Genomic DNA, 247301 nt, shown 5'->3' with positions numbered 1-247301 from the left:
TTTTTACTCTTATGTGAGAAATAAAAGAATGACCAGGGTGAGGGTAGGGCCAGTCAAGGACAGTAGTGGAACTTGTGCATGGAGTCAGAAGAAATAGGAGAGGCGTTGAATGAATACTTTTCTTCAGTGTTCACCAAGGAGAGGGGCCATGTTTTTGAGGATGAGAGTGTGATACAGGCGGGTAGGCTAGAGTAGGTAGATGTTCTGAGGAAGGATGTATTAGCAATTTTGAAAAACCTGAGGGTCGACAAGTCCCCTAGGCCAGATGGGATATATCCAAGGATTCTTTGGGAGGCAAGGAATGAGATTACAGAGCTTTGATCTATGGGTCCTCACTGTCCACGGGGATAGTGCCAGAGGACTGGAGAGTGGCAAATGTTGTTCCTCTGTTCAAGGAAGGGAATAGGAATGACCCTGGTAATTATAGGCCAGTTAGCCTTACTTCGGTGGTTGGTAAGTTAATGGAAAAGGTCCTGAAGGATAGGATTTATGACCATTTGAAAAGATGCAGCTTAATCCGGGATAGTCAACACGGATTCGTGAAGGGTAAGTCTTGCCTCACAAATTTAATTGAATTCTTTGAGGTAACTAAGTGTGCAGATGAAGATAGAGCTGTTGATGTCGTATACATGGATTTTAGTAAGGCGTTTGATAAGGTTCCCCATGGTCGGCGCATGAAGAAAGGTGGTGTGGGATAGAGGGAAATTTGGCCAATTGGATAAGTAACTGGCTATCAAATAGAAAACAGAGGGTGGTGGTGGATGGAAAATTTTCAGACTGGAGACCAGTTACCAGCAGTGTACCACAGGGATCAGTGCTGGGTCCTCTGCTATTTGTGATTTTTATCAATGACTTGGGGGAGGGGGCTGAAGGCTGGGTCAGTAAATTTGCTGATGACACCAAGGTTGGTGTACTGGATGAGGTGGAGGGCTGTTGTAGGCTGCAAAGAGACATTGATAGGATGCAGAGCTGGGCCGAAAAATGGCAGACGGAGTTTAACCCTGATAAGTGCGAGGTGATTCATTTTGGTAGAAAAAATTTGAATGCGGATTACAGGGTCAACAGCAGGGTTCTGAGGAACGTGGAGGAACAGAGAGATCTTGGGGTTCATGTCCACAGATCTCTGAAGGTTGCCACTCAAGTGGATAGAGCCGTGAAGAAGGCTTATAGTGTGATAGCGTTTATTAACAGGGGGCTTGAGTTTAAGAGCCGCGGGGTTATGCTGCAACTATACCTGGTGAGACCACATTTGGAGTATTGTGTGCAGTTCTGGTCACCTCATTATAGGAAGGATGTGGAAGCATTGGAAAGGGTGCAAAGGAGATTTACCAGGATGCTGCCTGGTTTGCAGGATAGGTCTTATGAGGAAAGGTTGAGGGAGCTAGGGCTTTTCTCTTTGGCGCGGAGGAGGATGAGAGGCGACTTAATAGAGGTTTATAAGATGATGAGGGGGATAGATAGAGTGGACGCTCAGAGACTATTTCCTCGGGTGGATATAGCTGTTCAAGGGGGCATAACTATAAGATTCAGGGTGGGAGATATAGGAGGGATATCCGAGGTATGTTCTTTACTCAGAGAGTGGTTAGGATGTGGAATGGACTGCCTTCGGTGATAGTGGAGTCGGACACTTTAGGAACTTTCAAGTGGTTATTGGATAAACACATGGAGCACACCAGAATGACAGGGAGTGGGATAGCTTGATCTTGGTTTCGGACAATGCTCGGCACAACATCGAGGGCCGAAGGGCCTGTTCTGTGCTGTACTGTTCTATGTTCTATGTAAGCAATCTGGGGCCTTGCCAAAAGCCTTGGTAAAACCTACATAGATTAAATCAATCATGTTACATACATCACCTCCCCTTGTAACTTCCCAAAACGCCTAATAAATCTTTGGATGTTCGTTCAGCAGGGAAATATGGAGAGGACCGTGTTCCCACAATAATGCTCCTGTCCTTTATAGTGGTGAAGTTATGAGTGTGAGGTGTTGTGTTGTAAACTGTCTCTTTTAATTCAAGATAAAATGGAGCATGTGACCTCCTACTAGTTCTGTCCAATCATAAGCTGATATGACCTGGTTGCCATGGGGACCCGGGGCCCCAGCCGAATCCCAATGAAACCAAGGTGCCATCTTTAATCCCTGGACGCAAAGAAAGGTGCAACTGATTTGGGTACATCACAGACTCTCGTATTTACTGACTCAAAGAGGGGAAATATTGGAAAATAAGCCAGAAATCAACAGCTGTTGTAGGCAGCGGGAGAGATGGCTGTTTGCTATTGATGATCAGGCAGAATGCTGATGGGAGCTCAACCACTGATTGAAGAGATGGAAACCACAGACATTTAAGGATATGAAATGAAATGAAATGAAAATCGCTTATCGTCACGAGTAGGCTTCAATGAAGTTACTGTGAAAAGCCCCTAGTCGCCACATTCCGGCGCCTGTCTGGGGAGGCTGGTACGGGAATCGAACCGTGCTGCTGGCCTGCCTTGGTCTGCTTTAAAAGCCAGCGATTTAGCCCAGTGAGCTAAACCAGGAATTTTCATATTTTTTTTTCAAGAAAGAAAGCATTATTGGAATAATGCAAACAACTTGATCTGGCAAATAATGAACAAAATAACTTATTGACTAAGAAGAACAATGTTCACAGCACTAATGTACAAGCCCACTTCTAATGACGCCTTGGCTCCAACTGCCACCCTCCAGCCCTGGGTTTGAGTGCTCCCACTGTAACAGCTCTGACCTTGCCATGTAACCTGTGAAATGTCAGCCATCGAAGGGGCTATGCCACTGCCATTATGAAGACCTTTTACGTCCTCGGGGCCTGCAGCCCCAGCAGTAGTTGTGGATGCTATTAATACTTCAAAGAGGCCCACAAAGATCGAGGATGTACACCAGGGGTAAACCCAGGCTGTTTTGGCGGGGCGAGAATCAGGCTTCCTCAGGAGGGGAACAAGGAGGGAAGCAGGGGTGAGGGGACAGGTTTTGTAGGCCAGATGGGAAAGCACAATATTCGGGCGGGGACTGTCCCGATATGCACAGGGTACCACCCCAAAGGACATAACCCCATCCTTCCCACCTAAGTTGTTACAAAAATGACCGATTCATGCTCCGGTTTCCTCCCACAGTCCAAAGGTGTGCAGGTTAGGTGGATTGGCCGTGATAAATTGCCCTTTGTGTCCAAAATTGCCCTTAGTGGGTGGGGTTACTGGGTTATGGGGATAGGGTGGAGGTGTTGACCTTGGGTAGGGCGCTCTTTCCAAGAGCCGGTGCAGACGTATTGGGCCGAATGGCCTCCTTCTGCACCGTAAATTCTATGATAATCTAAGGTTTGGCACAACATCGTGGGCCGAAGGGCCTGTTCTGTGCTGTCTTTTTCTATGTTCTATGCTCTTCTGCCTTGCATGGCCCAGAGTATTATGGCGGTGGAGCCAGATTGAGGGCCTCAAGTGTGCCAACAATTGACCTCTTACAGGTCTCAATAGGCCCAAGGGCAGGCAGGATAATGGGCACTTTACCCACCATCTCCTCCTGACCCTTCCAAATTATGGGGATGGATCACCCACAGGACAGCACTCCCTTCCCCATGCCCAAGCGGGAGGCTGTGGAATCTAGTCCCAATTTGGACTAGTGCCCACACATGCTGATCTACAGAGATGGGAGCACTTTCAACTGAGATAAGCTGACATTAAGAATTGCGAAACACATAAAATAAAAAATAGGTCACTTAAAAAAATGTGGACGGAGTTGCAGATTGTGGGGGAGGGGTGATAATGACAGCGCAGATACATGTGCGTGGCAAGCCTGAACTTTCCACGTGTCTCCCTCTAGCTGCAAGGGGGATGGAGCTGGTCGCTTTTTTATGATGCCCGGGTTGTTGAGGAGGAGTTTTGCAAGCGTCCGCTTCCTGTTTGCGAAAAAAAAACTGAGAGAGGTGGTGGGAGTGAAGGTTTTTTTTTGGTGAGATGCAGACACTGTCAGTGCAGAGACTCTGGGCTACAATGTGACAGAAAGTAGCTGGGTTTCACCGCGGGGGAGAAGCTGGCTCGCAGGGGTAGAGATGCTGCAGTGTGTGCGGGCAATGTGCAGGACAGACAAGTGCTTCCAGCTGCAGTCCCGGGTACAGGCTCAACGCTGTCACCCTCCCCCGTGCCCCGGTGCCGGGCTAACCCGCAGCAGGCGCCTGCTGTCGCTGGGCTCCAGCCCAAGGGGTGGAGATGATGGGGAGAGGGAAGAAGGATCCGAGCAAGGAGCTGGCCAGAGCTGCCCAGGGTGGGCACCCACCCCCCCTTGGTCGGGCAGAGCCCCCCGGAGACGCCCCCTGTCTCCGCTGGATCGGGTCAGCCGCCTGATCCCCCAGCAGATGTTGTCCCAGGAGGTGATGGAGCTGCGAGGGGAGCAGCAGCTGGACCAGGGACCAGGTGGCAGCATTGGCCCCAGAGGTTATGATGTGGCATCAGTGCCAACTGCACCCGCAGGGTCACCCACAGCTCCTGGGGGTGGCTGGCACCTGGCCCGGGAGGAGGCCCATCGCCAAGGGGAGACCACCTCCCAACTGCAACCCCCAACCAATGAAGTGCCCTTCAAGGCTGGGGATGTGGCACTGGTGGAGTTCCGCAGGAGACACCGCTTGGAATTACAAAAGATGTTTAGTTTGGTGACTGGAGGGAAGTTGCACAGCAAGTGGGGCTCACTTAGCCACCAGGAGATCTTGGGAAACCTCCCAGGCCAGGTATTCAGGACTTCCACTGGCTTTGAGTTTCTCATGAGGAGACCGTCCTTGGAGGAGTTTGTGCTGCTGATGAAGAGAGGACCAACCATTTCTTATCCAAAAGTATGAAGTGCTTTTTTTTTTCAATTAAAAAAAGAAACTTGGGTCATTCACCTGTAAAGACTTAATTTTCAAAGATAAAAACAAATTGTTTAATGTAAATGCTCATTATCAACTTTCAAAATTTTGAAAATGAACACAGTAAACTCCCCCTGCCCCACCACCCACAAACAAAAGTTATCATTTGTGCCATGCCCTGTCCTTTAAGAAAGTGTCAGGTATACTGAAGAACGAGGATTACAGTGGTTAGCACTGATGCCTCGTAGCGCCATGGACCCAGGTTCGATTCCAGCCTCGGGTGACTGTCTGTGAGGAGTTTGCATGTTCTCCCCATGTCTGCGTGGGTTTCCTCCGGGTGCTCCGGTTTCCTCCCACAGTCCAACAATGTGCAGATTCGGTGGATTGGTCACGTTAAATTGTCCCTTAGTGTCCAGGGATGTATAGGTTAGGTGGGGTTATTGGGTTGGGGGGGGGGGGGGGGGTGAGCCTGGGTAGGGTGCTCTTTCAGAGGGTCGTTGCAGAGTCTATGGGCTGAATGGTCTCCTTCTGCACTGTAGGGATTCAATGATTGTCAAAGTCTTCAGGAAAGGGCAGCACGGTGGCCTAGTGGTTATCACAGCTGCCTCACGGCGCTGAGGTCCCAGGTTCGATCCCGGCTCTGGGTCACTGTCCGTGTGGAGTTTACACATTCTCCCCGTGTCCGCGTGGGTTTCGCCCCCACAACCCAAAAATGTACAGAGTAGGTGGATTGGCCACACTAAATTGCCCCTTAATTGGAAAAATAAATTGGATAATCTAAATTAAAAAAAAAAGTCTTCAGGAAAATAGGGGACGCAAATAAGATAGATAGAGAGGGACTATTCCTGCAGGTCAGTGAGTCCACGATTCAGGGGCAGAATCTAAAAAATTACGTAGACCTTTCAGATATAATTTCTTTACGTGTGCGCCACAGTCACCAAGCCAGGCAGTAGCTTTCCCTGAGCCCTCTGCTGAATGTTGTCAGGGGGCAGTCTTCAATGATGTGTGTCATTGATTGGGGTGAACCACAGCTGCAGCCCGGCTTCCCCGCGAGGCCTCACTGGTGTCAATCTGCTGTATAAAGGCCTCAGCCAGAGCGGGAACGGTTTGAGGAGAGCCCAGAGTTGGTGTGGCAGGTTGAAGCCGGGTGGATGGGCTGTGGGATCCGTGATGAGAAAGAGTGTTTAATGATGGCCTGTTGGTTCTATTCCTGCTGCCATAGGGCCTCTGCTGTTATTCCTTGGCACAATGGTCTTAGCCATACCGACTGGCGTGATGGGGGGGCGAGCAGCAGGTGGATTGGTCAGGTCCTTGGCAGGCGTGGGTTGATGTAAACCGTCACGGCAGCTTTCTTGCTGCAATATCCTTCCTTATGTGAGGGGCTGGGATGTTGCCCAGCATTGGGAGCCAGGGCAGTGGAGTTGATTGAAGTTTTATTTTCCTAATTACGGGGCAATTTAGTGTGGGGTCCATCTTTGGGTTGTGGGGGGTGAGATCCGCGCAGACACGGGGAGATTGTGCAAACTCCACAGGGACAGTGACCCAGGGCCGGGTTCGAACCCGGGTCCTCGGCGGCGTAAGGCAGCAGTGCTAACCACTGTGCTGCGGTGCCGCGCAGTTGATTGAGGGTATCTGAGGTGATAGCATTATTGTGCTGAGCTGGATATCTACAAGGCAGGTGTGTGATGAGTTGTACCACACTGGGGCACCGTACTCTCCAGTCAAGTAGACGATGACAAGGACTGAGGTGTGAAATTGGGAACTGCTTCTTCACAACAAAGGGTGCTAGAAGTTTAGAAAAATTTCTGTGAGCATCAATTAATGCCAGATGAATTGTTAAATTTAAAACTGAGATTGATAGATGAAATGAAAATCGCTTATTGTCACAAGAAGGCTTCAAATGAAGTTACTGTGAAAAGCCTGGGAGGCTGGTACGGGAATTGAACCGTGCTGCTGGCCTGCCTAGGTCTGCTTTAAAAGCCAGCTATTTAGCCCTGTGCTAAACCATTAATGTTCATTTCAAAATATTAAAGGTTAAAGGCAGGTATATGGTGCAAGATCGCAGATCAGGCATGATTTCACTGAATAGTTGAAGAGGGTTGAGGGGCTAATTGGGCCTCCTCCTGGACTTGCCTATGACAGCTAAACCGCTGACTTTGTCCATGATCTGCCTGCAGAATATGTGTGTGATAGGGAGTAACAAATAAGATCGAGCTGTACGAGGTTTCACTTTAGGCACTTTCATATTGCCATGAGGCCCTTGAAGGGGAACAATGCTGAAATTGTGACTCATGACCAAATCTATCAGTATCTTCCTCACATACAGACTTTCACATTTTGTGCTATCTGCAGATTTTGAAATTGTGCCCAAATCTCGGTCATTCCTGTAGGCCAGGGAAAGCAAGGTTCCTGACACCAACCCCTGGGGAACATTGCCTGCCCTCTCAAGTGGATTTAAGATTATAAGACGTAGGAGCTAGAAGTAGACCATTCAGCCCATCGAGTCTATTCCACTATTCCATGAGATCATGACTGATCTGAAATTTCACCTTATCACCATAACCTTTGATCCCTTTACTGATTAAAACTCTGTCTATCTCAGCCTTGAATATACTTAACAACCCAGCTGCTACAGCTCTCTACGGTAAAGAATTCCACAGATTCACTACCCCCGAGAGAAGAAATTTTTCCTCATCCCTGTCTTAAACGGGCGATCCCTTACTCTGAGATTGTGCCATCTGATCCTAGACTCTTCCACAAGGGGAACAACCTCTCAGCATCGACCCTGCCAAGGCCCCCGAGAATCCTATATGTTTCAATAAGGTTGCCCCGCATTCTTCTAAACTTCAATGAGTACAGACCCAACCTACTCAACCTCTCCTTATAAGGAAATCCCTCCATACAGAAAATGGGCAGATACGTGGCAGAAGAAATTTAACCCTGAAAAGTTTGAGGTGATGCACTTTGGGCGGACTCATGTGACAAGGAAGTATTCAATGAATGGCCTGACACTGGGAAGTTCTGAGGAGCAAAGGGACCTTGGAATGTTAGTCCGTAGATCTCTGAAGGCAGAAGGGCAGGTTAATAGGGTGGTGAAAAAGGCTTTTGGGACACTTGTCTATATCAATTGAGACATAGATTACAAAAGCAGGGACGTCATGTTGGAGTTGTATAGAACTTTGGTGAGGCCACAGCTGGAGTACTGTGTCCAATTCTGGTCATCACAATAGAGGAAGGATGCAATTGCACTGGAGGGGGTGCAGAGGCGATTCACCAGGATGTTGCCTGGGGTGGAACAGTTATGAAGAGATGTTGGATAGGCTTGGGTTGTTTTTGCTGGAGCAGAGAAGACTGAGGGATGACCTGGTCGAGGCGTACAACATTATGAGGGGCATGGACAGGTGGATAGTGGCCAGCTGATTCCCTTAGTTGAAGGGTCGGTTATGAGGGGGCACCAGTTCAAGGTGAGGGGCAGGAGGTGTAAGGGAGATTTGAGGAAAAGCTTTTTTACCCAGAGGGTGGTGACGGTCTGGAATGCACTGCCTGGGAGGGTGGTAGAGGCGGGTTGCCTCACAACCTTTAAAAAATGCTTGGATGAGCACTTGGCACATCTTAGCATTCGAGGCTATGGGGCAAGTGCTGACAAATGGGATTAGGTAGTCAGGTCAGGTGTCTTTCATGCATCGGTGCAGACTAGATGGGCCGAAGGGCCTCTTCTGCACTGTGTTATGCTGTGAAAGTGAATTTGTGGCCTGGGGGAGAGGGGGGGACAGACGAGCTTCAGCTCAGCAGCAGAATATTGTGGATGATTCTTTCTGGGATGTGGGCGTTGCTGGCAAGGTCAGCAGTTATTACCATCCCTATATTCCCCTTCAACTGATGGGCTTGCTTGGCCACTTCAGAAGGCAGCCAAGAGTCACCCATGTTGCTGTGGGTCCGGAGTCCCATGTAGGCCAGACCAGGTAAGGACGGCAGATTTCCTTCCCTGGAAGACATTAGTGAACCAGATGGATCTTTACGGGAATCAATGACAGTTTCATGGTCACCATCACTGAGACGAGCTTTATATTCCAGATTTTATGAATTGAATTTGAATTCCACAAGCTGCCCTGGTGGGATTTGTGCCCACATCCCCTGGATCATTAGCCTGGACTGTTACCAGTGGCTTTGCAATACACCACTGTCTTCCCCGAATGATGTGGGGTAATAATCGTCTGAAATATTCCATTATCTCCTGTCTGGGATTTGCGTTCCATCTCCCAATTCAGTTTGAAATCTTCAGTTTCCTAAGTCATTTACAATCTCTCTCTCTCTCTTCTCCTCCTCCTCCTCCTCTCCCCCCCCCCCCCTCCCCCCCCCCCCCCCCCCCCCCCCCCCCCCCCCTCTTCTGCTTCTTCTAGGACATCAGTGCCATGTTGATGATGATGGATGTTAGTAATGGGGACTGCGTTTTGGAGTCTGGTTCAGGATCTGGAGCAATGACACTGTTGCTGTCCCGCGCAGGTAATGTCTGTATTGGCTTCCTGATAGAAACTGAATAACCTGTACAACTCTGCGCTGCCAAAAACTATTTCTTAGAATGCTTGAATTAATTATTCAATGCATTGTTGGCACTGAATTTATTTGCTGTATTTACTACGGTGAAAATCACACTCAAACCAGTCTGCTTAATATTGTTACAAAAGCAAAATACTGCAGATACTGGAAATCAAAAATAATTAGCTGAAAATGTTAACTTTGTTTCTCCCTCCGTTGAATATTCAACTGCTGAATATTTCCAGCATTTTGTTTTTATTGCTCAATATTATGCTTTAAATTCATCAATCAGTTTGCTCTCCACCAGCAATCACAATCAGTGGTTCGCACTGTTGCTTCACAGCGCCAGGGTCCAAGGTTTGATTCCCGACTTGGTTCACTGTCTTCGCGGAGTCTGCATGTTCTCCCCGTGTCTGCGTGGGTTTCCTCCGGGTGCTCTGGTTTCCTCCCACAAGTCCCGAAAGATGTGCTGTTGGGTAATTTGGACATTCTGAATTCTCCCTCTGTGTACCTGAACAGGCGCCGGAGTGTGGCAACTAAGGGATTTTCACAATAACTTCATTGCAGTATTAATGTAAGCCTACTTGTGACAATAAAGATTATTATATTATTGGGCAGCACGGTGGCCTAGTGGTTAGCACAACCGCCTCACGGCGCTGAGGTCCCAGGTTCGATCCCGGCTGGGTCACTGTCTGTGTGGAGTTTGTACATTCTCCCCGTGTCTGCGTGGGTTTCGCCCCCACAACCCAAAAATGTGCAGAGTAGGTGGATTGGCCACGCTAAATTGCCCCTTAATTGGAAAAAACAATTGGGTAATCTAAATTTATTTTAAAAAAAGAAAAAAAAGATTATTATATTATTGATTTGTACCCACCATTACCTTTGCTGTAATATCTTGTAACTCAATTGTTCTCCTCCGCCACAACCCAAGATTGGGTTGGTTAAATTTCACAGTGATACAGTTTAATTAAACAAAATGAAGAAATGCTCGAAATCCAAATTAAGTTTTGTTACGTTGTTAAAATGTGTCAAGTGAAGTGAATAGCTTTTCAAGTGGTCTCATTGCTATTATTTAGGTGGCAACAAGTATATTGCAAAATGTCATATTCTCAGTGAAAATGCTACATTGGCCAGACAAGCTTTAATTAAATTACAAACTACAAATTTTTCTTTATAAACAGCACAAATTACCCGTAATGTCGGAAAAAAGTACTGAGATGCATTTCAGAAAGAAAATTAAGGCAAAGAAATTTTAAAAAATATATATATTTTTACTGAAGGCATTTTTCATATATTCAAAAATCCAAACGCCAAACCACGGCAAAAGGTAACCAAACTAACACCCCACCCTCCCCGTCTCCCCCCTCCCACCCTCCAATCCCCTGTCACCCCAAGCCCGCCTCCTTTTTTCCTTTCCTCTCAAACAAAACACCCAAAACTCCCCCCACCCCCTGCTGTCGCTTCCATTCCCTCTAAAGAAGTCGATAAATGGCTTCCACCTCACGGTGAATCTCTCTTCCACTCCACCAGGACAAACTTAACTTTTTCCAAGTACAAAGATTCTGCCAGGTCCCTCACCCAAACTCTCGCCTTTAGTGGCTTTGAGTCCAGCCAACTCAACAAAATCCAACTCCGGGCTACCAGGGAGGCAAAGGCCAAGACATCAGCCTCTCTCCCCACCTGAACTCTGGACCTTCCGACACTCCGAATATTGTCACCTCTGGACTCAAAGCCATCCCTACCCAGAAAACCCCTTCCAAAAACCCTCCACCTCGGACACGCCCAAAACATATGCACATGTTTCGGCGGCTCACCCGCGCACACTTATTCTCCGCCCCCGAAAAGAGCCTGCTCATCCTCGAGTCTGTCATGTCACCTTAAACTGGATGAAGCTTAACGACGAGGAAGCATTCACCCTCCGAAGGGCTTCCCAGAAGTTCATAAGATATAGGAGCAGAATTAGCCATTTGGCCCATCGAGTCTGCATCGCCATTCTATCATGGCTGATGTGTCCCTCCACACCTCGGCCCCCAACTCCGCCCCCAGCTCTTCCTCCCACTTGTACCCGACCTCCTTCACAGGAGCGCCCTCCCTATCCACGAGCTCTCCACATATATCTGCCACTTTCTCCTCCCCAATATCATCCTTGGACAACAACCTGTCTTGCAGCAACCACAGGTGGCAGCTCCAGAAAGGATGGCACCTCTTGCAGGAACCTGAACCTGTTTCCCTTGGGCAACTGATTCATGTCCTCAAGCTACTCCACCAATCGCGTCCAACTCCACGCCACCTGTATCCCAAGTTAGCGGAATCTCACTTCCCCAGTCTCCTCTCTTGCCCCCTGGCATTTATTGGGCGTCCTGACCTCTCGCTGCACCAACGAGACCTAGCGAGCGAGCTCCTCAGTGCAGAAAACGTGGGCTGGTTTAGCACACTGGGCTAAATCGCTGGCTTTTAAAGCAGACCAAGCAGGCCAGCAGCATGGTTCAATTCCCATACCAGCCTCCCCGAACAGGCGCCGGAATGTGGCGACTAGGGGCTTTTCACAGTAACTTCATTTGAAGCCTACTTGTGACAATAAGCGATTTTCATTTCATTTCATTTTCATTTTCACATTCCCCACTGAGGCCCCATATCTGACCAGATGGGCATTAGATAACGGGGTGTTACTCGGCGCTGTGAGCGACAGGAAACATGTGGCTAAATGCGCTGACTACAGGATTCTGTTCCCATTTGGTTAGATCGGACCTTTAGTCACTTTGGAGAGTTTCTCACCAGTTTAGCCTACACTTGGAATTTTGTCATCACTGGGGACTCTGAGATCAGGCCATCATTTTGAAAAGGTGGTCTTGTGGGTCCCCCAGACCCCACCAATGGACAATGTCACCCCCCCCCCCAACATGGGCATTACCTCCTTCCCCTCCTCCCCCAAGTTGGGACACCCCACTATGGGGTCCCTGGGGACCCCCCCCTCTTCAGGCCCCCCTCCAGGCACCTATCACCCTTGCAATCTCCCAGAGGCTCCTACTTACCTGCCCTGTATCTCCCCCGCCCTCCTTTCATGGGCATGGCCCCCATCAGGCCCTGACCCTTGGCAGTGCCCCAAAGGCACAAGGGTACCCTTGCACTGCCACCCTGCCACTACTCCTGCTGGCTTGGTAGTGCCACCTGGACACCTTGGCAGTGCCAAGATGCCAGCTAGGCAGTGTCAACATGTCCACATTCCAAGAGGAGAGCCGAGGCGGGGGGGGGGGGGGGGGGGGGGGGGGGGGGGTCGCTCTGCCTATCTCTGACCACCCGGGACGTGGTATGGACCAGTACTGAACGGCGCCCAGCTGTTGACTCCCTGGGGAGGCAAATAGATGCCGGGAAGCCAATAGATCCAAGTGAGTAGGCCTCAGTAGGTTTAAGGGTTCCTAATATCCTATTCAAGCACAATGTGGCCGGTAGATCTCGCCCTCTGTTTCATTAGATCGCACCCTATATATTGGCCAGGGCAACAGAAGGCCGCGCTTTCTCATCTTTGGCACTCCCTCAGTACAACATTGCAGCTCCAGCCTCGATCGAGTTTCTGAAGTGAGACTTGATCTCCTGAACCTTTGATTGGTATGGATGAAAGGAAAGTGACAGACTGATGCAATGGTGATGGCACAATATTGGAGCACAGTAGAGGGAGCTGTTCTGCCTTTACTTGACCTGTGAATCGTTGACACTTTACTGACGTTGGCCACCCAATATTCTAAATTTTCTCGGGCATGAACATCACTCGTCTAAGTTTAAAAAATTTTTATAATCAGAACATGAAGGTACTCCAGTGTTAAGCTGAGTGAATAACTTCTGATCTATTTCCAACTTGAAAAATCTTCTGTAAATTTGGATTATCTAAGAAACTTGTAAATAACCAAATTGCCCTCGCAAAATAATGAGTTAATAACATATCTATCTCCATACTGCCAAACATCTGTTTAAGTATATAACAAAGGGCAGCACAGTGGTGCAGTGGGTTAGCCCTGCGGCCTCACGGCGCCAAGGTCCCAGGTTCGATCCCGGCTCTGGGTCACTGTCCATATGGAGTTTGCACATTCTCCCCGTGTTTGTGTGGGTTTCACCCCCACAACCCAAAGATGTGCAGGGTAGGTGGATTGGCCATGCTAAATTGCCCCTTAATTGGGAAAAATGAATTGGGTACTCTAAATTTATTTTTTTAAAACTACATACCAGAGAGTACCATGCATCAAACTAATTCATTGCGTGGTTTTAAAATTCTCATCCTTGATTTTCCAATTCCCCCACTGCCCCTCCTATCTCTGTCGTCTCCTCCAGCACCACAATCCTCCCAAGGGGCAGCACGGTGGCATAGTGGTTAGCACAGCCGTCTCACAGCTCCAGGGACCCGGGTTCGATTCCAATCTTGGGTGAGATGTCTGTGTGGATTTTACACTTTCTCCCTCCGTGTCTGCGTGGGTTTCCTCCGGGTGCTCCGGTTTCCTCCCACAGTCCAAAGATGAGCAGGTTAAGTGGATTGGCCATGCTAAATTGCTCCTTCGTGTCCAAGGGTTAGGTGGGATTGCGGGACTACAGCGGGAGATTGGGCCTCGGTAGATCCTGGGAGAGGCCTTTCCCAGGATTCCTGACGGTTGTTACCCTTGCGCGATCCAGTGAGATTTCGCGAGACGTTGCAATCAAATCCTGCCTACAATGGACAGGACCCAGACTTTAGAAACTCACTTACCCATGCTGACGCCAGACTGAACAATCTCCTGGGAACTACTGGCCTTGCAAAGGCGAACCCAGCCGGGCATTAGTTCCCACAAACAGGGAGCAGGTGGAATGGCACTCAGGGTTTGGGGGGGGGGGGGTCTCTCCCAGGCAATCGGAGACCCCTGAGTGGCACCCTTGCACTGTTGATGCCACCCAGGCACCATGAGCCTGGCAGTATTACCTGGCAGGGGCACTGCCAGGGTGACAGGTTGGCAGTGCCAAGCTGGCATTTTGCCCTTGCCGGTGACTGGGCCCAGGGGTGCTCTGCCCGTGTGAGATGAGGTGAGGTGGAGGGGACTCTTACAGGTGAGTTGGGACTGGTGGGGAGGGGGGCGCGAAAGATTGGGGCGCCATTCCGACCTCTTCCTGTGCTGAAGAGCTCCGTGTTGGAACTGACACTAAGCACGGCCATGTTAGGGCCTGAAAGCACAACAGAGATCCCGTCCCCTCTAATCCCGCTCAGAACAGACTGTTTTCTTTTGGTTTGGTTGGTTGGATCCCTCCCTATATCTGTTCTAATTCTGGCATCTTGAGTAGCCCCAGTTTTAATTTCTCCCACCTTCGCCGGCCATGCCCACAGTTGCCTAGACCCCAAGTTCTGAAATAACTTCCCTCACCTCTCTGCTTCTCTACCTCACTTTCCTCCTACAAGACATTCCTTAAAAGCTACCTCTTTGACCAAGCTTTTGGTCATCTACCCTAATGTCTCTCGATGTGGCTTCGTGTCATATCTTGTTCCTATGAAGTACTTTGGGGCACTCTATTATCTTATAGGTGATACCAAGTTGGGTGGGAGGGTGAATTCTGACGAGGATGCAGGGATCCTACTGCAAGATCTGGACAGGTTGGGCGAGTGGGCAGATGCAGTATAATTTGAATAAGTGTGAGGTTATTCACTTTGATAGCAAAAACAGGAAGGCAGATTATTATCTGAATGATTGTAAATTGGGAGACAGGTGTGTGCAGCAGGAACTGGGTGTCCTTGTGTACCAATCGCTGAAGGTAAGCATGCAGGTAGAGCAGGCGGTAAAGAAGGCTAATGGTATGTTGGCCTTCATTGCGAGAGGATTCCAGTATAGAAGCAGGGATGTGTTGCTGCAATTGTACAGAGCCTTGATGAGGCCACACTTGGAGTATCCTGTGCAGTTTTGGTCTCCTTCTCTGAGGAAGAATGTTCTTGCTCTCGAGGGAGGTTTACCAGACTGATTCCAGGGATGGCGGGACTGTCATATGAGGAGAGATTGACTAGGTTGGGATTGTTCTCGCTGGAGTTCAGAAGAATGAGGGGGATCTCGTAGAGATTTATAAAATTACAGGGAAGATGCAGGGAAGATGTTACCAATGATGGGTGTGTCCAGAACCAGGGGTCACAGTCTGAGGATTCAGGGTAAACCATTTTGGACAGAGATAAGGAGACATTTCTTCACTCAAAGAGTAGTGAGCCTGTGGAATTCATTAAAACAGGAATTAGTTGATGCTAAAACTTTGAATATATTCAAGAGGCGGCTGGATGTAGCACTTGGGGAGAATGGGATCAAAGGCTATGGGAAGAAAGCAGGATTAGGCTATTGAGTTGGATGATCAGCCATGATCGTGCTGAATGGCAGAGCAGGCTCTTTCTGCTCCTATCTTCTATGTATCTATGTAATGATATGTTGTTGTTCTTGTGTTGAAGCACTTTTGAGTTCTCTGTGAGAAGTAACACTTTCTCTTCGGAACCCAGCCATCAGTTGTGTCTTTTGCAACTCCTCATTAATTGTTTGTTGTCAAACATATATATCCAAACTAAAATACATTTTTAAAATTAAATTAAAATTAATATATATATTTTTTCCTTTGTATAAATTTAGAGTACCCAATAATTTTTTTCCCAATTAAGGGGCAATTTAGCATGGCCAATCCACCTACCCTGCACATCTTTGGGTTCTGGGAGTGAGACCCACGCAGACATGGGGAGAATGTGCAAACTTCACTTGGCGAGTGACCCGGGGCTGGGATCGCACCAGGGTCCTTGGCACCGTGAGGCAGCAGTGCTAACCACTGCGCCACCGTGCCGCCCCTCATTTTCAAAATTAATATAAGTAGGGATTTTTGATTATGTTTCCAGAATTCCAGATACAACGCACTTCCTGAAGGTTCAGGGAGACGATGCTGCAGCCGTTGCAGCATTGAGACTGAAAACCCGTCAACCAAATTCATTTAAAGAATATCTGTTGAAACTTTAAATGAATTTGTAGATGGCGTCGATGGTGGGGGGAGTGGGTGTTGAAAGTACTGGATGGGGTGCCAACCAACTGGGATGCTTTGCCCTGGATATTATTGGGCTTCTTGCGTGTTGTTGGAGTGTTGAACTCATCCAGACAAGTGGAGAGTATTCCATCACACTCCTGACTTGTGCCCTCTGGACAGGCTTTGGGAATCAGGAGGCGAGTTACCCTCTGCGGAACTCCCAGCCTCTGACCTCTTGTCTGTAAATGGATGGTCCTGTTCAGTCTCTGGTCAATGGTAACTCTCAAATGTGACCATTAACTTCACTTCTAATTCACGGGATGTGGGTTTGGTGGCTGGGCCAGCAGCCCCAATTGCCCTTGAGCGGCTTGTTTGGCCATTTCAGAAGACATTTACGAGTCATTGCTTTGGATCTGGTGTCACCTGTCGGCCAGATCAGGTAAGGACTGCTGATTTCCTTCCCTAAGGGACATGAGGGAACCAGGTGGGATTTTACCACAATCAACAATGGTTTCATTAGACCTTTAAATCCAGATTTTTATCGAATTAAATTTCACCATCTGCCCTCGTGGGGTTTGAACCTGGGTCCCCCAGGTCATTACTCTGGGTCTCTGGATTACTAGCCCAGTGACAATACCACAATGTCACCGCTTCCCCCATTAATTGTGCACCTCCCATGAAAATTCCCAAGTGGGAGATTACAGAGGGAAATCTTTTTTTATAAAAAATAAAAAATTTAGAGTACCCAATTCGTTTTTTCCAATTAAGGGGCAATTTAGCATGGCCAACCCTCCTATCCTGCACATCTTTGGGTTGTGGGGGTGAAACCCACACAAAACATGGGGAGAATGTGCAAACTCCACATGGACAGTGACCCAGAGCCGGGATCGAACCTGGGACCTTGGCGCTGTGAGGCTGCAGGGCTAAACCCACTGCGCCACCGTGCTGCCCGTACAGAGGGAAATCTTACCAAGTACCAGTTTGAGATAGGTGTGTGCTGAATTAACTGGAGCAGCGGGTGTGATAGGGAAATGTGCCTTAGGTAAGACTAGAGGGAAAATCTGCCAGGGATCCCATTTTGAGCTTTCTTCTGGTGACCCTGCAAAACATTGCACAATGATTAAGGAGAGGACTGGGATGAACTGGCATCTATGGCCAGATCACCTGGGGGCAGAGGGAGAGGGGACAGCATGGAAGAGGTTGGAGATGGCGTCCTGTGTGGGCACGAGCCTAGAGGCGCTGGCAACAGCGCCGCTGCCGCTTCCTCCAACGAGGTATACCACGAGCCCGGTGGTGGTGGCTGCCCTCAAAATTTGGGGGCAACGGAGATGACACAGCGGGGAGGTGGGGCCTCAGTTTGGTCCCCGATACAGGGGAACCACCGGTTTGTCCCGGGGAGAATAGACGGCAGGTTCGTGAGTTGGCACAGGGCAGGTATTAGGAGGATGGGGGATCTGTTTATGGATGGGATGTTCGCGAGCCTGGATGAGCTGGAGGAGAAGTTCGGGCTCTCCACAGGGAACACCTTCAGGTATATGCAGGTAAGGGCGTTTGTCAGGCGTCAAGTGGTGGAGTTCCCACTGTTGCCACCGCGCAGAGTCCAGGACAGGGTGCTCTCGGGGGTGTGGGTTGGAGAGGGGAGGATCTCGGCGACGTACCAGGTGATGCAGGAGGAGGAGGAGGCCTCGGTGGAGGAGCTGAAGGGTAAGTGGGAGGAGGAGCTGGGAGAGGAGATCGATGAGGGGATGTGGGCAGATGCCCTAGGGAGGGTGAACTCCTCTTCTTGTGCGAGGCTCAGCCTCAGACAGTTTATGGTGTTGCATAGGGCTCACATGACCGGGACAAGGATGAGCCGGTTTTTTGGGAGTGAGGACAGGTGTGCTAGGTGCTCAGGGAGCCCAGCAAACCACACCCACATGTTCTGGGCATGCCCAGCGTTGGAGGACTTTTGGAAGGGCATAGGGAAGACGGTGTCGAGGGTGGTAGGATCCAGGGTCAGGCCGGGCTGGGGGCTCGCAATATTTGGGGTTGCAGAGGAGCCGGGAGTGCAGGAGGCGAAAGAGGCCGGTATTCTGGCCTTTGCATCCCTGGTAGCCCGGTGGAGGATTCTTCTTCAGTGGAAGGATGCGAGGCCCCCAAGCGTGGAGGCCTGGATCAATGACATGGTGGGGTTTATTTAATTGGAGAGGGTGAAATTTGCCCTAAGGAGATCGGTGCAGGGGTTCTTCAGGAGGTGGCAACCATTCCTGGATTTCCTGGCAGAACGATAGGAAAAGGCCGGCAGCAGCAACCTGGGAGGTGGGGGGGGGGGGGGGGGGGGGGTTTGTCTCTTCGTTTTGTTTTGAAGGGGCGTGTATATTTGTTCAATGTTGATGATGGGTGTTAATTTATTTCTTTTTTGTATATATGGGGGGGGGGGGGGTTTGTTTCTTCTCTTCTTTTTGTATTTTGTTATTGATATTTTGTGAAAATTTGAATAAAAATTATTTTTTTAAAAAATCACCCTAGGGCACTGTTTGGATCTGAAGGATGGCCAATTGAGTCAAGTGGTAGTGGCCTGCCAAGCTTCTTCACACCATATCCAGCACCTTCAGTGGCGGAGAATTGGTTGGAAAATTGAGTGATTTTTTTTTTTCTAAATTTAGTGTACCCAATCATTTTTCCAATTAAGGGGCAATTTAGAGTGGCCAATCCACCTAGCTTGCACGTTTTTGGGTTGTGGGGCCGAAACCCACGCAGACAAGGGGAGAATGTGCAAACTCCACAAGGGCAGTGACCCAGAGCCGGGATCGAGCCTGGGACCTCAGCTCCGTGAGGCCGCAGTGCTAACCCACTGCGCCACCGTGCAGCCAAAATTAAGTGACTATGAATGCATGTGTATGTGTGTGTGTTGACCGATAATTGAGTTCAATTTTGCGTCCTCTTTTCTTGCTCTCAACTGATAACAGTGGGATCTTCTGGGCACGTGTATAGTTTTGAGCTGCGGCCAGATCATCACTGCAATGCAAAAAGAAATTACCAGCGTTGGCGGAATGCCTGGGAAGTGGCCCGTGAAAAAGAGTGGCCAAATAACGTTGACTTCATTAATAAAGATGTTGCTTCTGCCATTGATGATATCCGTGGAAAGATGTTTGATGCTGTAAGTAACCTGTTATTATTTTTTTGACCATTACTGCACCCATCATGCTGTGGATCTAGTTGCAGCCCTCCTCCCTGCCTTCACTCCAAATGCTCTGGATTTGCTAATGTCGAAACAAGAGTCTCCCTACATTCCCATGGCTTTATAGAATCAGAGAATAGTACTGTACTGCAGGAGGCCCATCTAATCCAGTGCGTCCTACTCCATGCCTCTTTGCCCCCATAAATTTGCAATTTAATTTTCCCCCTTAAGTGTTTCGCTCCTTTAGCTCAGTTGTTGCACTGGTTTTAATGCTTCAACATCTCATCCTACCATTAACACCAGTGCTTTCAGCTGTCTAAGCCCTACCTCTCCTTTACAACACCCCTCACAATCGATCTCTATGACAAAGTTCTTGCTAACTGCTACTACTATTTCTTAATCTGGTTCAAATCTGGTCATTAGGTTTGGCACCACCCAAGGGGCAGCACGGTGGTGCAGTGGTTAGCACTGGGACTATGTCACTGAGGACCTGGGTTCGAATCCCAGCCCTGGGTCACTGTCCGTGTGGAGTTTGCACATTCTCCCTGTGTCTGCGTGCGTCTCACCCCCACAACCCAAAGATGTGCAGGTTAGGTGGATTAGCCATGCTAAATTGCCCCTTGATTGGGAAAAAAATAATAATTGGGTACTCTAAATTCATTTTTTAAAAAGGTTACCCTCTGTTAAGCACCCTGGGACATTTTAGTATGTTAACGCAGGACATAAACAAAAGTTGGTGCTGCATCCTCCGCAGGCAATGGCGCAGTGGTAATGTCCCTGGACTAGTAATTCGGAGACCCCATGTTCTGGGGGCATTGGGTTCTAGTCCCACCTCAGCAGATGGTGGAATTTAAGTTTAATGAATGAATCTGGAATATAAAGCTAATCTCAGTGATCACCACGAAACCATCACCGATTGTCATAAAAACCCACCTAGGGTGACTAATGCCCTCTGGGGAAGGAAACCTGCCATCCTTACCTGGTCTGGCCTACATGTGACTCCAGACCCACAGCAACATGGTTGACTATTAACTGCCTTCTGGAACGACCCATTAGGCAACTCAGTCCAAGGGCAATTAGGGATGGAAACAAATGCCACAACCACATCCCATGACAGCTTCGTAAAAAAATAAATGTCGAGCTGAATTACGATGCACATTGTGACAGTATCACTTGTACACTGGGAAATGAAGTCACTGATTTAAAAGAGAGGGAACACATTTAAAAAAAAAATCCAAAATGAAAATAAGTGAAATTACCCACTATCCCAATCAAACCGACTTTGTTCATCACTGAATTCATAAGCGCAACCCAAAATGTCTTCAGGTGCTGTTTCATCTTGGACTGAACACGCAATGCAATTTTAGGACCAAGGCAATTTAGATATTCAAATCTGCAAACTCTTAAGGCCGAAGTTCTCCAGCCATTCCCGCCAATGGCAATTTTCTGCGCCCCCCCCCCCCCCCGGGCAGGTTCCCCAGTGGGGGAGGGTGCAAACAATGGGAAAACCCGTGCACAGCGGTAGAACCGGATAGGTCCACCGCGAGCCAATGATGCGCCGCCTCTGCCGTAAAACATTATTTGGGGGGGGGGAAGAGATCGAACCTCGCCCCAAGTTCCTGATCTTGAACAGCTCAAGTTAGAATTTGTGCTTCTGACTAATGAAACTGCACTTCAGACCTTTCACTGGTACCTCTGGCTCTGTATCTAACATAAGCTGTTGGCCTACACGGCATCTCAAATCACTGCTTCACTTTTCTGCATAAAATGAGCTGGCTGTAAACTCCGCAATAATAGCCCCATAAATATGGATACTTGAAAAGAAATTAAAGCCCAAGTACTGGCTGAGATTTATCATTAATTATTGATTATACTACAATGCTATCCAGACAAGTTAACATGTCATTAACATGAAACCATTAAGATTGGAGTTAACTATCAATAATTGTATATCATGTGCAGGTCACTTCTTTTCTGTTTTTTAATAACCGTACTACAACAAAATTCATATTTCCATTATAACAGTAAAGTAGCATATTGTAATCTGAAAAACTTTAACTTGACTATGTACTTCAAAGGATCACATCCATTCAAAGGTATACATAGAACATACAGTGCAGAAGGAGGCCATTCGGCCCATCGAGTCTGCACCGACCCACTTAAGCTCTCACTTCTACCCTATCCCCGTAACCCAATAACCCCCCCTAACCTTTTTGGTCACTAAGGGCAATTTAGCTTGGCCAATCCACCTAACCTGCACATCTTTGGACTGTGGGAGGAAACTGGAGCACCCGGAGGAAACCCATGCAGACACGGGGAGAACGTGCAGATTCCGCACAGACAGTGACCCAGCGGGGAATCGAACCTGGGACCCTGGCACTGTGAAGCCACACTTGTGCTACCCAATGATTGAGTTGGTAAGTGCCCTGCCTTAAGTCAGAATGGTTCAAGATTCGATTAGTAGTCTGTCTTGAATTAACTGATATCAGCTGGGACAACAGTAAGGGCGCACTGATTGACTTTCATTTGCTGGGAAGAGAAAATATCAGTCACTCCTGACAGCTGTCGAGTTTGGAAAGCGTCCTTGTGTCACTCATCAAATGAAGGCAGCATCAGGCTCGGTTGCAGTGACCTTGATGGGTGGTAAATGCCATTGAAATGTAGCCCACTGTGCAGTCAGACAGGAGGAAGTATTTGAGGGTTTTTTGTCAAGTTGTATAAAAATTGACAGATTTCTGAATACTAATGACATAAAGGGGTATGGGTTAGTGTGGGGGGAAAAGGCATTGAGGTGATAATCAGCCATGATCGTATTGAATGGTGGGGCGGGCTGAATGGCCAACTCCCATTCCTATATTCTCATGCACTATTTCTGTGTGTAAGCGATACTAGGTTTGGCAGCACAGTGGTTAGCACTGCTGCCTCACACCGCCCAGGACCCAGGTTCAGTTCCGACCTTGGGTGACTGTTGGTGTGGAGTTTGCTCGTTCTCCCATGTCTGCATGGGTTTCATCAGGGTGCGGGGTGAGGGGGGGGGCAGTATAGGTGATGTCCACCCTGCAATATAGCCGACCAGGCTGTTTAATGCAGGGTGAGAGCTCACCACTTGCAGCCTTATCAGCTTGCTCGTTCTCCCGTGTCTGCATGGGTTTCATCAGGGTGATGGGGGGTGGGTGGGGGGGGGTGAGGGGGGATGGGTGGGGGGGAATGAGGGGGGGATGGGTGGGGGGGTTGGGGGGTGGGTTGGGGGGTGGGTGGGGGGGATGGGTGGGGGGGATGGGTGGGGGGGATGGGGGGGTGGGTGGCAGTATAGGCGTGTCCACCCTGCAACATAGCCGACCAGGCTGTTTAATGCAGGGTGAGTGCTCACCACTTGCAGCCTTATCCCACGGCAGTAATAATCAGAGGCGCTGGAAATGGTGACGGACATCCTGGAATCCGGTCCCTCCTGTCATTTTTAAATGGTTCCGGGACTTTCCAACTCAATGAAAATCTTGCACATCATATCGGTTCCAACGCTGTGATAGAGAGCAACTCAGGGGCGAAATTCTCCGACCCCCCGCAGGGTCGGAGAACGCCCGGGACCGGCGAAAATCCTGCCCCCGCCGTGACCTGAATTCTCCGCCACCCGGGAATTGGCGGGGGCGGGAATCACGCCCTGCCGATCAGCGTGCCCTCCGCGCCGATCGGCGAGCCCCTTGCGGCGATTCTCCGGCCCGCGATGGGCCGAAGTCCCACTGCTGAGAGGCCTCTCCCGCCGCCATGGTTTGAACCACCTTTAGTGGTGGCGCGAGCGGGCCCCCGGGGTCCTGGGGGAGCGCGGGGCGATCTGACCACGGGGGGTGCCCCCACGGTGGCCAGGCCCGCGATCGGGACCGACCGATCGGCGGGCAAGCCAGTGCCGTGGGGGCACTCTTTTTCTTCCGCCATCGCATGCGCAAACCGGTGAAGGCCTTTTCGGCCAGCCCCAACGGCGGGGGGCGGGCGTCAAAGACCGTTGGCGCCGGTTCTGGCGCCAGTCGGCGTGGCGCCAACCACTCCGGCGCGGGCTGAGCCCCAAAGGTGCAGAGAATTCCGCACCTTTGGGGAGGCCCGACACCGGAGTGGTTGGCGCCACTCCGCTACGCCGGGACCCCCCCGCGCCGCCGGGTAGGGGAGAATCCCGGCCCAGAACTATTCCCATTCTCCTGTTCACTTCCTTTAGCCTCTGCTTCAAATATTTAACCACAAAAGCAATGATCTCTACTTCAGCAAACCTCTGTGGCAAAACATTTAATCCATAATTACCCCGTGCACAAATGAATTTCTCCCAATATCTCTCTTCCCTTTTACTTGCAATTTTAAATTGATAATCTTTATTAGTGTCACAAGTAGGCTTACACTGCAATGAAGTTACTGTGAAAAGCCCCTAGTTGCCACATTTTGGCGCCTGTTCGGGTACACTGAGGGAGAATTCAGAATGTCCAAATTAGCTAACAGCCCATCTTTCGGAAATTGTGGGAGGAAACCGGAGCACCCGGAGGAAACCCATGCAGACACGGGGAGAACGTGCAGACTCCGTACAGACAGTGAGCCAAGCCGGGAATCGAACCTAGGACCCTGGCACTGTGAAGCAACAGTGCTCACCACTGTGCTACCATGTTGATTTACTGAATCAGAGGAACTAGTCTTTCCCTACTTATACTGTCCATGTTCGTCATACTTTTAAAACCTCTATTAAATCTCTTCCATCATCTCTGCTCGACTGAAATTGGTTTTAGTCTCACGTCTTTCCTTCCACCTACAGTTACCCCCCACCACCTTTCAAACTATTTCTGTTGAGCATGTAGTCCATTCCTTTTATTCTTGCAGATATTACTTAACAGATACTATTAAAACTTTCATGTACCTTTGTATTCCTCCAAGCAATCTGTATATTAAGGTAAATTGAATATGAAATACATTCTCAATTTCCCCATCTTCTTGCATCTTTGCAGATCGCTTTGGACATGCTAAACCCACAACTTGCTTTGCCTGTGACTTACACGTACCTCAAACAAGGTGGAGTCTGTGCAGTATATTTAGCAAAGTAAGTGTAAAGTGTATTTGCTCAGTCTTGGTGTATATCCTTGTGGTAAAGAAAGCACTTGCATTTATGTTGCACCTTTTATGAGACGAGATTCTATAGCGTTTCCGCGCGGTGTGTTGCTTGGCGGCAGGAGGCGGCTCTCTGTTGGCCGGCAGTGAGATTTTCTCGTGCCGCCGCTGTCAGAGATTTCCCTTTGAATCCACCCCACGCACCGGAAAACCCACGGTGGGGGTGCACCGTCGGCAGGACAGGAAGATCTCGCCCTGATCGCCAGATGTCCTAAAGCACCTTCCAGTCAATGAAGTGCTTTCATAGTGAGGCAGATTTGTTCTTATAATACGTTTGGATTCCATGAATACGCATTATCGTGGGGGGGGGAGAGTGGGTACAGTTACTTCTGTAATGTAAAATACACAGCAACTATTAACCATAGTTCCCACAAACAGCAATATGACTGGAGACACAGTGCTGGATTGTACACCCCTCCATTGGTGGATTTGAAGGGGGGACATGTTAAACCCAGTGGATGGCGTTCACGTCACCTACCCACACATCCCCCACCTGTCTGAAATTTTACAGGGGGGGGGGGTGGTCACGTGAAGGAAAGCCCTAAAAGGACGCTGCCTGCCAACACACTGAGATGGACACACATTCCGACTTATCATCCCCAGGAGGTCTGGCTCTTCCTATTTCACTCCTCCTTGCCCCCAAATCCACCCTCTGTCCTCTGACTCCCTCAATCCCTTTTCTACTGGTCCATCTTCCTGACCCTACTCCACAACCAGGATGTTGCCTGGTATGGAGGGTGCTAGCTATGAAGAAAGGTTGAGTAGATTAGGATTGTTTTCATTGGAAAGACGGAGGTTGAGGGGGGACCTGATTGAGGTCTACAAACGTATGAGAGATATTGTCAGGGTGGATAGCAACAAGCTTTTTCCAAGAGTGGGGGTGCCAATTACAAGAGGTCACGATTTCATGGTGAGAGGGGGAACGTTTAAGGGAGATGTGCAGGGAAAGTTTTTTATGCAGAGGAGGGTGGGTGCCTGGAACGCTTTGCCAACAGAGGTGGTAGAGGCAGGCACGATAGCATCATTTAAGATGCATCGGGACAGATATATGAACGGGCGGGGAACAGAGGGAAGTAGATCCTTGGAAAATAGGCGACAGGTTTAGATAAAGGATCTGGATCGGCGCAGGCTGGGAGGGCCGAAGGGCCTGTTCCTGTGCTGTAATTTTCTTTGTTCTTTGTTCTTTTGTTCTATCACCCCCCCCCCCCCCCCCCCCCCTTTGACTGACACACCCATGTTGGTTCCAAGCCTCTTTGCAAGATGCCATCCCCCTGCTTCTCTATGTTGTTCCGTTGAGTTAAACAAGGAAAACCGCCGACCTGATAAACCCGTCACCTTTAAACGATTGTGAACCGGGTTTCATGAGATTCTCGTGCGCCACTGACTTTATTCCAAGGGTAAAAATTGATTGAAAACTAATAAGTTTTCATGGTGTGCAAATGTATTGCAACCAATGTATTTCCCAAACCTGCCACTAGCTGCTATAATGCTCGACAAACCGTAACCATGCCACAGACATTATCTCTGCTATTGAGGAAGCAGGCGACTGCAGAAGGACTTGGACAGGATAGGAGAGTGGGCAAAGAGGTGGCAGATGGAATACAATGTGGAAAAGTGTGAGGTTTTGCACTTTGGAAGGAGAAATAGAAGTATAGACTATTTTCTTAATGGGGAAATGCTTGGGAAATCAGAAACACAAAGGGACTTGGGAGTCCTTGTTCACGCTTCTCTTAAGAGTAACATGCAGGTTCAGTTAGGAAGGCAAATGCAATGTTAGCATTCATGTCGAGAGGACTAGAATACAAGAGCAGGGATGTACCTCTGAGGCTGTATAAGGCTCTGGTCAGATCCCATTTGGAGTATTGTGAGCAGTTTTGGGCCCCGTATCTAAGGAAGGATGTGCTGACCTTGGAAACGGTCCAGAGGAGGTTCACAAGAATGATCCCTGGAATGAAGAGCTTGTCGTATGAATAACGGTTGAGGACTCTGGGTCTGTACTCAGAGTTTAGAAGGTTGAGGGAGGATCTTATTGAAACTTACAGGACACTGCGAGGCCTGAAAATGAAAATCGCTTATTGTCACGAGCAGGCTTCAATGAAGTTACTGTGAAAAGCCCCTAGTCGCCACATTCCGACGCCTGTTCGGGGAGGCTGGTACGGGAATCGAACCGTGCTGCTGGCCTGCTTGGTCTGCTTTAAAAGCCAGCGATTTAGCTCAGTGAGCTAAGTCAACCCCCAGAGTGGACCTGGAGAGGATGTTTCCATTTGTAGGAAAAACTGGAACCAGAGGACACCATTTCAGACTAAAGGGATGATCCTTTGAAACAGAGATGAGGAGGAATTTCTTCAGCCAGAGAGTGGTGAATCTGTGGAGGCCAAATCACTGAGTGTCTTTAAGACAGAGATTAGATAGGTTCTTGATGAAAATGGGGATCAGGGATTATGGGGAGAAGGCAGGAGAATGGGGATGAGAAAAATATCAGCCTTGAAAGAATGCCGGATGGGCCGAGTGGCCTAATTCTGCTCCTATGTCTTATGGTCTTTTCTCAACCTGCTACTAGGAAATCAAAATTTCCTATCACGTCTAACTAAAATACTCCATACACCACATTTCTGCTTTTGCAGGCTCCTCTCACACATCCCCCCCGACACCATTAACTCTGTTTCTATTCACAGATGCTGCGTCCTGCCAATTGTTTTCAGCAATTTTTTGTTTTTATTTCATGTGTCCAGTATCCACAATATTTTGCTTGCCGAACTCTTTGCGCCTTCTTATAACTCATATTTTGAACTATCATCAAGGCTGGGTGTCTGTTTATTGTATTCCTTTTATCCATTTCTCTTTCTTATTCGTGGAATTAGGAGGGCTACAAAGGGCCATCTTTACCAAAAATGGTCAAGGAGAATCCCAAGGCTTTTTATGCACATATTCGTAGCAAGAGACAGAGTAGGCCCACTTGAGGACAATGGAGGGAAGTTATGCGTGGGACCACAGGAAGTGGGTGAAATCCTTAATGAGTACTTTGTATTGGTATTCACCAGGAAGAAGGACATGACAGATATTGAGGTCAGGGATAGGTGTGTAAATGCTCTGGAGAACGTCGATATATCAAAGGAGGAAGTGTTGAGTATCCTAAATTGCATTAAGATAGACAAGTCCCCGGGGCTGGATGGGATCTATCCCAGGTTACTGTGGGAGACAAGTGGAAAAATAGCTGGGGCCTTAACAGATATCTTCATATCCTCTTTGAACACAGGCGAGGTTCCAGAGGACTGGAGAATAGCCAATGTTTTTCCCTTGTGTAAGAAAGGAAACAGGGATAATCCAGCAAATTATAGACCGGTGAGCCTGACATCAGTGGTGGGGAAGCTTTTGGAAAAGATAATGAGGGACAGGATATATGCACATTTCGAGGAAATGTGCACGTGTGCACAGTTCCCTAAAAGTGGCAACACAGGTGGCCAAGGTGACCAAGAAGGCATATGGCAGGCTTACCTTCATCAGCCGGGGCATTGAGTACAGGGGTTGGGAAATCATGTTGCAGCTGTATAAAACCTTGGTTAGTCCGCATTTGGAGTATTGCCTGCAGTTCTGGTCAGCACATTATCAGAAGGATGTGGAAGCTTTGGCGAGAGTGCAAAGAAGGTTCACCAGGATGTTGCCTGGTCTCGAGGGTGTTGGCTCTGAGGAGAGGTTGAATAAACTAGGATTGTTTTCATAGAAAGACGGAGTCTGAGGGGAGGACTGATAGAGGTCTACAAGATTGTGACAGGTATAGACAGGGTGGATAGTCAAGAGGCTTTTTACGAGGGGGCAAAGGTTCAAGGTGAGAGGGGGAAAGTTTAAGGGAGAAGTGCGGGGTAAATGTTTCACACAGAGTGGTGGGTGCCTGGAATGCGCTGCCAGAGGATGTGGTGGAAGCAGGCACATTATCAACATTTGAGAGGCATCTGGATGGGTACATGAATAGGGAGGAAATAGAGGGATACAGACCAAGTAAGGACAGACGGTTTTGTTTTAGTTAGGGCGTCATGATCGGCACAGACTTGGAGGGCCGAAGGGCCTGTTCCTGTGCTGTACATTTCTTTGTTCTTTATTCTGTACCTCCCCCCCACCACCACCTTCCTCACCACCCATGCAATTCGCCTTTCGGTGTTTTCTACATACAAGCTGCTGCACAAATGTACAATGTTGTTGTAATAGTGGCAAATTTTATTAGGGCTCGAGTGTACTGTTCTTCTGCTCACCTGTTACTTGCAGTATCACCCAGGTTGTCGATCTATTGGAAGGAATACGCAGTTCCCAGTTATCCCTCTCTTGTGAGAAAATCCTTGAGGTCATTCACAGGAACTGGCTCGTTACACCAGCTCTACGGAAGGATGGCAGCACGGCACCCCGAGTCGAACCGCAAAGGAATGTGCACGACGGGGTTGAGGGTGAAGAAGGAAGAGATGCAGCTGTGCTGGAGGATGACGGTAAAGCATTTACCCTACTTCCCGCTGGTAGGAGCAGGCCCAAACTTTGTGGGGTAAATCTTTGGATGTGGTCCCGGGTCAGCTTTCAAGGTGTTAGGCGTGCTTTGTGGAGGTCCTGCCCTGACATTGTACATGTACCTACATCATATGTAATGAAGTGGTTCACGAAGGCAGCTCACCATCACCTTCTCAAGGGAAATTAGGGAAGGACAATAAATGGTGGCCTAGCCACGTCTCTTGAATTGGTAAAAACAAGTGCGGTGCCTGTGGGATTGTTAAAATTAGACATGAATGAGCATGAAAAATGCATAAACACATTAACTGTCAAGATCACTGGAACGGAGGGTGGCACGGTGTTGCAATGCTTAGCACTCCTGCCTCACAGAGCTGAGGTCCCGGGTTCGATCCCGACCCCGGGTCACTGTCCATGTGGAGTTTGCACATTCTCCCCATGTCTACGTGAGTCTCACCCCCACAACCCAAAGATGTGCAGGCTAGGTGGATTGGCCACGCTAAATTGCCCCTCAATTGGAAAAGAAAAGAATTGGGCACTCTAAAATAAAAAATATGATTGGAACTGTAAAAAACAACTGGTGAGCTGGCTCGACCATTATATTTCCTGTCCAGCCGTTCCAAATTCAGCCGGCCAGACTCCCATCGCCCCTAAATTCCAACTTCCCGGCCACTTTCTCCTGAGTTGGGTGTGCCGAGCCAGGACATGTCCTGACCCAGTTCTCCCAAACCAGGAATAAAGATCCAAGTCGCAGGGTGTGCACTTTGAGGTAAAGAGGGAATATTTAAAAAATGTTAGGATGAATTGTTCTATTGTATGTTTAATATTTCAGAAAAGGTGTCTTTGAAGTTAACTTAGAACAGCACGGTAGCACAGTGGTTAGCACGGTTGCTTCTCGGCGCCAGGGTCCTGGCTTTGATTCTCGCTTGGGTCACTGTCTGTGCAGAGTCTGCCCGTTCTCCCCGTGTCTGCCTGGGTTTCCTCCGGGTGCTCCGGTTTGCTCACACAAGTCATAGAATATCATAGAATCTACAGTGCAGAATGAGGCCACTCGGCCCATCGAGTCTGCACCGGCTCTTGGAAAGAGCACCCTACCCAAGGTCAACACTTCCACCCTATCCCCATAACCCAGTAACCCCACCCAACACTAAAGGCAATTTTGGACACTAAGGGCAATTTATCATGGCCAATCCACCTAACCTGCACATCTTTGGACTGTGGGAGGAAACCGGAGCACCCGGAGGAAACCCACGCACACATGGGGAGGATGTGCAGACTTCACACAGACAGTGACCCAAGCCGGAATCGAACCTGGGACCCTGGAGCTGTGAAGCATTTGTGCTATCCACAATACTACCGTGCTACCGTGCTGTCCAGAAAGACATGCTTGTTAGGTGCATTGAACATTCTGAATTCTCCCTCTGTGTACCCAAACAGGCACCGGAATGTGGCAACTATAGGATTTTCACAGTAACTTCGTTGCAGTGTTAATGTAAACGTACTTGTACAATAAAGATTATTATTATTAAAATGTTTTACATTAAATGCAGGTGAAGAGGAAGATACTAAAGCTTTCTGCACAATGCCTTATATTGCCAGACCTCATCATGAGCAAGCTTCTCACACAGGTGATTCCAGTTCATTTTTGTTTTTTCACTTTTATTTCATTTATTGTTTAAAAACTCTGACATTGATGTTGCTTCTTTGTTGCAGGTAAGTGTAACACAACAACTCTATATTGAGTTATTAGTGATCCGGGGCAGAATTTTACAGGAATTTGTCTGAGTGTCAAGCTCTGACAAACTGACGCATATCTCTCCAGATCCACAGCCGAGTTTTCGGACCAGATTTCCTGGCACTTAGTGTGCAGAAAGTCTGGGGATATGGTTCGCACTGTCACACTGTCAGGGCGACGCCAAGGCTCTACAGAGATTGGGACCTCGTCTTTAAAGATGGCGCCTCGATCAGCGCTAGAATTAAAACCCCCCCCTGAGGATGGAGGACCCCCATCAGAGAGGTACTGAGGTCTCGTCTCTTCACCCACCCCACCTGACCGCACGAGTATCGGGGGGCACTCATTCCCCCCCCCAATCCCCACCAATGCATCAGTATTGCAGGCACTTCGCCCACTGCCCCCCCCCCCCCCTCCCCAATGCTGCCATCGCCCCCACTTCTCAAGCATTGGCCTAGTCCTCTAACCCCAGCTACACCACATAAGGGGCACCTCTGCAATGGGGCTCCCCAGAGGAGGGCACTTGGCACTGCCCTGGCATAGGTCAGCACTGCCAACCAGTGCCAGGTGTAGTACCATCCCAGGCATAGGGGATTATACTTCACTTGGCGTCCAGGCGAGATTCCCTCAACTCCATCCCGTTCTTCTAAAGCTGTTGTAAACTCGGTTCGGCGAGGTAGGAATATTCAGTGAGTGGGGGGAGAAATCATGTGGTGGGGAGGCCCATTAATAATATTTAAATGTGGTTCTTGCCCTTTGTGGGTGGGATCCTCGTTATGTCACCGGCGAGAAGCAGAGAAAAATGGGAATGAAATCTCTCCAGCACAAATTTTGCTTCCCAACTCTCGGGAGATTTTGCACCCGCATTGCCATTTACACTCGTGGCAGATGTGGGCTGCCCTTATATTCCTATATCAATACCTATCTCACTGTGTTCTACGCCTCTCACTTCAAATTGTTGTTCTCTACTGGCCATCCAAATACTATTAAAACAATTATCCACATAACTCCACCATGTTACTCGCTCAGATTGCTGCCAATGATTTGTTATATTCTGTGATTTTACCCACCGTGAGAACTTATCATGCTTTCTGTCTCTCCTCTGAGTTCACTGCCTTCCTATATTCCCTTTGTCTCTCCCAGCATAGAAACTCCCTGATCCATATTCATGACTATACCTTGGCCTTGCAATCTCACCTGGCCTTAATACTCTTATCATGTTAATCATAGTTAATGCGATATGGTTTTCTTCTATCACTCTCCACCCACATCTCTCTTCTCTCCTCCTGACTTTCCCACCACCCCTTTCAACACAGCAGATAGGGACAGCAAAAAAGCTCTCTCCCAATTCACTTACAATTACCATTTCAAGATCTGAATTGTCTAGCCTTTCACAACATGTTCACAACGTTTCTGCAACTGCTGATTTGCTCACCCACATCCTCACCTCTACCTTTGATGCTCTAGTCCCCATTAAATGATTGCCCTCTCTCAAACCTGGCTGTATCCCCGGTATAGCGCTCCTCTCTGCTCTCAAGACTCGAATAATATGCTAGATAACTGGTTTAGCCATTTACTGTCCCATCTGGCTGGTCAACAAAAAGCACCCTTGGTCCTACTTTAATTTGCCAAGAGTGCTCACTATTCCAGGACTGTCCTGGAATGTAAAGATAACCCCTGGTTTCTTTCCACTACTGCAAACCGTCTCCTTAAACTTCTCACTCCAAGAGCGTATGAGGAGGCCATGATATATGTAATTAGAATTAAGATTATCCGATCAGCTGCCTCTGCCAGCTCCCCACCGCATCAAGCCAATCGTCCTTTTAAGGTCCCCCCACATCATATACCATAACTCATCTTTTATTCCTATCTATCCTCATGCACTCTCCAAGCTTATCTTGTCTGTGGGACCCACCTTCTGCTCCCCAGCCCCACTAAACTGCTGACCTGCTCCCCAGCCCCACTGCTGATCTGCTCCCCAGCTCCACTAAACTGCTGACCTGCTCCCCAGCCCCACTGCTGACCTGCTCCCCAGCCCCACTAAACTGCTGGCCTGCTCCCCAGCCCCACTGCTGACCTGCTCCCCAACCCCACTGCTGCCCTGCTCCCCAGCCCCACTGCTGATCTGCTCCCCAGCTCCACTAAACTGCTGACCTGCTCCCCAGCCCCACTGCTGACCTGCTCCCCAGCCCCACTAAACTGCTGGCCTGCTCCCCAGCCCCACTGCTGACCTGCTCCCCAGCCCCACTGCTGCCCTGCTCCCCAGCCCCACTAAACTGCTGACCTGCTCCCCAGCCCCACTAAACTGCTGACCTGCTCCCCAGCCCCACTAAACTGCTGACCTGCTCCCCAGCCCCACTGCTGACCTGCTCCCCAGCCCCACTAAACTGCTGACCTGCTCCCCAGCTCCACTAAACTGCTGACCTGCCCCCCAGCCCCACTGCTGACCTGCCCCCCAGCCCCACTAAACTGCTGACCTGCCCCCCAGCCCCACTGCTGACCTGCCCCCCAGCCCCACTGCTGACCTGCTCCCCAGCCCCACTGCTGACCTGCTCCCCAGCTCCACTAAACTGCTGACCTGCCCCCCAGCCCCACTGCTGACCTGCCCCCCAGCCCCACTAAACTGCTGACCTGCTCCCCAGCCCCACTAAACTGCTGACCTGCCCCCCAGCCCCACTGCTGACCTGCTCCCCAGCCCCACTGCTGACCTGCTCCCCAGCTCCACTAAACTGCTGACCTGCCCCCCAGCCCCACTAAACTGCTGACCTGCTCCCCAGCCCCACTGCTGACCTGCTCCCCAGCCCCACTAAACTGCTGACCTGCTCCCCAGCCCCACTAAACTGCTGACCTTCCCCCCAGCCCCACTGAACTGCTGACCTGCTCCCCAGCCCCACTAAACTGCTGACCTGCTCCCCAGCCCCACTAAACTGCTGACCTGCTCCCCAGCCCCACTAAACTGCTGACCTGCTCCCCAGCCCCACTAAACTGCTGACCTGCCCCCCAGCCCCACTAAACTGCTGACCTGCCCCCCAGCACCACTAAACTGCTGACCTGCTCCCTCGCCCCACTGCTGACCTGCTCCCCAGCCCCACTAAACTGCTGACCTGCTCCCCAGCCCCACTAAACTGCTGACCTGCTCCCCAGCCCCACTGCTGACCTGCTCCCCAGCCCCACTGCTGACCTGCTGCCCAGCCCCACTAAACTGCTGGCCATCTGTCTTCTCCTCCTAGCTGCCATGTTAATTCATATTGTCAATGGTTCTCTCCTCAGCTACTGCCCTACTCTCCTTCCGATCTGCCATCATCATTCCTCTGCTCACAAAACTTTGATCCCTCTATTTGAATGAATTATAGGCCAGTCCCCAAAAGCCTTTCAATGCAAAACCTTTCTGCTCAAGGTTTACAATGCGCTGTCATCTCCCAAATCCATACCCATCTTTCTTGGAATTCCAACTTTGTCTTCCACCACACAGCCTTCTGCCTTGGTCAGAGAACCAAAATGGCTCTATTTAAAGTCACACATGATAGTCTCTGACTGTGACGCAGGAATGCTATTTCTCCTCTTCCTTTTTGGGCTGTTTGTAACCTTTGATAGACTACACCAATCTACTCTAGTGACTCTCCATCCTTATCCTTCTTCAATGTGTCTCCTGCTACTTCCACCCCCCCTACTACTGTGCGTCCCTGGAAAAAGACGCCCTCCCAATTCACTTCCAGTGGCACTTTCAAAATCTGAATTGTCTGGCCTTTGGCCTAGGGTTAGATTACAATCGCCTTGTTCTATTCTTATTTATTCCATCATAGTCAGAGAATTACCTGTGATTGTTTCTGTTCCTGCCCCGTTACCTCTGGTATCCCCCAAAGCTCTGTCCTCGACCCCTCCCTATTTCTCATCCATATACCACTTTGCAACATCTTTGAAAACACAACACCAGTTTCCATATTTACACTGTCAACACCCAGTTCTACCTCACTCCCAGCCAGCTCCCTTCACCACTTCACTGTCTCAAATTGCCAAGATAGTTCGTCTGACATACAGTGCTGGAGGAGCAGAAATCAAATACAATAAGACCAAAGAAACAAACTCTGTTAGGGGGAGGTGGTGGTGAAGTAGTATTGTCGCTGGGCTAATAATCCAGAGACCCAGGGTAATGATCTGGGGACACTGTTCTGCATCATTCACGATTCCTCAGATAATGAAGCAGTTCATGTTCAAATGCAGCAAGCCCGGGATAATATCCAGGCTTGGGCTGACAAATGGTAAGTAATATTTGTGCCACACAAGTGCCAGGCAATGTCCATCTCCTACAAGAGAGGATCTAACCACCATCCCTTGACATTCAATGGAATTACCATCGATGAATCCCCCACAGTCAGCATTTATTTTCATTTCCAGGGTGTGGGTGCCGTTGGTTAGGCCAGCATTTATTGCTGATCCCTAATCACTGGGTCAACATCCTGGAACTCCTTCCCTAACAGCTAACAGCACTGTGGCTGTATCTACACCTCAGGAAATGTAGCAGATTAAGAAGGCAGCTCACCACCACCTTTTGAAGGGCAGCTAGGGATGGGCAATCCATTCTGGCCGAGCCAGACGCCCACATCCTGAAAACAAAATGGTCTGCTGATTCCATTCCTCTCCCTGGCAATTGCCTGAGGCTGAGTCAAACTATATGCAACCTTCGTGTCATATTTGACCCTGAGGTGAGGTCTGACTACACCGCCATGCTATCAGTAAGTTCATTTCTACTTCCCTAACATTGAGCCCTGCCCCAGCTCTAATGAAACCCTCATCCACATCTATGTTACTTCTAGACTTGACTATTCCTGTGCATTTTGACTAGCTTCCCGTGTTCTGTAACCCTCTAGCACCCTCTAAACTTGAGGCCATCCAAAGCTCTGCTGACCATACCAAGTCCCATTCATCCATTACCCCTATGCTTGCTGACTGAACATTGGAACCCGGTTAAGCAATCCTTGATTTTAAAATTCTCATCCTTGTTTTCAAAGCCTTGCCCCATCTTGTCTCTGTAATCTACTCCTGCCCTTAAACAGTCCGAAATATCTACACTCCTCCAAATCTGGCCTCTTGAGCATTTCTGATTATAATTGCTCTGCTGTTGACTCTTATGCCTTCAATTACCAAGGCCTAAGCTCTAATTCCTCCCTTTATCCCTCTGCCTCTCTTCTCTCAATCCATTAAATCACTACGACATTGTGCTACGGCACGGTAGTACAGTGGTGAGCATTGTTGCTTCACAGCTTCAGGTTCCCAGGTTCGATTCCTGGCTTGGGTCACTGTTTGTGCGGAGTCAGCATGTTCTCCTCATCTCTGCGTGGGTTTCCTCCGGGTGCTCCGGTTTCCTCCCACAGTCCAAAGATGTGCAGGTTAGGTGGATTGGCCATGCTAAACTGCCCTTAGTGTCCAAAAAGGTTAGGTGGTGTTACTGGGTTACAGGGATGGGGTGGAGGTGTGGGGCTGGGTGGGGTGCACTTTCCAAGGGCCGGTGCATACTTGATAGGCCGAATGGCCTCCTTCTGCATCGTAAGTTCAATGATTCTATGTTCCTCTAACCTAATACCTACTATATGGCTTGGTATCATGCATTGTTTTATAATGCTCCTGTGAAATGTCTTGGGAGAATTTATTATAGGTGCCATATTCACATAAATGTTTCTGTGGTTCAATATCAAATGTTGTTCACAACAAACTTGTGAAGCACCTCTAGATGATTTACTACATTAAAGGCATGATATAAATATAATTTGTTATTTTTAGAAGCCTCCGACATAAATTTTAGTCACAGCTCATAAATCCTTAGTATAGACTTATTAATATCACAGTATTCTTTAAAATGAATCCATAAAACAAATGTTGTCAGCTTATTCAGTTGGTCGCATTATTGCCTCTGACACGTAAGATTGTGAATTCAGGCCCCAATGTAGACCATACTTTGCAGTGCAGAACTGAGGAAGTGCTGCATTGCCTGACGTGCTGTGTTACAAATGAGATTTTTAAAAACAGGCCTGGTCCCACTGATCTGGCAGTTGTCCAAGATTCCATGGCAGTATTCCGAGAAGAGTAGGGAATTGACTTGGTGTCCTGATCCATCCTCCTCCCTCCACCAACAGCAGTATAAACAGATTCTCTGATCATCCATTCATTTGCAGTTTGTGGGAGTTTGCTATGTGCCTATTTGCGTCCGCTATTTAACTGGAATTGCTCTTCCAAAGTGATCCATTGGTTCTAAAGCACTTCAGAACATGGGGATGTGAAAGATGACATATAATTGCAAGTTATATTTAAACCAATCCCTTAACTGCTGGAAATAGTATTTTATTGTTTACCCGTTTACAAATCTAGAAACTTGGAATAGATCTGCTTCATTCCCTCTGCTCTAGTACACGCAGTCCTAGATTTTTCTAAGCCTAACATTGTAATCATATGCTCTTCCCGGGTAATATTCTGGCCAAACTAACTTCCATAATTTCCATGTTTCTGATATCCTCTCTTTAGCACACAGTTCTCCTACTGTCGCCAAACTAACACATCATGCACATATTCATCATTGACTCAAGTAAAAGCAAATTACTGCAGATGTTGGAATCTGAAACAAAAATAGTCATCCAGACTCGAAACGTTAGCTCCGTTCTCTCTCCACAAACCAGCTGAGATTTTCAGGCATTTTCTGTTTTTATTTAATCGATTCCTTGGTTTCATCCTTAGTACCTCTAAGAATACATTATTTACCTGACCTCCTACTTTTTAAACACGGTGTCTAGATCATTTTATTCTACTGTTTCACTGAAGATTTCACTATTCTAGGGTTTGATTTCCTAAAATGCTTGACTTCACACTTTACATTAAACTACACTTGACTGGGATTCTCCCTGGATTGGCGGGGCGGCCCATACCGGCGGCAAAGAGCAGTGTGAACCATTCCGGCGTCGGGCTGCCCGGAAGTTGCAGACTCCTCCGCACTTCAGGGGGCTAGGTTGGCGCTAGAGGGGTTGACATCGCACCAACCGGTGCCGAAGGGCCTCTGCCGGCTGGCGCATGACCACCAGCATGGTCTGGCGCATGATCAAAACCGCTGGCGTGTTTCCTACGCATGCGCAGGGGGTTTCTTCTCCGCACCGGCCATCGTGGAGCCTTAGAGACTGGCACGGAGGGCCCCTATCGCAGGCCAGGCCACCGTGGCCCCCCCCCCCCCCCCCCCCCCTCGGGGCCGGATCTCCCCCCCCCACCCCGAGGACCCCGCTAACCGCCCACCAAGCCAGGTCCACCGGTATGGACCATGTCTAATCCACGCTGGTGGGATTGGCCGGAAACGGGGGGGGGGGGGGGGGGGGGGGGGGGTCGGAGAATCCCGCCTCTTATGTCCACTCCAACTTGTTTATGCCATTCTCCAAATTCTTCATTGCAGTTTGTTGTATCCTAACTAACATTTAAAAAAATTATGATATTCCTCTCATGCTCATCTGACGTTCTTTGGACACTTTCCTTTGGCCATAAAAGAATATGAGGCATCAGCAGTACTTGCATATATCAGGAATTTCCTTGGGGCATTTCCTTCTCCGCTGCGTAACATTGATTAAAGTTCAAGGGGACCCCTTTTTACGCGCAAAAACAGGATTTCCACTGAAGTTGCCAAAGGTGGGGAAAACTCTCAAGGGGAAATTGCTGGCCCTGGCCTTTATCCTAAACATTTATATGAAATGGGTTTTACTTCCCTAGACAGTCCCTTGCTGAGTATTGGGTTGGTAATTACAATGCAAGATGGGAAGTTATTTTGCAGTGGGCAATTCACTAGGCGTGGCTAGTTAATCGCAGCCTGCTAGATTTCTTGGGGTAGGAGAGGCTTTTAAAATTTAGAATACGGGAACATCAAGGAAGTACGCCAGCAGAAGGCTGCAAAGAGACTGAAACATTTTACTGAATGAATGGTCAGGACAGATTATTGTATTGTTTCTGATTGTAACAAGAGATTCTCATCAATCTCACTTTTGTGTTTTTTCCCCCATCAGCTTTCCTTGTCAAGTTAAGAAAATTTAGACCTGCCCCTGTATATTCTACTCCACACAACAGTGAAAACAATAACTAGGATTTGTGGAATTGTGAAGATTGAATGTGTTGTCAAGTTTTATTCTGTACTGAGACACTGATAAATAAAATAAAAAGTGTGTTTTCTCATTTATTCATACAGCTTGTGTTGTAGTACTTTTCCATTTTTAAATATTTACAGTGTGGTAGGATAAAAGATAACAAAAACAATGTCAAAGAATCATTTGAACATAAAAGGCGAGCAACATAGTTTAATCTTCATAAATAACTACATGTTTGTCAGTAAACAGGTAGCAAAGGACTTTGAAATAGCAACTATTCAACATAAAAGAGATTTAAAAAGCTATTAGAAGTGCTAAGACCAAATTTCAGCCTTCCTGTTTCAATCTAATGGTCACTACGCATTACCAGAATATTTTGCCCACTTGTCTACAAAGTGACTGTATGGTCATGAAAATTCCTGATGTAAGTTGTTTTTACAACCAATTAATTTTTTTATGGGGATCAGGGTCGATTCTTCATTTAGACCAGTGTCACTTCTTAATACCCTTATTTTTTGTTGATGTTCTCACTGGAAAATCAATTTCAGTGTCTTAAGTCATGGGCTCAAGTGAAAAACGGTCTTCAGTTGATTACTGACCACGTATAAATGTCTTTATAATTGCATGTATAAGGTAGTACAGCAACTAATATCAAAAATGTACTATTTGTCACAAATTCAGTACGTTTTCCAGTTCCACACCAGCTGGCAAACTGAAATGGCAACAAAGTGGGTGAGAAGTTTTTTTAAAAAGTCACTAACTTGAATATCTGTGCACTCTAAATAGCATAGCTTGGTGAATTTAAGGCACTAATTAAAACTGGATGCAGACAACAAATATAAAGTGACTGACCTTCACTTTAATGGTAAATGTTGTCACCTGAACCCTTTTTAATTAACAGAGAATTGTCAGTTATCCTCTATTTGACATTTCCATTACATTGCAGTAGAAGGGACTTGATTATTTTATCAAATGTAGGATGTTTTTGTTTGAGCATGAATCCAGTTATTTGCAAGGTATTGTCACTCTTCATTTCCAGTAAACCAGTCCATGGATCTGTCCTTTACAGCAAGGTTGTTTTTTCTTTCCCCGTTTTGTATAGTTTGATAGTCTAAAAGAAAATAGAACAAAAGAGCGGAAAATTTGAAAATGTGGCTGGTCAATGGTCATATAAAAGAAGTATGAAGCTGCTGTCACAAATAAACTTTGGCATGGTTATGGGCAGGGCAAAGTAGTATTATCGAGTTATACCAGCCTCGTACCAGCCTCCCCGGACAGGCGCCGGAATGTGGCGACTAGGGGCTTTTCACAGTAACTTCATTGAAGCCTACTCGTGACAATAAGCGATTTTCATTTCATTTCATAAGGCATAGAATGACTCCAGGCTGGTTCTCTGATGAGTAGTGTTTTTCAAACTGTTTTGATTTGGGATCCACTTTTGCCAGCTGGCTAGCCTTCGCAACCCACTCCAGCCGGCCTTGGAGACCCACGCCACGTTCATAGAATAGAAAAATATCATAGAATCCCTACAGTGCAGAAGGAGGCCATTCAGCCCATCAAGTCTGCACTGACCCTTCGAAAGAGCACCCGAACCCAGTCCCAATCCCCCACAATTTAGCATATCCAAACTTGCACATTTTTGGACTGAGAGGGGAAACTGGAGCACCCGGAGGAAACCCGTGCAGACAAGGGGAGAAAGTGCAAATGCCACGCAGACGGTGAACTCGTCGCTGGCGCTGTGAGGCAGCAGTGCTAACCACTGTGCCATTGTGAAAGAACATAGAACATTACAGCGCAGTACAGGCCCTTCGGCCCTCGATGTTGCGCCGTCCTGTGAAACCCCTCTAAAGTCCCTCTGCACTATTCCCTTATCGTCCATATGCCTATCCAATGACCATTTGAATGCGTTTAGTGTTGGCGAGTCCACTACTGCTGCAGGCAGGGCATTCCACGCCCTTATTACTCTACTCTCTGAGTAAAGAGGTTTACCTTTAACGTGAAAGGAGAGCCTGCTTGGTCCTAATAATCTCACTCCAATCAGGTTCGCAGGGAGAAGGCAATGTACGTATCAGGTGCAGACTTCAGCCAGTTCCTTTGCGTTGCCTTCACCTTTGTCAGAATGGGAACCTAACCTTGCATATGTAGGTCATCGTGAAGGGCATTAGCAAAAAAATGCTTGGTTTACTCAGCGCTGGATACTCCTGGGAGATGCTACTCCAGAATGCTGACAGCTTCATGGTCTTTTGGCATGTTTTAATGTGGTGTCACAAGCAAGTTACACCAGCGTAGGGCGTGATTTAATGAAAAATTTTCTAAGTGTGATAGTGAGCGGTAATTGCTGTGAGCTTCCCGATGCTAGGCTCGGCGAGGCCGTCACCAGTATTAAATATTAATTAGTCCACTTAATGAGACCCCACAGGCTTCACGCCACAAATGATGGTCCCGTCGGCTTATTCGCCGGGTCCATGCCTGCCAGCTCCCCGCTAAAAAGCAGCACTTAAACTGATCCTGCAGAGCAAACCCACACAGCTCACAGCCATACCACCGCGGAGACCAGCAAGCTGCCTCACCTGTGATGTACATCCTGGGAACACTCCTAGTCGCAGCGGTAAAGCAGGGAAGGGTAGCAGGTCGAGGATCACCGAGAACAGGGGGACAAGGGGGGGTGGGGAAAGAGAAGTATGGTGGAGGGGTCAGAAAGGTGGTGAGCACACATGTACAGCATTAAAAACATTTCACCCGGGAAATATGATGCGTCTGGCACTTTCTTCCACTATGCGAGCCGGCCACCAACCCCCTGCCCCAGCCCGCGGACATGGAGGTCCTGTACTCCGCCCCCACCCTGCCCCAGACTCAGCCCCATCATCTTGGAGCGATGTTACACAGGGAGGGTGAAACAGGGTGGGTGGGAGGAGGGTGTCCCTGGCCCTCTGGGCATGCTGCACCCTCATCGATGTCACCTGTCCTCTATCCTCCTCACTGGTGTCATTAGCTCGGTCTTCAACAGCTACCCTTTATCCCCCAAGAGCCAAAGGCCATTCTGGGGTAGTCCTCCGACTGCCCAGGATGTAGCTGATGTGCACACTCCTTGGGAAACGTGTATGATCTTCTGTTGGTAGTCGCACACGACCTGGATGTTCAGGGAGTGGAACCCCTTCTTGAAGATGTAGGGCACCCCCTGACGGCCCGGTGCACGTAAGGTGGCATGTGTGCCATCTATTACCCCCTGGACCTGGGGCATCCTGGTAATACAGAGAATCCTGCTGCCCGGCATCCTGTTGGACCTGGTTCATGTCAATGTTTATGTAGTTTGTTGCCCGAGCAAAGAGGGCGTCCATGACCTCACGGGTGCATTTGTGGGCTGTAGCTTGTGAGATGCCGGACAAGTCCCCGTTCGAGCCCGGGAATGATCCTTAGGTATAGAAGACAGCTGCTGTAACCTGACAGCCACCAGGAGCAGGTATCCTCCCCTCCACGTGGTGCCAAGTCCATGGCACCGATGCCGCACTTTCTCCTTGTTGAGGCAGAGCCTCCTGCAGCATACGCTGTCCGTCATCTTAATGAAAGACCTGTGATGCCTATACACCATGGGCCATTGCTGGCTTCCCCCTTTGGGTCCCTTCCTCGCCTGATGGGCGGCTGGGTCCTCAGGTGCCGGAATGTGGCAACTAGGGGCTTTTCACAGTAACTTCATTGAAGCCTACTCGTGACAATAAGCGATTTTCATTTTCAGGGTGTCGATCAGGGCCCTGCACGGTATATCGCCTCAAGCCTCTGTCAACGTCGCCTCCGCCACCACCTTCTCCAACATCTGGCCGCCTGGGCAACCCCGTGGGGTCCAAGATATCTTCCATCCCATGTAATATCTGTAAAAAATTGGAGACTGTGTGACTGTCGACCAGCGATGTCTTCCACCCTGGGTCCCTTCCATTCTTTTCCTCCTCTCCCACCCACAGGTCAGGTGGCCTAAACCAAAGCACCATTGGAGAGAAGGTGTCTCGGGGAGCAGGACATGAGAGGATGATAAAGAGAAGATCCTAAACCAAGACGAAATTCCCAAACCATGGAATGGGACAGAAAGAGATCCTAGAATAATGTCCCAGGCAACGACAACGATCAGAGATAAATGAAAGGAGCCAGAAAAAATCTCCAGGTTAAAGAGTGAGCTGCGGGAAGCAGAGTGAAACAAAGTGGGGTCGAAAAGTCCAGAAGATCAGCCGAAGGTTGGTGATTCCGTGCTGTGGGCCGTAAAGGCTTTTGGAGCAATGGTGTTCTGCTTAGCATGGCCAAAGATCGGAAAGTGTGCTTGGAAGGTGAAGCACGAGTGTACTTGGAGATCCAGGGAAAAGGAACATCACAAAGTGAGGTAGAAACATGGAGGTACAATCTTGCCGAAACTAAGTTGGGAACCATCAAAAGAAAGACAAAAGCAACTACATTGAGCCCACACTCGCCACCAGCAGGATTGGCGACAAGGGCAGTTAATCTTGCAAGATTCAGAAAACTCGATTTTTGCAAGAGAGATCTCATTTCCCGATATCCCCGTCCCTGCCGATGTCACAAGATTCACGTCCACAATGCTTTCTTATGGATGCTCTCTGATGAGGGGGCCTAGTGGGATGGACTTTGAGGGCACCCACCTTGAAGATTACCCCCTTTGCCCAGTGCGAGGTTCTCCATGCCAGGACCATGTTGGAAAATACCTGCATCAATCCAAGCCCACATGAATCCCAACCTAGAGGGCCAGAGAATCATGGAGGCATGGAGAATGCAGTGAATAGCCCGTTAATAGAATTTTACGACAAATGATGACGTGGTGGCAATCATTGCTACCTCACAGTGCCAGGGACCCAGGTTCAATTCTGGCCTTGGGTGACTATTTGGATATTGAATGGCTCCCCGTGTTTGCTGGGTTTCCTCCGGGTGCTCCAGTTTCCTCCCACAGTCCAAAAATGTGCAGATTATGTGGATTGACCATGAAATTGCCCCTTAGTGTCCAAAGATATCCAGGTTACGTGGGATTGCAGGGCTATACGGATGGGGGGGGGGGGGGGGGGGGGGGGGGGGCGGGTGAGTGAGCCTCGGTAGGGTGCTCATTCGGAGGGTTGGTGCAGGCTGAATGGACACCTTCTGCACTGTAGAGATTATATGATGCTAAATGCTTCTCAGAAGGATATAGCTGCCCAGTTCTACTGACTTGCGCTCCACTTTACATGTACATTTGTATTCGAGCTACAGATCTGCATGGAGCCTCCATCCTGTTAGACCTGTATCTAATCTTTAATTAATAGTATGCGCAAAGGAACAAATGCGTATATCTGTTTTGAAATTTAATCTCACCTTTGGGAATCCAAATTCCAAATAAGACAAATTTCATAACACACAGACAAAAGCATACTGTTGGCCGCCTGTGATCTTTAGGAAGTGCTGTAGGCATTTGGATTACCCTAATTACATTGTCAGTTCATAGGTTGACGATGCATGCATATAGGTGTGTTTGTTGGTGATTTACTCCGATGTATACATTCATTGACAATCAACTGTTCTGTCTGTCAGGCTTTCTTATGTAATTTATGTAGAGTCAAAAGGATGAAAGCCATGCTTCCAGCGTTCAGCTGAAGAAACACTTTTGACATGGTACGATTTTTACCTCAGTTCATCTGCAGATAAAACTCTCAACCATGCTTTAGTTGCCTCTGGATTCAACTATTCCAGTAAAATTGAGCTCATCCAGACCTCTGCTGTATCCCCACTTGCACCAAGTCCTGTTCTTCCATCATCCCTGGCTTCCAGTTCAGGAATGCTTCAATTTTAAAATGATCATCTTTTCTTTGAAATTCTTCCATGGCATCACTCGTATCTTTGTAATATCTTCCAGCCCTATAGCCCTCCCTAGATAACACCGCTCTTTGAATTCTGAACATCATCAATTTTAGTTATTAATAAAAACAAAGTACTGGAAATACTCAGCAGGTCTGTCGGCACCTCTGGAGAGAGAAACAGAGTTAACATTTCAAGTGGAATTTGACCTTTCTGCAGATCTGGGCTGGGATTCTCTGAGCCTCTGCGCTGAAATGGCACTCGGCGTGGGGGCAGAGAATGGGGCCTCAGACCCGCGATCGGGTCCGACACCAGGATGCGATTCTCCGGCAACCAGAGAATCGGTGGCAGTCCTGCACGCGTGGTTGACGCGGCGCCTGGCCATTTAAAGAGGGCCCCGCAGTGATTCTCTGTGGTCCACCGGCCGAGTTTCCGCCGGCGTGGTTAATGTATGGTTCCACCCAGCGTGAGCTCGGCGTCGCAGCTGCGATCCTGGTGGGGGAGCAGGGGGCCAGTCTCCAGGGGGGAGCCTCCACGATGGCCAGGGGCGTGATCTGGGGGAGAGGCCTACCTTCTTCCGCGCCGGCCCGCTGTGTGGCCGTCATGTTGCACGCGCCATCGTGGAAGCGGCTGCCGCACGCACGCGCGGACCCGCGGCAGCCACCAAGGCGAGCAGTGCAGGGCCGCGTACGGCAGCTGGAACACGCGAAGCACTCCGGTGCCGTGCTGGCCCCCTGTGGGCTACAGAATCGCTTGGTCAAGAGGCCCGTTGACGCTGGCGTGAAACACTCTGCGTTTACGCCGGCATCAACACTTAACTGCGTTTTGAAAGAATCCCGGCCCTGGATTTTAATTGCTCCACCTTTGACACCTATGACTTCAATCGTCAAAATCGTAAACAGTGGAATTCCCTCCCTAACCAACTTTTCAGCTCTCGCCTTTAAAATGCTTTTCAAAACCTACCCCTACAAGCAACCTGTAATAATATCTCCTTATATGGCACAATGCCAAGTTTTGTTTGCTAATGCTCCTGTAAAGCGAATTGGGACATTTTACTACATTAAATGCAAATTGTTGTGGTTGTTGATGTAGGGTTAGCTCCTGATCTCCGTTTTTGTTGAAGGTTCTATGATTCCATCCCTCATTTAGATGAGTACATGAAAATATTCCCATGATAGAGGATTCTTACCAGCTGTGGAATAGTAGGTATTGTGTTCCATGCCATCTGAATTCTGTTCAGGACTGCCTCGATACAAGTCTTTCTTAGTTATTATCAGACTTTCACAAGATGAGGAAGACGATATATGCATGCTGAGGAAACCTTCTTTCTGGCCACAAAGTGAGCAATGAACTGGTGTGTCACAAGGACCCCGAGGTATTTTGACTTCATTTCGTGTGTACCTTCTGATGGCACCACTGTGATGCAGTGGCCTTCCCCGTTGCCAGATGTAATGAGTTGGAGCAATTGCCATAACCTATCAAAAGAAAATGTTTTACATGCAGCTTTACAGATATGATTGTAATTCAGAAATCAGTGAGCTACATCACACAGATCTAAACTTTCTTCCCCCAATTTGTGCAACAAAATAATAGATTTGTTCCTAATTGAAGTACCAAGTGAGGTGAAGAAGTGAATAAGACTGTTGGTTATGGAAAGATTACTAATTTTTGCTGAATCTTCATCATTCTCCTTGTGAAATAATTGGGCGAGATTCTCTTGCCTCTTTTGTTTTCCAAAATATTTTTTTATTCTCCTGTTTTACATTTTCTCCCAAATTTACACCCAACAATAAACAATAATTAGTAACGAATGTAATTTCAATTCCCATATCAATAACAACAATCCCATCTTCCCACCAAACCTCCAGACATTAGCCCGCATGTTAACATAAACAAATGACAAAGAGGAATCAGGAATCACCCACAGTCACCATTAACACATACAGTCCCCCAATTCATGTTTGATGTGATTCAATTCTCGAAAGCGCATAATGAATAAACGCCCATGAATTGTAGAATCCCTCCATCCGTCCCCTCAGTTCAAATTTGACCTTTTTTAAAATATAAATTTAGAGGACCCAATTATTTTTTCCAATTAAGGGGCAATTTTTAGTGTGACTAATCCACCTATCCTGCACATCTTTGGGTAGTGGGGGTGAAACCCACGCAGACACGGGGGAATGTGCAAACACCAGACAGACAGTGACCCAGGGCCAGGATTCGAACCCGGGTCCTCAGCGCCGTAGGCAGCAATGCTAATTACTGTGCTGCCCTAAATTTGACCTTTTCAAGTGTCAAGAATTCCAGGAAATCCTCCCGCCACTCCAGGGCACAGGGTGGAGAGGTTGATCTCCGCCCTAAAAGGATCCACCTTCGGGCGATCAACGAGGCGAAGGCTACAACATCTGCCTCCCCGCCCGTTTCCAACCCCGCCTGGTCCAACACCCCAAATATGGCCTCCTGAGGGCCCGGGTCCAGTTTCACATGCACCACTTTAGAGATTACCCTAAACATCTCCTTCCAGTAATCCTCCAGCTTTGGACAGGACCAAAACATATGAACGTGGTTTGCGTGCCCCCCCTACAACGTTCACGTACATCTTCTACCCTCTCAAAGAGCCGGCTCATCCTTGCCCTTGTAAGGTGTGCTCTATACACCACCTTCAGCTGTATCAGCCCCAACCTCGCACACGAGGTGGAGGCATTCACCCTCCGGAGGCACTTCACAGCAGAACCCCTCCTCTATACACTCTCCCAACTCTTCCTCCCACTTTGCCTTGATCCCTTCTAGCGGCGCCTTCTCCTCCTCCAAAATAGCCCCGATAACCGCCAATACTACCTCCTTCTCCAGTCCCCCCCCGTCTTCAGCACCTTCTCCATAAATGTGGAAGCCGGCTCTACTGGGAAGCTCTGTATCTCCTTTCTGGCAAAGTCTCAAACCTGCATGTACCTAAATATTTCCCCCTGCTCCAGCCCATAATTCGCTCCCAGCTCCTTCAATCCCGCAAAACGACCCCCAAGAAACAAATCTTTTAGTGTCTTAATTCCTTTCTCCTCCCATCTCCGAAAACTTCCATTCCACTTCCGTGGCTCAAATCTATGGTTTCCCCGAATTGGCATTTCCCTTGACCCTGCACCCAACCCGAAGTGCTGTCGAAACTGTCTCCAAATTCTCAATGAAGCTATTCCTACCGGACTCCCTGAATATATCGGTGGGGCCTTCGGGAGCGGTGCTGTCGCTAGTGCCTTCAATCCCGACCCCCTACCCAAACTCTCCTCCATTCTGACCCATTGGGAGTCAACCCTCTGACCCAGCTCCATGCCTTCTCCACATTCGCCACCCAGTAATAATACATCAGGTTCGGAAGACCCAAACCCCCTGCCTGCCTTCCGCTCTGTAATAGCACCTTTTCAATTATGTTCACCTTCCCTCCCCATATGAATGAGGTAATCATCCCTTCAATCTCTCTAAAAAATGCCGTTGGCAGGAAAATCGGCAGGCATTGACAAACAAACAGGAATCGCGGCAGCACAGCACCCGACCCGCCAGTGACAGAGGGAGACCATCCCACCTTGCCAGATCAGCTTTCACCCTCCTCACCAAACTAGAAATGTTGTACCTACGGAGCACCCCCAATCTCGAGCAACCTGCACCCTCAGGTATCTAAAGTGAGTCCCTGCTCTATGGAATGGCAACACCCCCATCCCTGCCCCCACCCCTGGCCAAGACACCACAAAATATTCACTCTTATCAAGATTTAATTTGTACCCTGAGAAAGACCCAAACACCCAAAGCAGCTCCAGTATTCCCCCTATTGACACACTTGGTTTCAACACTAATAACAAGTCATCGGCATATAAGGACACCCTATGCTCTATCCTCCCCCCGCACTATCCCTTTCCAACTTCTTAATGCGATGGCCAATGGCTCAATCGTGAGTGCAAACAGCGGGGGGGGAGGGGGGGCCAAAGGACTTCCCTGCCTAGTCCCACTGTGGAGAGGAAAGTATTCTGAGCTGATGATATTTGTGCTGACACTGGCCCTCGGCTCCTTATATAATAGCTTTACCCAGTCCACAAATCTGGGTCCAATTCCAAACCGATCTAGAACTGCCATCAAGTACCCCCATTCGACCCGGTCAAATGCTTTCTCGGCGTCCAATGCCACAACCACCTCTGTTTCCTTCCCCTCCGCCGGTAACATAACCACGTTCGATACCCTCCTAATGTTCGAAAAGAGCTGCCTCCCTCTCACAAACCCCGTCTGATCTTCACCTATCACTTTCGGGAGGCACTCCTCTAGCCTATCTGCCAGTACCTTCGCCAATATCTTTGTGTCCACGTTTAAAAGTGATATGGGCCTATACGACACACACTCCGTCGGATCCTTATCTTTCTTAAGTAATAGGGAAATCGATGACTGCCCCAAAGTTTGTGGTAACACCCCCTTCCCTATCGCCTCCTCAAACATCCCCACCATCAGCAGTACCAGCTTATTTTGGAATTTTTTATAATATTCCACCGGAAACCCATCCGGCCCTGCCACCTTCCCCGACTGCATTCTCCCAATCACATCTTTTATCTCCTGCCCCACTATCACCCCCTATAATGTAGCCCTGTGTCACTCCCCCAACCTTGGGTACTCCAGCCCATCTAGAAATTCCTGCATCTCCCGGCCTCCCCCAGGTGGCTCTGACCTGTACAACTTCTCATAACATTCCTTAAAGATCTTGTTAATATAGAACATAGAACAGTACAGCACAGAACAGGCCCTTCGGCCCTCAATGTTGTGCCGAGCCATGATCACCCTACTCAAACCCACGTATCCACCCTATACCTGTAACCCAACAACCTCCCCCCCTTAACCTTACTTTTATTAGGACATTACGGGCAATTTAGCATGGCCAATCCACCTAACCCGCACATCTTTGGACTGTGGGAGGAAACCGGAGCACCCGGAGGAAACCCACGCACACAGGGGGAGGACGTGCAGACTCCACACAGACAGTGACCCAGCCGGGAATCGAACCTGGGACCCTGGAGCTGTGAAGCATTTATGCTAACCACCATGCTACCCTGCTGCCCTGGCTGGGGTTAAAGGGTCTGAGTACTCGACAATTGCAATATCAGATCATGCTCTGCATTGGGTGGATATGGTACTGGAGATGGGGATGGTACAGAGACCAGGGTGGAAGTTAGATGTGGGACTGTTGGGGGACCGAGGGTTCTGTGACAAAATTGAAAAAGTAATCGAGGAATATGTAGGTTTTAACTGCACGGGTGAGGTGTCAACACGGGGGAGTCTTTTTTTTAAAATTTAGCTTACCCAATTTATTTATTCCAATTTATTCCATATGATCTGGAGTTACCACCAACTTCCCTGCCCTGTCCCACACCTGGACAATTTGCCTTGCCGCAGCCTCACTACGGAGTTGACCCGCCTTCTCTCCATGCTCGCCTCAATTGGCGTACTGCCTTCCTGGTAGATACTCGGTCAAAGCTCGCCTGGAGTTCCTTCCTCTTTTCCAGCTGCGCTGGGTCCCTATCTTCTGCAAACCTCCTGTTTACCTCCAGCATCTCATCTATTACCCTATGACTTTCAAACCTCTCCTCTTTGTCGAGACTAGCCTTGAACAAGATCACCTCACCCCTTACCACCACCTTTAAAGCCTCCCAGATGGGTAGCACGGTGGCGCAGTGATTAGCATTGCTGCCTCACGGCGCTGAGGTCCCAGGTTCGATCCTGGCTCTGAGTCACTGTCCATGTGGAGTTTGCACATTCTCCTCGTGTTTGCGTGGGTTTCGCCCCCAAAACTCAAAGATGTGCAGAGCAGGTGGATTGGCCATGCTAAATTGCCCCTTAATTGGAATAAATAAATTGGGTAAGCTAAATTTAAAAAAAAAGACTCCCCCGTGTTGACACCTCACCCGTGCAGTTAAAACCTACATATTCCTCGATTACTTTTTCAATTTTGTCACAGAACCCTCGGTCCCCCAACAGTCCCACATCTAACTTCCACCCTGGTCTCTGTACCATCCCCATCTCCAGTACCATATCCACCCAATGCAGAGCATGATCTAATATTGCAATTGTCGAGTACTCAGACCCTTTAACCCCAGCCAGCAGCGCCTTCCCTACCATGAAGAGGTCAACCCGCGAGTACATCTTATGGACAGCTGAGAAAAACGAGTACTCCCGCTCCGTTGGATGCAGAAACCTCCAAGGGTCCACCCCTCCCATTGCCACCATTAGCCCAGCCAGTGCCTTCGCCCCCACCTGACGGGACTGGCGAGCGCGGCTGTAACCAGGCCAATTTTGGCTACTGCACCAAGTTTCAGTCCGCCCCCCCCCCCCCACTATTAGTTTGTGTGTGTCCAAGTTGGGGATGGCCCCACACACCTTGTTCGCGAATCCCACATCGTCCCAATTGGGGCCATATACACTTAACAGTGCCACTAGCTTCCCCTCCAGCGCCCCTGTCATAATCACATATCTACCCCGTCTGATCAGCCACCACCTTCTCCATATGGAACCATACTCTTTTGCTGACCATTACCGCTACCCCTTGAGCTCTTCAGTCAAATCCAGAATGAAACACCTGACTAACCCAGCCCTTTTTAAGTCTCACTTGGTCCTTCACCCTCAGGTGAGTCTCCTGCAGCATTGCTACATTTGCCTTCAAACTTTTAAGATGCGTCAGCACTCTTGACCTCTTGACTGGGCCTCCCTGCCCCCTCACATTCCACGTGACTATCGTAACTGGGGGTCTCTCACCCCCCCCTCGTATCCACCATCATCATACCGTTCTCTTGCCTCTTTGAGGTGTGTTTCCTGGCGGCGGAATTTTCTGATCCCGCCACTGTCAGTGGGATTTCCCATTGAATCCACCCCATGCTGCCGGAAAACCCATGGCAAGGGTGTGCCATCGACGGGACTGGAAGGTTCCGCCAGCCTGAACAGCCAGAATATCTTGCCCATTATTTAACACTTTAATCTCAAAATCGTTTTAGGACACTGCTGTTATAAGAACTTCTTGTACACCTCTCTTCATCAACTATGCATATTGCTTCATTCTTTTTTTTTTATATAATTTTTATTGGAATTTTTTACAGAAAATATAAAACATAACGACAAACAATGAAATGCAACAAAATAACCCATAATAACTGTGACACCCCCAGACCGTATCGGCGCATGTATCACATCCCCCCACCCCCCCAACCCTAATGAACAACAAAAGAACTTAAAAAATATTAAAATTAAATAAACAAACATAGTCATTGTCGGCCCCCCCCTTTTCCCTCCCCTTTTCCCTCCCCGGGTTGCTGCTGCTGCTGTCCCCGTACCCTATCGTTGAGCCAGAAAGTCGAGAAAAGGCTGCCACCGCCTAAAGAACCCTTGTACCGACCCTCTCAGGGCGAATTTGACCTTCTCTAGCTTAATGAAACCCGCCATGTCATTGATCCAGGTCTCCACGCTTGGGGGCCTCGCATCCTTCCATTGTAGCAAGATCCTTCGCCGGGCTACTAGGGACGCAAAGGCCAGCACACCGGCCTCTTTCGCCTCCTGCACTCCCGGCTCCACCGCAACCCCAAAAATCGCGAGTCCCCATCCTGGCTTGACCCTGGATCCCACCACCCTCGACACCGTCCTCGCCACCCCCTTCCAGAACTCCTCCAGTGCCGGGCATGCCCAAAACATATGGGCATGGTTCGCTGGACTCCCCGAGCACCTGACACACCTGTCCTCACCCCCAAAGAACCTACTCATCCTCGTCCCAGTCATGTGGGCCCGGTGCAGCACCTTGAATTGGATGAGGCTAAGCCGCGCACACGAGGAGGAAGAATTAACCCTCTCCAGGGCATCAGCCCATGTCCCGTCTTCGATCTGTTCCCCCAGTTCCCCCTCCCACTTCGTTTTCAGCTCCTCTCATATTGCTTCATTCTAATTAGATCCATAGGTCCTCCAATTAAAGAAGGCAGGAAAAAGACCCACAATTGCACTTCATTAGCAACACAACTGAAATACAACAGAAGAAATAAGAGTTGTGTCGGTTATTTAGATCTTTTTGAGATAAGTGACCAAAATTGCATACTTCACTCCTCGTATAGCCTCAACAAGGACGCAGCACGGTATAGCAGCACGGTAGTATGGTGGTTAGCATAAATGCTTCACAGCTCCAGGGTCCCAGGTTCGATTCCCGGCTGGGTCACTGTCTGTGCGGAGTCTGCACGTTCTCCCTGTGTCTGCGTGGGTTTCCTCCGGGTGCTCCGGTTTCCTCCCACAGTCCCAATATGTGCGGGTTAGGTGGATTGGCCATGCTAAATTGCCCGTAGTGTCCTAAAAAGTAAGGTTAAGAGGGGGGTTGTTGGGTTATGGGTATAGGGTGGATACGTGGGTTTGAGTAGGGTGATCATTGCTCGGCACAACATCGTGGACCGAAGGGCCTGTTCTGTGCTGTACTGTTCTATGTTCTATGTTCTAACAATGTCCTGCAGAGTTACAGTAACATTTTTTTAGTCTTCTATTCCAATTCCTTTGTAACATAAGCTAACGGTAACTGCTTGTTGTATGTGCATGTTAACTTTATTTGGTTTAGTATATCAAGATCCCTCTGAGCATTTCTCAATTTCACACAAATTGTTTATTTTTCATACAGCGGATAACTTCACACTGAGTCACATTTAATTCTATCTGTCATGTTCTTGCCCACTTACCCAACTATCTGAAACCCTCTGCAGCCTCTTAGTGTCCTCCTCACTGCTTACTTCCCCACCTAACATTGAAACATCAGCAAACGTGGATACGTTACAATAATTTAAGTCATTAATGGTCGAATGATTCCTCCTTTGGCTTTTTCCATGTTACATGAGGTCACTACATTGCTGGTTGATCACCTTCACCGTCAAGAATGTATGGGAACTGTCTGGGAAGTTCAAACATCTGGAAATCATTTGATATTCCAATTTAAATCTGACACTTGGGATGTCTCTGACTGCCTTACCTGAATAGCTACCAAGGAAAAGTTAGAAAAAATAAAAATAACTAACTCCAGGGTAATTATAATACCCCAACCCCAGCAATCCTACCCACATACTATACACACACTCACCTCCTCCCTGGCTTCACAAAGTGGCTGATACCTTTAAACATACTGCTTTATGGCAGCTCATGCCGTAAAAACGGGGTTTCCTTTCCCTCGACACGGCAGCACTCGGGAACCTGTTGCAATGCATTTTCCCACACAGTCAGGCCACTACGGTGCAGCAGCATTCTAATGCAAGTAAATAGGAGAGAACATAGAACATAGAACAGTACAGCACAGAACAGGCCCTTCGGCCCTCGATGTTGTGCCGAGCCATGATCACCCTACTCAAACCCACGTAACCACCCTATACCCGTAACTCAATAACCCCCCCCCCCCTTAACCTTATTTTTTAGAACACTACGGGAAATTTAGCATGGCCAATCCACCTAAGCCGCACATCTTTGGACTGTGGGAGGAAACCGGAGCACCCGGAGGAAACCCACGCACACACGGGGAGGACGTGCAGACTCCGCACAGACAGTGACCCAGCCGGGAATCGAACCTGGGACCCTGGAGCTGTGAAGCATTTATGCTAACCACCATGCTACCGTGCTGCCCGAGAGGAATGACATCCGACTTTGATTGCCACTTCACGGAAGTCCTGACCCATAGATTCTAATAGTTGAGGCCTACTTCCCACCTTGTGCAGTATCCTGCTAGTTGCAGACCAGCAACCCAATAATGTCCTGTTTATTCCAGTACCTGTATTACAGGTTTTCCAATAAGCCCCTGCCGGCTAGCTCCGCCCACAGGGAGCAGTATAAATATTCATAAGTTTCCCTGAGATGTATTCTACAGCTGCAGCCGAAGGGATAGCATCTCACTGTAATAAAGCCTCTCTTGTACCGAATTGAGTCTTTGTGTGCAACTGTTAGTGCCACAATTTATTACAGTGAGATTTTCCAACATCATGGACATTAGAATTAAGCCTGATCGCCTGCAGCTGGGTCCGCAGTCGCCACACGCCAGGAAAGACTTTAACCACTGGCTGGCTGTTTTCGAGGCTTACATCACCTCAGCGGACCCTGCACCATCGGAGGCTCAGAAGGTACAACTCCTATACTCAAGGTTGAGCTCCAGCGTGTTCCCGCTGATACAGGACGCGCCTACCTACGCCTGGGCCATGGAACTGCTCAAAGAGAATTAAGCTCAGTCGACGAACACTCTGTTTGCGAGACATGTACTCTCCACTCGCGTTCAGCAACCGGGTGAGTCGATTGAGGACTTCTGGCGGGCCCTTATCCCCCTAGTACGGGACTGCGACTGCCAGGCCGTCTCAGCCACAGAACATTCGAATCTACTCATGCGGGATGCATTTGTAACGGGTATTGCATCGGTCCCCATCCGGCAACGACTGCTGGAAGGGGCCGCTCTCGATCTTGCGGCAACAAAGACCTTAGCGCTCTCAATGACGGCTGCTTCCCAAAATGTGCAATCCTACCCCGCCCGCCGCGCGGCCCACCCATCCTACCCCTCAGCGGTGTGTCAGTCCCGCGCAGTTGCCGCTATCGCGCCCGAACTCCCCCCTCGCCTCAGCCGATTGCGCAATGGGCCCTGCCGTCCGCTTCCCCCAGGGCCAAGTGCGATCAGTGGGTGCCGCCATCTTCCTTCCCCGACTCCACATGCGACCAGTGGCCGCCGCCATCTTTCGCTGCCCTCGCCATGGCGCTGCCACCTTCGTCCTCCGACTCCATGTGCGCTTCATGGTCGCCACCATCTTGCCCCGGCCCCACAACGTGCGCTCCATAGTCGCCGCCATCTTGCCCCGCACCCGCAACGTGCGCTGCATTGGCGCCGCCATCTTCTTCCCCGCAGGTACTCCAGACGCCACCATTTTGTCCTCCATTCGAAACGGGACCACGGGACCCGGGTCGCTGCCGCTACTCATTGGACTCGTTGGTCGATCGCCCACTACTCGCCTCCATGACGCTCGACCAATCCCGTCCTCGCAACCTGTCCACCGCTTCTACGACGGTGCTGGTCAACGGCCACGCGGTCTCCTGCCTCATTGACTCCGGGAGCACGGACAGTTTCATCCATCCGGACACAGTAAGGCGCTGCTCCCTTGCGGTCTATCCCGCCAACCAGCGGATCTCCCCGTCCCGATCCGGGGCTTCTGTCTGGTTAAACTCACCGTACAGGGCGTTGACTTCAACCGTTTCTGCCTGTACGTTCTCCCCAACCTCTGTGCGACACTTTTACTGGGCCTGGACTTACAATGTAACCTCCAGAGCCTCACCCTCAAATTCGGCGGACTCCTACCTCCTCTCATCATATGCGGCCTCACGACCCTCCCTCAAGGTTGACCCTCCCTCCCTCTTTGCCAATCTGACTGCAGATTGCAAGCCCGTCGCCACCAGGAGCAGACGGTACAGCACCCAGGACAAGACCTTCATCAGGTCCGAGGTCCAGCGGCTGCTTCGGGAGGGTATTATTGAGGCCAGCAACAGTCCCTGGACAGCCCAAGTGGTGGTGGTTAAAACTGGGGAGAAACACAGGATGGTAGTGGACTACAGCTAGACCATCAACCGGTACATGCAGCTCGACGCGTACCCACTCCCTCGCATATCTGATATGGTCAATCAGATTGAACGGTACCAGGTCTTCTCAACAATTGACCTGAAATCCGCCTACCACCAGCTCCCCATCCGTAAATCGGACCGTCTCTACACTGCCTTCGAGACGGACGGTCGACTCTATCAATTTCTTAAGGTTCCCTTCAGCGTCACTAACGGGGTCTCGGTATTTCAGCGAGAAATGGACCGAATGGTTGACCGGTACGTTTCCGTACTCAGACAATGTCACCATCTGTGGCCTCGACCAGCAGGACCATGACGCCAACCTTGCTAAATTTCTCCACACCGCAGCAGGGTAGCATGGTGGTTAGCATAAATGCTTCACAGCTCCAGGGTCCCAGGTTCGATTCCCGGCTGGGTCACTGTCTGTGTGGAGTCTGCACGTCCTCCCCCTGTGTGCGTGGGTTTCCTCCGGGTGCTCCGGTTTCCTCCCACAGTCCAAAGATGTGCGGGTTAGGTGGATTGGCTATGCTAAATTGCCCATAGTGTCCTAATAAAAGTAAGGTTAAGGGGGGGGGGGGGGTTGTTGGGTTACGGGTATAGGGTGGATACGTGGGTTTGAGTAGGGTGATCATGGCTCGGCACAACATTGAGGGCCGAAGGGCCTGTTCTGTGCTGTACTGTTCTATGTTCTATGTTTTATCTCTCCTCAACCTCACTTATAACAAGGAGAAGTGCGTGTCCAGCACAGACCACATAGCCATCCTCGGCTACGTAGTCCAAAACGGACTACTGGGGCCCGATCCAGACCGCATGCGCCCCCACATGGAGCTTCCCCTCCCCCACTGCCCCAAGGCTCTCAAATGATGCCTGGGGTTCTTTTCTTACTACGCCCACAATACGCGGACAAGGCCCGCCCACTGATCCAGTCCACACAATTTCCCCTCACGGCCGAGGCACAACAGGCCTTCGCTCATATTCGCTCAGACATAGCCAAGGCCGGGATGCACAAAGTAGACGAGACACTGCCCTTCCAAGTAGAGAGCGCCGCGTCAGATGTCGCCCTTGCCGCCACTCTAAACCAGGCAGGCAGACCCGTGGCATTCTTTTCCCGCACCCTCCGTGCCTCCGAAATCCGACATTCCTCTGTTGAGAAGGAGGCCCAGGCAATCGCTGAAGCGGTGCGGCACTGGAGGCATTACCTGGCCAGCAGGAGATTCACTCTCCTCACTGACCAACGGTCGGTAGCCTTCATGTTTAACAACACGCAGCGGGACAAGATCAAAAACGACAAATTCTTGCGGTGGAGAATCGAGCTCTCCACCTATAATTACGAGATCTTGTATCGCCCCGGCAAGCTCAACGAACCCCCAGACGCCCTCTCCCGAGGTACATGTGCCAGCGCACAAGTGAACCAGCTCCGTGCCTTGCACTAGAGCCTTTGCCATCCGGGGATCACTCGGTTGTACCATCTGGTCAAAGCCCGCAATCTGCCCTACTCCGTCGAGGAAGTACGGACAGTCACCAGAGACTGCCAGGTCTGTGCTGAGTGCAAGCCGCACTTCTACCGGCCAGACTGCGCGTGCCTGGTGAAAGCGTCCTGCCCCTTTGAACGCCTCAGCGTGGATTTCAAAGGGCCCCTCCCCTCCACCGACTGCAACACCTACATCCTTAGTGTGGTCGATGAATTCTCTAGGTTCCCCTTCGCCATCCCATGCCCGGATATGACGTCTGCCACCGTCATCAAGGCCCATGATTCCATATTCGCTCTGTTCGATTTCCCCGACTATATCCACAGTGACAGGGGATCCTCGTTCATGAGTGATGAGCTGCGTCAGTTCCTGCTCAGCAGGGGTCTCGCCTCCAGCAGGACGACCAGCTACAACCCCCGGGGAAACGTTGAGGTAGAGAGGGAGAACGGGACAGTATGGAGGGCCGTCCAGCTGTCCCTACGGTCCAGGAACCTTCCAGCCGCACGCTGACAGCAGGTCCTCCCTGACGCGCTCCATTCCATTCGGTCACTGCTGTGCACCGCAACTAACAACACACCCCATGAACGTGTTTTTGCCTTCCCTTGGAAGTCTACATCCGGGGTGTCGCTCCCGACTTGGCTCGCAGCTCCAGAGCCAGTCCTACTTCGTAGGCATGTCAGGCTCCACAAGGCAGACCCTCTGGTGGACAAGGTACGCCTGCTCCACACGAACCCCCGATATGCCTACGTGGAGTTCCCCGCCAGGATAGTCTCACTCAGGAACCTGGCTCCCTTGGGTGCCGACCCCTTGCCTACACTCCTCCCTACCCACGCGCCACTGTCCTTTTCCCCGGCGCCCCCGACTTCAGCCCCACCAGGTCCATCCCTCGTTCCCCTGCCCACACTAGAGAACATGGAAGATTTTGGCTCACTCCCGGAGTCATCCCGCCAGTGGCCAGCACCAACACCGCCAGCACCTACGCCGTGGACGCTGACACCGTCTGTGCGGACGTCGCCACCACTGCTGCGTCGCTCACAACGGAACATCCGACCGCCGGTCCAACTCAACCTGTGACGGGCACCGGGTTGCCCGATGGACACTTGGTTCCTTTCCCCCCCACTCTGTAAATTCATCACGTTTATGTATTATAGTTTTCACGTCACCTCCGCCGGACTCATTTTTTACAGGGGGTGAATGTGGTGATCTACCACTGTATATATATGTGTGCTTGCATTAGGGGATGTATGACAGTACCTGTATTACAGGTTTTCCGGTAAGCCCCTGCCGGCTAGCTCCGCCCACAGGAAGCAGTATAAATATTCATAAGTTTCCCTGAGATGTCATTCTACAGCTGCAGCCAAAGGAATAGCATCTCACTGTAATAAAGCCTCTCTTGTACCGAATCGAGTCTTTGTGTGCAATTGTTAGTGCCATAATTCTGAGAAAGTAAGAAGGGATAAGAAGAATGGAAAGAAGATGAAAGACCAAAATGACTACTTGAGGAGAGCTGTTGAAAGCTTAGAGATTTGCCACGTGAAACCTCCTGGTGTGCTGCTCTTTGCTGGAAAAGAGTTGTGAAAAGGCAAAATGAGCAGCCTGTTGGGTACCCCTGAACAGGAATTTGTTTTAAAGTTTCTTGAATTTCGACAGCAGAACAGGAGTGCGAGAGAAACCCTGGGGCATATCTTCTCTACAGCAACAGTGGGTTTTCCTTTTATGAAAAATGAAATGAAAATCGCTTATTGTCACGAGTAGGCTTCAATGAAGTTACTGTGAAAAGCCCCTAGTCGCCACATTCCGGCGCCTGTCCGGGGAGGCTGGTACGGGAATTGAACCGTGCTGCTGGCTTGCTTGGTCTGCTTTAAAAGTCAGCGATTTAGCTGAGTGAGCTAAACCAGCCCACAAATTATTGGAATTTTTCAATTTAAACTTAAGAGACTGTTGCCTAAAGGGATTTTTATTTGTGAGTCTAATCTCTTAGGAAGTCTTTTGGGGGAAATATTCTATAAAAATAATTTTAACTGTTAAATATAATCTTGTTTGTTTAAATTTCCCTTTTTTTTATTCAGAAATGTTTTAATATTTAAAACAGTTGTGATTCAAGTTTCCCTTCGGGCTTTGGTTTGTGTACAATTAATACCTACTGGATCATCGCAGATATGCTGGCACTTTTCTGTGTTTGTTCAGACCTTGTCAGATTTTGTTAGCTCTAGAACTGGCATCAAACAGCTATCCAAATGCAAAGGGCGTGAATCTCCAGCCGCATTGGGCTCTCACTTGAGCGCAACACAGAGCTGGAGAATCCCGGGAGAGGCCTCCAGCGAGTCTCCGCGCCTCCCGGGATTCTCCAAAGTCCCGTGAGACATCGGAGTCGGAACCCTGCCCCAAATGGGCGTGGCCAAATAACGCTGGCGGAAGTAGGTCGGAACTTACTTACGACCTACCTGCACGGGATCCTCTCTCGATTCTTCAGTCTCCCCAGGGAGGCTGCAGTCAGGTGCCGATCAGTGCTGGTCTACACAAATGTGGACCAGGTGAAACGGCACCTGGGGGATGTCCCGGGCCATCGGAGACCCCTGGGTGGTCAGGGTAAGTGCAGCGTGGCTCCCTGGCCCTTCCCTTGGAACATGGGCACGTTTGCACCGTCCAGCTGGCACCTTGGCATTGCCACCCTGGCATTGCGAGGGTGCCCGAATGGCACTACCAGGCTGGCAAGATTCCTCCTGTTCGGGTGACTGGTCTTTTCTCTCTTCCTCCTTTGTTAACATGTTTGCCACCTTCAAATGATTGGGAACTGCTCTAGAATCTAAGAAATTCTAGAAGATCAAAATCAATGGATCCACTTCTTAGCTGTATATTTTGAAACCCTAGGATGCAGGACATCAGATCCAGGTGACTGTCATCAATTCGTCCCATTGATTTCTCCAGCACTACTTCCCCATTTAAAGTAGCTTCTTTAAACCAAACTTCTAAATCCTAGCAATTTCTTCTACATTAGGTTGGCTGAAAAATAGGGGAAAAGCTTCAAGCAAACTCATTTATAATTTATAGCATGAAAAATTTCCCATTACAGAGGATTCTTACCAGATGGGAGATAGCATTAGGCTGAATGCTGTTGCTGATCAGATTTTCACAAGACGAGGAAGATGATATATGCGTGCCAAAGAAACCCCCTGACCACAAAGCAAATAGTGAACTAGAGTGCCACACAGACCCTCAGATATTTTGACTTAATTTCATGTACAGCAGCCAGCATAAATCAATCAGCAACTAACCTGTCACTGAATCAACATTACTGGAGCTGCCTACCTAACAGTCACTACTGTATTTACACCTGGACAGTAGAGTTTCAAGAAGGGGCTCAGTACTATTCTGTAAAGGACAAGTACGTGACGCTTACATCTTATGAACACATTTTTAAAAATCCTATCTGATGTCACGATGTCTTCATTCTGCAGAAATCGTGCTTAACATCAGCATTTGAGTCACAAGAAACCAGCGAGTGACTATTGGGCAACAGGAACTAACCACTGATCTCCAGGTACATGGCTCCATTGTAGAATGCAGATCCACTTGAACAGCACAAAATCTGATGAAGCAGAGCACTGGGGTGCTTAAGCAATACTTGTACTGCCTGGACCACTCTGGAAGGAAGCTGCAGTACTCCATCCCTGTGTCATGATTCATGGTGGTCTGCTATGTCCTGCACAACTTCTTCATCATGAGGCCATAGCCTTTGCCACCAGATAAAAAAACACAAGAAATAGGAGCAGGAGTAAACCATATGGCCAGCCGAGACTGCTCCAATATGATCATGGCTGATCTTGAGCTCAACTCCATTTTTCCACTTGCTTGCCATATCCCTTAATTTCCTGAGAGACCAAAGGTATGTCTATATCAGCCTAAAATGTATTCAATGTTCAGACATTCTGAATTCTCCCTCATGGTACCTGAACAGGCGCCGGATTGTGGCGACTGGGGGATTTTCACAGTAAGGTAATTGCAGTGTAAGCCTACTTGTGGCACCAATAAAGATTATTATTATACTCGACTTGCAGGTCCTCATACTTTAGTCCTAAATTATTGGCTCCTTATCCTGAGACTATTCCCCGTGTTTTAGATCCCTGACCAACGGAAACAACCTTTCAGCATTTACTCTGTCAAGCCCCTTCAGAATTTGTAGGTTTGAATGAGATTTCGTCTCATCCTTCCAAATGAGAATATAAGCCCATAAGACCACCCCCTCAGCCTAACGACCAATTTAGTGAACCTTTGGTGTATTGCCTCCAATGCCAGTTTATCCTTTCTTAAATGTGGAGACCAAACTGCACAGTGTTCCAGATGTGATCTCATCAAAACCTTGTACAACTTTAGTAAGACTTCTCAATTCTTCTACAGCAATCCCCTTGCAATAAAGGTCTATATGCCATTTGCCTTCCTAATTGTTTGCTGCACCTGCATGCAAATGTTTTGTTCCTTGTACGACCACACCTAAGTCACTTTAAGTCCCACAACTTTTAAAAAAACATTCTGCTCACAACTTCACAGTTCCCTAGATTATACTCCATCTACCATCTTGTTTCCCATTCACCTAACCTGTCTACATCTTTCTGCAGCCTCTGTGTCCTCCCCGCAGTTTACCTTCCCACCTAGCTTGGTATCATCAGCAAATGTTGACACATTGCTCTGTCTCTTCATCTAAGTCATGAATATAGACTGTAAACAGTTGAGGCCCAGCACTGATCCTTGCGACACTCCGCTTTTAACTGCCTACCAACTTTGAAAAGCCCTGTTTATGCCCACTTTCTGCTTTCTAGCCATTATCCATGCTAAGATATTATTCCTACTGCTTGAGCCCTTATCTTGCCAATCAACCTTGTGTGGCAGATTATCAAAATGTATTTGGAAATCCAAGTATATTACATCTACTGGTTCCCTTTTATCTACCCTACCAGCTGCATCCTCAAAATATTCTGATAGATTTGTCAAACCGGATTTCTCTTTTTGTAAAACCACGTTGACGTGTTCTAAATATACAATGGGCGCGATTCTCAAGGCCTCATTGCGCTCTAGCTCAAGCGAAACGAGGCCGGCGAATAGCAGGAGAGGCCAAAAATGAGAACAACAGTTTGCGATGCAACCGGCCCGCTCCGGTAGGTGAAATCTGGATCTCGCCATAGCGTGGCGAGAAACCAATTGTGACTTAAGCCCAATTTCCATACAATTAACGAGAGCCACCCCATATCTAACTGCCTCCTGTCATTCAGCGACCTCACCAGCAAGTGTTCATGCTGGCGCCGAATAATACTCCTTTTGAAAAACATGAATCTGATGGAAGGGCTTCTGCGGGGAGCCATCTTTTCTCACAAGCAAAGAGCTCAGGGGCGCAGGGATTGCCGCCCCTATGCTTGGCAAGAGGTGGGGGACCACCAGCTGGGTTGGGGCACCCTCCGTAGGGGTGGGCCACCATAGGGGGGGTGGGAGGATGCGCGGTGGTGACAATTGCTCGCAGTACCACCATGCCAACCCCTGGAACGTGTTTACCCGTTCCAGGGGTGGCCTTGTCCCCGCGCTATAACCCCGAACGACTGCCGAGGCATCTGAATGTGCAGCTGAATAGGGAATTGGCAATCGTGGTTAAGTGGATCCCAAGTGGATCCCCGTGGGTGGGAGTGACATGTAGCTGTATGAGTCATTGCCTAGCATCCCAGTCACAATTTGATGCCTGGATACTGGCCTTGAATACTGCAGGAGGCAACACTACACACGCAGCAACCAATATACGAACACCCAGGGGTGGGACACAGCTCCAGGGACATGTCCACGACTAGAGGGTGGGTGGGTGCCCGCAGAGGCGGAGATGCCTGGAGAGATGGGCCAAGGGTTCGGAGGTCTGCCCACATTGCGGAAAAAAGTGACAGAGGCATAATTCTGGTTATGCACAAGTAGTTTAATGTGTAATAAAAGTCTCCACACTCCCGATAGTGCCCCCCCCCCCAAAACTCCCTCGGTGCCCTCAGTGATCCTCAACCTGCTTGGCGCAATAGCTGTACCACCACATCTAGGTGTCTCCCCAGGATACACATCAGAGGTGCAGGCAGCAAGCTGCTTATCTTGTCCCGTAGCCTTTGATGCCCCTGGCGGGCATCCTCTGAGGGCTCTGAGGCCGAAGGCCCTGGTTCACTTGTTGGCGGCACATGCAAGCCATGCCGCCCTGCCCAGTGTGCTGACTTTGAGACGTGGCCTCATCATAGAGGTGGAACATGGGGAGCTGGTGCCTACTGTCACCATTCCATGGAACTGGTCCGGCTTGGCACCCAGCGCCCCCCTCCTTCCGCTCAGTACCGATGGGGCTCCAGGGTTCACCTTGGGATGGAGGGGCAGCCCTTCGAGCCCCGGCTGCCCCATCATCAACTGGCTTTGCCAGCCCTGGTGGTTTCCCATGGTCCGCACCATCATGTTGACGCCCTTAGCGATGCTCCTCAGTAACCGGGACTAGCTCCGCAGCACCTCTGCCATGCCCATCTGAGAGCGGGACATGTCCCTCAGCGCCTCATCAGGGTCAGCCTGGTACTGGGTGACATCCCCCAGCGAGGCAGAAATTCCGCCGAGACCCTCAGCCATGGCCGTCACCGAATGCGCGACGCCTTGGACACTTTCCCTAATGGTGGCAACATTGTGCACCAGGTTTCCACTGCGGTCACCACCCTAGCAGTGTTGGTCTCAGTGCCACTCATTGCCAGCAAAATCTCCTGCGCCCATAACCTCTGGGACACCTCCAAGCGTATCTGCTGGAGTGATGCTAACATCCCCAACTGAATGTCCCGGCTGCTCCCTATCGTCTCCAATAGCTCTGGGTAACTCTGTTCCACAGGCTCAGCATCAGGCTGGGACTCAGCTGGCTCCTGGGATCCAGCAGATGTCCGACTGCTGTCTCAATTGGGGGTTCCTGTCTCCACCTGATGGGCATTAGCAGCAGTGTGATGCTCACCAGATTGTGCCCCAAATAACCTGTCTACTAACATGTCCCACCGAGGTGCGTGTATCTGCGCTGGTGGAGGATGGGGATGACAGCTATGTCGCGACAATGACAGTGGCATCCTTTGATTCTCCTCCAAAGTGGTGACTTGGGAGGCAGGAGAGGGTGCCACCCAGGATGGCCCTGCGCCGTAGGCTGGTGGGCCAGCGGGAGAATGGGCATGTGGTCAGTGGGAAGGATGGGTCAGTCGGTAAGGCAATAACAATAATAACTCACGTTTGATAGGTCCTCCCCAGGTGGAGCCCGGTGGTTCCTCACCTCTGTGGCGTCCACCAGCCTCCGCGGGTGACCAATCTGTCCCCAGTCACCTCCAGGTGAGGAAGTCCGTCACCCCTCCGCTGGTCTGGAGCCTCTCCTGACAAGAGCTTTTCCTGAGGAGACACAGAGGGGGCATGGTTAGCCACAAGCGTGGTTCACAGCGGTGGGAATGGGGGTGTGGAGGGAGGGTTGGGGGTCGCATGGGGAGTTGGATGCTCCCTGGGGGGGGGGGGGGGGGGGGGGGGTGTCTACTCACTTGGGCTGCCCGGTGTAGTCATTGGCGTTTTTTCGGCACTGGAGGCCAGTTCTTCTGGTCACACACCCGTCGCTCACAGCCGCTGCCACCTTGCCCCAGGCAGCACTAGCTGCCCTATGGCTCACCTACTAAGACCCTCGGGGGAACAGGACATCCCTCCTGGCCTCCACTGAGTCTCAAAGCCTCCCCAGGTCAGCGAGCCCGAATCTTGGGGCTGGTCTTCTTAGCTCCATCATTGCGAGCTGGCTGGGGTTGGCTGAGCAAGTGCAGCTTAAATGCTGCTCGACCTTGTTATCGGGGGGCTGGCGAGCGTAGTCCCAGCAAATCAGCTGGTGAGCCTTCATTTGCGGCATGAAGCCTCATTAAGTGGACGAATTAACGTTGCCACCTCGCTGAGCCGAGCGCCTGGAACCTCGCGGTAATTCCTGCTCGTTACCACACCAGAAATTTTTACAGAGAATCGCGCCCTCTGCTTTTTATAAGTGCACTGCTTGTTCTGCCTAGATAATAGATTCCAGTGATTTTCCAACAACTGATGTTAGGCTAACTGGCCTGTAGTTCACTTGTTTTCTCTCTCCCTCCATTCTGGAATATTTTTGGTACAATATTTACCAATTTATAATTTAATGGGACTGTTTCTGAATCTAAGGAATTTTGGAAAATCATAACCAGCACATTCACTATAATCTGCACCTATGTATTTAACATCACTAGGATGTAGGCCATCGGTTCCTATGGATTTTTGGATTTTAGTCCCTTCAGTTTCTCCAATATTTTTTTCTCTGCTGATATTAATATCCTCACCATTTTTAGCCCCCCAAGTTAATTACTAGTCTGAAACTTGTGTCTTCTCCTGTGAAGACAGACACAAAATATTTGTTCAATACCTCTGCTATTTCCTCATTCCGATGAGCCTCTCAGAGTGTCATTCTCCCGCCTTCTCGTAATCCTGCAGATTGTTTCTTTTCAAATAATCATCAAATTCCTTCTTGAATTCCTTGATTTAGCCTGCCTCCACCGTAGTGCATTCCAGACCTTAACCATTTGTTGTGTTAATTTTGGTTTTAGCACATTTCATTTTTCTTTTTGGCCACTTATTTAAATCTGTGCCCTCTTGTTTCTGAACTTTGCCCTCTTGTTCTTGATCATTTCATGACTGGGAACTGTTTCCCCTATCTACTCTGTCCAGGTCCCTCATTATTTTTGAATATTGCTAAGAAACAAATTCCTCTCAGCCTTCTTTTCTCCAAGGAAAATAGTCCCAACTTCTTCAATCTATATTCATAATTGTCATTCTCATCCCTGGAACCATTCTCCTAAACCTCTTCTGCATTTACTCCAATGCCCAGAACTATAAGCAATATTCTAGCTGAGGTCTAACTAGTGTCTTGTACAAGTTCTTTTTTTAAAGAAATTTAGTTTGCCCGATTAATTTTTTTTCCAATTAAGGGGCAATGTAGCCTGGCCAATCCACCTACCCTGCACATCTTTGGGTTGTGGGGGCGAAACCCTCGCAAACACGGGAGAATGTGCAAACTCCACAAGGACAGTGTCCCAGAGACGGTCTTATACAAGTTCAACATAACCGCCTTGCTTTCCTGGTGGGCACCGTGGGGTCTGAGATGCTTTATCCTCTTTAAACACCTTTTGTTTGACTGTTTTAAGTTTCCTTCAGAATTTGTTTTTGTTTGATGCAGTATTCCTTTAATACCTTTTTATTTTGTTCTTTAATTTGTTAATTTAGTTTAACTGATTTACCCAAAATAGGACAACCTCCTTGCTGTTACACTCTATGCCCCTGTTAATAAAGCCTAGGATGTGGTATGCTTTTTTCACTGGTATCTCAATTTGTCCTGCCAACCTATTGGTGGCCCTCTGCTTGTTTCTACAGTACTCCTAATCCTCAGACTTGCTATTGTTTTTTTGCAAAATTTTAAGAAGATTTACGCTGAGCAGCTGAGGAAGAGAAAGGGAAGAGGCAGCCAAATCAACTCTCTTCTGGCCGGGCTGCCCAGGATTGGCTCAGTTTACTATGCCACCAATGAACACAATGACAATTCCCTATTCACCAACAGTCTTACACCTTACCTTAGCTCGGTTACTGACCATGCACGATGCTCTTGACTGTAATGCTAAAATTAAAATCAACACCAAACAAAGATCCCAATCCAACTTCATCAAACTATCGAATTAATATTTCATACAAAATTCAACGAATTACCATTGCGCATTCTCTTAGTGCGTGGCTTACATGGGGCTTTGACTGTCCTCGAGCTCCTAGTCAGAAGTCCTACAACAGCAGGTTAAAGTCAAACAGTTTTGTTTGGAATAACTAGCTTTCAGAGGGCAGCTCCTTTGAAGGAGCAGTGCTCAGAAAGCTAGTGACTCCAAACAAAACTGTTGGACTTTAACCTGGTGTTGTAAGACTTCTTACTGTGCCCACCCCAGTCCAATGCCGCATCTCCACATCGCGAGGTCCTCGGCAAAGCTATCCAAATGGTTGCAGTATGGCTGGTGGAAGACGACTGTCTTTCAGTGGAGGAGACAATAGCTAACAATGCAGGATGCTCTTGAACTGTTCTGGCCCTAGAAAACCAAGTTTCAGGCTGCACCATCTAAGCATCTGTGGTAGCAATTTAGGCTGGATGGCTGTAAAGAACAGCAAGGCGATTGTGGAATGGATATAGTGAGAGGACGGATGCTGACAGAGCGCAGCAGGTTGATCTCCAAACAGTCATTTTGAATTCCCTTAGGACAGCACTTCCCTAGCAATCTGTTAGAGGACAGACTGCTGGGCTGTTGCATGTGCCTTTTTGAACAGTACTGTCCGCAACCATGATGGCAGCAGTCAGAGATTCCAGTGCAGCACCCATATACTGAGTAGTTTCTTCTGGTGCTGTGATGAAAGCTGAAATATCTGCTACCAGGTGCTGATTGGATTGACAAGTGTAATGGAGTTGGCCATTGTTTCCACTCAGGGGGCCTCACGGTAGCATGGTGGTTAGCATCAATGCTTCACAGCTCCAGGGTCCCAGGTTCGATTCCCGGCTGGGTCACTGTCTGTGTGGAGTCTGCATGTCCTCCCCGTGTGTGCGTGGGTTTCCTCCGGGTGCTCCGGTTTCCTCCCACAGTCCAAAGATGTGCGGGTTAGGTGGATTGGCCATGCTAAATTGCCCGTAGTGTAAGGTTAACGGGGGGATTGTTGGGTTACGGGTATGCAGGTTACGTGGGTTTAAGTGGGGTGATCATTGCTCGGCACAACATTGAGGGCCGAAGGGCCTGTTCTGTGCTGTACTGTTCTATGTTCTATGAAGGTCTCCAAGATCTGCACAAACCCCTAAGCAAAGTTTTTGTTGGATTCCTCCATGCTCCTTGACAGTGACTGCAGCCTTTCTGGTAGGCCTGCCAATGCACCAAGCATTTCATTATGCTTGCTCATCACTATTTTTCTGTACAATTACCACATTCATGTCCTCATCTGATTCCTCTGCAGCAGAACTAAACTATAACCCTGCCCTGTTGTAAGCTGGCATTTGTGCTACCCTTTCCCTTAATGGTGGTTGCAGTCCACTCATGTCTGGCGTCTGAGATCCTGTGGCCGATTTTGAGCCCACAATAGCCGTGCACGGGATCGGTAACACAGGTGGAGAATCCCGCGAGAATTGGGAAACACGGGGTTGGATTCTCCGATTTTGAGGCTATGTCCGGAGCATGTGTCTAGTTTAACAATGAAAAAGTCACCCCGCCACCCAACTCCCGCACTGATGCTCCACCCGGTGGGGGGCTAGCAGCCTCGCCAAGTAAAGCCCCCAGCATTACCTACGGATGGAGAATTGCCAGGTCCGTGGCTGCGCATGGCGGCAAACTGCAGAGGTTGCGCCGTACAGCATGGCGCCGGCCGCGCTCAGACCTGACCTGGCAGATAGTGCCCCCTCTGTAACTCCAGTCCCCCAGCCCCCGCTGAAGCCCCCCCTGGCTAGCGGAATGTCTCCTCACTTTCCCCCCCCCCCCCCCCCCCCCAACTGTGGCAGCGCTGGACACAGTCCGCATCCGCCAAGCGAGGTCTCTGAAAACTGTGAGCACACGCAACCGACTCTGTTGGGAAGTCGGCCCATCAGGGATGGAGCATGGGAGGAGGGCCTCAGGTGACGTCCTGAGGCCATCCCAATGGCGTGTGCTGTACTCAGCGATTACACCGTTTTTGAGGGGGCGGAGCGTCCGAAGAACAGCGCCACTTCTGATTTCGGAGTAAAAACAGATTCTCTGGCCAATCGCGGAATGCGATTTCGCTGTCGGCAATTGGAGAATCCTGCCCACGATCTCTCTGAAGAAATTGCGTTTCCTGATTTTTCTCGCCCATCGCAGGCAATGTCATGAGGTTCATGCCCACAAAGACCATGCACATCATTTGAATAGATTTCCAATTATTTAATTATTATTAACGAATCCGCCAATTGATTTCCCCCCTCAATACATAGTGTTAGCCTGGGTACCACGCATTGTCGGCAACATCACCTATACCTGAACGTGGTTTGACCCTTCCAGCAGTACCTGCAGGCACTGGAAAGTTGCTGACACACCCTCCTGTAAATTCTGGCTCTGTGTCTGCATCTCTTTTTTAAAATATAAATTTAGAGTACCCAATTCATTTTTTCCAATTAAGGGGCAACTTAGCGTGGTGAATTCACCTACCCTGTATATCTTTGGGTCGTGGGGCAAAACCCACGTAAACATGGAGAGAATGTGCAAATTCCATACGGACAGTGACCCAGAGCCGGGATCAAACCTCAGCGCCGTAAGGCAGCAGTGCTAGCCACTGTGCCGACACTGTGTCTGCATCTCTACCAATGATGGGATCATACTTTCCAGAATCGCAATACCTGTCTGGATGGCAGTTGTTCCCTGGGATCGAATAACTCTCCGACCATCTGCTCCCTCGGGAGTTTCTGCCTCCACTTGATGTGCTGTAGCATGTGTGACGTGAAGTGATAGTCTCTATGATGGTGGTGGATGCAGGTGACAGCAGTGACACAAAGTTGGTGTCTACCCCAGAGTAGTGCTCGGGGTGTGCTGGGGATGTGGTTGGGGGCCAGCGACCTTGGACGACCCAGTCTGATTTGCAAGGCAAAAGACATGAAGAGATCTTGGGAAGGACTGGTCTGTGGGAGAGGGGTGACTCACTTGCTATCGGGACATCAGCATTGTATTGGGCTCTCACTTGCTGGAACCTGACCTCTGTGGAAGCCACTGCCTTTTCCTCGACCCCTCACCCACTAGGTGCAGTGCCCTCTCCTTGGCTGCGGTGTGGACCCGCAGTTCAGGGAAGCCCACTCCAATTTATTGGTGCTTGCGCCTCTTATAGGCCGCCTTATCCTAGGGGACACTGGGAGGCGGTTTCTACAAGGGGTCTGTATTTGGTGGCGTGTGTGTGCAAGGCTCCTCGCCAATAGGACAATACATGTGTTTGGTGGAGGGTAGTTGTAAGGAAGATGCAGGCAGGTGGGGTGTTGTTGGCCTCTAGTGGATTTGGGGGGGTGGGGGTTGTGATGAGAGGAGCGAGGGACGGATATGGTGCCAGGGGCACAATAATAATCTTTATTGTCACAAGTAGGCTAACATTAACACTGAAATGAAGTTACTGTGAAATTCCTCTAGTCGCCACATTCCGGTGCCTATGCGGGTACACAGAGGGAGAATTCAGAATATCCAAATTACCTAACAGCATGTCTTTCGGGACTTGTGGGAGGAAACCCACACAGACACAGGGAGAACGCGCAGACTCCAAACAGACAGTGACCCAAGCCGAGAATCAAAGCTACGACCCTGGTGCTGTGAAGCAACAGTGCTTCCGTGCCGGAACGTCCAAGCGGTGGTGACACACCTGAGCCGCCCTGAGGAGGTCATTCATCTGGGTTTCGGTCCTTCGTGTGAGGCTGGCAGCACTAACAGCCTTTGCCATCTCCTCCCAGGCACTGTTGACGATGGCTGGCTCGAGTCGGCACCCCATCCTGGGGAAGGTGGTGTCCCTCCTTTCCTCCAAAGCGTCCAGAATTCTATTCACCTCACATTCCCGAAAGCGGGGTAGATCTTCTTTGTGCCATCTTCTTGGCTGGCACAGAACGCGTGGTGAGTAGAGCGCTTATAAGCAGCTCCAGCTTGTCAGGCTCATCTTCGCTAATTCCGGCCCCAACAAATCAGACATCAGCGGAAATGGGAATTGCTCTCAATTCATGTAGGCAGAATGTCCTGAATTGCTGAGCAAATATTGCCCCCAACAGAAACGCAAATCACATACTATTCAGTCCTGACAGGAACACTTGGGGCGCAATCGAATAGCCTCGTTGTACCCGACTCGGTGACACAATGAAGTCGTTAAATCCAGCAACCTGGATCTCGCTCTCGCTGGACAAGACCCATATTAACATATTTAAGTGAGTCATTAGGCTTATTTAAATATGCCGGCGCCCAATTCTCCCAAGGCCCGGAAACGAACACCCGTGCCTGGGAGACCTCGCCATGGCGCCGTTTAGCAATGGTCCACACAAATGAGGACCAGGCGTAACGATACCATAGGGGGTCACCCAGACCATTGGAGGTCCCCGGGTGGTCGAGCTCTGGGCAGGGTGGTACCCCGGCACTCCCAGTAGCACCTGGGCACCCTGCACTGTCAGCCTGGCACTTTGGCAGTGCACCTGGGCACCCTGGAGTGCAAGGCTAGCACTGCCAGGATGCCTGGGTGGCACTGCCAGGTGGGCAAGAGCCCTGTCAGGGTACCAGGCTGGCACTGCCAAGGTGCCAGGTTGCCCATGCCAGGGATCGAGCTTGAGGGTTCCCTGCCCTTAAAAGGGTAGGGGAGGGGGGCTCGAGGACCCCCTAAGAGGAAAGTTGGGGCAATGGAGGAAATGAGGTTCCAACCGAAGCCAGAAAGAACAACAGAGTTCCATTTGATAGCAGGGTCATTCTCGGTGCTGCAGGCACTGAGAGAGACCCTCCTATATGCACCCAAAAAGGGACTCTTTTTTTGGGGCTTAAATCCCAAACAGAATCCAGCCTAACAGCATTTGAAACCAAATTTCTACCTCAGCCATACTTTATGTGGAGGAGCAAGAGACATTGAACAGAGGTATATTGTAGGGAGTTAACTCTTGACAATCTTGTCAATTAATCACTACCTGAGGTCTTCAAGCAGGTCACCACCCGGTGTGAAACTCTAGTTAGACCACCCCTGGGGTAGAGTGTTCAGTTCTGGGCATGGCACAGCCGCAAGGATATACAGGTCCTGTAAGGAGTGTAGTATAGATGCACCAGAATAGTACCATGACAGTACGGCAGTACGGTAACCCTAGCACGGGAGCGCTGGGGTTTCACAGCAGCAAGGTCTCAGGTTCAATTCCCGGGTGGGTCACAGTCTGTGCGGAGTCTGCACGTTCTCCCCATGTCTGCGTGGGTTTCCTCCGGGTGCTCCGGCTTCCTCACACTAGTTCCGAAAGACGTGCTGTTAGATAATTTGGACATTCTAAATTCTCCCTGTGTGTACCCGAAAAGGCGCCGGAATGTGGTGACTAGGGGATTTTCATAGTAACTTCATTGCAATGTAAGCCTACTTGTGACAATAAAGATTATTGTTATTATTATTATAAAATGGTTAGATTAAGAGGACAAGCTGAATAGATTACGGTTGCATTCCCTTGAGGAGTGAGGATTGTAAGATTATCTAACTGAGGTATTCAGATCTTTCAAAGCTCCTTCACACCAAGCTTAGGGGAAATCTGGAGTTCTCTCCTACAAAAAGTAGTTAAGACAAGATCAATTAAAAAATTCAAAAATGATATAAGATTTTTGTTATCGGGGAGGGTATTAAGGAATACTGAACCAAGGTGGAGAAATAGAGTTCAATTACATATCATCCATGATCTAACTGAATGGACAAACAAATTGACAGATTTAATGTCCTACTATTTTCTGGTTTTCAACTGCGATGTAGGGCATTTTCTGAGCAGGCAGAAAGAATATCCTAACTCAGGTACGATTATGAGTGTGGCTGTGCAAAAGGCTAATGCTTATACTGAAGTATTAATATGTGCTCATTCTTACCTCCTCACAACAGCGCTTGCTCACAGCTGCCCTATAACTGATTTTGGCCCATAGCTGATCTCTTTGCTTTAAGAAATCTGGAAATAATTTCTTCCATTTCTTTCCAAGAGCCCATGGAAAAATTTCATACTTGTATTCCTCTTCATCCTCTTCCATGGTATTAGCTAAGTATCTGACAAACAAGGGCAAAAACATTTTCAAATATGTGTTTTAGTATATGCACATTTTATTGCTTCTTCCCCTTCCTTCCAGTTAAGTTTTGTCTTATATTATTTTCTCCATCACTGGAATCACAGTACAAGACAGAATGTGCTGATTACAGCTAAAATTAATTCCACAACATAAAATGTCTGATGAAAGCAGAGTCGTTACACGTAAAATATAAAGCAAAACTGAAATGATCAACTATCAGGTTTACTTCAGGACTTTCCTTGATTCAGGTTAGGTTTTACAATCATAGTACAGTACAGAAGGAGGCCATTCTACCCATCAAGCCTGCACCGACCTCCGAAGGAGCACCCCACCCATGCCCTATCACCATAACCCCACCCAATCTTTTCTCTTGGACATGAAAAGGACAATTTAGCATGGCAATCCACCTAACTTGCTCAACTTTGGACTGTGGGAGGAAACCGAAGCACCTGGACGAAACCCACACAGACACTGGGAGAACGTACAAACTCCACACAGTCACCGGAGGTTGGAATTGAACACGGGTCCCTGGCGCTGTGAGGCAGCAATTCTAACCACTGTGCCACCGTGCCGCCCTACCTTTTGGCTAGAAAAGACTATTAGTGTTCTGAGCAGAGTCACAGGACAATAAATTCTTTGTTTGTTTTGTAAAATAAATTTAAGGTACCCAATTTTTTTTTTTCCAATTATTGGACAATTTAGCGAATTCACCTACACTGCGTACCTTTTTCGGTTGTGGAGGTGAGACCAAGAAGACGTGGGGAGAATATGCAAATTCCACATGGACAGTGACCTGGGACCGGGATCGAACCCGGACCATCGTCGCCCTGAGGCAGCAGTGCTAACCACTGCGCCACAATGCTGCCCAAAATTCTTTGTTTGTAACACTGTAAAAAAACTGAAGTGAAATTTGATTTAAAAAAACAAGGATAATTTACCGTTTCTTTTCTGTCACCTTCCTTGCACAATAAGCTCAAAGGCAGAAGGTGAAACCTATGAATTAACTTTGAAAGCTTTACATTTCTCTAAGTTTGCTGCTGAATTCCTTTGCTTTCCTTTTCACTCTGGGGCAATTTAGCTCCCCCTTTGGACAAAATGTAACTGAACGCACAAGAGCAGGCATGGTGGCGGAGGAGAGAGAATTGAGGGGAGTACTCGCATCAAATTCACAGCCTCTGGAAAATTGTCCCCAATTAGGTTAGGGTGGGATGGGCAGCACTGTGGCACAGTGGTTAGCACTGCTGATTCACTGCGCTGAAGTCTCAGATTCGATCCCGGTCCCAGGTCACTGTCTGTGTGGGGTTTGCACATTCTCCCCGTGTCTGCATGGGTCTCACCCCCACAACCTAAAGATATGCAGGGTAGGTGGATTGGCCACGCTAAATTGCCCCTTAATTGGAAATAAAATGAATTGGATACTTTAAATTTATAAAGAAACAAAAAGGTTAGGGCCGGGAAGGGTCCAATTTGGGAATACCAACCCCAGCAGCAGGATATCAATTAGATTCATTAATGAGCCATTTGACACTAATTCGCCCCAAGCTAATTTAGTGGTGGCCCTGAGATTTAAAGGGGCTCACAGGGCTCTAGCGTGCCTCCTGCAGGTCGCCTTGTTGGTATGCTTGTGGCTTTGTAGTGCCCCATTAAGGAATCAGGCATTGGGAAGAGGATGGGGTATTAAAAGCCACCCCCCCCCCCCCCCCCCCCCCCCCCCCCCCCCCCCGCCTCTGACACCCCTCCCCGTGACCCTTATTTCCAGATCACTTGACTGTGACCTGGGATCCAGTAGCTGTGCCTGGGATTCCTGTTGCACTGTTGGCCTGTGATTGGCTGGTGACTCTCGTGGGGTGGAGGATGGGAAGGACTTCACTCCCAAGGTCCTAAATCCAGTGGAAGGCCTGACGCTGGCCAATTGGGACACTCAAATTGCATTCGGCTTCTCCCATGTAACAAACGCAAGGTTCCCATCAGTTCTGCAACCTGTTGGGGAGAGGATTCTCTTTCCGAGAACCAAATCCTGGCCTTTACCTTTTCAATTCCATTTCACATACATAACTTAACACTCTTCAGAACTCTCCTGCATTTAAAAAATCATTAGCTGCCTCTTTCTGAAAATCTTAAGTGTGTCTGCCTCCTGACTTTCACTTAGCAATTTGTTTGATTAGTAATATTGCTTTGTCATTTTGTCTCATATCATACTTTGTCTCTAAAGACAGTGCTGTAAACATCTATCTGGCTAATCCAGTTTTGCTAGGGCTCCTTGATGCCATACTCAGTAAAATGCTGCCTTGAAGTCAAGGGCAGTTATTCTCACTTCCCCTCTGGAGTTCAGTTCTTTTGTCCATGTTTGAACCAAGGCTGTAAGGCAGCCAGGAGCTGGTGGAACCCATCTGAGTGTCAGTGAGCAGGTTATTGCTAAGCGATTATCGCTTGATATCACTGTTGATGACTCCTTCAATCACTTTACTAACGGGGAGGTAATTGGCCGGGTTGGAATTGTCCTGTTTTTATATACAGGACATAGCTGGGAATTTTCCACATTGCTGGGTAGATGCCAGTGTTATAGTTGTACTGCAACAGTTGGCTGGGGGTGTGGCAGGTTCTGGAGCATAAGTCTTCAGTAGCATTGCCGGACTGTTGTCAGGGCCCATAGCTGTCGCAGTATCCAGTTCCTTCAGCCATTTCTTGATATCATCTGGAGTGAATCAAATTGGCTGCAGACTGGCTTCTAATAACAATAATAATAATAATAATAATAACCTTTATTAGTGTCACATGTAGGCTTACATTAACACAGCAATGACGTTACTGTGAAAATCCCCTAGTCACCACATTCCGGCACCTGTTTGGGTACACTGAGAGAGAATTCAGAGTGTCCAATTCATCTAACAAGCACGACTTTAGGGACTTGTGGGAGGAAACCCACACGGACGCTGGAGAATGTGCAGACTCTGCACAGAGTGACCGAAGCCGGGAATAGAACCCAGGTCCCTGGCACTTTGAAGCAACAGTGCTGTGACGCTGAGGAGAATCAACACAGCTCAGTGTTGATGAAACAATTATATTTAACCCTCCAAGGCACATAAGCACACCTAATTCTATGGTGAGCTGCAAGGCTTAAAGGATCAAATCTCAATGCAGTTGAGGAACACAAATCTGCTAAACGTTACATGATTCTGAGGCACACAAAGTGAGACAATCACGGAGTGAGAGATTGGATCACCTTCGCAATGAGAGGGTACGTGGATTCATATGAAAGTGGCACTCACATGATGAGACCTTTATCATGAACCACAAATGTATTTACAAAAGTGCATGATGTTTACAGTTTGTGAAAACGCATGCACCAATGTGCTCTTTGTATTTCCTCATTTTCTTAACCATTGCTATGTCACAAGCAGAAGCTGGACACTTGTCTTGGGAGTCTCCTGGGTAGATGGATCCAGGGTGTCCAGCTGATGGTCCTCCTCTCTTTAGGTGCCTGAGGTCTCCTGCCTGACTCCTTGACATGGACGCCTGGAGGAAGGTCGAGGTGGCTGGTTCTCTCTTGCCTATCCAGTAATAGATCTCACCCATGCCGAGAAGAATGGAGTGCAGGTTCATGCAAATGGCTGAACCTGCTGGACCAGGGTCTGCAAGGTAGCTGCCAGCCTTCCATTGTGACCTCAAGGCGCTTGCATGTTAGAGTCACGATGGGACATGGACAGATACCTCCAGCATTTGATCTAGTCTGTTGCCTGCCTATCATAACTCTGCCTGATGTTCGCTGCCTGTCTTTGCATCTCCAGCATGTATTGTATGGCCATTTCCAAAGACTCATCCCCGACTCAGACTGAGCAGGTGCCTGTTCTCCAGCAATCCTCCTGGTGCCAGAGACAGGGGCATCACTGCCTCTGACTGCTGTAGAGATGTGTCAGTGAGGTGACCTCCAGAAAGTGACCTCAAGCCCAATCTAGATTCATGTCCTACTGAGGTATGTGTCTCTGTGCTGGTGGAGGGTGCAGGTGATTGTAGTGATGGATCTTCACTGAATGAATCCTCATCTGAGGTGGGCTAATGGGCTGACTGGACATCTGTCTGCAACTGCTCGTGTCTCTAAAAGACAGAAGAGAAATTCAATTCATGAGCAGGTCACTCAGAGTGAATGTCAGGATCTGGTCAACTCACAGGGGGCTCATCCATACCGGGTTGCTGGGGTGGCTGATCTTGCCTTAATAACTGAAACTTCAATGACCAAAATTGCTTCTATCTGAAGCAATGAATTGCATGAACTGCAGATGTGCAAAGTACATTCTGTTCGTCTCCCCACCCCCAGTGAAATTGCTGGGTGCCAGGCTCAGGGGCGGTATTTCTGGATTCTGGGCTCGGGCACCATTTTTGCTCAAGTGCAAAGCCTTTATGAAAATTCAGACCTGTTATTTTCCTTGCAGAGTTAATAAGGGTTAGTAGACAGCAAGGCAGACTCAGGTGGTAAGAAGAATAAGAGAAATACAGATCAGCAGACAAATTATTGAAAAGATATATTTTTTTAAATGTGTGTCATGTTGTATACATTTTGACTTCGTGAGCATAATTATAAATTATAAACCTATTTATTGGAGAGCAATTTAACATTGTTCAATGTGAAGCATAATTCAATATTCGCCATAAAAAACTTTGCCTGTCATGTTGAAAATCCTATTACCAGTGAATATAATTTTAAAACTCTGATCATGTACAACCTTAACAACTAATTACTTGAATAATTTATCACAAAACTAATTTAGAATTCTGCCTCCTTGACATCTTTTCATGCTCGATATTACAAGAGCACCAATATATTTTATCAGTACTTGCAAGTGGCCTTGATGCTAATGGAGACACTCACTTCAATTCAGATTTTTCCAATGTTGCCACTTTTAAAATTACATCTACAGTGTCAAAGAGTCAAGAGTGATAGAAATGTAAGTAGCACAGAGGCAAATGCATTAGAATATTCAATTTTGGGACTAAATAGGTTGAAAAAAAACAGTCGCAATCTACGCAGCTGAATAAATTATGCTAATGAAAACCATTAAAGATGATATATTTATTCGATGGTCTTTGCTCCACATGAATGGTGTTAAAAATCCATACTTAGGAGCTTGGAGTATTCAGGAGCATTCTATGTGCACTGGATATTTCTTAGAACATACAGTGCAGAAGGAGGCCATTTGGCCCATCGAGTCTACACCGACCCACTTAAGCCCCCACTTCCACCCTATTCCCGTAACCCAATAACCCCTCCTAACCTTTTTGGTCACTAAGGGCAGTTTATCATGGCCAATCCACCTAACCTGCACGTCTTTGGGCTGTGGGAGGGAACCGGATCACCTGGAGGAAACCCACGCAGACAAGGGGAGAACGTGCAGAGTCCGCACAGGCCCAGTGGGGAATCGAACCTGGGACCCTTGTGCTGTGAAGCCACAGTGCTATCCACTTGTGCTACCGTGCTGCCCTTTCTGATGCAAAATGCTTTCTTTTCTTTGAAAAAAAAGCCCTTTCAGGGTAGATAACCAAGCAGAGAGTAAATACAACATGAAAGTTTTGGAATCTTTTAAATGCAACATAAACTTTTAAAAAATTATTATTTTTTAATTTTTCCAATTAAGGGCCAATTTAGTGTGGCCAATCCAGCATCATCCTAACTGACATCTTTATAACACACAAGTATGGTAAGATCTGGGCTTTACAAAGAAACTCTAAAATAAAGTAATTTTTGTTGCAAGCTACTATTCACTTGTAAGAATAACTTATTTTGAAAACAAATATTGTTCTTTTTGCTGAATGATCATCAGACAAGATAATAAATCTAAATCCATTCTACCTATTTAAAGATGTGATGAAGCACAAGGCAATGTCCCAGTGTGTAGGCCAACATTCCTCCCTCACTAATAGTACAAAATAAAAATTAGCTGGGTTCCATCTCATTTCAGTTTGTGAGATGGTTCAGAGACATCTTGGTATGGTATGATGTCGAGTAATCAAATGTTAAACTAAATCCTAAGCTTTAGTGTTCACCAAGACCTATTATTTGGAGGATCAAAGCAAAAAACAGCTGTACTTACAAAGCAATAAAGAAATTCATTCTCGTTTGTTCGCTGATTTCAAAACCAGCTCGCTTGAAATAAACAAAGGTCATCGCTAAAAGATACTGCAAAAATGAAACAAAAATACATTACAATCTTGTCATGTGAGAGTACCTTTAAGAAATGAATGTTTAAGCAATGTACCTTTAAGAAATGGAGCAGCTCATATTACTGAAGTGATGTCAGAGTGCGGGTGGAGCTGGGTTTTTAGCTCAGCCGTTTTGCAGTGTTTTGGTTTCAGTTTTGAGGAAAAGAGCTTGGTGTGTCTGTGTTTGCAGTGAGTTGGATTCTGCTGTAATCTCTGCCATGAAAGACTATCTCTGAATCATTTGGATCATTTAAACTTATAATAGTAATGTCTTTAACCTGATGTGTTTCTGTTTAAAGGTCTTAAGTCTTTTGGAGGTTTGAAGGAACATTTTGAGGGATTATTTAGTGTTGTATTATTTTCGGGGTTATCTTTGAAGTAAGGGGTGTTAAGGGATCCAATGCTTATTTAAAAGGTTAAGTTGAATTCATGGAATAAACATTGTTTTGTGTTTAAAAACCCACGTGTCCATAATTGTAATACCACACCTGGAGACCAAGCTGTGTGCTTCAAAAGCAACAATACATTAAAGGGAGAGGTTGGTTGAACTCTATGATACATTTTGGGGTTCTGAAAACGCTGCTCCCATAACAATCTACAAAATTAATCAGAATTTTGAAATAAATATGGCTGTAGTTATACTATGGACACCCTGGTAAGTCTGGAGTCAAAGCTCACTGAAGAAGAACCAAAATGTAGTTTCAGAGGTTCCTTAATTTAATTGCGTTTAGAGCAATGGCAAATTCAACAACATACATATGCATGCAGTGTTTCATAGAATCACAAACTTTGCAGTGCAGAAGGAGGCCATTCGATCCATTGAGGTCTGCACCAGCCCTTGGAAAGAACACCGTACTTAAGGCCACGCCCCCACCCTATCCCCATTACCCAGTAACCCCACCTAACCTTTTGAACACCAAGGGGCAAATTTAATCATGGCCAATCCACCTAACCCGCACATCTTTGAATTGCGGGAGGAAACCAGAGAACCCAGAAGAGACCCACGCAGACACGAGGAGAAGGTACAAACTCCATGCAGTCACCCAAGATCGGAATTGAACCTGGGTCCCTTGAACTGTGAGGCAGCAGTGCTAATCACTGTGCCACCGTGTCACCCTTCACTCTCTTGATAGTCATTTTTTATCAGCAATAGCTATTGGGCGGGTATTTCTGAGCCCTGCGGTATGTTTTCCAGCAGCGTGCAGGTAGGTGAATTGGCGCACAGTAGGTGAATTGGCCATGCTAATTTGCCCCTTAATTGGAAAAAAAAAGAATTGGGTATTCTAAATGTATTTATTTTTTAATGTTTTCTGGCAGCGGAGTTGTTTCGCCATTGGTGCTGGGCGGATCTCATGGTCCCACCTATGTCTATAGTGTTTTGCGTGTCTTGCTCGTCCCACTGACAGGGTACTCGCTGCAAAGAGTCGCCTTTGGCGGGACTGGAAGATCCCGCCGGCAGGAAGGGACAGAAAATCCTGCCCCACTTGTTTTTAAGAAAATCTAAGAATCACATTTTACAAAATTCCAGGGATGTCTGATGCCTGGGAAAGTAGCACCTGTTGCAAAGTCCTAGAGGTGGTCCTCAGTGCATTCAGGAGTCAGGTAATCAGTTAAACTGTAACATTGATGTACAACATAATCCCATATGAGGAGGGCCATTTGGACCATGTAAATGAATTCATCAAGAAAAACCCTACAGTTTGTTTCCTTAATTGAGGGTTTACGCCTCCAGTCTGGAAGACAATTCCAGGGGCTGGTTTAGCTCACTGAGCTAAATTGTTGGCTTTTAAAGCAGACCAAGCAGGCCAGCAGCACGGTTCAATTCCCGTACCAGCCTCCCCGGACAGGCGCCGGAATGTGGCGACTAGGGGCTTTTCACAGGAACTTCATTGAAGCCTACTCGTGACAATAAGCCATTTTCATTTCATTTCAATTCCATGAGTGGATTATCTTTGTGTGGGGAATGCTTTCATATGAGCTCTAAATTCATTTTTAACTACAATGAATTGATACAGCAGTGATTATGTCGCATAATTTCACCTTTAGATTTTTACTTCAAATTTGAGATAGGACTGATCAGGGTTTGTAAATGATGTACCTTGTCAGAGACCTTGCAGCAACAGTCCATCCACAGGAAGTCTTGTATTAAGTCATCATCTGGTGAAGCACCAAATGCAAAAAACAATCTTAATGTTATAAACTGAATTTTCACGTAACATTATATATTAAAGAGTGAAGTATTTACTAATTGTTGCATAATATATTTAAAAGGATTAGGGGAGCTATCTGTCAAACCAGTTGGTCTTGATACCATCCAGCTGCCTCAACAGGTTAGTAGGCAGTGTGGTATATAACTTCATGAAGGCCTGCCTTCTCAACCTTGCCCCTCGCCTGAGGTGTGGTGATCCTCAGGTTAAACCACCACCAGTCAGCTCTCCCCCTCAAAGGGGAAAGCAGCCTCTAGTCATCTGGCACTATGGCGACTATACCTTTTTATCTTTTACATAATTTGTCATGTCTGTCATTATAACATTTGCTGGCTGGAAAATTTTGTTGGGCAGATCTATAGTTTTAATTCACGTAAAAACGGACAGTTCTACTTGAATAGGAGAAGCAATGTACCTTATTCAATATTTCATTTTCAAATAATGTTGAATAAATTATACACCCTTTAGTTTGCTCATGTGAATCTGCATAACTGCTCCTTTTCCTCTGCCCTTAATGCTAACAAATCACATCAATCCAGGATGATCAATAAGAAAGTTGCAAATCAAGATTATCTGTGACTCTGTGCAATGTCAATTATAAATTTTAAACCAGTTTCACAACAAACATATTTAATTATATTCATTTTTTGATAAATTGGCCAAAGTTACAGGCTTCAAGTTTCACTGGAAAGAGATGAGCTCAGATCTCATAATGTGACAATTGTTGCATATATGCCGTTGACACAATTAGGCAAGGGGACAAAACACCAAGCAGCAGACTTTCTGCTAGGTCGCATTAGTTTTTTTCAGCATAATTTGCCAAAAAATCAGACAAACCACTGCTGAAGAGCGTTACATTAAGATCATTACATTTCAAGTTACATCTGCCACAGACTGAGTTTCTGTGATCTTGTGCACTCATTTAAAAAGCATCATGCTGGAACCAGCCCTGCCTATAAACTGCGCGAGACCCATGTTGACTTAATCAGCATGGAGAGTTTCGACCAATTGCACCTATTTCCGAACCTTCAAGGATATTTTAAAATGCAGCTTTCTTTTAGGAGCAAGGACATTAAAAGGAATCTTTTTAAAGTATTCAAAATATTACATATTTAATTTCGCAAGAAACTGATGACTGCACACCAATGTAAGATGTGCATCAGCCCAGCTCATAGCATTTTCACCTCCGACTCAGAAGGTTATGTTCCACTCCAGGATTTGAGCACAAAGAAATCAAAGCTGACACTGCAGTGCTGCGCTGTCGGAGGTGCTGTCTTTCAGATGGGACTTTAAACCATGCCCTCTCAGGTGGTGTAAAAGACCCTAATTCGTGGCACTATCTTGAGAGGAGTGTGGATGTCACCACTGTTGTATATATCACATACGAGATGTAATACGATAAGGCTCCTGTATTACAGGTACAGGGGTAGAGTCCTGCCTGCTGACTCCGCCCAGTAGGCGAAGTATAAATGTGTGTGCTCACCGAGCTGCAGCCATTTCGGCAGAAGCTGCAGGAGGATACACATATCTGATTAATAGAGCCTCGATTACACTCTACTCTCACCTTGTCGTAATTGATAGTGCTCGGGAGGGGACTGGCCCGCGATCGGTGCCCACCGATCGTCGGGCCGGCGTCTCAAAGCGACGCACTCTTTCCCTTCCGCCGCCCCGCAAGATCAAGCCGCCACGTCTTGCGGGGCAGCGGAGGGGAAGACGGCAACCGTGCATGCGCGGGTTGGAGCCGTCAGCCGTCGTGACGTCAGCCGCGCATGCGCGGGTTGGAGCCGGCCAACCTGTGCATGCGTGGCTGACGTCACTTAGGCGCCGCCGTCACGTCATTCTCGGCGCGCCGTCTTGACGCAAACGTCAAGGCCCGGCGGCCGAGAGTTACGGAGCACCGCTCCTAGTCCCCCGGGTGGGGGTGAATAAGGTGCGAGGAGCGGCCTCCGAGGCCGTCGTGAAACTCGGCCGAGTTCATGACGGCCTTCCCGATTTATCGCGGGAGCGGAGAATTCCGCCCAGACTTTCTCCTCATTTCAATCCTAAATGCCCAATCCCTTATCCTAAGATTGACAGAATTGTACATGCTTCAATGAGATCCCCTAGCATTCTTCCAAACCCCGGAGTATAGGCGCCTTCTACTCTGCAAGGGACAACCTTGGGGCTGGTTTAGCTCAGTGGGCTAGACAGCTGGTTTGTGATGCAGAACCAGGCCAGCAGCGCGGGTTCAATTCCCATACTGTAGCCATCTCAGATGGCCACCTGCAAAGGACCATGGGAATTATGGCCAACCAAGGACTCACACACTCAGAGCTTGTGTGTGTATTTGCAACCCAGATAGCTAGACGCGATCGAAACCCCCGCTCGTTTGCATTCTAATGGCCCATTTCCCCAGAACAAAAGGACTGTACTCAGGTAACCGATACAGATGCAGACTAAGCGGCGCCACTCCCTTTACTCAGGGATCCCAAACAGCCAAGGTCAATGACCGCTCAGGACACTCCCAGACATCAAGGCACCCGCCCCTTTATTGGCCAAAATCGAAGGCAGTGATCGAAGCCTGTCGAATCATTAGGTCCAAAGCTAAGGACCGCCCCAAAGAGCGTAAAATCCCAGAGTGATAAAAAGAGACACAGCCATGCGTTCGGTCTCGCTTGGCCCCGACCTACACCTAAAACCAAGTGTAGCATTACGACTAGAGACAAGTTCAAGACCAACGATCTCTACCAGACGGATAAGCCCAGCAGAAACGAGGCCACTTCTTCTACCCAGCCACGCAATATCCAAACAAAGGCCTTGTTCATCTGCAAAGAGCCGGTTGCCCTGAAGTTAATTATAGATTATTGTAGTTGTTAGGTGTAGTTTAACTTGTAGTGCTTTATGTTGCATGTCAAAGTAATCCTTGTGTACAAATAAACTATCTTTGAACTTGAACTGACTAACTGGTTGTTTGGTCCTTTGATCGATATCCGGTAAAGCCTTGTGGTGGTATCATTTGATACCTGGCGACTCTGAAAAGCAATATTATCATTAATACTTCCATATCTAGTTAATTTGGCAAGATTATTGGTGATGCTAGGGGGACAGTATTCCACTCATTAAAAAGAGCATCATTATTAATTGGCAACATTACTCCGGTGCTGAAAGAGCAACATTATTGGCGTCTCCGGTGCCGATTGGCAACAGTACCAGCTGAGAATTCTCCCTCTGTGAACCCGAACAGGCGCCGGAATGTGGCGACAGGGGCTTTTCACAGTAACATCATTGCAGTGTTAATGTAAGCCTACTTGTGACAATAAAGATTATTTTGTTATTATTTATTTAACCCTCTTATCCAGGATCCACCATTTGTTGCACTCCCTCTGAGGGATAACCGTCCTTAGGTAAAGAGACCAAAACTATGCACAGTACTCCAGGTGTGGCCACATCAATGCCCTTTCAGTTACTTTTTCTTAAAAAAAAATAATTTTTATTGAAATATTTTGAAAAATATATATTAACAGAACAATAATACTAATAACAACAATAAACACCCCCCCGGCACCCGTAACAACGCATGTAACAAACCCCCCCACCCCCCTCAAACCCAATAAACAACAAAATAAATTAACAATAAGCAAATCAACTGAGACCCCCCCCCCCCGGGTTGCTGCTGCTGCTGACCTAGCTCCTTATCGTTGAGCCAGAAAGTCGAGGAAAGGCTGCCACCTCCTAAAGAACCCTTGTACCGACCCCCTCAGGGCGAATTTGACCCTCTCCAGCTTAATGAATCCCGCCATGTCATTGATCCAGGTCTCCACGCTCGGAGGTCTCTCATCTTTCCACTGCAGCAAGATCCTCCGCCGGGCTACTAGGGACGCAAAGGCCAAAACATCGGCCTCTTTCGCCTCCTGCACTCCCGGCTCCACCCCAACCCCAAATATCGCGAGTCCCCAGCCTGGCTTGACCCTGGACCCTACCACCCTCGACGCCGTCCTCGCCACCCCCTGCCAGAATTCCACCAGTGCCGGGCATGCCCAAAACATATGGGCATGATTCGCTGGGCTCCCCGAACACCTATTGCACCTGTCCTCACCCCCAAAGAACTTGCTCATCCTCGTCCCGGACATATGCGCCCTGTGCAGTACCTTGAACTGGATGAGGCTAAGCCTCGCACATGAAGAGGAGGAGTTCACCCTCTCCAGGGCATCCGCCCATGTCCCCTCCTCAATCTGCTCCCCCAGCTCGACTTCCCACTTAGCCTTCAGCTCCTCTACCAACACCTCCTCCACCTCCTGCATCACCTGGTAGATGTCAGACACCTTCCCATCCCCGACCCACACCCCCGAAAGCACCCTATCCCTTACCACCCGCGGGGGCAGCAAAGGGAACCCCTCCACCTGCCGCCCAGAAAACGCCTTGACCTGAAGGTACCTGAACATGTTCCCCAGGGGGAGCTCAAACTTCTCCTCCAGTTCACCCAGGCTCGCAAACCTCCCATCAATGAACAGGTCTCCCAACTTCCTAATGCCCGCCCTGTGCCACCCCAGGAACCTGCCATCAATGTTCCCTGGGACAAACCGGTGGTTCCCCCGCAGCGGGGCCTCCACCGAGCCCTCCACTTCCCCCCTGTACCGCCTCCACTGCCCCCAAATTTTGAGGGTAGCCGCCACCACCGGGCTCATAGTGTACCTCGTTCGAGTGAGCGGCAACGGCGCCGTTACCAGTGCCTTCAGGCTCGTGCCTCCACAGGACGCCCTCTCCATCCGTTTCCATGCTGCCCCCTCTCCATCCATTACCCACTTACGTACCATCGAGACGTTAGCCGCCCAATAGTACCCAGAGAGGTTGGGCAGTGCCAGCCCCCCATTATCCCTGCCCTGCTCCAAAAAGGCCCTCCTTACCCTTGGAGTCCCGTGCGCCCAAACAAATCCCAGAATGCTGCTGTTCACCCTCCTAAGAAAGGCCCTCGGAATGAAAATGGGGAGGCACTGAAACAAAAACAAAAACCTCGGGAGCACCGTCATTTTAATGGACTGTACTCTACCCGACAACGGCAACGGCAGCATGTCCCACCTTTTAAACTCCTCCTCCATCTGCTCCACCAACCTAGTAAAATTAAGCTTGTGCAGAGTCCCCCAACTCCTAGCCACCTGAACCCCCAGGTACCTAAAACTCCTCACTGCCCTCTTTAGCGGGAGTCTACCAATCCCCTCCTCCTAATCTCCCGGGTGTACAACAAACAGCTCACTTTTGCCCAGGTTTAATTTATAGCCCGAGAAACTCCCAAACTCAGCAAGAATCTCCATCACCTCCGGCATTCCCCCCACCGGGTCTGCTACGCCCTTTCAGTTACTTAAAAGCATGTTGTTCACTAATGATAATAATCTTAATTATTGTCACAAGTAGGCTTGCATTAACACTGCAGTGAAGTTACTGTGAAAAGCCCCTAGTCGCCACATTCTGGCATCTGTTCGAATACACTGAGGGAGAATTCAAAATGTCCAATTGTCCAATTCACCAAACAGCACGTCTTTCGGGACTTGTGGGAGGAAGCCGGAGCACCCGGGGGAAACCCACGCAGACACAGGAAGAACGTGCAGACTCCGCACAGACAGTGACCCACAGGAATTGAACCTAGGACCCTGGCGGTGTGTACACTCACATTAAAAAATCATATTTTATGATGAACCCATTTTCAGTCGTATAAATAAATCTGCACCAGGTTTCCACAAGTAAGTACATTTAGGGTGTTTTTAACAAAAGAAAATTATAATTGTGTTCATAAATGCTGCCCAATTGCCATGGTTCATGGTAGACTTTAGATTCTGCAATATGCAGATGAATTTGGGTGGAAATTGGAGCACAAACTCTGGTTAGAAAACTAGCACAATTTTGAGTGCAACTTGTGTCCAGATTGCCAATTGTGTCAAAGCAGAAACTATACAAATGATTACTTTTTACTTTCATCCCATTTCAGAGGGCAGCTAAAAGTCAATCACATTGCTGTCTACAATCACATGTAAGCCAAACCAGATCAGGATGCCATTTTCCTTCCCTAAAGGGCATTATTAGTGAACCAGATAGGTTATTAAAACAATCAATGATAATTGTCATGGTCACCATTACTGAGACTACTTTCAATTCCAGACTTACTGCGTAGGATTCTCCGTCCTGCCGTACCACTTTTCTGGTGAGGCGCATCACCGGCAGCGGGATTCACCGTTCTGCCAGCCGGCCAATGGGATTTCTCATTGTGGGGAACCCCACACCGTTGGGAAATCCCAGGGTGTGGGTGCGCTGCCGGCGTAACGGAGAATCCCGACAGCGGAGAATCCAGCCCATTAACTATGGTGCTATAGTGGGATGTGAACCCATTTCGGGGCATTGAGTCCTGTGGCATTACCACTACACCACTGTCTCCCCCCAAAATAGCTAATGGAAATATTTTCTCATCCTTAGTACAATATATTCGTCTTATCCTATATTACATACCGAATAGTTTGAAGAAAGCTGCCATTTCTTGCCGTTGAATAATGAGACATGGTCCTCTTGTATGTTTGGGCTTTGAAATTACATTAGTATTCTTTCCATACATTTTCGGAGCTTTTTGCACACATAGTTGCTTTAACTTTGTCCCTTTCCTTTGCTGGTTTGATCTTGATCCTACAGGTTTCATCCGGACAGTAATTGAAGGTGGAGTCTGGCAGCAGAGTTGACTGGTCCTCATAATCTTCTAAACACTAAACCATATATAATTTTAGGTACAATTACAGTCGCTCAGAAGGATCAATTAGCTGGTCCGTATGATACCAATAAATGGCTTGAGAATTTATATTCTAAGGCTATGTTCTCAATCAGGTTGCCAAATGTAGTAGCTCAGAGCATTGCCTGTTTGAATTAAACCATCTGCTGACTAAACATGAATCGTGTGAATAATAATCATGGAAATGTCAGTAATGTGAACCCCAACCATGTTGATGTTCTGATGCATTGTGTCACCAATGCTACATGTAGTGAATTCCAGATCTCAGACACATTACTGGAAAGAGCAATAAGTTGACACTAAGCACTAAAATCACTGGGTGATAGAAAGCTATCTGACAAATGATTCCAATCTGATGTTCCATAGAATCCCTGCAGTGCAGGAGGAGGCCATTCGGCCCAACGGGTCTGCACTGACCCTCTGAAACAGCACCCTACCTAGGTCCACTCCCCCACCCTATTCCTGTAACCCCACATAACCTGCACATCTTTGGACACAAGGGGTAATTTAGCGTGGCCAACCCACCTAACCTGCACATCTTTTGACTAATGGAGGAAACCCAAGTGGACTCGGGGAGAAAGTGCAAACTCCACACAGTCACCCAAGGCTGGAATCGAACCCAGGTCCCTAGTGCTGTGAGGTAGCAGTGCTACCCACTGTGCTGCCCCTCATTCTCGAGGCTGCGTCAATAGCAACATCACCAAAAGACAAGCAACTTAAGTAGAGCAAGGTGATGCTATTGCTTAATGTATAGTATATGATACAAGTTTGTCTCCCATTTTACTGTGTTCCTGATCTGAGTCAGGCAAAGCAGTGAGGAACTATGAAACACGTACCAATAGCAGAGGACAAAATAAGAGCAATAAATCATGCCTCACAAGTCATTAACACTCTTATAGTGGCTATTGAACACTTGCAGCAGCAGGTGAGGTGGATGAAGCAAAGGGGAGACATTTGTACAAATATCTTATATTGTTAAAACAATTTAAATATGCTACCGGAGAATGTGTCCAACTTGCATAGACTTGGAAGAAAACTTATAATATTGACACTTTTAATGCAGTAAAATGTCCCAAGAAACTTCACGGAACCATTATCAAACAATATTTGAAAATGAACCACAAACGGAGATTTTTGTGCCGATGGCTAAAAGCCTGGTCAAGGGTTCGATCCCAGTCACTGTCTGTGTGGAGTTTGCACATTCCCTCGGTGTTTGTGTGGGTCTCACCTCCACAACCCAAAGATGTGCAGGTTAGGTGGATTGGCCATGCTAAATTACCCCTTAATTGGAAAAAATGAATTGGGTATTCTAAATTTATTTTTAAAAAATAGATTGGAAGAGGGCTAATTTCAATTTGATATGAAGGGATCTAGCCTAGGTAAAATAGAACAAGGGCTGACAGAGCATGAGAGAGATGTTTCAGGTATAAACTGGGTACATTTCAGGAAGGGCAAATGGTAGGGGAACCAAAAGCAGGGATGACAACAACAGAGATAGAGTATGATGAATCAAGGGTGTATGGTGCATGTCAGGTGAATTCTTCAAGTGAAAGCCAGGGTAAATATAATGGGAGGAATTTTCCAATCTGGTGAGTAAATGTGGTGGCAATGACGGAGCCAGGGGCAGGGGGGGATTGTTCTGCACCAGAGCATCTGCTTTTCAACTCATTATTTATGCATAAACAACCAGCTCATCGAATCTTGTAATAGGACAGGCTGGGATTTGTCCACCCATCGCTACCTTATTGGGTTGAGGATCCAGCAGTCATATTTCAACGGCGCCCACACAAACATTCCCTCTCTGTAGACCAAGACCTGTTGTGGCTAGTGAAGCAATGGTCCTGAGAGGATCCAAATCATCTGCCCCCACGTTTAACAAAAATTACCTGGAGAAACTCCTCCAGTAGTCTAGGACCAGCAGAATGTTTTCTATCCTGGCCATGGCAGCAAGAGGTCTACCAATCTCACTATGCAGGCCTGAGAGGAGATCAGTGCCTATGGACCTCACAAAAGTATAGGAAGAGGATGAACTATCTCATCCACTCCTCCTGTACAGGTTAACCTTCTCCTCAGTCTCAGCTCACAGTTTCATAAGGCATCATGCATTTTCAGGCTTACATAATTCACAGGAATTTCCCATACTACTAGCAGGAGGGACATCACCATGGATGATCTTTTGACATCCTGCACAAGTCGGTCTTCAGCCCTTACACTGAGCTACTCAGCACACACAGAAGACATGTATGCTTATCATCTGCTTTGCATCCGTCCTGCTCACAGTCTACCCATCTGTCTTTAAGTAAGACGAGATTGCCTACAACAAGAGGGAGATCTCCCAGACTGGTTGGGGGATGCTAGAGTTGAGGCCACTCACCTGCTTTGAGAAGCAGGCAGAAAGGTTAGACAATGAAAACAGGGAGAGTTCCTATTCTGAAGATGAGATCTGCATCTCCTATCTGTCAAAACTGTGGGAGCTCTTTAACGTAGGTCGCTCTCTGGCCAATCACTAATTATCTCTTCCCTCTATTACAACCACCAGCAAGAAATGGCACCAGGAAACTGCCAGTCAGCCCCTCAGCTCCAATCACGCACCTTGGAGTCTGATGAAGACCTGTCACTATGTTCACCTGCGCCACCACCAACGTAGACACACACGCCATGGTGGCTTCTAGTTCTAGAGTAAGCTTAGGATCACCATCTGGTGACTACAGCACGGCATGTGGAAACAGTGACAGCGAAGATCTCCAACACTCGCTGGAGAATAGACACTTGCTGAGCCCGAGTCCGTTTACAAGCCTCTAGAATCGACCCTCAGAGAAATGCCGGAGCTCCAAACAGAGGCAGGGAAACAGCAGGCTGGGTTGTCAGAGGCAATTACCAGATTGGAATGAAGGTTGGAAAAGTCCATTCGTATCCTATCTCATGCCATGTCTTCAATAGTCACCATTGGAAGGATGGCATCTGCCGTTAAGTCCCTGGTCCATCACTTTATGCCAGATGTAACTTGGACCAGCACACCATTTCTACAGTCATGATTGGACACCATCAGTGGCTAGGCAAGAGGGGGGCAGAGCATCTCCATCTCCCTCAAGGTGACCACTTTCCTCAAGGCATCAGGGTGAGGCCCTCAGGCACCCGCAGGGAGGTGAAGTGTCAGCCAGACACCCTGGGAGAATCCAAACAAGATCTGCAAGGGTGACCAGACGCTCCAAATCCCCTCCGTCTGTGACCCCAGAAAATGATGCACCTGCCCCATAGCATGAGACCCAAAGCAGGTCGACTGCCAAGTTAATCTTGGATAACTGGACATTCCATTCCCAGGTCCTCCTTTGCAGCTGTAGCATAGCCTTAAGGATCACTGGTAGCTGTGTTTTCCACCAGCCTCACACCTCACTCAACATTCAATGCAACCCCCCTACCCCCCAACCTCATCAACTGCAATGCATAGGGCTGGTGCCTGTTGCGTATATACTGTTGCTACTGTTGTGAGCCTTTTATAATTTCATCCATCTGATTCTTTTACGTTCCTTTGTAAGGGACAATTTGATCAATCATACCCCAATCTACATTTGGCCAAAGCCAGAATGTGCACCATGGGTTAAGTTGCCCAAATTCTTAAATTAGCATTTGAGTCTGCCAAACTTATCTCAGGTGAGCCTTGCTTTCCATGTCCTGAAGATATCATTATTTGGGTTCCCCTTCTCAGTTGAAATGTGTCGTAGGCAACTCCTACCATAGAGATTTTTTTCCAAGGTTATTTTTCAACTGAAGTCATTACATTGGATGTCGAAATGGTGTGACTCCACTTCTATTGCGAGACCAGCTTCCAACCCCAGCCATCACCATCCAAGTTCCTCCTATCATCCTGGAAAAACATAATGCGCAGTTTTTCCTCCCTCTGGTCATTCTCCTGCCTTCCCCTTTAACTCTGAAGTCTACTGTTATTCTTGTCAATATCTCACTCTTCCCCTGCAACATTTTCCAAGGATATCCCCATGACCCATATTGACCTAAACCCTCCCCTATACCGAGTGGCTTGCTGCGACTTTCCTCATCAGACCATCAAACGGCCACCTCTTACTTCCCAGCTCCCGATTAACAGGCTGCAGATGCCTCCCCTGACTGTGACTATACTATCTGCTGCCCAGCACCAAGCCACCAAAACCCCAGCACCTAAATGTGTAAGCGGCCGACCACACCCTGCACATCATGTTGCGCATGACAGACAGACAGGCCCTCCCCCTCCTTCGACTGGGAACAAGACATGTGTGCCAGGCGTAACCTTGTAACATGGCGCACCGTGCCCCAGGACTGCTTTTAATTTCTGGCCCTGGCTATGTGATGCGCCATGACCACCTCAGAATTATCACACCCCCCCCGTCATGTATCTATATGTGCATCACTTCCCTCCTGGGCTCAACTCAATCCTGTCCGTCTAATTAAGGATGTCCCTTCCACCTCCTTCCCTTTCTGCTGGTATTGCTGAGCAGCCTCAGCCATGAGCAGTGCGACAGCAGCACACTGAAAGGTAGGCAACGCCATGCGTACATATCTTGAAATCATGATGGAAGCACAGTTCACCAAGTGCACGCCACTTATATCCTGGTCTAATTATCCGCTGGCAAGTCCATGAGATGTGGAGTGGGAACATAATTCCAGCAAGCTGGATTTTTAATGAACATTTTTGAGAGCAAAGACATGTAAATATAGTTCCAGGCATGCAGCAGCAGGAAATTCAATCTGGCATGAAAGTCTGGAGGGGAAAATTGTAGCCATTGTCCCGGCAGAAAACTGGCTTTTTACAATAATAATCTTTACTATTGTCACAAGTAGGTTTACATTAACACTACAATGTAGTTACTGTGAAAATCCCTTAGTCGCCACACTTCGGCGCCTGTTGGGTACACCGAGGGAGAATTCAGAATGTCCAATTCACCTAACAAGCACGTCTTTCGGGACTTGTGGTAAGAAACCAGAGCACCCGGAGGAAACCCATGCAGACACGGGGAGAATGTGCAGAATCCACACAGACAGTGACCCAAGTGGGAATCGAACATCCCGGGGGGGGGGTTACTTGCTAGGGAAGTTGAGGAGGGTTTAAATTAATATGGCAGGGGATGTAAGGATTCAGAGCAGGGGGAAATCAAGAACAAGAGAATAAGTCAGAAAGGAGAATAAGAAACGCGATACGCAGAGAAATCAAGAGCCTGTATCAGATAATGACACTGTAAAAAAAAAAGTAGGGATGGGACAAGTAACATTAAAAGGACTAGTCTTAAGGTTTTGTACCTGAACGTGCGGAGCATTTGACTGCAGTTGTAATGTTGTGAATAGCATTAGACAGGAAATCAGAGATGCATGTGATAAAGGAACATCTGTGATTATGAGTGACTTTAATCTGCATATAGATTGGATGACTCAAATTAGTTGCAGTACAATATGGGAGGAATTTCTGGGTATTGTGCAACAACAAAGGATTAATTGGCAATCTAGTTGTGAGAGAACCCTTGGGGATAAGGGACCATAATATAATCGAATTCTTTATCAAAGTGAATAGTGAGGTAGTTGATTCTGAGACGAGGGTCCTGAAACTCAATAAGGTAACTATGATGGTATGAGGCATGAGATGGCTATGACGGACTGGGAAACATTACTGAAAGCAAGGACAGCGGACAGGTAATGGCAAGCATTCAAGGAACGAATAAGTGAATTCCAAAAGTTGCTTATTCCTATTTGGCGCAAGAGTAGAAGGGGAACTGTGGCGAAACAATGGCTTACAAGGGAAATTAAAAATAGTATTAGATTCAAAGAAGAGGCATACAAATTAGTTATAAAAAGCAATAGACCCGATGATTGGGAACAGTTTAAAATTCAGCAAAAGCAGAGCAAGGGATTGATTAAGAAGAGGTAATCTACAAATTTGAAAGTAAACCAGCAGGGAACATAAAAACTCACTGTAAAAGTTTCTATAGTTATGTAAAGAGAAAAGAGATTGATAAAACGGGGGAATTCATAACAAGGAACAAATAAATGGCTGAGGAACTACATTTGTACTTTGCTTCTGTCCTCACAAAGGATAATGTACTGTAAGTTATACTGAGGAGCTGAAAGAAATTAGTAATAGTAAAGGAATGGTTTGGGGGAAATTAATGGGATTGAAGGCGGAAAAATCTCCAGGGCCTGATAATCTTCATCCCAGAGTACTTAAGAAAGTGGCCTGAGAAATAGTAGATCATTTTCCAAAATTCTTTGGACTGGAATGGTTCCTACAGATTGAGGGTGGTGAATGTAGTCCCGCTATTCAAAAAGGAAGGTAGAGAGAAAACAGGGAACTATAGACCAGTGAGCCTAACGTCAGAAGTAGGCCATTTGCTGCAGTCCATTATCAAGGATTTCATAGCACAGCATTTGGAAATCAGTGGTGTAATCAGACAGTCAGTTTGGATTTATGAAAGGAAAATCATGCTTGAAAAATCAACTAAATTCTTTGAAGATGTAACTAGTAGAGTTGACCGGGAAGAACCGCTTTATTTAGACTTTCAGATGCCTTTCAACAAGGTCTCATATAGCAGATTAATATGTAAAGTTGAAGCGTACGGGATTACGGGTAGTGTCTTGCGATGGATTGAAGGCTGGTTAGCAGACAGAAAGCAAAAGGTTGTAATAAATGGGTCTGTTTCTGATTGGCAGGCAGTGATGAGCGGGCAACCACAGGGATCTGCGCTAGAACCCCAACTGTTCACATTATATGTTAATGATTTGGTTGAGGGAACAAAATGTTATTATCTCCAAATTTGCAGATGATACAAAGTTGGATGGGAGGGTGGACTGTGAGGAGGATGCCGTGATGCTTCAGCAGAATTTGGACTGGCTGAGTGAGTGGGCACATGCAATATAATGTGGATAAATGTGGGGTTATCTGCTTCGGTAGCAAAAATAGAAGGCAGATTATTATTTGAATGGAGACCTTGTAGCCCTCATGTATCAGTCTCTGAAAGTAAATGCGCAGGTACAGCAGCCAGTAAAGAAGGCAAATGGTATATTGGCCTTCATAGCGAGAGGATTTGTGTATAGGAATAGAGAAGTTTTATTGCAATTATATAGAGCATTGGTGAGGCCGCACCTGGAGCATTATGTGCAGTTTTGGTGTCCTTATCTGAGGAAGGATGTCCTTGCTATGGAGAGCAGCAAACGTTTTTTTTTAGAACAGTACAGCACAGATCAGGCCCTTCGGCCCTCAATGTTGTGCCGAGCCATGATCACCCTACTCAAACCCACGTATCCACCCTATACCCGTAACCCAACAACCTCCCCCTTAACATTACTTTTATTAGGACACTACGGGCAATTTAGCACTGTTCTAAATTCTAAAAAAAAACTTTTCAAAGGCCAAACAACAAAGCAAAGAGATGGATACTGACCTGGCCACTGATGGAGTACAGAAGTCTTAGTATCCTTAATCCTTTAAGGGGAAGAACCACTCCTGAATTGAAAAATGTATCGATGAAAGAATGAAATAGGCAAACATCAAAATAATTCAATCAAAATAATTACAAATTCCAGCATAAAATTCCTGCACTCCCTGTGCATTCTGATTATAGGTGAAAGCATAGTGTGATTCACCTCATCCCATACAGCAACTCAGGCCATGAAAGAAATAAGACCTCCAGCTTCATTTTAAAGCAACACATCTTAAACATTGACTTGGAAACATCATTCTTGAGTGAACAAAAGAAGATGGAGTGGAAAACCAACTATGAAATGCTACAGCATTTACATTTTGCTACTGTACCATACCACATGGAAAGAATGAGGGAAAGATTGTTTTTTTAAAGAATGTTTTTATTGGGTTTTATACACGGTATATTTACAGATGTACACACAGAGAAACCATAAAGAAATAATAAAAACACTACAAAACTAAAAAACCAAAGGGTGGGGAAATAAAAACAGGGGAAGTATATAGAGAAAGAGAAAATGTCATTACACGTGCCATGGGCGGGGGAGGGGGGGCTTTCTCCCAGCCTTTCCTTTCTGTTTTTTAAAAATTAAATATAAAACAAGCAAAACAAAACCGGGTGAAAGGGGCACCTGATGTCACTTGCATCATTTGGTCGGTTTTCCTTCTTTTCTTTCTCCATTTGCCTCCACTTTGACTGCCTGTCATACTTTTTTACGGTTCTTTCTCTCTTTTGCCTTGCTGTGCTTGTTATGGACATTGTCGTTTCCTCTCCCTCCAGTTTGTGTTCCCTCTTCTTTCCTCCCCTCGGCTCCCCTCTGTTGTTCTCCTCCTCTCGTCCTCCCTCCCTCCACACCCTCCCTACCCTACCCCCCTTTTCCCCCTCCTCCCCTCCCACCCCTTTCTTTTCAGCTGTGTTTGACTACTCCCTCTTGCACTGCCACCCCCCCCCCCCCCCCCCCCCCCTCTCCCTCTCCACCCCCGGTCCTCCCTCCATTCCCTCTCTTCTCTCATGTCTGGCTACTTTCCGCTGGCTCTTAGCTACTTGTTTATTTATTTGTTTGATTGTTGGTCACAAACAGGTCCCGGAACAGTTGGGTGAAGGGCTCCCATGTTCTGAGGAAGCCATCTTCCGACCCCTGGATGGCGAATTTGATTTTCTCCATTTGGAGAAATTCTGATAGAGGGAAAGATTATTAACCTCAATTTTAACTCCACCTACCAGGCACAACAGGGGTGGGATGGTGGAAAATGGAAGCTTAGCAGGGAAGACAGTGGAACAACAATGGCAGGTGTTTTGGGGGATTATTCGGGAGGCACAACAGAAATTCATCCTAAGGAGGAGGAAACATGCTAAGGGGAGGACGAGGCATCCATGGCTGACAAGGGAAGTCAAGGACAGCATAAAAGCTAAAGAAAAAGCATACAAGGTGCCGAGGATTAGTGGGAAGCCAGAGGATTGGGAAGCCTTTAAAAGCAATCAGAGGCAACTAAAAAAGCAATAAGTGGGGAGAAGATGTGTGGAAAGTGTAAGCCAGCTAGAAATATAAAAGAAGACAGCAAGAGTTTTTGAAATATATAAAAGGTAAGAGAGAGGCAAGAATAGACATTGGACCACTGGAAAATGAGTTTTACACTGGAGAAGGAGTAATAGGAAACAAAGAAATGACAGAGGAATTAAATGGTTACTTTGCATCAGTCTTCATGGTGGAAGACACCAGTGGGATACCAGAACTTCAGGAGGCTCAGGGGGCAGAGCTGAGTGTAGTAACCATCACTAAGGAGAAAGTTCTGGGGAAGCTGAAAGGTCTGAAGGTAGATAACTCAGCTGGACCGGATGGACTGTACCCCAGTGTTCAAAAGGAGATAACGGAGGAGATTGTGGAGGTGGTGACCTTTCAGGAATCACTGGAGGCACGGAGGGTCCCAGAGACTGGAAAATGGCTAATGTTACACCACTGTTTAAGAAGGGACAGAGGCAGAAGACAGGAAATTATAGGCAGGTTAGCCTGACTTCGGTCATTGGTAAGATTTTATAGTCCATTGTTAAAGATGAGATTGGGTAATACTTGGAAGTGCATGATAAAATAGGACTGAGTCAGCACGGCTTCTTCAAGAAGAGGCCATGTCTGACAAATCTGTTAAGAGTTCTTTGAGGAGGTAACAAGGAAGTTAGACAATTAGAATTAGAACGATACAGCGCAGTACAGGCCCTTCGGCCCTCGATGTTGCACCGACATGGAAAAAAATCTAAAGGCCATCTAACCTACACTATGCCCTTATCATCCATATGCTTATCCAATAAATTTTTAAATGCCCTCAATGTTGGCGAGTTCACTACTGTTGCAGGTAGGGCATTCCACGGCCTCACCACTCTTTGCGTAAAAAACGCACCTCTGACCTCTGTCCTATATCTATTACCCCTCAATTTAAGGCTATGTCCCCTCGTGCTAGCCACCTCCATCCGCGGGAGAAGGCTCTCGCTGTCCACCCTATCTAACCCTCTGATCATTTTGTATGCCTCTATTAAGTCACCTCTTAACCTTCTTCTCTCTAACGAAAACAACCTCAAGTCCATCAGCCTTTCCTCATAAGATTTTCCCTCCATACCAGGCAACATCCTGGTAAATCTCCTCTGCACCCGTTCCAAAGCTTCCACGTCCTTCCTATAATGAGGCGACCAGAACTGTACGCAATACTCCAAATGCGGCCGTACTAGAGTTTTGTACAACTGCAACATGACCTCATGGCTCCGGAACTCAATCCCTCTACCAATAAAGGCCAACACACCATAGGCCTTCTTCACAACCCTATCAACCTGGGTGGCAACTTTCAGGGATCTATGTACATGGACACCGAGATCCCTCTGCTCATCCACACTGCCAAGAATTTTACCATTAGCCAAATATTCCACATTTCTGTTATTCTTTCCAAAGTGAATCACCTCACACTTCTCCACATTAAACTCCATTTGCCACCTCTCAGCCCAGCTCTGCAGCTTATCTATGTCCCTCTGTAACCTGCAACATCCTTCCGCACTGTCTACAACTCCACCGACTTTAGTGTCGTCTGCAAATTTACTCACCCATCCTTCTGCGCCCTCCTCTAGGTCATTTATAAAAATGACAAACAGCAACGGCCCCAGAACAGATCCTTGTGGTACGCCACTCGTAACTGAACTCCATTCTGAACATTTCCCATCAACTACCACTCTCTGTCTTCTTTCAACTAGCCAATTTCTGATCCACATCTCTAAATCACCCTCAATCCCCAGCCTTCGTATTTTTTGCAATAGCCGACCGTGGGGAACCTTATCAAACGCTTTACTGAAATCCATATACACCACATCAACTGCTCTACCCTCGTCTACCTGTTCAGTCACCTTCTCAAAGAACTCGATAAGGTTTGTGAGGCATGACCTACCCTTCACAAAACCATGCTGACTGTCCCTAATCATATTATTCCTATCTAGATGATTATAAATCGTATCTTTTATAATCCTCTCCAAGACTTTACCCACCACAGACGTTAGGCTCACCGGCCTATAGTTACCGGGGTTATCTCTACTCCCCTTCTTGAACAAAGGGACCACATTTGCTATCCTCCAGTCCTCTGGCACTATTCCTGTAGCCAATGATGACCTAAAAATCAAAGCCAAAGGCTCAGCAATCTCTTCCCTGGCTTCCCAGAGAATCCTAGGATAAATCCCATCCGGCCCCGGGGACTTATCTATTTTCACCTTGTCCAGAATTGCCAACACTTCTTCCCTACGCACCTCAATGCCATCTATTCTAATAGCCTGGGTCTCAGCATTCTCCTCCACAATATTATCTTTTTCTTGAGTGAATACTGACGAAAAGTATTCATTTAGTATCTCGCTTATCTCCTCAGCCTCCACACACAACTTCCCACCACTGTCCTTGACTGGCCCTACTCTTACCCTAGTCATTCTTTTATTCCTGACATACCTATAGAAAGCTTTTGGGTTTTCCTTGATCCTACCTGCCAAAGACTTCTCATGTCCCCTCCTTGCTCGTCTCAGCTCTCTCTTTAGATCCTTCCTCGCTTCCTTGTAACTATCAAGCGCCCCAACTGAAACTTCATGCCTCATCTTCACATAGGCCTCCTTCTTCCTCTTAACAAGAGATTCCACTTCTTTGGTAAACCACGGTTCCCTCGCTCGACCCCTTCCTCCCTGCCTGACTGGTACGTACTTATCAAGAACATGCAATAGCTGTTCCTTGAACAAGCTCCACATATCCAGTGTGCCCAACCCTTGCAGCCTACTTCTCCAACCAACACATCCTAAGTCATGTCTAATGGCACAGAAGGACTCAGAAGAACTTGGACAGGCTGGGAGAGTGGACAAAGAAGAGGCAGATGGAATACAAGTTAGACAAAGGAGTACCAGAAGGCCTTTGTCAAGGCGCGGTATAGGAGGCTATTAGTTAAGGGTATGATTCTGGCATGGATAGCAGATTGGCTGACTGGCATGAGGCAGTGAGTGGGGATTAAGGGGTCTTTTTCAGGATGACAGCTGATGACTAGTGGTGTGTCTCAGAGGTCAGTGTTGGGACCACAACGTTTCACAAGAGACACTGACGACCTGGAAGAAGGAACTGAGAGTACTGTTGCTAAGTTTACAAATGATACATATATATGCAGAGGGACAGTTGGTATTGAGGAATTGCGAGGGCGGGGCAGGACTCAGAAGAACTTGGACAGGCTGGGAGAGTGGACAAAGAAGAGGCAGATGGAATACAATGTGGAAAAGTATGAGGTTATGCATTTTAGAAGAACGAATGAAGGCACAAGCTATTTTCTAAATGGGGAAATGCCTCGGAAATCAGAAGCATAAAGGGACTTGGGAGTCCATGTTCAAGATTCTCTTAAGGTTAACGTGAAGTTTCCGTCGGCAGTTAGGCAGACAAATACAATGTTAGCATTCATGTCAAATACAAGGGCTAGAATACAAGAGCAGGGATGTACTTTTGAGGCTGTATAAGGCTCTGGGCAGACCCCATTTGGAATATTGTGAGCAGTTTGGGCTCCATATCTAAGGACGGGTGTGCTGACCTTGGAAAGGGTCCAGAGGAGGTTCACATGAATCGTCTCTGGAATGAAGAGCTTGTCGTATGAGGAACGGTTGAGGACTCTGGGTCTGTACTCGTGGAGTTTAGAAGGATGAGGGGGGATCTTATTGAAACTTACAGGATACTGCAAGGCCTAGATAGAGTGGACGTGGAGAGGATGTTTCCACGTGTAGGAAAAACTAGAACCAGCGGGCACAATTTCAGACTAAAGGAACGAACCTTTAAAACAGCGATGAGGAGGAATTTCTTCAGCCAGAGGGTGGTGAATCTGTGGAACTCATTGTCGCAGAAGGTTGTGGAGGCCAAATCACTGAGTGTCTTTAAGATAGAGATGGATTGGCTCTTGATTATTAAGGGGATCAGGGATTATGGGAAGAAGGCAGGAGAATGGGGATGAGAAAAATAGCAGCCATGATTGAATTGCAGTGCAGACTCGATAGGCCAAGTAGCCTAATTCAGCTCCTACATCTTACGGTCTTATAATGATTCAACTATTGAACTCGTGTCTTGACTGGAAATTTAGACACTGTTTCAGTGAGTGTTTAATATAATGAATTGACTATTGTATTTCAGTGCATTTAGCAATAAGAACGTATCAACTAATTAGTTAGAGCAAGGTCTATGGCCAGCAGTGGCATGAGAAACCTATTTTCATGAGTCTGCTGAGCTAACTTTGATGGACACCAGTCAATTTTTAAAAAAAAATTTAGTGTACCCAATTCATTTTTTCCAATTAAGGGGCAATTTAGTGTGTTCAATCCACCTAGCTTGCTCATCTTTGGGTTGTGGGGGCGAAATCCACGCAAACACGGGGAGAATGTGCAAACTCCACACGGACAGTGACCCAGAGCCGGGATCGAACCTGGGACCTCAGCGCCAAGAGGCAACAGGGCTAACCCACTGCGCCACCATGCAGCCCGACACCAGTCAATCTTAAGTAATGACCAATGTTTGATTAATAAATCATCCTCTAACAAATAGCCATTGCTTTGAACAAATCAGGAGGTCTCAGCTGAGAATTACAAACCAAATGAGGGATTAGACCATAGATAAGGATTCCCTTAAAGATCTCATGGTCTTGTTCCTGAATTTCTGCTTTCCTGCCTTCTTGAATCACCTATCCATTTGTTTGTGTTTAAAGTGATTTCTTTATGCTTTTATGTTTAATGCTTTTTTTGTCATGTGTTAAGACTCTTTTATGTATTGTTTGATATTTTGTTTCAGTTTTGATTCAGTTCTAATCAAGTATCTTCAAGTGACTAATTAGCAATGAAGTTGTATTTTTGATACCTCCAATCATCAACTCGCATTAGAAGGTAAAATAAGAATCTCGACAATTTGACGAGCCAGCCAGGAGCACTATGAGGAACAGACCAAACACCACACCAAGGCATTGGATCGGCAGAACCGAGGTAGAGGACCCTCATGTCTGCGGCCGTTTAGAGTTGGGTGACCTCTTACGCATCCCTTACAAAAACATCCGGGTTGAAATTGGATCAAGTTCCAGTAAGAGACAGGCATTTGACGATGGTATATATGTATTATACGGCATTAAAGTTATATTGCAACACCCCGACTAGTGAATAGTCTATGACTTGAGGATTATAAAATATTATTTTGGAGTCGAAATGGCAGCTGGAAATCCTTGGAAGATATTAAAAGGGTCTGGGGGCAAACAACACATATGAAAGACCAATTAAAATTACTGTGCAAACAAACCAAGAACAAAAAACAAAGTACAGCACAGGAACAGGCCCTTCAGCCCTCCAAGCCCATGCCGACCATGCTGCCCAACCAAACTACAATCTTCTACACTTCCTGGGTCCGTATCCCTCTATTCCCATCCTATTCATGTATTTATCAAGATGCCCCTTAAATGTCACTATTGTCCCTGCTTCCACCACCTCCTCCGGCAGCGAGTTCCAGGCACCCACTACCCTCTGTGTAAAAAACTTGCCTCGTACATCTACTCTAAACCTTGCCCCTCGCACCTTAAACTTATGCCCCCTAGAAATTGACCCCTCTACCCTGGGGAAAAGCCTCTGACGATCCACTCTGTCTATGCCCCTCATAATTTTGTAGACCTCTATTAGGTCATCTCTCAACCTCCGTCGTTCCAGTGAGAACAAACTGAGTTTATTCAACCGCTCCTCATAGCTGAAGCCCTCCATACCAGGCAACAACCTGGTAAATGTCTTCTGCACCCTCTCTAAATCCTCCACATCATTTTGGTAGTGTGGCGACCAGAATTGAACACAATATTCCAAGTGTGGCCTAACTAAGGTTCTATACAGCTGCAACATGACTTGCCAATTCTTATACTTAATGCCCTGGCCAATGAAGGCAAGCATGCCGTATGCCTTCTTTTTTTTTAAAAATTTAGATTACCCAATTATTTTTTCCAATTAAGGGGCAATTTAGCGTGGCCAATCCACCTACTCTGCACATTTTTGGGTTGTAGGGGCGAAACCCACGCAGACACGGGGAGAATGTACAAAACTCCACACGGACAGTGACCCAGAGCCGGGATCGAACCTGGGACCTCAGCGCCATGAGGCGGTTGTGCTAACCACTAGGCCACCGTGCTGCCCTGCTGTATGCCTTCTTGACTACCTTCTCCACCTGTGTTGCCCCTTTCAGTGACCTGTGGACCTGTACACCTAGATCTCTCTGACTTTCAATACTCTTTAGAGTTCTACCATTCATGTATATTCCCTACCTGCATTAGACCTTCCAAAATGCATTACATATCCAGACAAGAGAAATACAAGCTTGTATTGTCGAGTCAAGGTAAGGATTATAGCTTGCAGTTTGGCAGTAATCCAATTTGAATTCTTCAAAACAAGTTACAAGTGAAATGTTAAGATTTCTTTCAAATTTGGTTAAGTAACTAAATTGAAATTGGTTTAAAGGAAAAAATAAAGGATATAAGAAAATATATTGGAGCACAGAAGTTAATTATTGCAGCAGGCAACTGATTAACTGCCCAGAAACATGTGTCTAAATTACTTGATACAAGGTTTAAGTGTTGATTTTATGGGAACATAATGACGGCAGTTAAAAACAGAAATTTTAAGCACACTTGAGGAATTTGAAACAAATAGAATTTATTGTGCTATGACATCACCCCCATTAGTCATAACGAGTTTGGGTGAAAATGTCTTTGGGATCTGAATTTTCCTTTGTTTCTTCAAAAATTTGTAGCAACGAGAGAAGGCTGATGATTAAGTGTTTGAACATTACGAGCAAATGAATATGTGGATGTTCGTAGAGTCATGTTATCGTTAAGGTTTTTTCGTTAAGGTTTATCTTTATGGAGAATTAACCATGTCTTGTGCATTACAATAGCAATTCGTGGCACATTACAATAGCAATAAAAGGATATTGGATTGGATTGGATTTGTTTATTGTCACGTGTACCGAGGTACAGTGAAAAGTATTTTTCTGCGAGCAGCTCAACAGATCATTAAGTACATGGGAAGAAAAGGGAATAAAAAATACGTAATAGGGCAACACAAGATATACAATGTAACTACATAAGCACTGGCATCGGATGAAGCACACAGGGTGTAGTGTTAATGAGGTCAGTCCATAAGAGGGTAATTTAGGAGTCTGGTGACAGTGGGGAAGAAGCTGTTTTTGAGTCTGTTCGAGTTTGACGTAAGTAATTTGTTGTTTTGAAGCATCTGATATGTTTCGCTGCTTGTGTGTGATTGATATTCATGTGTGGAATTCATTACCACAGGAAGTAGTTGATGCTAAAACATTGAATATATTCAAGAGGCGGCTAGATATAGCACTTGGGGAGAATGGGATCAAAGGTTATCGGGAGAAAGCAGGATTGGGTTATTGAGTTGGATGATCAGCCATGATCGTGATAAATGGCGGAGCAGGTGTGAAGGGCCAAAACGACTCCTCCTGCTCCTATCTTCTATGTATCCACCCAACTTATTCACTCTTCCAACTTCTTCCATCGGGCGAGATACAAAAGTCTGAGAACACACACTAATAGATTCAAAAACAGCTTCTTCCCGCTGTTACCATACTCCTAAATGACTCTTAGAGGATTCTCCCATACCCGGAGGGGCGGAGAGCCCCGGCAGGATGGAGTGGTGTGAACTACTCCGGCATCAACCTTAGCACTTCGCTTTACCGCAAGCCCACGGATAACCTCAGGATACTCCACTTCTCAAGCTTCCACCCAAAACACATTAAAGAAGCCATCCCTATGGACAAGCCCTCCGTATACACAGGATCTGCTCAGACGAGGAGGAGCGTAACAGACATCTACAGACGCTGAAAGATGCTCTCGTACGAACGGGATATGGCGCTTGACTCATCGATCGACAGTTCCAACGCGCCACAGCAAAAAACCGCACCAACCTCGTCAGAAGACCAACACGGGACACAACCAACAGAGTACCCTTCGTCGTCCAATACTTTCCCAGAGCAGAGAAACTACGACATCTTCTTCGCAGCCTCCAATACGTCATCGATGAAGATCTTGCCAAGATCATCCCCACACCCCCGCTACTTGCCTTCAAACAACCGCGCAACCTCAAACAAACCATGGTTTGCAGCAAACTACCCAGCCTTCAGAACAGCGACCACGATAGCACACAACCCTGCCATGGCAATCTCTGCAAGACGTGCCAGATCATCGACATGGATACCACCATTACACGTGAGAACACCACCCACCAGGTACGCGGTACATACTCGTGCCACTCGGCCAACGTTGTCTACCTCATACACTGCAGGAAAGGATGTCCCGAAGTGTGGTACATTGGCGAGACCATGCAGACGCTGCGACAACGAATGAATGGACATCGCGCGACAATCACCAGGCAGGAATGTTCCCTTCCAGTCGGGGAACACTTCAGCAGTCAAGAGCATTCAGCCTCTGATCTCCGGGGCTTTCAGGACGCGCGACAACGCAGAATCGCCGAGCAGAAACATATAGCCAAGTTCCGCACACGAGTACGGCCTCAACCGGGACCTGTGATTCATGTCGCATTACATTCATCCCCCACCATCTGGCCTGGGCTTGCGAAATCCTACTAACTGTCCTGGCTTGAGACACCTCTTTAATCTGGGGTTACCCCTATCTCTGGATCTGTAAAGACTCAATTACCTACAAATGCTCGCATTCTAAGCATTGTCTGGCATCTTTGAATTTGTCTATATATATGTTTCTGGAACATACCTCTTCATTCACGTGAGGAAGGAGCAGTGCTCCGAAAGCTAGTGTTTGAAACAAACATGTTGGACTTTAACCTGGTGTTGTAAGACTTCTTACTGTGCTCACCCCAGTTCAACGCCGGCATCTCCACATCGTAAAAGGACACCAATTCTGTACACAATTGCCATTTGCAGTAGTGAGTTTCAAGTTTCAACCACCCTTTGCGTTGAAGTGCTTTCTAATATCACATCATGAAGGGTTTGGCTCTAATTTTTAAAAATATGCTCGCAAGATACGCCAGCCAGCAAGAATAGATTTTATCTACCCTCGGTTCCCTTTATTACTTTGGAAACTTCAAAGGAGTTCCTAAGGGTAGTACCCAAGGCCCAACCATCTTTAGCTGCTTCATCACGGCCCTTCCTTCCATCATAAGGTCAGAAGTGACAATGATCACTGGCATTCCATTGCCGTATCCTTCACTATCAATATGCTGGGGGGGGGGTTACCATTGAACACAAACAGAACTGGAATAGCTATATAAATACTGTGGCTGCAAAATCAGGTCAGAGACTACGAATTCTATGACAAGTAACTCGCCTCCTGACTCCCAAAATATTTCCACTATCTAAAAGGTACAAGTCAGGAGTCTGGTGGAATACTCTCCACTTGCCTGGATGAATGCAGCTCCAACAACACTCAGAAGCTCAACACCATTGAGGACAAAGCAGCTCACTTTACTGGCACCCCATCCACCATCAACACACATTGGGAAGCACTGTTAACCATCTACAAGATGCACTGCAGGAACTTGCCAAACCTCCTCACACAGCACTTTCCAAACTCACGACTACCAACATCGATAAGGTCAAGGGCAGCAGATACATGGAAAGACCATCACCTGGAAGATCCACACCAAGCTATTCGCCAGCATGATTTGGCCGTTCCTTCACTGTTACTGGGCCAAATCATGGAATTCATTCTTCCAACTGTGCTGTGGGTGCACCTGCATCTCATTCTGCAGCAGTTCAAGTAGGCAGCTCACCACCACTTTCTGAAGGACAACTAGGGATAGGTAATAAATGCTGGTCTAGCCAATATTCCATGAATGAATAAAAGTCAAATCACCTTTAACCTCCTAAATTCTAGGGACCTAAATTCTGGGGAATACAATCCTGATTTTGCAATTTCTACTTATAATTGTCAGAGTCAAAAGTCGTGATTTTCTGGTCATTAACCGCTCTCCAAATTTTCCCATGCCATCCACAATGGTTCCTGCCACTGGTGGAACTGGAAATAGTGGCTGAGGTGTCATTTTGGCCAACCTTTTGTTGCCATCCATCCTATGCTAATATATCCTTCCTAAAGTGTGGTGTCCCTAATTCACTTTGGTTCCCTTGGTAATCTTCTAGCCATCTGGGACCAAAAACAGATTTTGGTTTTTAAATTTGTTCATTGGATATATGAGTGCCACTGACAAGGCCAAATTTTATTGCCCATCCCTAATTGTCCTCAAGAATGTGTTGTGCTGGACATGTGAAATGTAGTCCATCTGGTGTGGGAACACCTGCACTTCTATTAGGAAGGGAATTCCAGGATTGTGACCCAGCAAGTGATATAGTTCCAAATCAGGATGGTGTGAGGCTTGAAGGGTAACTTGCAGGTAGTGGTGTTCTCATGCACTGCAGCTCTTGTCCTTCTAGGTGGTAGAGGTTGTGGGTTTGGAAGATGCTGTCATCTTGTATGTGTGCGGCAGGGGTGAAGGGAAGGTGGTGGATGTGGTTCTGATATAGGCTGCTTCGTCCCGGATGGTGCCAAAGCTTCTGGAGCATTGTTGCCACAGCACTCGTATTCCATCGTGCTCTCGATTTGTGCCTTGTAGATCATATAAAGCTTTGGCGAAAGCCTTCACTGACTCTGATGTGTTCTTATCGGTATTTATCTATCTCATCCAGAAGATTTTGGTCAATGGCAATCCCCAACATGTTGATTGTGGGGATTCAGCGATAGTAATGCCATTCAATGTCATGGGGAGATGGTTAGATTCTCTCTTGTTGGAGACTGTCATTGGCTGGCACTTGTGTGACACAAAGGCTACTTTCCACTTATCACAGAGCAAAAGAGACCCTTTAGCCCAATTGAGTCTGAGCCGACGTGAAAACCACATGACCTACTTACCTGATCCCATTTGTCAGCACTTGCCCCATAGCCTCGAATGTTACGACATGCCAAGTACTCATCCAGATACTTTTTAAAAAAATTGATTTTATTAAAGCTTTTTTCAAACAGAATTTTTACATAAGAAAATAAAAATAATTGAAAAATATTTAACAAAGCCAGGTGGCTGTTATTATACAAAAACAAAATATACATTAAATAGACAATTCTCCCACCTGAGCCCCCACCCCCCCTCCGCTCATTGCTGCTGCTGTTGATATTTTACCGCTCCCCAAGAAAGTCAAGGAAAGGTTGCCACCGCCTGGAGAACTCCAGCATGGACCCTCTCAAGGCAAACGTTATTCGCTCCAGGCTGAGGAACCCAGCCATGTCATTAACCCAGGTCTCCAACTCGGGAGTTTCAAGTCTCTCCACATTAACAAGATCAGTCCGTCCAGGCTACCAGGGAGGCAAAGGCCAACACCTCGGCCTCTTTCGCTTCCTGCACTCCCGGATCCTCCCACACCCCAAAGATCGCTATTGCTGGACTCAGCTTCACCCGCGTGTCCAAAATCCTGGACATAGCCCTGCCAGAATTCGAGCGCCGGGCATGCCCAGAACATATGGACATGGTTCGTTGGACTCCCTAGAACACCTCGCGCACCTGTCCTCCACCCCAAAGAACTTGCTCATTTTTGCCGTCGTCATGTGAGCCCGGTGTACCACCTTAAACTGAATTAAGCTGAGCCTGGCATATGATGCAGAAGAATTCACCCTGCCCAGGGCAGCAGCCCACAGGCCCTCATCTAGCTCCTCACCTAACTCCTCCTCCCACTTGCTCTTTAGTTCCGCCACTGAGGCTTCTTCCGCCTCCTGCAGCTCTTGGTAGATGTCCGACACCTTCCCCTCTCCTACCCAGATGCCAGACACCCCCCCGTCGTGTAGCCTTCGAGGGGATAGCAACGGAAATGTCCCCACCTGTTTACTCAGAGTCATGGACTTGGAGGTATGTGAAGGCATTTCCCGGGCGGGCAGGCTGAATTTCTTCTCCATGGCCTTCAAGCTAGGGAAAGTCCCATCTACAAACAGGTCTCCCATCCTTCTAATCCCCCCCCCCCCATCTTGCCCGGAGAAAATCTATGGTTGTTCTGTATCGGGGTCCAAACTGAGGCCCCTCCTCCTTCCTGTGCCTTCTCCACTGACCCCAGACCCTCAGTGCCGCCATCACCACCAGGCTTATGGTGTATCGTGCCGGCGAGATCGGCAGTGGTGCCGTTACTAGTACCCCTGGGCTGGTGCCTTTGCATGACGCCTCCTCTAGCCACCCCATGCTGACCCCTCCTCTATTATCCATTTCCTAATCATGGCCACAGTAGCCGCCCAATAGTAGCTACAGAAGTTTGGCAGTGCCACACCCCCCCCCCCCCCCCTCCCCCGGTAAGCTCCAAAAACAGTCTTTTAACTCGCCGGGTCTTGTTTGCCCACACAAATCCCGTGATAATCCTGTTCACCCGCTTGAAGGAGGAACTGGGGATGAAGATGGGAAGGCACTGAAAACGAACAGGAATCCGGGGAGAACCGTCAACTTCACAGTCTGCACCCTTCCCGCCAGGGAAAGCGGGAGCATGTCCCACCTTTTAAAGTCTCCCTCCATCTGCTCTACAAGCCGAGATAAATTGAGCCTGTGTAGGGCATCCCAGTTCCTAGCCACCTGTGTACCGAAAGCTCCTCTCCACCATCTTGAGCGGGAGCTCTCCCAGTCTCTCCTCCTGACCCCTAGCATGGATTACAAACAGCTCACTTTTCCCTACATTCAACTTGTACCCCAAGAAGCTCCCAAAGTCCCTTAGGATCCGCATGACCTCCCCCATCCCCTACAATAGCAGGTCGTCTGCGTAGAGGGAAACCTGATGTTCCTCCCCCCCCCCCCCCTTCCCGGACCAGCCCCCTTCAGTTCCTTGAAGTCCTCAGCGCTATGGCCAACGGCTCAATTGCCAGGGCAAACAGTAGTGGAGATAGGGGGCACCCTTGCCTCGTCTCTCGATGCAGTCTAAAATACCCCGACCTCAGCCAGTTCGTGGATACACTTGCTACGGGGGCCTGATGCAGTAGCTTGACTCACCCTATGAACCCCTCCCCAAATCCAAACCTACCTAACACTTCCCACAGGTACTCCCATTCCACTCCGTCAGGGGCTGCTTTAGCTCACTCGGCTAAATCGCTGGCTTTTAAAGCAGACCAAGCAGGCCAGCAGCACGGTTCGATTCCCGTACCAGCCTCCCCGGACAGGTGCCGGAATGTGGCGACTAGGGGCTTTTCACAGTAACTTCATTGAAGCCTACTCGTGACAATAAGTGATTTTCATTTCATTTCAAAGGCTTTCTCTGCATCCATTGCCGCCACTACTTCTGCTTCCCTCCTTCTGAGGGCATCATAATAATATTCAGGAGCCTCCTCACATTTGTGTTCAATTGCATGCCCTTGACGAAACCAGTCTGGTCCTCCTCAATCACTCCCGGGACGCAGTCCTCTATTCTGGTAGCCAAAATTTTTGCCAGCAGTTTAGCATCCACGTTCAGGAGCGATATCGGCCTGTAGGACCCACATTGAAGCGGATCCTTCTCCCTCTTCATAATGAGCGAGATCAATGCCTGCAACATCGTTGGGGGAAATGTTCCTCTCTCCTTTGCCTTGTTAAAGATTCTTAGGAGTGGGCTCAATAGCTCCAAGAATTTCTTTTAAAATCTACAGGGAAGCCGTCCGGACCCGGGACCTTGCCCGACTGCATACTTGCTAGGCTCTTAACTATCTCCTCCAACTCATTTGGGGTCCCCAGTCCCTCCACCAGATCTTCGTCCACCCTTGGGAACCTCAATTGATCCATAAATTGTTTCACCCCTTCCCCTCCCCTCGGGGGTTCTGACTTGTAAAGTTTGCAATAAAACTACTTGAAGACTTCATTGATCTTCTCTGGGCCCAACACCATATTACCTTCCTTATCCCTCACTCCCCCCATTTCCCTGGCCGCCTTTCTCCTGCGAAGTTGGTCCGCCAGCATCCTACTTGCTTTCTCCCCATACTCGTAGACTGCCCCTTTCACCTTCCTCAGCTGTGCCTCCACCTTCCCAGTGGTCAGCAAATCGAACTCCGCCTGCAATCTCCGGCTCTCCTTTAGCAGCCCCCCCTTGGGGGTCTCCGCGTACTTCCTGTCTACTCCAAGCATCTCTCCCACCAGCCTCTCCCTCCTCTCTCTGTGGGACCTAATAGAAACTCCCCTCTGATAACCGCCTTCATAGCCTCCCAAACCATTGTTGCTGTAACCTCCCCTGTGTCATTTGTTATCACATAGTTTTGAATGCTCCTCCTTATCCGCCCACACATCTCTTCATCCGCCAGCTGCCCCCGCTCCGCCCCCAGTCGCAAGTCCACCCAGTGCGGGGCATGGTCCGAGACCGCAATGGCCGAATACTCGACCCCCTCCACCCTTGGGATTAACGCCCTGCTCAACACAAAAAAGTCAATCCACGAGTAGACTTTGTAGAGGTGGGAGAAAAAGGAGAACTCCTTCGCCCTTGGCCGCGCGAATCTCCACAAGTCCACGCCCCCCCCCACCTGATCCATGAACTCCCACAGGGCCCTGGCCGCCGCCGGTCTCTTTCCCGACCTGGACTTAGACCAGTCCAGTGCCGGATCCAGGACAGTGTTAAAGTCCCCCCCCCCCCCCCATGATCAAGTTACTTGACTACAAGTTTGGAATTTTACCCAACATGCGCCTCATGAATTCCGCATCATTCCAGTTCAGGGCATAAACGTTCACTAACACCACCCGTGCCCCCTGCAGCTTGCCACTCACCATAATGTACCTGACCCCCCCCCCCCCTTGTCCGCCACAATACTCCCTGCCTCGAATGCCACCCGTTTACTAACCAGAATTGCCACCCCTCTGGTCTTCGAGTCCAGCCCCGAATGGAACACCTGGCCCACCCATTCCCTCCTTAACCTCATTTGGTCAGCGAGTTTTAAGTGCGTCTCCTGTAGCATGGTCACGTCCGCCTTTAATCCCTTTAAATGCGAGAACACGCGGGCCCTCTTGACCGGCCCGTTCAGACCTCTCACATTCCATGTGATCAGCCTGGGGGGGGGGGGTGGGGGGGGTTTGTTCTCCCCCCTCCCGCCGAGTAGCCATCTCCCTTTTTCGGCCAGCCACGTGCCCGCGCTCCCCGCTCGCTCCAGCCCTCCCGCCGGAGGCCCCCCGACCCGACTCTCCATCCGTCCCCAACAGTTGGCTCCTCTTCAGTCAGCAAAGCAGCACCCCATCCCCCCGTGCCAAGCACCCGCTTAGCACTGATTCCCCCCCCCCCCATTACACTTCTGTACGTCAGCTGACCCATGCTGACCCCGGCCGCTCCCGCCTCTATCTCCAGACTTACTATTGTCTCCTCCTTCGGGCCCCCAACCCCCCTCCCCCAATCGGTAAGAGGGCAAGAGCCATCCAGATCCTTCCCATGCAACGAAAAACACAACTCAGGCGTTACCCGCCCCCTGAAAAAAAAACAGAAAAAGAAAAGCAAACAACTTAAATTCTACTACCAATCTTACATCAGGCCAACAACCAGTTACACATCCCCGCCAGAGCGTTTCACCCACGTCCAGTAGCCCCTTAGTTCGAGTCCAGCTTTTCGTACTTAATGAATGTCCACGCCTCGTCCGGCGTATCAAAGTAATGGTGCCTGTTACCCAAAGCCTCGTCGGATGCAGGAGCCCGAACTTCACCCCTTTGCTGTGGAGGACCACCTTAGCCCGGTTGAATCCCGCACGCCTCTTAGCCAGTTCAGCTTCCAAGTCCTGGTATATGCGAATCTTGCCGTTCTCCCACTTACTGCTCCGCTCCTTCTTTGCCCAACGCAAGACACGCTCCCTCTCTGTGAAGCGGTGGAACCTTATCACCATCGCCCTCGGTGGTTCTTTCGCCCTAGGCTTCCTCGCGAGGACTCTATGTGCCCCGTCCAGTTCCAGGGGCTGCGGGATGGCCCCAACGCCCATCAGCGTCCCCAGCATTGTAGTCACATACGTGCTCACGTCCGTCCCCTCCGCACCTTCAGGGAGGCCCAGAATCCGCAGGTTGTGACTCTTAGACCTATATTTGAGGTCATCCAGTCTCTCCTGCCATCTCGTGTAGGGCCTCGTGCGCCTCCACTCTGACCGCCAGGCCCAGGATCTCATCCTCATTGTCAGATACCTTCCTCTCCACCTCTTTAATCGCCTGCCTTCTCCTGCACCTTCTGAGTCTCCATCATCTTTTCCATGGAGGCATTCATAGGGGCCAGCATCTCCGTCATCAGCTCTGCGAAGCAGCTTCTCATAAAGTCTTGCTGCTCTCTCGACCACTGGGCTCACGCTGCTTGGTCCCGTCAGCCGCCATTCTGTCCTCCCGGACCCGCTCCGCTCACTTCCTCGCAATCGCTCTTTTAGCAACCCCGCTCCTGGTTCCCTCCATACAGCAGTGGGGGGAACCTCTCCAGCGTCCTTTGCCACACCGGGAATCACCGCCAAAGTGCCGTTGCCACTCCGTTTAAAGACCCAAAACTCCGATTCCGGTGGGAGCTGCCGTGTGCGCGACCTATTCGGACATGGTCGCTACCGGAAGTCATCCAGATACTTTTTAAAAGGATGTGAGGCAAACGACCTCTAACACCCTTCCAGGCAGTGCATTCAAGACCATCACCACCCTCTGGGTAAAAAGGCTTTTCCTCAAATCCCTCCTAAACCTCCCGCCCCTTACCTTGGATTTGTATCCCCTCATGACTGACCTTTCAACTAAGGGGAACAGCTGCTCTCTATCCATGCCCCTCATAATCTTGTACACCTCGATCAGGTCACCCCTCAGTCTTCTCTGCTCCAATAAAAAACCAAGCATATCCAACCTCTCTTCATAACCTATCAGCCTAAGTCCAAATGTTTCCAAGTTTGCTGGGTATATGTACAGGCTGCTTCATTATCTGAACTCACAAATGGTATTGAACACTGTAATCATCAACAAACATGCCCACTTCTGACCGTTTGATGGAGGAAAGGTCATTGATAAGCAGTTGAGAATGGTTGGGCCAAGAACTCTACCCCGATGAACTCCTATAATGATATCCAGGGGTTGAAATGATTGGCTTCCAACAATTTTTCAAATTTGTCTTTGTGCTAGGTATGATTTCAAGAGTGAAGACCACCACCCCCTCCCCCCACCGATTCTGATTGACTTAAATTTTGTTCGGCCTCTTTGATGCCTAACACAGTCAAATGCTACCTTAATTTCAAGGGTCTTACGCGCGATTCTCCGCGATGGCCCGACACCGGCGTCAAAAATGGTGCAAAGCACTCCGGCGTAGGGCCGACTTGAAGTAGCGGAATTCTCCGCATTTCTGGTGGCTAGGCCGGCGCTGGAGGGGTTGGTTCCGCACATGCGCAGACCAGCCGCCATATTCTGGCGCATGCGCAGGAGGGTGTCTTCTCCACGCCGGCCATGGCGGCGCCCTACAGGGGCCAGCGCAGAAGGAAGAAGTGCCTCCACGGCACAGGCCCACTCGCAGTTCGGTGGGCAATGATCGCGGGCCAGGCCACCGTGGGAGCCGCCAGGCCACCGTGGGAGCCCCTACTCTGGGGTCAGATCCCCCCGCCCTCCCCTGAGGATCGCACCACCCAATTTACCTGCCAGGTCCCGCCATGTGGGACCATGTCCAATCCACGCCGGCGGGACTGGCTAAAAACGGGCGGCCGCTCGGAACCATCGGGGCCCGGAGAATTGCCGGGGAGGAGCCGCTGCCAAGGGTCCCTATCCCAGCCTGAAAACCGGTGCCGGAGAATACGGCAGCCGGGTTCAGGGCGGGATTCACGCCGCTCCCCCCAGGGATTCTCCGACCCGGCAGGGGGGTCGCCCCTTTAGTCCAGCTCTTTGTACTTGTTTAGATCAAGAGTGCAATAAGGTTAGGAACCGAGTGGCCCTAGTAGAACCCAAACTGAGCCCTGGTGGGCACGTTATTGTGTAAGCACCATTTGATACCACTTTCAACCACACCTTCCATCACTTTGCTGATCATCAAGAATGGACTGGTGGAGCAGTAATTTGGCTGGATTGGATTTGTTCCCCCAGGGCATTAACTCTGGCCTCTGGATTATTAATACAGTAACATTACCACTGTATCACAGCCTCCTGATTCTTCAACACATTACACTGGCAGTCCAGCGCCATGCCAATTTCCCAAGAGGACATTTCCCAACCCTTCCAATCAACTATGAACCGTCGCCGACTAAACTCCAAACCACCCTGGAGAGAGTATTTTTTCACACCTATTCAACAAGGTGGGAAAGCATATGCATGACATATTTCATTTGAACCTCATCCAGGTTTGCAAAACTGAGTATCCCATTGGCTGACCTACCACTGCTCCCCCCAACCAAGTCAAAACACCCACCATTGGAAGGAACATATAACATTTTGTAAAAAGGATTCCACGGGTGAGGCACTTCTCTACCACATCAAATCCAAATAATCCACACAGCTACACCAAAGCTCTTCTCAGCAAGGTGCCACCACCACTAAATGGCGCCTCCATCAATTCGAAGTGGCCACCATTTTGAGCTTGAACATGAAGCAGTGGAAAATTGAACCAAACCATCGGATATGAAGAAACACGCCATGCTGTTCCCGGCTCCTCCTGCCTCACAATGTTTGGCGTCGTGTGGTGGGAGGTGACGAGCAAACTCACCGGACATCAGGCTACATTTCACCCGACCCGGCACCGAGCGGCCGCACACTGAGCCCGGGGAGGGGCTGGAACCCACGCGCAAGGCCACGCACCACCCCCTCCCCGCCCCCACACCAGAGCGCATGCCCCCCACCGCCTCCACACCAGAGCGCGTGCCCTCTCCCCGCCCCCACACCAGAGCGCGTGCTCCCTCCCCCTCCCCACCCCACCCTCACACCAGCGCCTGCCACCTCCCCCGCCCGACCAGAGCGCGCGCCGCACCTCGCCCCCCCCCCAAAGCGCGTACCCCTCGCGCGCTGGGTTATTTATAACCCTCCCAACGGGTCCTTCGCCGCGGATTGGTCCGGACATGAGAGAGACGGACCAATCCCGTCGCCGGCTGCTCCGGGCATCGGCAGCGCGCGGTGGGAGTCGGGGCTGGGGGAGGGCCTGAGCAGGCGGGGTGAGGAGGGGCTGGGCAGGGCAGGTGGGGGAGGGGCAGGGCAGGTGGGGGAGGGGCTGGGCAGGGCGGTGGGGGTGGGGTTGAGCAGGCGGGTTGGGGGAGGGGTTGAGCAGGCGGGTTGGGGGAGGGGCTGAGCAGGCGGGTTGGGGGAGGGGCTGAGGAGACGGGCTGGGCAGGTGGGGGGCAGGCGGGGGAGGGGCTGTGTAGGTGGGGTGGGGGAGGGGCTGAGCAGACCGGCAGGGGGAGGGGCTGGGCAGGTGGGGGAGAGGAGGCGTGGGGAGGGACTGACCAGGCGGGGTGAGGGAGGGGCTGAGCAGGCGGGGTGGGGGAGGGGCTGAGTGGGTGGGGGAGGGGAGGCATGGTGGGGAGATACTGAGCAGGCGGAGGGGCTCAGTAGGTGGGGGAGGGGAGGTGTGGGGGAGGGACTGAGCAGGCGGGGTGCGGGAGGGGCTGAGCAGGCGGGGTGAGGGAGGGGCTGAGCGGGTGGGGGAGGGGCTGAGCGGGTGGGGGAGGGGCTGAGCAGGCGGGCTGGGAAGGGGCTGGGCAAGTAGGGAAGGGCTGAGCAGGCAGGGAGGGGAGGCAGGGTGGGGGAGGGACTGAGCAGGCGGGGTGGGGATAGAGGGGAATGAGGGGAGGGGAATGAGGGGGTGGAATAGAAGAGAATGGGGGAGGGGAATGAGGGATAGAGGGAATGAGGGGGAGGGATAGAGGGAATGAGGGGGAGGGATAGAGGGAATGAGGGGGAGGGATAGAGGGAATGAGGGGGAGGGATAGAGGGGAATGAGGGAGGGATCGAGGGGAATGAGGAGGAGGGATCGAGGGGACGGGGGATAGAGGAAGCGGAGAGAGGGGTAGGGATAGAGGGGAATGAGGGAGGGATAGAGGGAATAACGGGGACGGATTGAGGGGGAGGGACAAAGGTGAATGAGGGGGAGGGATAGAGGGAATGAGGGGTTGGGATAGAGGGAATGAGGGGGAGGGATAGAGGGGATTGAGGTGAAGGGATAGAGGGGAGTGAGGTGAAGGGATAGAGAGGACTGAGGGGGAGGGAGGGATATAGGGGACTGAAGGGGGAGGGGAGGGATAGAGGGGAATGAGGGAGGGATAGAGGGGATTGGGTGGGAGGGATAGAGGGGAGGGGACTGAGGGGGAGGGATAGAGTGGAATGGGGGAGGGATAGAGGAGAATGAGGGGGAGGAATAGAGGGGAGGGGAATGAGGGAGAGGGATAAAGCGGAATGAGGGGGAGGGGAATGAGTGAGAATGGAGAGGGGAATTGAGAGGTGAATGAGGGGGAATTAAGGGAGTGGGGGAATAGGGAGGAGGAGTGAGGGGAGGGGAATTGTGGGAGTAGGGAAGGATGGAACGGGAACGAGAGGTAGAGGGGAAGGAGGGGTAAGGTAGGGGAAAGAGGACGAGTGTGCAAATGAGGGGGAAGTATGGGTGAAGGGATTAAGGAGGAGAGAGGAAGGAAGGCGAGGGGTGGGGAATAGTGGAAGGAGGGATGGGGAAGGAGGATTAAGGGGAAATTGCTGGAAGAGGAGCGATGGCGAATGAGGGATATAGGAAAGAGGGACAGGGAATGAGGTGTGGAAGGTGAAATGAAATGGGTGGGGAATGAGGGTGAAGGTATCTGGTATACTAGTTTGGTCTCCACATTTCAGAAAGAATGTACTTGCATTGAAGGCGGCAATGCACAGGTTCATTAAAAAAGGAGAGGAAGGAGAATGAGGGAGGGGAATGAGGTAGGGGCACAATAGAGTCTTATTAGAGTTTTAGAGCACAGGAAAGAGGCCCTTCAGTGCATCGTGTACATCGGCCAGCAAGTACTTATCTATTCTATTCCTAATTTCCAGTACTCAGTCTGTAGATTTGTATGGCATTTCAAGAGCTCACCTTACTGCATCACAAATATTGTGAGGGCTCCCAGATGGTTAGGTGAAGGAGGGGGAGGGGAGTGGGTAGAGGAATGGGGAGGGGCAGGAGCGGTAGTGAAATGAGGGGGAGGGGAATGACGAGGGCAATGATAGTGAAGGGAGGAGGGCGGGGAAAGGCTGTTAATGGCAAAATAAAAACACGTCTCAATCTGGGGCTCTGCAGAGATATATGCACATACAACATAGCATCCAGGATCAAGTCTAGTGTGATTATAAAGAGCCAAATTAATCACAATCTGCTGAATATATTGCAGGGAGTCCTTGCGTGTGTTTAAGTGTGATTTGCATCAGTAGATCAACATTTTCAGTTTAAGTGGTCGAGAATGTGCAGGTCTCAATTAAATACCCATTTGCAGCAAAACCTGCAATATTCAAGATTGTGCCAATTAGTACACACAGCACACAGGTGGAGAGACAGAGTGAATGTTGAAGTGGTTGAGGTGGTTCCAATCTAGTGGGCTGTTGTCCTGGATGGTGTTGAGCTACTTGAGTGTTGTTGGAGTTGCACTCATCCAGGCAAGTGAAGAGCACTCCATCACACTGCTGACTTGAGCCTTGTAGATAGACAGGCTTTGAGGCTCAGGAGGTGAGTTACACTGACCTGCTCTAGTAGCAACATCATTCACATGACAAGTTCAGTTCAGTTTCTGGTCACTGGTGACTCGCAGGATGATATTCATAGAACCCTTCCATGAGGAGTTTGAGGGGAAGAACAGTGCAGAAGAAGGCCATTTGGCCCATTGAGCCTGCACCGACCCTCCAAAAGAGCACACTATCTAAGCCCACTTCTCGCCCTATCCACATAACACCACGTAACCTTTGGACACTGGGGCAATTTTACATGGCTAATCCACCTAACCTGCACACCTTTGGACTGTGGAAGCAACCAGAGCACCTGGAGGAAACCTATGCAGACATGGAGAGGAGTGCAAACTCCACACATAGGTCTGAATTGAACCCAGGTCCCTGGCAGTGTGATGCAGCAGTGCTAACCACTGTGCCACTAATTGATGGCAATTCGGAGGTGGTCAGACTTGTTGGATATGGTCATTGTCTGACCTGCTTTTGGGTGGCGCGGTAGCACAGTGGTGAGCACTGTTGCTTCACAGCGCCAGGGTTCCAGGTTCGAATCCCGGCATGGGTCACTGTCTGTGCGGAGTCTGCATGTTCTTCCCGTGTCTGCGTGGGTTTCCTCCGGGGGCTCCGGTTTCCGCCCACAAGTCCCGGAAAACGTGCTGTTAGGTGAATTGGACATTCTGAATTCTCCCTCAGTGTACCCGAACAGGTGCCGGAATGTGGCGACTGGGGGATTTTCACAGTAACTTCATTGCAGTGTTAATGTAAGCCTACTTGTGACAATAAAGATTATTATTATTAAATAGCAAATGACATACCCACCACACAATTCTAGATGATGCCCAGATCTGATTAATTGCAGGTGGGCAATGGTGGCACAGTGGTTAGCATTGCTTCCTCACAGCTCCAGGTTCAATTTCAGCTTCGGGTTACTATCTTGTGGAGTTTGCACTTTCTCCCCATGTCTGCGTGGGTTTCCTCCGGGTGCTCCGGTTTCCTCTCAGTCCAAAGATGTGCAGGTTAGGTGATTGGCCATGATCAATCGCCTTTAGTGTCCAAAAGATTAGGTGGGGTTACTGGGTTACGGGGACAGGGTGGAGGTGTAGGCTTAAGTAGGGTTCTCTTTCCAAGGGCTCTTTCCAAGGGTTGGTGCAGACTCAATGGGCTGAATGGCTGAATAGCATTGTAAATTCTATGATTGAATTTTTCGAAGAGGTTACCAGGTGTGTGGATGAGGGAAATTAATTTGCCTGTGAGCAAAGATGGCTACGCACCCCAACGGTTCCCCACAAAATGAAATGAAAATGAAAATCGCTTATTGTCACGAGTAGGCTTCAATGAAGTTACTGTGAAACGCCCCTAGTCGCCACATTCCGGCGCCTGTCCGGGGAGGCTGGTATAGGAAAAAAGGAGCACTTATCGGCACCAGTGCGACCACTTGCTGGTGAGCCTGATGATTAACGGGAGGCCATTGGATACGGAATCGCTCCCGTTAATTGTCTAGAAATAGGGCTTAATGATGATAATAGATTTCTCGCCGTGCTATGGTAAGATCCCAATTTCGCCGATGGGAGCAGGCAGGTTGCATTGCAAACTGTTTGGCACCTGGCGTGGTTCTCGTTTTCGGCCTCTACCACTATATACTGGCCTCATCTCGCTCGAGCGAGAGCGCAACGAGGCCAGAGAATCGCGCGCCTGGGGCAGAATTCTCTGATAATGGGGCTATGTCCCCAGGCCCGCGAGAAAACGGGTGCGAATCACTCTGGAGAAAGTGCTGAATGATTCTCCGTTTTTAAGGGAGCTAGCAGGGTCCCTCCGTAGTCCTTGCAGCTCAGGCTGCCGATATGGGGTTCTGCACTTCCGGCCCCACGCAACATGCCGGACCCACACAGTGGGCCAGCCCCTACAATATAGGCCCCCCGCAGATCGCACTGCCCGCCGATCAGTGGCCGTGAACCTGGCCGGCCTGGATCCTCCCCCCCCCCCTCGGTGACAGATCCCCCCGTCCCCCACCAGGGCAGCCATGGACTGAGTCCGCAGCCCCTACTCCGAGCTCCCGCCAGGTGGAATCATGAGTGAACCATGCCGGCAGGAACTCTGCCAGTTGCCGGCGGAGAATCGCCGCGGGGGCCTCATTCAGTGGCCCCTGACCAGCTCCGCGTCGTCCGTGTGTGCAACTGGCGGCGATTTTCCGGTCCCCAGAGAATCGCGGGAAGGCTTCAGACCCGATCATGGTTCTGACACCCCATTCTCCTCCCGCGCACCGATCACGACTGCGGTGCGAAGGCTCGGTGAACCCTGGCCCTTGTTTTTGGGAGGTGTTGGTTGAAGGAGGATTGTTAGCACTATACCATGCAACAGCCACCAGATGGCGAGATTGCCAACAAAAATATTAATTTTAATTTACTTTTCAAGTGTGTGTTATCTAATAATCACACACTGCTAACAGGCAAGTGGAGAGAAGTGACAAGTTAACTTTTGACAAGCAGATTGCCTATTTCCACCTCCATAATGTGACCAAACTCCATCCACCCTTGCCTCAGCTTGTCTGTTGCTGAAACCCTCACCCACCCCTTTGTTGCTGCCCAGACTTGACGATTCATATGCACTCCTGGCTAGTGTCCATTATCTTGAATTACAACACTCCATTGCTCATACAAATTCCGTTCAGCCATCACTCCGGAGCTTCAACTGAACTGCATTAGCAATTGGCTGATTTTAGAATGATCATCCTTGTTTTGAAATCTCTCCTTGGTCTTCTCTATTTCTAATCTCCACTGGCACGAGAACCCTCTGAGATCTCTGCCTTCCTCCACTTCAGGTCTCTTCACATCCATCAGTTTTAAATCACTGTGCCTTCACATATTGTCTCCCTAAATGTCTCCGCCCCTTCCTGTCTCTCTCTGCCCATCTGTACTTGTGTGGATTGGTGCCAAATGTTGTTCAATAAAGCTCCTGTGAAGTGCTTTCAGATGACTTACGATGGAAAGATGCTATATCATTTTTAAAAATATTTTTATTCAGACAGGATTTTCATTGTAACAAAAACAACCAAAATGCTGCAAAGCCCAACACAATGCTATACACAAATTACACCCATCCCCATCCCCAGTCCGGCCCTCTCCACCGAATCACCCCTGTAAAACCGTAACAAAGACGACAGAAAAAATCCCTCCCTAAGAGGTGACGGAAACCAATTCCCTGATAAAGGAGATGAAAGGCTGCCACCTCGAGTAGAACCCTCCACTTACCCCCTCACGGCATAGTTAACCTTCCCTCGGTGCAAAAGTTCCATCTGGGCCCCCAGCCAGGCCGAGGCCTTAGGTGGCAGCGGGGACTTCCACCCCAGCAGAACTCACCTCTGGGCTATTAGTGAGGCGAAGGGTAGTACATCTGCCCTCATCCCCGTCTGCAGCACCGGCGAGTCCAACACTCCAAAAATGGCCACCAACAGGCACAGCTCCAGCTGAATGCCCCAAATCACTGACATTGTATCAAAAAGCTAACAAGATTGGGGCCAGGACAAAACATGTACGTGTGGTTCGCTGTCCCTCTAAACACAGCTCACACCTATCCTCAACCCCCAAGGAGAACCCACGAATGCACCTAGTCAGGTGCGCCCTGTGCACCATCTTGGACTGGATCAGGCTTAACCTACCACATGAGGAGGTGACGATGACCCTTGTAGCCACCGAAGCTGGCCACTTCCCAACATAAAATGGACCATTGAGTTGCATGCAGGGAAAATTGGACAATGACAGAGAGGCAAGCAGGTTGCAGAACCTCTCTGTGGATTCTGTCTGTGAAGAAACCAGACAGCATAGGAACTAGCAGTTTGCATACTAATTCGGTGATTCCCGGGCACAATGGACACAACAATTAGCTGCAATAGAAACATTCTATAGCAGGTCAGACTTCTCGGCGCCAACGGAGCCTGAAGCAAAAGGACACAAACAAGTTAGAGAGAACCGCCCAGTGATCGAGGAACAGCCCCGTTATTGGGGAAATTCAAATCAATCGATTGGGAAGAGACCCAATCGATGGCAAGTTTATAGAGGGTCCGCCCAGATGGGCGCGAAACCCAAAACAGTATAAGACAGAGACCCTGACCCCAGCTCTCTCTCTTAGCCAGCCCTCCGCTCTCTTAGCCGGCCCTCCCAGCAGAACACCTTTGCAGCAGCTCTCCAGGAACTGGAACGTGAGAAGGAGAGGCCTGGCCAATTGCTACACCGACAAGTAAGTGTCATACAACGCCCGCTACGAGAATAGACACTCCTGACCCCTTTAGTCCACACTAACTGGAAGTCTGCGGATCCAGGACAAAGCAAGAGGCTTATGTTCCCTGATCCGGCAGTTCCCTTATTCCAGATAAGTATTGGCCTAGTAGTTGTAGGAACAGTTTAGTCTTAGTATTATATGCATGAGTAGCAAATAACTGTGTAATAATAAACGTGTCTTGTTTGAACTTACTAACTGGTATATTGAGTCATTGATCTGAACTTGAACTTGAACCTCGTGGCGGTATCATAAAGATACCTGGCGACTCTAGAGTTTAGGAATAAAACAGAGCCAATTGAGTGTAAAGTACACTCACCCAGAACGAGCAACACCCTGTGAAGAGTCTCACTCCACAACCCCCCTCAAAGACCAAACCCAGCTCACCCTTCCACTTCCTCTTTACGTCCTCCAATGATGCCTGCTCTGTCACCAATATCTGCCCATAGACATCCTTACCCTTCCCCAACTCAGCCAAGAACAGAGCCCTGTCCATAAGTGAAGGCGACAGTACCAGGAGAAATTAATTAAGCTACCCAGGTCCAACCCGCCCTCACCCCGTAACCTAACCTGCACATCCCTGGACACTAAGGGGCAATTTAGCATGGCCAATCGACGTAACCTGCTCATCTTTGGACTGTGGGAGGAAACCGGAACACCCGAAGGAAACCCACGCAGACACGGGGAGAACGTGCAGACTCCGCACAGACAATGACCCAAGCTGGGAATCGAACCTGGGGTCCTGGAGCTGGGGGCAGCAGTGCTCAGCGCTATGCTACCGTCCTGCCCTTGTCAGGAATGGATAAAGTGTACGTGGGGGTGGAGGCTTCCTTTTGTGAGGCATTCTAGAACGTGAGGTTATAGTCTCAGGATAAGGGGTAGCAAATTTAAAGCAGACATGAGGAGATACTCCTTCTCCCAAAGGGTCGTGAATTGTGGAATTCGCTACCCCAGAGTGCAGTGAGTAAATTTAAGAAAGAGTTAGATGGATTTTTAATTCGCAATGGGTTGAAGGGTTATGGAGAACGGTAGATTTGAGGCCATAATGAGATCAGTCATGATCGTATTGAACGGTGCAGGCTCGAGGGGCTAAATTGCCTACTCCTGCTCCTAGTTCTGATGTTCTAAGAAATAACTATTCTGTCTAATTCCACCATCCAGCTCTTGGTCTGTCACCCTGGAGGTAACAGCACCTCAAGCACAAATATGGCGTTCTTGATTAATAAGGGGATTTCTTGATTAATAAGGGGATCGGGGTTATGGAGAGAAGGCAGGAGAATGGGGATAAGGAACATAGGTTTCTGGGTGGGGGTCACCATCACCAACTGTCTGTCCTGGTCCACTCACGTTGATGCAACAGTTAAGAAAGCCCAACAACATCTCTACTTCCTAACGAAGCTAAAGAAATTTGGCATGTCTGCATCGACTCTGGGCAGCACGGTGGCGCAGTGGGTTAGCCCTGTTGCCTCACGGCGCCGAGATCCCAGGTTCAATGCCGGCTCTGGGTCACTGTCTGTGTGGAGTTTGCACATTCTCCCCGTGTTGGCGTGGGTTTCGCCCCCACAACCCAAAGATGGGGGGGCTAGTTTAGCTCACTGGGCTAAATCGCTGGCTTTTAAAGCGGGCCCGCAGCACGGTTCAATTCCTGTACCAGCCTCCCCGGACAGGCGCCGGAATGTGGCGACTAGGGGCTTTTCACAGTAACTTCATTGAAGCCTACTCGTGCCAATAAGCGATTTTCATTTTCATTTTCATTCATGTGCAGGCTAGGTGGATTGGCCACACTAAATTGCCCTGAATTGGAAAAAATTAATTGGGTACTCTAAATTTATAGAAAAAAAATGTCTGCTTCGACTCTCACAAACTTCTACAGATAGAGAGCATCCTATCCAACTGCATCACAGCTTGGTATGGCAACTGCTCGGCACTCGATCGCGAGAAACTTCAGAGTGTGGTGAACTCAGCCCAACGCATCACACAAGCTTGCCACCCTCCCATTGATTCTGTCTACACCTCCCGCTGCCTCAGAAAGACAGACAGCATTGACAGAGACCCCTCACACCCAGAATTGCCTTCTTCTAGACCCTTCCATCAGGCAGAAGATACCAAAGTCTAAAGACATTCAGACTTAGGAACAGCTTCTTCCCCACAGTTACCAAACTCCTCAACAATACTCCCTCAGACTGATATGTTCCCTATAAGACACTATTCACAACACTCTATGTTGTTCTTGCTTATATCGTATTTTCTTGGTTGCTTTGCCCATGTTCCATACTGTAACTAGTTATTAATTTGTCGATGTACTATGTACTTTTTCGCATTCACTGTAGCTATCTATTTTATTCTTTTGTGTACTGTGTATGCATTGTGTACGTTTCCTTAGCTGCAGACAAATAATTTTCAAATCAAATCAAATCATATTAGCCATGATTGAATAGGGGAGCAGACTTGATGGTCCGAATAGCCTAACTCTGCTCCTAGATTTTATGGTTTTATGTTAAGTAATGGGTTAAGAGACATTCCAATTAGTTGTCTCATTTATGTGAAGTATCCAATAATTGACACTGATATGCAAAGAGGCTTCAGGTGGCCTTTGTGTCAGGAGATGTGAAGATATAGTTTTGTGCAGAGTCTGTTAAATTGAAATAAAGGTGTTTGTGAAAAGGAGCAGAACCTTTGACTCTTTATACAACAGCAGCTAAACATCTAACAAGTGGTAGCAGAGGATGATTGCTGTGCAAATGTGAAGAGTTGAAAGATACAACTTTTCCAGGCCAAGCCAAGGAGTGAGTGAGAAGAGTAAAAAAGATATATGGCTGAACCTAGGATAAAGATGGCCGGATATGACTACCCCCCTTTATTTTCTGAAAGGGGATCGTATGACCAATGGAGAAGTGCAGTAGTTATGTGGCCTTAGGAAAGAGAAAACAAGGTATGGCATTGGCTCTTTCTCTACCTTATGACAGTAAAATCCGAAGCAAAGTGCTTTCTGATCTGGAATTGGAAGAGTTAGACTCAGAAGAAGGTCTCAAGACTCTATTACATTCTATGGATAAGATTTATAAAAAGGATAACTTGTTAAGTGCTTATGGAAAATAGAGGATTTATCTATGGAAGACTATATAATGGAATTTGGCAGACTATATACAAGGCTGCAGAAACATAACCTGGAATTTCCACAGTCTGTGTTGGCCTTTAAATTACTTGACTGTGCTAGAGTGAGCAACATGGATAGGCTCCAGGTTTTGACAGGAGTTCAGTTTGCGGATAAGGATACCTTATTCAATCAGATGACAGAAGCTTTAAAAAAGTTTCTGGGGAAACATTCGATTCCGATGGCTCGGATGACCCAAATAGGTCAGTCTGCAATAAAGCAGACTATGGAAGATACACTATGAACAGGATGGCGAAATCGCACAGCTACAAACAGGTTCCAAGACAATAGAAGGAGATCGGGACCCGGAAATTATGAAGACAGAAACCCAGATAGAACCCACAATAGGAATATGAACCCCAGAAATGCCCAGGGTATGATAAACCGATGTTTTCGATGTGACTCTCAATACCATTATGCTTTCAACTGTCCAACATGTTATAATAGAGTGTTTGGTGAAGCGACACATGACATGGAAGATTCAGAAGAGGAAAAAGATAGCGACCAGAAAGAAGGCATTGTCCTATTAACAAGCAGTTTTACGCCGGTAATGAGGGTGTTGGTTGCAGAATCCTTCAATTGTGCTGTATTGGACAGTGGCTGCACATTTACTGTGTGTGGGATTGACTGGTTAAAATGTTACCTGGACTCCTTGAATACTGAAAATTGTAACAAGGTTAAGGAATTTCAAAGTTCCATAAGTTTCAGGTTTGGGATGATAATACTCTGAAGTCGCTGAAAAGAGTGGTAATCCCTTGCAATATTGCAATATTGCCGGAGTGAATAATTTCATTAGCACAGACGTTGTTTCTGAGGAGATCGTCAACGAAGAAAGCACACATGAAACTGGATATGGAACAGGACAAGGCAACAGTTTTTGGAAAGACGATGGACTTACAATTTACACAGTCGGGACACTATTGTATTCCATTACTGACAAATAATATTTCAAGTACAGTTGTTAGGATGTGTTAATGGCAGTTGAAAATGGGACTTTAGCTGATAAAAAGCTTGTTGTATTAAAACTGCACAGGCAATTTGTGCATCCATCTCGGAGGCTGAAAAATGTATTAATGGATGCAGGGGTAAGGGATGAAGACTATAATAAACTGGTAGAACAGGTTAGTAATTGCTGTGAAGTTTGTAGGAAGTACAGAAGGACACCATCACGACCGATAGTAACCCTACCTTTGGCCAGAGATTTTAACGACATTGTGGCCATGGACCTTAAGGTCCGGGATAAAGCCAATAATATATTTATTTTGCATTTTGTAGATTTAGCAACCCGATTTAGTCAATCAACGATTGTATACAAAGTAAAGAAAAGAGAGTTATCGTGGAAAAATGGATAGGGACAGGAATGGGCCCACTGGCAAAATTCCTTACGGACAATGGGGGAGAATTTGCTAATGGTAAGTTTAGGGATATGTGTGAAAGCGTGAATATCACAGTTATGAATACGGCTGTGGAAAGCCCATTTAGTAATGGTATCTGTGAAAGAAACCAGGCAGTAATAGATAACAGGCTCTGGAAAATTTTGGATGATAGACCAAACTGCAAGCTAAATTCAGCTTTACCATGGGCAGTACATGCAAATAATTCATTGCAGATGGTTGGGGGCTATAGTCCCTATCAATTAGTGTTTGGTAGAAATTCTAAAATTCCGTCCATTTTAGATGACCAGCCTCCAGCTTGGGAAGAGACTACAATTAGTTCTGCCTTTGCTAAGCATTTAAATGCATTACATAGCAGTAGAAAAGCTTTATTGGAAGCAGAATCTCTGAAAGAATTTGCAGAGCTTTAAGACTATGTAATCTATGTAAGACATAATGTTCGGCCATCAAATACCGTTTTTCAGCAAAGAGACATAGCATATAAGAGAGACAATTTTAATGAATGGAAAGGCCCAGGGAAGATCATAGGCATAGATGGCAAAACAATTATTTTGCAACATGGCAATCAAATTGTTGGGGTACATTCATCAAGGATAATGGGTACAGATTACAAATTTTCAAATTTAGACAGAGCAGACAGACATGATGAGGAGCCAGAGTCACTTGGTATGCACGTGTTACAGAACTATGAGGACCAGTTAACTGATGTAGACAGGGTTTCTGTAGAGGAACACAACACTTCTGATGAATTACAACAGGCCATTTTTCTGAAAGGACAACTGCCAAAAGTTGGTATTAAAGTGACATACATGCCTAAAGGGTCCAGTCAATGGAAGCATGCAACTGTTATTAGTAGATCAGGGAAGGCCACTGAAAAGTATAAACATTGGTTTGAATGTACAGCCTTCAGGGGAGGGAGTCAAGACAATGGATTGGGAACACGAAGTTCAAAAATGGAGGGCACATAAACGCAGTGCCAGTTCAGATAGTACATCGGATAGGTCCACAGGAAAAGGTCAAGAACTATTAAAAGGAGATCCCACAATAGAAGGGAAAGATCAAGCAGGAGCAGTACAGAGCGAGATACCAGGTGGGATAGGGGACGTAATTTATCACGATCTCGGTACATGAGTAAGACTACAATTACTAATAGGAGTAGAAGCCCACATGCACGTGAGATTTTGGTGGCTTCCAATAAATTAGATGAAAAAGTTATCAAAGATGCCAAACAGCAAGAACTGCATAGTTGGAGTGAATTTGGGGTATACACGGAAGTACCAGATAGGGGACAAAGAGCTCTATCCTACAGATGGATTTGCATGGAAAAGGTTCTTCCAGATGGAACTTATAAGGCAAGGGCCAGGCTTGTGGCAAGGAGATTTGTAGAAAACTTAGAAGATCAGGATTTAAGGGTAGATTCACCTACGGCAGGAAAGGTTATTTTAAAGATCTTCTTGGCTCTAATAGCCACAAAGGCATGGGAATGCAAATCTATAGATATAAAAGCTGCCTTTTTTCAGGGGCATCAGCTCCAGAGAGACATTTTTCTCCGTCCTCCTAAAGAGGCAGCTAACAACAGAACATAGAACATACAGTGCAGAAGAAGGCCACTCGGTCCATCGGGTCTGCACCGACCTATTTAAGCCCTCACATCCACTCTATCCCTGTAACCCAATAACCTCTCCTAACATTATTTGGTCACTAAGGGGAATTTATCATGGCCAAACCATCTAACCTGCATGTCTTTGGACTGTGGGAGGAAACCGGAGCACCCGGAGGAAACCCACGCAGACACGGGGTGAACATGCAGACTCCACACAGACAGTGACCCAGCGGAGAATAGAACCTGGGACCCTGGCACTGTGCAGCCACAGTGCTATCCACTTCTGCTACGGTGTTGCCCTTAACGGTTACTCTGGAACTTGAATAAATGTTATATGGATTAAATGATGCGTCTAGAGTCTGGTATTTTTGGTAAGATCAGTTTTGTTAAAGTTAGGCTGTTGCCAGTTGAAAGCAAATCGGCAATGTTTTACTGGCACTATAAAGGAAATCTTTCTGGCATCTTTATGATGCATGTTTATGATTTTTTGTGGGGTGGGACTATTGATTTCTAAGCTATTATAATCTCTGGTTTGAGGAAAGAATTCAGGGTTGGAAGTCAGGCTTCTGGTACATTTAAATATATTGGACTGGAAATCGGACATACTAAGTTAGGGGCAACTTTATGTCAGCAATCTTATTTGGAAAGCATCAGCCCAATAGCAATTAGTCATAGCCGGGTTTCACAAAAAGACACAATGGTTTCAAAGATGGAAAAAGAGCAACTGCGAAATTTAATTGGGCAACTGAATTGGTTAGGTAGACAGACTAGACTGGACGTGAGTTTTGATGTCTTAGAGTTGAGTGCAAAAATGAATGATCCCAAAGTGGAAGACATAATAAGAACAAATAAAGCGTTGATCAAACTAAAAATGCAAGAGTGTGTTTTGAGGTTCCCGGTTTTAGGTGACCTTAGGCACTTGAAACTTCTAGTTTATAGTGATGCGTCCTATGCAAATTTACGTGATGGGGATTCAAGCGCAGGAGGTTTTATAATTTTCCTTTTGGGGAACAATGGTAAATGTTGCTCTCTTGTGTGGGAACAATGGCTGCTGAGACATTAAGCCTCGTAGAGGCGGTGGATATGGCCTTTAATATATCTCAGATATTGACAGAAATCTGGGGATTAGGGGATTTGGGTAATATACCTATTGAATGTCACATTGACAATAAATCCCTGTGGGGAAATGTGCACTATACAAAAAGTGTCCATGAGAAAAGGTTAAAGATAGACATCGCAAGTTTGAAGCAGATGTTGGACAGAGGGGAGATAGCAAAAATTAAATGGGTCGACAATAGCTATCAATTATCAGACTCTTTTACAAAAAGAGGGGCTAGTTCACAGAAACTTTTGGATATTGTTAATGAAGGGCACCTTTTTCTGTGACTTTTTTTATTCGTCCAGGGGAGACTGTTAAGTAATGGGTTACGAGACATTCCAATTAGTTGTATCATTTATGTTAAGTGTTCAATAATTGACACAATGTAAAGAAGCTTCAGGTGGCTTTTGTGTCAGGTGATGTGAAGATAGGAAATAAAGGTGTTTGTGAAAAGGAGCAGAACCTTTGACTCTTTATACAACAGCAACTAAACGTCTAACATCTTATGTCCCAAACATCACTATCCTTGGGTATGTCCTGTCCCATTGATGACAGAGGTGGAAGCACAGTGGTTTACAACTGGTCAGGTCATACTGGCACTGGAGGGTGTGCAGAGGAGATTCACTAGGTTAATCCCAGAGCTGAAGGGGTTGGATTATGAGGAGAGGTTGAGTAGACTGGGACTGTACTCGTTAGAATTTAGAAGGATGAGGGGGGATCTTATAGAAACATTTAAAATTATGAAGGGAATAGATAGGATAGATGCGGGCAGGTTGTTTCCACTGGCGGGTGAATGCAGAACTAGGGGACATAGCCTCAAAATAAGGGGAAGTAGATTTAGGACTGAGTTTAGGAGGAACTTCTTCACCCAAAGGGTTGTGAATCTATGGAATTCCTTGCCCAGTGAAGCAGTTGAGGCTCCTTCATTACATGTTTTTAAGGTAAAGAGAGATAGTTTTTTGAAGAATAAAGGGATTAAGGGTTATGGTGTTCGGGCCGGAAAGTGGAGCTGAGTCCACAAAAGATCAGCCATGATCTAATTGAATGGCGGAGCAGGCTCGAGGGGCCAGATGGCCTACTCCTGCTCCTAGTTCTTATGTTCTTATGTAACCTCGACAATAAACATTTACAGCGGGATTCTCCCTTTGGGGGACTAAGTTCTCTGCACTTTCGGGGTCTAGGTGGACGCCGGAGTGGTTGGCGCCGTTCCAGCTGGCGCCGAAGGGACTGTGTGAGTTTGCGCATGCGCTGAAGGGCCGGCGTGGTTCCGCGCATGCGCAGACCGGCCGGTGTATATTGGCGCATGCGCGGGGGGGTCTCTTCTCTGCGCTGGCCATGGCGGAGCCCTACAGGGGCAGACGCAGAAGGAAGAAGTGCCCCTATGGAACAGGCCCGCCCGCAGATCGGTGGGTCCCGATCGCAGGCCACATCACCGTGGGGGCCCCCCTGGTGTCTGATCCCCCCGCGGCCACCCCCCCCCACACCAAGGACAGCCCCCGCCTACTTACTTGCCAGGTCCCGCCATGTGGGACCATGCGTAACCCATGCCGGCAGCACTGGCCAAAAACAGACGGCCGCTCGGCCCACCGGCGGGGGGTCGGAGAATCCCGCTCTTAATCTATCCAGACCTTCCTTCTTTGTATTGGCATATTCCACAAGGAGGTGGACAACCATCTCCCCCCCACCACAGTCACCCCGAGTGAAACTTCCAGATGATGTGAGACTCCAATCGTGTGGAAAAGGTCTGATGGTGAGGGCCTTCCTCACCACCAGCCACGCTAGGTCTTGCCGCTTGTTTAGAAGTTCAGTGATGAGGCATTCTGCCAAAGGACCTTGACAGTCTGCTCAGGGAAACATTCAACGGGATCCACCATCTCCTTTCCCTGAAGGGCCTCGAGGACGTTACATGCAGACTTCCTCACCTATGAACCTGTCACAGATTTATCTGTCCATAACAGTATTGCTAACAGCGACCACTGCGCAGTCCATATGGAGACAAAGCCGAACATTCATCGTGAGGATACCCTCCATCATGTTTTGTGGTACAATCCCTTGAGCTAATTGGGATAGATTTCACAGAGATTTAAAACAACTCAAAACTGAGCATCTATGATGCATTATGGGCTATCACCAACAGAAATACATACAATCTGTAACCGTATCTCCCACTCTACCATTATCCAGCCAGGAGACCAACCTTGGTTAAATGAAGGGTGCAGGAGGACATGCCAGGAACAGCACCAGGCTTACCAAAAAATGAGATGTCAGCCTGGTGAAGCCAATACAGAGGATTACTTGCTTGTCAAACAGAGGATTACTTGCTTGTCAAACAGAGGATTACTTGTGTGTCAAACAGGAGAACTACATGCTGAGCAATCCACCAACCAATGGGTTAGATCTAAGCACTGCAGTCCTGCCAAATCCAGCCGTGAATGGTGTTGGACAATTAAACAACTCACTGGAGGAGGAGGCTCCACAAATATCCCCATCCTCAGTGATGGAGCAGCCCAGTACATCCAGGGCCGGCTCAAGGCACCGGCAACTCGGGCAGTCGCCCGGGGCGCCATGTGCTAGGGGGCGCCAGACTCGGGTCCCGCGCATGCGCAGTTGGGCCGGTGCCAACCAGCGCATGCGCGGTGGCCGCCCTCCCCCAGGGCGGCCCCGCCCCCCCGCTCGGTCCGCTCCCCCCGCCCCCTCCTCGGGTCCGCCCCCCCCGCTCGGTCCGCTCCGCCCGCCCCCTCCTCGGGTCCGCCCCCCCCCCTCGGGTCCGCCCCCCCACCCCGCCCTCGGGTCCGCCCCCCCTCGGGTCCGCCCCCTTCGGGTCCGCCCCCCTCGGGTCCGTCCCCCCCTCGGGTCCGCCCCCCCTTCGGGTCCGCCCCCCCCGCCCCCTCCTCGGGTCCGCCCCCCCCTCGGGTCCGCCCCCCCCGCCCCCTCCTCGGGTCCGCCCCCCCCTCGTGTCCGCCCCCCCACCCCGCCCTCGGGTCCGCCCCGCCCTCCCCGCCCTCGGGTCCGCCCCGCCCTCGGGTCCACCCCCCCAGGCCCCCATTCGGGTCCGCCCCCCCTCGGGTCCGCCCCCTTCGGGTCCGCCCCCCTCTCGGGTCCGCCCCCCCTTCGGGTCCGCCCCCCCTCCCCCTCCTCGGGTCCGCCCCCCCGCCTCCCCCTCGGGTCCTCGGCCCCGCCCCTCCTCGGCCCCCCCCCCCCCCCTGCCCCGCCCCTCCTCGGCCCCCCCCCGCGGCCCCGGCCCTCCTCGGCCCCCCCCCATGGCCCCCCCATGCCCCCCCCCCCCCCATGGCCCCACCCCCCCCAAGGGCGCCGAAGTTCAGCTTGCCCGGGGCGCCAGCAACCCTAGGGCCGGCGCTGAGTACATCAGTACAAAAGACAAGGCTGAAGCCTATGCAACAATCTTCAGCCAAACATGTTGAGTGGGTGATACATCTCACCTGCCTTGTGAGGTCCCCAGATTCACAGATACCGGTCTTCAGCCAGTTTGATTCAGGCCGCGTCATATTAAGAAATAACCAAAGGCGCTGGATACTGCAAAGGCTATGGGCCCTGGCAATATTCCAGCAGTCGGAGGGGGGGGGGGGGGGGGCCTGCTGGTTGGAGTTTACCTGGCATAAAGGAAAATGGTTGTGATGGTTGGAGGTCAGTCACCTCAGCTCCAGGACATCACTCATCACTGAAGGAGTTCCTCAGGGTAGTGTCCGAGGTCCCACCATCTTCAGCTGTTTTATCAATGACCTTCCCTCCATCATAAGGTCGAACCTCACATTTCCCGAGAAGGATGGAGCTCAAGCAATGATTCTGCAAAGCTACCTCACAAAGATGGGATTTCAAATCAGACTCGAAGTATCTTTTTCCCTTTATCTGAATTTTAATCATTGTATTTTAGTTTAAAACTTTCTTACTTTTACTTCAATAAATTTTAGCAAAAGCTTTGTAATAGACCTTGTTTAAGACAAGCTCTTGTCTGGGTTATTTTTAAATTAAAAGGGGTCTCTACACCAGTAGAAATTCTCAGCTCATGGATCAAAGGAAACACCTTTTATATGTTTGTGACAGTTGGTGTGATGACACAGCCGTGTTTGACCCCAGTCTTCACTGAGATAGGGGGTGTAATGGTTTTAGTGAGGATCATGGGCTGGATTCTCTGTTTTTGGGGCGATGTCCCCACGCCGTCATAAAAACGGTGTAATTTCACGCCAAAAGAAGTTGCGTGAAAAGTCTTCATATTCACAGCCCTGCAGGGGGGTAGCAGGGACCCGCCATGTTTCTAGCTGCTTTTGCTGCAGCTACAGCCCCCCTGCACTTCCGAGTCTCAGGCTGCGCATACGCAAGCCGGTGGCGTCCAGCTGTCGCACCGCGCTCCATGGCAGACTCAGCGCGGAGCTGGACCCTGAAAATAGATCCCCTTCGATAGGCTGCGCGCCCGACCCTGACCGCCTGCCCAAACATTGCCCGGCCACCTATAAGGTGATGTGTTGGGTATGCCGGGTCTGCGTGGACTGCTTTACCATAGCAGTGAGAGAGACAGGCTTCCAACACCTAAAGAAATGCAACTCTATTTTATTGAACTATTAACTATTAAACATACTTTAACTGTGGGTTGACACTATGCTGAGTTGACTGGAGACCTGAGGCTAACCTGACCAGATTATCTTACTACCACATGGTGGATGTTCTAGTTGTTGCTCACAGGCTCTGGCTGTCTCAGAGGCTGCATCCCAAGAGAGCGGGAAAACTAGTGCCCTCTGGCTTTATAGTGGTCGGGTCCTGTCTGGTTATTGGCTGCTGTGTTCTGTGTGTTCATTGGTCATACTGTGTGTCAATCAATGCCTGTCTGTGCATCATCATATACTTGTGTGTATATGACATAAGGCCCCCCCTGTTCTTCGATTGGTCCGCCCCTGACTAGGGCGTCCATGGACTGAGTCTACAGCCGCCACACTTCAGCTGGTCGCGGGTGTAGAATGGTGGGGTGGGCTTCCAGCAATGGCCAGAGGTCGGGGATACATGGGGAGTATGCCGCTTTTCAGGGCCTGGTGAATTGGGCAACCGGCGCCGGTCCCGATTCCATGCGGGAAAATGGATTCTCCGCCCCGCCACCGGCCGTGGGTTTGGAATCAGGGTGCGGAGGATCCAGCCCCGTGGCTTGCGTCTCATCATGTAATAGGTAAATGATAGTGACATTTGCCGACTACAATACCTCTTAATGTGGCTCACTCTGACGGCGTTTACATTTGACCTGGGCTCTCCATAAGCCTTCGCAATTGATTGAGTCAAAGGCCTTTTTTGAAGTGGGTCACAAGGTTCTGAGCCTTGGATTTACCTTTCAGTGAAGATCATATCAGTGATACCTCATTGTCCACATTGTGTCTCTGGGAGGCGCTGCAGCCACTGGGAGGACGCAGTTGTAGTTGAGTACAATTCCGCTTCTGCTGGGGTGGCACATTGGCGGAATGGTTAACACTGTTGCATCATGGCATTGAGGTCCCGGGTTCGATCCCGGCCCCGGGTCACTGTCCGTGTGGAGTTTGTACATTCTCCCCGTGTCTGCGTGGGTCTCAACCCCACAACCCAAAGATGTGGAGGGTAGGTAGATTGGCCACGCTAAATTTCCCCTTAATTGGAAAAAAAAAAATCCACTGTCCACAGTCTTGGGTTGCTAGAACTGTTCGAAGCTTATCCGGTCTAGCTCAGTGGTAGTGCCCCACAACACAATGGAGGGAATCCTCAATGTGAAGATTGTATTAAATGGTGGAGCAGGCTCGATGGACCATATGATCGACTCTGCTCTTATTTCTTGCCATGATTCAGTCTCTCACGCTGCACCATCTCTTTAAAGGAAACTCTGCTCTTGATCTGCTGTCACACATTGGTCAACATCCAACTTTCATGCACGTGTCCCTCATACACGATGCACAACACTAATCCGCTTCGCTTTGGAGTGATGGTAAACTAGAAACTGACCTGTTGGTGATGGGTGTGAAACGGCTCATAAAATAGATGCTGAGAGCTTTATGGACAGATGAGTCATCTGCGTTATGCACATTTGACGCAGTCACCCATTTGCTGAGAGCCTGATTAAAAGCTAAATTACTGAATTTCTAATGGGCTTTGAGCGGGACCTGCTGAGAGTTTTGGCAGCGTTTTAAAAGGTGTTTATAGGTGAATAGGACATTTATTTCAGACACCCTATCTGATAAGAGTAACAAGGAAATTACCCTTCAGTTTTTAGCCAACTGAAGAATGGGAACTAGTTACAAAACTGTAAACTGATCAAGTATTTAGATACAAGAGCAAAACTGTGAAGGTGACATTTTATTAACATATTTCATCACTTTATAGTTTTTGTCTATATTGTGTAAGAGAGTTTAACTCCCTCCACTTCCCTGGCCCCCCTTTAAATCTTTGGATGAATTTGTGTTGTCTAGTCCAGAGACATATTACTATTCTTTTTCTTCATTTTGTTGTCATTCTGTCACAGGATGTGGGCATCGCTGGCCCACCATTTATTTTCACCATGAACTGAGTGGCCATTTCAGAAGGCCAGACTAGGTAAGGGTGGCATATTTCCTCCCTAAACGATCAGTGAACAAAACAGGCTTCTTACGACAGTCGATCATACTTTCATGGTCACCGTGACTGACTAGTTTTCAATTCCAGATTATTTTGAATTGAATTGAAATTCCGCCAGTTGCTGTGGTGGGGATTTGAACCTGTGTCCCCAGAGATTTAGCCTGGCATTACCACTACACCACCTGCTCCCCTAAGCGTGTCTGCCTGGGTTTCCTCCGGGTGCTCCGCTTTCCTCCCACAGTCCAAAGATGACTGGGTTCGTTGGATTGGCCATTCAAAATTGCCCTTAGTGTCCGGCGATGTGCAGATTACGTTATGGGGCTAGGCGGGTAGGGAGGTGTGGTTGGGTGAGTGGATATGGGTGGGGTGCTCGTTCGGAGGGCCGGTGCAGACTCAATGGGCCGAGTGGCCTCCTTCTGCACTGTCGGGATTCTATGATTCTGACAGGCTGCACTTATTTCTCAGCCCTTGCTGGCGGAATCAATTTAAAGAACTAACGTTTCCCTAAGTTGTACATTAGTGTACCGTGGAGAGTATTGTTGCTGTTTCATTAAGTGCCAAAGGTTCACAGCATCCATCATTTTGTTGTCTGTAATAACTTTGATTTGTGATATTTTTCATTCTGAATGCATTAAGTCAGGGTAACGCGCGGAGCTTCCCACGAGGAGTCCAAGTAGATGATCCACCGCAGCCTCCTCCAGAGGTCCTCAGCATCACAGATGTGAGCCTTCAGACAATTCAATTCACTCCATGTGGCTATAGCACCTTTAACATAGCAAAATTAATCAAGGCACTTTGCCGGATCGACATCAGAGAAAAATCTGAGAGCCAGCCACATTAAAAGGTATTGGGACAGATGATCAAAAGCTCTGTTAAAGAGGTAGGTTTTCCAAGGAGCATTTTAAAGGAGGAAAGACAAGCGGCAAGGGAATTCTGGAGCATAGGATGATGGCAGTTGAAGGCACAGCGACCAGCCATGGAGCGTAAAGAATGAATGTTCAAGAGACCAGAATTGGCAAAGCACAGAGATGCTGGTGGGCCGTCTTCTCTTTAAAATTTGGTTGTTGGGCCAAGTTTTTATTAAATGAAGATCCGTTTAAATTTATTTGCATTGGCCACCTGCGCACTGTATTTATCATGGAATGAAGCTGGTGCAGTATCTTCCAGCTTGCTGTGCACCACGTAGCTCAGTGGGCAGCACGGTGACACAGTGGTTATCACTGCTGCCTCACAGCGCCGTGACCTGGGTTCAATTCCAACCATGGGGTTACTGTCCGTGCGGAGTCTGCACGTTCTCCCCGTGTCTGCGTGGGTTTCCTCTGGATGCTCCGGTTTCCTCCCACAGTTGAACGATGTGTAGGTGGACTGGCCACGTTAAAGTGCCCCTAAGTGTTCAAAGATTGGGTGGGACTATAGGGATAGGGTAAAGAATTGGACCTCGGTAGGGTAGTCGTTTGAAGGGTCGCTGCAGACTCGATGGGCCGAATGGCCTCCTTCTGCACTGTGGAAATTCCATGAGGAATATTGGCTGCAAGGCTGGAGGAGCAGCGGACATTTATTCAGTGGAGATTGGTTGAGCACTCTTGCCCCATAAAGCCCAGAATAAGAAATGTACCTTTTATCCTGCCTCATCTGCTATGCCTGTAAGTAAAATTGAGCACAGCCCCCTATCTGGAGTCGATCCTCAAAATGCAATCTGATGTGTGTCAGAAGTCACCGATTTGCATATTAAAATTGTCCTCCCAAACACTGCTCCAGACGACCCTTTGAAAATTACAGAGGCTGGATCACCAATGAAAGTGGAGGCCCAAGTTACCCCAAATAATACACCACACTTATTAAATTATGTTTTAAAGATTGGAGCGTGCATAGGATTGTTGCAATACTGAGGCAGTGACCAGCTATAAATGTACCTGTTTGTCATCTAAGGATCAAAGTGAGGAATTAGTCATTATACCTCACATCAGCCTTAAGCATCCAGTCAGATCAATAAGACCACCAAAATTCTTCTTACTTCCGGGATTCTCTTTTTGCTTTTGAGGTTCCCACCCCAGTCCTTTGATGCACGATCAATTGTACAAAGACTCAGATTGGGTACAACTGTGGCTTTATTGCAGTAAGATGCATGGCCTCCTACAGCAGCTGGCGAAATGGCAACTGAATGGAGGACACGCATATTTATACTCCTCTTCCTGGGCGGAGCCAGCAGGCAGGGGCTACCGGCGAACCTGTAGTACAGGTCCTACCTTACATCACCTAATACAGGTGTAACAGTGGTTTACCACATCCTTTATTATAAAAATCCCACAGACTGTCCATATAAATTTGTATACAATAAAACATAACATTTTAGACTTGGTTTATTTATTGCCACGCGCACTGATGTACAGTGAAAGTATAGTCCTGGCAGATCGTTTCATACATGAAAACATAGAACATACTATAATAATTATAGAACATACTATAATAACGGTTATAAAAAGATGTAGCAAGAGGGTCTTTAGGGGAGAGCTCGCAGAGAGTCACAACACTCTGGCGCCATCTTGTAAAGAAAAAAAAACATTATTTAAGTCCAGCTGCAGCCCATTGTTGTTTGTTTTTGTGCCCAATGTGTTGTTGAAAACTCACCACTATTCTTAGAATTCCCCCTATACCAAAAAGGGTCGATATTCTAAATGGTGAACAGGGATTCTCACTCCCTGACTCTGGTGCAGGCTTCGGTGGGTGCTATTCAGGTCAAACTATATTTTCAAGTTATCCCCCCAGTATAACCCATACCTTCACCGAAGATTTCATCTACTTACCACTTAGTAGCATCGATCCTGGGTCCCGCATTGCTAAGTAAGTAAAGTAGACTTAGGAATAACCACTGTTTCAGGTTAAATTAAGTTATTTTATTATTATATTTTTTCTTTTAAAAGCTGCAATCACTTTCTTTACAGAAAGGTAAAAAGACTTTGCTTCTGGATCCTTCTGGTTGGTTGAAGGGACCTTCAGGCCCAACTTGACAATCAATCTTCTTTAAAGTCTGGTCTTCTTTAGATGTATTCACTGGTGAGCTCGGTTGCTGTGTCTTGTCAATCCCATGTACTGAGCTATGAGAGCTGGCTATATCTGAGCTGACTCTGCCTCCTCTTTAAATTCTAGTCTTCCTTAGATGTATTAGCTGTTTTAGCTCGGCTGCTATGTCTTATCTTTCCCATGACCGAGCTGGCTGTAAGCTGACTCTGCTTGCTTCTCTTGTTCCTTCGCTCTTCTCTCTGAGTTCTGGTAGTTCCTGCTCTGGTCTCTGGGTTTATATTCTCTTTCTAACCGTTATTAAGTTTTTATGACTTTATTGTAAAGTAACTATTATTTCACTTTGATTGTAAAAAGTATCTTTGGTCTGAACATTCTAATATAACTAAGTATTCATTTTGACATGAACTCACCTCTCAGATCTCTGATTATATTGTTTCCTTTGTGATGTTCAAAGTTCCTTTGTGATATTCAAAAATGCTTTGGTTTCAATAGAGGTGTGAATTTTGGTTTGGTTCCTGTCATTTCTATAGTTTTATTTTCCAATTGTGTCCCCAGCTCATAATTTTGACTTTGATTTTGGCTTTAAATTATGTTTCTCGTAGACTGATAAATCTCCTATTTTCTTTAATTTACTTGGTGTTAGCAGAATTTCACACCTAGAATTGTCACCAAATTCAACTGAACCTCATCCTTTCCTTTCCAGCTGCTTACTAAGATAGTTAATTTCAATGAAGGTGTGAAACATTGTTTTTAGCTTCATACAAAAATCCTGTTTTGTTTGTTTGGCAGAAGGAATCTGCATTTTATAATCCTGCTCTTTGCAGCTGCTGTTAACCCTTTTTGGGACCTTTCCCTGTATCCTCTCATGTTTCTCTCAGACCAGATATTGCCAGACTTCCATGTTTCAAATGACACATCTTTCCATATTTTCAATAACAGATGTCAGTCAGGAAGAGGAAGAGCTAGTCTCATTCATTTGTAGTTGGCCTCCTTGGCTCGATACTGGTGTTTGGTGAAATGCTGGATCAGCTCTCTGATCTCTTCCTTCGGCTGCCCACATCGCGCAGGCCTCACTCCAAATAAACATATCGGGATTCTCTGTAGCCCGACGTCGAAATCGGGACTGGCAGTCGGGCGGAGAATGGTTTCCGGCGCTGGATTCGGGAAATCGCCGGGTTGACGTCGAATCGCGATGCTCCGCTCCCTCCAGATCGGCGTCATTGGGTCGCACACCGCTTGCAGTCGCAAGGCTGCTGGTGCATCATCAGCTGGCCCACCCGCGATGCTCTGCCCCCGATGGGCCAAGTTCCCGACGGCGCGGGCCATATGGGCAAACTCCGCACAATCACCCCGGGTCAGAATTGAACCCGGATCTTTGGCACTGTGAGACACCGGTGTTAACCAGTTTTAAGGCTGTACTATCAACCAGGATGTTGACAGTACAGCATTAAAAGATGACAGCCAACTTTACAGCAGCCAAATAATATTTCTTTAAATGCCTGCAGTAAAAACCATTTCAGTATTTGAATACTGCTAAAAGGAGACATTGCCGAAGCTTTTCAACTTCTACTCTTCAGGAGAAATGCTTTCTCCATGGTCATTTGTTGTGATCATTTGAGATTTGAATTTATGTGTTTGTCCTGATAAAAAGAAAAGCTTCAGAAAATGGCTCATTTTTCAGAAATATTCAAGTTTGGAGTACTTCAGTTTACTTTCTAATAGTTCTAAAGTGGAAATCCAATTTTGATACAGAAAGCAAAGGAAATGCAGCACTATACATGTAACTCAGTGCTAAGACCAGCCTGACCATCTCCCCATGCCTCCCCCCCTCACCCCCACCACACCAGCCTGACCGTGTCCCCTCCTCCCCCCCCACCCCCACCACACCAGCCTGACCGTCTCCCCTTGTCTCTCCCCCCACCCCATCACACCAGCCTGACCATCTCCCCTTGTCTCCCCCCCACCCCACCACACCAGCCTGACCGTCTCCCCTTGTCTCCCCCCCACCCCATCACACCAGCCTGACCGTCTCCCCTTGTCTCCCCCCCACCCCATCACACCAGCCTGACCGTGTCGCCTCCTCTCTCCCCCACCCCCACCGTACCAGCCTGACCGTGTCCCCTTGTCTCCCCCCCACCTCCACCACACCAGCCTGACCGTGTCCCCTTGTCTCCCCCCCCACCCCCCCAGCCAGACCGTCTCCCCTTGTCTCCCCCCCACCCCATCACACCAGCCTGACCGTGTCCCCTCCTCTCTCCCCCACCCCCACCACACCAGCCTGACCGTGTCCCCTTGTCTCCCCCCCACCCCATCACACCAGCCTGACCGTCTCCCCCCACCCCCCCCCCCACCCCCACCGTACCAGCCTGACCGTGTCCCCTTGTCTCCCCCCCCACCCCCACCACACCAGCCTGACCGTGTCCCCTTATCTCCCCCCCCACCCCCACCACACCAGCCTGACCGTGTCCCCTCCTCTCTCCCCCACCCCATCACACCAGCCTGACCGTCTCCACTTGTCTCCCCCCACCCCCACACCAGCCTAACCTTGTCCCCTTGTCTCCCCCCCACCCCCATCACACCAGCCTGACCGTGTCCCCTCCTCTCTCCCCCCACCCCCACCGTACCAGCCTGACCGTGTCCCCTCCTCTCTCCCCCCACCCCCATCACACCAGCCTGACCGTCTCCCCCCCCCCCCCCATCCCCACCACACCAGCCTGACCGTGTCCCCTTGTCTCCCCCCACCCCATCACACCAGCCTGACCGTCTCCCCTTGCCTCCCACCCACCCCCACCACACCAGCCTGACCGTGTCACCTTGTCTCCCCCCCACCCCCACCACACCAGCCTGACCGTGTCCCCTCGTCTCCCCCCCCCACCCCCACCACACCAGCCTGACCGTCTCCCCCCACCCCCCCCTCACCCCACCACACCAGCCTGACCGTGTCCCCTCCTCTCTCCCCCACCCCATCACACCAGCCTGACCATCTCCCCTTGTCTCCCCCCACCCCCACACCAGCCTAACCTTGTCCCCTTGTCTCCCCCCCCACCCCCATCACACCAGCCTGACCGTCTCCCCTTGTCTCCCCCCCACCCCATCACACCAGCCTGACCGTCTCCCCCCACCCCCCCCACCCCCACCACACCAGCCTGACCGTCTCCCCTTGACTCCCCCCCACCCCATCACACCAGCCTGACCGTCTCCCCCCCCCCCCCCACCCCCACCACACCAGCCTGACCGTCTCTCCTTGTCTCCCCCCCATCCCCCACCACACCAGCCTGACCGTGTCCCCTTGTCTCCCCCCTACCCCCACCCCCACTACACCAGCCTGACCGTGTCCCCTCGTCTCCCCCCCACCCCCACCACACCAGCCTGACCGTGTCCCCTTGTCTCCCCCCCACCCCCACCACACCAGCCTGACCGTCTCTCCCCCCCCACCCCCCCCCCACCCCCACAGTACCAGCCTGACCGTCTCCCCTTGTCTCTCCCCCCACCCCCATCACACCAGCCTGACCGTGTCCCCTTGTCTCTCCCCCACCCCACCACACCAGCCTGACCGTCTCCCCCCACCCCCCCACCCCCATCACACCAGCCTGACCGTGTCCCCTTGTCTCTCCCCCCACCCCCATCACACCAGCCTGACCGTGTCCCCTTGTCTCTCCCCCCACCCCCATCACACCAGCCTGACCGTGTCCACTTGTCTCCCCCCCACCCCATCACACCAGCCTGACCGTGTCCCCTTGTCTCCCCCCCACCCCATCACACCAGTCTGACCGTGTCCCCTTGTCTCTCCCCCCACCCCCATCACACCAGCCTGACCGTGTCCCCTTGTCTCTCCCCCCACCTCCATCACACCAGCCTGACCGTGTCCCCTTGTCTCTCCCCCCACCCCATCACACCAGCCTGACCATCTCCCCTTGTCTCCCCCCCACCCCCATCACACCAGCCTGACCGTCTCCCCCCCCACCCCCCCCACCCCCATCACACCAGCCTGACCGTGTCCCCTTGTCTCTCCCCCCACCTCCATCACACCAGCCTGACCGTGTCCCCTTGTCTCTCCCCCCACCCCCACCACACCAGCCTGACCGTGTCCCCTTGTCTCCCCCCCCCACCCCATCACACCAGCCTGACCGTGTCCCCTTGTCTCCCCCCCCACCCCCATCACACCAGCCTGACCGTGTCCCCTTGTCTCGCCCCCTCTTTCCCACCCCCACCATCAACAAACTGCATTAATTTCCAGAAGCTAAATTGATTCCCACAGTGACACATCACTCAGATTAATTCAAGCTCAAATGATTCCAGTGTGATTGGCAGTCAGTACCTGGACAGCATCAGTACCTTACCCAGCGCAGCTATGTCCATGTTGTCATACGCGGTGTGAAGGGGCTGCACTGATTTCTCATCCACCTCAGTCAGTGCGGGAGAATCCGAGCACTTGGGAAAGTCGATGGACATATTGCAGCAGACAACCCAGGATCAGTCTGTCTCAGCCTGAATAGGTGCCACGGAGGGTCGAGGGACTCAAAACCAAGGATGAGAATTTAAAGATGAGGAATTGCTTGACCAGAAGCCAACATAGTTTAGTGAGCACAGGAATTTATTTCATCCCTGAAGTGGGAATGTTTCTGCAAAGGCCAGCAAGTATAAATGATAATAAACAAATAGGTGCTGCATTCTCCAAAAATGGGGCTATGTCCCCAGCGTAAAGACGCTGGAGTTTTACTCTGGAGATTCCTTAAAAGTACTAGCAGCTATTCATGTACCTGCAGGGGGCTGGCAGGGCTGCGGAGCGCTTCTCACAGCTTCAGCTGTGGATATGGGCCCTCCCACTTCCGAGTCTGTGCATGGCGGCGGTCTCAAACGGCCGCGTCGAATGCGATGGTGAACTCAGCCGGCGGACCTGGGCGAGGAAAGAAGGTCCCAACGATTGGCGCGCGCCACTGCATATAACACGCCCAATCGCCGCCCCAGCCGCCCATAACTGAGTCCGCAGCCGCCGCCAGAGGTTCCTGACTCACCAGATGTGGTCACACCATCGGGAACTCGGAGAATCGGCGGGGGGGGGGGGGGGGGGAGGGGGTGTCCTCTGTCAATGGCCCCCCAGCCGCGCCCCGTAATCCGCGCGCGAGCAATTCTCCGGGGACGGGAGAGAATTGCAGGAGTGGCACCGGGAAGGTTCCCGTGTTAGCAATTCCCCGCCCCCGCTCCAAACATGATTTTGGCGCGGGGCTGGGAATCCCGCCCTATATCTTCCCAATCTTCTTCGGCGGTCACTTGCTGATGAATACGATTGTCCACTTAACAAACTGTGTTACTGGTGTAACTGTGGGTTTGTGTATGGCTAATGAGCCCAAGCCTAGAGCCGCATCTTTGTCTGCACATTTGGCAGGTGTTTCCGGAAGGTGGGATCAGTTCTTGGATTCTAGATCGCTGGTATTCCTTTCTCATGCCCCTTTTCCGGGTCTCCTCTTACCATTGTGTGTCCTCGAAGAATTGAGTCCCTTCAATCAGGAAGCTCATCCAAGTAGGTCTCTTCTGAGCAAATGTCTCCCAGATATTGACACCTATGTTGCATTTCTTCAGTTAAGCTTTCTGCTTCTGTGGAGAATCCATCTCTGATAGCATTGGTTTTCCCCCCCAGAAATTTAGAGTACCCAATTATTTTTTTCCCCAATTAAGGGGCAATTTAGTGTGGCCAATCCACCTACCCTGCACATCTTTTGGGTTGTGGGGGTGAAACCCACGCAGACATAGAACATAGAACTGGGGGAGAATGTGCAAACTCTACACGGACAGTTACCCAGGGCCGGGATTCGAACCCGGGTCCTCAGCACCACAGTCCCAGTGCTAACCACTGCGCTGCATTCCACCCTCCGATAGCATTGATAGTACCCCTCCAGGGCCTTGAGGTGGCATTTAAAAAAAATTAATTTACAGGATGTGGATGTCGCTGATTAGGCCAGCATTTATTGCCCATCCACTGCCTCACCAGCATGCTGCAGACCAACATGGCATGGACTTCTGTCATTCAAGAAGGCAGCCCACAACCACCACATTCTCGAGAGCATTTGGAGGTGGTCAATACATGCTGGCCTTCACAGAATCCTTAGTTGCCCTTTAGAAGGTGACGGTGAGTTGCCTTCTTGAACCGCTGCAGTCCCACTATGCTGTTAGAGAGGGCATTTCAGGACGTTTCCCCAGCGACAGTGAAGGAACAGCGATATAGTTCAATGTCAGAGTGATGAGTGACTTGGAGAGGAAGCTCCAGGTGGTGGTGTTCCCAGGTATTTGCTGCTCTTGTCTTTCTAGATGGTTGTGGTCGTGGGTTTGGAAGGTGGTGTCTGAGGAACCTTGGTGAGTTACTGCAGTACATCTTGTAGACCAGGCATTATCAAACTCGGGGGTGCGACCCGCAGGTAGGTCGCAGGCAGGTGTCGGGAGGGACGCTGAGCTGTCCGGCGCAACACTCCCGATTGCGCAAATCTGCGCGCAACAGCCACAGCAGCCGGCTGTTAAAAACGCCGACTGCAAGCGGCCTTCAAAATGGCCACGAACATGTAAAAAAAATGCAGGCGCACTGCGCATGCGTGTCAGATTATTGGTGCGCATGCGCAGTGCGGCCGCTTTTTAAAAATTGGTCGCAGCTGTTTTACAGATGCGGGGAGGATTTATTCATTTAATTATTATTTTTTTCATTTATTTTATTCATTTTATTTTTATTCTTTTTACAAGTTTGGGGGGAGGGGGCGTGGGGTGGTTTATTTGATAAAATTTTGACTGGAAAAAAATGCAGCACTTTGGACAGATGGAGACTCCATACTTTCCGACACCGGAAGGCTTCACCTTCTTCCAATAGGTTCCATTGGAGGAGCCAAAGGGACCCAAAACCATTTCCTCCATTTTTGTCAGCAGCAAACAAGGTAAGAGAAAATGGTGGGTTGCGCAGGTCGGCCGTCGTGGGTCGCGAAGGTCGGCCGGCGCGGGTCGTGACGGTTGGCTGGGTTGGGTCCCGAAGGTTGGCCGGTTGGTAAAAATGGGTCCCCGGAATAAAAGTTTGAAGAACAGTTGTAGTTGGTACACATGGCTGCCACTGTTTGTTGGTGGTGGAGGGTTTGAATGTTTGTGGAAGGGGGAGCAATCAAGCGGGGCTGCTTTGTCCTGGATGGTGTCGAGCCTCTTGAGTGTTGTGGGAGCTGCACTCATCCTAGAAAGTCTGTACATAGTGCAAGTTTCTGAGCCAGATAGTAAAGTTGGAGAAGGACCGCCGTGTTCACGAGGATCTTGATGTCAGCATGGGTGTCGTGGTTCATCAAAGATTCTCCTCCTTCGACGTCCAAAGAAGAAGGCGTTTTCAAATTGGATACGATGTTGTTTCTCTGCATCGATGTCAGCCTCAGAGGAGAGGGGGCTCCCCAGATAGGGAAATGTTACAGGTTTGATAGGATTCCTCGTTGATCTTGAAGGAGAGACCGGACCTTGCCTGGGACGGGTTGGTAAAGGACTTGAGTTTTCCTGAAGTTGAGACTCAATCTTTGGTATGCTTGAAAACATGGTTTCAAGATTCTCCTCTAAGAGAGTGGAGATGGCGACGTCATCCGCGAGCGATATCAGTGTTGTTTTCTTGGATTTCAATCGGTTGAGGTTGAAATGTTTCCTGTCCATCCTGTCGTCAATGTCCACTCCATTGGAAAGCTTGTTCTTGACAAGATGAAGAATGGCGGTGGTGAAGATGGAGAAAAGGGTGGGGGTGGTGACACTTTCCTGCTTGACCCAGTCTTGACCTCAAAGGTTTCTGTCTTATTTCCATCAGTGAGGGCTGTCACCCACACTTTTGTCATGGATGGGGGTCAGAGGATATTGATGAATTTCTCTGGACAGCCGATTTTGACAGGATCTTGCATAGACCTTCCTGATTGACTGAGTCAAAACTCTTGGTCAGATCGATGAAGGCCATCTAGAATGGTTGATGGCCCAATATCACTATGGTACATGAGGTATATGCATCGTTGTCAGAAGAAATATCTGGGGAATGTGATACAGTAAAAAAGACCAAATTGAGTGCATATAAATTGGTTCCTAAGGCAGACAGACAAAACTTTCAGAATGTAAGGAAACAGCCCGGACAGATGTATATTGAGTCTAAGAGAGTAAAACAAAGTAAGTTTGACCGGTGGATACAGGCATTAAAGAACCAGGTAACATGTGCAGCTCTGAGAGAAGTAATTCTTTTGGAAGAATTTAAAGATTCACTTCTGTCCTTCCGTAGTTAGAACGCAGGTGCAAGAACAGAAGTTAAAATAGCCACGTAAGCAGCAGAGATAGCTGATGATTAGATCAGAGATTAGGTCCATGCAACATGTACTAGATGCTGTGGTATGAAGAGGCAAGAGTTCAGCTCCTTTTTCACCAACACACCTTTAATGGTTCAAACTCACTCTGCACAGAACTCTACAGATCATCACAAGCTCCAGAGTCCACCTGAAGCCCCTTTACATATCAGTGTCAATCATTGAACACTTAACATAAATTAGACAATCATTGAACACTTAACATAAATGAGACAACTAATTGCAATGTCTCTTAACCTATTACTTAACAGTCCATAGTTCAAATCTTTCTTTCATCATCCTTTTAAATCCACGAAGGATAGGAAGTGGGGAAGGTGAAAGGAAGGCAGGCAGTCAAAGAGGAGAAGGGACAGGTGGGAAAACATAGGAAATGTCTCCTCAGACCTGAAGGGAATGTGCTGAGGGTGAAAGTGACATTTTATAGCTTAAATGTTTTAATTGTAATAAGGTGGGGGGCACATCAGAGTCAATTAATTGTATGTCCTATGTTTTTTCATCTATGGAACGATCTGTCTGGATTGTACGCAGAACAATACTTCTCACTGTACCTCGGTACATGTGACAATAAATCAAATCAAATCAAAAACGCGCAAATCCTAGCGGAGTAAGAGGGGCTCGGAAAAGTGCTGCGAGTGAAGGTGCTGCGGGTTAGAGACTTTGGGGCAAGACAAGCCAAGAAATCGCTGAAGCGGTGGGAATGTGTTCACACCCTAAACAAGGGAATGTTGAAGGGCAGGTTACAGGGAGGTTTAAAGGTTTTATAATGTGGAGGGAAAGTCAAACCAGGTGTACAGTGTGGAGCAGGGAAATATATCAACTAGTCAGGGAGACTAGTTAGTTATTAATATTATGGGATAGTACTACTTGTTGTCCAGAGGATATATATTTCAGAAAAAAGGAGTAATAAATGGAAATCATGGAGAAACTAAACATATTCAACGGTGTAAGGTACATTTAAAAAGTGGTTTGAAAAAAAGAGGCAATGATAGGGGTAGTTTATCCCAGGGTGTGAGATAGCTAGATCAGCGATGTTAGTGATGTCTACTGTAGTCAGAGCAGCACGGTGGCCTAGTGGTTAGCAACTCCATTCTGAACATTTCCCATCAACTACACTCTCTGTCTTCTTTCAACTAGCCAATTTCTGATCCACATCTCTAAATCACCCTCAATCCCCAGCCTCCGTATTTTCTGCAATAGCCGACCGTGGGGAACCTTATCAAACGCTTTACTGAAATCCATATACACCACATCAACTGCTCTACCCTCGTCTACCTGTTCAGTCTCAAAAGAACTCGATAAGGTTTGTGAGGCATGACCTACCCTTCACAAAACCATGCTGACTATCCCTAATCATATTATTCCTATCTAGATGATTATAAATCGTATCTTTTATAATCCTCTCCAAGACCTTACCCACCACAGACGTTAGGCTCACCGGCCTATAGTTACCGGGGTTATCTCTACTCCCCTTCTTGAACAAAGGGACCACATTTGCTATCCTCCAGTCCTCTGGCACTATTCCTGTAGCCAATGATGACCTAAAAATCAAAGCCAAAGGCTCAGCAATCTCTTCCCTGGCTTCCCAGAGAATCCTAGGATAAATCCCATCCGGCCCCGGGGAATTATCTATTTTCACCTTGTCCAGAATTGCCAACACTTCTTCCCTACGCACCTCAATGCCATCTATTCTAATAGCCTGGGTCTCAGCATTCTCCTCCACAATATTATCTTTTTCTTGAGTGAATACTGACGAAAAGTATTCGTTTAGTATCTCGCTTATCTCCTCAGCCTCCACACACAACTTCCCACCACTGTCCTTGACTGGCCCTACTCTTACCCTAGTCATTCTTTTATTCCTGACATACCTATAGAAAGCTTTTGGGTTTTCCTTGATCCTACCTGCCAAAGACTTCTCATGTCCCCTCCTTGCTCGTCTCAGCTCTCTCTTTAGATCCTTCCTCGCTTCCTTGTAACTATCAAGCGCCCCAACTGAAACTTCATGCCTCATCTTCACATAGGCCTCCTTCTTCCTCTTAACAAGAGATTCCACTTCTTTGGTAAACCACGGTTCCCTCGCTCGACCCCTTCCTCCCTGCCTGACTGGTACGTACTTATCAAGAACATGCAATAGCTGTTCCTTGAACAAGCTCCACATATCCAGTGTGCCCAACCCTTGCAGCCTACTTCTCCAACCAACACATCCTAAGTCATGTCTAATGGCACCATAATTGCCCTTCCCCCAGCTATAACTCTTGCCCTGCGGGGTATACTTATCCCTTTCCATCACTAACGTAAAGGTCACCGAATTGTGGTCACTGTTTCCAAAGTGCTCACCTACCTCCAGATCTAACACCTGGCCTGGTTCATTACCCAAAACCAAATCCAATGTGGCCTCGCCTCTTGTTGGCCTGTCAACATATTGTGTCAGGAAACCCTCCTGCACACATTGTACAAAGAACGACCCATCTAATGTACTCAAACTAAATCTTTTCCAGTCAATATTTGGAAAGTTAAAGTCTCCCATAACAACTACCCTGTTACTTTCGCTCTTTTCCAGAATCATCTTCACCATCCTTTCCTCTACATCCCTAGAACTATTAGGTGGCCTATAGAAAACTCCCAACAGGGTGACCTCTCCTTTCCTGTTTCTAACCTCAGCCCATACTACCTCAGAACAAGAGTCCCCATCTAGCATCCTTTCCGCCACCGTAATACTGTCCTTGACTAGCAGCGCCACACCTCCCCCTCTTTTGCCCCCTTCTCTGAGCTTACTAAAACACCTAAACCCCGGAACCTGCAACAACCATTCCTGTCCCTGCTCTATCCATGTCTCTGAAATGGCCACAACGTCGAAGTCCCAGGTACCCACCCATGCTGCCAGTTCCCCTACCTTATTTCGTATACTCCTGGCATTGAAGTAGACACACTTCAAACCACCTACCTGAACACTGGCACCCTCCTGCGAAGTCAAATCTGTGCCCCTGACCTCTATACTCTCAATCTCCCGTACCCCAAAACTACAATCCAGGTTCCCATGCCCCTGCTGAATTAGTTTAACCCCCCCAAAGAGCACTAACAAATCTCCCCCCCAGGATATTGGTGCCCCTCAGGTTCAGATGTAGACCATCCTGTCTATAGAGGTCCCACCTTCCCCAGAAAGAGCCCCAGTTATCCAGAAATCTGAATCCCTCCCGCCTGTACCATCCCTGTAGCCACGTGTTTAATTGCTCTCTTTCCCTATTCCTCATCTCACTATCACGTGGCACGGGCAACAACCCAGAGATAACAACTCTGTTTGTTCTCGCTCTGAGCTTCCATCCTAGCTCCCTAAAGGCCTGCCTGACATCCTTGTCCCCTTTCCTACCTATGTCGTTAGTGCCAATGTGGACTACGACTTGGGGCTGCTCCCCCTCCCCCTTAAGGACCCGGAAAACACGATCCGAGACATCACTTACCCTTGCACCTGGGAGGCAACATACCAAATGTGAGTCTCTCTCGCTCCCACAAAATCTCCTATCTGTGCCCCTGACTATTGAGTCCCCAATTACTAATGTTCTACTCCTTTGCCCCCTTCCCTTCTGAGCAACAGGGACAGACTCCGTGCCAGAGGCCCGTACCCCATGGCTTACCCCTGGTAAGTCGTCCCCCCCACAAGTATCCAAAACGGTATACTTGTTACTCAGGGGAACGACCGCAGGGGGTCCCTGCACTGACTGCTTCTTCCCAGTCCCTCTTACAGTTACCCATCTATCTCCAGTCTTTGGTGTAACTACTTCCCTGAAGCTCCTATCTATGGCCCCCTCTGCCTCCCGAATGATCCGAAGTTCATCCAGCTCAAGCTCCAGGTCCCTAACACGGTTTTTGAGGAGCTGGAGTTGCTGGGAGTAGGCCAGACCAGGACATTGTTTGTAAAAGACATTGGTGAACCAAGTGGATTTTTACAACAATCATGGTTACCATTACAGAGACTAAATTTATATTGAATTATTTATTTAATTTAAATTGCACCAGCTACCAAAACATTAGCCTGTGCCTCAGGATTACTATTCCAGTGAAACGGCCACTACGCTACCATCTGCCGTATGGTGTCAAGGTTCCTAAGTACTCTTGGAGCTGCAGTCATCATAGTATGTGGAGAGGATTCCATGACACTCCTGTATCTTATAGATGGTGGATAGGCTTTGGAGAGTCCGGAGGCAAGTTACTCACCACAGTATTCCCAGCTTCTGATTTGCGCTTGCAGCCATCGTATTTATGTGGCTGTAGGACAGCACGGTGGCGCAGTGGTTAGCATTGCTGCCTCAAGGCACCGAGGTCCCAGGTTCGATCCCAGCTCTAGGTCACTGTCCGTGTGGAGTTTGCACATTCTCCCTGTGTTTGTGTGGGTTTCATCCCAACAACCCAAAGATGTGCAGGGTAGGTTGATTGGCTATGCTAAATTGCCCCTTAATTGGAAAAATAAATTGAGTACTCTAAATTTATATTTTAAAAAATATTTACGTGACTGGTCCAGCTGAGTTTCTGGCCAATGGTAACCCCCAGGCTGTTGAAGGTGGGAGATTCAGCAATGCAATGCTGTTAAATGTAAAGAGAAGATGGCTAGACTGATTGTTGGATGAATGTTGTTGCCACTTAATAGCTCAAATTGAATGCTGTCCAGGTCTCGTGGACATGGGCTGCTTCAATATCTGTGGATGTGTGTGTGGTTCTGAATATTATCATCAGTGATCTTCCCCACTTCTGACTTTATGACGGAAGGAAGGACACCTCAAAATCTGAATGTTGTCTCGGTCTTTCTGCATATGGAAATACACTGCTCGAGTATGAGGAGTCGTGAATGTGCTGAACACTCTGCGAACAACCCCATTTTCAACTAATGACAGGTAGAGGTCATTGATAAAGCAGCGGAAATGGTTGAGGCTTTGGACATTACACCAAGGAAACACAGAAAATAGGAGCAGGAGCAGGCCATTTGGCCCTTTGAGCCTGCTCTCCATTCATTATTATTGCCGATCATCCAACTCAAATAGCCTGTCCCTGCCTTCCCCTCCATATTCTTTTATCCTTTCCCCCAAAATCAATAGAATCCCTACAGTGCAAATGGAGCCATTCGGCCCACAACATCTGCCATGACCCAGGTGGCAGGGTGGTGCAATTGCTGGCACTGCTGCCTCACAACGACGAGAACTCGGGTTCGAACCTGGCCCCTGGTTACTGTACGTGTGGAGTTTGCACATTCTCCCCGTGTCTGCAAGAGTCTCACCCCCACAACCCAAAGATGTGCAGGGTAGGTGGATTGGTCATGCAAAATTTCCCCTTAATTGAAAAAAAAATGAATTGGGTACTTAAATTTATATTTAAAAAGTCTGCACTGACCCTCCAAAAGAACACCATACCTTGGCACACTCTCCCACCCTATCCCCATAAGCATACCTAACCTGCACATCTTTTGGACACTAAATGGCAAATTAGCATGGCCAATCTATTTAACCTGCACATCTTTGGACTGCGGGAGGAAGCCAGAGCATGCGGAGGAAACTCACACAGATAAGGGGAAAACATGCAAGCTCCACACAGCCATCAAAAGCCAGTATCAAACCCAGGTCCCTGGTACTGTGAAGCAGCAGTGTTAACCACTGTGCTGCTATGCCACCCTCTGAATCCTCCTTGAAAACATATAATGTTTTAGCCTCAACTACTTCCTGTGGTAACCGATTCCACAGGCTCTCCATTCTCTGGTGAAGAAATTTATCTTCCTCAGTCCTAAATGGTCTACCCCAGAGCCTCAGGCTGTAATCCCTGGTTCTGGTCTCACATGGGGAACATCCTTCCTGCATCTACCTTGTCTAGCCCAGTTAGAATTTTATAGGGTTCTACGAGATCCCCCACATTCTTCTAAACTTCAGCGAATACAATCCTAACCGACTCAATCTCTCCTCATTTGTCAAACTTGCCATCCCAGCAATCAAGTTTGATAAACGTTTGTTGCACCTCCTCAATGGCAAGACATCCTTCCTCAGAAAAGGAGACCAAAACGACACACAGTATTCCAGGTGTGGCCTCACTATGGCCCTGCACAACTGCAGCAAGTTATCCCTGCGCCTGTACTCAAATCCTCTCACAAATTAAGGCCAACATACCATTTGCCTTCTTTACCGCCTGCTGCACCTGCATTCTTACCTTCAGTGACTGGTGTATGAGGATACATGGGTCTCATTGCCATCTCCCCTCTCAATTTATAGCCTTAACCTGCCTTCCTGTTTTTGCTAACAAAATGGATAACCTCACATTTATCCACATTATACTGCATCTGCTATGCATTTGTTCACTCACTCAGCCTGTCCAAATCACACTGGAGCATCCCTACCACTGAACTTGGTGTCATCTGAAAATTCGGAGATATCACATGTAGTTCTCCCATTTAATCATTAATATATTGTGAATAGCTGGGGTCCCAGTATCGATTCCTGCGGTAGCCCACTAGTCACTGCCTGCCGCTTGGAAAAAGACCTGCCTGTTTCTACTCATGTGTTTCCTGTCTACCAAGCAGTTCTCCATCCATCTCAATACACTACTATTATGGGTCAGGGTTTAGAGAGCCCCAAAGTGCATCAATAAGTTCACCTGACTCACAACTTTTAATAGATTGTGGTATGGGGGGCACACGGTCCACTCTACCGGTGTAGTACAGCAGAAATGGAAAAGTATTTTTTTTAACGCAAAACAATGTTTATTCTATGAACTCAAGTTCACCTTTTTAAAACATTTTTTTTTTTTTATAAATGTTTTTATTCAGTTTTCGTATTTTATATTGAACAAATTACAAATTGTTAGGAGAGAGAAAAAAAAACAAACAAAAACAAACACGCAAAAATTAACATACATATTTACAGGTAAGCATCTTCGTAGTAGTAACTGCGCCCCCCCCCCCCCCCCCCCCCCTCCCCCTCCCCCCCTCAACATGTTTATTTAGCTTGGTTTTGGGCCTTAGCTAGCCATCGAACCCCCGTAACGAACCTGTAGCCCCCCCCCCCCCCCCCCCTCCCGCTACCTACCCCCGACTATTCTTCCTCTTGTACATTGGCCACAAACAGGTCCCGGAACAATTGCATGAATGGCTCCCACGTTCTGTGGAAGCCGTCGTCCGACCCTCGGATGGCAAATTTGATTTTCTCCATTTGGAGAGATTCCGAGAGGTCGGACAGCCAGTCCGCAGCTCTGGGCGGTGCTGCTGACCGCCAGCCAAACAGGATTCTACGGCGGGCGATCAGGGAGGCAAAGGCAAGGGCATCCGCCCTCCTCCCCAGGAATAGATCTGGCTGTTCTGAAACCCCGAAGACCGCCACTATCGGGCATGGCTCCACCCTCACTCCCACCACTTTGGACATTACCTCGAAGAAGGCTGTCCAGTACTCCACGAGTCTGGGGCAGGACCAGAACATGTGGGCGTGGTTGGCCGGGCCTCTTTGGCACCGTTCACATCTGTCTTCCACCTCCGGGAAGAACCTACCCAAACGGGTTCTTGTTAAGTGGGCTCTATGTACCACTTTTAGTTGCGTCAGGCTGAGCCTTGCGCACGTGGAGGTGGAGTTGACCCTATGCAGTGCTTCGCTCCAGAGTCCCCACCCGATCTCCATCCCCAGGTCGTCCTCCCATTTCCTCCTTGTTGCGTCCAGTACGGTGTCGTCCCTTTCTACCAGTCGGTCATACATGTCACTACAGTTCCCTTTCTCTAGGATACTTGCGTCCAGTAGGTCTTCCAGTAGTGTCTGTCGTGGCGGTTGTGGGTACGTCCTTGTCTCCTTTCGTAGGAAGTTTTTGAGCTGCAGGTACCGTAGCTCGTTCCCCCCAGCTAGCTGAAATTTCTCTGTCAGTTCGTCCAGTGTTGCGATCCTGTCGTCCGTGTATAGGTCCCTGACTGTCAGTGTCCCCCCGTCCTGCCTCCACCTTTTGAAGGTGGCGTCGGTCAGTGCTGGTTTGAACCTATGGTTGTTGCAGATGGGAGCCCTGTTCGACATTTTGGTCAGGCCAAGTTGCTGCCGCAGTTGGTTCCAGCCTTTTTAAAACATAGTGAACATCTCAGCAACCATCAATTCAAATACAACCCCCAAAGAATACAATAAGTAATGCTTAAGCTGTCCTTTTAACATCCATAAGACTTAAAAAAATACTTTAAACGGAAGCACATCAGGCTAAAGTCACTGAGAGCAGTTATTAGTTTTAAATCACCAAAGGATCGATTTACAGTCTTTAGATTAGAGAGAGAGACTAGTACACCTTCTGGCTGTGACTACAGCTATCCAGCTCTGAAAACTAAACTAAAACACACCCTGCGGCAAACAGCCTAGAACAAAAATAAAAAGCTGACAGACAGCCTAGCTCCACCCACACTCTGACATCATTTTTTTATTTTTAAATAATTTTTATTGAGAAATTTTGATTTTATACAACAATAACGCACCTTAGTAAAATACCGAAAATAACAATAATATTAACAATCATATACATTCGCCCCATCCCCATGAACAACCCAGCATTTTAACAACAACGCAAATTAACACACTATAAAGTTACAGAATAAACACTACAATAATGCACCCCCCCCCCCCCCCCCCCCCCCGCGGGTTGCTGCTGCTATTGACCCAGTTACCTATCTCTGAGCCAGGAAGTCCAGAAAAGGCTGCCATCGTTTATAGAACCCTTGTATTGATCCTCTCAGGGCAAATTTGACCTTTTCCAATTTTATAAATCCCACCATGTCACTGATCCAGGTCTCCACGCTTGGGGGCCTTGCATCCTTCCATTGTAACAGAATCCTTCGACGGGCTACTAGGGACGCAAAGGCCAGGACACCGGCCTCTTTCGCCTCCTGCACTCCCGGCTCCACCCCAATCCCAAAAATCACGAGTCCCCACCCTGGTTTGACTCTGGATCCAACCACCCTCGACACCGTCCCCGCCACCCCCTTCCAGAATTCTTCCAGTGCTGGGCATGCCCAGAACATATGGGCGTGGTTCGCAGGACTCCCCGAACATCTGGTGCACCTGTCCTCACCCCCGAAGAACCTACTCATCCTAGTCCCGGACATATGGGCCCGGTGCAGCACCTTAAATTGGATGAGACTAAGCCTCGCACATGAGGAGGAGGAGTTGACTCTCTCCAAGGCCTCCGCCCAAGTCCCGTCCTCTATCTGCTCCCCGAGTTCCTCCTCCCATTTAGCCTTCAGCTCCTCCACTGACGACTCCTCCACCTCCTGCATTACCTTATAGATGTCAGACACCTTCCCCTCTCCTACCCACACCCCCGAAAGCACTCTGTCCATCGTCCCCTGCGAGGGCAGCAAAGGGAATCCCTCTACCTGTCGCCTAGCAAATGCCTTTACCTGCAGGTATCTGAACATGTTCCCCTGGGGAAGGCCAAATTTATCTTCCAGTTCCCCCAGGCCCGCAAACCTCCCGCCAATAAACAGGTCCCTCAATTTGCTGATGCCCGCCCTTTGCCATCCCCTGAATCCCCCATCCGTGTTCCCCGGGATGAACCGATGGTTGCCACCCAGTGGAGCCTCCATCGAGCCCCCTGTTTCCCCCCGATGCCGTCTCCACTGTCCCCAGATTCTTAGGGTCGCCGCCACCACCGGGCTCGTGGTAACCCTCTTGGGGGAGAGCGGCAACGGTGCCGTTACCATGGCACCCAGGCTTGTACCTCTACATGACGCCATCTCCATTCTTTTCCACGCCGCCCCTCCCCCCTCCATCACCCATTTACGCACCATTGACACATTGGCTGCCCAATAGTACCCCAGAAGGTTGGGCAGCGCCAGCCCGCCTCTATCCCTTCCTCGCTCCAGGAATACCCTCCTCACTCTCGGAGTCCCATGTGCCCACACAAAGCTCAGAATACTGCCGGTCACTCTCCTAAAGAAGGCCCTGGGGATAAATATGGGCAGGCACTGAAAAAGGAACAAGAACCTCGGAAGCACTGTCATTTTGACGGACTGCACCCTCCCCGCCAACGACAATGGCAGCATGTCCCACCTCCTGAACTCCTCCTCCATCTGATCTACCAGTCTGGTAAAGTTATGCTTGTGGAGAGTCCCCCAGTCCCTGGCCACTTGCACCCCCAGGTACCTAAAGCTCTCCCCTGCCCGCCTAAGCGGGAGCCTACCAATTCCTTCCTCCTGGTCTCCAGGGTGTACCACAAACACCTCGCTCTTGCCTAAGTTTAATTTATAACCTGAGAAGGTCCCAAACTCGGCTAGTAACTCCATCACTCCCGGCATCCCTCCCACCGGGTCCGCCACATACAGTAACAGGTCGTCGGCATACAACGACACCCTATGTTCCTCTCCACCTCGCACCAAGCCTCTCCACCTCTCTGAATCTCTCAATGCCATCGCCAGCGGCTCGATTGCCAGTGCAAACAACAAGGGGGACAAGGGGCAACCCTGCCTGGTCCCTCGATAAAGCCGGAAGTACTCCGACCTCCTCCTATTCGTGGCCACGCACGCCATCGGGGCCTCATATAGCAGCCTTACCCATCTAATGAACCCTTCACCAAATCCAAACCTCCCCAACACCTCCCATAGGTACCCCCACTCCACTCTATCGAAGGCCTTCTCCGCATCCAGCGCCACCACTATCTCTGCCTCCCCCTCAATCGCCGGCATCATAATGACATTCAGCAATCTCCGCACATTCGTGTTCAGCTGCCTTCCCTTCACAAAACCTGTCTGGTCCTCATGCACAACCCCTGGCACACAGTCCTCTATCCTGGTGGCCAGGATTTTTGCCAGCACCTTAGCATCCACGTTGAGGAGAGATATGGGCCTGTATGACCCACACTGCTGGGGGTCCTTGTCCTTCTTTAAAATTAACGAGATCAGCGCCCGTGACATCGTCGGGGGCAAAGTCCCCCCTTCCCACGCTTCGTTGAGTGTCCGCACCAGCAAGGGGCCCACTAGGTCCACAAACTTTTTATAAAATTCCACCGGGAACCCATCCGGCCCCGGTGCCTTCCCTGACTGCATCTGCCCGATCCCCTTAACTAGCTCCTCCAGCTCAATCGGCGCACCCAGCCCCTCCACCTTCTCCTCCTGCACCTTCGGGAAAGAAAGCCTGTCAAGGAACCTCTCCATTCCCCTCCTCTCCCCCGTTGGCCCCGACTGGTACAGTTCCCCGCAAAAGTCCTTGAAGACCTCATTCACCTCTACCCCCTTCCGCACCACATTCCCACTCTTGTCTCTCACTCCAGCAATCTCCTTAGCCGCATCCCGCTTACGGAGCTGATGAGCCAGCATCCTACTCGCCTTTTCACCATGTTCGTACACTGCCCCTTGTGCCTTCCTCCACTGTGCCTCAGCCTTTCTAGTGGTCAGCAAATCAAATTTAGCCTGCAGGCTGCGCCTCTCCCCTAACAGACCCTCCTCTGGTGCCTCTGCATACCTCCTGTCCACCTCCAGCATCTTTCCCACCAGTCTATCCCTCTCGCTCCTCTCCCTGTGTGCCCGGATGGATATCAGCTCCCCACGAATCACTGCCTTCAGGGCTTCCCAGACCATCCCCACCTGAACCTCCCCCGTATCATTCACCTCAAGGTACCCCTCAATACTTGCCCGGACCCTCCTACACACCTCCTCCTCCGCCAACAACCCCACATCCAACCGCCACAATGGACGTTGGTCTCGCACCTCCCCCATTTCCAACTCTATCCAATGCGGAGCGTGGTCAGAGATTGCAATGGCCGAATACTCGGCCTCCTCCACTCTGACATCATTGATAAACACCCATTTCTTAAAGGTACTCCCACATGACACTACTCCCAATCCCATGCACTTTAATTTTACACGCTTATCTCTTATGTTGGAATTTGTGGAAAGCCTTCTGCAAGTCCAAATGTACCACATTCACAGGCTCCCCTCGTCAACTCTACTAGTTACATACGTGAAGAATTCCAGTAAGTTGTCAAGTATGATCTTCCTTTTATAATGGACTCTAGAATTTTCCCCACTACCCACATCAGGCTGACTGGTCTAAAATTCCCTGCTTTCTCTCTCCCTCCCTTTTTAAATAGTGGAGTTACAGATTTGTAAGAACTGTTCCAGAGTCTATCGAATCTTGGAAGATGGCCACCAATGCATCCACTATTTCTAGAGCCACTTCCTTAAGTGCTCTGGGGTGTCGATTATCAGGCCGTGAGGATATATTGCCCTTCAATCCCATCATTTTCCCCAACACCGTTGCCCTACAATACTGATTTCCTTCAGTTCTTCCCTCTTACTGAACCGTGTTGCCCAACATTTCTGGTGTGTTATTTGTTTTCTTTGTGGATACAGAACCAAAATATGTATTTAGTTGATCAGCCATTTCTTTGTTCCTCATTATAAATTCTCATTTCTGACTCGGAGACCTACATTTGTCTTCATCAATCCTTTTCTCTTCACATACCTATAGAAGCTTCTACAGTCAGTTTTTATGTTCCCCGCAAGCTTACACTCATATGATTATTCTCCTCTTCTCAATCAATCCCTTGGTCCTCCTTTGCTGAATTCTAACTGGTCCCAATTCTCAGACCTGTTGTTTTTTTCTGGCCAATTTGTATGCCTTTTCCTTGGATCTACCTCCGAGAGTGATGTCCTGAGGTTGAAATGACTGGCCTCCTATTTTCCTGTGGGTGAGGGGGCAAGACGGGACTTGATCCCAAGTAAAGACAAGAGCAGCAGAATTTTGGATGACCTCAAGTTGTGTGGAATGTAGAAGGCATGCTTTGAAATAATCAAGTCGAGAGGTATAAAAGCATAGGGATGCGATGGGGGTAGTGGTATTGTCACTGGATCAGTAATCCAGACACCCAAGGTATTGCTCTGGGAACAGAGATTTGAATTCCACCATGGCAGATGGTGAACTTTCAATTCGATACAAATCTGGAATTAAGAAGTCCAATAATGACCATGAAACCAATGTTGTAAAAACCCATCTGGTTCACCAATGCCCTTTCGGGAAGGAAACCCCCCTTCCTTAACTGGTCTGGCCTACTTATGACTCCAGACTCACAGCCATGTGGTTGACTCTTAAATGCCCTCAAGCAAACCTAGGGCAAGTGACAAACTCTGGCCCAGCCAGCAATGCTCACATTCCATGAGCGAATAAATACAATTCATTGCGACAGGGAATGAGCGGAAATGTTATGGAAATGGAAAAAAATTGGTTAACGATGGAATGAATGCAGCTGGAAGCTCATCTTGTTCACACAAAGGTAAATTTAAGAAACACTGTTTCAAATTTACATAAATACCTCAATGTTTATAGACAACAAAATATTGGCATCAAAATACTGTAGTGTACAGAATATAACTATTGTTGCATATTTAACACCAATAAGAATAAAATCCATAGCATGTATTGGAATGAGTTCACCGTGCTCATCTCTCTCACAAGGTGACTACAGATAAGTGGTTTTGCTCGAATATAGAAACCAAATATGCTAGAAATATTCAACCATGATCTCCAACATCCAGTGTTCTTTTATGTTCAAGTAGCTTGCGCAGTGATTTTGAATAAATTCTGATCATATTGGTAGTTAAAACTTCAAAATACAAAACTTGTACGCATTATTTTGAAAATGAGTTCAAGAGGTCACCTGCCACAATCTCTTATCCCTGTATCAACCCCCAAACCAACATCAAATTTGCAGTTAGAATTCAGTTTATGTGATTAATACATTTGAGATTATTTTGTTTTGCTCTTTCTCCACTTGCTAAGGAATCATTAAATTGGGTGGGAATGGCGAGAATGACATCACCCTCGCCCTCACGGTGAGTGTAAAAACAGGTCAAGGTTAGTGACTTTGGCAAGATGCGCTGTGACCACTGTTGGTGAATTATTTTGTTCATTCATTGTAAGGGCATCTTTTAGGTCAACAAACTTTGCTATTGCCAACTTTGCCTTCCCATAATCTTCATGCTTTCCATATTCTGACATTTGGCAGAAGGACAAAGGAAAGTTTGCAAAAGTCCCAGAACACTTGGGATAAACATCTGGCTACTTCTATCCTCTGGGAAAGAAATGAAAATCACTGCACAACTTTTTTCACATGTTCCTCCATTTATTTAGAGATGGGAGTGATGGAGAAGGTTACACCACAACATTTGACGTGTGTTACAACAGGAAATGGAGGCAAAGACGACACAAGTACAGCAAAACATTACAAGTTTGTGTTTCTTCATTTAGAAATAAAGTCAGTCACCAGAGGACCATGGGCTGCTTTCACCTTTGAGGGGGAGAACTGTTTAACCCAAAGGTCACCACACTTCAGACTAGAGGCAATGTTCAGAAGGCAGGGCCTTCATGATTAACCTCAGCCAGTACAGGAATTGAACCTGTGCTGCTGGCCTTGCTCTGCCTCACAAACCAGCTGTCCAGCCAACTGAGCTACACCAGCCCCATGACAGTAAGTCAGGAGATGGATAAATTAATTCTCATTTAGGTGCCATGAATGGGCCACAAAATGTCACTGTAATCCATTAACACTTTTGAAATATACTTCCCTAGCTATTCAAGTGTCAATATCATGTCCTCGATGGGGAAAAGGATGAAAAAATGCAATAGGACTAAAATCTATATGGCTTTCACAAACTATAATGCTGTCTAATGATGTTGTCACCCTTCTGAGTAAACTTTAATTTCCTGCGCACATGCTGAATGTCCATGAACTACTTTACACATTTCACTCAATCAGAAATGACTGATTTCACAAGAGCCGATCTTAAATCCTATTCTGATTTCACGATGCTCAACCCTTAATAGCTGTAAATTGCAAGACAATTACAGATGAGGAAGATCATTTGGCCCATCAATCTGTGTGATCTCAACATTCTTCCATTATTGCATTCAATTGATTAACAGGATCCCAGGGTTTTGCATCCACTACTCTCCCTGGAATTTCATTCCACACATTATAGAACCATAGAATTTACAGTGCACACCATTCGGCCCATTGAATCTGCACCAGCCCTTGGAGAGAGCACCCCATGCCTCCACCCTATCCCCATAACCCCACCCAGCCTTTCTGGACACCAAGGGCAATTTAGCATGGCCAATCCACCTAACCTGCACATCTTTGGATTGTGGGAGAATGCGCAAAGTCTACACAGTCACCAGAGGTCGAATTGAACCCAGGTTCCTGGCGCTGTGAGGCAGCAGTGTTAACCACTGTGCCACCGTGCAGCTCATCACATGCTGGATACATTAAATGATCGCAGCAAAGGCATTCCATCCAGCAATCCTTACCCTAATCTGATCCATCGCCTCTATCAAGTACTTACTGTTTCCTCCACTTCAGCTAGTTTCTTATCCATTCACAGGCCTTACTCTGAATCACCACAGCTTTGAGTTTAATTATTAGCCCCTTATACGTGACTATCCAAAGTCTTGCACAAATTCTGGATACACTATTCCATGACAGTTTTGTGTTTTCACTGGTTTCGAGTTGGAGGCTGGTCAGTCAGACACTTCCTCTTTTGAATGCTTGTTGATTGTTACCGGGCTTGCAATTCTTTCATTCCTTGTCGGTTTCACCATCCTTCAAGAACATGTACAAATGCATCAAACTGTACCTTTCCAGCATTCAACGAATGTTTCAATTAAACTCAACGGGTTAGAAAGCAGATTAGGAAATGAAACTGGCTGGTACAAACAGTAGTCAAACTGCTTAGATTAAGTTTACACAAGTCCACTAGTTATTTTAGTCACTAGAGTTTCTAAAAATGGTTTCCATTAACTGTGTAATCAGAATATGATAAATTACTATATCTTACAAACAACCACTGAGCAAACCAGTTGCATAACACAAGTACAATTGATTATACACATGTTTAACAAGTCCTCGATTTGCTTCCCTCACCAGCATCAAATTTTCCACCAGATGTTGATTTCTCATCACGATTGGTGTTTCCCTGGAAACATTTTTTCTGGCAATTAAAATTCAGCATAACTTAATGAACTGAGAGTTTATACCCGAAAAAGATTGAAAAGGCTGTGGCTCTTCCTTTCAGAAAAAACTGAGGCAGCAATCTGATAAAGGCCTTTTAATGCTAGGAAAACACTCGATAGGGTAGACATCAAGATGATTTCACCAGTTGTGACAGGAGGGGGACGTAGTTCAAAACTAGAGATCATAAATACAAGAGAACATCTAATAACAAATTCAGGAGAAACTTTATCCAGAGGATAGTTAGAATGTGGAACTATGACCCCGCAGAGCAGTTTCGGTAAACAGTACATATGTATTAACAAAAGAAAGGAATAGAATGGTGTGATGATGGGGTTAGGTGAACTGGAGCACAGGAGGTGGCCATTTGATACCATTATGCTTGTGCTGGTTATCTGAAAGAAGTTTTCAATTCATTCCACTCTCTTTCCCTATAATCCTGCAAATCCTTCTTCTAGTTACCAACCCACCCACTTACCACTGGCAATAGTTTCTCCCCATCTATGCCGTTCTAATCCCCCAACAATTTTGAACAGCATTGTTACATCTCCCGTAACCTTCTATGGCCGTAGAACATTTTCATTACTGACCTCCCTCATCCCTATTATTTTATGCTAAACTCCTCTGCACCCTGTCCAAGGTCTTAGCAAAACTAGACCATAAGATACAGGAGCGGAATTAGGCCATTCAGCCCTTCAGGTCCGCTCTGCCATTCAATCACGGTTGTTCAGTTTCTCATCCCTATTCTTCTGCCTTCTCCCAGTAACTCCTGATCCTCTCATTAATAAGAACCTATCTCTGTCTGAAAGACACTCAGTGACTTGGCTTTCTGTGGCAATGACTTCTACAAATTCACCGAAGAAATTCCTCCTCGGATCGTCCCTTCAGTCCGAGACTGTGACCTCGGGTTATAGTTTCTCCTACTCGTGGAAACATCCTCTCCATGTCCACGCTATCTAGGCCTCTCAGTATTCTGCAAGTTTCAATGAGATCCCTCCTCATCCTTCTGAACTCCAACGAGTACAGTCCCAGAATCCTTAACCACTCCTCACATGACAAGTCTTTCATTCCGGGGATCATTCTCGTGAACTTCCTCTGGACCCTTTCCAAGGCCAGCACATCCTTCCTTAGATGCGGGGCCCAAATCTGCTGACAATATTCCAAATGCGGTCTGAGCAGAGCCTTATACAGCCTCAACAGTACATCCCTGCTCTTGTAATCTGCCCTCTCAATATGAATGGTAACATTGAATTTGTCTTCCTAAATACCAACTGAACCTGCACGTTAACTAAGAGAATTCTGAATTAGGGCTCCCAAGTCCCTTTTTGTGCTTCTGATTTCCAAAGCAGTTTCCCATTCTTTAAATGTGTTGCCCAGAATTGGACTCAGTACTTCAGCTGAGGACTGGCCAGTGTTGTTTTTTTTACAGCAAATTTGGAAGTGGTGGGAGGTGGCTAGTGTGGATCATTAACACCAGTTGGACCACATGGCCTGTTTCTGCCCTGTATTTGCAATGGAATTTTAAAACTATATAGAACTGTCAACCTTTCTCAACAAACTGGTTATACTTCACCCTTTGTGCAAACACAAAGCAGTTTGCACAGGGCTCTACTTAACCTGACCACGGCAAAGCGTCAGCATGACTTGAATTTGCATAATTCCAAGAGCAGATACCTGCAATATTCTTTGAATCATAGAATCCCTAAAGTGCAGGAGGAAGCCATTTGGCTCATCGAGTCTGCACTGACTCTTCGAAACGTATCCTACCAAGACCCAATCCCTGCAACTGCACCTAACCGTTGGGACACTTGGGGCAATTTAGCATGTCCAATCCTAAGGTGCACACCTTTGGACCATGGGAGGAAAGTGGGGCACCTAGAGGAAACCCACGCAGACATGGGGGGAAATATGCAGACTCCGCACAGTCACCCAAGGTCGCAATCAAAACCGGGTCCCTGCAGTCGTGAGGTAGCAGTGCTAACCACTGTACCATCCTTAATTTAATTAAGAAAATTAAAGAATCCTTTGCACATTTGGTGATGGTTTGCAGAATGGCAAGCTAAATCATTCAGCTCCTCTTCTTTCTTGAAACAAAATCCGAACACTAAGGTATTCACGGGAGCAGTGGTTAGCACTGTTGCTTCGCAGCACCCCCCCAACATTCTGAAAGGCCCAAGGAAATCCCAGTTTGAAATTAATTGAATAATATAAACATGCAATTTAGTACAAAGAGCACTAAATCAAATTAACCTAAGAAAGGCTCCGGAATGACAACCAGCAGGATTTTACAAGGATAATTCTGGAATGTGTATGCCACACACATATCCACACAACATAAAACAAACATAAAAAACTAAAACTAAGACAGACAAATCCTTTGCTTTATAAATCAACACAACAAGTTTGATGACTCGATTCACAATACAAGTGAAGGGATTGAGAATGATGACAAACAAATGATCCCAATTCTAGTTAACAGTTGTGGCTTCCAATTTTACAACTAGATTTACCAATAAGAGGACTGTAGGTATTTTGCTAACACACACAGATTGCACCTTTAAAGGCTGTGCATTGTTTGTTCCCCTCGTGAGGTGCGCTCAATCACATACAAATAACATTTGACAAAATTCAGTGAGTTTTTATAAATTTATTCAAAGATGACAAACAAAGTGGATTCTGAAAATTGGTAGCCTAAACAATTTTGCACTGAACAACATGTCGCACCATGCTTTGGAAGAAGCTTTGAAGGAAAGAAGTGCAACATTTAATCTGAAGAATTTTAGTAGTGAAAACAAATAAACAAAAACAGGCAATTTTATTTTAAAATGAATTAGAAGTTAATTTAAATATCATCTTATCTTTTCTCTGCAGCTAACACTGTTGCTGAAAACAAACAAGGGTCTTTACCAGCTGCGTTCCATACTGCGACAGCTGTACACTTTAATATAATGTTTTAATTTTGTTATCTATTATCTGCTAATTTGCTGTAACACATTTCTACATTAATTTGCGTGGAGCTCTCTCCTGGAATCACAACAAGGGACATATGCATATCTATTTCTTTCAAGAGTCTTGACTGTCCAAATAGTCTTGTTGCGCAATAATCTATCCTAATGAGTGAATGGTTTAAAGCAAATCCAGCAGATGCAAAATCTGGCACAGGCTCCGAGATGGAAGGTGAACTCTCCAACTTCTCCGAGGGATTTTAATTTATTTTACACAAACATAAAGCACAGTCCCATTTATAGTTAAGTGCTGATCAATGCAGCTCTAGCCTCACCATGGTAAATCTTACCTGATATTTGGCAAGACTTACTCGTAGACGTGAATATTTGATGATTAAATCAGAATATTTAGAAAAATTCAAGATTCATAATGAGGTGAAGAGAAGACGAAAAAATAATTATAAAATGCCAGTGAAACGGACAAGGCAAACATGGGCCCATCAGCCTCACCTACATTTAAAGCTGTAATAGGGTAGAAGCCAGGGGAATATTTATTTAGTAAATTAACAGCCACCATTCGGGAAAGGTCAAGCACAATAAGTTTTCTGAACTTTTTCCCAAGGGGATATAGAAATGGTAACTCTAAGTAACGGTTGATTTGAACTTTTGACAGTTGAAAATGTTCTACTGGAACGATTTAAAATCAAATCAAAATTGAGAAGCAGAAAAGTGAGGCAAACGGTCAGACTTCAGAAGGGCGGGAAGCAAAGAAAGCGCGAGGAAAACTTTTGAGTAGAGTGTCGAAGGGGTTAATGTTAGGACGTTTGCTCATGATCTATAAAACCAAACCAAACACAAGCCAGCCAATTTCTGACTCTGATAAAACAGGAAGAGCAGCATTCAACAAAAGATCTGCAGAAAGATAGTGATGGGTCAGATACATTGCAACTGAAATTTAACACTGGATAGCTGTAAGTAGTATTCCTCATTATTCCACAAACATGTTTCAAGTAAATAATGAATGGAATTCAATTTGCACAAAGATACTTGGAAAGGTACCTGGGGGCAATCATAAATTTACTTAATACCTCAATAACAGAGAAAAACTATTTGAAGGCTAACCAAGGCAGTAATGCACTGCACAAGTTTCCAGAAATTAAGAAGGTATTATACAGACCACATTTTGGGGCACTCCAATAGAGAAGCTGTAAACAGAGATCCCAAGGGTAAGGGGGTTAGATCATAAGAGAAGAGAAAAGCTCAAGTTCTAACTAAGTGGCTACAGAAGGATCTCACTGTGATATGTAAACTGGTAAAGATAAAGTGAACTCATTATTAAGTCAGAACCCGTAGTAAAGTCAGGAGAGTGGGACCAAAGTAAGTCATTTTGTAGTAGTAAAAAGTAAATTTAAAACAAATATATTTAATGTGTAATAATGATTTAGAATAATCTGGGAGCCAGACAGCACACGAGAGACATTGGCATTATAGTGAAACCTCGAAAATGGAAAAGCTGGGATGCCAGAAGTTTGAGTTTCAAGCCAAATACCATTTCTTTTTTTTTTTTTACATAGAATTTACAGTGCAGAAGGAAGCCATTCGGCCCATCGAGTCTGCACCAGCTCTTGGAATGAGCACCATACCCAAGGTCAACACCTCCACCCTATCCCCATAACCCAGTAACCCCACCCAACACTAAGGGCAATTTTGGACACTAAGGGCAATTTATCATGGCCAATCCACCTAACCTGCACATCTTTGGACTGTGGGAGGAAACCGGAGCACCCGGAGGAAACCCATGCACACACAGGGAGGATGTGCAGACTCCGCACAGACAGCGACCCAAGCCAGAATCGAACCTGGGACCCTGGAGCTGTGAAGCGATTGTGCTATCCACAATGCGACCGTGCTGCCCTTTCTTTTAAATGTGAATTGTTATGCTCTTTTAATAATTTGTACAAATAAATATTTTATTTTTATGTAATGCCTACTTCATAGATTATAGAAATCTGAAACATCTTAATCATCCCCGCACAGTGCAAAACTGTAAAGGGAGAAATACTGTCTATTCCCTAAGCTCAATGTCACCATCCAGCAGGGTGAAAAGCTAGACCTGCAGCAACATCCAAATCTATTGCTCTAAAAGGAATCCGGTACCATTAGTATCTGGCATTGGAAGAAATTAAATAAGCAAATAAATAAAGCATTACAGAAGGAAGCCCCACATTATTTATGGCACTTGACTTTTTTTTTTTAGTTATGACCCAAACTCAGTGTAGTCAGTTAACGTTTTACATTATTCGACTTATTTTTCATATAAAGTTGGAGGCTTTTTGATGCAACAACTGACTGCGCAAGGGTTAACGCATGAAACAGCAACATTTTGCAGAGAAAAGAAACAATAAAATCATTGTATCAGGCATAAGATTGTATTGAAAACAACAGAAATAGGCATCCTTAACAAAACGATCTCAACAGAATAACGCCCTCGGGCTTCAGTATAACGGATTTACATAAATAAGGGAATAAGCCCTCAAAGACGGCACACTCCAAATTTTGCCTTTGAAAAGCTACAGTTTTAATCTTCAGAATATAAACACACATCCATGAAAACAAAGGCTGCTATATCCATGAGTAATTCATGCAATTGTGGTTTTCATTAAAAAAAACAGACCTTTAGACTATCATGTTAATGTGTACATTCCCAAATTATGGCAAGCAAACATTAGCCAACACCACCCCCCCCATACCAACAATGGTGTAAATCAGGACTGGGATGGATCTTAAAAACTCGGAAAACAAAATTGCGGCTTGAAGTTCTTGGTTTATTTTCTGCTGAGGGCCATTACTGATGGCACAAAATCATGTGCAACAGATTGGAAACTAACTGGGTCATGCGTAAATGAAATCAGGAAATTATGGGAGCTACATGCATGCAGCCCGACACAAAACCTACAGCTAGGGAAAAGAAAACTAATTTCCTTGAACCTTCCTCTGGCTTTTAACCATTTCAAAAACTTAATTCAACAGATTTGCTGCTAAGATGCATTAAATTTACTTTCTAATATTGATATTCAAATTCTTCACCCCCACAATCTCTTCATAAATTAAGTACCGTATAGACTACCTGGAAGCTAGTTTGGGCAATCGCCACAGGGTAAATAAATGCCCCTGCGTAAAAGCTAGTGTACAGTGAAACTGCAAAGAAAAATGGTGGATAACAAGCAACAATCAATTGTATGAAAACTAGACTGGTGCTGTTGAACTATAAAATGAAATAGTACCAGACTGGCACCAACAAGACAGCCGTGGACTGGTTAATTGTGAAATATTGAGTCTTTGTATGGAGCCTCTAGTTACCAGACTGCATGTGTGGGTTTTCCAACAGGCCTTCATGGTGCCTATAACATTTCTGTTGTCTGCAGGTACATATTTCACAAATAAATAACCAAACCAGACGCAGTAAATTTCATTGCAAGATTCAAGGAGGTTGCCAGATGAAAGCTTAAAGGTTGAAAAAATAGCCTTCAGCCCAGCCTTAGTTAAGCTTCATCCCAGCCCAAACAAAATATTAATAAAATGCACTGGTTACTGTACTACATTGATTTACATTACAATATGCCACACCTGCGTATTTACTGGAAAACCTTTTTTCAAAAAGACTTAGTTATTTAATTTCTTTTTACAAGCATTGAGGCCCACAAAGACAGTAGCAGATGGTTGAACGGTGCTTACAGGTTACATACTTTAGAATATGAACTGGTATACTTGTAACTTTCTCTGTGTACAAATGATAAGGTGCTTGGGGCTGTCTTTACTATTCACCTCTTCTTGGGCGGGTTTGCCGTGCGAGGGGGTGTAACAGGGCGGCCAGAGTTCAGACCTCCATACTGGTATTTTGCTTTCTTTTCAGAAGGTTTTAGAATCTAAAAATAAACACAAAATGCCCACTTAATGAATCAGAGCAATTCAGGCAGCTGAAAGCTCAAAATATACGCGATATTTTCAACATCAAGCATTCATATCATATCTTTAACATAAAGAAAGAGATACATTGAAAATAAATGCAAAGCTGAAGAAGAAATGTCACACGGTGACTCAAAATAGTGGTCAAAGGCCAAAAAGCCCAATGATTCCAGTTTCAAGCATTCAAAACAAAGGGAGCACTATTTTAATATGGGGGATTGGGGAACCCAAAGTATCAACAAAGAATCCAGGCAACCTTCAAATCTGGTCCCAGAGAGACCGTGTATGCATTGGGAGAAACTCCTCTACTTGGCAAAATGCATGCAGAGGAGGCATTTAAAAGAAAATCTCTCAGCCATTTTCTTCCTAGCACCGGTATCCGAGGAGGAGAAATTAAGTCAAACTGTGCTGTCAGAAAATAGCTCACCCATCAAAAATAATAATAATAACCTTTATTGCCACAGGTAGGCATACATTAACACTGCAATGAAGTTACTGTGGAAAGCCCCACATTCTGGCACCTGTTCGGGTACACAGAGGGAGAATTCAGAATGTCCAATTCACCTAACAGCACATCTTTCGGGACTTGTGGGAGGAAAACGGAGCATCTGGAGGAAACCCACTCAGACACAGGGAGAATGTGCAGACTCCACACAGCAGTGACCCAAGCTTGGAATTGACCCAGGGACCCTGGACCTATGAAGCAACAGTGCTACACACTGTTACCATGCCGCCCACAAGACTTAGACAGTAAAAACAGAAGGAAAATTAAATTTACTAACAGACCACAGTGACGAAATGCTCTAGAAATATTGTTATACTTACAACAAAATTGTTTTGGATGGGCAGAAGCTGGTCAGGTGGCTCAACCAACCAAGAGCTTCATCTCAACAAGTATTTCCAATATTGCAACTAGACATACTGAGACAGAATTGCACTTTGATCGTCCTAGGTCGACCCATTAGCTGGAATTGGCCCAATTGAGATTTTGATCGTGCAGTAAATTATTTTCCAATATGGCAATAAACTGGTTGCCTTATGAGGAAAGGTTGAGCAGCTTAGGCAAACTCAATGAAATTTAGAAGAATGAGAGGTACCCTTATTGTAACACAATTCTGAGGGAGCTTGACAAGGTGGATGCTGCAAGGAGGTTTCCTCGCATGGAGTAATCTGGAATTAGGAAGCAGTTAAGCGGTCTGCCTTTTAAGTCAGAGATGAGGAAGAATTTCTTCCCCGAGGGTTATTAGTCTTTGGAATTCTCTTCCCCAGAGTGCAAAGGAGGCTGGGTCATTGAATATATTCAGGCCGAGTTAGACAGATTTTTGATTGACAAGTAAATTGAGGGTTATGAGGGGCAGGCAGCAGAGCAGTGGAGTTAAAGCCACAAGCAGATCAGCCATGGTCTTATTGAATGCCACAGCAGACTCAAATGCATTGAATGGCCTCCTCTGGCTCCTATTTCTTATCAAATAAATTAGTAACTGGAAACAGAATTCTTCTGATTTACAAATCCTTGCTACAGGCAGGATTGTCGTATGATTTTTTTTTTATAAATGTTTTTATTCAGTTTTCATATTTTATATTGAACAAATTACAAATTGTTAGGAGAGAAAAAAAAACAAACACGCAAAAATTAACATACATATTTACAGGTAAGCATCTTCGTAGTAGTAACTGCGCCCCCCCCCCCCCCTCAACATGTTTATTTAGTTTGGTTTTGGGCCTTAGCTAGCCATCGAACCCCCGTAACGAACCTGTAGCCCCCCCCCTCCCGCTACCTTCCCCCGACTATTCTTCCTCTTGTACATTAGCCACAAATAGGTCCCGGAACAGTTGCATGAATGGCTCCCACGTTCTGTGGAAGCCGTCGTCCGACCCTCGGATGGCAAATTTGATTTTCTCCATTTGGAGAGATTCCGAGAGGTCGGACAGCCAGTCCGCAGCTCTGGGCGGTGCTGCTGACTGCCAGCCAAACAGGATTCTACGGCGGGCGATCAGGGAGGCAAAGGCAAGGGCGTCCGCCCTCCTCCCCAGGAATAGATCTGGCTGTTCTGAAACCCCGAAGACCGCCACTATCGGGCATGGCTCCACCCTCACTCCCACCACTTTGGACATAACCTCGAAGAAGGCTGTCCAGTACTCCACGAGTCTGGGGCAAGACCAGAACATGTGGGCGTGGTTGGCCGGGCCTCTTTGGCACCGTTCACATCTGTCTTCCACCTCCGGGAAGAACCTACTCATACGGGTTCTTGTTAAGTGGGCTCTATGTACCACTTTTAGTTGCGTCAGGCTGAGCCTTGCGCACGTGGAGGTGGAGTTGACCCCATGCAGTGCTTCGCTCCAGAGTCCCCACCCTATCTCCATCCCCAGGTCGTCCTCCCATTTCCTCCTTGTTGCGTCCAGTACGGTGTCGTCCCTATCTACCAGTCGGTCATACATGTCACTACAGTTCCCTTTCTCTAGGATACTTGCGTCCAGTAGGTCTTCCAGTAGTGTCTGTCGTGGCGGTTGTGGGTACGTCCTCGTCTCCTTTCGTAGGAAGTTTTTGAGCTGCAGGTACCGTAGCTCGTTCCCCCCAGCTAGCTGAAATTTCTCTGTCAGTTTGTCCAGTGTTGCGATCCTGTCGTCCGTGTATAGGTCCCTGACTGTCAGTGTCCCCCCGTCCTGCCTCCACCTTTTGAAGGTGGCGTCAGTCAGTGCTGGTGTGAACCTATGGTTGTTGCAGATGGGAGCCCTGTTCGACGTTTTGGTCAGGCCAAGTTGCTGCCGCAGTTGGTTCCAGGATTGGAGGGTGGCTGTCACCACTGGGCTGCTGGAGTGTTTTTTGGGTGGGGATGGGAGTGCTGCCGTGGCGAGGGCCCGGAGGGAGGTTCCCATGCAGGAGGCCTCCTCCGCACGCACCCACTCAGCTTCTGGCTCCTGGATCCATCCCCTTACTCGCTCGGCTGTTGCTGCCCAGTGGTAGAATTGTAGATTCGGGAGGGCTAACCCTCCCCTGGTTTTTGTTTTTTGTAAGACCTTCTTTGGGATCCTAGCATTTTTACCCCCCCATACGAACGCCATGATGAGTTTGTCCAGCGCTTTGAAAAAGGCCTTGGGGATGTAGATCGGAATGGATCTAAACAGGAAGAGGAACCTGGGCAGTACGTTCATTTTGATCGTCTGAACTCTCCCCGCGAGGGAGAGCGGGAGTGTGTTCCATCTTTGCAGGTCCTTTTTAACTTCCTCCGTCAGGCTGGTGAGGTTCCATTTGTGGATCCCTTTCCAGTCATGGGCTATTTGGATCCCCAGGTAGCGGAATTTATGTCGGGCTTGTTTGAACGGCAGCCCCTTTAGTGCTGCCCCCCCCCCCCCCCCCCCCCCCCTTGCGGGTGGATTGTCGTATGATTAAAGACTTGGGTACATCGGGGCTTTATATTCTCTAGAGATTAGAAGAGGTGAAAATGGCTTCTGACATACAGGATATAGAGGTTGTTTCCCTGGATAAGGAATCTAGAACATAAAAGCACAGTCGCAGGATAAGGGGGGTGATAGATAGATAGATAGAGAAATACAGCACAGAACAGGCCCTTCGGCCCACGATGTTGCGCCGAACTTTTGTCCTAGGTTAATCATAGAATTTTGGACAATTTGTCATGGCCAATCCACCCAACCTGCACATCTTTGGACTGTGGGAGGAAACCGGAGCACCCGGAGGAAACCCACGCAGTCACGGGGAGGATGTGCAGACTCCACACAGACAGTGACCCAAGTCGAAATCGAACTTGGGACCCTGGAGCTGTGAAGCAATTGTGCTATCCACAATGCTACCGTGCTGCCCTTAAGAAGTTAACCTACACTCCCTTATTCTACCCTAATCCAAGTACCTATCCAATAGCCGCTTGAAGGTCCATAAATTTTCCGACTCAACTACTACCACAGGCAGTGCATTCCATGCCCCCACTACTCTCTGGGTAAAGAACCTACCTCTGACATCCCCTCTATATCTTCCACCATTTATCTTAAATTTATGTCCCCTTGTAATGGTGTGTTCCACCCGGGGAAAAAGTCTCTGACTGTCTACTCTATCTATTCCCCTGATCATCTTATAAACCTCTATCAAGTCGCCCCTCATCCTTCTCCGTTCTAATGAGAAAAGGCCTAACACCCTCAATCTTTCCTCGTATGACCTACTCTCCATTCCAGGCAACATCCTGGTAAATCTCCTTTGCACCTTTTCCAAAGCTTCCACATCCTTCCTAAAATGAGGTGACCAGAACTGCACACAGTACTCCAAATGTGGCCTGACCAAGGTTTTGTACAGCTGCATCATCACCTCACGGCTCTTAAATTCAATCCCTCTGCTAATGAACGCTAGCACACCATAGGCCTTCTTCACAGGATTAGGCCTGAGGTAAGAAGAAATTATTTCATTCAAAGGTTTGTGAATCTTTGGAATTCTCTACTGCAGAAGAACGTTGAATATTGAGTTGTGGAATATATTTAAGGCTTAAGATAGACACATTTGTGACTTCAAAGAACCAAGGGATATGAGGAGCATGCGGTTGAGGAAGAGGATCAGCCATGATCGTACTGAAGGTATAGCAAACTCAAAGGGCCGTTTAGTCTACTTCTGTTGCTATAGAAAAATAGAGGGTAAGCTTGCAGGGAACATAAGAACTGACTGTTAAAGTTTCTATAGGTATGTGAAGAGAAAAAGATTGGTGAAGACAAATGCAGAAATAGGGGAATGTATAACAGGTAACAAAGAAATGGCTGAGCAACTAAATACATACTTGGATTATGTCTTCACAAATGAGGACACAAATAAGATACCAGAAATGTTGGGGAATGCAGGGTTTAGTGCGGAGAGGAATTGAAGGTGATCAATAGTACTAGAGAAATGGTGTTGAACAAATTGATGGGCTGGAAGGCTGATAAATTCCCAGGGCCTGATAATCTAAATCCCAGGGTACTTAGGAGGCTCTAGAAATAGTGCATCCATTGGTGGCCATCTTCCAGGATTCTAAAGAATCTGGAACAGTTCCTGCAGAATGGAGGGTAGCTAATGCAACTCCACTATTTAAAAAGGGAGATAGAGAGAAAACGGAATTATAGATCAGTGGGGAAAATTCTAGAATCCATTATCAAAGATTTTATAGCAGAGCACTGAGAAAACAGTGGCAGGATCAGACAGAGTCAGCATGGATTTATGAAGGATAAATCATGTTTGACAAATCTACTGGGATTCTTCGAGAATGTAACTAGTAGAGTTGATGAGGGGGAGCCAGTGGATGTGGTGTATTTGGATTTTCAGAAAGCTTTTCACAACGTCCTGCATAAGAGATCAGCATGTAAAATTAAAGCGCATGGGATTGGGGTTAGTGTAATGAGACGGATAGAAAACTGGTGCTCAGACAGGAATCAGAGTAGGAATCTCGAGTCTTTTTCAAAGTGGTAGGCAGTGATTAGTGGGGTGCCGCAGGGATCGGTGCTGGGACCCCAGCTATTTACAATATTAATATTTATATTAATGATTTAGATAAAGGAACAAAATGTAATTTCTCCAAATTTGCAGATGAGACCATGTTTGGTGGGAGGGTGAAATGTAAGGAGGATGCAGAGATCCTTCAGTGTGATTTGAACAAGTTGAGTGAGTGGGCAAATGAATGGCAGATGCAGTATAATGTGGATAAATGCAAGTTTATATGCACTTCGGTAACAAAACGAGAAGGCATAATTTAGGAGAGGGGAATGTGCAATGAGATCAGAGTGTTCTTGCACACCAGTCACTGAAGATAAGCATGCAGGTACAGCAGGCGTTAAAGAAGGCAAATAGTATTCTGGCCTTCATTCTGAGAGGATTCAAGTACAGGAGCAGGGATGTTTTGCTGTAATTATACAGGGCCTTGGTGGGGCCACGCCAGAAAGCGTGCGCATTTTTGGTATCCTTATCGGAGGAAGGGTGCTGTTGGTCTAAAGGGAGTGCAGGGAAGGTTTACCAGTATGATTTCAGGGATGATAGGATTGACGCACGAGGAGAGGTTAAGTTGGTTAGGATTGTATTCGCTGAGGGGCAGCATGGTGTAGTGGTTAGCACTGCTGCCTCACGACACTGTGGATCTATGTTCGATCCCGGCACTGGGTCACTGTCAGTGTGGAGTTTGCACATTCTCCCCGTGTCTGCGTTGGTCTTACCCCCACAACCCAAAGATGTGCAGGGTAGGTAGATTGGCCATGCTAAATTGCTCCTGAATTGGAAAAAATATATAATTGGGCACTCTAAATTTATATAAAAAGAAAGAGAAAAAAAGGATTGTATCCCCTGGAGTTCAGAAGAAAGAGAGGAGATCTCAGAAACCTGTAAAATTATAACAGAACTAGACAGGGTAGATGCAAGAAGGATGTTCTCGATGGTAGGGGTGTCCAGAGCCAGAGGTTACAGTCTAAGGATATGGGGTCGACCATTTAGGACTGAGATGAGGAGAAATCTCTTCACCCAGAGAGTGGTGAGCATGTGGAATTCGTCAAAATGAATGGCACAGTAGGCTCAAAGGACTGAATGGCTTCCTTCTGCTCCTATTTTCTATGTTTCTATGATAGGGATTGAAAAACTATTGAGAGAGCCAATCGGCCATCGCGAATAGCGATGTTTAGTGAATATCAGGCACCACACCCACCACTATTCCACCAACCCCCTGAAGAGAGGATAGCAAGTTTGCAGAGGTTGAACGGGAATCTGCTGGAATACGTAAATACTTTGCAACTGTGTTTAAAAAAGAAAACGCTAGGAGGACAAGGTAAATCTCGAATCGGTCAAAGGAAGATGATAGTTAAGTAAAACCTATTATTCCATTTAGCTAAATGAAAAATGTGCTGGGATCCAAAGATTCTGAGGGAGGAAGAAGAAAGATGCAAGAGAAATTATTCCCCAATTTAATAACGCCCACTTGCTAAAAACAGGGCACTCAGGTTAGACAGTCAATATACACTTGGCTCCATTTTCATCTGATCAGGAAATCAGATGGTAAAAATTGGACATGAGGCTCTAACTCAACAAGTTAGGCAAGATTAAAATTGTGGCTGATATTTCAGGGTTCTATTGAGTTGGAACTGGAGGTTGGACAAAGGAATACCCATTTTCAAAAACAGACATAGCTAACCTGGATAATTAAGGGCCAATTAGTTTAACACCTGAAATATGAAACATTCTGGAATTTTTAAATACGAGATGACTAACTATGCACAAGGAGAAAATGCTAATCATCCAACACTCACTCATTCCAGAAAAGAAGATTGCGCTCAACAAACCCTAAGAGTCCCTTGAGTAGATGACAGATGTAGTGGATGGGGAAATGCAATGGTTGCATGTTCATGGACTTTCAAAAAGGCTCGACAAGGTAGGACCATAGGAGTCCAAGCATGAAGAAATGCAGAGATTTGAGCCTAAACAATAGTGTCATACAAAACCATGGGATGCCAAAAGAGAGCAGCCTGAAATCGGAAATCCAGACACCTACTGCTTATTTGGAAAAAAATATTATTTTTCACCTGGCCCCAAGAATTAATGGATTCTGGAAGAGGCCATAAGAGCCCTTTCAATAGCATAATTTAGCATCATGGACACTGATGACTAACTACTGGATCACAGTAGCACTGTGGAGTTTGTTGTTTGGAGGGCAGCACAAGTGGATAGCACTGTGGCTTCACAGCGCCAGGGTCCCAGGTTCGATTCCCTGCTGGGTCACTGTTTGTACGGAGTCTGCATGTCCTCCCTGTGTCTGTGTGGGTTTCCTCCAGGTGCTCCGGTTTCCTCCCACAGTCCAAAGACGTGCAGGTTAGATGGATTGGCCATGATAAATTGCCCTTAGTGGCCAAACAAAAAAGGTCAGGAGGGGTTATTGGGTTATGGGAATAGGGTGGAAGTGAGGGCTTAAGTGGATCAGTGCATTCTCAATGGACCGAATGGCCTCTTTCTGCACTGTATGTTCTATGTCTATATAAACTATGTACAGTCAAATGAGCTACATGGATCTCACCATTACCCCCTGGTTCCTCTAATAATAGCTCCATATCCTCATCCAACTGGCAAAATTAGTGAACACAAAATGAATTCTTACGTACAAGGGCGGCACAGTGGCTAGTACTGCTGCATCACAATGTCAGGGACTTGGGTTAATTTCTAGCCTTGGGTGACCGTCTGTGTGAAGTTTGCAGATTCTCCCTGTGTCTGTGTGGGTTTTCTCCGGGTGCACCAGTTTCCTACAGTCCAAAGATGTGGTTAGGTGGATTGAGCATGATAAATTGTACTTTAGTTTCTAAAAGGGTAAGTGGGGTTACTGGGATAGGTTGGGGCCATGGATCTAGGTTGGGTGCTCTTTCAGACGGTCAGTGCCGACTTGATGGGACGAATGACCTCCTTCAGCACTGTAGGGATTCTATGCTTCAAGAGGTTAACCGGAGGAAGGCAGCAGATCCATCACCTGACACAAGTATTTGCCCGTTTTGTCTCCAAGAAACATTCATTTTTCTTGACGAGTATATTGTACTGAATTGAACACAACAAACTCCACACTACCATGAAAGAGGTTAATTAATAGTTGACCAACATGTACCTGAAAAGAACACATTAATGTTTCATCGACACTCATCATTCCTCCAGCGTTATCAAACTCGCCACAGTAGTTTGGAGCAGAAAACAAAGTAACCAGCTGGCGTTTCGCAAAGAATTCGTATCCATCTTCAACCACCTGAAAAATATTAATGGTTATTACATGAGCAAGGTTTTAATTTTCAACTCTGATATTGCAAGTTATTTTCAGCCCCAAACCACTGCGTATTCCACAACTAGACATTCAGTCATGCACAAACTCTGCACCAAGAATAGACAGTAGAGTCAGACAAATTCTTTGCACTATATGTAATTAGTCAAGGCACAAAGTCTGGAAATCTACAACACCATAAAGTAAACTCTCTGCTTTTGCTGCAGTAACATATGAAACACAGGCAAGGCATCTCTATTGTGGTGTTTGAAACAACTTTTCCAAATCTATTAATGTTTCCCATCGCATGAGGAAATAGAAAGTAGACTATAGAAATGTTGTGTAATTCAGACAGGCTTTGTATAGCCGTTGTATATCTCAGGGAAAAAAAAAGTCCTCAACAACAACAACGGGGGGGGGGGGGGGGGGGGGGGGGAAAGAAGAGAGAAGGAATACCTGGTTGTTGCTGGATTGGCCAGGGAGGAGTTGGTGCGGGTCGGGGTGAGGTTCTAACGCCATGGGAAACGGGCCGAGTGGGGGGTGTTGGCCAGGGGCGAGCAGTCAATGGGCTATGGCTAGTCGGCGGACGGGGTGCCCCCTGATCCGGCTGATCACGTGGAACGTGAGGGGGTTGAATGGGCCGGTTAAGCGGGCCCGTGTGTTTCCGCATCCGAAGGGGCTGAAGGCGGACGTGGCCATGCTTCAGGAGACTCACCTGAAGGTGGCGGACCAGGTTCGTCTGAGGAAGGGGTGGGTGGGCAAGTTTTCCATTCAGGGCTCGACGCGAAGAACCGGGTGGGTGGCGATCCTGGTGGGGAAGAGGGTGGCGTTTGAGGTGTCTGAGGTGGTAGCTGATAGTGGCGGCAGATATGTGATGGTGAGCGGTAAGCTGCAGGGGGAGAGGGTGGTGTTGGTAAATGTATATGCCCCAAATTGGGATGATGCTGGTTTCATGCGGCGTATGGTGTCCAGAACCCGGGGTCACAGTCTGAGGATACGGGGTCGACCATTTCTTCACAAAGAGTCTGGTGAGGCTGTGGAATTTGTTCCCACAGGAAGTAGTTGAGGCCAAAACATTGTACGTTTTCAAGAAGCAGTTGGATATAGCACTTGGGGCGAAGGGGAGCAAAATACATGGGGGGGGGGGGGGTAAAGGGAGGATTAGGCTACTGAGTTTGATGATCAGCCATGATCTTAAAGCTTGAAGGGCCAAATGGCTTCCTCCTGCTCCCATTGTTGATGGGAGATTTAACAATGATAAAGGCACTGAACATCAAGATGAGATAGTTAAGATTCTCTCTTGCTGGAAATGGCCATTGCTTAATACTTTCGTGGTGTTATATTACTTGCCACACATCAGCACAAACCGCAGGTCTTGCTGCATACTGGCACAGACAGCTTCACTATTTGAAGAGTCACAACTAAACATAGTGCAATCAGTAGCAAATAGCTGGCAAGGCCATCATTTATTGCCTATCCCCAACTGCCCCTGAACTGATTGGCGTACTGGGTCAATTCAGAGGGCAGTTAAGAGTCAACCACGTTGCTGTGGGTCTGGAGTCACAGGCCATAGGTATGACAGATTTCCTTCCCTAAAGGACATTGGTGAACCAGATAGGATTTTATAACAATTGGTAATAGTTTCATGATCACCATTTCTAATATTAGCTTTCAATTCCAGATCTGATTAGTTGAATTAATACTCTACCAGCTGCCATGGTGGAATTTGAACCCGTGTGCCCAGAGCGTTAGCCAGAGATCTTTACTAGTTTAGTGATATGATAATTCCACCACTGTCTCCCTCAAAATCCAAAAGCATTTCACAGTTGCCGATAACGATAGTTCTGTTTACATAATATTTTTAATCAAACAATCTTTTACCTGATGGGCACGACATATTAGATCTAAATCATGTCGGTTGAGAAATTTGCTGACAACATCAGCGCCAAAGGTGAAAGACACACCACGATCATTCTCACCCCAACCTTGAACATCCTTGTCAGGATCTGACCACAGCAAGTCACAGAGCAAACCTGAAAAGATTACATATGCATGTCAAAGAAGTAAAAGTGTGGAAGGACTCCTCCATGGGAGGTCAGCACGTTGATGGGAAATTTCAGAAATTACATCAATTGCTGAATGCCAAATGTCATAGAATTGTGCAGGCATTCGACTTTCCTCGGTAGCTTTCAAGTGATCCCAACATATGGGGGATATATTTTGTTGGGGAACGAAAATAAAAACAAAATAGCCATAGGTTAACACGTAAAAAATGTAATACTCTGTAAATGAGTGTGCCATATCACTTCTAACTACAGTTAAGCATGCTTTAGTGGCCTGACTTTCTCTCGTAATACAAAATAAATTCTGCTCCCCCTCTTCACATGCATTTCCCCACACAAAAGGGACAGCACACCATTTACTCTTTCGGCACCCAAATAGAAAATACATCGCTTAAATAAGTAAGAGCTGTAAATGAAGTTTCCTCTACAGAATGGAAATTTATCGCCGTCTGGCCAATACCTCTTCATTAACATATGGAATCTTTTGAGTTTGAGGAAGAGATCAATATATTTCTAGATATTAATGCTATCAAGGCATATGGGGATATAGGGAAATGGCATTGGTAGACCAATTAGTTGTGAGCTAGTTGAATAGTAATGCCGGCTGGAGGGGTTTAATAGCCTACTCCTGTTCTATGTTCTTGAAAAGTCATGGTAAGCAAGAGGATGGGAGATGAGTGGCACCATAACCTACCAAAGTTGCACTGGAACACTGGTACCACAGGTACACTGCCTGGCTTGTTCCTACAAGTCTTACAACACCAGGTTAAAGTCCAACAGGTTTGTTTCAAACACGAGCTTTCGGAGCACGGCTCCTTCTTCAGGTGAAGGAGCCGTGCTCCGAAAGCTCGTGTTTGAAACAAACCTGTTGGACTTTAACCTGGTGTTGTAAGACTTCTTACTGTGCTCACCCCAGTCCAACGCCGGCATCTCCACATCATTGTTCCTACAAGATACTAAGAAAGCTACAGAGTTTAGACCTTTGCAGGTGAGAAGAGGACAAATGTTCTCTTGCAGATTTATTAATACTGAAAAGAATCTGACTCATTGCTTCACAAACCCTGTCGATACCTCAAAAGCTTTATTTTAAAATAGAGTTTATGGCTCAGGATGATCAAATGTTTTATTCATGTTATTATTTGGTAACTTGGAAGGTTAAAAATGGCATTCAGGCTTGAATCCACTTGGTGCATTCTTACTACAGATAATCCTGTGTAATTCCATCAACTGCAGGAGAACAAAAATAGTCTCTAACGTGTTTACTGTTCTCCCGTCTCTGTACAATGTTAAAAAGTTTATTGATGTTTGAAAGCACAGTGTTGCAGATTGCCATGGTGCGAATGAAATTGTTTGGGAGGCCAATGCTTCTCAATGACCTCATGCCTTGAATGTATTCCTGCAGAGTAATCTAACCGTTGTTTTCACCCTAAATGGGAAAATCCACGTCCTGCAGAGAACACAGATTCACTGGCACCTCATCTGTAAAAGATACTGCCTCATGCTCTTTTGCACAATTTCCAAAAAAGTCTCCTCCAGGCACATGACACGAGTGAAAATTTTCCATAAATTGAAACTATAAGACGTGCACTATTTTAATGAGTATTGCTGACTAGGCACCAAACAAGACATACAATGAGGGCCTAATTTTATATTATTGATACCTTTAGATCATAAAATATAGGACAAAATAAAAATCAAAACATTTTTTGTCAAGTAACCAGTCTTTTGAAGCAAATTAAATGGTGTTTGGATTAAGGATGAGCACAAACTGAATTGACCCCCTTACTCAGTTAGCTTTCCTGTTGTTCAACAGGAGAGTAATCCCCACCTGCTACTTATCTTTCAGTGGACACCTCCCCTCTTGTAGGCCACTGAACTTTTAACACCAAGGTAAAACACAACGTGCAGTCACATGCATTTACAATAGTGTTGTTTCTTGGGAGAATAACACACCCGATGCTCCAATATACAAGTGTCCCATAAAATGGCTACCCAAGAGTGTACACCTTAATTATATACAGTGAAACATGGTCCAATGGACACTTACATTGGCAGGCAGCTGTAAAAGGCAAACACTACAGAGCAGTCCAAAATATTTCCCCTATAAAAGAGACACTCAAATACTGGACTGAGGAGGATTTAGGGAGCAGTTGGCTCATCCCCACAACTGAGAAGGGGATCGCAGAAGACCCAGTGTCAAAGAATGGTAAAAGTTCTAAACATTACTGCAGTGATTACAACCACCCCCCCCCCCCCCCCCCCCCCCCCCATGAGAGAGGGAGAGAGAGCGCATTAGGGTTAGATAATTGTTTGTAGCCTGGAAACAGCAGAGCCTCATCTTGACCAGTAAAGATGGCAGGAACTCTGGGTAAGTTTATGATGTGTGTGGCCTGTAAGCTGTGGGAGATTTTGGATTCACACGACAGCCAGGACACACACATCTGCATGAAGTGCCAGAGGGTAGCAGCCCTTGAATAACATGTGGCTGATTAGGAGTAGCGACTTTCTTCACTGTGCACCATACAAGAGGGAGAGAAGCTTCTGGAGTAGTCGTACCAGAGAGTGGTCACTCCACATCGTTATAGGCAGGCAAGGAGGAGTGTAGGGCTAGCAGGAGAGTTGGTGGTTATTTGCCAAAAGGAAAGGAAAGAGTCAGCAGGGACAGGAAACCCAGGACTCCTTGGAGTTGTCTAACAGGTATGACATTTGAAATGCTTATGAAGTGAGCAACATGACCCGAGGGAAAACCACAGCACTCTGATGCCCAAGGCTACTCTGGGAAGAGAGAGAGAGGCTAGTAGGCAGATTAGAAAGGTGGTTCTAGTGGGTGACTCAACAGTTCGAGCGATATAGTCTAGTTTGCAGCCAGGATCGTGAGTCTTGTATGGTCTATTGCTTCCAGGGTGCAAGGATTCGGGTCATAACAGATAGGTTGGATAAACCTCTGGAAAGGGAGGGTGAACAACCGGAGGTTGTGGTTCATTTAGGAAACAACAACATAGGGAGGGACATCTTGCAGGTGTAGTTTCAGGAGCAAGTTGAATTTCAGGACCTCCAGGGAAATAATCTCAGAAATACTACCTGTGCCATGAGTTTCACCATTTAGGTAAAGGCAGGTCAGGGAGGTAAATGCATGGCTTGAGGGATGATGTAGGAGGGGTTTAGATTTTTGGGACATTGGAATCATTTTTGGAAAAGGAGAAAACTGATCAGAAGAGATAAGCTTCACCTGAGCCGAATGGGACTCATCTCCTGGCTGAGGGAGTAAATAGTGGATATAAACTTGAACGGCAGAGGGTGTGGGTTGACTAATGGCCTAGTTTTAGAAGCACCAGTGAGGGCAAAAGGGAGAAGATGGGGAACAGGGAAAAGGGCGTGGGGGGGGGCTCAAATGTTAACCATGAACAAAGAAATGGTCTCTTCACAAAGGACAAGAGATAAAGGCAGGGTTAAATTGTATGTATATAAATGCATGGAGTATCGTGAACAAAATTGAGGACTGGGAACAGAAATTGCTCGAGGGGGATATGACATTGTAACATTTACAGTGGCTCAAGCCAGAACAGGACAGGTTACTTAACATCCCGGGTTTATAAGGTTTTAGTAGAAACGGGGTGGGTAAACAGGGAGGAGATGTAGCAGTCTTGGTTAAAAGTAGTATCAGCCCTTGAACAAGATGCAGTCCCTGAATTAGAATCGATATGGCTAGAGGTGAGAAACAGGGAGGGAGCGGTTACCTTGTTGGGTTTTATTATGAACCTCGAAATATTAGGAGGAAGTAGAAGAGAGCATTTGTAGACAGATTACGGAAATCTGCAGGCTAAGTAGGGTTGTGATAGTTAGGGATTTCAATTACCCAAAGATAGACTGGCCTTTTCGGGGCACGGAAGGGGAGATAATTCCTGCAGTGTGTGCAGAAGAACTTTCTGGAACAGTACATTTCTAGTCCTACCAGAGAGGGAGCTATGCTGGATCTGGTCCGAGAAAATGAGGCAGGGCAGGTGGAGAACCTCAGAGTGGGGGAGCAGATGGGAAATAGTGATCATAATACAAGGTTCAATATTAAGTTGGAAAAGGATAAAAATCAGTCACAGATTAAGATCCCAAAAGGGCACATTTTAAGGCTCTTTAAGTTGAACTGGAGCAGGTTTGGTGAATAAAACAGTGGGTGAAAAATGGGAGACTTTCAAAGGAGAGATGAATAGGGTGCAAGCTTGGAACATACCCATGAGAAATAAAGACGGGGTACCCAAAGCTAGAGTACCCTGGATGACTACGGTTATTGAGGAGAAAATAAGGACGAATAAAATAGGGATATGATACATGCCAGAATAAGAATAGGAATAGAAATCAGGAAGAGTAGTTCAAATGCAGGAGAAAGCAAGTCTGAAATAAGGAACACCAAGAGGAAGCAAGAGGAAAGGATGGCAGGCTGCGCTAAAACAAATAGTAAAATGTTCTTCAAACATATTAACAGTAAAATATTAGTGAAGGATAGAATGGGGCCCATAAGGGACAACCAGAGTAAGCTGCTCACTGAATCGGAGTGTATGGCAGTGGTACTAATGAGTACTTTGCTTCGGTCTTTACCAAATTAGAAGATGGTAACAATGACCCAGTTGAAAATGTGGGTGTTGAGTAACTCAGCAAGGAAATGATAGATAAAGACAAGATGCTAAAAAGTCTGGCAGCACTCCAGGTAGATAAGTCACCAGACCCGGATGGGATGTATCCTAGATTTTGGGGAGATGTAAGGGAGCAAATTGCGGAGCCGTTGACAGAAATTTTCCAGTCCTCTCGGAACACTGGATTAGTCCCGGGGGATTGGAGGATTATAAATGTGACACTGTTGTTTAAGGGATGAAAGATAACCCAGGAAATACAGACCTGTCAGGTTGGCATCAATAGTGGGAAAACCGATGGAGGACACAATACAGGATAAGATAAAATATACACTTACAGAGAAAAATAAGTTAATACTAGAGAATCAAGATGGCTTTGGCAAGGGCAGGTCATATCTGACAAATTTAATTGAGTTCTTTGACGAAGTGACAGGCAGTGGAAGAGGGTAGTGCTCTGGATGTTTATATTTGGACTTTCAAAAAGCATGATAGAGTGCCACTTGTCAGGTTGGTTAGCAAATTATCAATGTTTGAGATTAATGGGTGCTTGGCAGCATGAATTAGAAGTTGGCTAAGAGATAGGTAAACAGTGTAAGCATAGATGGGCATTTCTCAGACTGGAAACGAGTTTCTGATTTATATAAATTTAGAAGTGGGTGTCGAGGGCAAAATCTCTAAATTTGCAGATGATACTAAGCTAGGGAAAATAGTGAGTTGTGAGGATGACAGAGTGACTTCAGAGGGACGTTGACAAGTTGGCCAAATGGGCAGACACCTGGCAGATGAATTTTAATTCAGAGAAATGTGAGATAATGCATTTTGGAAGAAGAAACATGGGGAGACAATACAGGTCCAATGGTGCAACGTTGTGAGGGGAATACAGGAGCAGAGGGACCTTGGGGTTCAAGTGCATAATTCGCTGAAGGTGGCCAGGCAAGTTGAAACAGTTAAGGTTTATAGGATCCTTGGATTTATAAATAGGGGCATCGAGTATAAAAGCAAGGAAGTGATGCTACACCTCTACAAATCATCAGTTGGACCAGATTTGGAGTTGGTGTTCAGTTTTGGGCACCTTATTTAAGGAAGGATGTTAAAGCCCTAGACAGTGCAGAAGATATTTGCTAGAATGAAACCAGAAATGAGGACTATTAGATACCAAGAAAGATTAGAGAATTTGGGCTTGTTCTCCTTCAGGTAGAGAACATAAGAACATTACATAAGAACATAAGAACTAGGAGCAGTAGGCCATCTGGCCCTTCGAGCCTGCTCCGCCATTCAATGAGATCATGGCCGATCTTTTGTGGATCAGCTCCATTTTCCAGCCCGAACACCATAACCGTTAATCCCTTTATTCTTCAAAAAAATGATCTCAACTGCTTCACTGGGCAAAGAATTCCATAGATTCACAACCCTTTGGGTGAAGAAGTTCCTCCTAAACTCAGTCCTAAATCTACTTCCCCTTATTTTGAGGCTATGACCTTTAGTTCTGCTTTCACCCACCAGTGGAAACAACCTGCCCGCCTCTATCCTATCTATTCCCTTCATAATTTTGTAAGTTTCTATAAGATTCCCCCCCGCATCCTTCTAAATTCCAACGAGTACAGTCCCAGTCTACTCAACCTCTCCTCGTAATCCAACCCCTTCAGCTCTGGGATTTTTACATAGAATTTTTATTTTTTTTTACATAGAATTTACAGTGCAGAAGGAGGCCATTCGGCCCATCGAGTCTGCACCGGCTCCTGGAAAGAGCACCCTACCCAAGGTTAACACCTCCACCCTATCCCCATAACCCAGTAACCCCACCCAACACTAAAGGCAATTTTGGACACCAAGGGCAATTTATCATGGCCAATCCACCTAACCTGCACATCTTTGGACTGTGGGAGGAAACCGGAGCACCCGGAGGAAACCCACGCACACATTGGGGAGGATGTGCAGACTCTACACAGACAGTGACCCAAGCCGGAATCGAACCTGGGACCCTGGAGCTGTGAAACAATTGCGCTATCCACAATGCTACCATGCTGCCCCTATTAACCTAGTGAATCTCCTTTGCACACCCTCCAGCACCAGTACGTCCTTTCTCAGGTAAGGAGACAAAAATTGAACACAATACTCCAGGTACGGCCTCACTAACACCTCATAGAATTGCAGCACAACCTCCCTAGTCTTAAACTCCATCCCTCTAGCAATGAAGGACAAAACTCCATTTGCCTTCTTAATCACCTGTTGCACCTGTAAACCAACTTTTTGTGACTCATGCACTAGCACACCCAGGTCTCTGCACAGCAGCATGTTTTAACAATTTATCATTTAAATAATAATCCCTTTTGCTGTTATTCCTACCAAAATGGATAACCTCACATTTGTCAACATTGTATTCCATCTGCCAGACCCTAGCCCATTCACTTAACCTGGCCAAATTTCTCTGCATACTTCCGGTATCCTCATCTACATCTACAGCCCTTCCCTCATCAATTAACTTTGTCACTTCCTCAAAGAATTCTATTAGGTTTGTAAGACATGACCTTCCCTGCACAAAACCATGCTTCCTATCACTGATAAGTCTATTTTCTTCCAGATGTGAATAGATCCTATCCCTCAGTATCTTCTCCAACAGTTTGCCTACCACTGACGTCATGCTCACAGGACCATAATTCCCTGGATTATCCCTGGCACCCTTCTAAACAAAGGGACAACATTAGCAATTCTCCAGTCCTCTGGGGCCTCACCCGTGCTCAAGGATGCTGCAAAGATATCTGTTAAGGCCCCAGCTATTTCGTCCCTCGTTTCCCTCAGTAACCTGGGATAGATCCCATCCGGACCTGGGGACTTGTCCACCTTAATGCCTTTTAGAATACCCAAAACCTCCACCTTCGTTATGCCGACTTGACCTCGAGTATTTAAACATCCATCCCTAACCTCAACATCCGTCATGTCCCTCTCCTTGGTGAATACCGATGAAAAGTAAGAATCTCACCCATTTCCTCTGACTCCTCACATAAATTCCCTCTTTTGTCTTTGAGGGGGCCAATCCTTTCTCTAGTTACCCTCTTGGTCCTTGTATACAAATAAAAGGCTTTGGGATTTTCAGTAACCCTGTTCGCCAAAGATATTTCATGACCCCTTTTAAGCCTCTTTATTACGCATTTGAGATTTGTCCTCTTTTCCCGATATTCCTCCAAAGCTTCATCAGTTTTAAGTCGCCTAGATCTTATGTATGCTTCCTTTTTCATCTTAGCTAGTCTCACAATTCCACCCGTCATCCATGGTTCCCTAATCTTGCCATTTCGATCCTTCATTTTCACAGGGACATGTCTGTCCTGCACTCTAATCAACCTTTCCTTAAAAGACTCCCACATTTAAAATGTGGATTTACCCTTAAACAGCTACTCCCAATCCACATTCCCTAGCTCCTGCCGAATTTTGTTATACTTGGCCTTTCCCCAATTTAGCATTCTTCCTTGAGGACCACTCTCGTCTTTGTCCATGAGTATTCTAAAACTTAAGGAATTGTGATCGCTGTTCCCAAAGTAATCACCGACTGAAACTTCAACCACCTGGCCGGGATCATTCCCCAATACCAGATCCAGTATGACCCCAAATAGTCCGAGTTGGACTATTTACATACTGCTCTAAAAAACTCTCCTGGATGCTCTTTACAAATTCTGCTCCATCTACGCCTCCAACACTACATGAGTCCCATTCAGTGTTGGGGAAGTTAAAATCTCCCATCACAACCACCCTATTTCTCCTACATTTTTCTATAATCTGTCTACATTTTTGTACCTCGACTTCACGCTCGCATTTGGGAGGCCTGTAGTAAAGTCCCAACAATGTTACTGCACCCTTCCTATTTCTTAGCTCTACCCATATTGCCTCAGTGCTCGAATCCTCCATAGTGCCCTCCTTAATCACAGCTGTGATATCATCTCTGACCAGTAATGCAACTCCTCCACCCCTTTTACATCCCTCTCTATCCCTCCTGAAGCATCTATACCCTGGGATATTAAGTTGCCAATCTTGCCCTTCCCTCAACCAAGTCTCAGTAATACCAATATCACATTCCCAGGTACTAATCCAAGCCTTAAATTCATCTGCCTTACCTGCTACACTTCTCGCATTAAAACAAATGCACCTCAGACCACCTGTCCCTTTGCGTTCATCATCTTTTCCCTGTCTAATCTTCCCCTTAGTCAAAATGAGTTTATTATCTAGTACCTTACTGGCTTTAGTTGCAGCCTCTTTACTGACCTCTATCTTCCTAATCTGGTTCCCATCCCCCTGCCACATTAGTTTAAAACCTTCCCAACAGTGTTAGCAAAAGCACCTCCAAGGACATTGGTTCCAGACCTGCCCAGGTGTAGACCATCCGATTTGTAATGGTCCCACCGCCCCCAGAACCAGTTTCAATGTCCCAAAAATCTGAACCCCTTCCTCCTGCACCATTTCTCAAGCCACGTATTCATTCTGACTATTCTTGAATTTCTACTCTGTCTCGTGGCACTGGTAGCAATCCTGAGATTACTACCTTTGAGGTCCTACTTTTTAACTTCTCTCCTAACTCCCTAAATTCTGATTGTAGGACCTCATCCCGTTTTGTACCTATATCGTTGATGCCTATATGCACCACGACAACTGGCTGTTCAACCTCCCCCTTCAGTATGTCCTGCAGCCGATTGGAGATATCCTTGAGGCAACATACCATTCAGGAGTCTCGTTTTCGACACAGAAACGCCTGTCTACTCCCCTTACAATTGAATCCCCTATGACTATAGCCCTGCAAGTCTTTTTCCTGCCCTTCTGCGCAGCAGAGCCAGCCACGGTGCCATGAGCCTGTCTACTACTGCCTTCCCCTGGTGAGTCATCTCCCCCAACAGTATCCAAAACGGTATACCTGTTTTGGAGGGAGATGACCGCAGGGGACACCTGCACTGCCTTCCTGCTCTTTCTCTGCCTTTTGGTCACCCATTCCCTGTCTCCCTGACCAATCCTAATCTGCGGTGTGACCAACTCACTGAACGTGCTATCCACGACCTCCTCAGCATCGCGGATGCTCCAAAGTGAGTCCATCCGCAGCTCCAGAGCCGTCATGCGGTCTAACAGGAGCTGCAGCTGGACACACTTCCTGCACATGAAGGAGGCAGTGGCATCAGCTGCGTCCCTGAACTCCCACATTGAGCATGAGGAGCATAACAGGGGTAAAACGGGGAGGTTTTAAATTAGACAGGCATCATGATTGGCGCAGGCTTGGATGGCCGAAGGACCTGTTCCTGTGCAGTAATGTTCTTTGTTGTCTTAGTTTACACTTTGATTATACAAAGAATGAAAAAGGCTATTCAAACAGAGGCAAAACATCATTGCCGAGAGAGGGGGTTTGTGCTAATTAACTTTGAAGATAATGACTGTTGAATCACTTTTATAGTGCTCCGATAATCATATTTTTCATATTATTTATTATCACATTATTATCACCTTAAACTTAGTCAAATTGCTTGCAAGTACTGGATTGTGTTTCATTTTTAAAGACACTACTGTTAAAATGCATGTGAGCATATTTGCTTTTGCATCATGCAAATCATGCAGCAATTTGCTTTCTCTGGTGCTGAGTGAAGACAAAGTACACGGGTATCTTGAGCGATAAGCACTCATCACTCATAGTACAAAGTTTAAGCTGTCATTTGAACATAAATAATTGTTACTGATATCAGTCTACCACATTCACATGCAATGCTCAATCCATGGCAAAGTGACTTTCAAAACACAAACCAAAATGTTCAAAACAACAAACTCCTGAAGGCTGCACTGAGATTTTTCTGTGACAGGCTTTACCTGTGTCAGGAACATCTGTTGGTCTCATGATTCTGCGAATCTGTTCCATTGACTGCAAATCTGGTGACAATCCTTCAGAAAGGAAAACAGCAGATTAGTAATGCTCCTTACAGAAATAGCGGATATGTGTTGACCATTTACTATATTGAATGTATGATTCAGCAGTGACAGCTGATTAAACTAGTTCCTTCTTCCTATCTCAACCGTGGAATTCTCTTTTTCTCTTCCTCCTATAATATATAGACTTCTGAAGCTCGCTTTGCATCACCTAATCAGTACCTTTTTTATTTGCCTACTCTGTTGGTGCCTCTTCCACTAGTTCTTCACTTAAAGTCTGTCAATGTTAATAGAAAAAGGACAGTTACAATAAAGGTTTTGATGTACTATTTCTACAATGATGAAGCCCAACACCAGTCAGTACAATAAAAGTCAACCTGCACTTCAATTATTTAATCAACTTAATGAATCAACTACAATCATGCCATAATGTGGATGGAAGCAAAGCTTTCAGATGGCAGACATTTTTGTTTAGAGAATAATCTGAAAAGAAGAGCTCCATTCCTTTGGAGGTGTTAATTTATTTTGTAAATATTTCACTTTGAACCTCACTTGCTAGGCAGGATAATGACAAGTCAATTATTTATAATTTAATTTGTAACGTGAAATATACTAAAAGATGAAAATATATTTGTATTATTCATGCTCTATAGGAGTGCACAGGGCACAATTAGAAACTCTAGCGATTCATGTGCATTCAAAGACTATTAACTGCACAATGCTGAATGAAATTAGATAATGTAACATTAAGATATTGTCCCATATCAAAAATTATTATAGAATCACTAAATGGTTACAGCACAGGAGGAGGCCAGGGAGTTCATCTAATCAGTGTCGGTTGTCCACAAGAGCATCTCATCTAGCTCTACTCCACTAACCGGGCCATGCAAATCTGTCGTCTTCAGGTGCTGATACAATTTAATTTTTTTTAAAGCCATTTTGAATCTGACTCCACCAAACTGTGAAATTCTCTTTTTCTCTTATCTCCTACAATAGATAAGATTTTTGAAACACGCTTTGCATCACCTAATCAGTACCTTTTTTTATTTGCCCACTCTGTGGTGGCACGGTACCACAGTAGTTAGCACTGTTGCTTCACAGTGCCAAGGACCTGGGTTCGATTCGCGGCTTGGGTCACTGTCTGTACGGAGTCTACATGTTCTCCTGTGTCTTTGTGGGTTTCCTCCGGCGCTCCAGTTTCTTCCCTCAAGTCCTGAAAGACGCGCTTGTTAGGTGAATTGGACATTCTGAATTCTCCCTCGGTGCACCCGAACAGGCACCATAGTGTGGCGACTAGGGGATTTTCACAGTAACTTCATTGCAGTGTTAATGTAAGCCTACTTGTGACACTAATAAATATTATTATTATAAACTCTCAGCTGGTGCTTCCAGGCCTAACTACTTGCTGGGTAAAAATATTTTTCAGGCCTTTGTTGGTCTTGCCAACCACCTTAAATTGCTGGCTTCTAGTTATAGACCTTTCAGCCTAAGTGAACTGTTTCTCTCTATCTACTGTCCAGACCCTTTACATCTGAACACTTTTTCTTTCAAGAGACTAACCCGAGCTTCCTCAACCTATCCACATAACTGAAGCCCCTCATCCCTGGAACCATTCTAGTAAATCTTTTCCACACAGTCTTCACATCCTTCAAGTGCAGTGCCCAAAACAGGACACAATACTCCAGTTGAGGCTGAACCAGTGTTTTATAAAAGGTTCATCATAATGTCTATGGAACTATTTATAAATTACTTAACCACTTTCAAAATCTCTCCTGCCACCTCAGCAATTTGTTTATATATGCCTGGTCCTTCTTTGGCATCGGTATGATGGTGGTCTTCTTGAAGCAGGTGGGGACCTCGGAACGGAGTAGGGAGAGGTTGAAGATGCCCGCGAACACATCTGCCAGCTGGTCAGCGCAGGATCTGAGTGCACGACCAGGGACCCCGTCTGGGCCCAGTTGCCTTCCGAGGGTTCACTTTCAGGAAGGCCGATCTGACTTTGGAAGCTGTGACAGTGGGTATGGGTATGTCCGGGGCTGCTGGGGCAGTAGACAGCGGTTTGGTGGTTTCCTGCTCAAACCGAGCATAGAATGCATCGAGTTTATTAGCGAGGGGTGTGCTGCTGCCGGAGATTCTGCCCGTTATGTTGTTTAAGCCTTGCGACAACAGACGAGAATCTGTAACGCTAGACTGTGACATGCAGGACTTAAAATTGCTCAACTATTTGCTGAGTGCAACATGCTCAATATTTGCAAGTTCATACAAGCTCTCTGTTCCAATTTTCTGACCATTTTATTCCTGTATACATTTATCTACTTCTGTGACTCCATCTGGATAAAACAAGATACACGCTGAAGAAATGGTGATTGAGTAAATAACATTCTCTAGCAACAGTTTAAAAGGCTGCTTAATTTACTGATTGACTGTACCTATGCACGTATATAGATCAGTTCCAGTTACAATGAATGCTGCTACCATTTAATCAGTACTTTCAAGATATTCCCTCTCAGGACTTGGAAATAATTCATTTTTTAAATATTAATGGAGCTTTCAGTTCTTCAATTGTTTAAGCAGTAATGTTGAATAGGTTTTTAAATGTTACAACCCAATATACAAATAAATTGGAGAAAGTCTAAAGTTAATAGGTTTTTATAGCTCCTGGGAATGTTATTTAAAAATAAAAAAATATAATCCACATCACATTATCTTTTGAGAAATATATTTGCGATAATCTGCTACCTACGACAATAGAAGCAAAAATGATTACAGACATTCAAAATCTAATGGGATGATGCTGGCATGGGAGTAAGTTTCCCAGCAGCTATGGGCTGAATGGTCTTTGCTTTTCCTATTCATGCATTATGTTACTAAACAATTAACTCCCAGTCCTAGCAATGCAGTTACACAATTGGAAACATCAAATCTTTTGCCAATTCATGCGTTTTATCTTCACTACCTAATGTTGCTTGTTTGTGGGCAGCACAAGTGGCTAGCACTGTAGCTAACACAGCGGCAGGGTCCCAGGTTCGATTCCCCGCTGGGTCACTGTCTGTGCGGAGTCTGCACGTTCTCCCAGTGTCTGGGTGGGTTTCCTCCGGGTGATCCGGTTTCCTCCCACAGTCCAAAGACGTGAAGCTTAGGTGGATGGCCATGCTAAATTGCCCTGAAGTGTCCAAAACGGTGAGGAGGGATTATTGGGCTCCAGGGATAGGGTGGAAGTGAGGGCTTAAGTGGGTCGGTGCAGACTCGATGGGCCGAATGGACCCTTTCAGCACTATGTTCTATGTACCACAGAAGAGCTTCCAAAATAAAAGATTTGCAGGCGGCACGGTAGCACAGTGGTTAGTACTGTTGCTTTACAGCTCCAGGGTCCCAGGTTCGATTCCTGGCATGGGTCACTGTCTGTGCAGTGTCTACACGTTCTTGCCGTGTCTATGTGGGTTTCCTCCGGGTGCTCCTGTTTCCTACCACAAGTCCCGAAAGTCGTGCTGTTAGGTAATTTGGACATTCTGAATTCCCCGTGTACCCGAACAGGCGCCGGAATGTGGCGACTAGGGGGTTTTCACAATAACTTAATTACAGTGTTAGTGTAACCCTACTTGTGACAATAAAGATTATTATTAATAAAATGGTTTGAAATGATCATAATTCAACCGAGGCAAAGCTGAAATTTGAATGAATGTAGAAAGCTGTGGCAAAGCATCAATGACACAAACTTACCCCCATGACAACAGAAAATTTTCTCATCCACAATGGCTGCAATTGGCAGACAGTTGAAGCAGTCTGTGAACGTCTTCCAGAGTTTGATATTAAAACGTCTCTTACCTATACAAATAATAAAAAATATGTTTAGGGGAATCAAATCTTTAGTAACTGCTTAATGTTTAGGTTATCCATTCCCAACCCCCTCCAACCCTGTGAGGAAGTATCATAATTTGACAGCCTGGCTGAGATTAGGCACTCATTGCTACAAACTCACATTTGACTGCTCCATGGCGTAGAAAGTAAATCAATGTATTTCATAACCAGGCTACCTCACATGAGGCATTGCAATATTGGTAATTGTATACGAGGATATAAACAATCCAAGCTCAGAAACTTGGCTCGTAAATTAAACTACAGTAAAATCCCGATGATTCGAATCCTAGAAGATCAGCCCACAAATAGTTATGTGGTGCTTTGTGATAGCAGAGGTCATTCTCCCACATGAAAGCATTTCTATGTAACCAGATATGCGTGAAAATGCAGTCAGTCAAAGTCAAAAATAACAGATCCAAATGCTAAATGAAAACACTTCAAAGCAGCAAATGTGAAAAAGTCTTTATTTAATTTGTTCACATCTTACAACACCTTATCTCGTAAAAGGCCAATGGCTTTCTTTGGAAAATGTCAGGAGTGAGCTCCGGAAAAACTCCATAATCTTTTTCTGCTTAGTGTGTTGAATTTGGACATGGCATGCACAGGTTCAGTGCGTGTCCACTTTCTGCTTCACGTCATGACTTCCACAGGCTGCATCAACTTTACCTTCTCTCCAATCACCGACACTTTTAGTCTAACAGGCTTTGCACATGGTGGTTTGCCCAACACTCCATGATTTTGTCCATGGTCTAACTCTACTAATTGTCAGCGTAGCCATATGACAAGCTTAGACAAGTTAATCCAGAGTTACCAATGCAGAATTTCATGGGATCATAGTACGTGATTAACAATTCTGCCGGTGATAATGACTGAAGAGTTCAACATAACTGGAATTCTGTGTCATTCAAGTTTAAATCTTCACACTTTTACTGTACTCAAATACTATGCGCCTTTTTAGTATTGATCTCTGCTAGAAATGGATATAGAATTAATAGAAAAATCAAGTACACTGCAGAAGTATACAAAAAATATATTTGGTTCACAGGCTGGAACAATGTAAACTCAAGAGCTCCAAAATCTGCAATACCAGTCAACGGCCACGGCGGCACAGTGGTTAGCACTTCTGCCTCACATGCGCCAGGGATCCAGGTTCAATTCTGGCCTTGGGTGACTGTCTTTGTGGAGTTTGCACGTTGTCCCAGTCTCTGCATGGGTTTCCTTTGGGTGCTCAGGTTTCCTCCCACAGCCCAACGATGTGCAGGCTTGGTGGGTTGGCCATGCTAAATTGTCCCTTGGTGTTTAAAGATGTGCAAGTTAGGTAGGGTCATGCAGATAGGGCAGGGAGTGGGCCTAGGTAGGGTACTCTTGATATGATTTGTTTGATTTGATTTATTGCCACATGTACCAAAGTACAGTGAAAAGTATTTTTCTGCAGCCAAGGGAATGTACACAGTACGTAGATAGAAATATAAAGAATAATCGACAGAGTACACTGACAAATGGTACATCGACAAACAGTGATCTGTTACAGTGCGGAACAAGGGGCCAAACAAAGCAAATACACAAAAGGAGCAGCATAGGGAGTTGTGAATAATGTTCTTACAGGGAACAGATCAGTCCGAGGGCGAGTTGTTGAGGAGTCTTGTAGCTGTGGGGAAGAAGCTGTTCCTATGTCTGGATGTGCGGGTCTTTAGACCTGTATCTTCTGCCTGATGGTAGGGTCTGGAAGGCGGCAAAGCCTGTGTGGGAGGGGCCTCTGATCTTTCAGAGGATCGGTGCAGATTCGATGGGCCAAGAGTAATTCTATGTTCTATTCTGTACGCAAATCTGTACCCATTGACACTGAATTGAAAGACCGTCTTGTTCTTTTATACTAGCTTGTATTATTCAGTGTGAAACAAGGGTTCTTAATCAGAAGATGCAAATGCTATGTTGTGTGTTAAAGATTTTCACAAAGTTGGAAAGAAGGAGTCAGCACTTTTGAACTGGAATTGGACCTAGTGAAGCATAGTAACCATCAAGATGAGCAGCAATTTGAGAAATTTTGTCATTGCCTGTCTATTTTCATGCAGAGACCAAAAAACATCCTATTCCAACTACAAAACTTCATGACACCACTGTCAAGGAAAAAATAATTCTTGCTCGGTGAAGACTGAGTTTAGTAAGAAAACCAAGGAGGTAATTTACTACTTGAAAAATATTTGAAATAAGGTAGAGGAGCAATTGGATCTGGGAATACATCATCAAAAGCAGTAACACAGGTTAATAAAGCCATTAAAAAACAAAGCACCAGAATTTATTTCTGAAGGGATAGAACTGATGGGGGATTCACAAATGGAACCTGACCGGCCTGACAGAGGAAGTCAAAAAGAACCTGCAGAGAAGGAACACACTCCCACTCTCCCTGGCTGGGAGAGTACAGACGATCAAAATGAATGTACTGCCCAGATACCTCTTCCTACTAAGATCCACCCTGATCTATATCCCCAAGGCTTTTTTTAACTCACTAGACAAGTTAATCATTGCGTTTGTGTGGGCAGCGAAAGCGGAAAGAGTGATGGGCTGGACAAAGGAGCCAGAAGCCGCGGGGACCTCTCTCTGGGCCCTCGCCACTGCGGCACTCCCAACCCCGCCCAAGAAACACTCCAGCAGCCCAGTGGTGATATCCACCCTCCAGACATGGAACCAACAACAGCAGCAATTCGGACTGATTGAAATGTCCGACAGAGCCCCCATCTGCAATAACCACAGATTCACACCAGCTCTCACCAATACCACCTTCAAAAGGTGGAGACAGGACGGGGAGACATTGAGACGGGGCACTGACGGTAGGGTCACAACACCGGATGAATTGACGCAGAGATTCCAACTAACTAAAAGGCAACAAACTCAAGATACCTGCAGCTTAAAAACTTCCTACGGAAGGAGACAAGGACATACCCATGGCCATCACGGTAGACATTATTAAAAGAGCTACTGGACGCAGATATCCGAGGTAGAGAGAACTGTAGTGACATGTACGAATGACTGCTAGAGGGGGCCGACATCGAACTGGATATGACAAGGGGAAATGGGAGGAAGATTTGGGGTTTGAAATAGGGTGGGGACTCTGGAGCGAAGCACTGCACAGGGTCAACTCCACCTCCACGTGTGCAAGGCTCAACCTAACGCAGCTAAAAGTGGTACATAGAGCACACTTGACCAGAACCCAAATGAGCAGGCTCTTCCCAGAGGTGGAGGGTAGATGTGGACGGTGCCAAGGAGCTATGGCCAACCATGCCCACATGTTCTGATCTTGCCCCAGACTTGCTGGGTACTGGACAGCATTTTGCGAGGCAATGTCCAAAGTGGTGGGGATGAGGTTGGAGCCATGCTCGAAAGTAGAGGTTTTGGGGTATCAGACCAGCCAGATCTCTTCATGGGGAGGAGGGCGGACGCCTTTACCTCCGTGATCACCTGCCGTAGAATCCTGCTCGGCTGGCGGTTAGCAGAACCACCCAAAGCTGCAGACTGGCTGTCCGACCGATCGGAATTTCACCAAATGGAAAAAAATCAAATTCACCATCCGTGGTATATACCTGTATCCATAACTTGGACAAAACAGTATTTTAATACAATAATTTTTTTCAAAAGGAGGTCTGGGAGGATTGTACGCTGAGCCAGACGGCGACAGGCTGTAAATAGAGACACCTATGAAGAAGCCTTTTTTGTACCATATGTATATAATTTTGAAAATGGCAATAAAAAGATTAAAATAAAAAGAACTGATAGAGAGAAGTTATGTTTAATATGCTGTATTGAATCTTGGTCAGGCCACCCTTGGAGTACGATGCACAGTTCTGTTCACCATATTTAAGAGGGATAGAGGCACTGGAGAGGGTGAAAAAAGTATCAAGGATAATACCAGAAGTGAGGGGTTATTCCTATCAGGAAAGGATGAACATGCGGGGAGAAGGGTGTCCTTATCGAGATCTTTAAAATAATGGAAGGTTTTGCTCGAGTACATATACACAAAATTATACCGACAACAAATTGTATTTATATAGGGCCTTAATGTGATGAGACATGCCAGGATACTCCACAGAGGCATTCAAAATATGACACTGAGCCAAGGAGGAAGTATTAAGGCAAATGACTAAAAGCTTGGTCAAAGAGGGAGGTTTGAAGGAGAATTTAAAGAAAGCAAGGAAGAGAGGGAGCGTGAGGCCCAGGCAACAAAGCACAGGCACAATGATTGAGTGATTAAAATCTGGGATGCTCGGGAGCCTGGAATAAAAGGAGCATAGATGTATCAGAAAGTTGTAGAGATGCAGATGATTACAGATATAGCGAGTAGCTAAACCATGGAGCAATTTGAAAGCAAAGATAAAAATTAAAATCATGACGTTGCTTGACTGGGAAGCCAATGGAAGGTCAGACAGCTCAGGTGATGGAGAAGCGCACTTGGTGAGATTTATTAGGACATGGGCAGTAAGTGCTTTGGATGACCTCAAGTTAAAAAGGGTAGAAATATGGGAGGCAAGGCATTTGTTACCCTTCCCTAACTACCCTTGAAGTTGGCGGCGAGGCTGCCTCCTGTCTACTGTAGGATTCTCAGGGTAACTCCCCACTGACTGTATAATACTGCGCTGTCACTTCTGGTGTACAGTGATGGCATGATTGAGTATGACCAAGTGAGGTAGCCCTTCCAATTAAGTACAAGATGTCAGGAAAAGAGGACTTTGTGGCTCGACTGGGCACTGCGTGCCGTTGTTACTTCTAGTCCAGCTGCCACTTTTCTGTAGCAGATTTGTACAGCTGAGTGACTTGCAAAGTCACTTCAGGGGGCAGTTAGAGGTCACATGCAGGCCAAACTGAGCAAGGACAGACTCCCTTCCCTAATAGACATGAACCAGATGCCTTTTTGGCTGTAATCAAACAATTTCCTGGTGGCCATTACTGAGATTAGCTTATTTAAAAATTCCAAATTAACTGACTATGAATTCCAAATTAACTGAAATGAAATGAAAATCGCTTATTGTCACGAGTAGGCTTCAATGAAGTTACTGTGAAAAGCCCCTAGTCACCACATTCCGGCACCTGTTCGGGGAGGCTGGTACGGGAATCGAACCGTGCTGCTGGCCTGCTTTAAAAGCCAGCGATTTAGCCGAGTGAGCTAAACCAGCCCCTGGTAGTGGGATTTAACTTTTGCCCTCACTGTCTCACTATGTCTTCAGTTTGCCCAATATTGAATTGGAGGAGATTTATGCCTGTTAGCACTGATATTAAATAAAAAGTCGGACAATTTAGAGACAAAGGGGTCATTAGAATTGTAGAATCCTTTTTTAAAAAAAATAATCGTTTTTCCAATTAAGGGGCAATTTAGCGAGGCCAATCCACCGAGCCTGCACATCTTTGGGTTAGACATAGAACATAGAACAGTACAGCACAGAACAGGCCCTTCGGCCCTCGATGTTGTGCCGAGCTTTGTCCGAAACCAAGATCAAGCTATCCCACTCCCTGTCATTCTGGTGCGCTCCATGTGCCTATCCAATAACCGCTTGAAAGTTCCTAAAGTGTCTGACTCCACCATCACAGCAGGCAGTCCATTCCACACCCTAACCACTCTCTGAGTGGCAATTCTCTGCCAATAATTAGATCAGTGACCTATTGCTGCCGCTCCTCTCCATTATTTTTTGACTGCACGATGGACTTTGATTCTGTTCCAGAATGGGGGTTACACTGCGTTTTGGATGCACATGTAACTTCCCGTTAGAGTTAGGGTTTTCGCAGACTTTTTTTTGGTAGTGCTGGGTACACTGTATCCGTTCTTGGTTTTTGCATGGGTACAGTTGGATCCGATCTCCAAAAGAGATGGCAGAGTTGGGTTGCTGGTACCAAAATAATGTTATTATTTTGAAATTTTGTTGCATGTTTCCAAATTGTAAAATTTGAATAAGCATACTTTAAAAAAAAGGATGGAACCAGGCCATTGCAGCCCCACCCAGCTGGAGAAGGACAGGGTAATAAACAGCGTCAAAGGCTGAGGGCAGGTCAAGACAGACGAGGGATAGTTTTCCACTGTCACAGTGACATAAGATGTAATTTGTGACTTTGCTATGAGTCATCTTGTCATCTAGAGACCATCAATATCAGATAGTTAATGATAAGTCGGGCAGCACGGTGGCACAGTGGTTTGCACTGCTGCCTCACGGCGCCGACCTGGGGTCGATCCTGGCCCTGGGTCACTGTTCGTGTGGAGTTTGCACATTTTCCCTATGTCTGCGTGGAACTCACCCCACAACCCAAGGATGCGCAGGTTAGGTGCATTGGCCACGCTAAATTGCCCCTTAATTGGAAAAAAAATTAATTGGTTACATCTAACTTATTAAAGAAACAACAAGTCAAACAGGGAATTCGGAAGAAACTTCTTGATCCACAGGGTGGAGAGAATGTGGAACTCACCCTCCAAAATTTGTCGAGGTGAATATTTTGATGTATTTCAGGGAAGGCTAAATAAGCAACTAAATTGGATAGCTCCTTCAAAGAACCACTATTGGCCCCCTTCTGGGCTGCAAGATTCTGTATTCCTTACATTTGAATAGCTTTGTTAAAAAAATGCTACCCTCCGAGCCCTGGATTTCTTTTGTCTTATTGGACTCTCTTCAGTCGCCTCATGCTTTCAGATAACTTACGATCCATCCCTGAACTGTTGGGAGAGAAACTGAAAGGGTGGGGTTTTTTTGGTTGAGTCCACCGAGTAGCAGAGTATTGGAGTGACTGGGTGAAATTAAGAATACTTTATTCGTCTGCTAATATTGGCATTCTAAGGCACAGCACAATCAAAAAAAAAATTAACATGATCCAGTAGGCTTCACTTCCAAAACCTAAAGGGTTGGTATTTAGTACCACATGTCTGCCAAATTTATGAGGTTGAGTTGGACAAATAATCAAACAAATCTAACTATGGAAAAAGAATTTTTTTTCAAATATCCTTCAGGTCAAAAGAAGCACAAAACCCCCATCCTGAGAAATTAATTTATATTTCCTGCGCCTAGCCAGGAATATAATGATCAATTGTACCAAATGCATCCTCTCCATTACCTGTCTGATGATGTCTGTATTGAGCCGGGGTGGGGCTAAAGTTGGAGGTACCCCAAGTTACTCTAACACAGATCTCAGCAGCTGACTCCACAGCATCATCAGCAGAAACCTGGGTGCCAGCCATCCGGCTAGACTCTCTCCCCATGACATTCTCTGCCACTGACATCAGAGAGCAATGTAGAATATCAGAGCTCACAAATAGATAGATCAAGGTCTTAATATGGTAATCTAATGTGCAAAGTGAGCACAGCCTTTCACAAACTAGCTCATCAAGGTTTATTTAGCTTTCTTTCAGGCCACCAGTTTAAAGAAACCTGAACTGCTTAATTAAACAAAACAAGTTTCTTCTTTTGAAATAAAAAATATATCTTGGGTGTGAAAGTTCATTGAATCTCCTAACAACTATTACATCACATTTAATGCTTTGGGGCAGTTTGGGAGGGGGGGGGGGGGGGGGGGGGGGGAGAAGAGGTGTTGGCCCACATGTCAGTTTGTGTGGCCAAAATCAACTCAGAACAAGCTCCTACCCAAGCCGAGCTTGTGACTATTCTGGCTGCTGCATACTGTAGCTAAGAATTCTTGGGAATAACTATCCACTACATTATTCCATGGACAGAATCATGTCACAACAGCATTCAGGTAGGAGTGGCACTGAGGAAAGGGGAAAATATTTCACACTGAAGGGAGGGGAAGGGGTAGACAACATTGAATAGGGAGGCAAAAAAAAAAGGAGGCAGTGCTTCAGAGCATTGGAGGGAGAAGAGCATCAGGGTCTATCTGGTGATGGTGAAGGAAGAGTCACAGTGTGAAATAGCAGACTGGTAAAAAGATGACGAGGCACTGATAAAGGAGTACCAGCTGAATGGATTAGAGAAGATCGCCTACTGCCATCGAGCAACTGGCAGCAATGAAAATAATCAGGTGATGCCAGAAAACAGCAGAATGAACTGGGAGGGTTAGAGTGAAAGTTTCCTCAAGTGAAGGGGCAGGAAATTAGGTGGTTTGCAATATCGTTATCAGCCCCTCCATCACCGTAACTATTCAGCTCATGGCTTATAATCAGAAACATTCACCAGTTTTCTGTTTCCATTTGTTCTGCTATGTTGACAGGTGAAGTAACAGGTTCATATTCTTCATCACACTATATAGAATGGAAATTTCTTATAATTGTTACAAATGTTTCCATACATCTGCTGGAATGGAGAGTTTTGGGATGAGGGAGCGGTTGTAGGATTGGAGACGGTTATAGAACTCAGCAGGGACATGGCTAAGAAGGGGTTTAACACCATAGAATCAATATAATGGTTACAGCAGAGAAGGAAGCCATTCAGTCCGTTGGTGGCTGTGCTGGCTCTTTGTAAGAGATACTCAGCTAGTTCCACTTCCCTGCCCATTCCCCATAGCGGTGCAAATCTTTCCTCTTCAGATAAATATCCAATTCACTTTTGAAAGCCACAAATAAATCTGTCTCCACCACTCTTAAACGAATGCATTCAAGATCCTAATCATTCAATGCGAACAAAGGTTTTACCAGGAAGAAAATTGACATATTAATGAGGAGAGTGACAGGTTAGTGAAACCATCCTGGCCCGCAACTGAACTTGCAGCAGGCTTATGGTCCAAACGCACAGTCATATTCCCATTGGGTCTCAAGCCCAACATCTTAACCATTGGCCACTGTGATCTATGTTATAACGGTATACATGTGCAACATATTAAATGCAGTTTATACGTTTAATATAGTGAATTTTAATAAATAATTAAATTAAGTTGAGCTTGATAAAAACTGTCCAACTTTGCTTCCTGCTCACATCAGATGCACGCAAATGAGCAATAGACAGTATTTCAAAAAAGTATTTTTTAAGAAAAGAATCAATTTATTTTCACAAAGGAAAACTGCAATCATTTCAATATTTATTTTAAGCCATTCCCCCAGTCAGATATGGTGTCTGCCTGTTAAAGCCAGATTGTATTACAATAATTTGCTTTAATATGGATACATTGAAAATATCACACAAGGTGGCAATACCACTAATCGGCAAATTAAACAGTAAATGGGTACTCACACTCATCATAGAAGCCATAGATGCGATTGATACTGGCACACTCATGATTTCCCCGCAAAAGGAAGAAGTTTTCTGGGTATTTGATTTTATACGCTAGGAGGAGGCAAATGGTCTCCAGAGATTGCTTTCCTCGGTCTACATAATCTCCCAAGAACAAGTAATTTGCCTCGGGTGGAAATCCTCCATATTCAAACAACCTCAGTAGATCGGTGTACTGTCCATGAATGTCACCTAAAATAATGAAATAAAAGTTAAAATGTGCATCAACTTCCACAATGTTCTATCCATATCATTTTATCCGCATGGAGTTACCCATGTCCCAATCTTAAATTCCAGGAGATCCAGTGAAGCAATTTGATCCTATTTTGCCATATTTTGAAGAAAATGTCAATAGATTTGGGACACAAGTTCAGCTGCAAGGGAGCAATAATCAGCAAGGCTGTTGAAGAGAATAGCATTTTTAGATTAAAACTTGGAGATTCTTTTAACAGGATTAAAAAAAAAAAATCTTGGCAAGAACACTGATATCTTCTGTTCCAAATACTGGATCACAAATATTAGTGCCAAGTGAACTACTCCTTTTTTTTCACCTCGGCAAAACACAGAAACCAAGTCTCGTGCGCCAATAAATTAGATGAAGAGAAATTCACACACAGACTTCCAAAAAAAAATCAACATCACTTTGTGAATGGGCAGTCTGACTTTCCAGACTTTGAGGTGAATTAGCATGGTGGATACGGGATTGTCTATGGATACATAAGGCATTTAATAAAATTATGCACAAGAGATTTGTTGCAACAATGGGATTCCATAGGGTTGTAGATAACCTTTTGATATGAATGAAAAGGGTGAGATGGTGGTACAGTGGTTAGTACTGCTCCCTCAACACCAGAGTCGCAGGTTCAATTCTGGCCTTGGGTGACTGTGTGGAGTTTGTACGTTCTCCCAGTGTCTGCATGGGTTTCCTCTGGGTGCTCCGGTTTCCTCCCACAGACCAAACCTGTGCAGGTAAGGTGGGGTTACAGGAATAGGGCAGGGGAGCGGACCCTTTTTCAGAGGGTCGGTGCAGACTCAATGGACTGAATAGCCTCCTTCTGCACTGTAGGAATTTAATGGTTCTCTGGAATCACTATTTGGAGGGAGTAGACAAAGGACATGTTCTTAGGAACACATTTAGAAACAAGAGAAGACCATTCAGCCCTTTGAGCCTGCTCCATTCAATAAGTTAATAGCTGATTGGATTGCGGTCTCAACTTCGCTTCACCGTCTGCCCTCCAGTAACTCCCTTGTCTCTCAAAAATCCGTCCGACTCTGCCTTAAATATATTCAACAACCCAGCCTTTACTGCTTTCTGGGGAAGAGAATGCCACATACTGACAACCCTCGAGAGAAATCTCCACCTTAAACAGCAGACCTCTAATTTTTATAAGAAGTTCCCTGGTTCTAGTCTCTCCCTCAAGTGGAAACATCCTCTTGGTATCTACCCTATTAAATCCCCTAAGGATTGTATATGTTCCACTAAGATCACCTCAAATTCTTCTAAACTCCAGTGAGGGGTTGGGGGTAGTGGTAGAGTGCTTCAAAATGTAATTTTTCTTTTCCGACATCTGACAATTGGCAGGATGCGAAAAGTGGCAATTCCTTGGTATGTGTACTGGGCCCTCTTCTTATCATATGAAGTGATTTGGATGAAGGAATAAAGAGATTCATAGAATTTACAGTGCAGAAGGAGGCCATTCGGCCCATCAAGTCTGCACCGGCTCTTGGAAAGAGCAAGGTCAACACCTCCACCCTATCCCCATAACCCAGTAACCCCACCCAACACTAAGGGCAATTTTGGACACTAAGGGCAATTTATCATGGCCAATCATGGCATATCCACCTAACTTGCACATCTTTGGACTGTGGAAGGAAACCGGAGCACCAGGAGGAAACCCACGCACATACGGGGAGGATGTACAGAGTCCACACAGACAGTGACCCAAGCCGAAATCGAACCTGGGACCCTGGAGCTGTGAAGCAATTGTGCTATCCACAATGCTACCATGCTGCCCCAGCATGTATGACAGTAAGTCAGATGACAAGTTAAAACGTGTAATAGATTGTGAGAATTTACTGAGTAAGTTACAAAGAGACACAGTTATTCTACGTAAAACTACATAAGATTGAATTCACCAAGGGGTGCGAGGTGTCATGCATCAGACTGGAGGAAGATAAATTGGATTTTCTTGATGGCAAAAGGCTAGAACCTACGAAGGAGCAAAGCTATTTAGGCGCCTATATAAGCAAAAGGTAGTGATCAGGGTTTAAAATACTCAGCAGGTCAGGTAGAATGCGAAGAGAAAGATAGAGTGTTTTTTTCTGGTTGATGGCCTTAGAGGTAGTAGAGCGTAGATTCACCAGAAATGATACCAGGATTTAAGAGGATAAATTATGACAGATTGCACATATTTTGGTTTTTATGGTGAGATGGTTGCAGGGTGATCCAATTGAGGTATTGAAAAGAGATTTGATAGATACAGGCAAATTATTATTTGGTTGGGAAGCATTCTTTCACTGCCCTCCCACCCCTCTTCCACTTCCCACTGCCTGGGGAAAGCGGGCAGCAACACCCCTCCCACCCAGCTTACTCACTCATCCAACTTCTTCCATCGGGCAGGAGATACAACAGTCTGAGAACGTGCACGAACAGATTCAGGTTCAGTGTGGCTCTTTCCCTCGTTGAACTATTTAGATATTGTTTCAAGATACCCTCCTGGATGCTCTTTACAAACTCTGCCCTGTCCAAGCCTCTCGCGCTAAATGGGTCCCGGGTCAATATAGGGGATGTTAAAATCACCCTCCACAACATCCTGGACACCAAATAACTAGACCCCTCACTTGTTTCGAACTGACAAGTTATATATTTAACTTATTTTTGCACAGCAATTAAAACAGTGAAATCAAAGGGCAGCACGGTGGCCTAGTGGTTAGCACAACCGCCTCACGGCGCTGAGGTCCCAGGTTCGATCCCGGCTCTGGGTCACTGTCCGTGTGGAGTTTGCACATTCTCCCCGTGTCTGCGTGGGTTTCGCCCCCACAACCCAAAAATGTGCAGAGTAGGTGGATTGGCCACACTAAATTGCCCCTTAATTGGAAAAAAAAATTGGGTAATCTAAATTTATAAAAAAAGAAAAAAAAAACAGTGAAATCACACAATTGAAAACAATGACCATATTTTAGTAACAATGACTTAGCACCTAAAGATTTTGCATTAATAATGTAGACTTAAAATTAATCCATTTATTTCATGATGCCAGAAATAATTCTGCTCTAACCCATAGGAACATTCACATTGCATGCAGAATTCACTTGGAGAAGGAATCGAGAATTAGTGCTTTGTTACGATTTTGTAACAAAAGAAGAAGATGGGCTGCTGCTGACGTCACTTTCTGGTCAGATACCAAGCCCTGATCCCAACAGACATCCTGTGGTTTACTCAAAATATTTACTTCGGAACAGCCATTACCAGCATTACCATTCTTTCCCATTATACAAGGAAAATTTCTGAGCTAAATCTACTGTACATAAAAGAATGTTAATAATCACCCATATTTCACCATTAACACAATTATGTCCCCCACTTCCTAGTGGTGTTTATAGAAGTGCCGTTTATAATGTATCATCTCAGTATGCTTCCCACCATGCCTTCTATCGGTCCCATGTCACTGCCAAAAAGGCATCTTTTCCGACCTATATCCACAAATGACCACTTGCATCATAGATATCACTGGCTCTCTAACATATATACGGTGGGAGGATAAAAAGATTGGTTGCAGATGATGATAAACATTCAACAGATTGCCAAGAAAATATAGGGGAATGATTGTATCACCCCGATCCTCTCAAGGACAATCAGGGCTGGCCAACAAATGCTGGACTAGCCAGCAAAGCCCACATCCCGTTTTTAAAAAATGAAGTTAAAAACAATTGTTGCTACTGGATATTTCCACTTTCCTCCCTTCAACATTGTAATTAATTTGACTGAAACAATTTGAAACTGTTGAAAATTGGTCCATTGGTCTTTGACATCACTTAGATCCTCTTCTGCTGCTTTTTGTTTAAACTTTAGTGTTGTGAAAGTAAATTTTACTAAAACAGCCCAAGAGGAGCTGTGAGCGGTCAGAGGGGCTCTGGGCTTTTTAAATGTGTAGCACCATTCAGAAAATTCAAACACAAATTGAAGCAAAAAGCAGGAAATGGGAAACTAGTAAGGAGGGACAGATTGACACCCAATTTACATGGATACTTCCAAGAAATAGCAAAAAAGAATGGCCATTTTTCAATTTGTCCAGTGGATAATGATCAAGACAGAACCCTGGGCGATTTATTCCCTTTCCCAGCTGATTAAACTAATTGAAGTATCCCAGTGTTGCCTTGGTTGGGGTCCTGATAACTCGGTTCAGACTAAAGATTCAAATCAGATCTAAATAGATCAAAATGTTAAATCTTGCACAATGGTTGCAAATAGAAACAAAAACCTTTGAAGCAAACAAATACACAATAGAACCTGGTCATTAATATGGGTAAAAGAGGCAGTCCATTTGGCTATTATTGTCCATTGGCAGAAACCTGCAGGAGCCCTTCCCAGGAACTCTCTCTTTAAACGACTCAAAAGGTTTTACTTCCATAATAATAATCTTTATTGTCACAAGTTAAAATTACTGTGAAAAGCCCCTAGTCGCCACACTCCAGTGCCTGTTCGGGTACATAGAGGGAGAATTCAGAATGTACAATTCACCTAACAGCACGTCTTTCAGCACTTGTGGGAGAAAACCGGAGTGCCCGGAGGAAACCCACGCAGACACGGGGAGAACGTGCAGACTCGCACAGACAGTGACCCAAGCCAGGAATCGAACCTGGGACCTGGTGCTGTGAAGCAACATTGCTACCCACTGTGCTACCGCGCCGCCCCATCAGTACGGGAGATCACTCCAAGTATTGAGAGAAATCTCAGTGGAGAGTTTTTATATTTTACTCAGTGCCCACTGTTAAAAAGGCTTTTTGAGGAAAACTGGGTGTATCCATCCTACTTCAGCAAACCCAGCCCCCTCAATCCATTAATAGGTGTGCATATTTTCTGGATGATGCAGAGGCTCAGCAGGAACTGTTCACATTTCTTTTGTGGCAGAAGATTTGACAGCGACTATTCTCAAAGCATGCGTTCCTTCAGCTTTACATGCTGGGTGCTTTCATAAAAAATTCAAAAGTCAAATGTTTGACAAGATTTTTGGGAGATGAGAGGAGATTGATCAATTACTGCAACAATAGGAAAATATCTGTCGAGTTTAAATCCAGAGAATGGTGCAGCGCTGAAGCAGGCATTTTGGCTCATTGTGCTCACTTGACAAGAGCTATCCAATTGATCCTATATATTTGCTCTTCCCCCATTGCACTTCAAATGTTTCTCTTTTCCCAATTCCCTTTCAGGCAGTGAATCCCAGATCATAACTGATAAATAATTTTCCTGACTTTTCAAACTCATGTGGAATCATATTAAAACATTCCTACTCTCAAAGAACACAGTAAGAAAAGTCCAACAGGTTTGTTTGGAGTCACTAGCTTTCTGAGTGCAGCTCCTTCATCAGGTGCGTGTGACTCACCTGGGGAGGGAGCTGCGCTCTGAAAGCTAGTAATTCGAAACAAACCTGTTGGACTTTAACCTGGTGTTGTAAGACTTCTTACTGTGCCCAACCCAATCCAATGACGGCATCTCCACATCATGACTCGCAAAGGAGTCGGTGCACATCGCTGAGGTCATAAATGCAAATGGTGGACTTCTGGTGGCGGCGATGTTCGAGTGAGCCGCACATTCGGCGGGCGCTCACTCCGGCGGGGCTTAGCAGCTGATTCCCCGCGATAGCGGGACCACGGGGGCGGCAAAAAGGCTGCCGTGAAAGAAGAGGAGAGCAGGCTGCAGCGGATGGAATCATGGGAGGCCAGCAGGTAGAGGAAGAAGAGAGAGAGAGAGACGGAGGCAAGGAGGAAACTGACCTGAAGGGTAAGATGGCGGACCCACGGACCTTCCTTCCTCCAGGACAAGGAAAAAAAGTTTGGAGTTGCTGAGGAGGGACAGCTTGGACCCACTTCAGATGCCCAGGAGGTAAAATTTAAGGAGCTGGGCGAAGGAAGGCGGCAGCAAAGGTGCTGAGGAGCGGGCTGCGGCACATGGAACAGCGGGATTCCAGAAGGCAGAAGAAGAAGGAGAAAAAGGGACAGAGACAAGGACCTGAAGAAAATTACCTGGGACCCAAGATGGCGGACACACGGACCCCGGACTCAGCAATCCAGCAGGCGCTGGATAACATGCTCCAGGTAATGAAGTCCAGTTTTGAAGCGCTGAAGCGGGACAGCTTGGACCCAATCCAGAAAGCAGCGGATCAGCTGAACCAGAGGCTGGACGCCCAGGATGTTAAAGTTAAGGAGCTGGGAGAGGCAGTGGAGGAGCAGGCGGATGCGCAAACGGTTGCAGCGCTAGAAGTTGACGGCCTGAAAGAGCGGCAGAGAAGACTGCTGGACAGAGTGGAGGAGCTGGAGAATAGAGTCCGCAGGAATAATCTGAGGATGGTCGGCCACCCGGAGGGGGCTGAGGGAGCTGATGCTGCAGCGTTTGTAGCAGACCTGCTGAAGCAGCTGATGGGGGCCGAAGTCTTTCCGCGACGGCTGGAGCTGGAGGGGGCACACAGAGTGCAGGCAAGGCAGGGGGCGGCAGGGCGGACCCCCCCGCCCGATGGTGATTAGGTTCCACAGGTTCGTGGACAAGGAGCGGGTGCTGAAGTGGGCAAAGAGCGCCAGGAGCAGCACGTGGAACAACAGTGTTCTCCGCATTTATCAGGACCTAAGCCAGGAGGTGGCTCGGCGGCGAGCAGCCTTTAAGAAAGTCAAGGAGGTGCTGTTCAAGAAGCACGTGAAGTTTGGTCTGCTGTTCCCAGCTCGGCTATGGGTCACGCACCAGGGTCAACACCACTACTTCTCCGAGCCCGAAGAAGCGATGGATTTTGTGAGGGACCTGGGGCTGGTCCCGAAAGGAGGCCCCAAGGACGCGAGTTAGGGCCCCGAGGATTTCTGTGGGAAGGAATGCCGAATGTGCCTGGACTGCTACTCAACGGTTTGCTGGGCTGGTTTGTGCTATTTGTGCAGCTCGCGGAAGACACTGGAGCCGGCTTGCCCCAGTGGGTGGGGAGGAGGACGGGGAAACAATGGGAATGAGACAGGAAGGCGCCAGAGTGTTGAGTCACCGGGCTAGCAGATTGGCTAGTCAAGGGAGTCAGATGGGGGGGGGGGGGGGGGGGGAAGTTACAGCCAGTAGATGGCAGGGGTGGGGGTATCGGGGGATGGGGTTAGGGGAGGGGGGGTTGTTCTGCTGACGGGAGAGGGACTTGAAATAGGCACTGGAAAGGAGGTCGAGGGTGGAGGCAGCCAAAGGGCGGGCCAGGAATGGCGCGACGCACGGGCCAGCCCGAGAAAGGCTATGGCTGACCGGCAGGGTGGAGGGGGGGGGGGGGGGGGGGGGGGGGGGGGGGGGATATGTGCCCCCCGACCACGCTGATCACCTGGGACGTCAAGGGACTGAATGGGCCAGAATGGGTGTTCGCGCACTTGCGGGCCCCGAGGGCGGACGTAATTATGTTGCAGGAGACACATCTGAAAGTGTCGGACCAGACCAGGCTAAGGAAGGGCTGGATTAGCCAGGTCTTCCACTCGGACTTGGACTCGAAGCCCAGAGGGGTGGCAATCATGATCAACAAGCGCGTGCAATTTGAGGCAGAGGGCATATCCGCAGACAGGGGGGGCAGATACCTGATGGTACGGGGCAGACTGGAGGGGAGAAGAGTGGTGCTGGTGAATATATATGCCCCGAACTGGGATGACGTGGACTTCATTAAAAGAGTGCTGGGGAAGATCCCGGACTTGGATTCTCGCAGGCTAATAATGGGAGGGGACTTTAACATGGTCCTTAACCCGACTTTGGATCGGTCGTGTCCCAGAACGGGTAGACTCTCAGCAATGGCAAGGGAGCTGAAAGGGTTTATTGAGCAAATGGGGGCAGTAGACCCCTGGAGAGATAGACAGCCAACAGGAAGGGGCTACTCGTTTTACTCGCACGTCCATAAAGTATATTCCAGGATAGATTTCTTTGTACTAAGCAGGGACTGTATGGGGGAGGTAAAGAACACGGAATACTCAGCAATTGCCATTTCAGACCATGCCCCGCATTGGGTGGACCTGCAGTTCGGGGGAGCGAGTTATCAACGCCCGCAATGGAGGCTAGATATGGGACTGCTGACAGAGGAGGGGATCTGCGAGAGGCTTCGGAAATGTATAAAAAAATTACCTGCAGGTGAATGACACGGGGGAGGTCTCAGCGGCGACCTTGTAGGAGGCGCTAAAGGCAGTAGTGCGGGGGGAGCTGATTTCAATTGGGGCCCACAGAGCCAAGGCAGACTGGGCAGAGATGGATAGATTGGTCAGGGAAATGGGTCGGATAGATGAAGAGCACGCGGAGTCCCCGGGGGAGGTTTTACTCAGGGAGAGGCAGAGACTACAGGCGGAACTGGGGGCACTATCCACGAGCAGGGCCGTGGAACAGCTTAGGAAGGCGAGGGGAGTGGTGTACGAGCATGGGGAAAAGGCTAGCAGACTGTTAGCGCAGCAACTCAGGAGGAGGGAGGCGGCGGCCAGGGAAATAGGTAGAGTGAGGGACGAGGGGGGGGGTGCAAAGTGGAGGACCCGGCAGAATTGAATAGGGTATTCCGGGACTTCTATCGTAAGCTGTATACTTCGGAGCCGCCGGAAGAACCGGAGGGGATGAAAAGGTTTCTGGACGGGTTAACATTCCCAACAGTTGGTGGGGGGGCGAGTGGAAGAGCTGGGGGCCCCGATTAGAGTAGAGGAGGTATTGGGGGGCCTTAAGGCTATGCAGTCGGGGAAGTCCCCGGGGCCGGATGGATACCCAGTAGAGTTTTATAGGAAGTTCTCTGAGCTGGTGGGCCCGGTCTTGGCGAGGGTTTTCAATGAGGGAAGGGACAGAGGGACCCTGCCGCCGACAATGTCACAAGCCACCATATCTCTGATATTGAAGCGGGGTAAAGACCCGGAGGCGTGCGGGTCCTACAGGCCAATCTCCCTGATTAATGTAGACGCCAAGCTCCTGGCAAAGGTACTGGCGGGTAGAATGGAGGACTGTGTACCGGAGGTGATTGGGGAGGATCAAACGGGGTTCGTGAAAGGTAGGCAGCTGGCGGCCAATCTGAGGAGATTGCTCAATGTGATAATGATGCCCCCGGCGGGTAGAGAGGTGGAGGTAGTGGTGGCAATGGACGCCGAGAAGGCCTTGGACCGGGTGGAGTGGGACTATCTATGGGAGGTGCTCGGACGGTTTGGGTTCGGGGAGGGATTGGTGGATTGGATCAAATTATTATATCAGGCCCCGAGGGCCAGCGTCAGGACCAACAGAAGTGTCGGAGTACTTTAGGTTGTACCGAGGGACCAGACAGTGCTGCCCGCTCTCCCCGCTGCTGTTTGCGCTGGCCATAGAGCCGCTGGCGATTGCGCTGAGAGCCGCAGAGGGTTGGAAGGGGATGGTGAGGGGCGGGGTTGAACACAGGGTTTCTCTTTATGCAGGCGACCTGCTCCTGTACGTGTCGGACCCAGTGGCCGGGATGGGAACTATACTGGGAATGCTGAGGAAGTTCGACCAGTTCTCAGGATACAAATTAAATACGGTCAAGAGTGAAATGTTTGTGGTCCAGGCAAGGGGCCAGGAGAACAGATTGAGAGGGCTACCGTTTAGGTTGGTTGAGGAAAATTTCCGGTATTTGGGAATCCAGGTGGCACGAGACTGGGGCAGGCTGCATTAGTTAAATTTGGCCAGGGTGGTGGAGCAAATGAAGGGAGAGTTTCGGAGATGGGATGCACTCCCGCTGTCGCTGGCAGGGAGGGTGCAGACTGTAAAGATGACAATCCTCCCTCGATTTTTGTTTATTTTTCAGTGCCTCACGATCTTTATCCCACAGTCCTTCTTCAAAAGAGTTAACGGGCTGATCATGAGCTTTGTCTGGGCGGGAAAACCCCCGCGGGTGAAGAAGGCGATGTTGGAGAGGAACCGCAGCGAGGGAGGGCTGGCTTTGCCGAGTCTGGTCAATTATTACTGGGCGGCCAACATCGCTATGATAAGGAAGTGGATGGTGGGTACGGGGTCTATTTGGGAGCGGGTGGAGGCGGCTTCGTGCAGGGGCTCCAGCTTGGAAGCCCTGGTCACAGCTCCTCTACCGCTGCCGCCGGCCAAGTACACCACCAGCCCGGTAGTGGTGGCGACCCTGCAGATATGGGGCCAGTGGAGGAGGCATGTGGGGGAGACGGGGGCGTCTGTCTGGGCGCCAATCTGCGACAACCATCGGTTTGCCCCCGGGCAGTATGGATGGGGGGTTCCGAGTATGGCGGCGAGCAGGGGCGGGAAGGGATGGTGATATGTTCCTGGAAGGGAGCTTCGCGAGTTTGAGGAGCTTGGAGGAGAAATTTGGGTTGGTAAGGGGAAATGATTTTAGATACCTACAGTTGCGGGACTTTGTTCGTAAACAGGTCCCATCTTTCCCGCGCCTCCCGCCAATGGGGATCCTTGACAGAATAGTCTCTAGGAGGGAAGAAGGGGAGGGCAGAGTCTCGGGTATATATAAGGTGCTCATGAGGGAGGAAGGGTCCCAGACAGAGGAACTGAAACTTAAATGGGAGGAGGAGCTAGGTGCGGAAATGGAGGATGGGCTGTGGGCAGAGGCCCTGAGTAGGGTAAATTCGACCGCGACATGTGCTCGGCTCGGGCTGATCCAATTTAAGGTCGTTCACCGGGCCCATATGACGGTGGCTCGGATGAGCAAATTTTTCGGGATAGAGGACAAATGCGCTAGGTGCGCGGGAGGACCAGCGAACCATGTTCACATGTTTTGGGCATGCCCTAAGCTGAGGGGGTACTGGGAGGGATTTGCGGGGGTCATGTCCCAGGTGCTAAAAACAAGGGTGGTGATGAGTCCAGGGGTGGCAATTTTTGGGGTTTCGGAAGACCCGGGCGTCCAGGGGGAGAAAGAGGCCGATGTGTTGGCCTTTGCTTCCATGATAGCCTGGCGACGAATATTATTGGCGTGGAGGGACTCAAAGGCCCCGAAGACTGAGTGGTGGCTTGCGGACATGTCGAGTTTCCTGGGGATGGAAAAAATTAAGTTCGCCTTGAGGGGATCTGTGCAGGGGTTCACCCAGAGGTGGCAACCATTTATTGACTTCTTTGAGGGAGAGTGAGCGTCAGCAGGGGGGTTGGGAGGGGGGGGGGGGGGGGGGGGGGGGGGGAGTAGAGTAGAGTAGGAGGGAAAATATGGCGGGTAGTACCGGTGGGAGGGGAGCGGGCTTGTGCAATATGTTACGATGGAAGTATTGAAAGTACGTGGATGTTTGCACATTTTTGCCTTCTTTCTGATGATGTCTGTAACTGTTTATAAAGCCAAAAACTACCTCAATAAAATTGTTTATTAAAAAAAAAATGCAAATGGTGGATAGGATGGGGATTCTGGTGAAAAGCACTGCACAGCGTCAACAGTACCTCCACATGCGCGAGGCTCAACTTAACGCAGCTAAAAGTGGTACGCAGAGCCCACTTGATCAGAACCCGAATGATCAGGTTCTTCTCGGAGGTGGAGGATAGATGTGAACAGTGCCAAGGACGCCCTTGCCTTTGCCTCCCTGATCTCCTGCCGTAGAATCCTGCTAGGCTGGCGGTTAGCAGCACCACCTAAATTTGCAGACTGGCTGTCCGACCTATCCGAATTCTCCAAATGGAGAAAATCAAATTCGCCATCCATGGGTCGGAAGAGGGCTTCCACAAAACATGGGAGCCATTCACCCGACTGTTCTGAGACCTGTTTGTGACCAACACACAAGCAAAGCAGGAGCCATGGAGAAATAGCCAGGACAAGACAGTAAGAGGAAAGCGAGGGAGGACCCTGGACAGGGAGAGGGGCACGGTGAAGTAGCAAAACACAGCAAGAAAGAAGGGGGGGGGGGGGGGGAGAGCAGTGAAGAAGGGGGGGGGGGGGGTTAGGGAAGGAGGGAGGAGAACAAAAAAGGAGAGCCAGAAGGGGAAAGAGACGAGAACAAAATTGGGGGGGGGGGGGGGGGGGTGGAGAAACAACAGTGGCAGCAACCACAGCACGGTGAGAGAACATGAAGAAAAACATGAAGGAGGAATGAACAATGGCTGACGCCGAGGCAACTGCAGAAAATAATGCAAAACGCATTCAGGTGTCCCCTCCACCCTAGTTAGATGATCTGTAAAAAGGAGAGAATAGAAGAGAGTGGAGGAAAGACCCCCCGTCCGGTTATACTTCCTAGATCCTATGTGTTTTGCTTTGCGAGGTATTTACCTGTATTTATAACTTGCACAAAACCCAATAAAAACGTTTAAAAAAAAAAAAAATGCAAAAATGTTTGAGGAAGACCAATAGCCCATCGAGCTTGGCCTGCTTTTGATTTGATTCATTATTGTTACATGTATTAGTATACAGTGAAAAGTATTGTTTCTTGCATGCTGTACAAACAATGCAGATCGTACATAAGGAAGGAAGGAGAGACTGCAGAATATAATGTTAGTTATAGCAAGGTGTTGAGAAAAGATCAACTTAATACGAGGCAGGTCCATTCAAAAGTCTGATGGTAGTAGGGAAGAAACTGTTCTTGAGTTGGTTGGTATGTGACCTCAAACTTTGGTATCTTTTTCCTGACGGAAGGAGGTGGAAGAGAGTATGTCCGGGGTGCGTGGGGTCCTTAATTATGCTGGCTGCCTTTCTGAGGCAGCGGGAATTATAGATAGAGTCAATGGATGGGAGGCTGGTTTGCATGATTGACTGGGCTGCATTCACGACTTTTAGTAGTTTCCTGCGGACTTGGGTAGAGCAGGCTCCATACCAAGCTGTGATACAACCAGAAAGAATGCTTTCTATGGTGCATCTGTAGAAGTTGGTGAGGGTCGTAGGTGACATGCCAAATTTCCTCAGTCTTCTGAGAAAGTGGAGTTGTTGGTGGGGACCAGCACGGGGGGACCAATACAGGCTGTTGGTGATCTGTACACCTAAAAACTTGAAGCTCTCGCCCCTTTCTACTTTGTTCCCATTGATGTAGACAGGGGCACGTTCTCCACTACGCTTCCTGAAGTCGATGATAATCTCCTTCGTTTTGTTGACATTGAGGGAGAGATTATTGTCGTCGCACCAGTTCACCAGATTCTCTATCTCATTCCTATACTCTGTCTCGTCATTGCTTGAGATCCGACCCACTACGGTGATGTCATCAGCAAATTTGAAAATCGAGTTGGAGGGGAATTTGGCCACACATTCATAGGTGTATAAGGCTATACAAACATCTGCTAATCAGAGAAACATAGAAATGTTACGGGGCTTTAGCCCACTGTCTCTGTGCTGGCCCCCCCAAAAAGAGAAAGAAACTAGCCGCTCATTTAAAAAAAAATGTTTTCAATTAATAGTCAATTTTGTGTCATCTGAAAATTTCCCAATCATGCCTGCTACATTTAAGTTTAAATCATTAATATATACAACAAACAGAAAAGGGCCTCAACACGGAGTCTGATGGAACACCACTGGAAACAGTTTTCCATTCGCAAAAATCTCCAGCGACCATTACTCTTTTTTTCCTGTCACTGAACTAATTTTGAATCCAACTTGCCACCTTCCCCTGCATCACACAAGACCTCATTTGTAACTACCTCTTCAATAATTTCAGTGTGCATCATCCACAAGATGCACTGCAGCAACTTAGCCACCTTCTCAAGGATATTAGGGATGTGCAGCAAAGAGCCTCGTTGCAACGCTCACATCCTGTTCATAATTTTTTAAAAATTCCCTCTATGGTCCCATCCAAGCTAACCTTGGGCATTAGCCACACTTTGCATTGTGTTCCTGAACTTAATTGCTGAAATATGCTTTCAGCAATTTGTTATATTCAGCTTGCCTTGCGGTGGTTATTTAACTTGAACAAGCGATTTGGATAAACCTTCTATTTCAGTCATTATAAGTTTCTACAAAGTTCGGTGATTTGCTCAAGTCATTTACTTTTTTTTTTTAAAAAGAGGTTCTCAAGTTATCCTTCAGACACTTGGGGTAAGCCTCATGGTCCTGCCAGCTCTTTTTAGGGACTGAATGTTTAGCTCATGGCCCAGCAAACACTTCTGAACGCAGTTAAATATCACCAGACCAGAATAGCTTAAGAAGCTAAAGAAAAAGTCTCAGATTTACAGGAAGAGAAAGAAAGAACCTCTATTGACATGGCACCTTACCAAATTCTCAGAATGTCCCCAAGCACTTCACGTTCAATAAAATTACAATGTATTTTTGCACACCAGGATCTCACAAACAGCAATTGAGTACCAGTTTTCTTTTTGTTGGTATTAGTTGAGGGAGAAATGTTTGGCTGGTATTCTTTCATGTTGCTGGTTAACAGATACATTTTAGTCAACATTTCCTAATCTCATTTGAATAGCGTCATGGAATCTTTATCAGCTTGAATAAATCAACAGTTTAAAATCTCTTCGAAAAGACGACACCTAACAATGCAGCATTTCCTGAATATTGCACGGAAAGTGTTAGCCTAGATTAAAGCAGAAAATGCAGAGTTCGAGGAGATTCCAGATATCAGGGATTTAATTTGGGCGTCGAGTATTACCAAGAGGCAGGATTGCCAGCACAGCACTAAGGCAGACAGCAGATTTGATGGAACCTGCTGCTGCCTTGCAGAAAACAGCAATCAGAACATCACAGGGTCAGCGGTGTTACTACATAGAGAAGTGGCTAAATGGCCAATTGAAATGTACTGCATCAAATCTCACACAGAAAACCGAATGGTTAAGATTTTTCTTCATTAAAAAATGACTTGCATGTTCTCTACATTGAACCTGACAGTTGTGCACGAATGTACACCAAACTAGTCGGGTTAGGCTATTACCATTTGAAATTAGTCTTCTGGCCCTCCTTGGCCTATTTACAATTTCCTAAAAGAGACGAACAAGCTATTAATTGGAGACAAATGGTTTTCTGACTCTCCACCAGCCGTCCTCATTTTGAGAAATGACATGCCCCCAGGAGTACAATTTTCAAACATAAGAACTATGATTAGGAATACGCAATTCAGCACCTTGAGCCTGCTCCGCCATTCAATACGGTCATGGTCAATCTCCTCTCGGCCTCAACTCCATTTTCCTGCCCGTTCTCCATAACCCATTAAAAATTAAAAAGCTGACATCTTTCTTAAATTTACTCCATGATCCGGCATCCACCACTCTCTGGGGTAATGAATTCCAAGATTCACGCCCCATTGAGAGAAGTAACTTTTCCTCATCTCGATTTATAACCGCTACTCTCTAATCCAAAACTAGGACCTCTTGTTCTAGATTGCCCCACAAGAGATAATATTCGCTCGACATCTACTTTTTCAATAGTCTGTACGTTCTCCCTGGGTCTGTGTGGGTTTCCTCCGGGTGCTCCGGTTTCCTTCCACAAGTCCCGAAATACATTCTATATTTGGACATTCTGAATTCTCCCTCAGTGTACCTGAACAGGCGCCGGAGTGTGGCAACTAGGGGCTTTGCACAGTAACTTCATTGCAGTGTTAATGTAAGCCTACTTGTGACAATAAGGTTTATTAAATTAAAGTAAGCTGTCTTCATGATCGGTTGAATTAGTCTGGAACATCAAGCTTGAGGATGCTTTTAAGATTTTGAATGAAAAGTAGCAATAGGTTTTATGCCATTGATTGAAATTGTTCTCAATTATAAATATACAGGATAAAAGTTGTGAAACAATTAATGGCCCATATAAATCAATGGGAACACATGTTTCTGCAAAACCATCATTACAGCTCAGCTGGCAGCTGCTTGCTGTTGTAATGTTCAATCATTGAGTAAAAGCTTGACCCAAGGGGACCACAAAAAAATGTTCTTTGCATAGCATGGCCCCATACCTGAACACAAATAGATTAAGTACACAAGGGGACTGTTATTGCAGTTACAAGTTCTTTGAAGCATGTCCACTTGCAATCAGTAGCCTCTGTTCAATTAACCACTTAAGTAGGCCTCTATCAGTCTATTAGAATTTATTCTGCTCCATTTTATAGTTACTACAATAGATAAATGCAAGAGTAGAGAAATTTTGGTTTCAAGTTTAATTTTGTAAATGCTACCGATCAATAAAACTCAACTGTCCAAGTGTGCCCTTCATATTTGGAATGATCATTGTTGCACCAGAATAATTTACAATGCAGCAAATCATAATCCACAAGTAGGGAACTTTTTATGAGACAGCAAGCATAAATCCCTCCCGTTTGCACTGGCAATCGAGCCCTTGGCCACAGCGCTGAGGTGCTCGGATAAATGGAGGGGGGCGTGGAGCTTAGGGTGACCCTGTATGCTGATGATCTGTTGCTGTACATCTCCAATCCGAGCTCTATAGTGGGGGATATAATGGGACTGTTTAGGAGATTTTCAGGCTACAAGTTAAAGTTGGAAAAAAGTGTGTGTTTTGCGGTGTCTTCTCCAGGGGTGGGAAGTTTGCCATTTCGGGTGGCAACAACCTACTTTAGATATCGGGGACTGCAGGTGGCTCGAAGCTGGCCTCGGTCTCGGAAGGTGAATTTCACAAGGCTAGTGGATAGGGTCAAGGAGGATTTATTGAGATGGGACAGCCCTCCCCTATCTTTAGCAGGCCAGGTTCAGGTGGTTAAGGTGAACATTTTGCTGCAGTTTTTATTTTTATTTGCTGAAATCGTTTTTTTGTGTGGTGAATTTATCGCTTGTGTGGGCAGGTAAGGGGGCAGGGATTAGGAAGATGGTACTTCAGAGAAGGTGACAGTCGGGAGGGCCTGACCCGTCCAAACCTGTTATACCATTATTGGGCGTTGAACGCTAAGAAAGAATGGAGCTGGAGCAGGGAGAGGAGGTTTTGTGGGTGAAGATAGAGGCAGACTCTTGTATGGGATCTGGGTTGCGGGCACTGGCAACGGCGCCGCTCCAGTTTGCCCCAGGGAAATTTTCGGGGAGTCAAGTGGTGGTAAGTAGAACGTAAGGTAGAAAGTTAAAAAACAGGACCTCGGAGTTTGTAATCTCAGGATTACTTCCTGTGCCAGAGGCGCTAGAAACAGGAAGATAGCTCAGCTAAACACATGGTTAAACAGTTGGTGTAAGGTTTCAGATATCTGGATCAGTGGGATCTCTTCTGGTGCAGGTGGGTCCTGTACAAGAAGGACGGGTTGCATCTTAACTGGAGGGGCACCAATATCCTGGCCTGAGGTTTGCTAGTGTCACACGGGAGGGTTTAAACTAGTGTGGCGGGGTGGGAACCAGAGCAATAGGTCAGAAGGCGAAATAACTGAGGGGAACTGGAGAGTAGGGCCAGTAAGACTCGGAGGAACAACAAGCAGGGAGATGTTGCTGAACGCAGCAGGACTGATGGTATGAAGTGCATTAGATTCAATGTGAGAAGTATAACAGGTAAGGCAGGTGAACTTAAGAGCTTGACTTAGTACTTGGAACTATGATGTTGTTGCCATTACAGAGAATTGCTTGAGGGAGGGACAGGATTGGCAGCTAAACGTTCCAGGGTTTAGATGTTTCAGGCGTAATAGAGGGGGATGTAAAAGGGGTGGGGAAGTTGCACTATTGGTTAAGCAGGGCATCTCAGCTGTACTGCGGGAGGACATCCAACTTTGGGCAGGACCAATACATACGTACGTGATTGCGACTTCACCTTCCATAGCAGCCTGCCATGAGAGACCTAGTTAAAGGTGTTATGGGCCTGGGTTTAGAGAACCCCAAAGTGTATCATAGAGTTTACCTGACGCACAACCTTTAATAGATTGTGGTTATGGGGAGCACAAGTGGTTTGTGTTGGTCTTACTTTGTAAATGTTAAAAACTTGAATAAAAATATTAACAAAAAATGCAAGCTGATATACTATAAGTTGCAATAGCTGGATTGAAAAGTAAGGGCTATTCGTGGCTTTCGAGAGCTTTACGCGATTAGCTCAAAGTCAAACGAACATCTACCAGATTTCTCAAGTTGATGGTAGATTTCTTTCGTTGTCGGAATGGAATTATGATAGTAATTGTTGGCAATACATCAGACAAGGTTAGATTAACTACAGTGATGGTCATTTCCTATTGTTTTTATGTATACTACCAAATTCATTTGGCAGATCTACTGGTCAGAGTAGTCTGAGATAGGCTTGGTATTGCTCTGTTTATTACAGTAACCTGCAAGCAAATGGTTGGTCCTGCCATCTGAATCATCAATGAATAATCATCTTTATTTTCCACCCCTCTCCCTTCCGGAGGGTGGATTTGAATCCTGTATTGTCTCATGGTGACCTGGTTGTGTATTGGTGCATGCCCACATAAGGACTACAAATGGAACGCTGTGTTCATTCATTAGATGGATGTGTGCAGGCAAAGCACTCCCTAGCACACTGTGGTGTTGTGCCTTGGAGGATTTGTGCCCAAATGACATTTTAAAAATAGCCTTGCAATTGATGGCTCTCCTGCAGAACAAATTAAGCATCAACAATAGATGCAACCAATAAGCCTAGTTAGAAGATTTTATAAACCTGTTTGTTTGTAAAGTGTAAGTAGAGCACATCTATATTAAAATCACCGTTGAAAATTACCTTGCAAGTCAGCCTCGTGTCTGACTAATGTGTGATATAAATACACGCTTATCTTCAAATCCATCGAATGACGTGATCTTCTTTGTCTCAATTACAAAAATGAATCAGCAAGTGAATTACTGCCCTAGGTATGTTCCTGCCAACATACAGTTGTCTGGAAACACTATCTGCAACTTAAGGAACCACCATGAGTAAATCTCGCTTACCTCATTTTTTTGTTTCGCTAACTTTACAGGAAATACAGATCACTTTTTAATAATAATCTCTATTATTGTCACAAGTAGGCTTACATTAACACTGCAATGAAGTTACTGTGAAAAGCCCCTAGTCACTGCACTCCGGCGCCTGTTCAGGTACATTGAAGGAGAATTCAGAATGTTCAATTCACCTAACAGCACGTCTTTTGGGACTTGTGGGAGGAAACCGGAACACCCGAAGGAAACCCACGCAGACACGGGGAGAACGCGCAGACTCCGCACAGTGACCCAAGCGCGAATCGAACCTGGGACCCTGGCGCTGTGAAGCAACAGGGCTAACCACTGTGCTGCCCATGCAGTATTGTACTGCAATGTGAGTGCTAACATTTTGCAGGAGCACACAACCTCTGCTGCTAACTCTGGGATGCTAAACCAGATGGGAAAACATCAGGAAACTTATAGAAGCCTTTGCAGCAGCTTCGCTAAAGGTTTCCAAATGCTTAACGATTTACATCCTAGCATTTCTGTGATATGTCTTTATGTTAAGGGATAGCAGCATGCCATTAAATTATGTCATGTGATTCAGCCTCAGTTTTACTTTGGCCTGGAGCAGAACACAGGCACATAGCTGTCCAGCTCTGATGTCTTCAAACTTTCTATTCATGTAAATATCTTCATCTGTTCTTAATAAATTAATCCACAACCTGTTTGCATAATCCATTGAGTGATTGGTACCTTTATATCATTATAACACACAAGAGTCTGATGACTGACAGTATTAGTATATTTTTTTTTTTATAAATGATTTTTATTGAGTTTTCATATTTTATCGGACGACGGCTTCCACAGAACGTGGGAGCCATTCATGCAACTGTTCCGGGACCTGTTTGTGGCCAACGTACAAGAGGAAGAATAGTCGGGTGGCCAAGAATCAGGGGAAAATGGACGGGAATCGGGGGAAGGTAGCCGGGGGGAGGGGGGGGTTACGGGCTCGTTATGGGGGTTTGATGTCAAGCTAAGGCCCAAAACCAAACTATAAATAAATGCCTATAAACATGTGCCTCGGCCATATTGGGGAATGTAAAATATGTATGCTGGCTAAAGGGGGCGGCCACAATTGTTGTTATGAAGATGCCTACCTGTAAATATTCATGTTAAATTTTTATGTTTTCTTTTTTTTCTCTCTAATAATTTGTAATTTGTCATATATAAAATATGAAAACTCAATAGTATTAGTATATTTGCGGGTATTTTCACTAGATGTCTTGGGAGGTGGAAAGGAAGGAGTGTGCGCTGTGGAAAGGAATTTCTAACTACAAGATGCCAGGCATTTTGTGTAGAAGAGGGTATTTGGCATACTTATTTGCTAGCTTGCTAAGTTAACTAATGACAGCACACATATCATGATCAGGCTTGATCACCCAATTAGGCCATTGACTAAACATACTAACTTTTTATGGGATGTGGGGGAACACCGGCAAGTCCAATATTTATTGCCCATCCTACCTGCCCTCAGGAAGGTGCTATTTAGTTGCCTTCTTGAACCACTGCAGTCTGTGTGGTCTAGGTACACCCACAGTGCTATTCAGGAGGACGTTCCAGGATTTAATGCAGTGACAATGAAAGAATAAAGGCAGCATGACACACGAAGAGGAACTAATGGTTCAAAAGTCTCTAGTCTTACTCAGTAAAATGCATGTGGCTAATTTCAAGTGGTTTCAACAATGCAAGGAGCACCGGCACAATTTGTGCTCCAATCAAAATGCCTAACAGATGTTTCACAGAATGGAACTGACGTGTGCTGGATAGAAGGGATCAGATAGGAATGCACAAGGGACAACTTTGAGCCTTCAACTTAGCATTTGTTTATTCAAAAGAAAAAGAAAATTGAACTGCCAGTTGTTAGTAATTGAAACCTTAATCCAAAAGGTGTTCCACTGTTGTACACAGTGGGTGAATTCCAAACATCATAAAAGAGCAGCCTACATTACAATGTAAGCCAGAAGGCAAGTCACAAGTTTCATATCTCTTGAGCCGAGAAGGGTCAAATAATTGGGGCATTTTGGAGATGACTAAAATCAGTTCTTTCTTTCTGATAAATTCGTGGATTTTTAATTTCAAACACTGAAAATGGAAGCACAGCATACTATTTAAAAGGGGATAGTATAGAGGGATCTGGGCGCCCTAGTGCATGAATCACAAAAAGTTAGTATGCAGGTATAGCAAGTCATTAGGAAGGCAAATGGAATATTAGCGTTTTTGCAAGAGGAATGGAATACAAAAGTAGAAAGATTTAACTGCAGCTGTACAGAGACATCTGAAATATTGTGTCACTTTTGGTCTCCTTATTTGAAAGACAAAGATATCACTGCATTAGAGGTACAGAGGAAGTTCACACGACTCATTCCGAGGATTGATGCTTATCCTCAAAGTTGACCTAGACCTAGTGGAGTTTAGAGTTGGAATTTGTCCTTAATTGTGAGGTCATGTGACATTCAAGAAGAATAAGAAACTAGGTAACGGTGGAGGGGTAACACTGATAAATAAGGGTGGTATTGGTCCAAAAACTAGAGATGACTTTGGTTCTGGTGATCAGGATATAGAATCAGTTTGGGTGAAGATGAGGTAATAGTAGAGGAAAGAAGTCACTCGTGGGAGTGGTCTATAGCAGAGATTTTCAAAGTGCGGGTCGCTGGTGGGTTGTTGAGCAATCGGTCACGATATTTCCGCAATGGTCACGATCGCTGGAGAAGCGCCCAACAATAGCTGCTGGCATTTATACTGAGAATTGTGACCGCTGCCTCCTTTAAATGAGAAGGAAATGAGCCTGTGTGAAGTCCTCCGGCCACAAGAGGCGCGCCCTGCACGCACACTTGACGTCACGTGCCCTTTATGTGCTTTTGGCACCAAATCACGGGGAGAATTGTTTCCATTTTCTAACGGCAAGGCAAGAGGATTGTGAAGATTAACCTTTTTTTTTAAACAAGAGGCAGTTAGAAACAAAAACAGGCAGTGTACCTACTGGACAGGATCTCAAACTGAATCTGGAGAGAGTTGCGCAGGAGAGTCCAGGGCAGTGCAGTGCTAGTGTTAGCTCTGCACAGAGCTCCAGGGCCTCTGGTTAACAGCCTACAAAGAAACTTAACTCGGGAACAAAACAGCATAAAGAGGATTTCCTGAGGTATGGTTTTGTCAATTGTGCCAATGCAAATAAGGATGCATAGCCCATGTGCATTATATGCTGGAAACTACCAGTAAATGAGACATTTCAGATTTTGAAAGAGAAACGATGGGTGAAAAATCCCTTTTGAGGTTGAGAGCCCAGAGTCGGCTTAATTAGCTTATAGCTGACTCTAAATGAAAGACTGCGCTGGTATACCTTGCCTGCGACAGCACATTAAAACACACCAAAAGCCCATGAGGCTGTCAGCACTCCGGAGTAACATCTCACAGGAGTACTGAGCAAGTATTTTGTTACAGTTGCCCTTCACGACGACCTACATGTGCAGCACGGTAGCATAGTGGTTAGCAAAGTTGCTTCACAGCTCCAGGGTTCCAGGTTCGATTCCCAGCTTGGGTCACTGACTGTGCGGAGTCTGCAAGTTCTCCCCATGTCTGCATGGGTTTCCTCCGGGTGCTCCGGTTTCCTCCTACAGTCCAAAGATGTGCAGGTTAGGTGGATTGGCCATGCTAAATTGCCCTTAAGTGTCCAAAAAGATTAAGTTGGGTTACGGGGATAGGGTGGAGGTGTGGGCTTGGGTAGGGTGCTCTTTCAAAGGGCCGGTGCAGACTCGATGGGCCGAATGGCCTTCTTCAGCACTGTAAATTCTGAGATTGGATTTTCCGTTCACATAAAGGTGAAGATGGCACAAAGGAACTGGCTGAAGTCTGCACCTGATATGTGCATTGCCCTCTACTCCTGTGAAGGGGCTGGTTTAACTCACTGGAAGGGGCTGGTTTAGCTCACTGGGCTAAATCGCTGGCTTTTAAAGCAGACCAAGCAGGCCAGCAGCACGGTTCGATTCCCGTACCAGCCTCCCCGGACAGGCGCCGGAATGTGGCGACTAGGGGCTTTTCACAGTAACTTCATTGAAGCCTACTCGTGACAATAAGCGATTTTCATTTCATTTCATTTTCAACCTCACTGGAGCGAGATCACGAGGACCAAACAGGCTCCCCTTTCACATTAAAGGTAAGCAAATGTGTCATGGGCTGCAAAGGTAGGTCCCGGGGAAAAAAAGTTTGAAAGACACCGATCTACAGTGACCACAATGTTGGGTGCTTGTGATAAAGGAGCAGCAATAATCATGGGTGACTTTAATCTACAGATAAACTGGAAAATCAGACTGGTAGTAATGGCCTGGATGAGGAGTTCATAGAATGCTTGCAAGATAGGTTTTTTTAGAGCAGTATGTTCCAGAACCAACAAGAGAGCAAGCTATATTAGACTTGGTATTGTGTATGTGCCAGGGTTAATTAATATCCTCAGATTAGCAGTGATCACAATACAATTGAATTTTACATCAGTTTTCAGAAGGAGGAAGTGTGGGTCCAATCCCAGTATTTTAAACTTGAATAAGGGCAACGAGCTGAAGTGAACTGGGATACAAGGCGAGAGGATAAAGGCGAGATAGGGCAGCACAGTGGCGCAGTGGTTAGCACTGCTGCCTCACACACCGAGGTCCGTGGATCACTCCCGGCTCTGTGTCACTGTCCATGTGGAGTTTGCACATTCTCCCAATGTCTGTGTGGGTTTCGCCCCCACAACCTAAAGATGTGCAAGGTAGGTGGATTGTCCATGCTAAATTGCCCCTTAATTGGAAAAAATTAATTGGGTACTCTAAATTTACTTTTTGAAAAGGTCAGAGGTGAGAGTATAGATTAATAGAGAACAGTGGCAGGTTTTTAAAGGGATAAGTATACTCCGAGCATGAAGAAAAATTGTAAGGGGCTGGCTCAGTATCCATGGTCATCTAACGTAGTAGTTAGAAAAAGTACTAAACTTAAGTAAAAAGCATATAGCTGCGCGAAGGCGAGTGGCAGGTCAGATGATTGGTCAGAATATAAACAATGAGGGCAGCACGGTGGTACAGTGGGTTAGTCCTGCTGCCTCACGGCGCCGAGGATCTGGGTTCGATCCCGACCCTGGGTCACTGTCCGTGTGGAGTTTGCATTCTCCCTGTGTTTGCATGGGTTTCCTCCGGGTGCTCCGGTTTCCTCCAACCCAAAGATGTGCAGGTTAGGTGGATTGGCCACGCTAAATTGCCCCTTAATTGGGACTCTAAATTTATATTAAAACATTTTTTTTTTACATTTCCAAAATTCACCATCGTTAAATTGTGGAACTGAATCAGTCTCAAATAGCAAATATAATGCCTCTATTGAAGAAGTCAGGTGGGAGGCAGAAAACAGTAAACTATAGGACAGTTAGCTTGACATCTGTTATGGGGAAGGTGTCAGAATCAATCAATAAAGAGGTTATAGCTGGGCACTTCTCGGGAAGGGTCAGCATGGTTTTGTGAACGGAATATCATATTCAACCAATTTATTAGGAATTCTCTGATGGGCTAACATGATTTGTAGATAAAGGGAAGTTTGTAGACATAATGTACTTGGATTTCCAGAAAACCTGTGATAAAATGCTACATCAAAGGTTATTGCAGAATATAAAAGCTCATGGTGCAGTGGATAACATACTAGCATGGATAGAAGATTGGTTGTCTTGCAGAAAATGGAGTGTGCATAAATGGATCCTTGTCTGGTAGAATGTGACAAGTGGGGTTCCACAGGGGTCTGTACTGGCACTTTAACTTTTACCAATGACCTGGATGAGTGGACCAAAGTTTTGGTAACAAAATTTGCATTTGACACAATGATTGGTATGATAGTATGTTGTGAAGAGGACATAAGGAGGTTGCAGGTGGATTTCGATAAGTTGAGGAAATAGGCAAATTTCTGGCAGATGGAGTATAATGTGGAAAAATGTGAAGTTGTTCACTTAGGCATTAAGAATAAAAAAGGCAGAATATTACTTAAACGGAGATTGTGATTTCAAATAAACCTGTTGGGACTTTAACCTGGTGTTGTGAGACGACTTAATGTGCCCACCCCAGTCCAGCGCCAGCATCTTCACATCAGAGGACTTGGACATCCTATGTATTGCTGCAAGGCTAATTTTTATATTGTAGCAAATATAATCCTTCTCATTCCTAGTTAGAGTTACAGAGTACCTAGCACAGTTAAAATGAGAATCAGAGGTCAACATTTAGCCGATTCAGGCCATACATTAAGCCAGTGTTTTGTCAAAGAGGATCGTGACTGTTCCTCTGTGCATAACCTTTGATGTTCTGTATAGTTTTTCAAGAAATTATTTGACATAATTGAAAATTGGGTTGACTACAAAGCAGGAGATAATTGAAGGAAAACAATGGTATTGACAAGCCACGAGAGATCTGGCTCCCGTGCTATAGTATTCATAATAATATTTAACGTTCAAATAATATTAAGGCATCCAGCAATACAGTAGGATCAGCCACACCTCGCTAGATTTGTGTAATTTACTGAATTAAATCAGGAAGCGGTAGATGGATTTCAAAGTGATAAAATATTAAAGCTCAGAGCCTAACACAAAATTCTTATTTTCATTTGTCTTATTAGCAAAGGGAGAATGAAGGGAGAACTGTTCACTGAATCTAGCACAGATCATGTGGTTATGTTTAATTAAAGAGTGAGGTGCAGGTTCAGGGCATTGATTTGTCAAGGCTAAATATTAATAGAGAGGGTTTTAGAATAGTTTTCTGTAGTTAAAGTTGATAAGTCACCAGGATAGGATGCATTCAAGGATGCTGTGGGAAGGGAGGAAACTGCAAATGTATTGTCACATAATCTTCCAATCTTCCTTAGATATAGGGGTGATGACAGAGGACTGGAGAATTGCAAATGGTAACAATCTTGTTCCAAAAAGGGTGCAAGGATAAGCCTGGCATCTACAGGCTAGTTAGTTTATCCTCAGTGGTAGGAAAGAATAGAGAAAATAATCCGTGACAAGATAAATAGCAACTTGAACAAGTGTTGATTAATTAAGAAAGGCCAGCACAGATATGTTATGAACATAGAACATACAGTGCAGAAGGAGGCCATTCGGCCCATCGAGTCTGCACTGATCCACTTAAACCCTCACTTCCACCCTATCCCCGTAACCCAATAACCCCTCCTAATCTTTTTGGTCACTAAGGGCAATTTATCGTGGCCAATCCACCTAACCTGCACGTCTTTGGACTGTGGGAGGAAACCGGAGCACCCGGAGGAAACCCACGCAGACATGGGGAGAAAGCGCAGACTCCGAACAGACGGTGACCCAGTGGGGAAGCAAACCTGGAACCCTGGCGCTGTGAAATCACAGTGCTATCCACTTGTGCTACCGTGCTGCCCCATATCTGACATGTGTGAAATCTTCTACAGCCCAATAAAAATGTTTTTGTATTTTTGCTCAAATTTTCCTTACTCCTAAATACCCCACTACTGGAACCTCATGTGCTACCCGCAAATCCTCCTTTCTAAAACCCACCGGTAATACCACTCAGGGACTTCTGCTAATTTTTCATCTGCCCGAATATGTAACCATGTCGGCAGATCATGTTTAACTAACATGATTTTAGTTGTTTGATTAGCTAATAACGGGTGAATGAAAGTAATGCAGAGGCCATTTGATGAAGTGCCACTTCTGCTTTTAAGAAGCGGCAATCGTTAGTACGATAACACAATGTGCTCCAATCGTGACTACAGCTTAGTTTCACTCTTCACCTCCAATGGTGATCTTAGGTATGATAGAGTCAAAGCAGAGCAAATTGGACCAAGTATCCAGGGTTGCTGACCTTCGAACCAGCTGACAAGTTTCAGCTAAATACCATGCAACCATGGAGAAAAAGGAGGGATTTCAGACCAAACACAAATGTCAAGAAGGTTGCTGGCAGTTGACTATAAATAGAATTTTAGTGACTATAGATTAGCATTCAAGCTGAACGCAGCAGGTTCTGTACTGTCACTGGCATTACTCCAGAAAAATGTATTTTATGAGTTACATCAACACAACAGACATTGCCTGCCTTTAATAAAAGCTTTACCAATTTCAAAAGCAAAGAAACTTATATCCTTAATATTGATCTAGCAACTTAGTTTAATACTTCGAAGCTTGTTTAAATTATTGCAACAGAACACTAAACTGTGAACATGAATAATACTGAAATCACTTTTAGTCCAACTTGTCAGGTGTCAGAATCAATGAAGAATTGCAAGAATACAAACTTAAGAGCAATGGTTATGTTGCACTTGAGGTTCATGGAGTGGGATTAACCAGCTCAAACTAAATCCACTTCAGACTGGCTCCTTTAAGAGCAAGTGGAGCAACATTTAAAAAAAAAATCAAAATATCAACCAATTGATCGATCTCCCCAAATCACTGATTTAACCCAAATTTTCAGGAATGCAGAAAGCAGTATAGAACTTCCTTACATCATCCAAGAGATTTTTTTCCTATTCAACTAAAATTCCAAATCAATTCTTGAACAACCTGCTCCCTACCAGTGATATTGTCCCCCATAAATGCTTTACCATTTGAGTTCCTAAAATTGATACCACTATCTTACTGACAAAATTGATTTCAAAGGTCACAATCTGATTCCTTCATGGCTGCTTAATGGTTCCCCGCAGATGATTTAATCATATGTTCACTGAAAAAACTCCAGCTGCTATTTGTGAAATAAAGCTAACTTTAAAACAAGATTTTGTCCACAACATACAAAGCTTGAGTGTATTTTTCTGTGATTCTGGGAAGTCCAGCTCCAATTCAGAAACAAAACTAAACACTTGATTCAGATGTATTAAACACGGAATAAATAAATTTACAGTCAGGTTTCCCTGACCCAATATTTGGCAGTGTGATAAAGGGCCTGTAGTGGTAGTGGCAGTGGCAGTGTAGTAAGGGCGTGGAATGCCCTGCCTGCAACAGTAGTGGACTCGCCAACATTAAAGGCATTTAAATGGTCATTGGATAGATATATGGATGTTAAGGGAATAGCGTAGATGGGCTTGAGAGTGGTTTCACAGGTCGGAGCAACATCGAGGGCCGAAGGGCCTGTACTGCACTGTAATATTCTATGTTCTAATTATGGTACGCATAAAATCAGCAGATGTGTAGTCTATTAGGTCTTGGAAAGCAAGTCTTCAACTTTTGTTTTTATTATTTCATTCACAAGATGTCAGGGTCACTGGAAAATACATTTATTGCCCTTCCAGAGGTGGTGTTGAGCTGTTGGAAGTCCCGGTGAAGGCGAATAATTCTCAGTATTATTATGGAGTTAGTTCCAGGATTTTCACCCAGCTCTGAATGATATTTTTCCAAGTCTTAATAACATGTAACTTGGAAGGGAACTTAGAAGTGGTCCTGTGCCCTTGCTCTTACGACCTTTGCCCTCCCAGGCATTCCAGTTACGGGTTTGGAAGGTGCTACTTATGTGTACTTTTTAAAAAGGCACATCTTTTTCAAAAGACAAGTTTGTTTTGGCAAAATAAATAATCGAAGTGTTACAAGGAAGGGCAAGGTGTTGAGTATTATAACATGCTCCAAGACGGAGATCATGGAGAGGAGACAGGCCGATGTCTTGGCCTTTGCCTCCGATTGCACGGTGGCAAATTTGGCTGGAGTGGCAGTCAGCATCGCCACTCGGGGTAGCGGCTTGATTGGGTGACCTGTACAACTTTCTGCGATTAGAGAAGATAAAGTATGAGTTAAGGGGCTCTTCAGAGGGATTTCAGGAAAGATGGGGGATGTTCGTCGCGCCGGGGGGGGGGGTGAAATTTTTTTAAAATGAAAAATTAAATGGAAAAGGGGAAACGTCTGTATAGTTGATTGTTGGAAAGTATGTTTCCCGGGGTGTTTATTCGCTGTAACCGGTTTTGATACATTTTGTAATAAAATGCATTTAAAAAAAAATTATAACATAGTCCAGCCACTTGACTCCAATGCTGATACACTTGTGTTCCAAAATTATTTTAGTAAAATTGTAAGATATACAGTAATTATATTACCAATTCACGAGAATAATGTCATTTGACATTTCTGGGTAGCCTTTGTACGTTAATTTTTTGCTGCAGCTATTGCACTATTAGAATGTTTAAGACATTTAACACAGGCATTGGTAATGTTATAATATAATCTTATTAGTGTCACAAGTAGACTTACATTAACACTGCAATTAAGTTACTGTAAAATTACTGTATATCTTACAATTTTACTAAAATGACATTGGAACACAAGTGTATAGGACATTAAAACATCATTGGCGTCAAGTGGTTGGACTATATCGGACGTACCTCGACTGCAAGGTAGACAAACCACTGGCTCCCAGGTTTCTAATCTTATTCAAGAGATGCACAAAAGTCATCTTGTTTCACTTTCCTCATAATTTATGCTTCCCAACATTCTTGGAGAAGGGTTTATGAATGTGTTTTCTTTTCCATTGTCCTTTTTCCTGGAAGATGAAACTGACTATGCAATAAAAGGAAATCGCTGGCAAAATGCTGACAAATTCTTGCCCTCCACAGTAACAGGTGTAAATGCTGGGGAACAAATTTCTCTTTCGGCACTCGGCGTCAATATCAAGTATCATCAGGTCGAATACAACAGGAGCCAAAAGAAAGCACACTTTCATTTGGACACAAGATATGTCTGAACTGGCCCGGAGGATTATTGCCTGCTCTTTTTATGGGCTATTTCCATTTTGCATGCTACACATTTGGTAGGATGAATTTGACTGAATTTGAGACCTTTATTAGGAAACTAGCCATGTTCACAGTGATCAAAAGTCCAAAGTAACAGCGAATGTATCCTTACCACAGATCTTTAATGGTGCCTCCAATTCCAAAAGGATAGGTTGACTGAGAAAGATCTCTCTTGATTTTATACATAGACCTCGAACTTCAGCCTCAGTCATCTGTACTATTTTTCCAGGGCGGCATCCTCGTACTGAAAGAGCAAGAAATAAATGATGTGATCAGAGAGGACATGGAGAAGACTATTCTGTTGATTGGTAGCTTTCATAGGTCCATTGCCAGTCTCATTCCCAACCACATTCCATAACCTGACATTTTTTTCTTTAAATACTTATTTACATTACGTAAAAAAGTTATGGACAATTTTATGTCCTAACAGCTCCATGTGTAAAAGGAGTTTTTTTTGTTCCTTTCCTGATGTTCAATTTTTGCATTCAGGTTTCGGACTCACTGACCTGTAAGAAATAGTTGTTGCTATTTACCTAATAGAAAGCCTCCAAATTTGAACATGGACTATATCACTGTTCTACTGATGAGAACCCCAGTTTCGCTAAAGATCTTTCTTACCATTTCAGTGAATTCTCCATCCCCAACACAGTCTAGTACTTCAACAACATTCATCAAGAAGGGTGCCCAAAATGAGATGTAACATTCTAACTGCCCAACAAATATTGAGTACAGTTTAACCTTGCCTTTGGTCTTGTACTTATTTTTTTAGAAAACCCAAGATCCCTAGTTTTAACTAAGGTAGTGCAGTTCTCCCCTTTTTAAACCACGGCAAGCAACCTGATTTGAAAACATACCCATTTTCCATTTGGCAACTGCGTTTTAAAAATTGTTCGGCACTTTTATTACCTTCCCTGCAGACACATCAAACTCATGCGGGACAGAACAATGGTCACTCCTCTCAATGCTGTTTCACAATAACAATCACCCAATCCCATGATTTGCAATGGGGACAGCCGTATGTAATAGATGTTTAACAATATTGACAGAGTGTAATTCTATACACAATGTAATTATGTACAACATACGTATGGCAATATAGCACAGGTGCCATATCAATGTGAAAAACAACTAAAACACTGCCGTACATACAATTTGCTGTGAAGCCTCCTCATGAGTGAATATATTATAGCCTCTATTTTGGAGTTATCTGGCACATTATTCTTCTCTGTTTTGAACATAACAAATAGGAACAAGCATTGGTATTTGGCCACTCCAGTCTTCTCTGCCATTCATTAAGATCATGGCTGATCTTCTACTTTAACCAGACCTTCCCATACTGTTCCTCCACAGGAAAGTATTCAAAGATGTATCAATCTTTGACTTAAAAATATCCAACGGCTGAGCATCTACAGCTCTCTAGTGCTGCAAACGGTTTGTTCATCCACCTTTATCGACACAGGCAACGATAACCTCATTCCTGTTGCATATGGACAAAGGCTGAGGCTGCTCCAGCGCTGCACAGAAATAGGGGTTGGCCATTTGACCCCCTCGAGCCTGCTCCTCCATTCAATATCATGGCTGATCTGACCTGGCCTTAACCCAAAGACCCCCTCGTCAATCTAAGATTTTCTCAACCTTGAATATATTCAACAACCTAGTCACTGCTCTCTGGGGAAGAGAATTTCAAACACTATCGACCCTCAAGAGAAACAAAGAAAGGGGAGGAAAGCGAAAGAGAGAGGGGAGGGAGAAAGAGAGAGAGGGTGAGAGAGGGGGAAGAGAAGCGGGGGGGTGGTTACGGGAGAGGGAGCCAGACGGACGGGAGGGGGAGCCAGACGGACGGGAGGGGGAGCCAGACGGACGGGAGGGGGAGCCAGAGAAGGGCGGAGAAGGAGAAAGAGACACAGAGAATGGGAGCTGCTTGTAAGGGAATCTTATGGCACAGAAACAGGCCATTCAGCCGAACCATCATGGACTGCTGGATCGTTCCTTGTATCTGCAAACTGGCCGAGTTAGAAACTGCGAATTTATACGAAAACACATGCACACATCATCATATCTCTAATAATTTCTGGATCAACCATTTTATCCTCCCATATTATAGAAAGGGGTTAATTAACCCTTCTCTAGATAGATTCTTCTCTAGCTAATTTACAAAAGCTAGGTGCCATACAGCCAGTGTCAAGATATCTCCATCTTATCGTATTAAATATGAAATCTCAAATATCGTATGATAGGGTAGGCTGATCTTAGATTAGGATAAATGGTCGGCACAACATCGTGGGGCTGAAGGGCCTGTACTGTGCTGTACTGTTCTATGTCCTATGTTAAATGTGAAATGTGAAATCTCAAGTTAAAATATTTATGTTGAAAATGGAGAAAGAGAAATGAGAAATGGATGGCAATGTGAAAGAAAACACACAATCTGATTTTTAACTGAACTTTCAATGTTACTAAATTCTCTGCGATAAAAAAGGTGTTATATTTCCTAAAATAAAAGCAAAATACTGCGGATGCTGGAAATCTGAGGTAACAGAAAATGGTGGAAAACCCAGTCGGCCTGACAGCATCTGCGGAGAGAGGGATGGAGTTAATGTTTCAGGTCTGTATGCCTCTCCTTCACAGCAGCTCTGTAGAAGAATCATATGGACTCAACGTTAACTCTTTCTCTCTCCACAGATGCTGCCAGGCCTGCTGAGTGTCTCCAGCATTTTGTTTTTATTCCACTTCGTATTTCATCAGGTTTAGGACTAGTCAAATCTATAGGAAATAAAAAGTGCCAGGGCTCAGTCATTTTGTGATATGGCTTAGGGGCAAGGGGGTTTATTTCAATACGTTTCAGGACACAGGATGGTCCCTTAAATTCATTGATTGTTAAAAATTGGCAAAGAAAAAGTTTACTTTTAGAGAAAGTGTGGGAGGGAAATGTGCCTGAACGGTTTGTTACATGATATTCAAGAGTTACAAACAAGACATATATGATAGGTATTTGGCTTTGGTGATGAGCATAATGAAAAAGAAACATCACTTTCTACTTCACATTTTCTCTTCCGAATCATATTCTGCAGTTTGCAAGTTAGACTTCACACTTAAAAAAATTAACCAGTATTGCGTTTATGCTGCACAGCCAGATTGGAATGTGTGTCCAAGCATTTGGAAGTCCTTTTTCTTCGTTGATGCAGCCACTGCTTCAAGAAACAGAAGGAATTGACCATAAAGAGGCAGCTTTTGCCAACTGAGAATGCAACAGGGAAAAAGAATGCACACTGATGAATTTGAAACTGCAGCCTGACCACAGATGATGCACAAGACCGAGAAGAAAAACAAAATGGTGGTTGAGAAAAATAAAACAAACGTTAAACACTAGGCCAAACAAGGGGGAACAATATGCATCATTGTTGAACACACTACAGATATAAACCAATAGGAATTTATAACTATCCACAAAATACCAAAAGAAACTTTATAAAAATACTCAAAAAATGTATTGTAAATACTGACAGTCTGAATGCTGAAGATTGAAAAGAGAACCAAATAGCTACCAATCTCAGGTCGGGATTAATCTGCAATTATTAGAACATAGAACATAGAACAGTACAGCACAGAACAGGCCCTTCGGCCCTCAATGTTGTGCCGAGCCACGATCACCCCACTCAAACCCACGTATCCACCCCATACACGTAACCCAACAACCCCCCCTTAACCTTACTTTTATTAGGACACTACGGGCAATTTAGCATGGCCAATCCACCTAACCCGCACATCTTTGGACTGTGGGAGGAAACCGGAGCACCCGGAGGAAACCCACGCACACAGGGGGAGGACGTGCAGACTCCACACAGACAGTGACCCAGCCGGGAATCGAACCTGGGACCCTGGAGCTGTGAAGCATTTATGCTAACTTGTTTTGCAATATTGATGCAGACAGCTGCTGCATCATTAGCTGAGTTATGTTAATAGCTGGTGTTGTCTACACACCCCAGGCAAGACAAAACAACAAATCCAGTGAGATTTCATAGAGCTTCAATTTAAATTTACACAACTACATGGAGAAATTCTAAATCTTTACTCTTGCAAAGCCTTTCACCCCGAGAACTATTAGAAAACTGACAATATTTCACGGCAGTGTGTCCATCGGCAGTCAATCAAGTTTTTAGAGATGACACAAAACTTGAGATGAAGGCACTAGCAGAAGGAGTGGGCAGCACAGTGGTTAGCACATTACTTCACAGCCCCAGGATCCAGCGGCTTCGATTCCCGCTTGGGTCACTGTCTGTGTGGAGTCTGTATGTTCTCCCCGCTTTAATAGAAGCCCTCAAAAAAGAAACTCGATAAATACTTGCAGGAAACAAAAATTGCAGGGTTATGGGGAGAACTGAAACACTCATGGTCTCTTTCTTTGCTGTATTATTTGATGAATTCATTACTTATTCAGGAAAACAAAATAGGTGAAAGGAGAGGAAAGTAAGAACAATAACCCATCATATGAATAGGCCTCGCCGAACTGATTAAAGTCAACATAGTTCCAGATAACCACAGGCTGCTTTCTCCTTTGAGGGGGGGGGGGGGGTAGGGGGGAGCTGACTGATGGTTACTGAGGATCACCACACCTCAGGCGAGGGGCAAGGTTGAGAGGGCAGGGCCTTCATGAATAACCTCAGCCAGTACGGGAATTGAACCCGCGCTGCTGGTCTCTCTCTGCATCACAAACCAACTGAGCTAAACCAGCCCCCAAGCTGATTACCTAGCACCCCCTCATAACTGCAATATTTACCATCATGTTTCCTGAACAAATGTGTTGGTTTTAACAAAGATTTTAATTGTTAAAAGTACAAGAAATTAGCTTCAGAGAAAAAGCAAAATGAGTTATGAACAGAACATAATCACAACTCAACTTTTAAAAAAAAAAACGTGCATCTCCTCAGGATGGCAAAAATCCCTCACCACAAAGAAAATAGGATTTTGGTATTCACAGATTTTGTCATTTATTAGTTTAAGTTGATCACATTTTGCAACAGATATAACTGATTCACAAAGGCAAACTAAAGAACTGAGTAGAAAACATTGCAATAATTTCAATGTTGACTTTTGATAGCATATTAAAAACAAACATTCTGGAAGGTACATTGACCATTTTCCCACCATCTCGCCTCAACTTGGAATTACTATAAATACTGCAAAGATCTCAATTTCAATACTTTTTTCCATCTCAACTCACCACTTTCAATCGATTTAGTCTACAACAGGCATGCAGAGTTTCAGAATTAAACAGGACAGTATTTCTGGCTCTGTGGATAGCACGTATTGAGAGGTGGTCAGAGCAGGAAGGTGACCACCAGGCAGAGCAAGAGGACTAAGCAGGCAGTGCAGGAATCTCCATGCCCCTGCAAAATTGTACAGGGAATAGATAGGTTCTGTGGCTGCAATCGAGCCTCCAGGATGGTATGTTGCCTCCCTGGTGTGAGGGTTAAGGATGTCTCAGAGCAGCTACAGGACATTCTGGAGGGGAGGATGGTGAACAGCCAGAGGCCGTGGTACACATCGGTGCAAACGACAGGTTGAAAATATGTATGAGGAGACTTCCAGAGATGGGATGTGCTGAGCGGATGCACGAAAAATGGCCCTCCTCTTGGAAATTGAAGTTTAGGCACTTTTTACCCCAAATAGACCCTAAATCCAGGGACAAAAACCCTTACCCTCCTCCAACACCAGCACAAGAAAGAAACATGCCACGCAGCAGCAATCCTAGGAGCTATAGAGATGGCAACGGCAGTAAGAGCCAGAAGAGAAGGATCAGGGTGACGGCAGACACATGGGCTAAGAGCCAGAAGAGAAGGATCAGGGTGACGGCAGACACATGGGGCGACAAGGTCCCGCCAACACCAGAGTGGGAAGGAATGCCGGATCATACGCCAGGCTCCCTCCTGATGAACAAATGAAGGGAATTTCTATTGGAGGAACACTAAGAGCTAAAGGATGCGACCAAACTAGAATGATGAAAACGGTGAAAATTGGGGTAGCCATGGCGCTGGTCACCCTGCAAGTGGAGTTAGAAAAGACTGAAAGGAAGCTCGAGACGCAGGAAGCGAAGATCAGAGAGCTGGAGAAGGCTGCGGCCGACCAGGCGATAGAGACAGAGATGGAAAGATTGTTGGTGACACAAGGGACACTGAGGGGAAAGGTCGAGGACCAAGAAAATTGGTCCTGCCACCAGAACCTCCACATTATGGGCCTACTGGGGGGAACCGAGGGCAGGAACCCTACAGAGTAACATGGCCCAGATGCCAGGCAAACTGGTTAAGGGATAGCTACCAGAAGTGGACAGAGTCCACCAATCACTCCGGTCAAAGCCCAGGAAGAGCAGCAGGCCATCATTGCAAAACTGCTTCGGTACCAAGGCTGGGATCCTAAACTGGACAAGACATACAATGTCCTGTAATTGGGAGGGACACTCAATTCGGATGTACCAAAACACTGGGGCAGACCTGGGGCGGATCCAGGGTGAAAGCCGAGGGGCTAACTGCGGGTAAGAAAGAGCAGCATAAGGACAGCACGGTGGTGCAGTGGTTAGCAAGTAGGCACACATTAAAACAGCAATGAAGTTACTATGAAAAGCCCCTAGGCGCCACACTCCGGCGCCTGTTCGGAGAATTCAGAATGTCTTGAGACTTGAGGGAGGAAACTACAGCACCCAGAGGAAACCCACAGACACTGGGAGAGAGTGCAGACTCCGCACAGACAGTGCCCCAAGCCAGGAATCGAACATGGGTTTCTGGCACTATGAAGCAACAGTGCTAACAATTGTGCTACTGTGCTGCCCATAGCCAGCCACATGCTGACTCACCAGCTGAGAAAGCAGGCAGACACCAGGGACATAGCTCAGGTTAGGGACAGCAACAGCAGGCTAGTCGCACGCGGAAAGGGTAAACGAAGATATTGCGACCTTCTGCCAAGAGCGGTACACCTCATAGCCCCCCGACGGGACTCGGGGCTGAAGCAGGTCCTCAATGGTATAGATATGCCGGTCGTGAGGGGAACAGAGAAGAGATGGGGCCAAGAAGCACCACTATAACTGGGAGAAGTCATGGAGTGTGTCAATTCCATGCAGCCAGATAAGCCACAGGGGCCAGATGGATTCCCGGTAGACTTCTACAAAAATCTCACACCAGGAGGCAGCACGGTGGCACGGTGAGTTAGCACTGCGGCCTCACGGCGCCAAGATCCCAGGTTCAATCCCGGCTCTGGGTCACTGTCCCTGTGGAGTTTACACATTCTCCCCGTGTTTGCGTGAGTTTCGCCCCCACAACCCAAAAGATGTGCAGGGTAGTTGGATTGGCCATGCTAAATTGCCCCTTAAATTGGAAAAAAATAAATTGGGTACTCAATTTCATATTTTAAAAACGGACTTTTTTTTTTTTAAATGTTTTTTTATTGAGTTTTCATATTTTATATGTGACAAATTACAAGTTATTAGAGAGAGAGAGAAAAAAAAAGGAAAACACAAAAATTTAACATGAATATTTACAGGTAAGCATCTTCATAACAATAGTTGTGGCCGCCCCCTTTAGCCAGCATACATATTTTACATTCCCCAATATGGCCGAGGCACATGTTTATAGGCATTTATTTATAGTTTGGTTTTGGGCCTTGGCTTGCCATCAAACCCCCATACCGAGCCCGTAGCCCCCCCCCCCCCCCCCCCCCCCCCTCCCCCCGGCTACCTTCCCCCGATTCCCGTCCATTTTCCCCTGGTTCTTGGCCACCCGACTATTCTTCCTCCTGTACGTTGGCCACAAACAGGTCCCGGAACAGTTGCATGAATGGCTCCCACGTTCTGTGGAAGCCGTCGTCCGACCCTCGGATGGCGAATTTGATTTTCTCCATTTGGAGAGATTCCGAGAGGTCGGACAGCCAGTCTGCAGCTCTGGGTGACCGCCAGCCAAACAGGATTCTACGGCGGGCAATCAGGGAGGCAAAGGCAAGGGCGTCCGCCCTCCTCCCCAGGAATAGATCTGGCTGGTCTGAAACCCCGAAGACCGCCACTATCGGGCATGGCTCCACCCTCACCCCCACCACTTTGGACATAGCCTCGAAGAAGGCTGTCCAGTACTCCACAAGTCTGGGGCAAGACCAGAACATGTGGGCGTGGTTGGCCGGGCCTCTCTGGCACCGCTCACATTTGTCCTCCACCTCCGGGAAGAAACTACTCATACGGTTTCTCGTTAAGTGGGCTCTATGTACCACTTTTAGTTGCGTCAGGCTGAGCCTTGCGCACGTGGAGGTGGAGTTGACCCTATGCAGTGCTTCGCTCCAGAGTCCCCACCCTATCTCCATCCCCAGGTCGTCCTCCCATTTCCTTCTTGTTGCGTCCAGTACGGTGTCGTCCCTATCTACCAGTCGGTCATACATGTCACTACAGTTCCCTTTCTGTAGGATACTTGCGTCCAGTAGGTCTTTTAAAAACGGACTTGAAGGAGATGTTCGCAGCCTCGTTAGCAAGGGCCTCCTGCCACTAACACTGGCACAGGCCTCAATATCACTAATACCCAAAAAGGACAAAGATCCAACTGAATGTGGATCTTACAGGCCCATCTCACTACTCAACGTAGACGCAAATATCTTGGCAAAAACCCTGGCAAAGTGGCTGGAGAGTTGTGTGTCAGAGCTAATCTTGGAAGACAAGACGGGTGCTGTCAAGGGCAGGCAACTAACATCGAACAGGTACCTGCTGAACATGATAATGACCCCATTCGGGGAGAGAACACTAGAAGTGATCATCTCCATGAACGCAGCAAAGGCCTTCGATAGAGTCGAGTGGAGGTACCTCAGAGATACTGAAAAGGTTCAGGTTTGGGCCAGGGCTACCTCCTGGGTGAAACTACTGGACAGCGTTCTTGAGACGAGCAAACGGACAAACACCACCAGCTCTAAATACTTCCAGCTACATAGAGGCATGAGACAGGAATGCCCCTGCTGCCGTTTGCTCTGGCAATCGAGCCACTGACAATCGCCCTTAGAAAGGCGATCATTCATCTGCTGGGTGCAGGATTCAGAGTTGATGATGAGCTGGGGGCAGGATTTAAAGTTGATGGTGATCTTTTTATTAGTGTCACAAGTAGGCTTACATTATCACTGCAATGGAGTTACTGTGAAGATGCACTGATAGCGGAAGTGGGAAGAATTTGCCAAACAGTGCCAGTGCATGCTCATTCTTATTATTGACAAAACTACCAACTTCCTTTTGTGGATTCAATTTGCTCATTTTATTCAGAATGATTATTAAATTTTTTAAATCACATAAGCAAAGTAATTTATCACATGGCAATATTTTTATTCATACATGGGATGTGGGACTCACTGGCTAGACCAGCATTTATTTTCCATCCCTAATTATCCTTGTTTAGAGGGCATTTAACAGTCAATCACATTGCTGTATGTGGCTCATGTAGGCGACTGTTGGATTGTATTTGCCCTGTGCGTTTGCCACAGGGTGCCACTGTTTTGTCAGCTGTAAACATCAATGACATCTAATTTATTGTAATTCAAAGGATATGTAGTCAATTTGTTCCAAATCTTGAGAGGAAGCTGAATTAGGTGACCTTGTTTCTGATGGTGGCTGAGGTGGTGGTGGAAGCAGGGACGATAGTGACGTTTAAGGAGCATCTTGGCAAATACATGAATAGGATGGGAATAGAGGAATATGGACCCCGGAAGTGCAGAAGATTTTAGTTTAGATGGGCAGCATGGTCGGCACAGGCTTGGAGGGCCGAAGGGTCTGTTCCTGTGCTTTGCCTTGTTCTTTGGTCTTTGTTCTTTGGGTGAAGAGGTATCCAGAGAGGAGACACAGACCATAGTTTCACTCTACGTGGATGATATGCTCCTCTACATCTTTAATACCTGTGCCAGCATGGAAGGGATAATGAAACTCCTAAAGGAGTCCAGAGCCTTATTGGCCACAAACTCAACCTGAGCAAAAGTGAGATCTTCCCAGTTAACATGCAAGGGGCTAGTGCTAGGGCCAGCTTAAGCCCATATTAAAGTGTAAATTGACACCTGTAAATATGTGCTCTGGCAACATGGGGACTATAACAGATGTATGTCAACTAAAGAGGGACCATGGCCACAGGGGGAGGGAAGACAAATGCTTGTAAATAAATACATGTACCGTCATGCAATATGTAACTGACAAATTGTGAAATACAAGATGTGAAAACCCAATAAAATCCCTTTTTAAGGGAGGACGTCATAAAAAGCACAATATAGGAAGTTGAAATGTAGGAGTTCAAAAGCCGATAGAATCTATAGAATCCCTACAGTGCAGAATGAGGTTATTCAGCCCATCAAGTCTACATAAAATAACAGGGGTTGGGAAGCTATGAAAATAGTCAGTGGAGGGGGAAACACAGTCAAGAACAAAAGACACAAAAAGGGAATGAGTGATAGGCTGAGAAATTAAGGGCCAGAATCAAACAGGGCCACAGTGAAAAATAATGGGAAAGGGACATGGAATGATAAAAAGACAAGTCTTAATGCTTTGTACATTAATACTTGGAGCATTCACAATAAAGTGGTTTAATTTATTGCGCAAATAGATGTAAACTGATATAGTAGGGATTACGGAGTCATGGCTGCAGGGTGACCAGGAATATGAACTGAACATCCAGGGAATTCAACATTTGGGAAGGACAGACCAAAAGGAAAAGGCAGTGGAGTTGCATTGCTGGTTACAGAGGAAATTAACGCAATGGTAAGGAAGGATAATAGCTCCAACAACGTGGAATCTGTATGGGTAGAGCTGAGAAACACCAAGCGACAAAAAACTTTACTGGCCATTGTATATAGACCCCCAAACTGTTGGGAATGGCATTAAACAGGTCATTAGAGAGGCATGCAAAAAAGGAACATCTGCAGTGATGGGTGACCTCAATCTGCTTAAAGATTGGGAAAATCAAACTGTAACAATATTGTAGAGGAGGAATTCCAGAAGTGTATACTGGATGGTTTTCTGGACCAATATGTCGAGGAACCAACTAGAGACCAGGAAATCGCAGACTGGGAATGGTGTACTGAGAAAGGAATAATTGAAATTTTAGTTGCGAGTGGCCCCTTGGGGATGAGGGACCATACTATGATAGAATTCATTAAGGTGGAGAGCAATGAACATAGAACATAGAACAGTACAGCACAGAACAGGCCCTTCGGCCCTCGATGTTGTGCCGAGCAATGATCACCCCACTCAAACCCACGTATCCACCCTATACCCATAACCCAACCCGTAACCTTACTTTTTAGGACACTACGGGCAATTTAGCATGGCCAATCCACCTAACCCGCACATCTTTGGACTGTGGGAGGAAACCGGAGCACCCGGAGGAAACCCATGCACACACGGGGAGGACGTGCAGACTCCGCACAGAC

At 47.0% G+C, this 247301-nt stretch overlaps 3 protein-coding genes across 10 annotated transcripts in view; 1 reads left to right on the top strand and 2 right to left on the bottom strand.

The window, feature by feature from the left end:
* Nucleotides 1-3872: 3872 nt before the first annotated feature.
* trmt61b (tRNA methyltransferase 61B) lies at nt 3873-39085 on the top strand. The gene is made up of 7 exons (XM_038799076.1): nt 3873-4831; nt 9247-9349; nt 19321-19511; nt 24509-24600; nt 28929-29143; nt 30707-30784; nt 38916-39085. The coding sequence occupies exons 1-7, from the start codon at nt 4058-4060 to the stop codon at nt 38990-38992; spliced, it is 1530 nt and encodes a 509-aa protein (XP_038655004.1). The 5' UTR covers nt 3873-4057; the 3' UTR covers nt 38993-39085.
* spdya (speedy/RINGO cell cycle regulator family member A) lies at nt 39069-116612 on the bottom strand. Of its 5 annotated transcripts, none has more exons than XM_038799078.1 (8): nt 116521-116612; nt 96297-96358; nt 88605-88852; nt 82022-82080; nt 79815-79900; nt 73537-73708; nt 46003-46288; nt 39069-40104 (listed from the first exon to the last, which is right to left on the bottom strand). In XM_038799078.1, the coding sequence occupies exons 3-8, from the start codon at nt 88837-88839 to the stop codon at nt 40016-40018; spliced, it is 927 nt and encodes a 308-aa protein (XP_038655006.1). In that variant the 5' UTR covers nt 88840-88852; nt 96297-96358; nt 116521-116612; the 3' UTR covers nt 39069-40015. The 5 variants fall into 5 exon arrangements, with proteins under 5 accessions (XP_038655006.1, XP_038655009.1, XP_038655007.1 ...); XM_038799081.1 differs by lacking the exon at nt 116521-116612 and adding an exon at nt 116227-116249; XM_038799079.1 differs by lacking the exon at nt 116521-116612 and adding an exon at nt 108785-108828.
* A 53674-nt stretch (nt 116613-170286) lies between these two features.
* ppp1cb (protein phosphatase 1, catalytic subunit, beta isozyme) overlaps nt 170287-247301 on the bottom strand; it is a 124611-nt gene continuing 47596 nt past the window's right edge. For all 4 annotated transcript variants that reach the window (XM_038799073.1, XM_038799075.1, XM_038799072.1 and 1 more), the window contains 7 exons: nt 235996-236127; nt 206162-206392; nt 196875-196979; nt 193098-193169; nt 182462-182613; nt 180434-180568; nt 170287-171799 (listed from right to left, as the gene is read on the bottom strand). In XM_038799073.1, the coding sequence (XP_038655001.1) occupies nt 171695-171799; nt 180434-180568; nt 182462-182613; nt 193098-193169; nt 196875-196979; nt 206162-206392; nt 235996-236127 (932 nt within the window). In that variant the 3' untranslated portion in view covers nt 170287-171694. The remainder of the gene's footprint in view (nt 171800-180433; nt 180569-182461; nt 182614-193097; nt 193170-196874; nt 196980-206161; nt 206393-235995; nt 236128-247301) is intronic.

The sequence above is a fragment of the Scyliorhinus canicula genome, chromosome 6 (assembly GCF_902713615.1).
Source record: "Scyliorhinus canicula chromosome 6, sScyCan1.1, whole genome shotgun sequence".
Taxonomy (NCBI): Eukaryota; Metazoa; Chordata; class Chondrichthyes; order Carcharhiniformes; family Scyliorhinidae; genus Scyliorhinus; species Scyliorhinus canicula.
The sequence above is the reverse complement of the archived record's forward strand: the minus strand, read 5'-3'. Positions and strand labels throughout refer to the sequence as shown.

Excerpts from the sequence above, each read along its gene's own strand:
- trmt61b (XM_038799076.1), top strand. The coding sequence starts at position 4,058 with ATGCTGCAGTGTGTGCGGGCAATGTGCAGGACAGACAAGTGCTTCCAG. Across the intron at positions 19,512-24,508 it reads GTGGAAAGATGTTTGATGCT|ATCGCTTTGGACATGCTAAA; the intron begins GTAAGTAACCTG and ends GCATCTTTGCAG. Across the intron at positions 29,144-30,706 it reads AGCTGTGCTGGAGGATGACG|GTGAAGAGGAAGATACTAAA; the intron begins GTAAAGCATTTA and ends CATTAAATGCAG.
- spdya (XM_038799078.1), bottom strand. The coding sequence starts at position 88,839 with ATGAGGACCAGTCAACTCTGCTGCCAGACTCCACCTTCAATTACTGTC. Across the intron at positions 79,901-82,021 it reads GCTGCAAGGTCTCTGACAAG|TATCTTTTAGCGATGACCTT; the intron begins GTACATCATTTA and ends TCATTTTTGCAG. Across the intron at positions 73,709-79,814 it reads ATGAATTTCTTTATTGCTTT|ATACTTAGCTAATACCATGG; the intron begins GTAAGTACAGCT and ends CTTGTTTGTCAG.